At 41.3% G+C, this 288358-nt stretch overlaps 2 protein-coding genes across 2 annotated transcripts; one reads left to right on the top strand and one right to left on the bottom strand.

Annotated features, from left to right (window-relative positions):
- Positions 1-12230: 12230 nt before the first annotated feature.
- Positions 12231-29693, bottom strand: PERP (p53 apoptosis effector related to PMP22). The gene is made up of 3 exons (XM_032650617.1): positions 29326-29693; positions 17942-18082; positions 12231-13728 (listed from the first exon to the last, which is right to left on the bottom strand). The coding sequence occupies exons 1-3, from the start codon at positions 29516-29518 to the stop codon at positions 13502-13504; spliced, it is 561 nt and encodes a 186-aa protein (XP_032506508.1). The 5' UTR covers positions 29519-29693; the 3' UTR covers positions 12231-13501.
- A 48500-nt stretch (positions 29694-78193) lies between these two features.
- Positions 78194-259952, top strand: ARFGEF3 (ARFGEF family member 3). The gene is made up of 34 exons (XM_032651324.1): positions 78194-78278; positions 85131-85182; positions 120140-120221; positions 124437-124568; positions 149392-149460; positions 160171-160293; positions 163576-163618; positions 165738-165816; positions 171941-172045; positions 173156-173489; positions 183865-183977; positions 184712-185622; positions 195243-195409; positions 196713-196878; positions 200722-200829; positions 201175-201390; positions 201553-201663; positions 203419-203569; positions 205402-205719; positions 208145-208278; positions 210655-210800; positions 212372-212551; positions 218357-218501; positions 220657-220779; positions 225048-225151; positions 226880-227024; positions 235844-235972; positions 237968-238144; positions 239745-239859; positions 240636-240738; positions 240945-241076; positions 242856-242977; positions 255619-256837; positions 258184-259952. Exons 1-34 carry the CDS (start codon positions 78194-78196, stop codon positions 258373-258375), a joined length of 6531 nt encoding a protein of 2176 aa, XP_032507215.1. The 3' UTR covers positions 258376-259952.
- Positions 259953-288358: the final 28406 nt, after the last annotated feature.

Raw genomic sequence — 288358 nt, 5'->3', positions numbered from 1 at the left:
CATCAACTCATGGTGGCACATTGTGAAAGCCAGAGGTCCTCGATGGAAGCACCTAATGAGGTCTTTATCTCCTGCATCTCTAGGGCAACACTGTGTTGAAAATCAGGTCTAGGGTTTGCTCTAAGGATAACAAACCTACAACGGAAGCTGCAAGCACAGTCCTAGGAGGTCTTTCATGTTAAAAATCAGGCTCTGATAGGAAAAGAGTTGGACTCTAAGACCTGGGATTCAGACATTGGGTGGAAAGCTCCAGGCTGGCAGAATGGACCCCTTCCCCTTAGCAGAGGCAAGCAACCTCCCACGTCCTGGAACCATACAAAGGCCTCTCTTGACGCAGATGCCTCACACGGTGCTAGTGCCCTCCTCATTGTTCCTTCCCTCATTGAGTCTACACCAGTGACTAGGCTAAGGTCTTAGAATACCCTGAAAAGGAAAGTAAAGCTACAGGAAGAAACGACTTATCCACCAAAAGAGCTGCAGGACCTGGCTGATGCATCCCAGTCGGTACTGAGGGAACATATATAAGAATGGACTTTGGGGATAGTGGATTGAGAGACTGGTTGGTGGAATGAACCACCCCTCAAAAAAAAATAAACCACCCATTTAGAGGCAAGTTGATTACATCAGCCCCTTCCATTCCAAAGGGGGCAGTAGTTCGTCCTACCAGGGTTGATGTTTATTTCAGTTTCCCTTCCCTGCGAGCAGTTCCCTTGCAAGCCCAATATCCAAGGATTTATGGAGTTTTCGAGATATTGACGTGAGATCCTGCATAATATTTCCTTAAACTAAGGGAGCCAAGGTGTGACAATAGGCACATGACCATGAGATCCACTGGTCTTTCGATTTACTGAATCTCCCAGAAGCTGCCAGATTGATGAGATATTAAAACGGGCTTTTATAGTCTCAGCTAAGGTAGCAGCTCACAGACCCTTCAGAGCTGGGGTCAGGCCCTTGTACCTTCACTCCCAGTGTTTAATTTGAGGGAACTTATGCCCCCTGTAATAGGAATTTTAGGGTCGGCAGAATTCAAGGTCTGCGTCTTTGTGGGGTTGTGCTTCGACCAGGGGACATGATAAGTGTTACACTGAACCTAAAGCTACTGCCAAGGGTTATTTTGGGCTCCTCACGTAGGTGGACCAACAGGCCAATAATCAGTTATTGTACTGGTGTTACTTGACCTTGATCATCACAGAAGGGAACAGCTGCTGTTACAAAATATCGATTAAAGCCTCAGCAAAGGCTGAAGCTACGGGGACTGTAATTCATTTCACTCATCTTCCCAGTTATAAGTCTACTTAGAGACCATGGCCTTCAACGACCTTGAGGCATCAGTATCAGAGCTGCTCAGCGTGGGGCAGGGGTACTCTGAGCAAAGCCAGGAGTGGGGGACTGTAACAGGCAATGTCCCACCATGTCTCCTTGGCACTCATCTGGCCCCGCAGCTACAGGACAGTGGCCTCGCATACTGACAGCTTCCCAGCCCAAATGTCTGTCTCTCCGCCCCTTGGCCTGAGACCTTTGCCTGGCGCCATGGGAATTTGCTTAGCCTGAACACGGGAGAGTTCGAACGTGCTGGGATTTAAACCCCAGAGCAAGTATCAACAATAAAGGACAGCAGCCGTTGGATAAATAGCCCAGCCGCCCTGTCCTGCAGTAGAGCTACGCTGAGGTGCATTCTTCACAGCTGCTCAGCGATCTTGAGCCCCAGGTCAGTGATGTGACTATAAACACATGCTTGATTGTCGTTTATCCTAAGCGCTTCTACTCTGCTCATTCCTTCATTGGTGCTTCCTGAGATCACCTCCCAAATAAACTACTTACCCCCAGTCCTTGTCTCGGGAACCCAAACTAGGGCAGTGTGCCATGACAAAGGGTTCTGTTGTCAAAAGCTCCTCCTGGGCTTCCCTGGTGGCGCAGTGATCCCCAGGGGACCACTGCAGGGGACATGGTTTCGTGCCCCAGTCCGGGAAGATCCCACATGCCGCGGAGCGGCTGGGCCCGTGCGCCATGGCCGCTGAGCCTGTGCGTCCGGAGCCTGTGCTCCGCAACGGCAGGGCCCACAGTGGTGAGAGGCCCGCGTACCGCAAAAAAAAAAAAAAAAAAAAGCTCCTCTTGATGACTTAGAATTCATTTTAGCACCTTAATAGTTCTGAAATTTGTATTGTAATAAAAAACAAAAAATAAGACAAAATTCTTTACACTGCATTACCACTGTATTTCTCTAGCATATTTGTGTATGGTTGAAAGAATGGACTTTGGAATCAAACCAACCTGGTTTGAATGACGGCTCCATTATTTACTTTGGAGTCACTCACCTCTCCTAAGCCTTTGGATCCCAAACTCTAAAATTGAGGTAATAAAGTAACTGCCTAAATGGATTGTTGTTAAGGTAAAAATAAATGCCTGGTACATAGTAAGAAAGTGATAAAACGTAGATGTTACTGCAGTTACGTGACTATAGCATCTTTTTTAGTAACAGCTATTAACATCTGGAACACAAATATGTTTTGGAGCTTTTTGTATGTATTTCTCTAGGGAAAATCAACCTCTCACCTTGTGCTTAGAATATTAAATCATGATTCTATATGGTGACTTTTCTTCTTGCTTAGCCTGAACACGGGAGACGCAGACCTCGAATTCTGCCGTCCCCTGGTCATCCTCTGTTTTTTTTTTAAAAGGCATTTGTAGAACTCCAAAGAAAAAAAGCATTTGTATCAGTTAATTCCTGCAAAGGAGAAGCCTGTGTTGAACATGTAAGCTTGGCATGGAATATAAGCCTTGGAAGCTTCTTTGAGGATTCTCATTTTGTCCACGTTTCCAAACTTCTTTGTTCAGTGAAAAAGGTGTTTCAGGAGAAAGCGCTGTGTTTTTTTTAATTTAATTTTTATTTTATGTTACACTATAGTTGATTAACAAGGTGTTAGTTTCAGGTGTAGAGCAAAGTGATTCAGTTATACACATACATATAACCATTCTTTTTCAGATTCTTTTCCCATATAGGCTATTACAGAATATTGAGTATACTTCCCTGTGCTATACAGTAGGTCCTTGTTGATTATCTATTTTATATATAGTAGTGTGTGTATGTTAATCCCAAACTCCTAATTTGAAAGTTTTGTGTTTTAACGTGTAGAAGTTGTCTACACTGGGTCTGCCAGTCCTAACTCATGCTGTGATGACTCGCCCAGGTTGAGGAAAAGATGGGGCTGCTCTGTTACCAAAACATAGGGCCGCAAACAGTGCTTTCCTCGTGGATGACCCGTGAAAAGAAAAACTACAGAAGACAGGCTGCCTTAGGCTTAACATCACCCCATTCTTCCTTCATTTCCTAAAGCAGCCCTAAGATTACCCAGCTATAAATTCTGAAAAGTTTTCTAATCTCAGAACAAAAACCTGTCAAGTAAAAGAACATGAACAACTAGGCATGTTTTATACACAAATCCCTTAGTACCAAACAGGTTGAATTGAGACAGCTCCAGTGGAAGCCTAAAGGCAGGCTGTCTGCTTGAAATGGCTTTACCGTAACAACTCACCTTTGCTGTGGGACAAGGACAGTGCCAATCTACGCAAGTGTGAAAGTCGCGGCTCTTCCAGTGATTCTCAGAGAGTCCCACCAGGACAATTAGGCTAGGAATTAGCCAGTTAGAGCCAGAAGCTTATTGTTAGTCTGATCAGTCAGGAGGTGCAGAAGTAGCATTCTGAGCTGAGGATCTTCAATGCAGCATTTCTTTCTTTTCTTTCTTTTTGTTTTTTTTAATATGGCATAGTTTCCCTTGAGGTCCCTGTGTTTGCGGCACATGTGGATAGAAAAAGACAAATCATTTGACTCAGTTTCAACTTAACTGCTGATGTTTCCAGATGTTGAATTTACCCTTTAGTGTGTTCACCTGGTACTAAGTCCCTGATGCCTCTGTGTTTCTGAGCCTTATAGAAGTTATTGATACCTCTGGGGAGGGAGGTGTGCAGAGGGGATGGAAGAAGGCATGGCTGACTTCTTAAAACTATTCTGGTAGTAATTTTCATCCGTACCAGGGCTCCTCTTTGGAGTGAGGGCTATTCCACTGTGGTGTTGGGATGCCCTGATCCCACAGCCAGGGCTGCCCCTGGTGGGGCTGTGCAGCTGTGTCCTGCACGAGGGCACCCAGCCCACATTGCTCCTGGTGGGAGGCTGCATCTGTTCTTTTTTTTTTTTTAACATCTTTATTGGGGTATAATTGCTTTACAATGGTGTGTTAGTTTCTGCTTTATAACAAAGTGAATCAGCTATACATATACATATGTTCCCTCTTGCGTCTCCCTCCCTCCCACTCTCCCCATCCCACCCTGTTCTTTTCCTAAGTTATAACAGCCCTATTGGGAAGATCCCTCCAGAGTGAGGGCCAGGAGGCTAATTTACAAAAGCGGTTTGTGTTTGTTTGGTCTCAGCCGGGAATTCATTTTATCACACTGATATCTCTAGTCTTGAGACCCAATTTCTGACCTGCTAGACATCTTCAGAAGAGGAAATTATTCCAATGGTAAATTCTGTCAACATGAAATTAATCATGGCAAATGCCGGCTTCCTATACACGCTTCAGTTTATTAACGTTCTACATCTGCACTGAAACCAGTTTTTCTTTTTGTTGTTGTTACTAAAAAAGGGTTAGGTATTGAGATGTTGCTTGACCAGGAATTGAGTGAGGTGTAATTTGAAAATATGAATTTTCACAGAAGCATTTCAATTTAAAAATACCCGCTGAAGAGAAAGCATAGAACAGGGAAACAGAGGATTCGCACATGAAACTTGGTTTCAAAGTCTCACTCAGCAATTTACTTTTAATGATTAAATTCAGAGTTTCCAAGTGAGTAACCTCTTGAAAGTAACTTATTCAAAAACAGTTGATACTAGCAGGTTAGTTCCCTTGAATCTTTGTATGGGAAAAACTAGCTGAGCAAACCATTATACAACTGTCTGTTATGATTATTTGATGACTTATTATCACTAAGGCAATCTTACGTCATTTAAATCAACAGGATTCCATTTCTTCACCAGAGAACTATCTTTAAACACACAGACACACACACACTTCTGAGTTTTCCTTTATTTCTGCAGCTGGAGAGAGTACGTTGTTAAAATTTACAGCGAAACACAGAATACTACAAGTGGAACATCATTAGTGGGACAGAATCTGAACCTCTTTTAATTTCCCTTTTTGGCTTTCTCTTCCCACACTTCAGGTGTGTTATACTCATTTCTGCCGCACCCCGAAAACACACCCAGGTACTTACCAGAATTGAGAAATCCAGGAACAATGCTCTGGAAGAATGACAGGGCAAGCCAAGCTCACTGAAGAATAATCTCCAAAAGCCAAGGGCTCTGATCATCCACCAGTGGGTCCCAAGCCCGGTCTGTCTTCAGGAATTTTAAAATCTGAAACCACTCTACAGAGATAAGATAAAGCCATCTTTTGCCCCCAAAGAAACCTGTTTTTAAAGCTCTGTTGCAAAAATAACTGTTGCAGAAAGATCAAGGAAAAGAGAAGAGATTTCAAAGGAGAGAGCTGGCGCTGAATCTCTTCACCCCAGCTTCCTAGCAACCTGCTCCTGCCCGTGGCAGAACCATTGGCCACAGTTTCAATTACATCCTTACTGCATAATTGTAGAAATATTCTCGTTCAAAGTCATCACTTTTTCAGACCAATTTAGATGTCAAAATTGTTTGAATTCCTATCATGGTTTTACTGGTAATACTTTGTAAATTTATTTATTTTATTTTTGGCTGCATTTGGTCTTTGTTGCCGCGCACGGGATTTTCTCTAGTTGTGGTGGGCGGGAGTTACTCTTCATTGCGGTGCGCTGGAAGGGAATGAAGTCTTAGGACTATTAAAAACGTTTATTTGTATCTTCTACCTAAATTAAGTCAAGGAGTTGGAGTTTACCTAATTGCCTCTAAGGAAACACTGTCTTCCCCAAATGGGACAAGCTTCACTCACGTCATTCTATTTTATTTGAAAGTTTGTGGACTGAAGGTGGAGGGTTAAGTAATTAATAGATTTGTGATTTAAAACATTTTTATAGTTAAAAAATTATATATTTTAATCTATATTTCAGATTAAACATTTGTACAAAAATTTAAGGTAGGGCTTCCCTGGTGGTTAAGAATCTGCCTGCCAATGCAGGGGACATGGGTTCGAGCCCTGGTCCAGGAAGATCCCACATGTCATGGAGCAACTAAGCCCATGCGCCACAACTACTGAGCCTGCGCTCTAGAGCCCGTGAGCCACAACTGCTGAAGCCCGTGCACCTAGAGCCCATGCTCTGCAACAAGAGAAGCCACTGCAATGAGAAGCCCACGTACCGCAACGAAGAGTAGCCCCCCTCGCCTCAACTAGAGAAAGCCCGCATGCAGCAACAAAGACCCAATGCAACCAAAAATAAATTTAAAAAAAAATTAAGGTAAAACTGGGGGTTATGTATTCACTTTCCTCTCCTGACAGTACTTGGGTGATGATGTAGGAAAGTGAAAAGGAGCCCTTCTTCCATGCATTTCTTTTTCTGATCAGGAATATTCAGTGTCACAAAAGCCAAAAGGATGAGATATGGTGTATCTATACTGATCTACTCTATGTTCTGTGTGAATATCACATGAATATCACTGTGTTTTCTTCTGTAATACGTATTTCAAAATATCCTTTATACAACAATGAAGATGCACAGCATTCTATGCAGTGTATGGATGACTCTATTATTTTTTAAAACTTATACTTCAGTTAGGACCAGTAATCTGTAGTATCAAAAGCAGCACATTTTAGAAAGTCTAAAAATGAGTGCTTCGGAAAGAAGATGAAAGGGTTTTTCTTTACAATGCCCACTCCATCAAGACTGGCCCCTCTAGGAAAGTCTTACCTTGAGAGTCAAAATAGGCCCTCTTTTGTATGCTAATTCTACTATTACTTGTTAATATGTTTGTCTTTGTATCTAAAACTCTGATGATAATATCCGTCTTATAATTTGTTCATAGGACTTGAGAATTTAAGAGGCTAAAACTATCAGTAATATAATAAGTTCCTAAAAAAAAAAAAAAAAAGACTGGCCCCTCTAATATCAGCCACACCCCTGGGATGATTTGGAAAATGGCTCCTACCTGTGATGTTCATGAAGTCATGACTCAGGAAGTAAGGGTCCAAGCACAGAGAAGTGCCCAAAAGAAGAGAGTCGAACCATGAAAACTCAACAGTGTGAACTGTGTTTCTCACACATGGTGCAGTGAGATACAGAGATCCTAGAAGGTTTTTTTAATTCCCTTTTTCTCTTTCCCATTAATTTCCTTCATCCTCCTCTCTCACCCCCAATTCTCTCTGAAGAACCAGCCCTCACCCAGGCCTAGTCCTTTACACTCCAGCCCTCCATGCTTCTCCATTATACAATAAAATGCCCCCCAGAACACACAGGCAAGGTAGAACCCTCCCTGGAATATGGAGAATTAGAAGGGGTTGAGAGACCCATACAGACACGATGGAAGGAGAGGGAAGCCTGGAATCCTCATATGGTATCTGTACCCACTGGACTATGCCTTACTGCATCAAACAGTACCACGGGCTTCCCTGGTGGCGCAGTGGTTGCGAGTCCGGCTGCCAATGCAGGGGACAAGTGTTCGTGCCCCAGTCCGGGAAGATCCCACTTGCCGCGGAGCGGCTGGGCCCGTGAGCCATGGCCGCTGAGCCTGCGCGTCCGGAGCCTGTGCTCCGCAACGGGAGAGGCCACAACAGTGAGAGGCCCGCGTACTGCAAAAAAAAAGAAAAAACAACTGTACCGCAACACGGTGTGTTTTGTATATATAATTATCGTTGTTATTTACTAGCTGTCTGACCTTGAGAAAATTACTTCACATTCCTGTGCTTCCATTTCTTCTCTGAACAATTAAGATCATTAAGTTCATATCAGAGGGTCTAGGCCAGGTTTACGTGGGTTAGTACATGGGAAGCACTTAGAGCATGCTACTTAGGAAGCATGACCATCATCTTTGGGTTCTTCCACTCTGTAAGTTTCAGGTGGCAGCCTGGTGGGGGCATGGGAGGCCAGGCCAACTGGTGAACTCCTCATGGGGCAGACCTCTAACTAATCCCCCTGATTTACACCCTCCTCCTTTCCGAGTCCTACTTTTCCCTGCCAGCGTGAAGCTTGGCACTTCTCTGGCGCTTATCAAGCAGCACAGCTGTTACTTGCCTGACGGCCAGCTTGAGTTTATGCTGGGTGGCAGCTCCAGTGCTATGTTGACAATGTCACTCATTGTTCATCTTCCAGAAATTTGACAGAATCTGTGGTCAGCTGATAACATCCCTCTTTGGTTATGGATTTATTTCCTCTGGCACTTGTTTACTATTCTACACTTTTTTCTGTCCTGGTCAGAAGTGATTATTAAATAGAGTCCATTCCACCATCTTGAATCAGAAGCTCCGTGGAATATAAAGATTTTCTTCTAGGCTTCAGGGTTCCTTATGCTCATGATAGAGTCTATATACACTTATTTAGTAGATCTTCCAATGAAAGGAATATTCTTTAATTTTCAGTTAAAGAAAAAAATTCCATGACAGTATTAAAAAGATGTTAGTCATTGTCTCTAGTTATGAAAATCAACTTGAAAAAACACACCAAAAAATAGCATTACTTTACCATTTTTCCTTTGCCCAACAATATTTGAGTAAATTAATAAATGAGCAGCTGCACATACAAACACACTGAATCAGAGAATTCTGAAGGAAAAGGATCACTGCAATCATTTTACAGATGAGGTTATGAAACACACGGGGTGGTAAACCGCTCAAGCTATAGACTCCTGCATAGCTAGCAAGAGCCAACGATGGGATGAGACTCAAATATGTCCTTTTCAGGTCTTCCTAGGAAAACAAAAGAAGTCGATTCAGCATTTGTGTTTATTATATTAATAGGACTGTCATCAGGCGTTTGTACCAAAAATCAACCGAATGAGGTTATTATGACTATATTTTTCCATTGTTTTGATTCTCTTAAGGAAGGAAAGCCTATCAAACTTTAATGTCAGCCCTGCAACGTATGGTTTTGAAGCTAAAAGTAATTACACTCCACAGTTACTTTGTGTGAGACCTCAAAGTCCTAGACACATTACCCCTTTGTTACATTCAGTGGTAAATGGCACTTGGCATACCTGACTACTTACAGTGGGAGCGTGAGATAATTGTTTGAGAACCTAGAACTGCTTGTTTAAAGGTTGGGGACTCAATATAATTACAGAGCCAGCTTGGCTTAATCATGGGAAATCTCATGCAATGCATTGTTAGTCCTCAGATGGCTTCTCAGTCAAATTCTCCATTACTTTCCTGAATTCCCTGGAATTCTCCTGCTCTGTTTATGAAAGAACTAACAAGGAATGGAGGATCTCTATGCTGGAACAAGGCTGAAGGAAGCGGAACATTTTAACCAAAGTAACGATGCTTCCTCCGTCTTTGTCACCAACATTCCAGCAGAAATGTTTCTGTTAGTACAGACCATGGATTCCAGGAAGCTGTATTTTTCCTAAACGTGCATGATTAGGATCTAGTGTGTTACCTGTTTAGGAAGGGAAGAAGAGAGTTGGAAGGGAAAAAAAATCCAAAGACAAAAGTGCTTGCTTTAGAGGACCTGTATCTGAGAGTCATTTTCATGTCTAATGGGAGACCCAGTTTCTGAATCTCTAGATATCCATTATCTTCTTGAATTAGCTATGCAATTATTTTAAAAGATGGCATTTTAAACATTGTTAATGATCACTTCAAACCCTGTTTTTTTTTTTTTGTTTTAATTTTGGTGTAAACAATCACCCAGACCAGATCCTTGTGGATTTATGATGAGAAACGTTCACCTCAAATTTTGAAATGCACAGAAGAAAAAGTCACTGCCAAGGACCAACTGGCCAACAGAAGCACTAAGAAGAAATATCCTTTCTCCCACCATGCTACTCTGCAACCCTTCTTCACATTTATATACACCAGAGGAGAATTCACCTACGAGCCACCGTGGATAAAAAAAACTATCAACCGGCAAATGGAAGATGGACAAGAGGAAAAGAAGTAAAGGGACTGCTTGCAGTCCCATGACCTGGATGGAAGAAGATCCCATCTCAAGCGGGAAGCTGTGCCACGGAAGATAGGAGAACCACCAACTAAACCACACTGATGTTCCCGGGTGTCTTGACCTACCAGAAAGCTCTTGGTCCATTCCCTCTGGTGACAGCACTGGATAAATACTATTTGATATCTGTGTCCTGGGTACTGGTCACTGAGGAAGAAGTTCAGGGAGTAGACTACTAGAAACCATTAAAGTTCACTCAAAAATTGTTTTTTTAATGCTCACCTAAAATAAGCAGGACCCTTAAAACTTGCAAATGATAAAGGCAACTTTTCATTTTATCCAACGTTCTTACTACCCCACTACAGGGCATAGACCCTGAGAAAAGCAATCTACAGATTCAATGCAATCCCTATCAAACTACCAATGACATTTTTCACAGAACTAAAACAAAAAATTTCACAATTTGTATGGAAACATAAAAGACCCCGAATAGCCAAAGCAATCTTGAGACAGAAAAACAGAGCTGGAGGAATCAGGCTCCCGGACTTCAGACTACTACAAAGCTATAGTAATTAAGACAGTATGGTACTGGCACAAAAACAGAAATATAGATCAATGGAACAGGATAGAAAGCCCAGAGATAAACCCACACACATATGGTCACCTTATCTTTGATAAAGGAGGCAAGAATATACAATGGAGAAAAGACAGCCTCTTCAATAAATGGTGCTGGGAAAACTAGATAGCTACAGGTAAAGGAATGAAATTAGAACACTCCCTAACACCATACACAAAAATAAACTCAAAATGGATTAAAGACCTAGATGTAAGGCCAGACACTATAAAACTTAGAGGAAAACATAGGCAGAACACTCTATGACATAAATCACAGCAAGATCCTTTTTGACCCACCTCCTAGAGTAATGGAAATAAAAACAAAAATAAACAAATGGGACCTAATGAAACTTACATGCTTTTGCACAGCAAAGGAAACTATAAACAAGACGAAAAGACAACCCTCAGAATGGGAGAAAGTATTTGCAAATGAAGCAACTGACAAAGGATTAATCTCCAAAATTTACAAGCAGCTCACGCTGCTCAATATCAAAAAAACAAACAACCCAATCCAAACATCAGCAGAAGACCTAAACAGACATCTCTCCAAAGAATGTCAGATTGCCAACAAACACATGAAAGGATGCTCAACATCACTAAACATTAGAGAAATGCAAATCAAAACTACAGTGAGGTATCACCTCACACCAGTCAGAATGGCCATCATCAAAGAATCTGTAAACAATAAATGCTGGAGAGGGTGTGGAGAAAAGGGAACCCTCCTGCACTATTGGTGGGAATGTAAACTGATACAGCCACTATGGAGAACAGTATGGAGGTTCCTTAAAAAACTAAAAATAGAACTACCATACGACCCAGCAATCCCACTACTGGGCATAGACCCTGAGAAAACCATAATTCAAAAAGAGTCATGTACCACAATGTTCACTGCAGCTCTATTTACAATAGCCAGGACACGGAAGCAACCTAAGTGTCCACTGAGAGGTGAATGGATAAAGAAGATGTGGCACATATATACAATGGAATATTACTCAGCCATAAAAAAGGGAAATTGAGTTATCTGTAGTGAGGTGGATGGACCTAGAGTGTGTCATACAGAGTGAAGTAAGTCAGAAAGAGAAAAACAAACACCGTATGCTAACACATATATATAGAATCTAAGGGGGAAAAAATGGTTCTGAAGAACCTAGGGGTAGGACAGGAATAAAGATGCAGATGCAGAGAATGGACTTGAGGACATGGGGAGGGGGAAGGGTAAGCTGGGACGAAGTGAGAGAGTGGCATGGACATATATACACTATCAAACGTAAAATAGATAGCTAGTGGGAAGCAGCCACATAGCACAGGGAGAGCAGCTTGGTGCTTTGTGACCACCTAGAGGGGTGGGATAGGGAGGGTGGGAGGGAGACACAAGAGGGAGGGGATATGGAGATATATGTATATCTGATTCACTTTGTTATACAGCAGAAACCAACATAACATTGTAAAGCAATTATACTCCAATAAAGATGTTAAAAAAGAAATCACCTTCCTCAGATTGGGGGGGGCGGGCGCTGAGAAGCAAAACCAAAAAAACTGCAAACTAGATACAAGATTAGAACACCTGGTTTATTGGGAAAAATTCATAATGAAAACTGCAACTGCTTATTTTTACAACTTACAAGATAATAATTTGATACATAAAATGAATTGGTTTTCATTACATAAGTACAAATATTAAAATAAAAAATCCATGTGATATATCATATTTGCCATTCAGAGAAATCCCACATCCCTGAATTCTCCTGTTGCATGTTTTACCTCAGATATTTTTAATCTGTTTACCAAGGGAAACCAGGTTTTTAACCGTATTTGAGTTTTTGATTACAGCTGCAATTTATCAGAAGCTGTGTCTACATGATTAGAGCCTGGTCAAGCCTAAGACGAAAAATTCAAGCCATTTCTTCTCTTTAGGCTCTTTTAATGTTACTTTTGTGAAGGAAATGGCCCTCCTAATGGTTTACTAAACAACCTAATCCTACCTAGAGGTTACGACGAATTAGACCAATCCACCTTTTGATCCAGTCTGCCCTAGTCTAGAACATATAGACACCAAACAGCACAGAATTATTAGTAGCACTTTACCACACCCCAACCCTACAAACCACTTTAAAAGAGAAAATTTCATCTTAAGATTTCACTACTTAAGGAGGTCTTACTACTGCAACAGGCTTTGGCTATGAAAGAATACTTTCCTAGATGCCATATCAAGTTAACGGGAAGCTTAGCCCCAAATCAGTTATTCATGATGTTAATTAGAAATCCTCACAAATGATATGCATTTAGGAAATGATTTTGCTTCTTTTAATAGCTGAAGGTTTGAAAAAATATTTATTTTTTGCATTTCTTTTAGAATATTTGGTCACTGGCAATTTTTACCAATATCTTCCTCTTCTCCTTAGTCCTTAATAGACCCAGTTCATTCCATCTGGGAAAAACAGAAACCTGATCAGATTACTCAAATCTCTGAAGCCTTCTCATTTTTACCTTATAAATTACGTAAGTTTCCTTCTCATATTCTTTTACAAATGCAATATAAATGGTATGGCTAGATATAAGGAAACCACTGGCATATTAGTAATTAGGTAATTAGTTAAAAGAAGTAAGTCTTGTTTAACTCTACAGATCACAGATAAAAGATGAATATGAAACTCTAAAACTATTTAAGAAATATTCTCTCCCAAAGTATTGTAGCATTTTGACTATAGTTTAATGATATGAACACTGCCCCAAACATAGGTTCAGAGTATTCCAGGGGAAACAGTTTCTTTCTCTGGAATCCATCTCAGCAGCAGTGATGTTCTTCTGCTCATTCCCCACCTTAGGGAGATGTGTAGAAGTACCTCGGCTTGGCATTGCCCAGCAGGTCATCTGCATAGTTGGGGAGGCAACAGAAGAAGAAGGCACAGCCAATCAGGATAATCGTGGCCGCCCACCCAAAGCCGTAGGCCCAGTTATAGATGTAAATGCCAGCAGAGCTGTTAGCCAAGTTAAAGGTCTGGTTGTACTTCACAGGGTAAATTACCAGGGCGATGATCTGGAGCACAGCTAAAAGGAAGGAAAAAAAAATACAACGTATGAATGTATGAATGAATGAATGCATGATAACAACAGATTATTTCCTCTTCCACAACATTTTTGCCTTAAAATAAGTATTAAATCCACCTAAATAATGCTGATAAAAGGGGCTGGGGGAGTCTAGTTAATCATAAGCCAAAAAAGATGACTGAATATTGTGTGTCAGAGCTACCTGGCACTGAGTAGAATACTGAGTATATGAAATACAGACAGAAAATTAGAGATTCATGTACCTATGTAAGCATTATATATACTAAGCTAAAACGTGCTGAATTGTGGTGTGCAATAGGAAGCAAGAGGGTAGAGGAGAGCCTACTTTTTCATCTTTGCTTTTCCTGTGCCAAACATAAGTTAATATTATCAGTGTTAGCAAAATAAAACATATGTACATATACATATGTCTGTGTGTATGCACACACAGACACAGATAGAGGAATACTCATTCAATAAATAAATGACTAAATAAAACAATGAATCAGTGATGCGAATGATCAATGGGAGAATCAGAAGAAAAGCCTGCAGAGGAAGGGGGAATCTGAAGAATAAATAGAAATGAAGAGATGGAGGAGAGGAAGAAGAGCGTTCCAGCCTCTGGGGAAATAGAAGCAAAAGAGGGGAATAACCACAGTGCTTTAAAAAGTGAAAGGGGGGCTTCCCTGGTAGCGCAGTGGTTGAGAGTCTGCCTGCTGATGCAGGGGACACGGGTTCGTGCCCCGGTCCGAGAAAATCCCACATGCCGCGGAGCGGCTGGGCCCGTGAGCCATGGCCGCTGAGCCTGCGCGTCTGGAGCCTGTGCTCCGCAACGGGAGAGGCCACAACAGTGAGAGGCCTGCGTACCGCAAAAAAAAAAAAAAAAAAAGTGAAAGGGAAGATACGGGAAGGAAAGCATATGTCAAAAAAATTTCTAAACTCTTTGATATGAGTCACATTATTACAATTATTATTAATCATGTATTAACAATTTACATTGCTTAAAAATAAAAGGAATTTATTAAATCTACTTTGTAGTCTTTTTCAATGAACATGCCTAATTCTATAAAGCTCTAATGAGTATACACATGCTATGCTATGCTATGCATATTTTTACCTAGTATTTAGTATGTGCATTGCCATGACTTTGGGTATAAGCAGATTTTAGCTCTGTGACACTCAGACGCTACTCTTCACAAAGAGGGATCAGCTGGCTGAGCTCCCAGGAGTATGTCAGGGAGTGAACAGTCCTCGCCACCACTTTTATTTCACCTTAATTTTTTTCTACTAGCTCCACAGATATACCCTTAACTAGTTTTCTTTTTTTTTTTTAAATTACTAGAAAGGCTGTAGATGTTTCCACATCTTGATTTGTTGCTTCTATTTCCCAACTTAAAATGTTCTTCTTTGGCAACTTGTGAAAGGCAATCTTAGTGCAGATCTTAGATATTTCTCTAGTTCCTGTCTACTTTATTTATTTTTTTAAAATATTTATTTATTTATTTATTTATTTTGGCTGCACCAGGTCTTAGTTGTGGCATGCAGGATCTTTTTTTTTTTTTCAGTTGTGGCATGCGGACTCTTAGTTGTGGCATGTGGTCTTCTTAGTTGCAACATGCGAACTCTTAGTTGCGGCACGCATGTGAGATCTAGTTCCCCCACCAAGGATCAAACTCGGGCCCTCTGCACTGGGAGTTCAGAGTCTTACCCACTGGACCACGAGGGAAGTCCCACTTTCTGTCTAGTTTAAATAACAAACTCTCACTAGTTAAGTTTGTCATTTTCTGCAAATCATTGTGTATGACACAAAAGGAACACGTCTCTGCATTTTTCTCTAATATGCCTAGTAATAAATGTTAAGCATTGTTATTTACCCATTTTGGTTCATCACATAAAGTTCTTGTAATGGTTTGGATCAATTTTTACAAAATCTAAATTGTATTGGTGTTCAGTTATTCTGATTTTAACCCAATAATATACATCACATTAAAAAGAATTGTTATGAAATATATCTTAAAATTCAAGTAGGGCTTATTCAACATTATTACCACTAAAAATGTATTGAGATTTCTAGGCTTTTTATTTTTCTATTAAACATTTCCCATTCCACTTGTCCAACTTTGAAGAAGGGGAGAATTAAATTGTAAAATGAGAACACGGGGTTAAGCAGGACAGTTCAGCTGTTTATCTATCGAAACTCACCAGAGCGAGTTTTTTTTACAATAACTCCTGCAACCCTGTTAGCTAGAGATGGCGATTACTCGATCTTAATGTTTTAATGTTAAGGTGGACAGAAGAGTTTTACTACAATTTCTTTTAATTTTGGTAAAATATACTCAACGTAATATTTATCATTTTAGCCATTTGCTAAGTGTTCGATTCAGTGGCATTAACTGCATTCACAATGTTGTGTAATCATCACCACTATCCATACCTAAAACACTTTCAACATCCACAATATGTACCCATTACCCGCTCCCCTCGGCTGCTGGTAACCTCCAATCGACTTTCTGTCTCTGTGAATTTGCCTATTCCAGGTACTTCATACAAGTGAAATCATAAAATATTCGTCCTTCTGTATCTACCTTATTTCTTTCAGCGTAACGTTTTCAAGGTCCGTCCATGTTGTAGCTCACATCAAAATTTCATTCCTTTTTATGGCTGAATGACATTCCATTGTATGCATAGACTACCTTTCGTTTATGTATTTTTCTGCTGCTGAACACTTGGGTTGTTTCCACCTTTTGGCTATTGTGAATAATGCCGCTATGAACATGGACGTACAAGTACCTATTCAAATCCCTGCTTTTGGTTCTTTTGGATATATACCTAGAAGTGGAATTGATGGGTCATAAAGGATTCTTCAATGAACGTTAATGTCACAGTGTTATTTCTAATGGTGATTTATATAGGCATCTACCTAGTCTTCTAAGACATGTGATAGGAAGCTACATCAAATTGTTTCTTTGATAAGGTCTTGTAAATTTGAACTACAAAACACCAAATAAAAGTGGAGGGGGGATTCAACAAGATTCTTCATATGTTTTGTGATTCCTAGCCATTTCTGATTCTAAAATATTATTCCAAAAGCAAAGTTTGAAACATGAGGAACACTCGAGTAAACTTTATTTTGAATCAGGAGACATTTTTAAATGTACAGGGGATGGTTAGATCTGCACTGGCTGGTTCTCGGAGGCTACCTCCTTCCTCCCAGCCAGGGCCTTTTTGCTCCTCACTTATCCTGCCCTAGATCCTGCCATCACCTTCTTTGTACTCAGGGAACCCTGTGCACAGCAGTCCCACTCAGGCTCAGGCTTGATCCTATGGACCCCTCTAGTTACAAGGCTTCTGACTTGTTTCCAAAACCATATGCTCACTTTGTATTTATACCCCAGGTCTGTGGCTGGACTTCGGCATTTGTTCCATGAGCCTAAGTTAGTAGCTTGAGAAATGGACTGTGGCCGCCTCACTTTGCCCTTATCAGCATCTTCTTCTTCTTTCCCCTCCTCAGGAAATCCAGATTTGCATCTAAATCCAGCTCTGTGGCTGGGGTCCTGCTCCTTTGGCAGACTTCCCTACTGCCAGGTGCCCACCTAAAATTTTAAATAATTCTTGCCCCTAGATTCTTGCTAGTTCTGATATTCCCTTAATAAATGATCTCTCCAAGCCCCACCCAGCTGCATAACTAAGTTTCCCATCCCCCCAACCCTGGCTCTAAGCTGCAAAGAGGCAGTTCCAGATCTGGCCCCTCCCAGATGCCCCATCCCACTGCAGAAAACCCTTCTGTGACCCACCACATCCTAGGACTGCAGAACGCCTTCAACAAGTGCAATGGTTCAGGGACATTCCAGTCCCCTCAGGCATGGGGCTCATGGGAGGCCAGCCTGGGACCACTATGGAGACACTGCACTTCCAACCCTGGTCCCTCGGGGCAGGGGTGTCAAGGGCATGGGGTCATCTACGAGAGATACCAGCAGGTAGAGTGACAACCTTCCTCACTTGGATGGGGGACATGGAACGCTGTCTCAGGCAGAGGATAAAAGGGATCCAGCTCTTAAAATACATCTCTCCTCTGTTACTTCTGCCTTTGGTGACACATTTTCCGAGAACAGATCAGGAACTGTATTGTCAGAGATCTTCTTTGTGGCGTGGACATTATTATATTGATGTCCCCTGCTGATAGGAAGAAAGGATTGCTGGCGCACAGTCTTACCAGCCAGGGCCAGGAGGCTTCCAATCATTCTCAGGAAGACAAGCATTTGGGATCCGCAGAGGGCAAAGAAAGAGAGGATGAAAGAGATCACCAGGATGATGAAGCCACAGAAGAGCATGGCGGCAACTGCCTTTCCCCACGCTATAAGAAAGAAACAGCAATTAGTAAGGCAGACAAGCCAAATTTAAAGTTACTTATCAAAGCATCAATGGGGTTTTTTTCTTCTTTCTACTAATTGTATTTGGGTGGAAAAACAGATTTTCTTTAGACAATACTTAAGCATCTCCATATTTTAAGGGAAGAATAGGCAAATTCATAGGTAGGACATTAACATACTGATATGCAGTAATGCCTTATCCCCTCAGTTTTGGGGCAAATGTTTATACCTCCAAAATGAAAAGTAAACTACATTAAACTGTATCTCATTTAATAAACTGGCATATAAACAGGTATATTTAAAAGAGTCACTCAAGTTCTACTATAACATGACCACAATAAACAACATTTTTACTATGGCACAATCCAAATTACAATCTCTTCAGGAACTGTTTCAAATACCTTTAAAAGGATCTTTTTTCCATATTAAGGTTTGGTCCCATGCAAAAATAATTACTGAAAACTCATAGTACGTATGACTAGACAGAGACATCAAATAAAACAATTTAATTGTAAAGTAGCTAGCTGTGCTTTTTATAACAAGTTTAGGTGCAAACAACATTTCTAAATTTTAACTTGTGAAGTATTCAGAATTTATCGCACAATAATTCTCAATTATTGACATGGGCCCTAAAAACAATAAGGATGAGGTGGAAATTGAGTTCTAGGTTTGAAGATCTACATGGGCAGCTCTAGCCCTGGGTCATTCTGCTCTGCCCCTGTGGGAAGAGAAGAGTCATGACTCCCAAGCTAAGGATTCCAGCCAATCATTCTTATTGTTCAAACTGCACTGATTCCTAAAATCTCTTCCCACACAACCTTCTCTCTAGAGGCAGTAACTGACATGTACGAAGTAATCGCTCTGTACCAGGTACTGGGCTAAGAACCCGCCATGCCTTAGCAACCTGAATCCTCACAATAACTTTTTAAGGTTCACACTCTGTTATCATTTCTATTTTAGAAGTGAGATTATACTAAGCCTTTGAGAGTCCACATAACCTGCCCAGAGCCACACAGCTGGCAGCCAAGTTTGATTTCCAGACTGTCTGAATCCAGAACAGGACTCTTTTTTCTTTTCTTTTAAGATATAAGTTACATACTAGAAAATTCATCCATTTAAAGCATACAATTCTGTAGTTTTCACTCCATTCACAGGGTTGTGCAACCATCACCACTTTCAATTCCAAAATTTTCATCACCCCAAAGAGAAACCCCATGTCCGTTAGCAGTGCCCTTCTCCTCCCCACTTCCTTCACCTTCTGATCTACTTTCTGTCTCTATAAATTTGCTTATTCTGGACATTTCATATAAAAGGAATTATATACTATGTGGCCTTTGTGACTGTCTTACGCTTTCACTTAGCATAATGTCTTCAAGGTTCACCCATGTTGGAACAGCATGGATTAGGACTGCTTTTCTGTTTGTTTTTTGCTTTTTGTTTGTTTTTTTTTTTGCGGTACGCGGGCCTCTCACTGTTGTGGCCTCTCCCGTTGCAGAGCACTGGCTCTGGACGCGCAGGCTCAGCGGCCATGGCTCACGGGCCCAGCCGTTCTGCGGCATGTGGGATCTTCCCGGACCGGGACACAAACCCGTGTCCCCTGCATCGGCAGGCGGACTCTCAACCACCGCGCCACCAGGGAAGCCCTGCATTCCTTTTTATGACCAATAATTATTCTATTGTATGGATAGCCCACATTATGTTTACCCACTCATTCATTAATGGATGAACATGCACCCTTAACCTATTTCTCTTTATTGCATTTGAAAAGGAGAGCTGCGTGTACCTCGGCACTGGTTTTACTCCAGCTTTAACCGAGCTTGGCTGGCAAACAAATCCTGACTTAATTTGGGGTCATTGGACTGGTCAGTGTTAGACAAAGTTAAGGACTAGCAGAAAGAACAAGGGCTTGGGAGCCAGCTTGCCCTCGTGTATACCCTGCCTCTATTACCTACTAGCCACTGTCAGTCTGCTCCTCTGTTAACCAAGGCTAAAATGCCTTCTTTCAAGATTACGGTGAGGATGAGAGCTCTTGTGTGAAAAGTCATGGAGCTGTTAATTCTCCAGCCCTCTCTGTTCAAAAATGTCCTCATGTATTCCGATGACTTTCTCCAGTACCTCAAGTTTTCACTTTATTCAACGTTCTCAAGGTTCTACACTGTCACATGAAGACTCTTCCTCAGTTCTCCACTGCATGTTTACATCTTCAACTGTTAGAGACAAACCTGGGCTGAGCTCCCCTGTTCCCTTCTCTAGCCTCCACACTCCCTCCAAATCTTCATCTAGATTCAGGGATGACTGGGGTATAATAGGTAATTAAGGAAACGACTTTACATGCTCAAATACCGTGTTTTCACACAAATTACCCCTTAGTGGCACTGGTCAGGATGGCGTCATGACAGTACCTGAGTGGGCCTAGTTATATGTTTATAATTTTTATTACTTTCCTCCACGTCTTGCTCTCTTCCCATGAGATCAGTAAGACCAAGGTAAAATAGAAATGTTTTATTTTAAGATAGACATGGATAAAGCCAAAATGTGAGATTAAGTCTCTTTTCTCACTTTTGCCTTGTCCTTCGAGTAAGGTAACTTTCCAGAGAAAACGGACCATGCTTTGGAAAGAACATTAATTAATCAGACCATCTCGAAGTCTAGCCCATAAACCACTGACTCAAAATCATCAGTGGTGCTTATAAAAAGTATGGATTCCGGGCTTCCCTGGTGGCACAGTGGTTGAAAGTCCGCCTGCCGATGCAGGGGACGCGGGGTCGTGCCCCGGTCCGGGAAGATCCCACGTGCCGCGGAGCGTTTGGGCCCGTGAGCCATGGCCTCTGAGCCTGCGCGTCCAGAGCCTGTGCTCCGCAAAGGGAGAGGCCACAACAGTGAGAGGCCCGCGTACCGCAAAAAAAAAAAAAAAAAAAGGTATGGATTCCTATGCATCCCTCCAGACATGTTGAATCAGAGTTGGAAAGGAATCTGCATTTTACTGGTATTTCTTACATTTATACTAAAGTTTGAGACCAACTAAGAGAGATGATTAATCTTCTTATAAAAATAGCTGGAGCATGTAACTTTCAGTATGTAACCCACTGTCAATTACAGTCTCATGTCTGTAGATTTTTGCATGGCTACTGCCAATCATTAAATTCAATTAAATAAAATCATTAAATTCCAATAAGCAGACACTGAGTTTTCCTTTTAAGGTGAGTTCACATGTTTGAAACTGTTCAATGAAAAGGCAACACAGCTATATAAGCCACACAGAGGAATGCAGACAGGAAGATCAGTTGTATAGCAGAATGTGAGTTTTCAATAAAAACAGGAGAAGCATGCTAACAGGGAACATATTTAGTAATCGAACTTTGACAATCACAGATTAAGGTTTTTAAAGTATAGCTAAATAAATGATGTATGATGTTGCTATAAAGAGTAACATCAATCATTTTGCCTGTTTATTTGAGGAAGATTAATACAAAGTTAGATTATTGCTATTACTGCTTCCGCTGACATTACCGCTGAGGTGTAATTTACATTTAGTTTCAGGTACTTGAAAGGAATTAAATAAAAGAAATAGTAAGCCAATTCACCTAACCTAAAACCAACAGGTGAATGTAAATATGAACAGATCATTTTAAGAAATTTTCCTATGTTATGTTAAATCAACTCAATTAGCATCTTCCTTATTTAAAATGCTGAGTCTAAAGAAAATCAAAATGGACAGTTAAGCAACACTCTGTCTGGAGAAAGGCTGCCTTGGAAGTAGAACGTGTAAAACCTGCTCCTTGAGAGTGGAAACACCCACATTGATTCACTTAACTATCATTTAAGATGTGGCACATATATACAATGTAATATTACTCAGCCATAAAAAGAAACGAAATTGAGCTATTTGTAATGAGGTGGATAGACCTAGAGTCTGCCATACAGAGTGAAGAAAGTCAGAAAGAGAAAGACAAATACCGTATGCTAACACATATATATGGAATTTAAGAAAAAAATAATGTCATGAAGAACCTAAGGGTAAGACAGGAATAAAGACACAGACCTACTAGAGAATGGACTTGAGGATATGGGGGGGGGGGAAGGGTGAGCTGAGACAAAGAGAGAGAGGGGCATGGACATATATACACTACCAAACGTAAGGTAGATAGCTAGTGGGAAGCGGCTGCATAGCACAGGGAGATCAGTTCCGTGCTTTGTGACCGCCTGGAGGGGTGGGATAGGAAGGGTGGGAGGGAGGGAGACGCAAGAGGGAAGAGATATGGGAGCATATGTATATGTATAACTGATTCACTTTGTTATAAAGCAGAAATTAACACACCATTGTAAAGCAATTATACTCCAATAAAGATGTAAAAAAAAAATTACAATGAGGTATCAACTAAAAAAAAAAAAAGATACAAATCTTGACATGGTTTTGAAGGTCCTGACTGATGGATAACAAGGAAGGCAATCTGCTGCCTCATGTCAATGACTATTTTGTTGTAAGATGATGAGATGGATCCTACCGGGTCTGAGCAGGGTCCTTCCAGCCCAATATTCTGCCTGAGAAGGGAACCAACAGCCATGTAGACTAACAACATGGCAATTCTCCATGACATACATTTTGAAAACTTTAGATAAATCTGTAGGCTAAGTGCCTTTGGTCTCCCTTAATCACCCAGAATGAATCTAATATCTATAAACTTACCCAACCCTTTGGGAACTATATATTTTTATATTATACCTTGGTCTAAATTGTACCCTATTTACCAGCCTCAATGGAAAAACATCAATTTGTAAAACTTATCTTGAAGCTACTTCTTTCATGATTCAACATCAACAGATGGTCCTCAGGTCTTTGAAGACAGTCCATCTTCATCTATTCTGAAGACAAGTCTGTCCTTCATTAATATTTTATACACTAAATTTCTGCCTTTCCTAATCCGCATTTTACTGGTATTTCTTACATCCATACTAAAATTTGAGAACAACTAAGATAGATGATTAATCTCCTTATAAAAACAGATTGCAGCACTGCCAAAAAGGAGTGTGTAACTTTCAGTATGTGACCTATGGTCAATTATAGTCTCATTTCTATAGATTTTTTTCATGGTTACTGCCAATCATTAAATTCAATTAAATACTATCATTAAATTCAAATAAGCAGAATGTGTGTGTGTGTGTGTGTGTGTAGGGGATTGGGGAAGGATTGTCATTGTCAATTATCTTTCTCTGAATTGAGACCACAAAAGCATGCTGCACTCCAGGTAAACAGAGTTTCTGCGCAGGGATGTTGTTTTTTGTTTTGTTTCCTTAAGGGAAGATAAATTTGGTGTTTCATATATATATATAATTTATTCTGTCCTAAGTTTATTTTCTAAGTACCACTTGAAGAAATTTATGTTATCAAAGAAACCAGCAACATTATAAATCCACTTTAGATAAGATTCATTAAAGATCCATTTAGGTAATGAATGGCTTATCAGATTTTGCTATTGCTTGCAAAGATTCAACATTAAGTCAACAACATGGAATCCATTCACTGGTTACTAATGAAATTCTGAGTTTTTTCTAAAAAATGTTTTTAAGTTTTTTGTATGAGGGATAATGCTATACGTTTTTCCAGAGATTATATACTAAAACATGATGTTACAAGGCAAATACAGCTGGGAAAAGACCAGTAAGATCGACTGAGAAGAAAAGAGCAATAAAAGTAAAAATAAATAAATACCTTGAATATCAAGCTAGAAACCATAAATCAAAGTTAAGCTTATGAAAAGAAAAAATAAACTTTTATTTTAAGACAAGGAGAGCACTACTGCTATATCGTGGGTGACATTTTGGAGACTGTCATTACTTTTTCAACCCAAATTAGTATTTCTTTTAATGGATTTGCTGCATTCTTCAGTAGCTTTACATGTGGGCACCAAACATTGACCAAAACAGTCTGTGGCCTAGCCCCTTACTCAGTGCCCTGCAGATTCCAAATTGTCACCCAACTAGAGTAGAGGATGGTTCCTTTCCAGAACAAAGGATTCACCTATGAACAATACAGAAAGCCCTACCCATTAATACAAGATTTTGTCAGATTCCTTCCTATTGTTTCTATAAAGTTCTTTATGTCATACACAAGCAGAACTGAAAACTGGACAAGACCATAATTGAAAAAATAAAAAAGATGCTATCTTGTGACCACCTACAGGGGTGGGATAGGGAGGATGGGAGGGAGATGCAAGAGGGAGGAGATATGGGACTATATGTATATATATAGCTGATTCACTTTGTTATAAATCAGAAACTAACACACCATTGTAAAGCAATTATACTCCAATAAAAAAAATATATATATATATATATATATCCTCCAGGTTCAAAAAAAAAAGATGCTATCTACAAATAAATATAAACATGGGTAGATGATATATTCAAAAAGACTGTTGCATAGTCAATGATGAGATCTGCAGTAATACAGGCCAGTGCTTCTGAAACTTAAAAGTGCTTACGAATCACCTGGGGACCTTGTTAAAATACAGATTCCAATTCAGTAGGTGGGGCCTGAGATGCTAAGTATCCAGTAACCTCCCAGATAATACTGATGCTGCTGGTCTGTAACACACAGAGTAGCAAAAATCTGGAGGATGACTCAGGAAAGCCTCCCAAAAAATCGACACAGGAAGAACGATTCTGCAGAAAGTTTGGAAGGCAGGAGAGGAATGGCTTAAAGGAAGAATGATGCCGGGGTCTCTGGGGAGAAATTCCACAGTAGGTGTGAGATTCTTTACATGCTCTACATTTTCCCCTGAAACTGAGCCAGATGATAACCCTTTCCCATTGGTTTTTATGGAACTTTACCCCTTATGGCCTTCTTTTAAAGTCTGAGTGGGGAAACCATCCTACACGGGAAGATGGGAAAATACAGGAAATTCTGTGTGAACTCAGACGAAATAACTAGCAGCAAATTTGGAATCTACCCTCAAACGTTTGAAAATCTGTCCGTTGGAAGAAGGCTGGAAAGAATAATTTACAGAGAAGCACATTTCACCTCTTGCCGGTGTAAGAGAGGTACTTTTAAACAAATAGCATCGTGCAGAAAATTAAGTTGCTGAACAACAGGAAGAAGCTCAGATCAGCCACGGGCGATGCTGATAGGTGGGCTTTGGAGAAAGCTTGAGTAGGCGCACTCTTCATCCCTCCTAGATCTAACAGTCTAGGAGTCTCTGGCCATTTACAAGGAGAAAAGACAAATCAGGGATTGAGGCTCTCTGGTAGTGCTAAGCGCAGCAAATGTGGAGAAAACCGGTCAAGATCACTGGTTCCTAGATGTCTAGATTTTATAAATCAACATATATATATTTTTAATTATGAAAATCAATTGAGAGTGTCCAACTTTTTGTTTTACTATGTACGAATGTGAACACATGCCCGCAAAGATTAATCTACCTACTAATGCCTAATTTCATACAATAAGAGCATTTGAATACGTGACCCTGCCCCTCTGCAAAAAAGCCACAAGAACATAATCTCAAAATGAAATCCTTTAAGTTGAATTTAGGCTAATGTAAAACTATTAACTTCATACCTACTGATATTTTTCTCATTTCTCGTACATTTAAGAACCATAGGGCTAGATGATCTAAAAATATTTCCTGTATTAACCTGATTCTGTGACTTATCCAAGGCTGATTTCATGTAAAAAACATTCAATGTGGTATCTTTGGTAAAAATGAGACTCTGCACTTCTGAGTTCAGATCCAAGGCAAAGGCTCTCCGATGCTGCCACACTGACTCCCCGCCATCATTCTTGGAGCATAAATTCATCTCAGCTGTCCCTGTAATTTATGCATAAACTTATCTTCATTAGTCTCTACCCTGACAAGTCAGAGCTTGCTTAGGACTTGAAATCTACATCTCTGATGCTGAAAATATCCTCCTGATGTACTCTTTCTTAAAACTGTAAAAGAAGGTGCCAGGAGTGCAAAAATACTGTCTGTGAACATGGATTCAAATTTAATTTAGCATCTTCTTTTATTTATTTATTTTTAGCTGCGTTGGGTCTTCGTTGCTGTGCGCAGGCTTTCTCTCTAGTTGCAGTACGCAGGCTTCTCATTGCTGTGGAGCACGGGCTCTAGGCACGCAGGCTTCTGTAGTTGTGGCCCACGGGCTTAGTTGCTCAGCGGCATGTGGGATCTTCCCGGACCAGGGCTCGAACCCGTGTCCCCTGCATTGGCAGGCGGATTCTTAACCACTGTGCCACCAGGGAAGTCCTAACTTGGCATTTTCTTTATACATGAAATCTGAATGATCATTGCAATGTTTAAATCTAGAGTTTTCTTTTCCAATTTTGAGGACCAGAAACCATGACTTTTTTAAAAATCCAAACAAGAATTTGTATTTATTTAGTTGTTACTATTATGTAAAAGAAAATATTCAGTGTTTAATTTGATTCATTGATGAGGAAAAATGAGGTGATATGGTAATCTGAAATTCTTTAAAAAAAAGTTAATGACAGTGAAGAATATAACATTCTTCTTTTTACATAATTCTATGGAACTATTTACCTTTATTTAAAAAATCTTTATTATTTAGTATTATTGCTGATACCTGCCAGCAAAATGAACATATTGTTACAAATGTCAGCAACTAAAAGAGATAGTGAAGCACTTTGTAATAAACAGGTATACTTTCTTAATACTGTAGTTTACAGTGGTAAATCACAAGGTTTATTTTCTAGCACATAGCAAGAATTTTTTAAAAAGTGATTATACACACTTAATTCTCAATATTGAGATATCATTTTAATTAGAGCCATCAACCTTATTCCTTGTTGTGTTTGTACATACGTGGGAGTGTGTGTAAACTGCTTACTGTATTTTAGATAAAATATGACCTCATGTGAACATATTGTTTTTGGCAAGGCCTAATTGCAGCTATCTGAACATCTCAAAAGTTCAGAGACGCCTAGATAATCAACCTACGGGATAGGAGTACACAATTTCTACACCGGTGAGGCAAAACTAGCCAACAGTCCATGGCAGGAGACGGAGTGGAAGTATAATAATCACTCCAACTCATCTTTGACTTCAGTAGCCTGGGATGGGCCTCTCCTGGTGAAATCATAGCTGTTTTCTTCTTCCCAAGGTCACCTAGTGACAGTGGGCGCTAGACTCATTACTTGATTCTAGGGCTTGAGCAAAAGCCACGTCTAACACATCCTTGGCACTTGAGTATCTTTGCAAAGGTCACCAGAATAACCAAATTGGAATGTGAAAGCCACCGACCACTTATGAAAATCATTCTTGCTGCATCACAGAGGCAGCACTAGATTCCTCAAGGCTCACTTGGAAAACCGAACTTTTCTAAAGACCAATTTCTATATCAAATTGAAACATCAACTGTACACTGACTGGATCTGTCTTTTCTCTACAATTAAAAAAAGTTAATGCTTTAGACTCCTGTCTAATTAAAACATTAGAAAACAGAAACAAAACCTGCTTACTCCCTTCTATATCAAAGCACTCTATCAGCCTGAGGTTAGAAGAGCCACACCCTAGGAAGGTGAGTTCATCCTGCAAATCAAGAAAAATAAAAATTGCATTGTGTATTTTTCACAAGAGGGCTGTGGTCACAGCCAGAGCTGTGCAGGCCAGATCATGTCCCAGCAATAGTGCTGATCTAGGCTCTGCCTGCACCCTTCTCCCCGCGGCACACTAACCTTCTTAATTCATATGCCCAGGATCGCTGAATATTCTTTGGGTCCGTATTAGTCTTTGCAGTGAGATACGATTATCAAAGTCTGTTTAAAAACACACCTGTTTTAAGCAAGTCTACTAAATCCCCTACAAGATACTGAACTCTGTTGCATTTTAACCAGAAGATAGAGACATATTATTTCAAAGAAATTAATTCCCTTTGAAAACCTAAAAGACTTGGGGTAATACAAACCCTGGCAGGTGTGCTCTTTGCGCTTTAAGAGATGAAAAACACAGACTTTAAGGAAAGTTAGGAATTCCATTTAGTCTTTACATTTTATTACCTGCTAAGGAGAACCATGCCTCCTTTGGGGAGTAAATTTTTGGGGAGAACTTCCAAATAATTCCACAGTAGATAAGATAAAGCACCAAGCCCCTGATACAGGGTCCCAGAAATAAACAGAGTTTGGTTTGAAGCCCTGGGCCACTTTGGAGGTGCGGGGCAAGTCGAAGGTCCTAGCAGAGAATGGGGAAAAAAAGCAGGGTAGCCTTCTTTCTCAGTTTTAAACTATTAAACTCAGTCGGTAAGGCTCCATTCAGTAGTTGTTGACTTTAAGCTTCTGATTATTCTCATACTTAAACCCTCCTCTCCCGAACCCCTCACACAATGCTAATCACGATAGACCCCGGCTGTTCTTCCCATCTACGAGAAAGCAGGGGGTGGTACCGGCCCAGAGCAAGCTCCTCTCCAGTCCCGCGTAATAGTAACAGGTAGTTCCCTGAGGCTTCCTCCATGCTGGAAAAATAAAATACTCTATCTGCAGTATATTAAGTTGTCAACTCTGCTTCATTTCGCTGGTGTAGAAGATGTGTTTGCTTTTTAGATTTCAAATCAGATTAAAATAAAGTCTTCTAAACAGCAATGCCAGGCCTAAACCCAAAAGACACTCCCTCTAACAAGAATTAGCCTGAAGCATTAAACACTGCAGTATCTACTGAAATCTTCCCTGCTGAAACTTTGATTTAAAGGGCTTTTTTAAAGGAAGAAGAGCTGCTTTCACTTAGTTCAAGTTAAACGAATAATACAGCAACATTAGGGAAGGTACGCATTTTAAATACTTACATTTTAAAATATAAGGCATATTTCATATTTTAAGATATAAAATAGGTGGCGAAATGGGAAGAAATTTCAGTAGGTCTCAAGAAAATATACTTTGTTCATTACATTTACTCATCAAACTCATTGCAAATGGCTGAAATCATCTTTTGCTGTACCGACAGACCCTACGAATAAACGTAGTTTGAACTAGGGCCATTTTCTTCCAGTGTCGAGCCTGGTTTTGGACACGGAAAGCTGCTACTGCTTTATTCTGTTCGGGTCGGATGTATGAACCTAGGCTCTAAAGAGAGATTTGTTGAATCACCTATTACCCCCGACCCTGTTCAGTCCCTTCTCGACCCTGTTTAGTCCATTCTCACAGGGCGACTTCCGCACTCCCAGGGCGCCGGCGCTCGCCCAGCAGCCGCCCGGAGGACTTCACGGAGGCGGCGGCACTCACCAAAGTCCATGAGGCTTTCGCAGTTGTTATCGGAGGTACACCGCCACCACAACGAGGAGTAGTGCTCCTCGGTATTGCTCAACTGTAGCCATCCGCGGCCGGCCAACGCGATGATGTCGAAAATGATGGCGCTGAACAGGAGCAGGGGCAGGATCCACCTGCAGCGCTCGCAGGCCAGGCCGCAGGCCAGCATCTCGACGGCGGTGGTGGAGAGGAGAGGAGAGCGTGGGGCTCGGACGCCGGCGGAGAGTGACCCTAGAGCGCCGGCAGGGCGACAAAAGGGAGGTAGGCCTCGAGGAGGCGGCTCCTGGAGGACGCGGCTCGGGGCTGGCCTCGGGGGCGAGGCGCCCGCCCCACCTAGATTCCGGTGACTCAAAGCGCACCGCCCAGACCTGCCCGGCCGGCCCAGGCGCGCGCGGGGGAGGAGGGGCCGGGCTCGGGTTACACTGGGTGTGTGTGAGCTTACTCTGCCCGGAGAGACCTGGAGCCGCGGGGTCCCACTGCCTCGTTTCCCTCTCACTTGGTCCTCTAGCATCCAGTGCTTTTCTTCTCAGTGCTTCAACGTGTACACATTTTAATCTGCGCATCACCAATTAAATATTTAACCCCTGAAGTCGGATCACAGTCTGATTTTCAACAATACGATATTTAAGTTTCGAGCCATTTGAGATGAGTGTTCACATTGGACAGGAGTCATTGCCGCACTCTAAGCGCGTGTACCGAACCCAGGAGCCGGTCCCTGACCCTACCCGGCAGGGCTGGGCGATTCCTGCTGGGGTCCACCTTTGTACCTTGTACCACGGCTGCTTCAGGCTCTTCACTGCTTACATCCCCACCTTCCCCACTCGGGTGCCAACTCTTTGACAGAAAGACCATGTTTTATTAATCTGTGTATCCCTGGTGTCCAGCACTGTGTCTGGGTCTCAAGGGGGACACAATGAACATTTTATGCGTGAACGCACTGAAATTAGCAAATGCTCATTTCCGTCCTAGAAGCGCTCCACCCGGCTTCTCCAGATAAATTCAGGTCCTCTTTGCCACAGTCCACTCCCTACCACAAATCTCTTACCTATCTAGACCCCGCTGCATCTACTCTTTTCATTTCCTGTTTTGAGGTTTCTCCAAATAAAAATCATATATCATGTCAGCATGCAACCAGCACCTAAAGCCCCACCCTCCTGTGTCCTGGCCCTGCTTCTGTCGATGTCCGCACCGCCATGGCCTTGGGCAAAGCGTGAAGAATATCCAATGAGGGTCATATCTTACCTTGTACTTCCAAAGATTTATTCTGAATCACTTTTCCTTTTTATTTAATTGAAGATTTACAATATTCTGTTAGTTTCAGGTGTACAGCATAGTGATTCAGTATTTTTATAGATTATATTCCATTTAAAATTATTATAAAATATTGGCTATATTCCCTGTGCTGTACAATATATCCTTGTAGCTTATTTATTTTATACATAGAAGTGTGTACCTCTTAATCCACTACCCCTATCTTGCCCCTCCCCCTTCCCTCTTCCCACTGGTAACCACTAGCTGGTTCTCTGTATCTGTGAGTCTTTCTGTTTTGTTTTATTCTTTCGTTTTATTTCTTTAGATTCCACATATAAGTTATATAGTCTTTGTCTTTCTCTGACCTATTTCACTAAGCATAATACCCTCCAAGTTCATCCATGTTGTTACAAATGGCAAAATTTCATTCTTTTTTAATATTATATATATATATATATACACCCCACATCTTTATTCAGTCATCTGTTGATGGACACTACGTTGCTTTCATATCTTGGATATTGTAAATAATGCTGCAGTGAACATTGGAGTGCATGTATCTTTTTGAATTAGTGTTTTCCTTTTCTTCAGATACATTCCCAGGAGCAGAATTGCTGGCTCATATGATAGTTCTATTTTTAGTTTTTTGAGGAACCTCCATACTGTTTTCCATAGTGGCTATACCAATTTACTTTTCCACCAACAGTGTAGGAGGGTTCCCTTTTCTGCACATCCTCACAAACATTTGTTATCCTTGGTCTTTTTGTTGATAGCCATTCTGACAGGCATGAGGAAATATCTCACTGTGGGTTTGATTTGCATTTCTCAGATGTGAATCCCTTACTTTTTCCATTAATTTAAAATGAAAGAAGTGGGAAATATTTAGCAGTGTTTAAAATTTAGTCTCCTATATTTCAGTTTGGTATTCTCAATAGAAACAAAATACTATATTTTGTGTTATGCAGTTCTCTGGCAATTTTTGAGGATGAATAAAATAAAATTACTGAGAAAGTTAGTGTCTGAAACCACCTGAAATAATTTCCCCAGCCTTCATTTTACACAAACCAGCTTCACATATTTTCATTAAACACAAAAATTTTCACTTTCAGAAGTAACACAAAGGGGCTTCCCTGGTGGTGCAGTGGTTAGGAATCCACCTGCCAATGCAGGGGACACGGGTTCAATCCCTGGTCCGGGAAGATCCCACATGCCGCGGAGCAATTAAGCCCGTGCACCACAACTACTGAGCTTGCGCTCCAGAGCCCGTGAGCCACAACTACTGAGCTCACGTGCTCCAACTACTGAAGCCTGCATGCCTAGACCCCATTCTCCGCAATGAGAAGCCACCGCAGTGAGAAGCCCGCGCACCGCAACAAAGAGTTGCCCCTGCTGCCTGCAACTAGAGAAAGCCCACGTGCAACAACGAAGACCCAACACAGCCCAAAAAATTAATTATTTTTTTTAAAAAATAGCACGAGGGGCTATTCTGCCGAGAGTTAACTGCATACGGTATAGACTGTGTGAAGAAAATGCTCTCAGTTTTCAAAAGTAATGAAAATATTTGTTTTATTAGCTGTATATTTGTGATGAAAAATCATATTCTTACAAATCAAATAAAGTACCGATTGCAGGCAAAGTGATTTCAAACAAATTGAGAGTTTCACTGGTGTCTTAACATCTTCAGATAATTTTGGACGAGATATGATTTCTTTGTCTTGTTTCAGTAGATTTGAGGAATAGAGCTCATTAATGCTGAAGTGAAAGCAAGGAAAGTACTCTTCAGAATTTCTGGAAGAGACCCAAACTGACCCTGGTTGGGTTCCAACAATAACGTACCTCACACGTGATTCCCAGACTGTGGAACCAGATAGCTCAGGTTCAGACCCTTTCTCATACTAGCTGTGTGACGTTGGGCCACTTAACTTCTCTGTGCCTCAGTCTCCCCATCTATAGAATGGATGGTGCCCACCCCACAGCATTGTAATAAGTATCAAAAGAGCTAATATATGTAAAATGCTCAGGATAATGCCCACACATAGTAAGCTGCAACAAAAGTGTTGGTGATGATGATTATGATGATGATTTTCACATAGGTTTTCCATTTTAATAAGGCTGGAAATGGGGCTTTTCATGTTTGTAAGGGGCAAATTCTATGTATGAATATTAACAGTAAATCATTACCATAGACAATGCAATCATTCACCCAGCCATATTCCTGAAATGATGGATTATAGTGGATAGTAGATGGTTAAATAGCGCCCCCTACTGGATAATATATGGATTGCAGAACACCCAACAACGTAAATTGTTCCTGAAAAAAGTTTCTATTTTTATAAATCTGGGGGGTTTATGGTTATAAAAGCAATGAGTGTTATAAACAAAAATACATAAATATATCATTTTAAAGTGAAAATTTTTAGTTGTTTTACCCTCCTGTCCAGAAAAAGTAACAGTAATAATAATAGCTGACTCACATTTGCTGGGAGTTTGCTATGTGCCAGTAAGTTTTTCACACCCACCCTATGAGGTGTGTACCACTATCGCCTGCATATAGATGATAAGACTGGGGCACAAAGAAGTTAAGCAGCTTTCTCAAGACCACACAGTCCCTGAGTGGCAAAGCCACACGCCACCCAGCTTGACACCAGAGACAGTACTGTTTTATAACAGCCACTCATTAGAGTTTGGGAGATATTCCTCCAGAAGTTTCCTTCTTTCTCTCCTCTCCTTGCCCTCAAAAGCATCCAAACCACTGCCAGTTCTCTCCCAAGCTGTAGTGAAATGACCCCCGTGTAAGTTGTCACGTCCTCACTAGTAAACCAAACTGACAGCAGTGCGGTAAAGAGGTGATGGTAAAACAAGCACTGAACAGAAAATCAGGTAGTCTGAGTTCTGGTTCTTGCTGACCCTGTATTTCCCCTCTAATCCTTATCCAATCTCTTCTCCCTGGCTTATGCAACCTTTTAATTATTACTACTCTCTCTCTCTCCATTTTCCTTCCTCAGCCAACTGTAATTTTCCTTCTACCTAGTGATGTGATGGCCAAAGTTTAACAACCAACTCTCTGAAGAAAAAAAAAATCCTTGCCATATAGTATTTGCCAAGTTCTATGGGGTAGCTACTCTCCCATGGCTGATTTCCAGCTACCAATTTGATGTCACTGAACACAGAGTTAGGAAGAATATATATAATCATTTGTCTCGAGCTAGTAAGAGCACACCACTGCATCTACTCCCAATATCCTACTAAAACTGCTCTCACAAAGGTCACCAGTAAGCTATTTGCCAAATTCAATGGATATTATTGGCCTCTTTGTGGCAATAGATACTTTAATATCTCCCTCCATGAAGCTTTCTACTCTCTTGGCTTCTATAAAGATGTTAGGGGCTTCCCTGGTGGCGCAGTGGTTGAGAGTCCGCCTGCCGATGCAGGGACACGGGTTCGTGCCCTGGTCCAGGAAGATCCCACATGCCGCAGAGCGGCTAGGCCCATGAGCCATGGCCGCCGAGCCTGTGCGTCCGGAGCCTGTGCTCCGCAACGGGAGAGGCCACAACAGTGAGAGGCCCGCGGACCGCCAAAAAAAAAAAAAAAAAAAAAAAAAAAAAGTTAAATTCCAGTGCCAAAGACCACCAGGAACACACTGATAGTCAAATAAAGTTAGATTTACTGACTCACTGCAGCTAGGGAGGTTGTACTCCATGAGGATGTCTCAGTGAGAGGGTGTTGGGGGGGCTAGTAATAAGATTTAGGCTTCTATTGGGTGATTTTGAAGAGGATTCAAGGAAGTGGGTGTTTTGTTCTGAGTTACATTATGTCAGGAAGAATTGCATGGTGTTTTTGTTTTTTCTGCATTCAAATCTAATTATGGAGTGGTCTTGTTTTTGTCTTGTGCTACCACAATTACAGAGTAACCTTGTCTGGTGTTAACAGTCTGTGAAATTAGTTATGCTCGGCATTGGATCGTCATAGCCTAGCTATTGGTTGCCAGGCCAACTACCAGCTGTCAGAGATGTCTTTTTCTTTCACGCTAGCTCTCCATCCACCCCTTCCCTGTGTCCTTACTGTGCTAGTCTTCCTCTGCCCCTGCCTTCATCCAGGGTTGCGTTCTCTGGGCTTCTTTCCTTTCACCACTCTTCTGTTCCTTCTATACATTTGCTTTGAGTTACATCATCCACTTTCATGATTTCAACCCCTACCTACATACTCATGACTTGAAAATACATACCTCCAGTGCATACTTTTCCTCTGTGCTTCAAACCTTTAGACCAACTTCCAGCAAGATGGCACCACCTGGATTCTCCCTCAGACAATTTAACCTCAACCTGTGCAGAGTTCAAATGGCCCTCTCTTCCCTAAACCATTAGCTTCTTTCTGTAGTATCTCCATCACCTTGGTCACCGAAATTAAAACTCCAAGATCATCCTTGACTCTTTCTTGTGTATCCAAGCTTTGCCACCTACTTTACCTCCCCAGTATTTCTACAATGCAGACTCTCTGCTCCATCCCTGTTCCTCCTGCTCTACTTCATTTGTCTTTACTGCCACGCTGCCTCCTCACTGCCCTCCGTGTTTCCAGTTCTGGACACCGCCCGCCCTCCCTAATCCGTCTTCCACAGGACTACTAACATGATACAGCTAAATGTGAACCTGACCCTGACACTCCTCCAGGCTCCCTTCACTGCTGCTCCGTCACCTCTGTGATCAAGAATGAGATTTCCAGGGCTTCCCTGGTGGCACAGTGGTTGAGAGTCCGCCTGCCGATGCAGGGGACACGGATTCGTGCCCCGGTCCGGGAGGATCCCACATGCCGCGGAGCGGCTGGGACCGTGAGCCATGGCCGCTGAGCCTGCGCGTCCGGAGCCTGTGCTCCGCAACGGGAGAGGCCACAACAGTGAGAGGCCCGCGTACCGCGAAAGACAAACAAACAAACAAAAATGAGATTTCCAAAAGTGACACACAAATTCCTCCATGGTCTGACCCCTGTGAGCCTCTCCAGCTTCATCTGTCACCTCTGCTTATTTTACACTCTCTGCTCTTCTTTTAAATTTCTCACATACAGCGGACTATTTTTGCCTTTCTTTCTGACGTTATTTCTGGAATTCCTCTCTTCCCAGTCCCCGCCCTATTCACCCATTTAGTCCCTGCTGATCTCTTAAGATCTGCTTCAGACCACTTGTCTTCCAACAAGATGGCCCTGAATCTTGGCATATTCCCTACCTTCCCGCCTCCGATCTAAGGTAACTCTGTGTCCTTTCCCTGTGCTCCCAGGAGACTTGAAGCATGTGTAGTAATCAGATTGTTTTATAATCATCCTTTTCTTGTCCCCATTAGATGGTGAGTTTCTTGAGGAAAGTGACCATTCTCCTGTTCGCCTTGTATCCCCAGCACCTTTTCTAATACAGGTGCTAAGTAATTGTTTGGTGAATACATGAATGGATGAATGGCTGTGTCAGTAGCTACCTGTGAGCCTTGGTCTCTCTGAGCCTCAATATATTCACTTATTTATTGAGGTGGTTAAAAAACTGAACCGTAGGGAAACTTACAGCTCTAAAAGGCTATGAAAATATAGATAAATGAAAAATTCTAAGAATCAAATTGAAAAAAAATTATTCAGAACAGTAGGTGGCAGTAGAACACTGTTATTCAGTATAGCATGTGCAAGACAAAATCGACTAAACGACCATAGAGAAACTATTAGTCACATAGTTTGATTTTCAGGGTGACTCTATAACTTCAGTTAATACACTATATCCATATTGATTCATTAAATGTAACACGCGTACCGTACTGATGTAAAATGTTAATAACAGAGGAAATCGGTAGGGGTTTATGGGAACTCTGTACTGTGGCAATTTTTCTGTAAATCTGAAACTGTTCCAAAAATACTTCCGATTTTTCTTTTTTTTTTTTTTTTTTTTGCGGTACGCGGACCTCTCACTGTTGTGGCCTCTCCCGTTGTGGAGCACAGGCTCCGGACGCGCAGGCTCAGTGGCCATGGCTCACGGGCCCAGCCGCTCCGCGGCATGTGGGATCTTCCCGGACTGGGACACGAACCCGCGTCCCCGGCATTGGCAGGCGGACTCTCAACCACTGCGCCACCAGGGAAGCCCCTTTTGATTTTTCAATGCCTCTATATTGCTTGGTAAATAATTTTCCTCATAAGAAAATGAAAATTCCAATATCAATCATTTTCCTCATATAAAATTAAATATGAAAACCCTAAAATCAATAATTAATCTTCAAATTTTAAAAATGTTTTTAGGTATCCAGTGTGGACTGAAAAAAAAAAAAGCGCAACCTACAAGCTGAAAATTATGTTTTGCTTGGGGCATTACTGAGGACGTAAGCCTGAGGTACAGCCTCTAAGATAGCTCTGAGGGACTGTTACAAAGAGGTAAGGGAGGAGCCACAACAGTAAACAAAGGATGTTGCTGCCATGACCCCGTCAGCCACTGAAGCCACCCTCACCCGAAGTGCACCCTGAGAGGATTCAGGATGGAGAAAAAAGCAGGATAATGGCCCTAGATAATTAAGGTGCACATCAAAGGAATGATTTCATTAGGCCTAGACTCTTCCCATACACAGAAAAGCACTAAGTTCATTAACTCGAGATGTCTGGTTTTTCTTTAATTAGCAGTAATCTTTTGATGTTTAATTACCTGATTGTTTGGGCTTTCTGTTGGTTTGCTTAATGCTTCCTTACAAAAACTCCTATATATCCTGGCTCCTCCCTTGCCTCAAAATATTTTGATATATCTCTTCTTTCTGTTTCTCTTTTTTTCTGTATGGACACACACATATCACCCATATACATTATATGGATTATATATTTTTTGGTTTTTACAAAAGTAGGATTAAACTCTAAATATAACTTGGTATCCTGTTTCTTTTATTTGATAGGTAAAAATATGAATATTTGGAAGTTCTTGATACACCTTGCCAAGTGGCTTTTCTGTTTACACTTTCCATAACAGTATTTAATACCTGATTTGTCCTACCTCTGCTACGTTTATTTTCTCTGTTTGGATCTTTACATTTCCGTATAATACTGAATATTATATTTATTCCTCCAGGAAATATCTGTTGCGTTCCACTCATACACACTGCCAGGAAATAGTCTAGAGATCTGGAGAGGACATGGCCCCATAGCCACCCACTCGGTACTTGGGCTTTGCAGAAGATAATTATACCAAGTGATACTGCTGATACCAGCACTGTGTACCATCCTAGTGCAGGACTGTGCCTGGGGCTGTAGGAGCAGAGTCGGGTGTGTATCACTGATGGCTCTGGAGCAATCAGCACAATTATTAAGAGTGGGACATAAGGCTTGTTTCAGGTCTGTTTGTTCTCTGTGCCTGATTATAACTCAATTCCAGTTCTAAGCCCTTCCCTGGGACTCGTGTACCAACATTCCAAAAGGGACTTGTTGACAGCCTTCCACTGAGTGGGAACAGCTAACATTCGCTTAAAATTGCTACGTTCCAAGAGCTCCACCAAGTTATCATACAAGTAATATCTCTTTAAATTCTCACAACGATCTGTGAGTTAAAAGCTGTTGTGCCCATTTGGGACTTCCCTGGTGGCACAGAGGTTAAGAATCCGCCTGCCAATGCAGGGGACATGGGTTCGAACCCTGGTCCGGGAAGATCCCACATGCCGCGGAGCAACCAAGCCCATCAGCCACAACTACTGAAGCCCATGCACCTAGAGCCCGTGCTCCACAACAAGAGAAGGCACTGCAATGAGAAGCCCGTGCACTGTAACAAGGGGTAGCTCCCCTCGCCACAACTAGAGAAAGCCCACACACAGCAACGAAGACCCAACACAGCCAAAAAAATAAGTAAAAAATAAAATAAATTAAAAAAAAAAAACGCTGTTATGCCCATTCTACAAATGAAGAAAACTAAAACTGAGCTATTAAGTAAATTACTTTAGTAAATGAGGGGATTCAGACTCTGACCTACTTGTGCAATGTCCATGCCATGTCCACGCCATCACACTGATGTCATGATCTCTGAGTTGAGCTAAAGATGGTGTCTTAGGTAAGTACAGCATTTGGAACCAACAAGGAAACAGAGTTAATGAAGGGTTAATGTAGGCATATACTATGAATAGATAATGGTTAAATCTCAACATCAGTTCCAAGCTCTGGAAGCCATGAAACAAATAGAGACTGAAATACTGAGCTCAAAAAATTGTCATCTGGAACACATAAGTTTAATTAGAAATAATAAATGTTAACATTTATTGAGTGTTTCAAGGTATGTGGCACTATTCTTAGTATATGATATGTATTCATTTCTTTATTCTCAGAGCAATCCTATGAGGTAGGCTCAATTATTGTCTACTTTGCAGACAGAGATGCTGACACACACATAGTTTAAATTACTTGTTTAAGATTGCTCAGCAGGGTTTCCCTGGTGGTGCAGTGGTTAAGAATCCACCTGCCAATGCAGGGGACACGGGTTCGAGCCCTGGTCTGGGAAGATCCCACATGCCAAGGAGCTTCTAAGCCTGTACGCCACAACTACTGAGCCTGCGCTCCAGAGCCCGTGAGCCACAACTCTTGAAGCCCGGGCGCCTAGATCCCATGCTCGGCAACAAGAGAAACCACCACAATGAGAAGCCTGCGCACCGCAACAAAGAGTTGCCCCCACTCACCACAACTAGAGAAAGCCCGCACACAGCAACAAAGACCCAACACAGGGCTTCCCTGGTGGCGCAGTGGTTGAGAGTCCGCCTGCCGATGCAGGGGACGCGGGTTCGTGCCCCGGTCTGGGAAGATCCCACATGCCGCCGAGCGGCTGGGCCCGTGAGCCATGGCCGCTGAGCCTGCGCGTCCGGAGCCTGTGCTCCGTAACGGGAGAGGCCACAGCAGTGAGAGGCCCGCGTACCGCAAAAAAAAAAAAAAAAAAAAAAAAAAAAAGACCCAACACAGCCAAAAATAAATAAATAAAATAAATTAATTAAAAAGAAAAAAGTTTGCTTGGCAGCTTGCTGTTAGAGCTAGGACAAGGCCAGACCAACCTTCTTAGTCTAAGACCTCAGTACCACTGTGCAAATAACAATAATAGCACCTAACCCTTCTCTAGCACTTACTATGTGCCAGTCCCCGTTTTAAAGACCCCATTCATTTCCCTTATCCTCACAATATCATAAGCAATGTACAGCTATCACTTCTTCTACAGATGAGGAAACTGAGGCACAGAGAGGTTAATGACTTTCCCCAGATAACACAGTAAGTGGCCGAGCTGGGCGTCAAGCCCAGACACTTCGCTGCAGAGCCTGCACAGCTAACTCCTGAAACGCAGTTTTAGTGTGCATATTCTTAAATTTCTTGGCGCACATTTGAAATCTGTAGAGCATAGCCAGTTGTCAGTATATATTTTAAGACTCTAGTTATCTCTCCAAACCAATTCAAGAGTATGCTTGCTCTCACGCTCTCTCTCTCTCTCTCTCCCTCCCTCCCTCCCTCCCTCCCTCCCTCCCTCTCCCTCCCCCTCCTTCCCCCACACCCCCCAGTACAAAGGAGATTATTGTGCTCCTGGGAGATCACTAAAATGCAAGTCGGCCTGGAAATTTTCCAATAAATATTCAGCTAAGACCTAAATGTGTAATACATGCTCTCAAAATGCACTTTTAAAAAATACACTTGCAAGATAGGGAAGAGGATGAGAGAGCACAGACCTAGGCTGAGTAAGGTTTTATTAAAAATTACACAGACTTGCTTCTTTAGCAAACTGAAGGCATATCAGAGTTGTATTAAAAAATTACACAAACTTGTTACTTTAATAAATTGAAGGGACCATCAATGTTTAGAAGACTTTTTATATTTAAAATTTCCACATTTCACTCTGTTTCTGAAACGGACATTTTGTTTTATTTGGAATTTTCTGTGAGTTCTTTCCTGCTTACGTTTGACCCACTCTGTGAGGTCACCTCAGCCCAGCCCATAATGACTTTTCAGAGCCCGCTTGGTCTTGGTCACTGCCTCTACACAGGTGTCCATGTCATCTCCCAAACTGACCTTAAAAACCTCCAAGGGAAGGTTTATACTGTTCTGTATTCCTACAATGACAACTTAATCTACCAGCAGCCTCCATTACTCTCCTTTTTTTTTTTTTTTTTTTTTAATTTTTGGCTGCTTTGGGTCTTCGTTGCTGTGCACGGACTTTCTCTAGTTGCGGCGAGCGGGGGATATTCTTCCTTGTATTGCGCAGACTTCTCATTGTGGTGGCTTCTCTTGTTGCAGAGCACAGGCTCTAGGGGCGTGGGCTTCCGTAGTTGTGGCATGTGGCCTCAGTAGTTGTGGTGCACGGGCTTAGTTGCTCCACAGCATTTGGGATCTTCCCGGACCAGGGCATGAACCCATGTCCCCTGCATTGGCAGGTGGATTCTTAACCACTGCACCACCAGGGGAGCCCTCCGTCACTCTTGATTTCAGGAAATATAACCACCAAATAAATTGGATCATCATATGGATAGATATAAAAATGGGAAATGGTGTGACCTGGTCATAAAGCTTGGCTTGTGCAACAATTTTTTCAATACTTGCAGACACTGTTTTACCTTATTCACTTTTCATTATGCATCATAATTCCCTGGTATAAAGTAACCACAGTTAAGTCAACCATTCTCCTGTTGATGGGTATTTAAGTTGTTACCAGCTTTCTGCCACAACAAACATCCCCTTGTGTATTTCTGCAAATATTTCCTTGGGATAAATCTCTATCAGTGGAAATAATGGATCAGAGATGACGTTGCAAACTGACTGATATTAACAAACTGCCCTTCCAAATGGTGGCACCCATTTTTATTTCCACTGAAAGCACACGGAGTTCTGACCAATGCTTGCCAACATCGTGTTTTATAAATGTCATCATTTTTGCCAGTCTGATAAGGGAAAAAATAGGCCTCTCCTTGATTTGATGTTCAGCTTATTTTAAGCGAGTTGGAACATGTATGTTGGACGTTTGTATCTCTTAGTGATTTAAAATTAAGACTGTGCATAGCACTGAAAATAGGGTAACTGCTACTCAGAGCAGAAGATACGGAGAAGGAGTAACCTCTCCCTCATCTGAATTCATATTCAGTGCCCGAAGACCCCTGCCCTTCCAGAATTGTTTGCTGGTTGTTGCTGGTAAGATTTACAGTCGTCCCTCATTATCCATGGAGACTTGGTTCCAGGAACCCCACAGATGCCAAAATCCACGGATGCTCAAGTCCCTTATGTAAAGTGGTGCAGTGAAATCAGCCCCCCGTATCTGCAGATGTAGAACCCAGGGATACACAGGGGTGGCTGTAAGTGAGGCTGCAACCTGACTGAGCCCTTTCATAAAATGACTTCACTTGCCTCAAGTTACTAATGTAGTTTAAAAAAAAAAAAAAAGCAACAGAACTGGATGTAGCCTCACCCAGTGAAGACTCATTTACTTCCAACAAAATCCAGACCCCTTTCTGAGACCTAAAAGCCTTGCATGATCTGGCCCTTGCTACTCTGACCAACCCCATCTGCTGCCACGTTGTCTCTGCCCCCCAGGGTCTTGGCGTCCTTACTGTCCCTCCAACATGCCCACAACTTCACTGTCCCAAAGCCTTTGCAGTTACTCTTCCCTCTGCCTGGAGCACACCTCCTTAAGCTCTTCCCATGCTCACCACCCTCTTATCCCTCAGGCTTTAATTCATTTCCCATCTTAACTAGGCACCCCACGCCCACCCCACTAATCTAATTTATCTCATTTAATATGGTTTGTGTGTAGAGGGTCCCCGAGACCAGGCTCAGACTCAGTGATTCACTACAAGGAATCACAGGGCGCAGAACAGCTATTATACTCAAGGATGTGGTTTATTAAGCGAAAGGATACAGAACAAAATCAGCAAAGGCAAAAAAGGTGCATGGGTGAAGTCCAGGAGAAACTGGATGCGTGTTTCCAGCTCTGCTTCCAGCACAGTCACGTGAAGATGCCCTTCATTCTCCCAGTAACAATGTGTGACAACACGGGTGCACTATTGCCAATTAGGGAAGTGCTGCAGAGCCTTCGTGTCCAGGGTTTTTACTGAGTGTCAGTCACGTAGATTTGCAGTGCCCACGTGGCTGACTTCCTACTGTTTCCAGCTCACCTCTCTGCAGAGGTCAAACTGACACAGCATGGCCAAGGCCTCAGGCATCTGAAAACCCTCTTATCAGGCGGGACATCGCAAGGACTCAGAGGTTACCTCCCGGGAGATGGTCAAAGACCACTCCCCCTGAAAACCGGACTTTCTTTAGAACATGCGGGGTTTGAACAACCTGGGCCTGTTAAGCTAACCTCTCACTGTGCAGTCTGAAATGTCCTTGTTCCTTTATTCATTGCTTGTTGACTATCTTCCCCGTTAGCAGATGGTTCCATGAAGGCAGAGAGACCTTGTCTGTGTCCTCCTATGCTGCACAGCCCAGCATCTGGCACAGACAGACACTCAATAGATACTTGCTGAGTGAATAACTAGATGAGTAAATGGAACATGTGAATAAGTATTTACAAGTTCCTCTTACCTCAGCTTCTTATAGGAATTTTGTCACACTTACACACATTGAGAGCTTGGAAGAAAGTCATAAAACATAACATTTTCCCAAAGAAAAACAAGCCTCTAAAGTTAAGGCCTCATTAGCGTAAAATTCCAAGCATCCCTTCAAGCAATGCTTTAATTTCATAATTATTTGACTTGGCATGAAAATTCTATCTAAATATGTCAGGGGGTTAAAAAATAATTTTGGCTTTGTAGTGAATCTCACCTTATTGCAGAGCCTGCCTTTCTCAAATTACAGTTAATTCTACTGTAATGTTTTCTGAAACATTTATGAATTCCTTTAATTTACATTTCAGTAGCAGCTTAATCTTTTGAATTTCCTGATGTGGAAATATCTTTTTTTTTTTTTTTTTTGCGGTACGCGGGCCTCTCACCGTTGCGGAGCACAGGCTCCGGACGCGCAGGCTCAGCCGCTCCGCGGCATGTGGGATCCTCCCAGACCGGGGCACGAACCCGTGTCCCCTGCATCGGCAGGCAGAATCCCAACCACTGCACCACCAGGGAAGCCCCTGGAAATATCTTTTTATCTAATGTATTAATTTCTTGCAATGTATTCCAGCAGAGTAAAAAAAAAATCCTTCAATAAATAAGTTTCCAATTTAGAACATTTCTGCTTTAAGGGGAGTGGTGTTTTATGATTACATCCCCTGATGCATAGTTTTTGCTGTCTCCTCTGCCTACTAATTATAAATGATGGGAGAACTCACAAGCATGTAACAGATAAAAATGATTTAAAATCCCTGTATCTGTTTCTTTCATTTAAAAATGCTGCTAAGAAGACATTTATGATTATTCAGGATTCAGGCATGAACCACGGAGTGAACTGGTCATACATGACAGGACAATTTGTTTCCTGGACTAATGATTTCCTAAATCTAATATGATGCTGGAGTATGACTATAATGAAAAGTTCATAGCTTCTTAAGCATTAAGGCACAGCAGAAAGTGAATTATTTAAGGGATGATGCTTATGGTAGGGTGATGACACAGAGATAAATAATTTCAGCTGTATTCATTTTGTGGGAATCTGTGTTTTGAGATGAAAGGGATTATTAGAGAAAAAGAAAACAAGATGTGAGGCTATATCTATACCTGTATCTATATGCTCTACAGATTTGCACAATCAGAATATGTTATGCGGTGCCAACAGGAAATGGCCTTGGCAAACCAGACCATATGGTCACTAATAGTAGGTCTGGGTGTATACTTACCAAGAATTCCATGTGATTCTTGTGGAGAGAGAATGGGAATGCCCCTGAGGGAATTAATCGTCTCCCTCCGTCTCTGGGGACCTAGAGCACTTCTAGGAAGAGTTTCTACCTGGAGGGAACCATCTGCTCTGTCACAAGGAAGGGCGTCTTACAGGGAGAGGGTGCAAACATCCTGGCTTACCTGGATCCCCAGGGAAAGGGGACTTTCAATGCTATAACCAAGTCCTGGGCAAATGGGGACCTTATCGCCTACCCTGGAGAACCAGGCAAAGTAGCTTTTCCAGAGACTTCGGAATGGGAGAAGCCAATAGAAGGAAAAGTGTGTGAAATATTAGGTCCAGTCTCCCGCTGGTCTCCCTACTCAAGGTTGTTTTAGTAGAAGAGGGGCTTCAGTTCTCGTAAATTTATTTCATCCCAAGACGTCCTCAGAGGTCAGCTGGGATTGGTTACTATCTGCTTGGGCACTTTATCTCACTTAGAAGGAGAAAGTTTATGTCACTTAGAAGGAGAAAGCCCTCACGGCCTAATACAGAGCGGGAGAGAAAGATAGCCTGAGGTTCAAGGGATCTCATACAATTGGAAGTTCTTATTGAGGGAGGCAGGGAAAATCGCCTCTTTAATAGGGGCCCCTGGAAGGCCGGGGTCCAGGGACGTGTTGGGGGAAATACATACCCAGACCACTGATGGGGATTCAGAGAGAAGTCAGAGGGACCACGTGTGTGACCAGAGAGGTGCGAAGATGGGGTGTAGGGGCTAAGGAGGGGAGAGGTCACTGGAGAAAGAATTGAGGGAGATGCAGGACCACAGTAGGGCAAGTTAAAGAGCCAGCGCTAGGGGGCGTCTGCACTGCGCGCGTGCGCCTGAGAAAGGGGCTGTCAAAAGTACAGCTGGGGAGCAAGGAGCCGGGCAGCTCCTGGTAAGAGTTCCTTTGCTCTAAGATGGGGTGGCAGCTCTCAGCTGCTGCAGACTGCAGAAGCAGGGATTTCCACCCTTGCCTGGCTCCCAAGGGGCGAGAACAGTAACCATCTGAAATACTACAATAATTTTGTACTCAACAGCGTGTGTCTTTACAGAACGTTGCACTTTGCACAGCTTACTGAATGAAGTAGAGTGTACTTTCCTTCAACCTTTGAAACGGTTTCTCTGCATTTTATCCCAGATTGCAAAAGATATTTTCTTTAATGTATGGAATGAAAGCGTTCACAAAATCACAGTCGATTTAACTTCTTGTAAGGTCATTGTAATAGCTTATTCTGACAATTTTTATGTGACTCCAGAAAAAATAGATCAAGTTTGAGGAACTTCTAATCATTTTTTTTCTATATATGGACTAAGTTCTTGTTTTCAGAATTGAGTTTGTAGAGGATTATGTTAAGACAGTTTCAAAGATACCTAAGAGAAAAGACACCATGTCATTTCATAAGGCCTTTCCTGTTTTATTATGTATGGCTATAATTTCTTCTCCAAAATTTTTTGAAGGAAACACAGCTGCGCACAGGTGAATTTATACAAATAAATTTGAATCCCAAGCATATTAATATTTGAGAAATGACAATAACAGAGCTTCCCAGGGTAAAAACTTCGATTCAAAAAGTCAGGATTCCTGAGTTCTCACTCAGACTCTCCAGTAACTAACCGTGTAAACTAAAACTTCTCTAACATCATTGTGCCTTAGAAGTCTTTTCTGTAAAATAAGTTTATTCAAGTTAGTCGTTTTCAAACGACTAACCCCAGCTGAATTTTCCTTCTGACTTTTCTCACTCATTCTAGCTGGAAATTGCAAAAGACCGCAACACAACTTTTATCCCTTTCTGAGTTTGGAAGTAAGTGAGTGATCAATGCTGGAATCAGATAGATGGAAAGCAAAATATGGGTTTGATTACTGATAGAAGATGGACTAGTGAAGGTAGCTTGCAAGTGCTGTAACAATGGGCCTCCTTGTATATCTGTCACTTAAGTCAGTGGCCCACCTGGGCCACCTCAGGCCTTGTCACACAGGTGCACTGAGAATGTATGTGTTCTGCAGAGGGACTGGGTCCAAAGGGAACAGAAGCCCAGAAGAGACTAAGCCAAAACATTCAGTCCCTTTTTAAAAATGTACCAACCACTTAGGTCATCCTCTTGCCACAGGGAGGAGGGAGAAAGTAGAGAAGAGCTGAGCAGTTCCACCCATATTTCTGCCTCCTAGACAGTGGAATAAACATTTAAAAAAATGATTGTAGTTGACAATTGCATAACTCTGAATAAATGAAAAATCAATAAATTTTACACATTAAATGAGTGAAGTGCATGATACATGAATCTCGATAAAGCTGTTGCAAAAAATCAATGACAAAAAAAAAAATCAATGACATAAAGAATATAATCAATTTATATGAATTGATTTAAATGGAATTCATTGAAAAACATGTTACTAAAGTTCACTCAAGAAGAAATCATCTGAATAGCCCCCATATTTATTAAAGAAATTATAGTTACAAATTCTCCCACAAAAAGAAGACCAGGCCCAGAAAAAGTTAATGGTGAATTCAACCAAAGATAAAATAATACCAATTCTATATAAACTTTTCTAGAAAGAAGGAATGCTTTCCAACTCATTTTATGAGGCCAGCATTACTCTGATACCAAAGCCAGAGAAGACATTATAAGACGAGAAACCTGCAGACCAATATCCTTTAGGTATAGAGACACAAAAACCTTAAACAAAATATTAACAAATTGAATTGGACTATACATAAATAGGATGATACATCATGATCAAATCAGGTTTATCCCAAGAATGCAAGTTTGGATTAACATTTGAAGAGCAGTCAATGTAATTTCCCATTAAAAGCTAAAAAGAAAAAAATATGATTATTTCATTAAATGAAAATAGAATTGGAAAAAAATAGAATCATCATTTATGATAAAGCCTTTAAGAATATTAGAAACAGAAGGGAACTTCCTCAACCCAACAAAGGGCATCTACAAAAACCCTTCACCTAACATCATAAGTAATGGTGAAAGACTGAATGTATTACCCCTAAGAGGAAGAATAAGGCGAGGGTGTCAGGTCTTACCATTTTATGTGTTTATTTATGAATATGTATGTAGCTTGAATACCTTTTCATAGGTTTATTGGTCATCTTTATTTCATCTGAGATGACCTCCTATTGCCCAATTTTCTCTAATGTTAATTTTACCATATAACACTCCCTTACTAGGGATATTAAATCTTTCTCATATACATTGCAAATATTTTTATCAATTCATCGTACTATTTTTGGTCATTTACATTTTAATTTTGTTTATTATTTTCTATAGAAATTAACGTTTTTATGAAGTCAAAACATTATCAATCTGTTTATTGCCTTTTAATTTTTGAAATTAAGCTATGGACATCACAGAAGATTTCATTGTAATTACCAGTCAATCAGATCTGCATCTCAGGAATCCATATTTTTTAAATCTTCTCTTTAAAGGTGGAAAAAAAGAGTTGACTTCAGTGAAGATATGGATAACTTTGTATAAGAAGGTCAAGAAATTGAATTTTCATGACAAATGTCAACTTTGTCGTTTTTTTCATGTATTCAATACACACGGATCACTTCCCAATAAACAATCTAGGGCTCTCCCATTTTTCCAGATCAAGTATTTACCAAAGTCCTTAGAGTCAAATTGTCTGCTCTACAACACCTATCAAATGCTAATATTTGAGGGAAGTGGTTAACCACAGGTGGTTTTGAAGATCACCCATGCCTTTTTATCTTTGCATCTGTAGACTTAACATAGTACTTGTTGAATGAATTAACATTTCCAATTAGAATAACTAGAATGAAATGTCTAGAAACTATTATATGTACAAATATCCCCTGACTTATAAACACTTGACTAAATAATACAACTGAATGACCACTCCCACGTGCCCACAGTTCCTCTCCTATCACTGATATCCTCTTCACCAAGAACCTTCCCATGTTGGTGACACCTGATTCATGGAGCCCTTCCCTCCCGTTTCTGTGGAGACTAGTAGGAGCCCTTGTTTGGGGCCTCTCCAGCCAGTGGCACCTCCACCCATTCTTCCCATTGACAAAATCATCAGGGCTTCAGGGTCTCAAGACTCAACAGTGTTAGGGCTCAGAATTTAGAGTGTGAGGTGGTGGTCTAGTCTCTTTTTCTGGGAATACTAAGAACTACGCCCAGGAATATGTGATCCGTGTGATGGATTAAATAAGATTTTGTGAGTTTGGCTAAGAATGTAGCCACCATTTATAATCATAGACTGAACAAAATAATTTTCAGGTTATATACCTTTCATAAGTTGGGATTACCTGTAAGATGAACATTAAAAGTTCATCTTTTAAAATGATAAAATATTATTTAAATGATAAAATATTAAATCAAATGTACATTTTATCTTTAATATTAAAGCCCAGTCCAACTGTAAAGATAAAAAGGGAAGTGCTTCTTTCTGGGCGTGCCTGCAGCTAACTGAAAGGATCTACCAGCCATAAAGGCAAGCAGAATTTCTTCCCCCTTCAAATACACGGCTTGTCAATTCCCTTCTACATTTGTTTGTGTGTCAAAACCCCTAAGCTTCTGAGGGGAGCATGATCTGTGCTTGTAAAATATATACATATTGTTCCCCCTAAATCAAAAATAAATAAATAACCTGAATTGTGGAGAAGAAACATTCAACCTTCTTCATTTCTGAATTTCTTCAAAAATCTCTTCAGGTTTTGTTAAAACAGAACATTTTTGGGAATTCCCTGGAGGTCTAATGGTTAGGACTTGGCGCTTTCACTGCCGTGGCCCAGGTTCCATCCCTGGTCCAGGAACTAAGATCCCGCAAGCCACGTGGGGCAGCCACAAAATAAAGAAAAAAAAAAAAAAAAAAAAAACCAGAACATTTTTGCAGTATAAACTTCCAGCTGTGACAAAGGCAGATCACAGTAGAGCTCTAGAGAAGATCCCTGTGTAGTTTTACTGCCCAAAAGGCAATTTTCATGTCTTTCTACTTCTGGGACCAAAAGTTTCTTCTCCAAAACAGCAGGCCCAGGAGGAGGGTTCTTCACTTTCTGCATCTATCCTATCCCGCCAGCCAGACAGGTCCACCAGCCACCATCTCCCTGTGTGTCCTGGACTCATAGACTCTAAACCACACCCCACAGAGTTGTAGTCAAGGAGTAGAACACTGCTACCCAAGCTCCCACAGATCAGATATATCTGGTTGATTCTAATTCTCTTTCCCAGTTCTCCTGAATTCTATACTCAGCCGTAGATGAGACCATTTGAGATTAGAGCGGTGAAGTCCATTTTGTTTGGTTCTTGAATCCACTCCTAAGTCCCAAGAGAAAATTAATTCTCTTCCAACCACTAAATTATGGACTTGGTGAGTCTCTCAGAGCTTGCTAACAAAATACAATCCTTTATCTAAAGGTATACCTACTTCCAGAAAGATTTGAAATAGTTTATTTGTTCCCTTAGTAAATGGACAGTTAAGGTTTAAACGTAAGCCAGAAGGTCGAATAGAAACATAAAGATAGGTGTTTCCAGACACCTGGAGTAATGTAAGTAAAATTGTTCACTCAAGCATTCATGTATTGTTACTGAATAACAGCTGTGTGCCGGGCCCCAAGTTAGGCATTGGCATTCAACAGTGAGCAAAGCAGGCATGGTTACTTCCTTCTTGGCTGTTAAACTACTTGCACTTGGAAGAGATGGCTGAGCTGGCACGCGATCAGCACAGTGATAGTGTCAACAGCTCCAAAAGTGGGTGTGAGAGCCTGTGGAGGGTGGGAGGGAGAGAGAGGAGAGGCAGAAAAGAGGGAGGGGGGGAGAGAGAGACAGAGAGAAAGAACCATGAGAAAAAGAGAGCTGGGATTGAGAACTGGTTCTCTCTAATGAAAACCAGCAGAGAAAACGGAGGTACGGTTAGAAAGTGCAATTAGAATAATAAAAAGACAACAAGGGAAATGTGGTTTCACAGAATCCAGCAAAGGAGTGTGTTTCAAGGACAAAGTAATCAAGGATATCAAATAAAGAGATACAATAAAATGGAGCTTGCCTAAAGTATTTAAAGAAGAGACCTGGCAGGAGTGGTGAGGCAGGAGCCATCACTAAAACAAACCACTTGGAAGAGGAGGCGTTGGGAGAGGCAGAACATGAGGAACCTGGAACCCTTGATCTCCCCTCTGGCCACCTGGTTCTCTTCTACTCATGTTCAGGTCAAAGTTTAGATGGCGCTACTTGTGGGAAGGCTCCCAACCCCAAGTCTTGATTAGGTGCCCCTGCTATATGCTTCTATAAGCACTGTTTACTTCCCACATGGCAATGACCATATTTCTTCCTTGACTGTCAACAGCAACAAACAACTCTGATAAACTTAAGCAGAAAGACAGTTTTTTGAAAGGATATTTGGTAGTTCACAGAATTTTCAGGGAAAGGCTGCAGAATGAAGCTTAGAAAACAGGACAACTCTAAAGGAGACCGAGCAATGTGGGATACAGTGGCAAGATCAAGTCTCCAGGTGGGGGGTAGGTTAGCCAGCCATCCCCTACCTGGTTCCATTGCCACTATTGCCACTCTTGCCACCAGACGCTGGGTGCCACTGCCATCATATCACTGCAGGAATGAATTCCAAACTGTTCCCTGCGCCTTCACTTTATTAAGAGGGGGAGCTTACATATAAAAGGGAATATAACATGTACAGTTCAAAGATTAATAGCGTGAACACTTCTGTAGCTACTGCTGAGTCATGATTTTGAAGCTTCTTGAGCACTCTTCTGAGATTTCCCCTTCATTTCTTTTTTATAAAATTTATTTATTTATTTGTTTGCTTTTGGATGCATTGGGTCTTTGTTGCTGCGCGCGGGCTTTCTCTAATTGCGGCAAGCGTGGGCTACTCTTCGTTGCAGTGGGCGGGCTTCTCATTGCGGTGGCTTCTCTTGTTGCGGAGCATCAGCTCTAGGCGCGTGGGCTTCAGTAATTGTGGCCCCCTGGGTTCAGTAATTGTGGCCCGCAGGCTCAGTAGTTGTTGCTTGTGGACTCTAGAGTGTAGGCTCAGTAGTTGTGGTGCACGGGCTTAGTTGCTCTGCAGCACGTGGGATCTTCCCAGACCAGGGCTCTAACCCATGTCCCCTGCATTGGCAGGCGGATTCTTAACCACTGTGCCGCCAGGGAAGGCCCCTCCGCCCCCCGCCATTTCTTATAGCTGGATAAGTCTTGATTTCTGGTAAGTCATGTCCCCTCCTTATTTCTTCTTCCTCAACAGTGGTTTAGCTCTTCTTGACCTTTGCTTTTTCAAATGAATTTTATTTTACTTTATTATTTTTTATGCACAACCAATTTTTAAAAAAAATATTTGTAAAAATTCCTAATACCTAGGAGTTGCTCAATACATTTTTGGTCTTTCTTCTCTCATCTTCCACTAAAGTTAAACTGTGATTCTTGAATAAACAACTTAGAGTCTCAGAAAATAAGAGTTTTGCTTATTTTACTTAAAAACTCTTACTTAAAAAGTAAGAGTTTTAAGTTTTGCTATGAGGTAAGAATAGCTTTCCAGTGGAACATTTAAAGTCTCTTTTGCCTGCACATTTACCAAAGCTCCCTTTAACTCCAGGGGTCTTTTCTACATTCATCACAAATAACAACAGAATCAGGCTAAGAGAATGGTAGCAACATAAAGGGGGAACAAGAATCATCAAAAGTGTTATGGGTTTTAAGACTGATTTCTTTTTTTTGAATGAATGAATGAAGATAATTTATTTATAAAATCTTATAACGGGACTTCCCTGGTAGTCCAGTGGTTAAGAATCTGCCTTCTGTTGCAGGGGATGCAGGTTCAATCCCCGGTTGGGGAACTAAGCTCCCATAGACTGCAGGGCCACTAACCCGCGTGCTGCAACAAACGAGCCTGCACACTGCAATGAAAGACTCCGCATGCTGCAACTAAGAGCCAACGCAGCCAATAAAAAAAAAAAAAAGAAAAATCTTATAACACAGAATTATATTAAATATTCATGGAGTTCATAAATTTTTGGCTGTTCTTTTTTATTGGAGATAGATGTAAGGTTTAAAAAACAGATCCCACCAAAAGGAAATCACTAAAAAAGACCCAGAGGTAGCGTGTGTATTGACATTATGTTTCAACCGATGAAGCCTTGTGGTTAGCTATGTGATTTCAATAAAGTCCCTTGTTTTGAGTCTCATTTTTCCTCATCTGAAAAATGGGCTCCAAAAATCCCTGATGTCCCAGAAGTTCTAAGGAGGTGTCTGGAGGTCTGCAACAGGGTAAATGGCTGCTTTCTTCTTTCTGAGTTATAATCTGAGTTTATTTGTAGAGAAAGTTTTGTGCTTAAAAAATATTTTTTAAACAATTGAATGCTATGTCTCCCAGTAGTGCCAATATTACAGTTTCTTTAATTAACTGCAGTATAATTAATAACAAGATGATTCTCCTTTATATGAAATGCAGCCATATCATGAAAATGAGGAGATTAGGAAAAAGTGATTCGTGTTTTCAATATCATTTAGATTTCTTTCTTTTCAGAAACTATAATAGCTTGTAAAGTTTTAGGGCATGAACTGTATCATAGGGGAAGGAAAGAGAAACTAGAAACTATAAATTAGATCTCTCTCTCTTTGTTTTTATATTAGTGTACAAATATAAGTTTCCATTTTAAAAAATGTGTTTGCTAATAAGTTTCTTTGTACAATGCCTTTCTCACATGTACACAGAATTTTAAGAGTATGGCTTTGTCAGGAAACATTTTCTTATGAATCCTCACTAATCATTTCAACTATTAGTAACTTATTTTTCAGAGCATTAACACCCATGTTTAAAAAACAAATGTGAAAAGTATAGTAACTTAACACAATTATCCATTTTGTGTATGGACACTTGCATACTCCCTTGTTATCAAAAAGGATGTCAAATTGTTATTACTCAGCTCTTAAGAAAGCAATTTTAAATTCTATCACTGTAGCTACGAAAGCTTTACATTGTATGAGAAGAAAATGGGCCTAAACATGAACTTGAGCACATGTTTTTTTTAAACACATGATGAATAATATACTTTGTTGGATAATCATCATATACTCGATATACAAGTGTTCATCTAGGATTTGTGTCCACATATTAAAATATCTAAATTTATCAAAACTTACCAAAATAACATGAGCTTATGTTGTTCATCATGTATATAAGGCTTTAAAAATAAATTCTGGTAACTAAAACTCAAAATGAATTTTTGTATAAAGAAATATAAAAGATAAGCATATACAAGGAACTTCCAGCTTGGACAAAATGGCTTTGACCCATTTTTCCCTACTCATCTCTGCTAAGCACAACTACAAACTATGAAAATAATGAGACACCAAAGGAAAACTCTTAAAGGTGGTAAAAAAGAAAGAAAACTAGTTTGGGACCCTAGGATTGGAGGAACAACGCAGCAGGAGGGTATCTTGTGTTCCTTCACCACAGAAGGAAGACACTCAGATCCAGTGTTTCCTGACTGCTCACCTAGAAACAGAAGACATCCCACGTAAGGTCATTACTCAGAATTCCAGAAGAAAGGGAGAAAGAAAGTGGAGCTGAAAGAGTATTTTAAGAAATAATATCTAAAAACTTCTCAAATTTGGTGGAAGATATGAATCTACAGGTTCAAGAAGCTGAGCTAACCCCAAAAAGAGTAAGCCCAAAGAAATCCATTCCAAGACACAACCCAATTAAACTCTTTAACACAAAAGACAAGGGAAAATATCTGGAAAACAGCCAGAATAACACATTACCTAAGAAAGAACAACAATTTGAATAACTGGATTAATCATCGGAAACCACAGAGACCAGAAAGAAGTGGCACAGTATTCTTCAAGTGTTAAAAGAACTGTCAATTGAAAATTCTATATACAGTAAAACTACCCTTTAGGAAAAAAAGGAAAATAAAACATCTTCAGATAAGGAAAACTAAAAGAATCTGTTACCAACAGCCCTCATCTTAATGACTAGCTAAAAGAAGCTCTTCAAACAGAAAGGAAATGATAGAAGAAGGAACTTTGGAACATCAGAAAGAAGAATGTAGAATACAGAGAGCAGAAATATGGGAAATTACAATAGACTATGCTTTTTTATATAAATTTTCTAAATTATATTTGATGATTAAAGCAAACATTATAACACCAACTGATAATCAAGGCAATGATATTTAAAAGCAGAAAGGTAAAGTGGCCCAAACAGAAGTGGTAATTCCACATTATACTCCAAGACAAGGGAGTCCACTCCTACCACTCTTATTTAGCATCATATTAGGAGTTCTAGCCACTGCAACAAGGCAAGAAAAATAAATAAAAGCCATATATATTAGAAAGAAAAAAATAAAATTCTATTTGCAGATAACATGGTTGTCTACATAGAAAATTCAAGAGATCTACTAAAAAAAAAAAAACCTAGTACAAATGAATGAGTCAGCAAAAGCACAGGACAAAATCAACACAGAAAAATCAACCTAATTTCTATATACTAACAATGAACAAGTGAAAATTGACAATAAAAACATAATACCATTTATAATTGCTTCAAAGAAAATTTTTAAATTTACATGTTCAGGATCTATATCCTAAAAATATATAAAATGCTGATGAAAGAAATCAATAAATGAAAAGATACACTATGTTCATGGATGGAAAGACTCAACATAATAAAGATGTCAGTTCTCTCTAAACTGATCTAGAGGTTTAATACAATGTCTATCAAAATCCCAGAACTGTTTTGTGTAGATTTATTATTTTTTTGAATATTATTTTATTTTTTTATACAGCAAGTCCTTATTAGTCATCAATTTTATACACATCAGTGTATACATGTCAATCCCAATCACCCAATTCATCACACCACCACCCCACCGCTTTCTCCCCTTGGTGTCCATATGTTTGTTCTCTACATCTGTGTCTTTATTTCTGCCCTGCAAACTGGTTCATCTGCACCACTTTTCTAGGTTCCATATATATGCGTTAATATACAATATTTGTTTTTCCCTTTCTGACTTACTTCACTCTGTATGACAGTCTCTAGCTCCATCCACGTCTCTACAAATGACCCAATTTCATTCCTTTTTATAGCTGAGTAATATTCCATTGTATATATGTACCACTTCTTCTTTATCCATTCGTCTGTTGATGGGCATTTAGGTTGCTTCCATGTCCTAGCTATTGTAAATAGTGCTGCAATGAACATTGGGATGCATGTGTCTTTTTGAATTATGGTTTTCTCTGGGTATATGCCCAGTAGTGGGACTGCTAGATCATATGGTAATTCTATTTTTAGTTTTTTAAGGAAACTCCATACTGTTCCACATAGTGGCTGTATCAATTTACATTCCCACCAAGAGTGCAAAAGGGTTCCCTTTTCTCCACAGCCTCTCCAGCATTTGTTGTTTGTAGATTTTCTGATGATGCCCATTCTGACCAGTGTGAGGTGATACCTCATTGTAGTTTTGATTTGCATTTCTCTAATAATTAGTGCTGTTGAGCAGGTTTTCATGTGCTTCTTGGCCATCTGTATGTCTTCTTTGGAGAAGTGTCTATTTAGGTCTCCTGCCCATTTTTGGATTGGGTTGTTTGTTTTTTTAATATTGAGCTGCATGAGCTGTTTATATATTTTGGAGATTAATCCTTTGTCTGTTGATTCATTTGCAAATACTTCCTCCCATTCTGAGGGTTGTCTTTTCATCTTTGTATGGTTTCCTTTTCTGTGCAAAAGCTTTTAAGTTTCATTAGGTCCCATTTGTTTATTTTTCTTTTTATTTCCATTACTCTAGGAGGTGGATCAAAAAAGATCTTGCTGTGATTTATATCAAAGGGTGTTCTTCCTGTGTTTTCCTCTAAGAGTTTTATAGTGTCCATTCTTGCATTTAGGTCTCTAAACCATTTGGAATTTATTTTTGTGTATGGTGTTAGGGAGTGTTCAAATTTCATTCTTTTCCATGTAGCTCTCCAGTTTTCCCAGCACCACTTACTGAAGAGACTGTCTTTTCTCCACTGTATATCCTTGCCTCCTTTGGCATAGGTTAGTTGACCATAGGTGCATGGGTTTATCTCTGGGCTTTCTATCTTGTTCCATTGATCTATGTTTCTGTTTTTGTGCCAGTACCATATTGTCTTGATTACTGTAGCTTTGTAGTATAGTCTGAAGTCAGGGAGTCTGAGTCCTCCAGCTCCGCTTCTTTCCCCTCAAGATTGCTTTGGCTATTCGGGGTCTTTTGTGTCTCCATACAAATTTTAAGATTTTTTGTTCTACTTCCGTAAAAAACGCCATTGGTAATTTGATAGGGATTGCATTGAATCTGTAGATTGCTTTGGGTAGTAGAGTCATTTTCACAATATTGAGTCTTCCAGTCCAAGAACATGGTATATCTCTCCATCTGTTGTCATCATCTTTAATTTTTTTCATCAGTGTCTTATAGTTTTCTGCATACAGGTCTTTTGTCTCTCTAGGTAGGTTTATTCCTAGGTATTTTATTCTTCTTGTTACAGTGGTAAATGGGAGTGTTTCCTTAGTTTCTATTTCAGATTTTTCATCATTAGTGTATAGGAATGCAAGAGATTTCTGTACATTAATTTTGTATCGTAAAACTTTACCAAATCCATTGATTAGCTCTATGAGTTTTCTGGTAGCATCTTTAGGATTCTCTACGTATAGTATCATATCATCTGCAAACAGTGACTCTTTTACTTCTTCTTTTCCAATTTGTATTCCTTTTTTATTTCTTTTTCTTCTCTGATTGCCATGGCCAGGACCTCCAAAACTATGTTGAATAATAGTGGTGAGAGTGAACATCCTTGTCTTGTTCCTGATCTTAGAGGAAATGCTTTCGGTTTTTCATCACTGAGAATGATGTTTGCTGTGGGTTTGTCATATATGGCCTTTATTCTGTTGAGGTAGGTTCCCTCTATGCCCACTTTCTGGAGAGTTTTTATCATAAATGGGTGTTGAATTTTGTCAAAAGCTTTTTCTGCCTCTATTGAGATAATCATATGTGTTTTTTATCAATTTGTTAATATGGTTTATCACAGTGATTGATTTATATATATTGAAGAATCCTTGCATCCCTCGAATAAAGCCCACTTGATCATGGTGTATTGTAGGGCGCGGCCGGATAGCCATTACGCATGCACTAAGTATGCCGCTAGGGCGTATGCACCTAATATGCTAATCAGGTTTTGAAGCAGTGGCCTATCCAAAGTCCGGCTTGCGAAATGCAATAACCATACGGACGAATCAGGGACTTACACGAGTCCTTAAGCCCTTATATAAGCAGAGAGGCTCGAGCGTACGGGGTCTTCCTTCCATCCGCCCGAAACCAAGCTGTACTCCAATAAAGTGTGATGCGAGAAGAATCTAGCGTGTGGTGATTCGTCATTCTGCTGGTCAGAAGCGGCTCGCCGCAAGTGGTGCCGAAACCCGGGAACCTGCGCGCCCCGCATGGAGGACCGATTCAGAACTCGACACACGGAGTGAACCGCCGTTAAGTAGTCCAGTTTAGGTATGTTTTTGCTGCAATAGAGCCCGAGATTTTTATTTTCGCTTTCGTTCTCTTCGTAGCTGTCGCACTTTTTGTCTGCGTGTGGCTACGGTGCCATCAGCCCGACCGAGTGTGTCTCCCCTGGCCATTAGATAGGTCAGAGATCTTCCCACTTTAGCAAGTTGTTCATATATGAGAGTGAACTATGGGGAATAGTTCATCCGCGGAACCAACCGTTGGATTCCATGAGCCCATCCAAGCCCTTCTGAACGATCGAGGACTTAAGATTTCACATAAAACTATTAGTAAACTGTTGCAGGATATTGATGGTGCCGCCCCATGGTTTGCGGTGTCTGGAAGCCTGACTGTTCCATCTTGGGAAAAACTGGGGAAGGACTTGGCTGATCGTCACAAAATGGGGGAGCTCTCTCGAGGCACGTTTCCGTTATGGAGAATGATACATTCGTGCTTAAGAGAAGGGAAATGCGAAGATATTGTACAGATGGGCCGTAAAGCTCTTAGCATACATCAAGATAGTGCGTCAGAAAGTGAAAATATAGGGACTACGGTAGATAGGCCTAAGAATCCTAGGAAAAAGAGAGAAAAACAAATAGAAAAATCGGATGCAACGCCAGGATTGTATCCACTTTTAGATGAATTTAAAGCGCTTTATTTGTCTCAAGATGAGTTGAATCCCAAGGAGGAGGCGGATCTGGAAGAAGCAGCTGCCGAATATGAAAGAGGACGATATGGCAGTTCCCCATGTGCTCGTCCGCCATTTTGTGCCTCTGCGGGTGCTCGTCCGCCATTTTGTGCTTCTGCTAAATCAAAAGCTTTAACACTGGTTTTATACCAGGCAGAGGGATAGGAAAAAATTTACAAGGTACTGCTGCTCCTATAGAAGCTCAGGGAAACCCCTGTCGCAGGGGGCTGGGTTTTTCTCAGGGGTCACTGAGTTAATGATTCCTATTACATGGAAGACCACAATGCCCGTGTGGATCCCTCAGTGGCCGTTGTCTAAAGAAAAGTTGGAGGCAGCATCGCAATTAGTAGAGGAACAATTACAATTGGGACACCTAGAACCCTCTCAGTCACCCTGGAATACTTCTATTTTTGTTATTAAGAAAAAATCAGGGAAATGGCGCTTGCTCCATGATCTAAGAGCAATAAATCAACAAATGCAGGTCATGGGACCCATACAACGCGGCCTACCGGCTTTGACAGCCATCCCACAGGGGTGGCCCATTATTGCCGTTGATATAAAAGGTTGCTTTTTTTCCATTCCATTGAATAGCAAAGACAAAGAGAGGTTTGCCTTTACATTACCCTCAATTAATCATGAAAGGCCTGTTAAGAGGTATCAATGGGTCGTGCTTCCTCAGGGTATGGCCAATAGCCCCACCATGTGTCAACTTTATGTTGACACTGCCTTACAGCCAGTACGGGATAAGTTCCCGGATGTTAAAATTATTCATTACATGGATGATGTTTTGCTGTCAGCCCCTAGCATGACACTGCTTGAGCAGGTCTTGGGAGATTTATCTGTGAGTTTAGAGAATAGAGGTTTATATTTGGCCCCTGAAAAAATTCAAAAGGGAGATGCCATTAACTTTTTAGGAGCTGTTATAAACAAAACCAAAATAGTGCCTCAAAAAATTGAAATTAGAACCAGCCGTTTGGTAACTTTGAATGATTTTCAGAAATTGCTTGGGGATATTAATTGGCTTCGACCGTATTTGAGTCTGACTCGCTTTGAATTACAACCTTTGTTTGCTGTATTGGAAGGTAATCCTGATCTTAATTCCCCGCGTCAGATGACCCCCGAGGCCCAAACAGCTCTTCAGAAGGTGGAACAGGCTCTTATGAAAGCACAATTACAGCGTTATGACAGTACCTTGCCTATTTGGATGTGTGTTCTTCCAACCTTAGGATTTCCAACAGGTGTTCTTTGGCAAGATGGGCCCTTGCTTTGGATCCATACCAAGTCCCTGGGGATGAAGACGCTGTCTCACTATCCATCTATGGTTGCTGAGGTTGCCTTCTTGGGTATTAAACAATGTGTTTCCGCCTTTGCAATGTTGCCGGAAAAACTTGTAGTTCCCTATACTAAGGATCAAATAGAAATATTAACTGCTACCACCTCTGAGTGGTCTATACTTATTTATACCTTTTCTGGAACTATTGATAACCATTTGCCCAAGAGTGAAATTTTGAAATTCATTATCCAGCAACCTGTCATTTTTCCAAGGGTCACTGTAGAGCGACCACTAAATGATGCCCTGACCATTTATACGGACGGATCAAAATCCGGAAAAGGGGCTTATATGGTTCAGGGTCAGCATCCTGTCGTTATAGACTATCGACCTGATGCTCCTCAAGTGGTGGAATGTCATGTGGTTTTGGAAGTTTTTCAACGATTTCAAGAACCCTTTAATTTGATCTCTGATTCATTGTATGTGGTTAATGCAGTGAAACATCTTGAAGTGACCCCCCATATTCGATCATCCAGCACAGTGGCATCCTTGTTGGCCGGGATAAGGTTTCAGATATTGCGCCGCCAACACCCCTTTTATGTTACCCATATACGGGCTCATTCCCTGTTGCCTGGTCCAATGGCAAAAGCCAATGAACAAGTTGATATGGCAACACGTGTTTTCTTATCCTTGGATCAAAAGCAGCAAGCACAAGAATTTCATGAGCTATATCATGTATCACCTGCAGTGTTGAGAAAGAAGTTTTTCATTACTAGAGCCGAGGCCAGACATATTGTTAAGTCTTGTTCCACTTGTGCCCAATTTTTCCCGGCCCAAAAGACTGGTGTAAATCCCAGAGGTTTGTCCCCAAACGAGCTGTGGCAGATGGATGTCACTCATGTTCCCTCCTTTGGGAAGCTCCAGTATGTTCATGTGTCTGTGGATACCTATTCCGGGGTGGTACATGCTACCCCTCTCTCTGGAGAACGGGTTCAACATGTTATTACTCATTGCCTTGAAGCCTGGGCAGCCTGGGGCAAGCCTGCTAAACTAAAGACAGATAACGGCCCAGCTTATAGTTCCAAGAGCTTTGTTCTCTTTTGTCAAAAAATGCAAATAGAACATGTTACGGGCCTGCCTTACAATCCACAAGGCCAAGGTATAATAGAGCGAACTAATCGCACACTTAAAGAATTGCTTTTAAAACAAAAAGGGGGAATAGCGGAGAATTGCACCCCGAAGCAGAAATTGTCGCTTGCCTTATTTACTATTAATTTTTTGAATTTACATGATGAGAAAGAAACTTCTGCTGAACGCCATATGATACGTGAACAAAAGGATTACGGCAGAGTGATGTGGAAAGATGTGTTGTCCAATCAATGGAAGGGCCCGGATCGCGTTGTCACGCGATCCAGGGGATCTCTTTGTGTTTTTCCACAGGATCAAGATCCGATTTGGGTCCCGACAAGGTTAACAAGAGTCGTGGAAGATAATCCCAAGAACGATGTGGAGCGCTCAAGGAGTGACACTGGACTGGATACTGTTGATGAGCTTCCCCCTGCTCAAGGTGGAGATCAAGACGTTTTGGGGAATTAGCCGAACCTGGCCAGTCCCCATCCCCGTTCATTCTCAAAATACCATTCTCCCAGTATTGTATTCCACTAGCTGTGAGATGAATACGGCTTGTGCTAGGCCACTAAGCACAGATTGGATGCTCTGAATAAGAGCAAGCAGATTGGAGAATTCCTAAAGGGAAATTGGTCCCGCGAGGCGGAGAAGATGATATTTAAGCAGAAGTTGAATATCCTGCAGCTGAATGCAACCAGAGTGGATCCAGTGACTCTTGGAGAATTTACCGCATGGCTAGCTAGAGCATTTTCCTTTTTTAAGGAATGGGTGGGTGTGGGACTGTTCGCAGCCTGCTGTTTGTTTGGGATAGTGTTGTGTCTCTGGTTGGTCTGTCGTATTCGCATTCGAACCCGGCGAGATAGGATAATGCTCACTCAGGCGCTTGTGGCCATCAGTGAAGGCGAGTCCCCCGCAGCCTGGCTCTCCACCCTAAAAAACATATGATCGCCCTTGCACAGAGGGGCCTTGCCGCCATTGCACCTCTATAGGGGATCGGCCCTAGGGGCTGCCTCTGCACGGAGAGGTCTCGTTACCATTGCACCTCCATGAGGAGCCCATGCCACGTGAAGACAGCCCTTGCACCCTGCAGTTCGATTGCGAGCATTGCACGCAGGAGGGTGTCTGCGAATGCAAGCGGAAACGACCGGTACACCGTGTACATACCCCGGTATGAGCACTGGTACAGGTCAATGTCCGCTGCAATGGTCGAAAAGAAAAAAGGGGGAGATGTAGGGCGCGGCCGGATAGCCATTACGCATGCACTAAGTATGCCGCTAGGGCGTATGCACCTAATATGCTAATCAGGTTTTGAAGCAGTGGCCTATCCAAAGTCCGGCTTGCGAAATGCGATAACCATACGGACGAATCAGGGACTTACACGAGTCCTTAAGCCCTTATATAAGCAGACAGGCTCGAGCGTACGGGGTCTTCCTTCCATCCGCCCGAAACCAAGCTGTACTCCAATAAAGTGTGATGCGAGAAGAATCTAGCGTGTGGTGATTCGTCATTCTGCTGGTCAGAAGCGGCTCGCCGCAGTGTATGATCCTTTTAATGTGTTGTTGGATTCTGTTTGCTAGTATTTTGTTGAGGATATTTGCATCTCTATTCATCAGTGGTATTGATCTGTAATATTCTTTTTTTGTAGTATCTTTGTCTGGTTTTGGTATCAGGGTGATGGTGGCCTCATAGAATGAGTTTGGGAGTATTCCTTCCTCTGCAATTTTTGGGAAGAGTTTGAGAAGAATGGGTGTTAGCTCTTCTCTAAATATTTGACAGAATTCACCTGTGAAGCCATCTGATCCTGGACTTTTGTTTGTCGGAAAATTTTTAATCACAGTTTCAATTTCATTACTTGTGAATGGTCTGTTCATATTTTCTCTTTCTTCCTGATTCAGTCTTGGAAGGTTATACCTTTCTAAGAATTTGTCCATTTCTTCCAGGTTGTCCATTTTATTGGCATAGAGTTGCTTGTAGTAGTCTCTTAGGATGCTTTGTATTTCTGTGATGTCTGTTGTAACTTCTTCATTTTCATTTCTAAATTTATTGATTTGAGTCCTCTCCCTCTTTTTTTTGATAAGTCTGGCTAATGGTTTATCAATTTTGTTTATCTTCTCAAAGAACCAGTTTTAGTTTTATTGATGTTTGCTATTGTTTTCATTGTTTCTATTTCATTAATTTCTGCTCTTATCTTTATGATTTTTTTCCTTCTGCTAACTTTGGGTTTTGTTTGTTCTTCTTTCTCTAGTTCTTTTAGGTGTAGGGTTAGATTGTTTACCTGAAATTTTTCTTGTTTCTTGAGGTAGGCTTATATAGCTATTAACTTCTCTCTTAGAACTGCTTTTGCTGCATCCCATAGGTTTTGGATTGTCGTGTTTTCATTGTCATTTGTCTCTAGGTATTTTTTGATTTCCTCTTTGATTTCTTCAGTGTTTTCTTGGTTATTTATTAATGTATTGTTTAGCCTCCATGAGTTTGTGTTTTTTACGTTTTTTTCCCCTGTAATTCATTTCTAATCTCATAGCGTTGTGGTCAGAAAAGATGCTTGATATGATTTCAATTTTCTTATATTTACTGAGGCTTGATTTCTGACCCAACATGTGATCTATCCTGGAGAATGTTCCATGCACACTTGCGGAGAAAGTGTAACCTGCTGTTTTTGGATGGAATGTCCTATAAATCTCAATTAAATCTATCTGGTCTCTTGTGTCATGTAAAACGTCTGTTTCCTTATTTATTTCCATTTTGGATGATCTGTCTATTGGTGTAAGTGAGGTGTTAAAGTCTCCCACTACTATTGTGTTACTGTCGATTTCCTTTTTTTTTTTTTTTCGTGGTACGTGGGTCTCTCACTGTTGCGGCCTCTCCCATTGCAGAGCACAGGCTCTGAACACGCAGGCTCAGCGGCCATGGCTCACGGACCCAGCCGCTCCATGGCATGTGGGATCTTCCTGGACCAGGGCATGTACCCGTGTCCCCTGCATCGGCAGGCGGACTCTCAACCACTGTGCCACCAGGGAAGCCCTCAATTTCCTCTTTTATAGCTGTTAGCAGTTGCCTTATATATCGAGGTGCTCCTATGTTAGGTGCATATATATTTATAATTGTTTTATCTTCATCTTGGATTGATCCCATGATCATTATGTGTGTCCTTCCTTGTCTCTCGCAACATTCTTTTTTTTTTTCCTTTTTTTTTTTTTTTTTTTTGCGGTATGTGGGCCTCTCACTGTTGTGGCCTCTCCCGTTGCGGAGCACAGGCTCTGGATGCGCAGGCTCAGTGGCCACGGCTCACGGGCCTCGCCGCTCCGCGGCATGTGGGATCTTCCTGGACTGGGGCACGAACCCATGTCCCCTGCATTGGCAGGCGGACTCTCAACCACTGCGCCACCAGGGAAGCCCTCTCTTGCAACATTCTTTATTTTAAAGTCTATTTTATCTGATATGAGTATAGCTACTCCAGCTTTCTTTTGATTTCCATTTTCATGGAATATCTTTTTCCATCCCCTCACTTTCAGTCTGTATGTGTCTCTATGTCTGAAGTGGGTCTGTTGTAGACAGCATATATATGGGTCTTGTTTTTGTATCCATTCAGCAAGCCTGTGTCTTTGGTTGGAGCATTTAATCCAATAACGTTTAAGGTAATTATCGATATGTATGTTCCTATGACCATTTTCTTAATTGTTGTGGTTTTGTTTTTGTAGGTCCTTTTCTTCTCTTGTGTTTCCCACTTAGAGAATTTCCTTTATCATTTGTTGTAGGGCTGGTTTGGTGGTGCTGAATTCTCTTAGCTTTTGCTTGTCTGTAAAGCTTTTGATTTCTCCATCGAGTCTGAATGAGATCTTTGCCGGTAGAGTAATCTTGGCTGTAGTTTCTTCCCTTTCATCACTTTAAGTATCATTACTATGTGTCTCAGCGTGTTTCTCCTTGGGTTTATCCTGTATGGAACTCACTGCGCTTCCTGGACTTGGGTGGCTATTTCCTTTCCCATGTTAGGGAAGTTTTCGACTATAATCTCTTCAAATATTGGGTCCTTTCTCTCTCTCTTCTCCTTCTGGGACCCCTATAATGCGACTGTTGTTGCGTTTAATGCCGTCCCAGAGGTCTCTTAGGCTGTCTTCATTTCTTTTCATTCTTCTTTCTTTATTCTGTTCCGCAACAGTGAATTCCACCATTCTGTCTTCCAGGTCACTTATCCATTCTTCTGCCTCAGTTATTCTGCTATTGATTCCTTCTAGTGTATTTTTCATTTCAGTTATTGTATTGTTCATCTCTGTTTCTTTGTTCGTTAATCCTTCTAGGTCTTTGTTAAACATTTCTTGCATCTTCTAGATCTTTGCCTCCATTCTTTTCCTGAGGTCCTGGATCATCTTCACTATCCTTATTCTGAATTCTTTTTCTGGAAGGTTGCCTATCTCCACTTCATTTAGTTGTTTTTCTGGGGTTTTATCTTGTTCCTTCATGTGGTACATAGCCCTCTGCCTTTTCATTTTGTCTATCTCTCTGTGAATGTGGTTTTTTTCCACAGGTTGCAGGATTGTAGTTCTTCTTGCTTCTGCTGTCTGCCCTCTGGTGGATGAGGCTATCTAAGAGGCTTGTGCAAGTTTCCTGATGGGAGGTACTGGTCGTGGGTAGAGATGACTCTTGCTCTGGTGAGCAGAGCTCAGTAAAACTTTAATCTGATTGACTGCTGATGGGTGGGGCTGGGTTCCCTCCCTGTTGTTTGTTTGGCCTCAGGCAACCCAACACTGAAGCTTACCCGGGCTCTTTAGTGAGCCCAATGGCAGGCTCTGGGAGGTCTCACGCCAAGGAGTACTACCCAGATCTTCTGCTGCCAGTGTCCTTGTCCCCACAGTGAGCCACAGCCACCCCCCGCCTCTGCAGGAGACCCTCCAATACTAGCAGGTAGGTCTGGTTCAGTCTTCCCTGGGGTCACTACTCCTTCCCCTGGGTCCTGATGCACACACTACTGTGTGTGTGCCTTCCAAGAGTGGAGTCTCTGTTTCCCCCAGTCCTGTCGAAATCCTGTAGTCAAATCCCGCTAGCCTTCAGGTCTGATTCTATAGGAATTCCTCCTCTCGTTGCTGGACCCCCAGGTTGGGAACCTGACGTGGGGCTCAGAACCTTCACTCCAGTGGGTGGACTTCTGTTTTATAAGTGTTCTCCAGTCTGTGAGTCATCCACCCAGCAGTTATGTGATTTGATTTTACTGTGATTGCGCCCCACCTACTGTCTCATTGTGGCTTCTCCTTTGTCTTTGGATGTGGGGTGTCTTTTTTTGGTGAGTTCCAGTGTCTTCCTGTCAATGATTGTCCAGCAGCTAGTTGTGATTCTGTTGTTCTCGCAAGAGGGAGTGAGAACAGATCCTTCTACTCCATCATCTTGGTTCCTAATCTCAAGACTGATTTCTTTTTGATATTGGTTTTTATAGCAATATGCATAGCTAATTAAACTTAAAACCTTTTCCTTTAATTTGATCATAAGATCTTACAAAGTCCCTTTATTTTCTTTTTTAAACTTATTTTTATTTTTTAAAAATTTTCACACATTTCTCCCACCCCACCCCCACCCCCCACCTCTGGCAACCACCAATCTGTTCTCTATATCTATGAGCTTGATGGTTTTTGTTTTGGGGCTTTTTTTAGATTGCACGTATAAGTGAGTGAGATCCTATGGTATTTGTCTCTCTCTGTCTGACTTATTTTACTTAGTGTAATGCCCTTGAGGTCCATCCATATTGTCACAGATGGCAAGTTTCATTCTTTTTTATGGCTGAATAATATTCCATTGTGTATATATACCACATCTTCTTTATCCATTCACCCACTAGTGGACACTTAGGTTATTTCTATGTTTTGCCTATTGTAAATAATGCTGCAGTGAATATGGCAGTTCATATATCTTTTTGAGTTAGTGTTTTTATTTTCTTCAGACAACTACCAAGAAGTGGAATTGATGCATTGTATGGTAGTTTTATTTTTTAATTTTTGGGGAATGTCCAAAATGGTTTCCACAGTGGCTGCACCAATTTACATTCTCACCAACAGAGCATAAGCGTTCCGTTTTCTCCACATCCTCATCAACACTTATTATTTCTTGTCTTTTTGATAATAGCCATTCTAAAATGTGTAAAGTGATATCTCATTGTGGTTTTGATCTGCATTTTCCTGATGATCAATTATGTTCAGCATCTTTTCATGTACCTGTTAGCCATCTGTGTGTTTTCTTTGGAAAAACGTTTATTCAGATCTTCTGCCAACTTTTCAATTGAATTTTTTTGCAATTGAGTTGTATGAACTTTTGTGTATTTTTATTGTTAGCCCCTTAACAGATGTATAATTTGCAAATATTTTCTCCCATTCAGTAGGTTGCCTTTTCACTTAGTTGATAGTTTCCTTTGCTGGGTAGAAGCTTTTTAGTTTGATGTAGTCCTACATGTTTATTTTTGCTTTTGTTGCTTTTGCTTTTGGTGTCAGATTCAAAAAATCATTGCCAAGGCATACATTAATGTGCTTATTGCCTATGTTTTCTTCTAGGAGTTTTATGGCTTCAGGTCTGATGTCAAATCTCTAATTCTTTTTTTTTTTTTTTATGTGGTACGTGGGCCTCTCACTACTATGGCCTCTCCCATTGCAGAGCACAGACTCCGGACATGCAGGCCCAGCGGCCATGGCTCATGGGCCCAGCCACTCCACAGCATGTGGGATCTTCCCAGACCGGGGCACGAACCCGTGTCCCCTGCATTGGCAGGTGGACTCTCAACCTGCCATGGTGTAAGATAGTGGTTGAGTTTCATTCCTCTGCATGTCATTGTTCAGTTTTCCCAACCCATTTATTGAAGAGACCATACATACCCCATTGTACATTCTTGGCTATATTACTTTAGCTATATTCAAAGCTATAGTAATTAAAACAGTATGGTATTGGCATAAAAATAGACATATAGATCAATGGAACACAGTAAAGAGCCCAGAAATAAACCAACACACACATATGCTCAATTAATTTATGACAAAGGGGCCAAATGAATTTTATAGTCATCCATTTCTGCTCCATAAAAACACCTGTTGGGAATTTCACTGGAATTGCTTATTACCCAATATTTCATCTTCTTTATACAAATGAGGTATATCTCTCCATTTTCTTGGATCTCCTTAAAATTCTTCAGTAAAGACTTGGAGTATTCTGAACAAAGGACTTGCACACATTTTCTTTTTTTTTTTTTTTTTCTTGCACACATTTTCTTATATTTATTCCTAGATGCTTTATATTATTTTGTGCTACTAAATTTTGGGGGGTTTTGCTCGTGAATAGAAATGCAATTGTCTTTTTATATTAATACTACATCTAGAAATCTTGCTAAACCCTTATTATTTCTGAAAGTTTATCTGTAGATTCTTTTAGATTTTCCTTGTAAATAATTATATCACCTACAAATAATGACTATTTCATTTATTCCTTTTCTAATTCTTGTACTTTTTGTCTTGTTTCATTGTGCTGCCTGAGATCTTTAGTCAGTATACAGTTGAATAGAAGTGGTGACTGGAACATTCTTATCTCGGGTCTATGTCCCGTCCTTCTTTTTGGTGCTTGCTTCGGAATCAGAATCTCAAATGGACACATTGTTGAGGAATAATAAATGCTTCCATAATATGCTGTAGGGCTCTTTCTCTAACCTTCTGAGGAATTTTCAATACATTGTGATGCTGAAGAATAGCAATACTGATTCTTTCCTGTACTGTTTGTGGAAACAGATATCTGTGTACCTTGATCATATTCTGGCAATAAGTTGTCAAACCCTTTCACTGTGTATGCTTTTTGACTCAGCACTTCCACTTCTAGGAGTTTACTCTAGGAAGGTATGTACGGAGGTAGGGAAGTAATATAATAACTAAATGTTCATTGAAGTCTTCTTTATAATAGTAAAATCTGGAACCAACAATATATATTGAGTCATACAACAGGAATAATAAGCAGCCATTAAAAAGGAAGACTTGTCTGTGACAAAACATTGAGTGAAAAGAGGCAGAATGTATAAGAACATGTATAATGTTACCTCATTTGCATAAAAGTATAGCAATATTTACACATACATATACACATCTACACACACAGATTTATCACGACTATGAGGAAGGCTGTTCATTAAAATTTTTTTAATGAGTAGGTGTCAAGCTTTTTGGGGTTATTTATTTTATTGTTTATAATGTTATATATAATTTTATGTAGCCTTAAGTTTGTGTGATTCCCCTTTCCCTACCACCTTGTTTCCTCATGTTCTAATTGCCTTAATAACTCAGAACTACAATTTTCATCATCCCATACCTTGAGAACTCTCGCATCTCTAGATTACCATTTTCAGCTTGGCCTCTATGTGCTATGATGTGAACTAGCAAGTGCTCCAAGGGGAAAAAGTAACTGTAAACAACTGCTCACTTTTGTGCATTCCCCTTCACTCTAGGATCTTGGCCCTTCAAGTCCTGGCAGTTTTGGTTGCTTTTGATGCCTTCAAACAATGCTTTTAATTTTTTAAATACAGTTTTACAATTGCTTTCAACAGTAAGTTTGTTCCAATATAAGCTGCTGTTATCATAGCCAGAAGCAAAAGTCCAAATGTATCACATTGAAGTACATACTAATTATTACTAAAATAGAAAACTGTTTTACAAATAAAGGAATCATTTTTCAATGTTAATAATTATTAATATTATCTATTTTTCATATTTAATTTTTATCCTTATACAAGGGTACACTATATATTATATAAGTTACTTTAAATGTATTAAAACTCATTTACTTTTTTAAAACATCTTTATTGGAGTATAACTGCTTTACAATGATGTGTTAGTTTCTGCTTTATAACAAAGTGAATCAGCTATACATATACATATATCTCCTCCCTCTTGCATCTCCCTCCCACCTTCCCTATCCTATCCCTCTAGGTGGTCACAAATCACCGAGCTGATCTCCCTGTGCTATGTGGCTGCTTCCCACTAGCTATCTATTTTATATTGGGTAGTGTATATATGTCAATGACACTCTCTCACTTCATCCCAGCTTACCCTTCCCCCTCCCCGTATCCTCAAGTCCATTCTCTACGTCTGGGTCTTTATTCCTGTCCTGCCCCTAGGTTCTTCAGAACATTTTTTTTTAAATTCCATATATATGTGTTAGCATACGGTATTTATTTTTCTCTTTCTGACTTACTTCACTCTGTATGACAGTCTCTAGGTCCATCCACCTCACTACAAATAACTCAATTTTGGTTTTTTTTATGGCTGAGTAACATTCCATTGTATATATGTGCCACATCTTCTTTATCCATTCATCTGTCGATGGACACTTAAGTTGCTTCCATGTCCTGGCTATTGTAAATAGAACTGCAATGAACATTGTGGTACATGACTTGTTTTGAATTATGGTTTTCTCAGGGTATACGCCCAGTAGTGGGATTGCTGGGTCGTATGATAGTTCTATTTTTATTTTTTTAAGGAACCTCCATACTGTTCTCCAAAGTGGCTGTATCAATTTACATTCCCACCAAAAGTGCAAGAGGGTTCCTTTTTCTCCCAGCATTTATTGTTTGTAGATTTTTTATGATGGCCATTCTGACTGGTGTGAGGTGATACCTCATTGTAGTTTTGCATTTCTCTAATAAAAAATAATTTACTTTTTTAAATGCTCAAGATCACAAATGATTTTATAAACTATCTTCAAATTAAATGCTATTTTCCTAGGCTGAATTTAATACAAAATTGAATTTAACCCAAAAATAAGGTTATTTTACTTTTAGATTATACCGGTGCGTATTTGGGTTAAATGATGTTGCAAACAAGTCTCATTAATATACTGTGAGTTAGGCATCAGAGCAAGTGAAAAGGTCAATGATTTGAATATCAGGTAAAATAAGTTTGGAAGGGAGATTTGAGCTGGAAATATGGATTTAGCACCATCAACCTTTGTGATCAGCATTTGAGGCAATAGCAAATTCACTAGGTATTACCAGACTTGGAAATTTTGCTGAATTGGGACTGCTTCCTAAATGTTCATAGACATTTAGGTTCAGAGACTAAGGCTCTCAATACTTCAAGGAAGTCTTCTATGCATTCTTTGTCATCTCTCTTTCTCTTTTCCAAACTTTTGGTCCTCTGTCTATTCACTTCTCCTCCTACACTCAATAAATGTCTTCCTAATTCACAAGAAAAGCAGAAGCTATCAGGTGTAGCTCCCACAAATTCCTGTCCCCACATCAACAAACTAAACACTATCAAAACTCAGTCTCCTGGCTTCCCCTCCTTGTCTGAAGATTGCCCTTCATCCCCTAACTGGACCAACGACTCTGTCTGTACTCTAAATACCATCTTCCCTATATTCTTAGAATACTTGTTTCACCCATTAGGCTGGCTACCTCCGACCTCTTCAGCTTCTGCCTTTATGTCTTTTTTCTGTATAATATGCTTTCCATCAAATCTCCTGCTGGTCTGGTGTTTTTCAAATTTCAGTTCTCTACCCATTAGTGGATTGTAAAATCAATTAGTCTGTTTCATCAGATAATATTCTTTTCAGAAGTAAAGTAATGTGGCACCTCCAACATCAGAATGCAATAATATCAAAATATATATATTTTAAATGGTGCTGTCCACATTGCAGCAAGTACTGGGGAAACCTGAGTTGAGTGACAGCTGGTGGAGGGGATGTAATGGCTATACACATTGGCTGGGAGTCAGCCGGCCATTCACTCTTCTGTTCACTGCTATCTCATTTGATTTTCTGGATTTGACCATAATGGTATCAGGAAGTTAATGTTTTATAGTTTAATGTGTGTCAGTGTAATTTACAGTTAATCATGAAATGAAGTTTAGAAGAATTTATCCACTATTGGCAAGACTTCCCATCAAGTTTTGGTTATGCGTTTTTTTGGATTAGGTGTAATTGTTAGGTATTTTTGGCTTTGCAATAATTGTACATTTTAATCAAACCTGTATAAGCTATTCTCAAAATAGTTTATTTTATTATTACAAGAAATGAGAATGATGATGTAAAAAGCACAGAAGGATGTTCTGGTTGAACTGCCAGATCTGGACCTACAAATAGTAAAAACATTGGGGAAAATGTTTCTTTTAATCAATAAATTTTAAAATTTGAGCTTAATCAAAAAAATAAATTCAAGCCTTCTTAGTAAAGATTAAATATAGTTTGTCAAATGCTCAACACCACTGAAACTTTATTATTTGTAATATTTTTGCAAATGAAAGTTTAAATTTGTACACACACATATAAACTTGGAAATACAAGCCAAACTGGTTGGTAAGGCCCTCAAATATTTTCAAAGAAAGAAAAAAAGACATAAATTTGTCAACACTATTTCAGGTCAGTTAATGAAAAAATATTACTATCATATTTAGTTGCATATGTGTGGCGAGAGAGAAAATTACTCACAGTTACTGAAAAAACTATTCTCAGCATACATGGACATGATGAATATGATTCTTAATGATAAATCAGCTGAGAAATTTAAAAATATACTTCTAAGTGATAAGACATTCTCTTAAACACATTTGTGGTTCTATAGAACATATAGAATAGAATTAATACGTATTAGGTTGATGTGAGCAGACATAGGTTATGTGACTCTACTTAACAAAAGCACTAATATACTTTCAGTTTACGCCAAATGTATATGACAAGACAATTTTTATAAAGGATTTATTGTGTTGTTTAAATTTAACCTAACCCATAACTGGTTTAAGTAACCTGATAAAATTAGAAAAATATATTATTTGGAAAACATAAATTAAACTGGCAAATTGTAACAGAATTGCAAGTGATTCAGAAGTAAATATGACCAGGAAACATAACAAAGTAATTTAAAATATTATTAGAAATTACCATCTACTTTACTATTTGGAATTACTGTTTCACACATTGTTAAGATTTGGCATCTTAAGGATTCTACTGAGTCTTTACTGAATCTCTTGAAAACCAATCATAGTTGTTTGATTTCATTAAGAGAAAGCACTTTTTGATGTGCTTTGTTCAGAAATTCAAGGTGTGGCTGAGATTAGCTGTCACCCACCAAATCCTCCTCTCTCTGCCACAGGAACAGAGCTGTGGCAGGGGTCCTGGGGGCACAGATGGACTATACTGTACCCAGGTGTGTCTCTGCAACTGTCTTCACCAATGGAATATAGGAAAATGGATTTGTGTGACATCTACATCTGAGACCTGGACTCCTTTACTCTCTCTTCCTCTTCCTGTGAACTAGAGCACAACCTGCCTAGGACCCATCCTTGGTCACACAGATGAGAACAACTTGCTCTGGGATGGTAGAGGAGTAAAATGTAAGATACATGGTCCTTGAATGATCTCCTGGAACTGCTGTATCAACCTGCACCACCAACTCAGGACTTAATTTAAGCGAGAAATAAAATCTGTGTTCTGTAAACCACTGTATTGTTGGATCTTTGTTAGCCTTTCCATTGAATAATATGTGCATATGTTATATCATACTGGAGTAATTGATTGCTATGAGGAAAATACTAATTAAGCTATATGAACTAAAAAACATTTTTCTGTTTAAAAGCTATCTCCTTTGGCTAACATTTTTGGAGATGATGTTTCAGTAACAAAATTGGCACATATAACTAGATTTTTTTGACATTTTTAATTAACTGAATTTGGATCTATAGGGGAAAAGTAAAAATATATTTCAAGATGTTGACGATATCCAACAGTTACAAAATACATTTTAAGTAATCACTGTGGTTACTATATGTCCTCAACATTTTGCAACACAGGAAGAGAACATTATTAATGAAAACATTTTGAATGGAATAAAATGAAAGATACTAATAATATTGCGAGTATGTGTTTGAAACTTCAAACATTTCCAAAAAAGAAATTTGAAATATCAAGGAAAAGCATTTAGATAAAAGATCCATTTGTTTTTTAAAATCCCAGATGCATATTTGAGTTAAAGTTGATGCCCAAAGAAGGAAACTGATTACTAATACTTTGTTATTCAAATATCTTAAAGAATGATTATAAGTTTATCACCATTTTAGATTAAGATTAAAGAAGACTTCACTGAAATTTGCAATTTCTATCGCTAAGTAGAGTATATTGTTATTAATAGCATCCACACCACTTATTTGTTTGTGAACCAGAGTTTTTAACCAACATAACTAAAAACAGTGGAAAGAAATAGACATCAAAGCACAAAGCACCTGTGTCACACATGTAGCATTGTGTTCATGTCTCCAACCTGGATTGAATTTCCAAACGGGTAGGTGTGCCTGCGACAATGCATAAAAATCATATTTGATAGTAATTCTATTTTATTTAACAGTAAGTATTTTTCTAGAAATAAAATTTTTGTTTCAGTTTTTTTTTTTGTTATTTTTTTTTTCTTTTCTGTGGTACGCAGGCCTCTCACTGCTGTGGCCTCTCCCTGCTGTGGCCTCTCCCATCACAGAGCACAGGCTCTGGGCGCAGGCCCAGCGGCCATGGCTCACAGGCCCAGCCACCCGGACCGGGGCACGAACCCAGGTCCCCTGCATCAGCAGGCGGACTCCTAACCACTGCGCCACCAGGGAAGCCCTGTTTCAGTTTTTTAATCTAGCTATACATGTACCTATGTGTATACTGGGTGGACTCAGGACATTTTTTGCTGTGAGTTGACATTTTTTAAAACAAAGGTCTTTTAACTATTCTACTCTTACTTTCCTTCACAGCCAATATCTTGAGTGGGTTATTTAGACATGTGTTTCTACCTGCTCTTAATCCACTGCAACCAGATTCTGCCCTCATTATTCTTCTGGGGCAGGCTTCCTGACTAAACTCTCACATCCATTTAATCCTTTTTTGTGTTTATCTTTGTCCTCTCTGTGGCCATTGACCTTGTTGCCCGGATACTACTTTTATTTCATTTTCCCACCACTTAAAAAAAATAATTTGCAATCATAAAAGTAAAAATGTTCAAGGAAAAAGTAAACTCACCTATAACCCCATCAGAGATAAGCAGTTTATGTTTATTTTCCATTTATATATATGTACATATTTTAAAACATATGTACATCCATATCAAATATTTAAATAATAAAATGGGGATCATTTAGTGCAAAGAAGTACATAGCATTTTACAACCTTCTATTTCATTTAACTATACAGTAGAAACTGCTTTTCATGTCATTCAATATTCCTCTCCTGCATTAATCTTAAAGGCTATATACTTTGCTGCTTTATGGATACATACATCATAAATTATCCATTTCTCTGTTGCTGGACATTTAGATAGTTTTCAATTTTTAAAGATAAATGAATGACACACTGAAATCCTTGTGGAAAAAAAACAAAACAAAACCTTTATCCACTTCCATAATCACTTGCTTAAGATGAATTTCTAAAAGTGGGATTTCTGGGTTGGAGCCATACCTCTGCAATAAACACATTCAGAATCCCTCCAGGAATGGTTACCAAGTTATCCTTCCACCAGCACCCATAACATGAGAGGACCTAATTGGCCAGCTCCTTACTAACACCAGGCAATAGTATTTTAAACCTCTTAGCCAATTTTATTAAAAAGAAAATCACCTTTTATTGAAAGATTTTGTGCCCTTTTGATTAGTAGTTGCTTGAACACTTTTCATAGGTTGTGTCATTTGTATTTATTCCTCTGTGAAATGACTTCATAATATTGCCTATTGTTTTAAAGTGTGCATCTGTTTTTTTTAATACTTTGTAAAAGCTTTTTTACAAAGCTATTGAATCATTTTATCTCTGAAATATTATTTTTCTGGTGTATAGCTTAAGTGAATTTGTTTTTAATTATAAAGATAATAATCTTAAAAAGAGTAAAAAACATAACTACACATAAAATTAAAAGGTGAGTTACTCTCTTTTCAATCTGCTCCTCAGAATGTCATTTGCTTTTCATATTTTGTATGGAACTTTTGACATAAAGCTTCTACATATTGAAATAGTCAAATCTGTTTGCCTTTCAGTTTCTTCCTTAGCTGGTTTATTAGAAATAATCTTAATACATTAAGATAAGTATATTCACTTACATTTTCTTCTAAACCTTCTATGGTTCAGTTCTTAAATTTAACTCTTTAACACATTTGTAATTTATTTCTCTATATGGTATAAAGTTGTGATCTCTCTATGTATATTTCCAAATAGTTAACAATGTAGTCTAACATAATTATATTATCGACTACAGTGTTTTTGAACTTTTTTTTTTAAGCACTGGAAACACTTCTTCAAATGATGGTTTCATAAGGTGTGTGGATGTGAGAAGGGTCCCTAGGGGGCTAGACTTTGCAAGTTTTGCCTCCTCACTACCAAGAGGGCTTAAGCAGCAGTCTGAACACGCCCCATCTGTTGGACACCCTCCTGTGACACTCCCTTTCCTGGCTGCCCTCCTTCCCGCACTGCGGGTTTCTAACTGCTCCTTCTCAGCCTCCTCTGACCATCATTTGAGGGTAAGAGGCCCCCAATTTCCTCTCTGGCCTCCTGCTCTTCCCATTTGATCCACTGCCTCCCAGCAACCTTTGCCAAATCCTAGGCATCAACAATTTTCAATACTTGATGGTTTCAAATCCTCATTTCTGTCTCGGAGCCCTGTCCTGAGTTCCTGCCCAGAAACAAAACACCTTATGGTATCTCATAACCATTTCAACCTAAACGTGTTCAAAATTGAACTCATATATCCCCTGGATTCCAAACCCTTCCCTTCCTCTCTTCTTTAACTTGGAGGATGGGGCCACCATCCTCCCATTTTCCCAAACAAAAAACCTGGAAGTTATCCCATATGTTACTACCTCGATCAGTCAGTAAATCCTACTGCGTCGACACCTTAAATATCTCTTGCTATATTTTCCTCTGTTCCTTTCCATCTATCATCGGCTTAACTTATTTCTAGATTACTGCAGAATCTTCTTACTCCTTTCCCAGCTGCCAGTCTACTCCTCTGAAATGTAACTTCCTCACTACCACCACAGTTACATTTCTAAAGAACAACGAAAATGCTTAAAATCCTTTCTTAGTTCCCAACCGCAGCTTGCACAACAGGAAAAAAAATGAGACTCCAAATAAGACTCCTGCTTTCCTCTCCTTTCTTCCTGCAGCAACCATCCTAGGGCTCCCATCGCTGAACCCGACTTGAAGTTCTTGAAACACAGGTGCTCTCCCAAGAGTAGAGGTCCTGCCTCACACTGCCTTCCCCATCCGGCCCCCCACGTCCGCGTCCGCCTCCCAAGTTCGGCCTGAAGGTTCTTCATTGCTGAAGCTTTCTCTGTCCACCTCTCCCACCCCCACCCAAGTCACGTAGCCCTTGTGCGCCACTTCCCCGCCCGCCCCCGCCTTTATTTTTCTTCAGAGGAAAACAATTCAGGTCAACAGAGGAATGGAAAGGGAATAAAGAGAGATTTTTAAAAGGGGTTTTGGATGCAAGAGTGTGTTTCGGGTCCAAATCTTGTTGCTTTGGGAAGTACATTAACCTGTGTATAATGAGGATGTTCATCACACACACACACACACACACACACACACACACACACACACGTGAGATGGTGTGGAATACGTGGTTGGGCAGAATCACAGTCTATTCACAGGTAGCGCCCGAGCCTGGCACAGAGGGTGGCCCAGAAGAGCTGCTCATCACTAACGAGGGAAAGGCGCCTGGATGGCGGGACGCAGAGGGCGCCACGCCACCCGGCGCTGGGAGCTCAGCGAGCCGGGGCCGGGCCGCCCCAACTCCGCCCGCTCCGGATGGGGGTGTGGCGGGAGCAGCGACGAGGCCCCTCCCCGCCCGCTGCCGGCCGCAGCCAGACGCTCCCTTGGGCCGAGCCCGGCCAACGCCCAGCCTGCGAGCCAGCCCAGGACGTCCACCTCCACCTTTCCGCGAGCCTCCGTGCCCCCGGGACCGCCTCGGGGGCCAGGGCCGAGTCGCGGCCTCCGATCCCCAGCCCGCCGTCGCCGTGGCCGTCGCCGCGCGCTGGGCGCACCTGACCCGGCGGGCGGGGCGGCGGGCGGGGCTCCGGGCCTGACGTGGCCGCTGCATGGAGCGGGCGTGATTCATCAGCCGCCGCGCGGGGTCGGAGCGGGGCGAGCGCAGCGGCAGCCTAGGCGCCCAGGGCCGGGTTGCGGTAGCGGCGGCGTCCCCGCCGGGCCTCGCGTGCGCTCCCCTTGCTGTCTGCGGCCAGCCCCCGGCGAAGGTCAAGATGGAAGAGATCCTAAGGAAGCTGCAGAAGGAAGCGTCCGGGAGCAAGTACAAAGCCATCAAAGAGAGCTGCACCTGGGCCCTTGGTAAGCGCGCCGAGCGGGGCGCGGGGCGTAGGGCACCTGCCGGTGGGTCCTGCTCGCCGCCGCCGGAGGGTCGCGCGGGCTGGCTGCAATGGCCCCTCTGCGTGGGGGGCTTTCGCTGAGCATCTGTGATCGAAGCATTTCGCGCAATTGCGAGAGTTGCCTCGGTAAACTGATGTGTGATACGCGAATTTGGGTTCGGGCGTTGACATCCATCCGCCTCTCCTCTGGTCTCTTTATCATCTTCCAAACCTTAACGGGGAAACGCCGTCCTCCCCTCTGGGCGGCCCCTTTCTTCAGATCCCCAGCACGGCGGACGGTGGTCACCCATCTCCGAGTCAGGACCGCAAGCCGGTGGGAATCCAGGGGCCTGATTCCGAAGCGCTTGTGGGCAAGAGGGAAGTTGAACCATCAACCCCGATCTCAAAACCTTGGCGAGTGTAACCGGGAAGGAATAGCTTGTTTAATTTGATTCTCCTGATAGAGGCCAGCTTGTTAAGTATTAGCTTTCATGGTTATTCTACATGAAGAATAACATACGGGTGGGATGGTGTTACCTCTGCAATTCTGTTGTCGTCTGCCCTTCAGACAGGTGGGATTTTAGATTTGTGAGCTGTGCAAGCATTGAAAGAAGTTCCAGGTAGCAAATTTGTGTTTCCCATCAGACTCAGGTTGTAGAACTCAACCTCGGAGAAAATTGAATGACATTCCAATTAGGCAAGAACGTGGGCAATCAAAATTGTCTGGGTGGGAATGTGGAGAGATCAGGAGCATGCTCAGGAGACAGTGATGCTTAAGGAGAAAAAAAAAAGGAAAGGCGAAGGAGAAACCAGGGCAGCTCTCTTGGCCTCTGGCCTTGCCCAAGCCTGCATGTGATCCCTCAGTTGCCACTTAATTAAAACATAAAATTGAATCCCTTTCTCTCTCAACCAAAGAGCCATCAGTGCTTGTCACGACACTGTACTGTGGTACAGCCTGAAAAGAGATAGAGGAGGGCTATTAGCAGGTTTTCCACTAAATGGAGAATTCTGATGGTGCTTTAGCTGGTGACTCGGTTAATATTTAGGTCTGAATTCACATATGTTTGAGTGTGTGTGTACAAACAATCACAGCCACATCATTTTTTTTTTTTTTTTATGTCTGCCTATCATCACAAAATTTCCTAGAATGTTGTCTAGGAAGTTTATCTCATAGGCAGAATCAGAACTTGGCCATTTGTTTACTGTTAGAGGAAAAAAAAATGTGGACCAGGTACATAAGTGAGAAGCAAGGCTCTTAAAGCCACAGTACTATTTTTGCATTGCCATTGTCATTCAGCAGCGTGATCAGGGTAGATTCTCAAATGCCTCTAATGAAGGGTCACAGATGGCTGGGTAACATAATAAAGCAGGGCTGACTGCACTCTAAACATGCTATTCCTTGTACTCGTTATTATTTTGCTGTAAGTTAAGCAGATTTAGATAACAGGGAGGAGGAGAGGAATCTAGTATTTTTAATTTGAATGTCGATACTCAACATCTTGTTAAGTTAAAGTGCAGTGTTGCCTAGTTTAGGTCCTTGAAGTGACCGGGAAGCCCAGAGCTGAGGCAGGTAGATGATCTGAGCAGAGCCTGGAGTCCAGCCTGTCTGGAAGAGTAGATGTGATTCTTTTCCCAGTGGCTGTTCTTAGTAAGCAAGAAGAGATGGGAGCTCATGAAACAGTTAAATAACAGTGTGGGGAATTCATTGTGCAGGTTGGAATGAGTAAACCAGGAAAAGAGATCAAAGAAGAGGGGATGAATGTGGGGTCAGGGGTGTGCTGGGGGGATTGGTGTGAGCTGGTGGGGCTTTTGAAGTAAATTGGACTCGGAGAATGGGTAAGCTGTGGGTTTCTTCTCTTCTTCACTTATGTAGCAAAGGTTTATTAAGACCTCCTCTGTACTGAGCAGTGGGGATAGAAAGATGAATAAAATGCTCTCTCCCTATAATTAGTTTGTTAGAAGGGTATGTTGGAGGGAGAATGAGGCAGAAACAAAGACATGAAGGTATGGTTTCCTGTTCTCTTTCCCACTCCAGTCCATTTTCCACTGTTCCATCTTTTTTTTTTTTTTGCTATAAAATGCTTTTCACTCCTCAGCCCCCATACTTTTTTTTTTTTTTAGAGTAAAGTGTGAATTCCTTAGAATGCTTTTTGGAATCTAGCCCCAGCCTTCTTTCCCATCGCCCCCATAGCAAGGGTTTGTCGGTCCCCAGTAAGCCACGTACTTTCTTGTACATGCCATGTGCTGCCCACTTCTCTGCCTGGGCTTGTGCTAATCCTTCTGCCGCAGCTTCCCTTTCCAGAATCCCAAGGCCCAGCTCACATACGAAGGCTCCCCTGAGCTCTGCAGTCGAATCACTTGCTCCTCTGGGCTCTGAGCCCTGCTCTCAGGACCCTCTTATAGCACCTGCTGCTGGGGATTATAGGGGGTTATGCACAAAGCTCCTCTTTTAGGGGCAGAATGATTGAGAAATATACTGGATTCAGGAGACCAAAAAAGCTGATTCAAGCAGACTTAAGCAAAATAGCATGTATTCACTACGAACTAAATACCCCTTGAAGGCTAGCTGTGGGTTGAGTTTGGTTCAGGAATTAGATACTGTTTCAAGGACCTCGCTCTGCTCTTTTGGGATGATGAACATTCTCGGCATGAGTCTCCACAGCTTTGGGTTCATGAATCAGCACACTTAGACCATCTCAGGAGAGACGGATCGTCTCTGACTTAGACCATCATGGGAGAGACGGGTCATCTTACACTTGGGGCCATTATAGGGAGGAGGGGTCACCATGACATTTAGACCATCCCAGGAAAGAGTCATCTCTTATCAAAAGTACCATTGGAGAGAGGGGTCATCCTCACACTTATTCCATCTCAGAAGAAAGAGCTCATCTCCCACTATTATAGGAGAAAGACATTTAGACCATCACAGGAGAGAGGAGTCATCTCCCATTAAAACTGTCATAGAAGAGAGAGAGCGAGCGAGCATCTCCTCGTTTAGGCCTTTACAGGAGAAAGGGGTCATTTCCCACTTGGCCTATCATGGGATCATCTCAAGAGAGTGGGGCTCTTCCAGTCACTCCCACCCAGCCCTTGGTGTCACAGTTCTCTCTTTGTCCTGATGGGTTGAGTATGTATCCCTGAACCAGTCCTCTGGGCTAGCTGGCTACAAGGCCCAGTGAAATCCCAGAGTCAGGGAAGGATGGCTTCCTCAAAACAAAATTAGGGTTTGCTGCATCAGAGGCAGTGGGGTGGATGCCAGTCAACGAAAGCAACAAATGTCTACAGTGTAGACGTGAGCTTCTTGAGCACAGGGACTGTATGCTTGTCTGTGGCTTCTGCACCTACAATATGAGAGGCACATGTTCGGCACATAAATAAATCAACGTGTTAATGTCTTATTTGGGTTTTAAGTGACATTTGTCTTGTTTTCTAGTTACATATGCTCATTTTAGAATATTGAAAAATATTCGAACACTATAAAGAAAAAATTAAAATCACCCATAATGCCACCACCCAGAGAAAACACTCATCACATTTTGGAGTATTTCCCTTCTGCAAAGGGTTCTAGGTATATGGCGGATTGTTACTTGTTTTTCAACTTCAGCTTTTCTTCTACTTTATTATTAATATGTCTCTGAAAATCAGTTTTCTTAATGGCTGCATAATAACGGGCAAGGAACATGTATGTACGTTTTCTCTATTTTAAGCTATCTAGGTTAGATACTTTTGTCAGTGAGGAAATGGTCTAAGGAATAGAAAAGAACAAGGGACTGGGTCAGCCTGTGGAGAGCCTGAAAGAATAGCATTCTCCTTCAAGCACTGGCAATCCTGGAGGCTTGGGAGCTGGGAATGGCAGGATGAAATAGAATGACAGAACATTAGAACTGGACCATGTCCCTTTTAGAAACTTTAGGTGTTTGCATATATCAGGGAGCTCCTGTAGAATGGATTTGGAAAATGGAGAAGAGAAAGAAAATTAGAGGCCTGAATACCAAGTAAGAGAAGAAGGATGGTCTATCTAACCATCATCCTTCCGTCTATCTCTCCACCCACTTTTCCTTCCAGCCACAGCATCTGTTACCTTCACAGCTAACCTTCTTAAAAAGTGAATGTAACTAAACATACTGTATAGCACAGGGAGCTCTACTTAATGCACTGTGGTGACCTAAATGGGAAGGAAATCCAAAACAGAGGGGACATACGTACATGTATAGCTGATTCATTTTGCTGTACAGTAGAAACTAACACAACATTGTAAAGCAACTATACTCCAATAAAAATTAATAATAAAAAAAAAGGGAATGTAGTGATTGTGTCCACATCCTCACTTCCTGCTTACTTTTCAACTCACTGCGATCTGACTTTCTCCTCTGTTCTTCCACCGACTGAAGAATAAGGTACTCTGACCTCAGTCTAGCAGACCATTCTCACATCCCTCTTACCAGTCCTCTCAGCCACACTGGGCCCCCACTTGACCTTGGCCTCATGCCCGCATCCCGTCCGTTTCGATCCGACCTTTTGAGCTGCTCAGTCCCCTTTGCAGCTCCTCGCCAGCCTAAAAGTTTGCGTTTCACAAGAATGAGCCGTGAGCTCTGGTCTCTGACTCGCAGCCCGACTGGAGTTGAACACTTTGAGAGCCACAGCTTCAGTTTCAGAGAATGCGATGCCCACATTTACATCCGTCACCTGTGCTCTGACATGCCACCCCCGATGCAGCTTCCTACCCGGCGTCCCTTCTGGAACAGGATGGGTTCGTTATGGCTGCTCTGTGACTGCCTTTCTCTTTTCCCTTTCCTCTAGCTCTCTGTTAGCACTTGTAGAGTTGGGCCCTGTTGCACATCCTGAGTTGAATATAAACCCTTCTGTGTGATGAGGAAAACCACAGCGATTTGGTTGTTCAGCGTCAGACCCTCTTCTTGGGAAGCAGCGTCAAGTTGTCCTGGGCACTGGCTCTGCCCTGTTGACTGCTAGCCTGGACTCACCCATGAGGTGCAGACTCACTCCCTCCATCTGCATCTCAGGCTTTTGTTTTCTCATTATCCTGTCTCATCTTAAGAACTGACTTCAGTCCTTCTAGTTCCTCCCTTGGCCTTGTGACCACAGCATCACCGACCCAGCTGATCCATCTTTCTATTTTGCTATCTGTCTGGCTTACACCCACTGTTTTGCCCCATGGACCACAGCGGGCCCAGACGCTATCATCATGTTTTGGCCTGTTCTCAGTCCTGAGTCTCAGGGATACATTTGGTGTCCACTGTTCCCTCTGATCTGGTAGCAGGGTGGGGAGAGATGTTTCTCCTTCCCCAGTAAAAATAGTTCAGATTGACAGGGCTTGTTGACTCTAAACAGTGAAGAGAGAAGGCAAGAGTTTGAACAGAAAAACTGGAGACCGGTTGGAGTGTGTGATTTATAATAAGAAATATATATATTTGGTCTTGGTCCCTGTTTCTGGCTCAGAGCTCCTAAAACCCTTGGAATTTCCCAAGTGAAGAGAGCTATAGAGTCATTTGTTAGGTTAATGAAGTGATTGTTGGACCACACAGACGGATGGGGGCTGGCTGCCAGGAAAACCATCCTTTTCGGTCCCACCCCCCTGACCTCCACAGAGGGGAGAGGGGCTGAAGATTGAGTTCAAACACCAGTGGCCAATCAATCATGCCTATGTAATGAAGCCTCCGTAAAACCCCCCAAGGATGGGGTTTGGAGCACTTCCCGGCCAATGAACACAGGGACATTTGGCGAGAGTGGTGCACCTAGAGAGCAAGGACTCTCTCTGCCCTTTCTCCACACCTTGCCTCATGCATCTCTAGCATCTGGCTGTTTCTGAGTTATATCCTGTAACATACCAGTAATCTACTAGGTGAGAGTTCCTCTGAGTTCTGTGAGCCATTCTAGCAAATTAGTTAAACCCAAGGAGGGGGTTGTTGGAAACTTTAATTTCTAGCCAGTCGGTCAGAAGCCCAGGTGACAACCGGACTTGAGATTGGCATCTGAAGGTGGGGTTCGGGGGGGGGGGGGCGGTGTGCTGATGCTCTCTCCAGTTCGTGTCAGAGTTGAGTTAAATTGGAGGACACCCAGCTGCTGTCAGGGAATTGCTTGTTGGTGTGGGAAAACCATCCCCCCCAACCCTGACGCGTGCACGCGCACACACATTGGAATTGGGTGCAGGATTGTTGGAGCTATTGAAATAGAACAGTTTTTATTTTTGAAGAGAATAGTGAATGTTTCATTATCTCAACAACCGGAGGCAGCAAGAGGGTGAATAATCCACAACAATGGTGAAGTACTGAACATCCAGGTCAGAGTCATGAGACTTGGGGGATGAGCCTCCCAGTCAGTATCCCTAACTATAGTATGATTTTTAAAAAGTTTCATCTGCCATGTCCTAAATGTGTGTGAGATGAGCTGTTGCATAAAGTGTTTTGTGAACTTGAAAGTCTCTCACAAGTATAAGTTATTATTTAAGGGTATTAAAACGGTATTTTCAAGGAAATAGCTTTTCTTTCTCTATTGTTATTGCAAGAATGCAACTTTTTTAGCCAGGTGCAACTAGATTAAATTGGCACTCTGTTTCAGGTTAGGAATTTAACTACTTATTCTGTCTCTAAGCGAAATGCGTCCTAATCTTTAAGCTCTGAGAGGAAGTCTTGTGGGCTATAGCAAAGGAAAAGGATTTTTAAGTATGGATGATTTGCGTGCAGATAATTGAGAATTGACTATTTATAATTATAGGAATTTCCAGGGGGAAAAAAGAAACTAACGGTGAAATTTGTATACAATCTAAATTCTCAGTCTTTACATATTTATTTTTAACTTTGTAATTTTCCCTTTGCAGAAACCCTGGATAGCGTGGATACCATTGTCAAGATCCCTCCACACTTGCTGAGGTAAGGAGACTGGAGTTGTATAATATAGTGGAAGTAAAAATTGCCCACTGTGCTCTCCTGAAGGGCCAGAAAACCTCACTGGTTTATAGCATTTTACTTGCTGACTAGTGGCTTTTTTGCCTCAGTGAACTGGGATATTTCATGAGGTTAGCATGATGGGAAGCTGACTGCACTGATTTCTACCTGTCTTGGAGTGAATAAAGTCAGTAATCCAAAGGAACCAGCTGTGGAAGTCAGGGATGAAAGGATAAAATTGGTCAAGGAGAGAAATGACCAAAATCTAAGTGAGTGGATGTGGACAGTGGACAGAATCTTCCACTGTGAGTTGGGAAATGGCTCCCCCTTAGTGGGAGAGCAGCCCTGCACCGTGTGGGTTGGATTTAAGCTCTCACTGGTCCCTTGGTTGGACACCATCTTGCAAACTCTATAGGCATCAGCAGCAGCCCTGAGACAGTGAATCTATTTCCCCAATTCCTCAACTTCCCACTCCCCACCCCACTCCACCATCGTGAGAGAAATACATGCTTTTTGTGGAAATTGGGAAAGAGCAAATAAGAAAGTTACCCATAATTACACCACCTAAGGATAACCACTGAACATGGCTTAATAGATTTTCTTAATAGACTTTCCTCCCAGCACACATACAAATTAATATGAAGTTTTATTTACAAGTTTGTTTCCTGCTTGTTTTTTCGGTCAGCACCATATGAAGAACATTTTCGAATGTCAATATATGTTCTTCAAATTAAAATATCGCATATATGTCCATTGTATGGCTGCTGCAACATAAATTATTTCGCAGTTTTCTTATTGTTAGACATTTGGATCATTTCCAGATTTTTCTTTGAGATTATTAAAAACAATCTTTTGTTGCGTATAGTTTCTATATTGTCAGGACACTGATCTATTAGGTATTTTCTCTCTTTTCAAGTAGATTGAACGAGAGTTATGTTTCTGTCTTTTTTAAAAATATATTACTTCTGTAGTGTCTGCTACAGGCTGATATATTGTAAGGTAATTCATATGTTAATCAAACCAAGTGTACTTTTGTGGATATAAAGCTTCTACATGGGTAGAATGTCTGGCAGCAACATTCTTGCCTGGAGGAGGTATATTCCAGCTGGGGTATCCATGTGAAAACACTCCAAGAGATACTAAGGCGTGGATGGTTTAAAGGAGACGATTTCCCAATTTCTATAGGTACCCTGTCTTAAAATTATTTGCTTCAGAACTGATTTTGCCACGTCTCCTTTTCCATTTCACTTCTTAACCTTCTCCTGACAAAGGACAGCTGTTACCCATCCCATCCCGAATCTGACTGTGGTGTGTTTTCCTGGGGTGCAAAACCCTCTTCCTACCAACAAAGGACTATGAAAATATTAGTGTCTGTGTTGATAAAGGGGATGAATACAATGATCAGGGTACGCATCTTTTTGCAGGTTAGTTTTTACTTCTTGGCTTTCAACAAAATTGAAGGAGGAGCTAATCTAGTTATGAGATAATAGACAAAAAGACTTTTTGATGATAAATCTCCTTCATTCCTTTCTTATATAAAAAATCGTTTCTTATCACTTATGTCTTTAAACCTGGGAAAAAAAGGTATGGAATTGATGTTAAACCCCACCTTATTTTAGCAATAGAGAATATTTATCTATAGATACATGAACTAGTTGAGAAAAATAAACAAGCCCTGTCCATTTCTTTAGAAATACATTTCCAATAAAATTGTAATTTCCATGTTAACTATATTAACATTCTTATAATTAATGTTGTTTGGATCAATCATTTGCATCAGAAGAAAATGGAACACTTTTAAGCCTTATAGCCACAGGAAATTTTTAAAACTCACTTTATACACATTTTTGTGACAAAAGAACAAACAATACAGCCATTTTTACTCTAAAAGAAGAGTTTGTTCACATATTTTTTGATGGACGAAGGTGGTTTTCAAATTGGTGTGGTATTTGGATTTCATTAGATACCTTGAAATGAGTGATACGTTTTAATTAGAATTTTACTAATTCCAATATGCCAGAATTACAACCTTTGCCGTTAATTAAAATTACGGTTGAGAAATTTAAATGTCAACTTAAAATGTGTGAAAAGTGGAATTTTAAAATTTTCTTAGTGGCTGTATGAGTGAAAACATTTGATGATACTGCTCTAAAGGTTGTTTCTCTATCCAAAGGGTTGTTGAAGCTACAGTGAGACTTTCTATGGTTTTGGGTCTCTGATAAGGTTTGCCTTCAGTGTTAGGGGCAAGAAGGTGATGATGATACCAGAAGAGGCTCCTGGTACAGTGCCTGGGAATGTTCATCAAAAGACAACTGACATTTTCCAACTCTAGGTGTGTGTGTGACCAAATGAGTTGGAGAAAGTACAGTGTTAATGGGCCGTGTTTGATCCCGTTTAGCCACTGAGCGTTGCTTTTGTCCATGGTCTTGAGCTTTACCCCAGAGCCAGCTGGCCATCTTGTTCAACCATAGGAGGTAATGACAAAATTGGTGGGAAAGTTGCTGGATGAGGAACCGTGGATGAATATGAATATATGTGTGTGTGTGTGTGTTTACATATCTTCACCATTATTAGAAATATGATTCAGAGTATTTGTCCGAATGATAAAAAGCTGGTGATGTCATCCTGTATACGGAGAAATGTGCGTCATTGTATTCCAGATGTGCGACAAAGTCCGTCAGGCATTCTTGTACAGAGAACTGAGTGTATGGATGAGACATAGCAGATTTAAGCCTTGCACTCAGTTTTATATTCCGAGGGAGGAGAATGAAGACAAATGTAGCTGGAAAACACTGTTAAGAGGCACCAAGTATACATTTATTGTAGAATTTTATGCATATCAGAAGGTTTCAGTCTGACTGTGATTTGTAATAGTTGGGAGCCCTTCAAAGCCTTTTTTAGGGTGTAGGAATAAGCCATAATTAGAACAAAAATGAGCTATTGAATCAAGTCTGATTGTCTGTTTCATTTGGTATCAGGGAAGTGATATAATGAGAACATACACCATAGTGGACTTTCCCCCTCTGTTGTGAATCAGTTTTCCTTTAATCCTCTGATTCAACTTACAGGCATTTTTTTTTTTTTTTTTTTTTTGCAGTTCGCCGGCCTCTCACTGCTGTGGCCTCTCCCGTTGAAATTAATCCCTTGTCAGTTGCTTTGTTTGCAAATATTTTCTCCCATTCTGGCTTTTCTTTTCGTTTTGTTTATGGTTTCCTTTGCTGTGCGTCAAATACTTTTGCTGTGCTGATTTTCTTATTTTTTCTTTTGCCATTAATTGACTGCTTTTCAAGTTAAATACATTAACATTCTGATAGATAATGACTAATACTGTTCTGATCAATTGTGTACGTTAGTAGCGATAGCTCAAACCAGAAGAAAATTGAAACCTTGAAAGGACTATGGTTGTATTATCTTTTTTTTTTTTTGCCATTGATTGCTCTGAGGACTTCTTGTGAAAACAAAAGTCTAGATGTCACGTGAATGCTTTTAGTGACTCTGGTGACTGGAGTTGGTCATGCATAAGGCACTGAAGGGGAGAAACCCACAGAAAAAAGTTTTAGCTGGAATGAAGGAGTGGTCAGAGGCATTGCTTATTTCTGCCCTGGGCTCTTTCGCTGAGCAAATGCCCACTCTCGTTGGTGGTACGGTGAGCAGCTTTAGCAACCAGGATGGGGATTCACGCAGAGTGCCCAGTGAGATTGAATACCAGGGGTGGAGGAGGGGCTAGGGAACCCGCCCTGTGGAATATTTCCCAAGTTTGTTAGTAGATAGTTATATGAAAATCTTTCCACCTTCCTGCCCATAGTCTTGCTTTTGATCTTGGGGGTGAGACTTAAGCACCCTTATCTTCCTCCATGTGGAGACTGGACCCTCACTGTCTTTCCTCCTCTCTCCCCTCTTCTTATACTTCAGATCTTACACAACTTCACGGGGTTGAATAAAACCTGTGAGTTGGTGGGCCATCGCGGTGTGCCCACACTCAAGAAAGAGGCCTTCCAGGGCTCAGGCTGTCACTCCCGTCGGGGTTACCATCTCCTTGGCCTCCTTGTGTGACTAGCAAGAGCCAGCTTAGGCTGTCACTCACAGTGATGCACTTGGTAAAATGTCTCTGCCCAACTCAAGGTATTGCTAATAGTTACTGACTCTTGTTGTTGGCTGCTGGTCTTTCAGCCAAGTAAGAAATAAGTCCTGGAAGCTGCTGATCAAGAACTATTAGTAGTTAACAATACTAAATGTTTTCTCTTCCCGTTTTTCTACTTCCTCTCACCCCCTACTCCTCTTCCTTTTTCCCTGTGGTTTTGGGAATCAAGTAATATAACCAAAGTAACCTGATCATTTATGGAATTTTCAGGGCTGCTCTGGTTTTTGTTATGAATATTTAGGGCTGATGTCTGTTTTGTGAGGCCGTCACCAGGCTTAAGCCCACCTGGAGGTACCATAACTTCTGTAATGTTTAGCTTCATGCAAGATGATGCATTGGTCTTCCCCTTCTGTGCCCCACTGTCTTTGTGATGGCTTGGTTATGATGATACCTACATCTGTCTGATCATTTTTCTCTCTGAAGTGTTGAGAAGCTTATATTTTTATCTAACCGTATATGTTAGTAGGAAAAGGGCTTATGCCATTGCTGTGGACCGTTCAGTACCATTGTTGTTTGCAATCATTGGCTCTTTTAGAACATTCTTGACCTGGCGCATTCCCAGGGAATGTTCTTCCCTTTCTGATGGACTCCTGCAGTGTTCTTCTGCTTCCGAGTCTTGGTTGGAAATGGTCAGCTTCTCTCCTGGCATCTGGGCCAGAATGTCCTGCCTGCTGTCTTCTCTAGTGGATTTGAAACTCGAAATCCTGCCTGGAGACTGTCATACAGGGTGAAGTAAGTCAGAAAGAGGAAAACAAATACCGTATGCTAACACATATATATGGAATCTAAAAAAAAAAAAAAAAAAAGGTTCTGAAGAACCCAGGGGCAGGACAGGAATAAAGACGCAGATGTAGAGAATGGACTTGAGGACATGGGGAGGGGGACGGGTAAGCTGGGACGAAGTGAGAGAGTGGCATGGACATATATACACTACCAAATGTAAGATAGATAGCTAGTGGGAAGCAGCTGCACAGCACAGAGGGAGCTCAGCTCAGTGCTTTGTGACCACCTAGAGGGGTGGGATAGGGAGGGTGGGAGGGAGGGAGACGCAAGAGGGAGGAGATATGGGCCTATACATATGCTGATAGCTGATTCACTTTGTTATACAACAGAAACTAACACACCATTGTAAACCAATTACACTCCAATAAAGATGTTAAAAAAAAAAAAAGAAACTCAAAATCCTGGAGCATTGGGTCTGGATACCCTCACATGGCTGTGTGTGGATCTGCAAGGAGGGTGCTTTTCAGCCCGTGCCGAGGCCCACAGACGTTCAGGCTCTACCACTTTGGACATCATGGCTGAGCTACCTGCTCTTGTATGTACTACTCCATCTTCCCTGCCAGATTTCCAAGAGGCTCACTTTCCCAGGACTGGGACCAGGGTGAGGTGAGTGAGGCTGAGTTGTACAAGTACATGCCAGATCCTGTTTCAAAATTTTTATGTTTTGCTCATCATAGAATTTTTACATTAATTTTGAGTTTTTCAAATGTGACCTTAAAATGTTATTTATCTTGAGGGCTGAGATTTTAGTGCTCCCTTAAATTTTGTACCCAAGGCCAACTCCCTTACCCTAGTTCTGGCCCCACACTCCCCATTCTGTCAGAAAGTTCTCACAGCTTCTGAGGCCAGCCACATTCAAGTCAAGCTCTATTCTGCCTCCTCCAGGTTCTACAGACTGTGGTCCTGTCCTGCTTTGAATCGCACCTCAGTGGCATGGGCCATCAGAGAAACAAGCTCTTTCCCATGACCAAGGACACGTTTAGTAAGGCCCCCACTCCAGGATACCCTCTTGCACATGTACTAGGGTTTTACAGAGGAGCATTTCCCAATCTCTGCCCCTCCTCCTTTGGGGACCATCTCATATGTTGAAGTAGAGCATACTTGTTACAAGTCCTCTTCCTTTTGCATGCCAAGACCAAGACAGCAGGTCTGGAGGTCTAGAGTTAGCAATCCAATACTCCCCTTTATATGGGACACTAAAATAATAGAGGGATGTTTTCTGAGCTGCTCCCTTCATCAAAATTGTCCACTGTGTGTCTCGTAGCATGCAATCTTTCTCACTTCCTCTTCCTACTTACCCTTGAAGACTGAGCTACGGTGATCTTTCTCTCCTTCATGCTCTCACTGTCCTGTTCACATAATTCTGTCATGGCATTTATCAATCAGGTTGGCTGTTGTTTAGGGCGTCTGTTCTGAGACCCTGTCCTCAAGGAGTTCATATATATAAATTATTCATCTTTTCACCCCCTAGTTCAGTGCCTCTCCAGACTCTGCATCTCAGGGAACCTGTGTCCTCATCACCTAGATTCTTGGAAAACATACTGTTTGGAAGAATCTGTGCCAGAATGGGAATCTCAACTTTGGCGACAGAACCTCTAATATCTCACTGGCCGAAATAGTAGGTCCCAAAGAGTAGACCGGAAACCCAACACCCAATCCATTGACCTCAGCTAACATAGTCTTAAACTCCTTACTCTCTACTCAACCAAAGCCCTGACTAGTCTAATGTGTATTATTAGATTGAGGTTGAGGGTTGGTGATAGTTATCAAGACCCTGATTACTATTCTGTATCAAAGGACATTGAATATACAAGAGGTTCAGCTCTCATTGGGTTCCCATGAAGAGTCCTTGGCCCACCTGGAAGAAGCACGCAGCCTGCCGTACACCGCCCCCAGCATGAATTTGACTTGGAGTATTTCTGTTCTAAAGAACTCAAGAATCTCCACCTCCATCCCTCTCCGATCCAGGATTTTCCCTTTCTCTAAGCCCAAGTAACTTACAACAGGACTGGTCCAGATGAGATAAAACCGTCAAGGGAATCCTTGAGCAATTTTGTTAAAAGACAGCCATTGGCAGCAAACCTCTTGTTGGCATTTCTCAGTGCCCTTTGGGAACAATCCCAGACATTACTCCAGCCGTGGCTCAGCTGCCATTTTGCCATTGGCAGCAAACCTCTTGTTGGCATTTCTCAGTGCCCTTGGGGAACAATCACACATATTACTCCAGCCATGGCTCAGCTGCCATTTTGTTTGCCTTCTCCATGATTCTTCAGAGTCAGCCTCAGCCTAATTACTTTTCTTCTGCCAGTTGCAGTTCCCAGAAAGACTCTAACAGCCTCCTTCGCATTTATCCTTATATGGTCCCCACCCCTTCCCATCCCCACCCTGGCTGAGCCTCTACCCAGCTTCATTTTGCCTTCCTGGTCCAGACACTTCTCTCAGCCCAGATATTGACATGTTCCTCCTTATTTTGATCTGGGGCCCTGCTGAGGTTCCCTGTAGGGTGAGAACACATTCAGTAGCATTTATACTTGGAGAGAACCATCCATAATAGCTTCCTATTCTTTGTATGGTTTTAATTGCTTTTCTGCTGCTTTTATCTATTTTAGTGCTTTAGTTCTGTGCTTTGAGCCCTGGGGCAACTTCTACAGGTTGTGCAAATTTTTTTTTTTTAATTTATTTTTTACTTTCGGCTGCATTAGCTCTTTGTTGCTGCGCGTGGGCTTTCTCTAGCTGTAGTGAGCGGGGGCTACTCTTCCTTGTGGTGGGCGGGCTTCTCATTGCGGTGGCTTCTCTTGTTGTGGAGCACGGGCTCTAGGCCCGTAGTTTTGGCACGTGAGCTCAGTAGTTGTGACTCACAGCCTCAGTAGTTGTGACTCACGGGCTCAGTAGTTGTGGCTCACGGGCTCTAGAGTACAGGCTCACTTAGTTGTGGCGCACAGGCTTAGTTGCTCCACAGCATGTGGGATCTTCCCGGGCCAGGGCTCGAACCTGTGTCCCCTGCATTGGCAGGCGACTGCCCCACCAAGGAAGTCCTTTTGTTTGTTTTTTAATTGAAGAAATAAGTGTCTCCACATCAACTGGGGAGGACTGTTTGTGATTTAAAATGGAGCAGTGGGTTTTGGCAGGCAGTTTGGATGTCATCATTTGTTGTTTCCACTTCTTATGTCATGGAGAAGCGTTGGGCTCCCCTTGCTACCTCCTGCTGTCCAGAGGAGGAGGCAGAGGACGCCAGTGTAGAATTCCCAGGTCCTTCAGCTTATGCTGACTGAAGGGAGGATGTTAGCGTAAATGCAGGACAGGTGCTTCTGATGAGGCGTCCACATTATTCCAGGTAAATTGCAAACATCTGTGCTTCTCCTGGATTTAAACTCATCTTGACGTCTCCTCTCTTGGCGGTTTCCGGCTTTCCTCCATACCACGGCTGACTTCTGTTTGCAGAAGCGTGCAAATGTAAGTAAGTTTTGGCTCTCTTGATCTTTTTCTGGTTCTGCACCAGAAAAAAATATACATATAGAAGGCTTTAGACACTTTGGTTAGTCTAAGCCTGGCTCAGTTTTAGAGACGTCTTTATCCCACGGAGCCATGAAAGGGAAAATGGAGGGAGCTGTCAGTCTTGCCCGGGGTCAGTGGGAATCATTTAAGTGACCAAGGGCCTGCCATGAAGTCGACCTGAACTGTTCCAGCTCCCTGAGATCTGGCTCCCCCTAAACAGGTGAGCAGAGTGACATTTCTGTGTTAGCTACAAAAACCAGTCTGCAGGGAGAAAGTGGCATGTGGAATAGCCGGTAAGCCCACCCTTTAGCAGTGGGGCTGCTGAAATCCACGTTAGAAATCAAGGTGCCCCGAAGATCTAGTTTCTCTTTTTCCTTTCCCTATTGCTGTGGAAACAAAGAGTATTCCTGTCACCTTTTAATATAGTATAAGGGACAGTACTATATACTGTTTCCTAACTTACAGACAGCGGCTTCTGTGTATCTGCCAGCCTGTAAAGCCAATTCTAATGGTTTTTGTGTTCTAACCCCTTTGATGAGGAAGACTTACAATTAACTCTCAATTATAAAGCTTCTCCTTGTTAATAGCCCTGGACCTAAAAGCACTTTAAATGATGCAGTCAGTTAGAGACGTGCATAACCTACCCAAGCTGGGATGTAGAGGTTATTGGGCTTGAGTGATATTTTGGGATGTGAGCAACATATTAATGTTCAAAACCAGCCATGACCACTCATCCTTCCTTTGTAACAAGTAGTTGATGTCCTTTATTTTTTGGCACTTAGCTCTAAAGGGAAGTGTTAGAAGGAAACATACTCAATTTTGAAAAAGTCTAACAGTCCAATCATGAGTTTTCTTTCTTGGGTTTTCATTCCTTTTGAGTGGAATGAAGGTAGGATTTTTGCTGTGTGGGTTAGTCTGTGCGTGCTTTTTATAATTAAACGGTGTCTTACGGCAATTTAGGTCCAGATCTCCTTTAATTTCAAAGTATGACTCTGAGAAATTGTTTACATTGACGGGTTATAAAAATGGATTCCAAGAGATGGGTAGGGACCTGAGCTTATCGATTCAGTGATGTAAATGGCTCAGTGAGGTATTTGAATCTCTCTTTTTCACCCGCTAGAACCTTTCTACTGCGGATGGTACAAAGACTAGAATCGTATTTAGTTTCTTTGGACATCTTTGTTTATTAACTATTTCATATTTATATTTTACTGCATAGTTATGTGTAGTTGAACTGTTTATATACTCGGTAGGATTATGTAATTATATAATGCCCTGATACATATTTTTCAAGCTAAGTCCAATTAATTTGACACAGGAGCTCTCCCTTTATCTGTTTTATAGCTCAGTACTGTTAATACGATGCTTCTTGGCGTGCTTAATTGCCTGATTCACATGTTCCCAACTAAGTTTGGGCCGTTCTACTAAGTCAACATTTTTCAACCTTTATTATGTGCCAGGGACTCTTAGGTGTTATACATGCTGGTCTCCATCCTGCCTGCTCTCCTGTGAGGTGGGGGGAAGCCCTGAGATGGAAAGACTCCTTGAACCAGTCTGGGACAGTCAGGACTTGGGGTCAAAGTTCACCTTCTTAACCCATTACAGAGTATTACCTCTCCCATTATTGACTTAACACAGAAGTTTCTGTTTTCTGATTTGTAATTTATGTGAAAAGCTGAGATATATAAAACTAAACTTCACGCAACAAATTATTTGACGAAGCACCATGATTGTAAAGAACTCTTGGGAAATCGGCTATAGTTAGCCGCTGCTCATTTATGAGTACAACTTACCAATGTTGGAATATCAATGAGACCACTTTGTATTGAAAACAACTTTAAGTGCAAACTCCGAGGAGCTAGAGCCTTTAAAAGAGGGAGTGTCCTATATGCAGATGAGGGGCGAGCCACGAATTATTAGAGCTTTCGAGATTAATGTGTAGATGTGACTTTGCCAGGAAATGACCTAAATTGATTTCTCCTGTCTGAAAGGCAAAAGGAGACTTCAGATGAAAGAGATGTTAGTCTGGGATTGATGTGAATACACACTGGGAAGCCTGGGTAATTATGTGATTCAAAAACGAACCCTTACCTCTCCAGGTTTCTGCTTACGTGATGGAGGGAAGAATCTAAGTAGCAACTGAGGTGCTTTCTTTAGGGATGGTTAAGATGAGGAAACCTGCAGAATTACCAAGAGAAGACTTATGGCAGAACTCATTTTTAGGCCTAAACTAAAGGAATATATCTAGAACAGGTTGTATTTTTGAATGGGGGCAGACCTAGGCTCATTTTTAATTTAGTGACATCCAGAGAGCTGTTGCATTTCAAAGATTTTTTTTTTCCTCTCCCCATTGCTGGCTTTGTTTTGTAAACCCCATTTTGTTTTTCTGTATTTACCAGCTGGGAGGAAAGTCCTTCAAAAACAAAAGGGGTTTTGTGTGCTTATTTCAGAGAGGTTGGTAGAGAAGCTGGGAAACTGGGTCCAGCTGTGCAGGAGCTGAGTCCTGGGGAGAGGGCAGAGGGAGGGCCCTGAGCAGAGAGGCCGCCCAGCTTGGGCCGCGGAGGGCTGCGCACCCTCCAGGATTTTCACTCCATCTCTGTCTCTGAAATAAAGCTGGATGTGGATGATAAGGCCAGTAACATGATATTTGCTGAAATGGGGGAGGAGAGCATGCATGTGTTTCAGAGATAGTAAAAATGTAGATGTAATTTAAAGTCAGTAGGGTATTTGATTAAGAAAGAAAGCGACTGTTAGTTTAAGGTGTGCACGCCCAAGCATTCAGTACAGTGGACGCCTTTATAAATATTTGTTCACGCTGATTGCCTTGCAGCTCTGGGTCTTGAATGTCCACATCTCTGTTGGCGGCATCTGGAGCCCTGATCGGTAGTAGGAGGACAATCTGAGGGGGATCTGGGCTCTGGGGAAGGAGGCAGTGGCTGGGGTGAGCAGGTGTCCTGGGTTTGGAGTTAGGGCCGAGCAAGCAACGTTCTGTGGGCTGGAAACACAGTGGGAAACAAGACACAAAATCTCTCCTCTAAGAGCCCACCACTTGTTGAGGGGAAGGCAAACATAATCGTAATACATTAGGTCCTTGGTGCAAGTCCTGGTGCTCCCATGAGGGGCCATTGGGACCCTGAGCTAGTCATTTTGCCTGTCAGCTTCTGTGAGTGGATATGGACACGGAAGGATGGGCACTGGTGAAGGTAGGTACCTCTGTTTTCCCCCTGTGATCACTGACCGAACAGTAGACGTAAAGGAGACAGATCTGCAGGGACCACATTGCAGGCCACAGGTGCGGACCAGCTCTCCCTAGCAAGGGCTCACCATGCCTGCCTGCTGCCTCTGTTTTCCCTCCCGCATCTTCATATTTCCTCAGCATCCTAGTGAGAAAGCAGCTTCTAGCCCACAGGGTTTGTCTCAGGACCCTCTGTGTCACTGGCATATATATATACATTTTTTTCCAGCTTTATTGAGATATAATTGACACATAACGTTGTGTAAATTTAAGGTATAAAACGTGATGACTTAAGTATATATTGTGAAATGACCACCACAATAAGGTTAGTTAACGCATCCATCACCTCACATAGTTTGTGTGTGCGTGGTGAGAACTTTTGAGATTTACTCTCTTAGCAATTTTCAGGTATACAATAACATTATTGTTAACTAGAGTCACCATTCTATACATTAGATGGCCAGAATTTATTCATCTTATAACTGGAAGTTTGTACCCTTTGACCTCTTTCACCCATCCCCCCACCCCGTGTCTGCGGCAACCACCAATCCGTCTACTCCATTCTTATGTGTTTGGTTTTTTTAAATTCCACATATGAGATCATACAGTATCTGTCCTTTTCTGACTTATTTCACTTAACGTAATGCCCTCAAGCCTCATCCATGTTATTGTAAATGGCAGGATTTCCTTCCTTTTAGAGCTGAGTAATTTTCCATTGTGTGTCTGTGTTTGTGTGTGTGTGTGTGTGTGTATATATATATATACACACACACGCAAATCACTGTGATATTGTGATTTATAATAAATATATACAGTTGGCCCTTGAACGACACACGTTTGAACTGTGAGGGTCCGTCCTCTTATACACAGATTTTTTTCACTTAATGCATACTACAGTACCACATGATCCGAGGTTGGTTGAATCCACAGGTGCAGAACCAAGGATGAGGAGGGCCGCCTGTAAAGTTATACTTGGATTTTCTACTGCAGGTGGTTCGCCACTCCTAACCCCCAAGGTGTTCAAGGGTCAGCGGTATTTGGTCTTCATCCCATTTCTGGCACCAGAACTCCTAAAACTCTTGGAAATGCTTAAGTGACTAGAGCGAGAGAGGTGTTTTCTGTTACGTTAACGAGGTTAATGAGGTGACTTTGGAAAGCACCTAAGGGTGGGGGCTGGTTGGGTGGAGCCAGCCACATGATTGGAGGGCTGGCGCTTTCAGCCCCACTCCTGGACCTCTGCGGAGGGGAGAGGGGCTGGGGATTGAGTTCAGTAGCCTAGAGCCAATGATTTAATCGATCGTGCCTACGTCATGAAGCCTCCAGAATTCAGACAGCTTCTTTGTGGAGATTTGCAGAGTGGAGCGTTTTGGAGAGAGCAGGGAAGCTCCTTCCCACACACCTTGCCCTCTGCATCTCTTCCATCTGGCTGTTCCTGAGCTATGTCCTTATATAATAAACCGATAATCTAGTAAGTAAAATGTTTCTCTGAGTTCTCCGAGCCGCTCTAGCAAATTCATCCAACCTAAGGAGGGTGTGTTGAGAACGTCCACTCTGTGACAGGTCGGTCTGAAACACAGGTAACAACCTAAACTTGTGATTGGCATCTGAAGCAGGGGTGGGGGTGGTTGAGTCTTGTGGGACTTAACTGGAATTTGATGCTGTCTCCAGGTAGACAGCGTTTTGAGTTGAACTGTAGGACAACCCACTGATGTTGGAGAGTTGCTTGGTGGTGGGGGGGACTCCCCCGTTGGAACTGGGTGCAGAAAATCACACATTTTCTTTTATCTGTTCTGCTGAAAACTCGGCCTCTGCGCTGGTGCTGAATCAAAATCTGAGAGTTTTGGGTGAAGTAGAAAAGAATAGCTTTATTGCGTTGCCAGGCAAAGGGGGAGACAGTGGGCTCGTGCCCCTCAAAAACTGTATGTCCCAACTTGGAGTTGGTGAGTTTTATAGCAAAGGTTCCAGGGCGGGGTTGCTGATAATATTAGGGTGTGTGCAGGGTCTGCACTCCTTTAATCTGGCCTCAGGTGGTCTCTCCTAGTGAGCTTCTCAGGTTCCTTTAATGGTCTCAGGTGGTCTCTTGCTAAACTTCTCTGGTCCCTTTAATCTGGCCTCAGGTGGTCTTCTCTGGAGTGAAGAATGCTAACACCTTCCATTTGTTGAGGGTTTTAGTTCTGTAGAGAATTCAAAGATACTGTTATGTGTATCCCTTGAGGCGAACCAGAACCCTGCCCCAAGGCTGTACTATTGTTTCCTGGCTGCTTCTACCTTGTCTCTGCATCCCCCCCCCCTTCCCTGATTAGCAACTGTTGGAATCTCCCCTTTGAAACTGTTGGAAGGTCATGGAGGCTGGAGTCTTTTGCCTACGAACAAGAAATGGGGGACAGAAAGGCTTCCACGCCCAGGAGCCCCACGGGGTCCTGCTCAGTTTCAATTCATTCGTTACATTAATGCAGCAGTTCTCAGACATTTTGGTCTCAAAAAAACCTTTGACACTTTTAAAAACTACTGAGGACCTCAGAGAACTTTTTAAGAATTTTTTGGATTATATTTACCATATTAGACATTAAAATAGAAATTTTAAAATATTTAATTCATTAAAAATAAGACCATTACATATTAATATAAAGACTTTAAAAATTTTATTCATTTTGTTTTTGGCTGCATTGGGTTTTTACTTCTGTGCGCTGGCTTTCTGTAGTTGCAGTGAGCGGGGGCTACTCTTTGTTGCAGTGCGCGGGCTTCTCATTGCGGTGGCTTCTCTAGTTGCGGAGCACGGGCTCTAGGCGCCCGGGCTTCGGTAGTTGCCGCACGTGGTCTCAGTAGTTGTGGCTCCCGGGCTCTAGAGCACAGGCTCAGTAGTTGTGGCTCACGGGCCTAGTTGCTCCGCGGCATGCGGGATCTTCCCGGACCAGGGCTCGAACCCGTGTGCCCTGCATTGGCAGGCGGATTCTTAACCACTGCACCACCAGGGAAGCCCTGTAAAGACTTTTTTTTTTAATGAAAGGTAACTGCTTTCAAAACAAATTTTACATTTTGCCAATACCTTTACTATCTGGGTTAATAGAAAACAGCTGTATCCTCAGCTCTGCATCTCCAGTCTGTTACAATCTGTTTCTTTGGTTGAAGTAGATAAAGCAAATCCAGCTTCAACAGGTAAATGGTTTAAGACAGGAGGGTAATTTTCATCACCTTTTCAAATAATTGTGAATATTCTTTTTTGATAAACTCTACTGTATACTTCTAAGAGATTGAGAATGAAAAGTTTTGAACTTATGGACCTTCTGACAAGATCTCAGGTGTCTAGGCTATACTTTGAGAACCATTTCTCCCCATTTCGGAAGCCAGAATCTCAAATCATCCATTCTTCGGAGTCACCAACTCTTCCTCATACCTGAGAACAGGAGCTGCTCTCAGGCCTACCTTCTCAGGACCTTGCCTTGGCCCCCAAAGCTTTAGGGCTGCCCAGCAAGCATGCGGTTATGCTTTGGAGGGAGGTGGCTGGCTGTTCTCCTGCCTCCCAGGCCTGTGGAACTGTCCCCGGATTCTTTTTAGAACCACTAGCCGTGGAAATTGCCCTATCATAGTCCTGCAAACAATACCCTCCTTATTGAGGTCTTATGGAGATTACATAAGATATCAAATAAGACAGCAGAATACGCAACAAATCACAAGAGAAGCTTCCCTCTGATAAAATAGGCTCACGGTGTTCTGGCAGTCTGTAGCAGGATTAAGGGTTTTTTGTTTTGTTTTGTTTTTTCTGGTTCTGAGTTTCAAAGTGTGATGTTAAGAGTGGAAAACAAAGTTCTGGGAACAAAGGAGCAGATAAGAATCTGGATTTTAAGTGTTGTTTCTGATTTCCAAGAATACAAAGAGGCCTAATTGGCCCTTGGGAATTACAAACAAATCAGCCCAAGTTGGCAAGATCTGGAAAACCGCACTGTGGCCCTTGTAAATGTTCTTTAAAATAAATTCTGGCATCTGAAATAGGGAACTGGAACCATCATTTTTCTGTGGAACAGAAACCTTTGGTTGCCTAACCGTCCCCTACCCCCAACAGGCCTGATTGGGTATCAGGAACTGCCTCTATTATCAGCCATGTGCTTCAGAGGAGGCTGCCCCTTTGCAGGCTGGACTGTCTGGTGTGGCCATGGGCTTGCCCTGCATCCCGCGTATCAGAATGGAGCGTGAGAGGGATGCTGTCTCAGTCCTGTCGAGGTGAAGTTCTTTCTTCCTCTGAAACTTGTCACGTTTGAATGATGCTTGTAGCGACTACAGCTGCTTTGTCTCTGTGAGGGGAGCCAGCCAGGGGATAAAGCTGACAAATCGAGGGTGGATTAGTAGAACGATGGAAAGAACCTGGGTTCTTGGCTGTGCCTTGAGAGCATGGACTTACCTCAGCCTGGAGCCAGCCTGCCTCCTTGTTTAAGCCTCTTAGGGAGTTGGATTTCCTAGCACTTGCAGCTGAAAGCACCCTCCCCAGTACACTCTCCCTAAAGGAATCCTGTGACCCTCAGGGACACAGGGGTAGGAGGATAGCCCAGGTGAATGTGGCAGCTGTAACCTGAAGATCTATTGATGGGATCTTTTTCCTCTTTTCTGGCTGTCGTTTGGCCATTTTGTTGTCCTTTTTATTTCTTCTGCAGGTCAAGTTGAAATTCTAAATTGAGTATTTGGTAACTGGTGGAATAGGAGAGCTGAAACATCTGTGGCATTTACAAGGCCTGGGGCCTTGGAGATGGAGCCAGGCTTCTCTCCCACACCCTGGGCACACAGGTGGATATCATAGCCTTGTCCCACTGCCGCAAATAACTGATTTACTCGTGTGCTCCGCGAGTTAGACCCCAAACTCCGTCATCTTTATACACAGGGACCCTGGTCTATATAATGTGCCTGTCCCCCACAATACTGAAGGCTACCAATTATGGAGCATTGATCTATGCCAGGAATTGTACTAATGACTTTATGCATTGTCTTTATTAAATTTTACAAGTACAATAGGTTCTAATATAACCTATATTTTAATGATAAAACAGATTGGAGTGATAAAACCCTTTGCTTGAAGTCACACAGCTAATATATGATAGAGGTTCAAATACAGGTCTGACTTGAAAATTGTTCTTTTAACTAATATATTCTATGTCTTTGATGCATGTTTGCTGAAAACCTGTTATTTAGACGTGTTAGAATAGGAATGAACGTTGTCCCTATCTATTCCTTCATTTCCCCTTTCCTCTTTGGAAAAATGTATTGAGAGAGAAGGCATATATGCAATTATTTGAATACTGGCTCTTCTCTAGGAATAGGCTTTATCACAATGTATAGGTTATAAATGCCTTCAGTGGTAAGTAGTGGAAAGTCTAACAGCAGTTTAAATAAGATAGGGCTTATTTCCCTCATATAATATGCAGTGTGGAGTTAGGCCTTCAGCACTGGTATGTCCAGGATTCTGTCGGCCTTCCATTATAGTTGGCTCTTCATACCACAAAAAGGCTGTTGCAGCTCCAGTCATCACATCCTAATCCAAGGCAGAAGGCAAAAAAACTGAAGGTAGAAGGGCAGTGCCAGCTAAACAGGTCTAGTCCTTTATATCAGGAAAGCAAAAGGTTGTTCATAGCCACAGGGGAGGCTGAAAAGTAGGAAACAGGATTCTCCAGAAAGGCTTAGACCAATCTTGATCTACCAGTTGAGGCTGACCACGCTGTCAGTCAAAACAAAGTTGGAATCTAGTTGCTAAGGAGAAGGCTGCCAACCACACATTTCAGAGAAGTAGAGGCTTTTAGAATTTGAAGAGGTGATAGAGAGATCCCCATCTTGCAGATAAGACAGCTGAGACTTAAAAAGAAGGCAGGTGTCTGAGCCAGGACGAAAGAGGGTTTCCTTAGAGTTTACTCTCCCCAGTACACCTCTCCCAGTACACCTCCCTGATACTTCTATAAAGTGTTTGCCTTTCAAAGCCCTTTCATATCTCCTACTCAGTTTATCCTTCTCATCCTTTTGAAGGGGGCTGGGAAGGGCAGACCCTTCCCAGTGTCTTGTGAGTAGAAGCGACGTCCCAGAGAGAGCTCAGCAACATGCCCAGGATTATACCCTATGTTTGTTGGCCAAAACGAAATCATAAATCTCCAGGTTGGGCCAGACTTAATAGACTTCATTGCCCCTCCACGATACTGTGATTTTCCCTATGGCCTTCACACTTACACCAGGGCAGGGGCGCTCCCTGCTCAGACACCCTGAGCTTTCAGTTGGGCAGGTCCGGCTGCCTTGGCATGCCAGCAGAAATGTCTCCGGGGATGACTGGGCGGAGCTCAGCCTGCCTGGGGACATTGGGTCCTTCTTTGTCCCCAGGGAGAGAGGACAGCCACCCACTGTAGCTGTGAGAGTGGTGATGCGTAAGGGCCCATAACTTGAGTCTGAATGTTTATTTCCCAGGTTGATTTGACCCTTTCAGCTGCAGGGTTCCTGGTCATTCTGATCCCGTTCAGCATGTTCCTGCTGTGATATAGACAGTGGGTCAGGTCACCCTAGTAACAGGGCATCTTGTGCAGCTGGAAGAGTGTTTACGTGGTCGAGTCAGTTACTCTCCGTTTTCTGAATGGGGGTCCTTTCATTACCTTGGAAAAGGAGAGATTCTTTTCTTTAGCTAGAAGAGTCTATGTAGTGGGATTTTACCGCTAAAAATAGTAATTATAGCAGAATCATAGTTATAGTGTTTAAAATATGTGAATACTTGATAAAATTCACTGACACATTTCCCTTTCTGCCATATGAACATCTTTATCAGCCTTGAGGACCTTACCTTGTTTCCACTGATTTTGCGGGATATGTAGTTTTGCAAACTCACTAAGTCTCTATTTGGATTTAGGCCATTTACAGCCAAGACTGTTGTGAATGGCTGTGTTGCATTTGTTCTTTGTGACCTCTGAGGGATAAGTGTGCCAAGGATAATAACACCAGGAAGACTTATGTGAACGCCCATGAGAAGGAGGGTCTGGACGGCCCTCCTGTTTAGTCACAGCTCAGTCCTTTGCAGTCGCATTGTCAGGCCCTGGACTGGGATTGGTGTCAGGCTGCTCTTACTGTCTTGGTTTCCCGTCTTCTGGTCTTTAAAAATTTCACTAAGAGGACAGTCTGCTACTGTTTCTTCCCTTCAGTGCATAAAAAAATACTGGGCATTTGTTTTTCTTCCAGTGCATATTGCGTTTAGGAAGGTCATGCAGTTATAGAATAGATACGATATTACCTTGAGAGGAATAAAGCAGCCCATGGCCGATGTATGGTAAATAAAACTGCCTACAGGGTGAGCATGTTTAAGGCAGTTTAAAACAGGCCGAAAGGTAACTTGCCAGAGTTTGAAAACTGCAGCTTTCAATTTGGCACTCTAGTGCCAATAACAAACCCAGCCTTTAAAAATAAATTTAATCCCAGTCGTGTCTTCACACCAGGTGAGGTCAGACCTACCTGTTGAGTGGCAGATTAATGTAGGTCTTACTCAGCTGACTGTACAGGCTGGGAGAGGGAAAGTATAGAGTCGATAATGTATTTAAAGCAGGCAGCTAATAAGGAACCAAATTAACCTTTTTTAGCTTTCACCCAAGACTTATTTTTTTAAAAGTGCTTGCAATGCTGAATGTATTGGGATATTCCGTTACATATTATTGCTGGGAGAAGTTGCTGCTTATGGGAAAATAAAATTTAACATCACTGTTCTCTGTCTGATGCTGTTGTCAAAATGAATTGCTTAAAGGGAGTCATCTCTGTACGTGGATGGCTGAAAGTGATTTTCAATGCCTGTGGAGAAAAGAGCTGCAGCGCTTTAAACGGGACAGAGACTGTAACTTCAAAATATAAAAGGTTTCATTCTGCCCCCACCAGCTTTATTGAGGTGTAATTGACAAATAAGATTGTATATATTTAAGGTGTACAGTGTATTGATTTGATATATGTATACATTGTGAAATGATTACCGTAATCAAGTTAATCAACACATCCAACACCTCACATGGTTAGTTTGTGTGTGTATGGTGAGAACACTTCAGATCTACTCTCTTAGCAAAATTCAAGTATACAAGATTCAAGTATACAGTACAGTATTACTGATTATAGTCACTAAGCTGTTCATTAGATCCCCAGAACTAATCCATCTCATAACTGAAAGTTTGTACCCTGTGACCAGCGTCTCCCTATTCCCCCGCCCTCCAGCCTTTGGCAACCACCATTCTACTCCCTCTTTCTCTGAGCTTGACTTTTTTTAGATTTCACATATAAGTGTGTGTGCTCATGCAGTATTTGTCTTTCTGCCTCTGGCTTATTTCATTTAGCACAGTGCCTTGTAGATTCACCAGTGTTGTTGCAAATGACAGGCTTTCCTTCCTCTTTGTGGCTGAATAATATTCCATTGTGTGTGGTTCTGTCTGTAGCTAGATAGGTATCACCTTTTCTTTATCCATTCATCTGTTGATGAACACTTAAGTTGTTTCCATAGCTTGGCTATTGTGAATAAAGCAGCAATGAACATGGGAATGTGGATATTTCTTTTAGATACTGATTTCATTTGGATATATACCCAGATAAGGGATTGCTGGACCATATGGTAATTCCATATTTAATTTTTTGAGGAATCTCCCTACTGTTTTCCATAGTGGCTGCACCAATTTATATTCCCACTAACAGTGCACAGGGTTCCCTTTTCTCCACATCCTTGCTAAAGCTCATCTTTATTCAGACAGAAACAATTCTTGATGGTACTTGTCCTGAGAGAAGTGGGGATTATTACACTGGCTTTCTTGTGCTGCTGGGTTGTTTTAGGGGAGAACTTAAGACAACTGGATGATTAATATTTTTTATTACTTTGGTTAATTTCCAAAGGTGGAAATTTGGTTTGTTTCCACCTTGTAGATGCCTTTCCCTTCCCCTTTTAGTTCCTGTTCCCTAATGATGGAGAGGCAACATGTTGCTATGGAAAGAGTGTAGGCTTTTGTGTCACACAGTCCTTACATTTGAATCTGGACTCATCCATTTACCAGCTCTGTCCATGGCTACTTGGCTCTGGGAGCCTCCATGTCTTGAACTGTAAGATGGACTTGATAATGTCCACTGCCCCATTTCTCATGAGGATTAATAAACGAGGTAACATAATGAGAAAGTTCCTAGTTCACAGCCTCTTCCATTGGATGGGCTCATCACTTCTCTTCCTTTCCATACCTTCTTCTGTACAACAGAGACCAAAGTGTTCCTAGTTTTTCCTCAGTTTTAACAGTAGGGTTCAGCTTATAACGGCGCCTAATGCTTTACAGTAGTTATGTGATATGGGACAATTTACTTACTGTCTCTGAGCTCATTGATGGCATGGAAATAATTACCTATTACATAGTGCTGTAAGTACTAAATTAAACGAGATCATGTATATATGCCAAGTCATAATACCTGGCACGGAGTGGACACTCAATGACCGATTGGTATTAATACTGTATGGACATATCTTGAAGGCAGCCTTCTTTCTGCCATCCTCTTGAGCACCACAGCTTCCTTCGACTTTTCCTTTGCTGGCATCGTTTTTTTTCTCCACTCACTGGAGGGATTTTTCTAAGCTCTGTCCTTCTGTTTTACATCTTTTACTTTTCCTTGGAAGTTTCATCCACTTCCGAGGTTTCAGCTACCACTTTTAGATGGCTACTGTCTGCATTTTCTCTGAGCTCCAGATGGATATATCCAGTTTTCTGTTTGTTAGTACTTGGATGCCCAAAGGAATCTTGAACTCAAAAAATACAAAACTATAGTTATTATCCTTCCCACTTCCTTCCTCAAAACCGTTCTTCCAGTAGGTCCTCTCTACTCTACTTCTGTGCTATCTCTAGGTTCTGTTTCCTCCTTTCCATTTTTTAATACAGGCCCAAGTACATTGTACTTTCAGGACTACACCCCTATAGCAGAGGGCAGTTCCTTCTTCCAGGTCTTTCCGCTGCCAGTAAATAATATCAACAACAAAACTATAATAACAAGACAGTGTGACCAGTAAGAAAAAGTACCATGACAACAATCATTTGTTGGGCATACAAGATGTTAGACACTATCATACCACCCTAAGCCCTGGGTGAGGTGGGACCCTGCCCTGGGCTCATGTTGTAGAGGCCCCGTTCTCCATCTCCTCAGGGCTAAGGGAACATTCCCACCCAGAGCCCACCCTGCACCCTCAGCTCATGCTCTGAGTACTTGAGACTTAAGAGTTCCCTACTTAGACTATGATGAGCCTCCTTCTAGAAATAGCATGTGGGCCCTTTCCCCACCTCTGTCTTTGGGAATGTGCATCTCTAAGCTTGAGGCCTGGCCACAGGGCAGCTGTTTGCATGGGTTGTGGTCTGAGATTTGCCTGCAGTCTGTGATGTCCATACCTGTGCCCACAAGACCTCTCCTGGGGCAGGACAGAGCCAGGGGTTGGAAGAGAAGGGGGTTGGCCCAGGCGTCTTCAGGAGTGCTGAGAAGGTTGGGCTGGGAATCAGCAGTGTTTCTAATGTAGCGTGCTGTCAATCATCGCAATACTTCTCAAGGTAGATAATGTTACTTCTGTATTTTGAGATGAATAAAACGAGACTTGAAGAGGTTGAAAACTTAGTGCACAGGTTGTAATAGGCAGAGCCTAAATTTGACCCAGATTAGTTTGACACCAAAATTTTTTTCCATGATATTTGTACTTTTTATCCATTTCCCACATTGTAGCCAGAGTTCCATTTTGTATAGAAAATGTCTGAGATCACCTTATTCCCTTGATTAAAAATCTTTTATTAGCTCTTCATTTTCAATTGGCTAAAGGCCAGTCTCTCTGGCCGCACATGCGAGACCCTTCAAAACCTGGTTCAAATCTACTTTGTCAAACTCATTTCTCACCAGTCTTCCGACCATGACTTATTGGGTCATAATTGTACTTGGGCTGTTCCATGAATCCACTCTGCGTTTGCACTCACAGTCTCAGCTGGGTATGTCCTTTCCCTCTTCCTCACCTGGCTGACCAAGTCCCATACTGTCCCCTCCTTTTTCAGGGCCAAATGAGTATCACCTTGTGCATGAAGACATTTGACTTTTTCTAGATAGGCTCTCTCCTGCCCCTATTATATACTTCTGTAGTTGTGTATACCTTAATACAAGTGCTTATTACTTTGTACCTGTGTTATCTCCCTTAGACAGTGGGTTCCTTGTGGACAGGAACTCTCTCATTCATCATTATGCCTAATACTTCATACAGAGCCTGGATGTCTAGTAGGCTACATAAATATTAAAATAAAAAATCTTTTTATTACTGAACAACTTACATACTTCTCAAAGATAGATTATTAGCCATTGAGGAATACAAATTTGAGTTCTGACATTTGTGTTGATTTGCTAATAGACTGGTTTTACAGGCGTTTTGACACCGTAACTGGAAATTTCTATCTCACAGAAAAATGTAACTTTACATTTAATCCTACCGTTTTGCTGTCAAGACATTTAAGTGGTGAGAAGTCATTATAATAAATGTATACACACCATTTGTGAGCTTTAATAGGCCAGTGAGTTCTGAATAGAATGTAAAGAAATCACAGTTTTGTCTCAAAGGGATTAGTTTTTGGTTTTTTTTTTTAATATGGTCACTGATTCTTTGACACACCTCTAACTGAGAGACGGGGTCTATATCCCCTCTCTTTGAATCTGGTTGGGCTTGTGACTATATGACAGAAGTGATTTTTTTTTTCTTTTTTTTAGATGTTGGGGGTAGGTGTTTAGTAATTTATTTATTTATTTTTGCTGTGTTAGGTCTTCGTTTCTGTGCGAGGGCTTTCTCTAGTTGTGGCAAGCTGGGGCCACGCTTCATCGCGGTGTGCGGGTCTCTCACTATCGCGGCCTCTCTTGTTGCGGAGCGCAGGCTCCAGACGCGCAGGCTCAGTAGTTGTGGCTCACGGGCCTAGTTGCTCCGTGGCATGTGGGATCCTCCCAGACCAGGGCTCGAACCCGTGTCCCCTGCATCAGCAGGCAGATTCTCAACCACTGCGCCACCAGGGAAGCCCTAGTTTTTGTTTCTTAAGTTACCTGTTTTTGGTTATATAGGTGTTTCTGAATGATGTTTATTGCATAGGCTTACTGTTTTTCAACAGGTAACTACCATTTGCATAAAGTTATCAGCACATAAAAAAGATGATGTTGTGGTACGGCTCATTTTCTCTTCTTCCCTAAGATTTGAGTATTCGAGTTAGAAATCTTATTTGTTCTAGTGCTTTCTCTCTACTTGCCCCTCCGCGACAGAGATTCTGGGCAGAATCTTGCCTCTAGATTGTCTGTCAGAGCATTTTCATCATGAAAAAAATCGTTAAGTAACAAAATGCCTGTGGTTCCATGTTAGAGGGCAGGGCAGTTCCCATAGGCACGTTTCATTCTGTTAGCATGTTCACACTGTAAACCTGGAAGCTTGATTGGAAGAAAACGTGCCATAGAAAGAAGCAAAATTAATTTAAGCATACTGATTTTAGATACATGTGACTTTGGTAATTCTATCAATACTTGAGGGTCATAAGCAAGCCTGTTTTCAGCCACAAAGGTTTTGGGGAGAAGAAGGAATTCAGTAAGTGTTTGAAAGATGCTAAGGAAATGTCTGGGAAAAGAGAAACTATTCCAGGAATATTGCCCAGCTTTTGATAAAGTGGGAAGGGTAGTGACTTGATGAAGAGATGAAGTTGGCACAGAGGAAATTCAGGAAGGATTAGATTGAAGCCGCTACTGGAAACACGGCCTTTGAGGATTCTAGACCAAAGCTTTGAAGGAAAGGGAGTGTGTGTTTATGCACATACAGGAGAGGGCTAGCCTCCCTTCTTCTCTATTTCTAAAGGTAATATATTTTATTATTGAAAGATTTAAAAATGTTGAAACATGTAAATAATAAAACCAAAACCATCCATGTTCCCCAAAGACTGAGATATATTCCAGAGGGGTTTTGAGGAATTTCTTTCCAGCCTCAGTCCCTTTCTCCTCCACTCACTTGTGTGTGTATATAACTTTTTAATTCAAGTGTAGGACCGTGGTATGGTATACTTTCTACATTGTGTTCTCATTTTAAATTTCTTCGACATAACATCTTCAAAGCATTTTCCTGTGTTAATAAAAACTTTTCAAGATACTTTAAATTATTGTATGTTATTCCATTTCAGAAATGTACCAGAATTTATTTAACCTTATTTACATTATAAATAAAACTACAGATAAATCTCTGCACGTGATACTTTGCTATATCTCTGATGATTTCTTTAGAAAAGTTTCATACAATAGAAAATCCTAGGTCAAAGCATACTAATATTTTTAAGCTCTTGAGATACATTGACAACTTGTTTTTGATGACAGAATTAAAGAGTAAAATCTTTCCATGGTGCCACAGGAAGTGGTTATGTGAGGAACTGATAAGTGTGTTGATGGAGGTGAGGAGGGGTTTATAAGTGGAAAAATGTAAAAGTTCATGCGTGAATGATTGATGTGGGAGATAAAGTGAGGAAGTATAAGGATGGATTGATGATGGACAGAAAGGAGTTTCTTTGTGAAGGGTGCTTCACGGTCTTGCTGTGTGTGAAATGCTTAACCAGGTCTTGGAACAGGTGTGAGAGTGACAAATGGTAACCACTCACGTCACATGATGTTAAGGAGCTTGAGTTCCGGGGTCCAGCGCTGCGCCAGCTCTTGTCCAGGAGTGACTGGTCCTCTCTCCCTTTCACTTCCCTCATCAGTAAATGTCGATAACATTCGTCCTTCCTCGTTGGGTTGGTGTGCAGCTTAGATGAAATTGTGTGCCTAGGCCCTTAGCCTGGTGTGTGGCACACTAAGGCTTTAACAATTGGCACTTCTGTGACATCCGCTGTCCATCTCCCTTGTATCAGTTAGTAATCCTCTGGTTGAAAGTGACAGAACACTCCATCCAAAGAGAAAAGCCAGTATGTTGTGTCCAACACAGAGTGTTGTATCCAATGGAATGGGAATGCCACTTGATTTGGTCTTTTTTTTTTTTTTACCGGACTTGTTTATTTTTATAAGCTCAACCAATCTTTAAATAGCCTTTATGTTAACACTTCTTAGGCATTTTCCACTTATTTGTTCGTTTGTTTACTCATTCATCCATTCAGAAGGTGAATGTACACATTTACACTTGTCCCTATCTTGAAAAGGAATGATATCTGTTTTCCTCTGTTATTTTTTATTTATTTATTTTTTTTTGCGGTACGCGGGCCTCTCACTGTTCTGGCCTCTCCAGTTGCGGAGCACAGACTCCGGACGCGCAGGCTCAGCGGCCATGGCTCACGGGCCCAGCCGCTCCGCGGCACGTGGGATCTTCCCGGACCGGGGCACGAATCCATGTCCCCTGCATCGGCAGGCAGACTGTCAACCACTGGGCCACCAGGGAAGCACTTCCTCTGTTCTTTACTCAGTGCCACGTGCAGTGCCCCAGACATAATAGATGCTCAATAGTTGTTAAAAAAAAAATCAGGAACAACTTCCTTATGATTAATATGGACTTTATTTTCTCTTTTTTTGTCCTCTGGGGGAAAAAAAAAAACCTTTAGTGTTTTTCCCCCGATTACATAGAATTTACGTCTTTTGGTAGAAGTAGTAGTATTGATAATTCTAGATTGCAGGTGAAAATACCAAGCCACCTTTAATTTTTTTCAAAGACAAATAAGCTATGGGGATATAATATACAGCATGGTGACTATAACAATACTACATTATATATTTGAAAGTTGCTAAGACAATAGAACTTCAGAGTTCTCATCACAAGAAAAAAAATTTTAGCTATGTGAGGTGATCCTTGTTAACTAAACGTATTGGGGTCGTTATTTTGCAATATATACATATATCAAATCATTTTGTTGTACACTTTAAACTTCTACAATGTTATATGTAACTTACATGTCTCAATAAGTCATTGGAAAAAAGTTTTTTCAAAATGAATAAAAATTTACTCTTATAAATTATCTTCTTGACCTGTTGTGTTTTATATTTTTTAAATATTGCAAGAATATTAAAATGAAAAAGATAAACCCATTTCCCTATTACAATAGTATACCAAAATGTTTTCGTATTTATGTTGCTTTCTATTCTTTTACGGCTTATTTTTTAATTAGACATGTCAAATAGCAAAGATAAAAATCTAGATAGTATTTATAAATTTTCAGGTGATTGATAACCTACTAAATTGTCTGCAGTTGTCCTCTCAGTACAAAAACCTATTAGCATAGTGAGGCCCATCAGGTAAACGGAGGTTTACTTTATAAACAAGAAGTGTACGTATAATTGCTAAAAAGGACACTTGGACTGTTGATGTAAGTGCCAGGAAGAAAATGAGTTCCATATTTAATATTTCCTCTGTGTATGTGCAGATTCACTCACCTTTTTGAGCTGAACAGGAGAAGAAAATACTGTGATGTTAACTTGTGAGGAGCCAGTGACTTTGTGGCTTTTTGAGTATTTTCTTCAGATTATATCAGTATATTCTAGAGTTATTATATAAAAATTAATACAAATAGAAAGTATAAATAGAAAATGAAAGATCCCCCATGCCACTCTGGACATACCCATGGTCAGCATTCAGCCCAGCTCTCTTCTTAGGTAGTGCCCTAATTGATTTTCATTGTTGTGTGTCTCTCTGTATGGTTTGGATTTTGTAATGTACATGTATGCCTTTTATAATGAAATATAATAAAAGTATATTTTGAGGGAAAATATGAGCATAACCATATTATATTATTTAGGATTCTTTTCTCAAAATTTTTTATTGAAATATAGTTGATTTACAATGTCGTGTTAGTTTCAGGTACACAGCAAAGTGATTCAGTTATACATATATGTGTATATCCTTTTTCAGATTCTTTTTCCTTACAGGTTATTACAAGATACTGAGTATAGTTCGCTGTGCTGTACAGTAGGACCTTGTTGGTTATCTATTTAGGATTCTTTTTAACAGAGTGAATCATATAAAATTATGAATGTTCAACCCTTTCCGATGTACAGAAAATGGCATTTTCGTATGTTCTACATAATAATAGCAGTAGGCTTGCTAAGGCATCTCGAAATCCTGCAGGAGAAATGGGATTTTATGTTCACAGTTGTATCCCTAGGACCTAGATCAGTTCCTGAAGGATGAACCTAATCTTCGTTGCGAAATATAGAGGTTACTGATGAAGATAATTTCATAAAAATAGGAGTGAAAATAGAAAGAAAATGGAAACATTTTAACTGCACTGCAGAGAAAATCAATTAAGGAAACAATTCAGTTCCAGTTGGCTCAGTGAATTGGCTCTGGCGAAAGCTTAGTCAATGAAAATTCATCAGTGTTGCTGCAAACTGTTTAAAGCATCGGTATTCATAAACACAAATAATATCCCAAGTGTCACAACAAGGGGCTGAAAAACCTTCTGTACTCAAACTAGGAAAGGTCATGATTACTAGGAAAAGTGATGGCTGTCCGTGAACCCAGCAGCTAGATCCAAAGCCGCATTTATCCCACTCATCCAAACTGTATATACCTTTCCATAACTACATTCATAACTGCATTCCAACTGTCAAATGTAACACATTTCTTCATGAACGACCCCTCACAGTAAGATAATTTACATTACTTATTTGATGTCTGTCCCCATTCTTTTAAACGGGTGGACATCTGAATTGCTGTTTGTAAAGCAGGGTGCCATATGCCACAGTTGGTGGGGAGCTGCCGGCTGGCGGAGGCCAGAGAACAGGGGTTTTGAAGACAGATGGTCTAAACTTAAATCACAGCTCTGTCATTTACAAACATGTGGCCTTGGACAGGTAATCTAGTCTCTCTTAGTTTGTTTTGTCAACAGTTAAATCTCTACATAATAAAATAGTAAATATGACGGTGTGAACATGGTACTTGGGACATACAGGCTGCTGATATTCAATCAGAGCCATGGTTATTATGTGAGGGAATCCAGACAGTTACTGAATAAATGGCTTAGATCATAGAATCCTGGAAGTATACAGTATAAGCAGACCTCAGAAATCTAAGGTATCTTTGTGCTCCGTCCCATGTAGTGCATCAAAGAGGAAGCAACTTAAAATTCAGAAACAGGTTTGGTTTTACATGAAGTTCATTTTTGTGCTCATTATTGAAAGGTAATTTTTGGTAAATCCTATCTGTTCCCCTATTCACCCATTTTAATATCCCTTTGTCCATTGTTATCTTCCAGCCCAATAAAGCTTGTCTGTGAACCATGACAACACAGTTAAGGAGAGAGACTCAGCCTCCTTGACACAACCAGACACTGTCACGGGATAATGTCTTCCTCATGCATGTGCAGAGCTGCTAATTCTTCTTTAAGAAATAATGACATGCCAAGGCATGAAACCCGGGGCCACTGTCCACATTTAATTAGGCAAGAGTGATCTCGCACATGCTTGTGCATAAAAAATAATCGCTTGATGTAACTGAATGTTGGTTTTGGTATGCCCTTTCCCCAATTAGGCATCATCTAGCAAGATCAAAAGATGATTTATTCCAAGATGGTCTGTGCAGAGGGGGCTGAGTGTGTGCCACGTTGCATCTTCATTATAAATTTCATCCTGAGACTCAATTCACAGGCCTGTTATTCTCTGTTATTAAAATCACTTTAAAAAATTAAGGCAGCAGGGTTTTTATGGTACCACAGAGCAAGCAGTGAAATCAATTGTGCCCCACGTGTGTTCGTTTCATGTCAAAGTCGTGATCTGAGGCTCATGACACTCATCTAGGGGCCTGCTGGGGCTGAGGCGCTGAGAGGCCTTGGATCCTGAGGAGGGTTAGTCGTCCCTCTCACCTCCTACACACACACACAGCCACACGCACACACACAGCCACACACACGCACACATGGCCACACACGCACACACACACACACACACATAGCCACCTCTCTGCTTTAGGGCTCAGTGTAATATCACTTCAAAGCTTTTCATCCTAGTGGAACCTTGAGCCCAGCCAGGGAACATGGCCCACTTCTCTTACACAGACACGGAGGTTTCTGCCATGTTGGGCAGGTCCTTTCTCCGGAAAGCAGGGGCTCTTAACTTGGGATCTATGTGGAGTTAGGGCTTGAGGGGGCCTGTGAATCCCCTGAAATTAACTTGCATGCTCCTCTAGGAAGAAGATCTTTTTGTGTTCATGATCCAAAAAAGCTTAAAAAAACAGAACTATTCTAGCTTTGCTCTGATCTTTTGACACCAAAGGGTGTTGGAAGAAACTTGGTCTTGGGAGCGAGACGGATTTCCATTTGAATTGTCTCCGATAGATTTTAGCCATGTAACATTGGGCAGGCTGTGAACCCTCTCTGTTGTTTTTTGTTTGTTTTCTGTTTTTTTTGCGGTACGCGGGCCTCTGACTGCTGTGGCCTCTGCCGCCGCGGAGCACAGGCTCCGGATGTTCAGGCTCAGTGGCCATGGCTCACGGGCCCAGCCGCTCCGCGGCACGTGGGATCCTCCCGGACCAGGGCACGAACCCGCGTCCCCCGCATCGGCAGGCGGACTCTCAACCACTGCGCCACCAGGGAAGCCCTGTGAACCCTCTCTGAATCTCCATTTTCTCAAATGTAGAACAAGGGTAAGAATGCCTATTTTAAGGTGACGGTGACTGGTAGACTAGCGAAATAACAAGTAATTTTTATTCTCCTTTTCATCCCATGAATAAAATGAAAGCAAGTATCTGTTCTGTCTTGTTCCTTGTTGGGTCTTTGCAAGCATCCATGACGGTGCCTTGCACACAGCAGGCACTCAAGTGTTGGTTGGATGGATAGTTGGATGGCTGGAGTGCCTTGGTTTAGTACCCAGATGAAGTCTGTCAGTCGACGCTTCCTCGAAGCACTGATTTTCTAAGAGAAATCTGTCTTGCTAAGACCCTCCCAGGACACGTGCTCTATGTCCTTTGCAAAATCTTTCTGGATACTATGACAAGGTGAGATAGACCTTGTTATCCTGTATGGAAAATCATGGTCTTTGCTGGGCCTTTGTCTATATCAGGGCTGGGCAACTAGCCTGTAGGCCAAATCTGGCGTGTTGCCTGTTTTTGTAAATAAAGTTTTCTGGGTTTTTTAATGAATTTATTCATTTACTTAGTTTTGGCTGTGTTGGGTCTTTGTTGCTGAGCGCGGGCTTCTCATTGCGGTGGCTTCTCTTGCTGCGGAGCACAGGCTCTGGGCTGTAGTTGTGGCACATGGGCTCAGTAGTTGTGGCTCATGGGCTCTAGAGCACCGGCTCAGTAGTTGTGGCACATGGGCTCAGTAGTTGTGGCTCATGGGCTCTAGAGCACCGGCTCAGTAGTTGTGGCACATGGGCTCAGTAGTTGTGGCTCATGGGCTCTAGAGCGCTGGCTCAGTAGTTGTGGCACATGGGCTTAGTTGCTCCACGGCATGTGGGATCTTCTTGGACCAGGGCTTGAACTCCTGTCCCTTGCTTTGGCAGGTGGATTCTTAACCACTGTGCCACCGGGGAAGTCCTGTAAATAAAGTTTTATTGGAATGTAGCCAGGCTCATTGATTTACATGTTGTCTCTGACTGCTTTTGTGCTATAGCAGCGTGGAGCACAGAGACCGTGTGGTCTTCAAAGCCTAAAATAGTTTTTGTCTGCCTCTTTATGGAAAAAGTTTTCCAACCCCTGATATATATTTTCTGTACTCTTTACTATAACCCTGCAGGATTGGTCTTAAGATGCTCTTGCTATGGATTGGGAAGCTAAGATTTTTTAAAAAAATATTTATTTATTTATTTATTTGGCTGCATTGGGTCTTTGTTGCTGCGCTTAGGCTTTCTCTAGTTGTGGAGAGCTGGGGCTACTCTTCGTTGCGGTGTAGTGGCTTCTCTTGTTGCGGAGCACGGGCTCTAGGCGCACGGGCTTCAGTAGTTGTGGCACATGGGCTCAGTAGTTGCGGCTTGCGGGCTCTAGAGTGCAGGCTCAGTAGTTGTGGCACATGGGCTTAGTTGCTCCGTGGCATGTGGGATCTTTCCAGCCCAGGGATCAAACCCATGTCCCCTGCATTGGCAGGCAGATTCTTAACCCCACTGCGCCTCCAGGGAAGTCCAGGAAGCTAAGATTCAACAGAGTTAAGTATATTAACCGAGACTGAACAATTTATAATTGTTAGGGTTTGAATCCAGGTCTGTGTGATTCCACAGCCCATAGTCCTTCCACTAAATGGTGATACCTTGCAATTAAACCCAAACCTAGCTGAACCAATTACATCTTCCAGTCCTTCCTGGTGACCACGACTGGCATGGGGAACAGTTCAATGATGTCCCCTGGAATCATGGTGGGACCTGGTAGTCCTGGCATTTGTCAGCAGTCTGTTTCCGGTCTGCAATAGAAATTGTGTGAATGTAGAAGTAGGTAAGAGAGTGGAATGAGGATTTCAAGGACTGGTACTGTCAAGGGCAGAGCCATGTGAGCATGTTGTTGTTTATTTGCAAACATAATGCTGCTCCCTAAGGGTCGGGGGTTCAGCATTCTAGGAACGTCCTTGTTGCTGCTGTGGCATCCACTCTCGTTTGGTGCCTTGGATGAGAAATGTGTAATACGTGTGCGTTTTCAGCACACAGCCACTCAACAGAGACTTTCACTGGCCCAGGCTATGAGACTGTTAAGAGTCTGGGACATCGACACTTGCTCACTACCATCATGCGCTCATTGGCAGATCTGACTCCAAAAACTGGAGATGAAAGTTCTTTCACAGTGAATTAAGCCTGGTGGAAATTTGATTGTTTCAGGGGTTTCCAGATGAAGTTCTATGGCTCTTCTGTTAATTCCTCCATCAGCCCATTATTGCTAATTCTCACTTGACTTTCACCCTTCCAATTAATTTTTCTAAGCTTGTAAACTGGTTGTGATTAAATAAAAGAAACAAAATTGGGAAAATTAGCTATTCCTGCTTTAACTGACTGCATAGCAGTGTTTGCCTTGAAACTGAGAGAAACTGACGATAACCGTAAGAGCAGAAAAAATTATAGCCACCCAACTGGAAGTAACACAGTTGGGTAATTTATCCACCTGTCAAAGGATGTACTAATGAAAAATGGCTGTAGTGTGAATCAATTTTCATATAAAAGTGGGGGTATTGTAACTTGGGGATAGAAGAATTAGGAGGGCTTAATGCTCTTTCCGATAGTCTGGTTTTGTTCTTTGTGGCCAGCGTTAGGAGGAGTGTCTGGTACTCTCTCAATCTGTCATGGAGCTGCTGATGGAGGATTCCATGGAAAAGCTGCAGGGTGCACAGGAAGGAATCAGAGCTATAATGAACTTTCTGTTTCACTGTGTTCTGCAACAGTGACCCTTATTCCTCCAACGACTACTGTAGTCTTACCCTGTGGCTTTCATACTCTCTAAAGTCAATGAATCTTTCAGTTTATGCTGAAAATATAAAACAGATAAAAGTGGGGCTGCTCTGGTTTAAGTGAGGGTGGAGGAACCTGGTAAAACTAAGTAACATTTCATTTGTTGTGCCAGTGTAACTCTGTGGGGAAATAATGGGTTGATTAAAATTCTTGATCTATTGTTTAATTATTTAGAGTGAATGCTTCTTACCGAAAAATAGATGTCTCTTTGTAGCCTTTTTGGTTTATTCCTAACATATTTTAGGGCCCAGTTATTTTTTTCTTAAGCTTCAAAATATACAAATAGTTCTCAAGCCATTTTTTTTGTCTTTCACTCGACGCCAGGTACTTCTCATGGATCAAAGCTGTTGATGGTTTGTTTGTATTTCTGTCTTGGAAACATGTTTATATGGAATCTAAAAAAAAAGAAATGGTTCTGAAGAACCTGGGGGCAGGACAGGAATAAAGCCGCAGACATACAGAATGGACTAGAGGCACGGGGAGGGGGAAGGATAAGCTGGGACGAAGTGAGAGTGGCATGGACTTATATACACTACCAAATGTAAAATAGATAGCTAGTGGGAAGCAGCCACATAGCACAGGGAGATCAGCTCGGTGCTTTGTGACCACCTAGGGGGCTGGGATAGGGAGGGTGGGAGGGAGAGGCAAGAGGGAGGAGATATGGGGATATGTGTATATGTATAGCTGGTTCACTTTGTTCTACAGCAGAAACTAACACACCATTGTAAAGCAATCTTACTCCAATAAAGATGTTAAAAAAAAAAAAAAAGAATCCATCACAGGGACTTCCCTGGTGGCACAGTGGTTAAGAATCTGCCTGCCAATGCAGGGGAAATGGGTTCAATCCCTGGTCCAGGAAGATTCCACATGCTGTGGAGCAGCTAAGCCTGTGCTCCACAATTACTGAGCCTGCGCTTTAGAGTCCGTGAGCCACAACTACAGAGCCCGTATGCCACAACTACTAAGCCCACGTGCCACAACTACTGAACCCCGCGTGCTCTAGGGGCCTACGTGTGGAAACTACTCAGCCTGTGGGCTGCAACTACTGAAGCCCTCCCACCTAGGGCCTGTGCTCCGTGACAAGAGAAGCCACTTCAATGAGAAGCCCCCTCTCGCCACAACTAGAGAAAGCCTGAGCAGCAACAAAGACCCAGTGCGGCCAAAAATAAAATAAATAAAAAAAATAAAAATAATCCATCACAAAATTTAGGTCTCCCTGATGGAGACTAAAGGGCAAATTCATAAATTATAAGTAATTATTGAACAATTTGAATTGGGGAAGAAATTGACAAGTGCATCAAATTTCAGTTTATGTCCATGAGGCAGAGTAGTGGTGGTGATGCCCTCATTTGCCAGGTCGGGGAGAGGAATGAGCACGGCATAGAAATCTAAATAAACACAGTTTTCTAGAGTTATACACCCCAGGTGTACTGAGTACAGGCAATTATATTACTTCTGGAAAGAGCAGGGCGTGTTCATGGACTGGTAAGGGACTTACCATGTGATGATTAGTTCACCAAAACAATTGTTTGAGAGTACTTGTGTATGTTTTCTCTGTAGCCATCCTAAGAAAGTGAGCTGCTGATATGCTGTTGTTGTTGTTGTTTTTTTTTTGGGTCGCACAGCGCGGCTTGAGGAATCTTAGTTCCCCGACCAGGGATTGAACCCCCTGCAGTGGAAGTGTGGAGTCCTAACCACTGGACCGCCAGGGAATTCCCATGATATGCTATGATTTCTGCACAGCTTTTCTTGGCTGTGTTTTTAAAAATCCATGTGCAGTTTCATTATTGGTCATAGTTTTGTGTACGTGTGTGGCGGCATTTGGGGGTGGGTGTACATAAGGCTTGGATCACTTGACTGCCAGCATTGCTGAGCTCACATGTTGTCCTTATTTATGTGTTTGCCAGGGAGAAATGCCTGCTGCCTCTCCAGTTGGCTTTGGAATCCAAGAATGTGAAGCTGGCCCAACATGCCTTGGCAGGGATACAGGTATGGCTCTGAGTACAACAGGATGACAGAAATTGACAGACCACTTTGGCATTGAAAGAGCAAATAGTTAACATTCTAAATACTAGCTGTTTAAAAACCCAGACAAAAATTTGATTGAACTGGGTAATAACCAGAGAAGATAACAGGATTTTCTTGTATTTACCAGCATTTCTCTGTGTACAGCATTATCTTGCTAAACATTTGTTGTTCAGACACTGACTCATGGAGGCTCAGCTAAGCCCACACAGGAATGAAATGGTTTGTGTGACACCAAACTTTTAACAGAGTAAGGGCTCCCAAGAGAGATGCTTCCAGTTCTATACCAACTCAAATCTTATATGCATTCAAGTTCTCTGGGTCTGTGTCATGAGCAATGATGGTAAGCTGGAAAGAGTTTGTTTTGTTTTCTGTTCTACAGTTAGGTTGGCGAATGGATTAATGTGTTTTGTTTCCAGAACAAGATTGGGAAGAAGAAAGAAATTTTGTGTAGTCAGAAAAGTCAGATTGCACAAATGCATTTCCTGCTCTGAGCATTTGTTCATTTTGTTTTACATCGTACATAATAGGTCTAATTCCAAAGGTGCAAAGTTGTTGGCTGTATAGATACATTGACTTCTTAAGTGGTTTGGTATGTGAATGACAAGTACTGTGGAGTTCAAGCCTACGGGGTATTCTTTCAGCATGACCAGGGATTGGTGGCATTTGTTGGATGTCTTCTCACATTACTGTTTCATCGTTAGCTCTTTAAGATCAGAGAGGTCTCTAATACCTTTAGAGAAATAAATATGAAAGAGTAAGAAAATTACAACTCTTTTTTTCCCTAGAAGATTGGAATTAGAGGATGTATCTCTCAATATGCAATAGCATTAGAAATTCTTAAACATTTAAAAAAATTTTAAACAAACAATGAAAACTTTTATCCAAAGTAATTGGGCCAACTTTAAAAATGAATGGGGGGGCTTCCCTGGTGGCGCAGTGGTTGGGAGTCCGCCTGCCGATGCAGGGGACACGGGTTCATGCCCCGATCCGGGAAGATCCCACATGTCGCGGAGCAGCTGGGCCCGGGAGCCATGGCCGCTGAGCCTGCGCATCTGGAGCCTGTGCTCCGCAACGGGAGAGGCCACAACAGTGAGAGGCCCACGTACCGCAAAATAAAAAAAAAAAAAAAAAAAAAAAAAATGAATGGGGGACTCCCCTGGTGGCGCAGTGGTTAAGAATCCACCTGCCAATAGGGAACACGAGTTTGAGCCCTGGCCCGGGAAGATCCCACATGCCACGGAGCAACTAAGCCTGTGCGCCACAACGACTGAGTTTAGAGCCCGCAAGGCACAACTACTGAGCCCATGTGCCACAACTACTGAAGGCCACACGCCTAGAGCTCGTGCTGTGCAACAAGAGAAGCCACCGCAGTGAGACACCCACGCACAGCAATGAAGAGTAGCCCCTGCTCGCTGCAACTAGAGAATGCCCTTGCACAGCGACGAAGACCCAACGCAGCCAAAACTAAATTAATTAATTAAAAAAAAAGAATGGGGGTTTGTTTTGACCTGCCACTATGTTCCCTTTTCTTTAGTAGTATATAGATTTTCCAGTTAGTTCATTCTTTTTTAACCCTCAAACACTCTAAGTTACAGTATCATGTTTTCAATAATCGTGGGAACTTCACTGATCTGGGGGGCAGGGAGTCTTCCTCTCAGCATCCCTTGTGACCTCCCATTAACTTAGGCATTTTTTAAGAGCTTTCTAGTCTTTATCACTTTAAGTAAAAACAGGTTTGTATATAAACTAACTCTGGGCTGCCCTGCCTATATTACAGGAGAGTCAAAAATCTCTTTTGAGAGAATACCTCAGAGATATTGTGGGTTCAGTTCCAGACCACCATAATAAAGCAAATATTAGAGTGAGCCACATGAAGTTTTTGATTTTCCAGTGCATATAGAAATTATGTTTACACTATACTGTAGTCTCTTAAGTGTGCAAATAGCATTATGTCTAAAAAAATGTACATACCTTAATTAAAAAATACCTTATGGGTAAAAAATGCCAACATAATTTGATCCTTCAGTCAGCTGTAGCAGTAACATCAAAGATCACTGATCACAGATCATCGTAACAAATACAGTAATAATGGAAAGGTTTGAAATATTACCAGAATTACCAAAATGTGACAGAGACACGATGTGGGCAAACGCTATTGAAAAAATGGGGCCAGTAGACTCGATTGACGCACGGTTGCCACAAACCTTCAATTTATAAAAAACACAGTACCTGTGAAGTGGAGTAAGGCTAACTGCAATAAAATATGAGGTATAGCTGTATAGACAAATTCAGGGAGTCCTAAGAAGAAGGTTTAAAATACTTGTTTTCCGGATCTGCAGTGACATTCAGCTAGAAGAGGGAGTCATTACCCTGGATGAATCAGAATTCCAGAAATTCTTCATGGCTGCGACCCTATACTGCATCGGACAAGGACAAATTTAATAGGGATAAATATAAAATCCATCCTACACTGGGGTCTCAAAAACCAATTGCCCCAGGACAGAATAGGGAAGAACAGCTTAACTGCAGCCCTTGTGAATGGGAAGTTTCTGGGTGAGTCAGCACAGAATGTGCTGTGACTTAGAACTAAGCTAATTTGATCTGAGAATGGGATTAAACTTCTGCATTACTGTTTTTTGTTTGGTTTTAGGCAATAAACAGATTTAATTATCTTACACAACTAGAATTATAGAGATAAGCAATTCCAGGTTTGGAATAGGAAAGCAATGGTGCCACCAAAGACCGCATTTCTTTCTTTCCCCTCTGCCATCTTTTTCTTCTTCTTCTTCTTAAAAGACTCATTTTAGAGCAGTTTTAGGTTTAGAGTAAAATTGAGAGGAAGATGCAGAAATTTCCCATATACTCCCTCCCCCCACACATGCATAGCCTCCCACAGCATCAACATCACTCCCAGAATGGTACCTTTTTTTTTTAACCAAGGATTAACCTACATTGACACATCATAATCACCCAAAGTCCATATATTTACCTTCATATGCACTGTCGGGTGCCCCCGCTCTGGACCAGAAGACCACCCTTGAAGTGTTACATGCGCACTGGAGGCCACATGTTAAGGAGGAGAGAACATCCGATGGCTCCCGAGGAGGTTTAGTGTGAAGAAGAGATTTAGGTGGACTTCATAGCTGACTTGAGATATTTTAGAAGCTTAATCTGCGTGACTCCCGGGACAGATGAGGGCATAGAGGTGGCAGGCAGTGGGGGTTTTGGTACAATCTCAGAAAGAATTTTATGAAAAGTAAGAATTGTTCTCACATAGAGGAGAGCTGTCCTGCAAGATGTAATGACTTCTGGGAAACCTCATGAAAGTGACTGTCGTCTTGTGTAGGTTTTTGTGGGATTGATTTTCTGATGGAATGGTATTAAGATTTGTAGATTCATGAATAATTCCTGGGTAAATGACAGCTCACGTTAGGAAGTACAAAGGTAAATATTTGAAAAATTTACTCGTCTCCAGGACCTTCTCCTTTCCTGTGGCAAAGCTACATTCAGAACAGGCAAGTGTAGGCCTTCCCTGGTGGCGCAGTGGTTAAGAATTCGCCTGCCATTGAAGGGGACACGGGTTCAAGCCCTGGTCTGGAAAGATCCCACATGCCGTGGAGCAACTAAGCCCGGGTGCCACAACTACTGAGCCTGCACTCTAGAGCCCGCGCGCCTAGAGCCCGTGCTCCGCAACAAGAGAAGCCACTGCAATGAGAAGCCCAAGCACTGCAATGAAGAGTAGCTCCCGCTCACTGCAACTAGAGAAAGCCCGCGCGCAGCAACGAAGACCCAACGCAGCCAAAAATATAACAGATTAAAAACTTAAAAAAAAAAAAAAAAAGGCAAGTGTGAATGTTGTGAGGGGCTACATTCCCCTTGGCACATTTGTCCTCCGTCCCCACCAGCCAAATGACCTATTTGGCTACCACGTTAAAACTGCACTTCATAAAATTTAGAGTGAATTATCTAATAGCAAGAAAAAGCCTCTGCTAAAAACCGTTTACCAAAGGCTTGGTGCATTTTTCTTTTTAATGGCACATAGCAGCAGCTCCTCCTAATGGCCTCCAGCTATATGCCTCCACAGTAAGAAACATTATCCTCAGTACATGCTAAGCTACAACAGAATGAGGCAGCAGGGGAAAGCCTATCTGATCACTGCCTTGTGCCTCTTTACAGAAGCTTCTGGCGGAAGAGAGGTTTGTATCCATGGAAACAGACTCTGATGAGAAGCAGCTGCTCAATCAGATCCTGAACACCGTGAAAGTGACGCCTTCCCTCCACGAAGACCTGCAGGTGGAAGTGATGAAGGTGGGTTGGACGTGGCTCCCGGTTTGCGTCACTGGGACGGGAACAAATGCTGATGCTCCCGCCCTCATTGTTATCCTGAAAACGCCTCCGCGTGGTGGTTTGGAATACATGGTTATTATCCTCGCTTAGGATGCCCTAGAATAACCTTGATCGTTGAACGGAAATGACAACGATCATTTCTGTTCAACGTAAGTAAAAAGGTACGATTTCAATAAATCCGTAAGATTTTTGGCCTCATCTTGCGTATCAAATGTTGTTAGCAAATGTTTTTGTGACCGTTTGAGAGAATGTATGTGAGTAGTTGCAGCTTGGGGTAGATCTGATCATTCTAGGCATTCTGCCTGCCTGTATATGGTAAAACAAAGACCTAATGATGTTTTGACATATACTAAGGTTATAGAATAGTCAGTTTAAGGGAAGGGAGACCATCCTTGGGAGCCATATCAGAATCACAGCTTTATTTCCATCCTCAAATTATGTGAACCTTATCTCCCACATGGGATAGCGTCTCTGCCATCCCTTTCCCCCCTTTTTTCCCTCCTGTGAGTGAACAGTGAGTTGGGCAGAAAAGGATGGAAATCTCTATCCCAGAACAGCAGCCTGGTCAGAGTAACACAGCTGGAACCCATGAGGTGGCTTTTGATCACGTCATCTGTCCATTTCCTCCCTAGAGGAGTGTGTGTAGAGAAATGTGTAAGAGTAGTTGCTGTCATATAATGGTTGATTTCTTCCTGGAAATGCACTGAAGGATTTTTATCTTCGATAAGAGATGTCACTTTTCCAGCTTTCAGTTTCTCCATTGAGAAGAGAAAAGATCAACTTCAATCATGACATTGTCTTAATGCCCTGCGTCTCCCCCTAGCCCTGTTGGTAGGTAATTTAGTGTAGTGATTAAGAGCTCAGACTTGGAAGCCAGCCTGTCTGGCTTTGAATACTTATTCACTTCCTAGTTGGATTTCCTTGGACAGATTCCTGAACCACTCTGTGCTTTGGTCTCCTCATCTGGAGAAAGGGGGAAATAGAAGCACCTACCCAATAGGACTATTGTGAGGATTAAGTAAGGTGCTAGTTGTAAGGAATTTAGCACAGTATCTGGCCCAAAGCAAGTGCTTTAGAAGTGTTGTACGTGACTATTTCTATTCCTACTACTTCTGCTACCACTGTGTACTGCTGCGGAGTCATAATCTCAGTGGGTGGGTCTAGGAATATTGTTATACACAGTAAACACTGAGAATCTCTGAGCTAACTGATCTTTAAGCTCTCATTGACTTTAACTCTCTTTGATTCTGGAATATCCAGTTTTGCCTTATCCTTTGACATACATTGGGCAGCTGTGCATTCCTAGGAACCGAAGAGTAACTGCCTCTTAGATTTGTTTTACTTTTCTGCTACCTCTGTGCCACCATTGAGAGAGGCAAGGCCGACTGCCATATTCATCGCTTTTATGACTTTCAAGTCTAGCCTGTTGATCCTTCTTCCACTAATAGGTCTCCAAATACTGGAGGTTGAGTGTTGATGTCATACTAAGAGACACACCTTACAGATTTCATATTATTCTGGAAATTCTCCCAGGAATACAGCTTTTCATGGAAAATAGGAATTTGTATTAAAAATTAAAATGAGAAAGTACCTATTCTTCTAGGAGCTATGGCAGGATGTTTAATGGTTATGTCAACAGAAACACCTGTTTTAAAAACTTACACTTGCTTTCTAATTCCAGCCCAGTGGTGCCTTTTGCTAGCCTTGCTGAGGACAGGAGTTGACACATGTTAGCTCTGCTGGAAATCCTGGAAAGCCTGTCTTAATGGACTTTCTAATGATACTATACTATACTGTGGTACTTGTAGTTAATGTCTGGGAAGATCAGACATTGTCAGAAAAAAAGAAAAATAATAATCTGGGCTGCCATTCTTCATAATTAGATATCCAAAAGATTTTTAAAACATAAGGGGCTTTGGTACATGCTACTGTTTTTAAACATTTAAACATTGTTGGTATTGGGGAAAAAATATTTCAATTCACGATAAACCTAGCCTTAACATAGTTTTTTTGTAGTATGCTTTTATTTTAGACAAACATTTTTGGCCAAGCAGCTAGGAAATTAATGATGAGAAAACTGTACTTTACAGTAATACTATTATTATTTTTAACATCTTTATTGGAGTATAATTGCTTTACAATGGGGTGTTTGTTTCTGCTTTATAACAAAGTGAATCAGTTATACATATGTCCCCATATCTCTTCCCTCTTGCATCTCCCTCGCTCCCACCCTCCCTATCCCACCCCTCTAGGTGGTCACAAAGCACCAAGCTGATCTCCCTGTGCTATGCGGCTGCTTCCCACTAGCTATCTATTTTATGTTTGGTGTGTATGTATGTCCATGCCACTCTCTCACTTTGTTCCAGCTTACCCTTCCCCCCACCCCATCCTCAAGTCCATTCTCTAGTAGGTCTGCATCTTTATTCCTGTCTTGCCCCTAGGTTCTTCATGACCATTTTTTTTTCTTAGATTCCATCTATATATGTTAGCATACGGTATTTGTTTTTCTCTTTCTGACTTGCTTCACTCTGTATGATAGTATCTAGGTCCATCCACTTCACTACAAATAACTCAGTTTCATTCATTTTTATGGCTGAGTAATATTCCGTTGTATATATGTGCCACATCTTCTTTATCCATTCATCTGTTGATGGATACTTCGGTTGCTTCCGTGTCCTGGCTATTGTAAATAGAGCTGCATTGAACATTTTGGTACATGACTCATTTTGAATTATGGTTTTCTCAGGGTATATGCCCAGTAGTGGGATTGCTGTGTCGTATGGTAGTTCTATTTTTAGTTTTTTAAGGAACGTCCATACCGTTCTCCATAGTGGCTGTATCACTTTACATTCCCACCAACAGTGCAAGAGGGTTCCCTTTTCTTCACATCCTCTCCAGCATTTACTGTTTGTAGATTTTTTGATGATAGCCACTCTGACCGCTGTGAGGTGATATTTCATTGTAGTTTTGATTTGCATTTCTCTAATGATTAGTGATGTTGAGCATTCTTTCATATGTCTGTTGGCAATCTGTATATCTTTGGAGAAACGTCTATTTAGGGCTTCTGCCCATTTTTGCATTTGGTTGTTTATTTTCTTGATACTGAGCTGCATGAGCGGCTTGTAAATTTTGGAGATTAATCCTTTGTCAGTTGCTTCATTTGCAAATATTTTCTCCCATTCTGAGGGTTGTCAATTCATCTTTTTTATGGTTTCCTTTGCTGTGCAAAAGCTTTTAAGTTTCATTCGGTCCCATTTGTTTATTTTTGTTTTTATTTCCATTTCTCTAGGAGGTGGGTCAAAAAGGATCTTGCTGTGATTTTTGTCATAGAGTGTTCTGCTTACGTTTTCCTCTAAGAGTTTGATGGTGTCTGGCCTTAAATTTAGGTCTTTAATCCATTTTGAGTTTATTTTTGTGTATGGTGTTAGGGAGTGTTCTAATTTCATTCTTTTACATGTAGCTGTCCAGTTTTCCCAGCACCACTTATTGAAGAGGCTGTCTTTTCTCCACTATATATTCTTGCCTCCTTTATCAAAGATAAGGTGACCGTATGTGTGTGGGTTTATCTCTGGGCTTTCTATCCTGTTCCATTGATCTACATTTCTGTTTTTGTGCCAGTACCATACTGTCTTGATTACTGTAGCTTTGTAGTATAGTCTGAAGTCAGGGAGTCTGATTCCTCCAGCTCCATTTTTCGTTCTCAAGGTTGCTTTGGCTATTCGGGGTCTTTTGTGTTTCCATACAAATTCTGAAATTTTTTGTTCTAGTTCTGTGAAAAATGCCAGTGGTAGTTTGATAGGGATTGCATTGAATCTGCAGATTGCTTTCGGTAGTAGAGTCATTTTCACAATGTTGATTCTTCCAATCCAAGTACATGGTATATCTGTCCATCTATTTGTATCATCTTTAATTTCTTTCATCAGTGTCTTATAATTTTCTGCATACAGGTCCTTTGTCTCCTTAGGTAAGTTTATTCCTAGATATTTTATCCTTTGTGTTGCAGTGGTAAATGGGAATGTTTTCTTAATTTCACTTTCAGATTTTTCATCATTAGTGTATAGGAATGCAAGAGATTTCTGTGCATTAATTTTGTATCCTGCAACTTTCCCAAAATCATTGTTTAGCTCTAGTAGTTTTCTGGTAGCATCTTTAGGTTTCTCTATGTATAGTATCATGTCATCTGCAAACAGTGACAGCTTTACTTCTTCTTTCCCGATTTGGATTCCTTTTATTTCTTTTTCTTCTCTGATTGCTGTGGCTAAAACTTCCAAAACTATGTTGAATAATAGTGGTGAGGTGGGCAACCTTGTCTTGCTCCTGATCTTAGTGGAAATGGTTTCAGTTTTTCACCACTGAGGATGATGTTGGCTGTGGGTTTGTCATATATGGCTTTTAATATGTTGAGGAAAGTTCCCTCTGTGCCTACTTTCTGGAGGGTTTTCATCATAAATGGGTGTTGAATTTTGTCGAAAACTTTCTCTGCATCTATTGAGATGATCATATGGTTTTTCTCCTTCAATTTGTTAATATGTGTAGCATGTTGATTGATTTGCATATATTGAAGAATCCTTGCATTCCTGGGATAAACCCCACTTGATCATAGTGTATGATCCTTTTAATGTGCTGTTGGATTCTGTTTGCTAGTATTTTGTTGAGGATTTTTGCATCTGTGTTCATCAGTGATATTGTCCTGTAGTTTTCTTTCTTTGTGACATCTTTGTGTGGTTTTGGTATCAGAGTGATGGTGGCCTTGTAGAATGAGTTTGGGAGTGATCTGCCCTCTGCCATATTTTAGAAGAGTTTGAGAAGGAAAGGAGTTAGCTCTTCTCTAAATGTTTGATAGAATTCGCCTGTGAAGCCATCTGGTCCTGGGCTTTTGTTTGTTGGAAGATTTTAAATCACAGTTTCAATTTCACTGCTTGTGATTGTTCTGTTCATATTTTCTATTTCTTCCTGGTTCAGTCTTGGAGGGTTGTGCATTTCTAAGAATTTGTCCATTTCTTCCAGGTTGTCCATTTTACTAGCATATAGTTGCTTTTAGTAATCTCTCCTGATCCTTTGTATTTCTGCAGTGTCAGTTGTTACTTCTCCTTTTTCATTTCTAATTCTGTTGATTTGAATCTTCTCACTTTTTTTCTTGATAAGTCTGGCTAATGGTATATCAATTTTGTTTATCTTCTCAAAGAACCAGCTTTTAGTTTTATTGATCTTGGCTATCATTTCCTTCTTTTCTTTTTCATTTATTTCTGATCTTTATGATTTCTTCTGTTAACTTTGGAGTTTTTTTGTTCTTCTTTCTCTAATTGCTTTAGGTGTAAGGTTAGGTTGTTTATTTGAGATGTTTCTTCTTTCTTAAGGTAGGATTGTATTGCTATAAACTTCCTTCTTAGACTGCTTTTGCTGCATCCCATACTTTTTGGATTGTTGTGTCTTCATTGTCATTAGTCTCTAGGTATTTTTTGATTTCCTCTTTGATTCACCTTCAGTGATTTCTTGGTTATTTAGTAATGTGTTGTTTAGCCTCCATATGTTTGTGTTTTTTACATTTTTTTTCCCTGTAATTCATTTCTAATCTCATAGCGTTGTGGTCAGAAGAGATGCTTGATATGATTTCGATTTTCTTAAATTTAGTGAGGCTTGATTTGTGACCCAAGATGTGATCTATCCTGGAGAATGTTCCATGCACACTGCTGTTTTTGGATGGAATGTCCTATAAATATCAATTAAATCTATCTGGTCTATTGTATCATTTAAAGCTTCTGTTTTCTTATTTATTTTCATTTTGGATAATCTGTCCATTGGTGAAAGTGGGGTGTTGAAGTCCCCTACTATGATTGTATTACTGTCGATTTCCCCTTTTATGGCTATTAGTATTTGCCTTATGTATTGAGGTGCTCCTATGTTGGGTGCATAAATATTTACAATTGTTATATCTTCTTCTTGGATTGATCCCTTGATCATTATGTAGTGTCCTTCTTTGTCTCTTGTAATAGTCTTTGTTTTAAAGTCTATTTTGTCTGATACGAGAATTGCTACTCCAGCTTTCTTTTGATTTCCATTTGCATGGACTATCTTTTTCCATCCCCTCACTTTCAGTCTGTATGTGTCCCTAGGTCTGAAGTGGGTCTCTTGTAAACAGCATGTATACGGGTCTTGATTTTGTATCCTTTCATCCAATCTGTATCTTTTGGTTGCAGCAGTTAATCCATTTACATTTAAGGTAATTATTGATATGTATGTTCCTATTACCATTTTCTTAATTGTTTTGGGTTTATTACTCTAGGTCTTTTCCTTCTCTTGTGTTCCTGCCTAGAGAAGTTCCTTTAGCATTTGTTGTAAAGCTGGTTTGGCGGTGCTGAATTCTGTTAGCTTTTGCTTGTCTGGAAAGGTTTTAATTTCTCCATCGAATCTGAATGAGATCCTTGCTGGGTAGAGTACTCTTGGCTGTAGGTTTTTCTCCTTCATCACTTTAAATATGTCCTGCCACTCCCTTCTGGCTTGCAGAGTTTCTGCTGAAAGATCAGCTGTTAACCTGATGAGGATTTCCTTTTGTGTTATTTTTCCCTTGCTGCTTTTAATATTTGTTCTTTGTATTTAATTTTTGATAGTTTGATGATATGTGTCTTGGCATGTTTCTCCTTGGATTTATCCTGTATGGGACTCTCTGTGCTTCCTGGACTTGATTAACTATTTTCTTTCCCATATTAGGGAAGTTTTCAACTATAATCTCTTCAAATATTTTCTCAGTCCCTTTTTCTCTTCTTCTTTTGGGACCCCATAATTCGAATGTTGGTGCGTTTATGTTGTCCCAGAGGTCTCTGAGACTGTCTTCAATACTTTTCATTCATTTTTCTTTATTCTGCTCTGCAGTAGTTATTTCCACTATTTTATCTTCCAGATCACTTATCCATTCTTCTGCCTCAGTTATTCTGCTATTGATCCCTTCTAGAGAATTTTCAGTTTCATTTGTTGTGTTGTTCATTACTGTTTGTTTGCCCTTTAGTTCTTCTAGGTCCTCGTTAAACGTTTCTTATATTTTCTCCATTCTATTTCCAAGATTTTGGATCATCTTTACTATAATTATTCTGAATTCTTTTTCAGGTAGACTGCCTATTTTCTCTTCATTTGTTAGGTCTGGTAGGTTTTTGCCTTGCTCCTTCATCTGTTGTGTGTTTTCCTGTCTTCTCATTTTGCTTAACTCACTGTGTTGGGGGTCTTCTTTTCACAGGCTGCAGCTTCGTAGTTCCTGTTGCTTTTGGTGTCTGTCCCCAGTGGCTAAGGTTGGTTCAGTGGTTTGTGTAGGCTTCCTAGTGGAGCAGATTAGTGCCTGTGTTCTGGTGGATGAGGCTGGATCTTGTCTTTCTGGTGGGCAGGTCCACCTCTGGTGGTGTGTTTTGGGGTGTCTGTGGCCTTATTATGATTTTAGGCAGCCTCTGTGCTAATGGATGGGGTTGTGTTCCTGTTTTGCTAGTTGTTTGGCATAGGGTGTCCAGCACTGTAGCTTGCTGGTCGTTGATTGGAGCTGGGTCTTGGCGTTAAGATGGAGATCTCTGCGAGATTTTCACCGTTTGATATTATGTGGAGCTGGGAGGTCTCTTGTGGACCAGTGTCCTGAACGTGGCTCTCCCACCTCAGTGGCACAGCCCTGATGCCTGGCTGTAGCACCAAGAGCCTGTCCACATGGCTCAGAATAAAAGGGAGGGAAAAAAAGAGAAAGAAGGTAAAATAAAATAATATAAAGTTATTAAAATAGAAATAATTAAGAAAAAATATTTTTTAAGTAATAAAAAAAAATGGACAGATCCCGAGGACAAATGGTGAAAGCAAAGCTATACAGACAAAATCACACACAGAAGCATACACATACACACTCACAAAAAGAGAAAAAGGGAAAAAATATATATATATTGTTGCTCTCAAAGTCCACCGCCTCAATTTGGGATGATTCGTTGTCTATTCAGGTATTCCACAGATGCAGGGTACATCAAGTTGGTTTTGGAGATTTAATCCGCTGCTCCTGAGGCTGCTGGGAGAGATTTCCCTTTGTCTTCTTTGTTTGCACAGCTCCCGGGGTTCAGCTTTGGATTTGGCCCCGCCTCTGCGTGTACGTTGCCTGAGGGCGTCTGCTCTTCGCTTAGAGAGGACGGGGTTAAAGGAGCGGCTGATTCGGGGGCTCTGGCTCACTCAGGCCGGGGGGGGGGGGGGGAGGGAGGGGCACGGAGTGTGGGGCGAGCCTGCGGCGGCATAGGCTGGCGTGATGTAGCACCAGCCTGAGGCGCGCCGTGCGTTCTCCCGGGGAAGTTGTCCCTGGATCCTGGGACCCTGGCAGTGTCGGGCTGCACAGGCCCCTGGGAGTGGTGGTATGGATAGTGACCTGGGCTTGCACACAGGCTTCTTGGTGGCGGCAGCAGCAGCCTTAGCGTCTCATGCCCGTCTCTGGGGTCCGCGCTGATAGCCGCTGCAGCTTGCGCCCTTCTCTGGAGCTCCTTTAAGCGGCGCTCTTAATCCCCTCTTCCTCGCGCAGCAGGAAACTAAGCGGCAAGAAAATGTCTCTTGCCCCTTAGGTCCAGACATCTTCCCCGACTCCCTCCCGGCTAGCTGTGGCGCATTAGCTACCTTCAGGCTGTGTTCACGCCGTCAACCCCAGTCCTCTCCCTGGGATCCGACCTCCGAAGCCCGAGCCTCCGCTCCCAGCCACGCCCGCCCCAGCCGGTGAGCAGACAAACCTCTCGGGCTGGTGAGTGCCGGTCGGCACCGATCCTCTGTGCGGGAATCTCTCCGCTTTGCTCTCCGCACCCCTGTTGCTGTGCTCTCATCCGTGGCCCCGAAGCTCCCCCGCTCCGCCACCCTTAGTCTCCGCCCGCGAAGGGGATTCTAGTGTGTGGGAACCTTTCCTCCTTCACAGCTCCCTCCCACTGGTGCAGGTCCCGCCCCTATCCTTTAGTCTCTGTTTATTCTTTTTTCATTTGCCCTACCCGGGTACGTGGGGACTTTCTTGCCTTTCGGGAGGTCTGAGGTCTTCTGCCAGCGTTCAGTAGGTGTTCTGTAGGAGTTGTTCCACGTGTAGATGTATTTCTGATGTATTTTTGGGGACGAGGGTGATCTCCGCGTGTTACTCTTCCGCCATCTTTAAGCTCTCTCTCCAGTAATATTATTATTAACATCAGATGAAACTTTGGAGTTGGTGGTCTGACTGTGATAACCCACAAGTGAGGGCTCCACTTTAAATCTCCATTTCTGAGATTTAAATTACTCATTTGGGCCTAAAGATATACACAACTTCTAGCACATGGGGCTTATAAATAAGTTTTATACCCTCTCTCCATGCATGAGGAATTTGTATACCAACTTTAGTCATCTTCACATGTGTGCACCCTTTTATCTTATAATTTTGTAATGCTTGTGATGACCCAAGTAAAAACTTTAAAATAAGTCCTTGTTTTGCTAATATCATTATCACATTAAAATGCTTTTACCACTCTTCCTCCCAGAAATTACACACACACACACACACACACACACACACACACACACACGCATAATATGTATATATAGAGAGAGACAGAGAGAATATGAATTGGATGAGTCCTCAGATGGAAAGACTGGATTCCCATTATATATGAAGGGCATATTAATTTATTCTTGGTGCTTCTATGTAACTCATTCAGATAATAAATTATCTAAACTAGATATTTCTTGTAAAAATTCTCTAGTCATTTTATAGAAATAGATTGTAGGAAAATCTTTTAAAGTGTTATGTGGTAGGCATTTTCACATGTTGGTCTGAGTATACTATTTAGGAGAGATAAAGCCACACCCTGCAGTTTTTATTTGTCTCTCCAACCATGGTATAGTACATTTTTATGACAAATCCTACGTGCTGTTTTTCAAAAAGCTGAATCGTACATTTTACTCACATGTTGCTATCTGCTAGTGTTTATAAACATGAGAAATTGAGCCATGTCACATTCTTAGAAGCGTTGTAGCAATTGTATTAAATTCCTGGGGAGAAAATAACATGGTTCCCTCTTTTAGAGATTTCCCTGAGGTTAAACAGAAAGTAGCTAATAATGAAACCCAAGATTCTGATGGTAGTTCTCATTAAGAAAGAAGGCCCTAGAATTTCAATTGGAGGGTTAAAAAATGTCAATGATACTTGCTTCTGACAAATTCAATAGGGATGAGGTTAGATCACTTAGTTATGCTGTCTAACAGGAGGGGGAGAAAAGGCAACTTTGATTTATTGAAATGGCTGTGGAACCCAAATAAAAATTTTACCGCTGAGCAAGTAGAGTGTCAGAACTGTAGATAATGAGGAAGAAGGTTTCTCTGAAGATGCATTACCTTTGAAATGGATTAGTAGATGGCAGGGAGCCACTTAATATTTAGGTTAAATACTTGCTCGCTTTGGTAACATTTTTCCCGTGGTGTGTGCCATTTCCGTAAATGCCATGCAGACTTCATAGGAGTCAGGTACATAACTAATGACACCTGACTGGAGCAATTAGGACTTTTTTTCTCCTTTCTGATGGATAATCTTTAGTGATGTTATTAACTGATACAGCTGGCTGACTCTTCAAAGAAAGGAGGGAATTGCGGCTGGCCTTCTGCCTCTGTAAGCATGTTAGAGATGTGAGCATCCTGTCTGGGGAGGGCAGCCGGCTTTGTTGGTAAGGAAGGATGTGATGCTGGATACTGAGCAAGCATTTGATGAGCGTTCTGTTTCTGGACATCCTATTTTATGTGAGTCTTTAGATAATATAATTGAATATTGGTGGAATGCTTTACATTTTCAAAGGAGAAATGACAGGGGCCAATTATTTAACATTTATTATGCATTAGACACTGTTAAATACATTCACACTAAGATCACACAGCTAGTGAAATGGCAGGACTAGTATTTGAATTGTAATTCGGCCTAGGCTCAAACCTGTTTTCTTAAACAGTAGGTTACCTTGTCTTCTAAGTCTATCCTGAAAGACGTAGATGGTTGTCATTACTATCCGCATTTTACAGATGATTGAATAGAAAAGATCAGTTACAGGCTAATAAGGGGCAAAGCTAGGAGTGGCTCAAAGTCCTGTGTGTTTTCTGTTTCCTTCCATGACAGTGTATTCGCTCACTAGTTCTGTGAGCTAGATTCAAATATAAAGAAAGAATCCAAGTCTCTTTCCCGTCAAATTAGCTCATGTCTCTGGGTGTGTATGTGTGTGTGTGTGATAGAGTTGGGGGAAGGAAGAGAATATCATTGAGGTATTTTTATATTTTATAACAAAAGCCAACCAAACATCTATAGAAAATGTAAAGCGGAGAGACTAGTGGAGAAGGAGCTTACTAACTGTAGGGCTGCTAGACCTAAGCTTCGGGATTTCCATTTAGAACCTGGTCCTACAGGGTACCAGCATGGCAGTCACCGCCTCGGTCTGAGAGTAAGAAACAGGCCAAATGGAAGGACCATTTCTAAATCTCCTCTCAGTAATGTTTTAATAGCAAAGTCTTATATTTGGACCATTTACTCAAATGGTTAGTTTTTATATCCCTAATTCTGGGCATTTGATCTTCTAGAGTGCCTTATGGAAGGAATGATCATTAGTAAAATTTGAAGGGGAAATGGTTGAATTGTCCTGCCTTCTCATAAGCAAGGAGAAATCCCTTCTTAGTCTAAAGCTACCAACTTAGAAGATTTGCAGCAATCTCTGGTATGAACAAAAAATCTGGTGTTTGATGAAAAATGTTTAATTTAGAATATACCATTGTTGGAGGTTAGCTACATGCTTACATATTATTTCCATACTTAATGCAGGGAAGTATCTAAAATGTGGTTCTGTGAACTAAATGGTTCTCAAAGAGCCCTCCCTCTTCCTGCTGCTAAGATCAAATGTTGATCATCTTTTTCCTTTGTACACATATAGAGAAAATTCTAAGTTTTCTTCCCAGACTTCTTTACCCTTTGGTATGACTGCATTAGACAATAAAAATATATGAAAAAGTCAGAAGCAAACAATTGAAAACTGAGAAAAGTGATTTTCCATTAAATACTTTGTGCATTATTTGTTTAGATGAAGCTATTTTCATCTTATCTATTAATTTCCCTTTTTTTTAAAGCAAGCACCACCATTTTCAATGCCATGCCCTTTGAATATATTTGAGAGCAACTCTGCTAAGTATTTTTAAACTTTTCCCCATGATTTTTGTTACAGCAAGTATAAATGCAGAGCCCTGTGGTATTTACTGTGGATGTTCTAGAATTCCTAGAGTGGGGAGATCCTCCAATTTTTTCGATCATTTACTGCACAAATACTTGATCTCTTCCTGTCAGGCACTGTGCTAGGCACAGAAGATCCTATGGTGAAGAAAACAAAACCAGACAAAAAAAGAATCTTTGTTTGGAGGCTAGTGTTGGAGATAGAAGTCAATGAAATAGATAAATACATGTAAACTGTGATAAATATAAGGAAAGAAAAATTTAGAAAAGTGTATTTATAATAGACCCTGCTGGAGGGCAGATGAAGAGGACAGAGAAGGCTGTTCTTAAGAAGTGACATTTTTAAAACAAATAGGATCGAAAGCATAAGGAAGAATCAGGTAGGCAAGGATAGGGTTGGAGAAAGGGAAGAAAGGAAGGATGTATTAGTTAGGATTCATTTCAGCTGAAACAAGGCAGAAATTTGTTTTTCTTTTGCACTACCTTAGGCCAGTATTGGCTGAACCCCATTATCAGAGACTCTTGTATCTTGGATTATGTTTCTCCAGGTTGTGAAACACAAGGGCTCCCTGTTTCCTGCCAAAACGTCTACATTCCAGCCAACTGGCAGGAGGAAGGTGATGCAGGACACTTCTGTTTCTCTCCCATTGGCCAGGAGTCAGTTATATGGCAACAGTTGTAAGGAAGGCTGGAAAGTGTAGTCTTTATTTTGGGCAGCCATGTGCCCAGAATTCTATTCTTGAAAAAGACGGGGATACTGCTGAGAGAGAGCTGGCAGTCAGCCACCATCACTTATCACGTGAGAATCATAGTCTGGTTTCTTTCCCTCAGTTAGAGGCAGCTGGTACATCATTCCCTCCACCACCTGCTGCTTTTTTTTTTTTTTTTTAACTGCACTTTCCTCAGAGGGAAGGGATGATGATGCGTTCAGAGAGGTATGAGGTTAGCTAAGGCCGTGGCTTATTCAGGGAAACTGCATATGCTGTGGCTTATTCAGGGAAACTACATATCATAATTTCTCCAACTAGTTAGTCCTAAACTCAACTCAGGCATAGTGGAAAAGTTCACTAGTTAGTAAGTGAAAACTAATTACATATTATTAGTATTGTTTTTATCCCTTTGGTGCCTAACAGAGCATCTGGCATATGGCTTACTAATTGCTTGCTAATTTAGTTACTGACTAATGGAGAGAGGGAAACACATGTGGTGGTTTCCAGTGGCCCACCAGAATAATTGACAAAAGAAGACAAACTCAATAATCTGAGTTCAAAGATGAGAAAGATCAACATGTATTCACACTTTAGAATTAAAGTAACCTCATACATAATCAGATCCTTCTTTTTATAGGTAAATTGAAGCTGGAGTGGTTCAGTTACTTGGCTGGGCTTACACAGTTGTTGGTAGCAGAGTTGCTTTTTCAATCATTTGTGTTTTTCTGGAAAGGCATTGTAACAAGGCTGGGAGTTGATCTTCTTTTGCTTTTTTTTTTTTGCGGTACGTGGGCCTCTCACTGTTGTGGCCCCTCCCGTTGCGGAGCACAGGCTCTGGATGTGCAGGCTCAGTGCCATGGCTCACGGGCCCAGCCGCTCCGCGGCATGTGGGACCTTCCCGGACCAGGGCACGAACCCGTGTCCCCTGCATCGGCAGGCGGACTGTCAACCACTGTGCCACCAGGGAAGCCCCCGATCTGCTTTTTGGATGTGTGGTTTTAGAAGAAAACTGTGCATCCTTGTTTAACTGCAAGGCAAATGTGAGTAATATGGCTTCTGAAAAAGAGTGAAACATCATGAGAGACTAGAAATCTCTTAGAGTAGATAGGAATTCATTGAGGAAACTTTTAAGTGGCCAAGTGTGTCTGGGAGAAAGAATGGCTTTGTGTAACTGTCCTATGAAACAGTCTTTGGACTCTATTGTTTTTAAACTTCTTGTTACTTTTCTTCTTTTCAAAATACCTGGTAGCAGAGTGGTAAGAGCACAGCTTCTCAAGCTAGAATGCTTGGTGACCTTGAGAAAGCTATTTATCTGCCTCAGTTTTCTGATCATTAAAATGCAAATAATATTAATATTATTGTTATAGTGACTCTTAAATGAGTTAATATAAAAGAAGTGTCTAGAACAGTGCATGGCATAGGGTTGGTGTTAGCTTTCATTTTTGTTAGTTATTAGGAAAGAGTATGTGTATCATGATAATAAAATGAACACTTCTGAACTCACTCAAATTATGAACCAGAACATTAGAAGTACCATTGCGTTATGTGTTTCTTCTTGTCTCTTTTCTTCCTCTATAGCCCCTTCCTATACAGCCTATAACAGGGTAATTTTCTTCTATAGTAAAGGAAGGGAGAAAAGAAAAGAAACTATATATATTTCTGATTCCTGAAAAGGGACCTCATCATATTTACTATTGTCGAATTGTAGCTTCCTTGCTTAAAAGAAGAATTTTGTAAATTATATATCTATTATCCACCTAGATATATTTAGGGTTCTAACCAATAGCCATGATCCCATGGTCTACAGAAAACATCCCACCATTTATCTGTGCAAATAAGTTCCTATTTTGTCCTACTAGGCAGAGTTCATACGATTTGGATATTCTACAAGAGTTTTATAATTATTAAATGTTTAACATATAGAGAATCAAGTTGTCTTTAGCCCTTTATAAACTGTCTCAAGAGGCTTTGTTGCTCATTTCTCTAAGCATCGAGTATAAAACTATCAAAAGCCTCATGCGTATATAGACAGACGATCTGAGATGAGGCACCCATTCTGTGGAGACTCTCAGAGGGAAAGAGAGAAGGAAGTGTAAGGGTGTTATCCGGAACACACTGATGAAATTAACTTCTTAAAAATTTAACTGTGAGATTAGGTCAAAATAAATTTGCTACAGTTAAACTAGAAAAGATAATTCATTGGACTTTTTTTTTTTTTACTTTATTTCATTGTCTGTGAATATATTTACATTACCAACAATATATAAAACTTTATAGTATTAAAAGCAAAACCAAGACAAGGATTTATAATCTAATAGGAAAAAGATAAAGATGTGCACAATTACCATAATTCAAGATAGTTGCATATGCTGTAGCAGAAGAAAAGTTCAATGGGAAAATTCAGAAGGAAAACCCACATTCAACTGGGGGTTTCAAGGAGGGGATACTGTTTGAGTTGGACTTTGAAAGGTGTTTGGAATTCAGTTCATTATATATATTGGGAGGGAGGCTGGACATTCTTGGTAGAGGAAAAGTCTTGGAGATGGAAAAGCACAGGGTGGAAACCCGGATTAGCGAGGGATAATGGTCACTGAGCCTGAAGGGGAGGTTGAAGCAGATTCTAGAGGGCCTGGTCAGAGTAAGTAAGTAGCCGGGAGCCTGTAGAGATTGGGGGGTCTTCAGAGTAGCAAGAAAGTGACATGTTCAGAGCTGGGTGTTAGATGTTGAAGGTGGGGGGAAGGGGAAAGTGTTTTGCAGGATGCTTGGAGAATCAGCAGAGCCAAGTCCGAGGCACTGGCGAGATGGCTCATTGTGAGAGCCAGGTTGGAGGGGACAGGAGGGGTGCCCCGCAGCTGAGTGCAGAAAAGTGCCGCTGAGCACACTGAGGGGATTTGCAGTAGCTGGTGATGGGTGGGGGCATAGGCGGTGAGTAGGTGAGAAGGGGAAAATCCAAGATGATATCAAGACTTGCAGCTAGAGTTTCTGGCTGAATGATGGATTTTAAGGGGCTAACTTAGGAGAGAGATGGTGAATTCATATTGTCAGATATCAAAGAGTTACAATATTTTAAAAGAATAAACACAAGGAGTTTCACATTACAGGCTTTCCAAAATAGAAAGCATTCATTGTAGATTTCATCACTGTGACTGACTTCTGTATATGCGTTTCTAGTCATATTGATTTATGTGTTTACAGTTACATTCACTGTGTATATATGATTTTATTTTTTGCTTTTCATTTAACTTTAGATTAAGCATTTCCCACACGGCTATATTTATCCCCTCACAGATAATTTTAATGGTTGCATAATTAAGAATTTTAGAGCAGGAAGAAGTGTTAAGCTGTTTACCATGTTGGAGACTTAGTATGGTTTATGTGATTTTCATGAAATTGCATATATCATTTCTGATGTTTATAAGCTGAAATTAAGGTTGGAAACTTGGGAGAAATATTGGCTCTAGAAATGCATTTGTGAGGCTTCTAGTTAGAGGTAAGAGTCATGAGAGTTTGCCAAGGAAGAGAGTTTAGAGGGAGAAGGTAAGAATAAGAACGATTGGATTATTTGTTCAAGCAAATTAGCTAAGTTCAAGTTCATTATAATTTAATATTTACATATTTTTCTACAGATATCACTGGTGTACTGTTTGCTAGAATTAGGTGCTAAGGGCACATCTGACGTGTATGTTGAATATTGAACTTCTTAGTAGTGGCCACAAATAAAGGCCAGGAAAGAACCTGAGACATGACCATAAACCAATAAGTAATTTGCAATGTTTTCCAAACCGGGGACTCATGAGCTCTAGAAAAATCTTCTACTGACTAAAAAAACCCTCTCAGAATAGCTATTTGCCAGAATTTGGGCAAGTTGAGCCAGAAAGTGATTTCTGTAATTACCTGTCACCTCAGCCTAATGTAAATCAATTTAAGTCACAAGTGGTAGACATTTCATGCACTAAAATAATTTGATTCATTTTCTGTGGATCAAAATAAAGATTGGGGTGTGGCTCAACAACAGCCTTGTTGTTACCTTCAGTTCAGGATCTCTGAAGCCCGGTGAAGGATCAGTGACTCACCCCAGGTCCCCTCTGGAAGTCCTGCATTCTGGCTCTGAGGCTTTTGGAAGCAGGGTGATGTAGAGATTCTCAGTTATATCCACAAGGCATGGGGTATAAATGACCTAAGAGTGGTTCTCAACAGGTGAGCATTTTGTACCCCAGGGAATATTTGACAATGTCTAGAGACGTTTTTTTTGGTTGTCACAACTGGGGGAGGGAGAGCCACTGCCATCTAGAGGTTATGGGGGCCAGAGATGCTGCTAAACATCCTATAATACACAGGAAAATCTCCCGTGAAGAGAATTATTTGGCCCCAAAATGTCGGTATTTCTGAGGTTGAGCAACTTTGATCAAGACAAGAAAAAAATGCTTATCTTTGGCCATCCACATTTTAAATTTAGACCATAGGAAGATGGCCTCTGAAATTCTCTGTTGACTTTGTGATACTGCACCCCCCAAACTAAAGATGTGTGCTCTGCCCTTCTGCTGTCTGCGGGAGACTGAGCCTGCTTTGTTGTTGACAGGTGCACCATGAGGGGAAGCATCTATTTCATGGCCGAGGTACGCTTTCAGCAGCACATAATCATAAGGCTGCACCCCCAGGAGGGGGGCAAGCCCTGCACACAAGAGAAAGGCATTTGGTGTCTCAGTATTCCTGTCCTTGTCACTGAATTTTCCATCCTTGTTTTTGCCAAATTTAACGGAGTTAAAAAAAAAAAAAAGAACTGGGCTGTTTCTCAAGAAAAGGAATTATGCAAATACATTTAAGTTTATGAATCTTCAAGCCAATATATATGAGAGGCCAGAAGGGAATGTGCATTAAATAACAAAGCAAAAATTTCAGCCAGAACCAGAGCTGGGGTTTGAAACGGTGCCTGGCATCAAGGATTTCCAGAGAGTTTGCTCCTCTTCAAATAAGGGAAAGACAAAGCCCCTGTGGGCTGTACTCAAATTTTGAGTTACTTTTTTGAGCTATAGTAGATTATTTGATTTATAAATAGCATCTGATATTTGGAGAAATGAAACTACAGTGACCTCAGGAAGCACTTACGTGTAAACTAAGCACTAATGTATATTTTAATAGTGTAAGGAAAAGAAGATTCCTGTTCATTCAACATGCCTCCGTGTCCCCAGTGTGCCTTAGGGTAGGTTGACTCCCACGGATTAGCTCACTTCTTGATGGTCTCCTCATCTTCCTCCCTGGGTTTTTCACTCCTTAATTATGTGTGTTACAGCATAAATTTAGAGTTCTATTAAAGATGAGTATAGGGACTTGCCCGGTGGTCCAGTGGTTAAGACTCCACCTTCCAGTGCAGGGGGCACGGGTTCACTCCCTGCTTGGGGTACTGAGATCCTACAGGCCGTGAGGTGCAGCCAAAAAAAGAAAAAGGAGTATAACATTACAAGTGTACTGTGTGTTAGACCCTGATATGCTTTTCAGAGTCCAGTGCATTTTCCCAGCCATCATGTTCATCACAACTTATTGTAATCCCTTGTTTTGTCACTGTCTTCGAAACCAGATGTTAGCTTTACAGAGCGCAAGGATCAGGGTATCTTTTTTAGTTCCTCCTGTATGCCCAACACCTAGCACTAGGCCTGACCCCTTGTCACACCTCAGTAAGTATTTGTGGAATGAATGAATGAATGGCAACCTGAGTAATGCAGCACAAGGGAGAGATAAAGTGGGAGTGCAGTTGCTATCCAGTAAGCTTAGGAATCACTTCTTTACTCCTTCATCCCCTGCAAATGGTCCTGTAGAGGACTCATTTGGAACTTTAGCAGAAATGAGCTCTTTGGCTCAGAAATCTTACATAAGTTACCAGTTACTGTGTTGAGTGCAAAAAAAATAGGTTCTCAGCAGAGAGTAACAGGTGTTCTATAAGTCTCACGGGAGATGCCCTCTGGTTGGTAGAGATGTTTTTCTCCCTGTCCTGCTTGAGGTCCTGCCAAGTAGCTGGACCTCCTGAATGGGGACTCACTAAATTCTGATTACCCTAACGAGGTCAGCTGAAGCTCTAGTATTATTACCCATAAGGCTGCAAAAACTGCCTTTAGCCAGTCACACCACCTGGATCTGACATTCAGATTCCCAGGACAATTTCCTTCTGTGTCACCGGCCTGTCTTATCACATTGCCTACACATTTTACAATAATGACTAGGCACACAGATGCACAGTCCCACTGAAACTCTGTGTAGTTGATTACTCATGTGGACAGTGCATAGGAGGGATTGAGCGTGGACTGGGACTCACCACACCTCCCAGAGCCTGGCAAGGCACTATAAACATGGTGCGCATCAAAAAGTTAGACCTGGGCTTCCCTGGTGGCGCAGTGGTTGAGAGTCCGCCTGCCAACGCAGGGGACGCGGGTTCGTGCCCTGGTCTGGGAAGATCCCACATGCTGCAGAGCCTGTGCGTCCGGAGCCTGTGCTCCGCAACGGGAGAGGCCACAACAGTGAGAGGCCCGCGTACCGCAAAAAAAAAAAAGTTAGACCTTACTACCAAGGAGCTCATAAATCTAGTGGGCGGTGGAGAGGGCACCCAGATTTAAGTAGTATATCTAAACTGCTCCAAATAAATGCTATGGAATAAGCCTTTTGCGTTTTCTGCCCATTCTGGGATTAATTCACATCTGTAGAGTAATATTTATGTGACGGATTTTGAACAAGGTATATCTTTGTTCTCTTAAAACATGTTACTTTATTATCTAATATAAAGCTTTATGAAATATATGGGAATTGGGGTATATGAGAGATTTCAACCAGGTTGACTAGAATGGTAGGGAGTAGGTGGGGAGAGAACAGTGGTTGGGTGACACCCAGATTTCATATATGGGTGACCATTGCCTTCTATTTGTGAATTCCCTTCATCCCTTCACCAATGCACCCCAGTCAGTTCATTGCCACTGGAATGACTAGGCTCTGTCTTTAATTCATCTACAACATATTGTCTGCTTTATTGCTCTGATTTCTAGCTTGCCTCAGTACATCTAGTTTTTATTTGTTTGTCTGTTTGTTTAGACTGTGCCATGTGGAATGCAAGGTCTTAGTTCCCTGACCAGGGATCAAACTCGTGCCCCCTGCTTTGGGAGCTTGGAGTCTTAACCACTGGACCACCAGGGAAGTCCCTACATCTAGTTTTAGTTGTGATTTGTTGCCCCAACCAGCCCTAAAATAATCTGTGCAAAAGACTTAACATGGGGCATTTAAGTTGATGTGTAATAAGGTTCCAGCCAACCTTTTTAGCACCATCTCCAGCCTCTGCTTTCACACTTCATACCATTACTCACAACATTTCCTTTGCTTGGTACATCTGTCCCTCCCTTTTCTCTCCTGTATCAGTGTTTTGCTCACACATTATCTAATCTGTGAATTCTCTGCTCTCCGAAGTTGAGATGTCTTCTGACCTTAAGAATTATTATATACCTCACGGTTGCAGTAGCACTCACTATAGTCAGCCATGAAGTATAGTTGTACAAGTATTCATTTCTCCAATAGATGGTGAGTTTGTAATGGTAAAGATGGTGCTTGCTTTGTATTTGTGACCCCACAGCAATTAGAACCTTGGCAAATAATGCCTTGAATTGATTTGGGGCCTGAAAGGGAGAACATCAAGGAGAGAGGAAGTGGAGCTGGGTCAGAATGATGAGGGCTTTAGACAGTAGGAATTGGGGGCAGCGATACATAGTAGGATGAAGACTTGGAAAGATTTATACTTTTGAACGCGGATGATCTGATTGATTTTTTCTTTTGTTTTACTTAAAATGCATCTAATTATTTACACTGGAATGGCTGCCATGTGTTACATCAAATGGAGACTTGTTTAATCTCTATGAGAAGATAGCCTAGAGATACATGTACTGTGTGTACTCTTTTTTTAAAAAATTAATTAATTTTTGGCTGCACTGAGTCTTTGTTGCTGTGCGCAGGCTTTCTTTAGTTGTGACGAGTGAGGGCTACTCTTCGTTGCGGTGTGTGGGCTTCTCATTGCAGTGGCTTCTCTTGTTGCAGGGCACGGGCTCTAGGCGCACAGGCTTCAGTAGTTGTGGCACATGGGCTCAGTAGTTGTGGCTCACGGGTTCCAGAGCTCAGGCTCAGTAGTTGTGGTGCACGGGCTTAGTTGCTCCGCAGCATGTGGGATCTTCCCCGACCAGGGCTCAAACCCGTGTCCCCTGCATTGACAGACGGATTCTTAACCACTGCGCCACCAGGGAAGCCCCTCTTTTTTTTTTTAAAAGTCATTTAGTTAATTTTTCCTCTAAATATTCTTGTGAGGTGGGATGGGAGTTTTAAAGATAAAGGGCTTAGAGGATGTAGGCAAATTCACAGCGATTAATTACTAAATCACATGCCACAGTCACGTTACTGAAACACTTGTGTTTTAGCCCTGACATCACAGTCCCTCAGTGTCCCTGCTCTGTCGTGATTGTGATCACAGGGCAGAATGAGCCTGATGGAGAAACCCCAATCATGACGATAAGATGCCCTTGCCTTGGGGAGAGCATCCATCCGGGGTTTTCCTGATGAGAAGTGCATACCTGTGATCTTGCACTTGTCATCATTATTTTTCCGCATCTGTCTCTCTGTATTCCTAATGTGGCTAAATGTTTCAGATTCTTATCACTTGGGCCCAATGCTTGCAATAAATCAGCTTCTCTTTCTCCTTTCCAGTCTAATCTGTTTTATCCAGTGTTTCTATACACATTTTTAATTGCAGGGTTGTTTCTTGTATATAGTAGCTATTCAATTATTTTTTCATAATTGCGATTTTTATTAGCCTCTGTAATGATCGTGCCCTTTTTGTGGACGGTTTTGCACCTACTTTCCCCATCCTCTTGGCTTATTTATGGAGGCAGCACCAACCATCTAGATTGCAAGACGCTGCCTGTCACTCAAGTTCTTGCTCTTCAGTGATAATGTAGTCAGTATGCTTTAATGACCCTGTGAGGGATGTATTTTTAATGGAATTGTCCTCAATATTTAGGTGCTCCTGTTTTCCTTGAGGCCAACGTGCTCAGAATACCAGTCTAAACTTCTTACTCTTTCATTTTGCAGTGGAAGTCAGACACTTGAAATTAATTTGCCGTCACCCTAAATTTCCTACACCCGGTCTGTGTTTGAATCCAGTGAATTAGTGCTTGCCAGGCTTTGGGCACCGTTTTTCCGTGTATCATTTGCAATAAGTCACTTCTGTCTGCTGCACCATCCTAGCTAGAAACTGGGGGCCCTTGATATGTCTTGGGAGTCATAGGCGGGCCATGGGCACCGTCAGCTCTGGAGTTAAAACCTGCTCTGCTTCCAGAAAAACAAGTTGTGTGAGCTTAAGGAGACGGCTTCATTATTATGCTTCACTTTCACTATTTTTTCTTGTTTTTAGTTTTTGCATAGAGCCCAGTGAGTCTTTGGATATTAGTGGCCAGACATTAGGTGTGGAGAGCCTGTTTTTCAATGATCCTTTGAACAGGATCAGCATCAGTTGGGTGCAGGGATCTTCAGCTTCCTTCAGACTGTTGCTGTGAGGCCTCCCTCTACACTTGGCTGGCTTCCCGGTGGCAGAGTCCAGCCTCCTCTGTTCCCCTGAGAAGCTTGGTTAGCAAATATGCCAACTCAGTGCCCTTCCCGAAGACCTCACCGTAGACACGGCTCCCACTTCCTCCAGCCTCTGTTGCATAAAGCAGCCCTTGTTCACAGAAAACTGGGTTGGCTTTTGAAAACTTCTTTCTTACCCTTGCATACCTTGTATGAATGCACGGAGCGATGGAAGGCAAGAAGTGGATCATTGGTCCTATAAGTAACATTATTAATTAGCCAGTTCAGACAAAAATTTGCCATGATTAGTTTCATATTGTAAGGTCTTGCCAGTTGCCAGCCTTTATTGTAATGACTTAAAAAACCAAGGGCCAAGATGGGCCACCTCACCTCCCCAGACCACCACCTACATCAGCCACTGTCTCATACCCTCTGCCCACCTGCCGTGAAACATGACATAGAAAAAATAAAGAAGAAAGAGAAGCTGTGCAAGGTAACAAGAAATCAAAGTACGAAAGCCTGAGGGCCTTTCAGATACTCAGTGGATGTTATAGTCTAATGAGAAGATTATAAATAAGTAAATAAACCAATAATTTATGAGACTGGTGCTTGCTCTGAAGCAAGTGAAACAAGGAGCTGTGAGAGAGACCATTTCAGAGAGAGTGTTCAGGGAGGGCCGCAGGCCTCTCTGAGGGGCGACATTTGAGTTGAGACCACCAAGAAGCCAAGAGATGAGCCACATGAGGAAAAAGCCTAGGAGGATCCCAGGATAGGAGGGTGTCAGGCAGAGATGCCATCAACTACAGAGGCATTAGAAGACATGGCCTCTCCCCAGGCGAAATTAGGACCTGGTGACACTGTTGTCCTCAGCTCTCATCCCTCCTTGCATGCCAGACTCCGACCCCCAAAGATAGTCAATCAAACAAAAGAAAGCCTTTTCCCATGAAGCCATGGGGCAGTAGTTCCCACAGTCCCCCTCTCTCGGCCAGCGTGGCATTCAGACGATTTTTATCTGGAGTCAGCTCTTGGCTCTCAGGTGCCTTAAGGAACAAAAAATTGTGAATTTATTCTAACCTTGTGACTAAAATTGGCAAGAATCCCTTTTTCCTTCTTTAATTACCTACCTGTTTGCTTTCTCTAAAGGCGTGACTGTTCCTAGGGCTGGCCTGGCTGGTAACTAAGACTGAGTGGTTTAGGAGAGGTTCCTTGCTTCATGGGACAGTTACACTTTTTGATGTGCTGAGCAGTTGTATATCCTGTATTAGGTAAATTTGCTAGGCTTCAGCGCTCTTTCACAAGTTAGGCAGAACCAGGTGAGAAACATCCTCAGGCTGCCACTGACAGGCCGAGCTGCAGGCATGACGTGGCTGTTGGGTTTGGGGATCAAGGAGCAGACATCAGCAATTTCATGTCTGGGACCACCGGTGAGATAATTTGCAGCATCAGAAGCCAAATGGGCAGGGGAGCATCTAGCCTTTTATCTATAAAATTAGAAGCAATTCTTAAAATGCCCTGGGCTTTTATTGATCTATTCCCTAAAAGCTCTACAAGTAGAGAGTGGAATTTTTAGTGGTCTTTAAAGATCTCGTAAATGTCATCGACTCACTGTCTGTGTAACTTGGAGAATATGGGGAATCTGGAACTAATAAATAAGCCCCAGGCGGTGTACTGGGGTAAATAAAGAAGGAAAGAAGAAAGTGCCCATAAAAGAATGTCTAATCCCATGTGGATCTGGAAAGGCGACAGGAACAGAAGAATACAGTGACGCTCGCTCCGGTCTAGGAGGATGTAGAGACAGTATTGCATGGTCAGTCAGGGCATGGAGTCAGATTACTTGGGTTCAGATCTCAGCTCCACAGCTGGTACCTGTGTGACTTTGGCAGCTTATTTAATCATTCGGAGGTGCAGTGTCCTTATCAGTAAAATGAGGGCAGTAATAATGACGCTTACTAAAAATATCAGTCTAGGTAGTTCATGTACAGGACCTAGCAGTGAGCCTGGCCATTTGGTTTTCTTTATTACTGGACAGACCTGGAGTTGAAGAAAGCCATCTCTGGCCAGGCTTACAATGCTTCTTCCTTTTACAAGTATTAGTCTCTATTTTATTGGGCAATGTGTGGTCACTAATTAGAGAGCAGTGGGTGGGATGGAAAGAAACATATGAAAAGCAAAGAGCGAAAGAGTCATAAAAAACAGGACTGCACTAATAACATGTAAAGTGGAAATTTATTTCTAAATTTTTACTTCCTTCTCTCTTCCTTCCTCCTCTGCCTCCTGGCTGTTAAAGGTTTTACTCTGCATAACCTACACCCCAACCTTTGACCTGAATGGGAGCGCAGTGCTGAAGATCGCGGAGGTGAGTATCCGTTTTCCCCAGACACTCAAGTGCTGCTTGTGTGTGCTGTCTGCTCACAGCTGCTTTACCCCGACCTGGGATAAATGCTGGGGTGGGGCCAAGCCGCAGCAGTGGGGTGAGCCCTTCTCTGATCATTATTGTGGGGAATTTCCACTATGGAGTTGATCTGTGGGAAGCAGGCTATGTGGGCCACCATCCTTAGTCGGTGCTCTGCATGTTTTGGTTTGCTTGACTTGAGGCTTTAGCCATGGAAATAACAGTACCGGTTCTCCCGACGCTGCTACACCTAGGTATTGCACTTACTATTTTTCCTAAGATTGATGGAAGAGAATTTGATTTTTTTTTAATGGTTTTTAAGAAACCACGTGTGAGATTTAGAGGAGATGTTTATTGATTAAATTGCATCCCCATCTCCTAAACCCTGATGAATGCATTTTGTAACGATCACTGGAAAGCCTTCTCTTTTCCATCTGTGTTGCAGCCTAGAGTAATATGTGCCTTCAGCACTCCCTGCAGTATGTCCAACAGAAAACTTGCTTTCTTGAATGTCTGGCATATGCCTTTGGCTTTTGGAGACAGCATCATTCCAAAGCTGTACTTTACTATGCTTAGAATGAATTACCTGCCACTTCTTGAAAAGAGTATCTTCAGGATTTGTATGTTTTGACAAGACTACACACATAGACCTCAAGGAGCCAATGATATATTCAGAATTCTGAAATTATAGAGAAAAAGAAAGCCTAACTATCAACAGTCATGGGTATTTTTTTTTTAACACTAATGATTACCATTTTTTGAGTATACCAGGTAGACGCTTAACACTTAGGGCATGTTTTCTTTTTTCCCCTTTTTCTCATTATTGAGGTATAACCAACAAATAAAATGTTCGATGTTTCGATATGCATATACATTGTGAAATAGTCACCACAGTCAAGCTAATTAACATATCCATCATCATACATAGTTAACATTATCATGAGTTCTCTGTGTAAAAGCAATGCTAACAGCGCCTGCCTCGCTATCTCGTAGTATGGTTGTGCTGATTAGACAAGAAAGATAGAATCCATGTAAAAAGCTTTCAGTGCAGGCAGCCGCATAGTAAATGCTGGGTCAAGGTTAGCTGCTGCTCTCCTGGAGCAGCAGATGGATGACGACGTCCAGGCTTCCACTAAATAATGTTGACACGGCCAGGACCCTGAAGGGATGGGTCATCAACTGGGCTTAGGTTCCTGAGACAACAGTAGCAAGCTTACTTCCCCTTCTTGCCCCTCCTGCAGCCTCCTGAGATCCCCTAGTTGGAAGAGTTCCCAGCAGAATGTCAGCATGAAGGTCATAAAGCAGGGGTCAGACCATCATGGAAAAATGCGTTACTTCCAGTGCTAGCTTTGACTTATTGTTCAGGATGGAGGCTTCGGACTGCATTCCTCTGAAGGAAGGACTTGGCAAAAATCTTAAAAATAAACTTTTCATCCTGTATTTGATAGCGGGGACCTTCCCTTGACAGTGTGCAGGCTCCCAGAAGATGTTTTTAGGCCCCGCCTCTCCTGTAGATCCACAAGAAGGTCCTACCACCTCCCTGTCCGTGATGGAACTTAACAGTTGAGGCTGCAGGTTCCCCCAGCCCTCACTTAGATGCCCCACTCTTTTCTGGTGACTGGAAACATCAGCAGATTCTCCGGCATAGCAGGGGGATGGAGACTGCTTTGTAAGGACCACAATGGTCACCCCTTCAAAGTGCTTTTGATAAATGGCAGTGTGCAGAATCACTCCTCTGTGCTAGCCTGGACCTGGCGTGGACACCAGGTTGAGGGGAGTAAGAATCCAACTCTTGCAGCTGGCCAGTCCATGGGTAAGGACATCTGCACGCCAGGCTGCTGAGAGAAGCAGAGGACAAGCATGCCGATTCCAGCACCAGGGGCTCACTCTATCCAGTGGCACCGATCAGAAAGCCAGTGAGAAAAACACCCTGGAAAGTGCTCTCCTGCTGAGAATCGTGGATCTTTTATCCATCAGGCTTGGCTGCAACTCAGAGTACTTCCACCAGGCGTTAGCTAGAGCTCTGGGCTCTCTGTGGCCATTTCCTCTCAGAGTTGATCATTCTGAGGAGGCTTGAGAACATAACATCACTCTTGGTGGCAAGAGATAAGTACATATTACATGGCTAAGACAGTGTTCCATGGCTACCTTTAGTACATATTTAGCTCTCTGCCAGGCACCGTTCTCAGAACTTTCCCTGTATTAGATCATATAATCTGCACAGCAGTACTGTTGTACTAGCCACACAGCTAGGAAGTGATAGAACCAGGAAGCGAGACTGGTCGGTATGACTGATAGCCACACAGCTAGGAAGTGATTGATAGAACCAGGAAGCGAGACTGGTCGGTATGACTGAACTTTTGGTCTTTATACCCTGTAGCACGTGCTGTCATAGTTTGGTTGTGGAAGGGACACTCACAGGGGCCCTTACACTTGCCCCGTGGAAACCAGTGGTAATTCTCAAAGGGGCTACCCTGCCCCTCATCCAGACCATTCCCAGGCGTGAGCACCCTGCAGACACAGTGTTGAAGTTAAACTAATCTTGCCTTTTATCTTTAAAATAGATCTTTTTCTTAAGAGAATAGTATGCCTCAGTTCACCACCAACGATTAAAGATCAGAATTAGAGACAGGCTTATACAAGTTTGCATAGGTTCCTGTATAAGGCTGACGATTTTCAGTAGTTACTTGATTAAACTTTGACCTCTCTTTACCCTCCTGAAATGAACTCTCTTACATATGGGATACTTACAGTTGCAAAGCATCAGAGGCCCTACTTTTATGTTTGTGGTTCTCTTCAAAGGCTGCATATTCAAATCACCTGGGAAGGATTAGCAAAAATAAGATGCCTAGGGTTGCCCTAGAAATTCTGAGTTTTTTGGTCTTAGAGGGACCTGGGCAAACAAATTTTGTAAAGGCCTCCAGTTGATTCTACTGCAGAAGTCAAGTTGTAAATCACTGCTCTGATAGTTACTGTTCTCTCCAACAAGCTGTGTTGTAAAACCACATTGAATGGAGCTGTGATGCTCTAAAGCCTCAAGCGTGGTCCACTCGGCAGGTGCATGGCAGCACCTGGGAGCTTGTTAGAAATGCAGGTCCTCGGGCTCCAACCCAGACCTCTGAATAAGAAGCTGCCTTGTAATAAGATACCCCGTGGGATGCATAAACGTATTAAAGTTTGAGAAGCGCTGCCACAAGTGAATATTGGTATAATCTCATTAAAATGAGATCTAAAGATAGTGTTTTTCTGGGTTTATAGACCTAAATCCCAGGCAAGGTCTGTCATGCCTCTTTGCCATGGCTAATCGAGCCCCCTCCACGAAGTAGGGATGCCCACACAGCAGCAGAATCCTCTCAATGGTGGCCCCTAATAAGTACAAGATTTTGACTCTTCTAATTTCCCTTGTCTTTCATCATCTTCTCCTGCCAAATCATCTCCACGTTTTCTCCTTCCCATTTGTCATTGCTTGATATATATCAAACATATTTCTTAAAACGCTTCAATGGTTTAAACTGCCACAGAGCTATCCCACTGTTCCTTCTGAGTATGTGTTTCCACCAATAAGGCCCTGTCAACCTTTAAAACCATAGCTCCTCCCCGAATCCATATTTATGTAATCTGGCATAAGACGAGCATGGAGTAGATCTATTTATAGGAAAAGCATAAGAACAATTTATAAATATAAGCTTATGGATCAGTAGTTACAGCTGTTAGATTATTAAGTGCATTATGTATGCATAATTTAAGAAAGGATAGTAGACTTATTGGAAATCATTGTTTACTTCAGATACACATGATAGGTATAAGTATTTTTCTTACATTGCCTACATTTTATTTTTCCTCAAATTTGCAAAATAGCTTAGAGCCTTTTGGTTTTTCACCATAGAAGTTGCTTAAGAAATACTTTTTCATCAACAGGAAGCATTAACTACAAAAGAGAGTTATACTGCCACAAAAATAATGGTATTCTGTAGACATAGTGAAACCCAGTGATTTTGCAGGTTTTTGCATGTTCTCAAGTGCTTTCCACCTGCTAATTTAGCCTTTGAAAAATCTGCATCTCTATTTTTAAAGCAGGACATTTCAGCCTAAAACTACCACTTAGCTCCTGGAAACTTTCTTGGTTGTAGCTGAATTTCTCATAAAAATAAGTCTTTAACTTCAAGAAAAAAAATCTTTTCTCCTATTGTCACTTTTGATATAGCTAGGGAAACAATTTATAAAAAGACCTTAAAGTAAATCATTTAAAAACCCCTGTGGAAATGTTGGGAGAGAATCCACACACTCTCTTCTTTCTTACTCCGTCTGCATTGACTGTTACTCAAGAATAGTGTTTACCCTGGAACCTGTTGATCAGGAAATGGGATGTGTGCTTAAGTATGAAAAATGAGTCTGTTTTCCCAAGGTACTGCTGAAACTATAAAAGGATCATTAAGCGCTGAAAATGTAAATAAGAGGGCAGCCTTCATTTGTGTGTCTAACTTTAACTTGCTTAATTAAACTGCAATAATGACAGTTTTTCAGAATAGGGTCTTCTATGATGCAGGAGGAATAAATATCAACCGAATTTAGAATTGGACAGTTATGAAATATCCAACATGTGTTTTCTGTTTAATTTCATGAATTATCATTACTAAAACTCTGTATGGATACAAAATTCTCTTCATTGGTTGAAAGCTGGACGCTTAGTATTTCTCCTACTATTATGCCCAAATGAGCAGATGTGTTGAGTGTTCCGAGGATAGTTACCTTAACGTAGGAAAAAGCTGTCGAAGTAAAAATCGCCAAGGCCTTGGGAAGAGGTAGTGCATAACCAGAAGCTCTGTGAAGCTGATTTGAAGATGGTTAATGATACTGTTTCATTGGTAAGATTTGGAGCATATTCTCATGCCTGCTGAAGTCTGCTCTATGGGATTTTTCTAAGTGAGAAAGCCTTGTTTGTAAATGTGTATTTGCTGGTTTGATCTTAGTCATGGGAAACTTCCAGTCTTTGATCCTGTGGCATGTTATCAAGTTCAAGCAGAGTCTCTCTCAAAGACCTTTTTTTTTTTCCTTTAAGATTTTTACTTTCAGGAACCTCCCTTTTTTACTCCATCCATCCTCCATCCCTCAATTCCAAAACAGTGGTTAATAATGGTAGCTACTGATGGTTGAGTTCCTAGGGCATGTCAATAAGTATTGTATTTTCCACACATTCTCTTTTAATCTTTACCATAACCAAGCTATATAAAGAATCCAGAGAAAGGGAGGTTAATTTGCTTGCCCAGTGATTTTAGACCAGGAAAGCCCAAAGGTGGATGGGAGGGAGGGGTCTCCAGGCTGGAGTCTGATTGCACCCACTCCACTTTCCACATGCTTCCTTTGTGAGTAAGCTCCCCCCACTGCCATCTAGACTTATTTTATATTGATTTGTTTATAAATAAAAAACAATATTGGAGAAATATTTTTTTTAGATGTTCAAATCTAGGCTTTTTATATTTCAAATATGTGCTGTTAACCACTATGCTATACTATTGCTTCCTGGCTACCCTCAGTCTTAGAAAATGTTAGTGAAATCTTGCCATATTAATATAGCAACTGACTGAAATTCTTTGGATTCTTATCCACTTTGGACCTTTACCAAGGCATTTAGTTAGAGAATGGCTGTATGGTGGTTTTACATGTAAAGCAGAAGTGTTGATGCATTTTACTTTTTTTGTGACCGTAGATTCAAGTGACCATCGGGCATATGCCACTTTCTTGGGTGTCTTTACATATTGATACTCAGTTTGTCTTTTCTGAACATTACGTTATCCTCAGAGGATATGGAGTTTAGCAATAGTTCCACTTGTTATGCCAGGGAACTTAAAAAACACTGAAGCTTAAGACCTGCTGCCAAAGATTCTGATGTCACGGTTCTAGTTGTCACTAAAGTATTATTTTAATTGGGCTGACTTCTCTTTAAATATTCAGTGATCCTTTTTTTTTTTTTTTTTTTTTTTTACTCTAATGTGGAAGCATTATTTCTGAGCCATACCTCAAATAAAATATTTTACGATTAAGGAGCAGATAGTCTCCAGATATAACCTGGAAAAAGAGTACACAGATGACTTACTTGGTCCATTTATCCTGGAAGCATCTTATTTGTCTTGTTCTCTTTAAGACTGGGAGGGGTAGCCCCACCTCCTGGCAAGAAAACCAACCAAGGAAGTTGGCCCATTAAACCAGCTGAGGCTACTGGATTGAGGAAACCCCATTCTAAGGAGCTTCTCCACTTTTCCTTCCAGAAACTCTTTCTTTCCTTCCTCGTGGGCCAGTCTCTTTGCTGACTCTGGTTTGACTCCTCTAAGGTGTCTGTTCTTTGGCTAGTTACTGCCAGATAGGCTTTGAGCGAACTAGTCCTTTGCAAGACATTCTCCACTTTCCTTTAACCTCTGGCTCTTGAAGAACTTAGTTGGAGTTAGAAGACACATTGAGCAATGCAGAGATCCCCTCTACTTCATTTTGGGTTGGTTCACTGGACAGAGGCTAGAGTTTGGTAGACCCTGTGTAGACAAAGCAGAAGGCTCTGCCTGAGGAGGTGCAGGCATTGATGGGTTGAGGGGTCTTAAGCCATTTGAATATGCCAGCTGAAGCCAGGAAGAACATGGAGGAGGAAGAAGGAAGTCCCAATGAGTTTTCCGTAAATGCCTGGGCACTTTAAGAATTTCCTTGTAAGTTGAGATCCAAAAGGAAAACCAGCAAATTTCCCTACCCCAGCATGGGATCAGATTTACTTACACAGGTATTTCTTAGGAATAATAAAACAACTTCAGTTCATTCTGTCTGTGTGTATGTATGTGTGTGTGCCTGTGTGTCTGCATCAACAGGACCCGTTTGATGAGGTGCCTCCTGTCACATACCATTACTGCTGTTTACCTGGGAACGGCAGAGCCACTGAGCTGTCATCACAATATAACAGGGTTCAGACTTACAGTGATCATCAAAATTTCCTTTGGTTCTAATGTGATCAGCAAGCATTCATATAAGAGACATTTCTGCTTTCTTGTAGCTTGCTTAATCTCTGATCCTTTCTATTTTTTATCACCATAAATTGTCATCTCGGTAAAAATTTTCCAGTTGGAAACATACTAGCTCTTCCCTTTATAGAACTCATTAGTCAGTACCATGCACTGTTTTAAGGAAGCTATGCCACTAACCCCATTCAGATAGGGAAGAGAAGGTAAATGCACAGTTCAACAAAGTGAAGGTCATACGTACTTTGTAAAGCTAAGCAAACTTCTACTGTGGCAGCTTCTTTAAAATTTATTATCACTTTGGTTAACGTATATTGAATATCTGCTACATTCTACTATGCTGCTTCATATTTAATAATAGTAATTACACCGTGGTTGTAACCTAGTACTGTTATTTATCAGTCTACTGACTCGGTGATACAAAACTTGCTTATGTATGGCTTGCAAACTTGTGTTTTCTTGTTCTTGTTCCTTCCTGCTTTCGGGGTCTGTTTTGCTTCATTAATGATGTATGTTTTTGCCCTCAGTTGTGTCTAGCATGCCATAAAGCTAGATGTCCACAAATGCATGAAATGATCAAAATGTCCCTTACGAAACTCCTCACTGTCCTGTGTCTTCGTGCATTCCCTGGCGATCAGGGGCCTGTGGCTTTTCACAAGGTATTTGACTTGCCCTTTGAGCCTCTGGCAGAGGTGCAGGACTGAGGCTTTTTAAGTGTCAGTTCTGCACCACGAAAGCAAAGGGCATGGGGAGACAGAACTGATACAGGATATATGAAAAGAAGAAACTGATAAGCTCCTTTTCCAGAAACTCAGCCTGACTTTGGACATGGTGTTCTCTGAGCTTCTCTGTTTCAATGTGCTCATCTTAGCACTGCCCTGAGGTATAGGAAGAAAAACATTCACAAAGTGAAAAATCACTGGTCTTGAATTACAATGGTCAGGTTTATAAGGGGAAACGTAGTTCTGCAAACCTTTCGGATTTACCAATTTATTATTAATATAGCAAGTTAAAGGAACTTTTCTTTAGAAGATGTCAGGATAACTGATAAAGCATTTCTTTCTGAGTACCTAAAGAGAGTGATATTATCAGATACATGATCTTTTTTTTTTTTTTTTTTCCTGTTTTTTTGCAGTACGTGGGCCTCTCACTGTTGTGGCCTCTCCCGTTGCGGAGCACAGGCTCCGGACGCGCAGGCTCAGCAGCCATGGCTCACGGGCCCAGCCGCTCTGCGGCATGTGGGATCTTCCCGGACCGGGGCACGAACCCGCGTCCCCTGCATCAGCAGGCGGACTCTCAACCACTGCGCCACCAGGGAAGCCCCATGATCATTTTTATATTTAAAAGGATACCCTTTTGTCATATTCCATATTTATACTCCCAACTTTAGTAGAATGAGATCCTTAGGTTAATCTTTTTTTTTTTAAGCAGACTAAACATGCCTATCTTTTCCCTTAATAAAACGCCTCTTGCAATAAGTCATTTCCAGTGTTGTACGTGTAGTAATAGCACCGAAACATTAAAAATGGTGGTAACATTAAAACTCAAAGAAATGCATTTGTTACTTGTGAAGTTCATCTGTTTACAGCACTGTTTGTGTTGCTTCAAATCCAGTTCTTCATGTGTGCTTTCTTTCTTGGGTCTAAAGGGACTGATAGAGTTTTTTAAGCAGGATATATAGATGGCTCTCAGTATTCAGGAATACCATGTTTATGTTAAGTGTATAGTTCAGCTCTCCAGATAGCTACTCTCATCTTTAGTGCATCTAAGGCTTAAAATTTCCCCTTAAATTTATGTCAGAGCTTAGAGATTTAAAGATCAACAGTTATAAAGATTTCTTGGGAGAGTATAAGATTTAAAGAAAACTGTTAAATCCTAAGGTATAAATAATATGAGTGTGCCTGATTACACTGTGGAGAATTTGATTTCATCAACGTGAAATACCTCACTCAGATGTATTTTCACAGTTTTTAAACTATTTCATCACATGCAAAAGTAAAAGCCTTTCAAGATTAAAACATGTTTTTTTCTAAGTATGTATAAATTGTACCTTCAGGTACATTATAATCCACGATTGTTTAAGAAAATGAATTTAAAACTGATATACCCTAAATGGTAGTTGGAAAAACAAATATTTTGGAACTTGCTCTTAGTTTTTAACGTAAAATGAATTAATCTAAGCCAACTTCCAAATACGCTGTTGAGTTTTCAATGCTCGTTTGGAATATTAAGCATTCAATAGAAGATAAATTAAACTGTTAGAAAATATTTACTTTTACCTAGTTAATTTTACCAAGAAGGTTATTATAATGAGGCCGGGCAGAAAGGTCGCGCTTAAGCAGTAGCAGCAACAAAGGTTAACGTTTAGTTTCTCTACTTTCAGTTATCAATCATCAAATTAAATTTGCCATTTGGGTGAGAACCCTGTATTTTCCTTGTAGATAGTCTTGGAGTTACTCCTAGAAAAATAATTTAGGTACATTAAATCCCCCTTTTTTTCTTTTTGTGGGACTAAATATGCTTGGAAAATGTAAAGGATAACATATCTTATGCAGAGGAAAAAGTGGGCAAATTTAAAGCATGCATTTATTGTCAATGCCCATTCCTATAGCTTCCAAAGGAATTAGAGGCAATAAAATCTGAAAAGTCATGCCATTTAACATCAACATCATCATCAAATGAGAGATTTTTTTTTTCCCCCCAAATTGGGACTTCTCCATGCAGCAGCCATCAGGGAGTCTTCTCATGTTCAGCTAGGCATTCAGACTCACAAGACCCAACTAGACCACAACTGGCGTTATGTTCACTTAGCAGGATATAGGACAGGAAACAGAAGTAGGTTAACGGCAGGCATTTATCTTTCACAGGAGTCCTTGCTGCAGTCCAGAGGCTAGTTGCTGGCTCTCAAATGTCAGCTTAGGAGCAAAAAGATGAGAGCCACCCTTGTGGGTACAGAGTCACCTTGGCTTAGCCTCCGCAGGTTTCAACTATGTAGGAACCAATAATCTGTAACAACTGCATGAGTTCAGCTGGCAGAGGTCCGAGAGGGTGTGATCAATGACAGCAGTCACCCAGAGAAACTCCTCACCAGGTTTTTATAGTTCGTTCACAGTTCTCCGAATTCAGATGCAGCTTAGTAATCGGGGGACATTTTTACCCTAAGCCATGCTGCCTAGTAACACAGCTAACTGTCCCACTTCTATCAGGTTTCCAAAAGAACACAGCTGGAGACTTAATCCAAGGTCAAACTTGTTTATAGAGGAGAAAGGGTTTCATTAACCCTTTTCACACACTTCATAACTCTGGAGTTAAATTCTGTTCCTGTTTTGTCATGGAGAGAACTTTTCCTGATTAATTTCTAGCCACCTGAGTTTGTTCTAGGTAGAATTATTTGGCATATCTAAAAATCACTAATTTGCGTTCTTCTGTGATACTCAGAATAATAAGCTTCTAAGAGTGATAATCTTTAGGGAAAGATTACTTTTCCTATATGATTAAAAACAAATTCCCAGGGATTTAAAATATATATTTAGTAGTACTCATTGACAACTAGTCTTAAATCAGGCTGACTTTCTATTTAAATGAGAGATTTAACATCCTCTCCAATTAATTCCAAAGCATGTTGGTAATGAACTGATATCTACAGATCGTGTATGTTGCTGTCTTATTTCTTTACCAGGTGTGCATTGAAACATACATATGTAGCTGTCACCAGCGTAGTATAAACACGGCTGTGCGGGCAACTCTCAGTCAAATGCTGAGTGACTTGACTTTACAGTTACGACAAAGGCAGGAGAATACGGTGAGCCTCTCGGTACCCACACGTTCATCCCGGTCTTGCCAGTGTCTCTGTGTAACCGCATGCTGAGTGTCCCACGTCCTATATGCTTTCCCCTCCCCCTGCCAGGGCTGCTTCCTACTGAAACATTAGGAAGGGCTGGCTTGGTTCAGAAGAACATTTATTTATATAAATTAAACTCTTTAAATGTGTCTTTGCCTGTTTCACTCCAAAGCTTGGAGAGTTATTTTTCCTTATGGTTTCGGTCATGTTTTTAGTCATTAATTTAAAATTCACTTTTCTTTTAAAATCATGTTTTAAACATCTCTGATTGAACAATTTAAAATATTTTGATGTATTAACAAACAGAAGTAAATTCAGAATTAAGAAAAATTACTAGCAATTAATTACATGCTTTGAGGCTTGGTGTATATGTTTCTGTTTATGAAATAAAAGGCTGGGGCAGGAGGTTTTCTTCACCTGCTGGTGCCATCAGGGAAAAAACTGAATTTGTCTTCTCTCTGTCATCAAAGCCCACTCGAGCTTTTTGCTCTGAACTTCAGCAGTTTGTCTAAAATGAGCATTCCTGGGAAAAATGTAACATATACAGCTTCTTGTATATGTTATCTCCTGGGAATGTTAATTGAGGAGATGATTCCTCTTCAAAATTGGTGTTTTAAAAAAAATGCCTCTAATAATTCAGATTAAACTTTTAAAATCTGCAAGAAGTATTCCGAAATGAACACTTTATGAGTTATTTTTTAGAATAGGAAATCTCAATGGCAATCCAGAATATCTCAGAAATTAATTTTACAGAAATGAAGAGTTCATTTCTAATTTTTAACTTCAATTATTTTATAATTTTTAGAAAATCATGGCGTTGAGTGAAACCTTAGAGATTATCTGGTCAAATTCTTTTATTCCTCAGAAAAACAGCTGGGGAAGATGAAGCCCAGAGAGATGAAATTGAAATCTAAAATTAATGAGCATATCAGTGAAAGAGCCAGAACAAAAGCCCTAGTCTCCTTACTGACTCCCAGTCCAGGTTATTAATATGCAGTCTGGCAGCCAGTGTTTTTTTGTTTTTTGTTTAAATCCACCAATCTGAAAAAACAAATACTGATTTTCTTTTCTGTTTGCTATATCTAAAGCCCAAGTTTTTATTAAAAATGGTTTAAACTTGAGATATTTTTATTATATTAGCTTACTCTTTGTTAAAAACGATTTCATTTATACTAAGGTTTTGCATATGACGGTATAGATATATTAGTTTAAAAGAAATTCAAATCTATAAGCAGAAAGCATTAAGAGAAAAAAGTTTCTTAATGGAAACAAAGCTAAGATGTTGAGAGTCCTGATACTAGTATATTATCATGTTCCATCCTTGCTAAATGGCAACATGATGGGAAATACTATAACACTAATGCTTTAAGATGAAGCATTTAAATGAAACTTTGTAGTTTCAAAGAGATTTCAATTATGATAGTTTATTTCGTTATATTTTTAAATTTTTAAGTAGGAGAATTTGGGGTTTTAAGTAAAACGACTCAGCTTTTTAGCTTATCTTACTCTTCTGTAACAATGGTGACAGATATAGTTGTAGAGGTCTGCATAAAAGGACAGGGTTGTCTGCCTCTGTCCTAGGTACTGTGTGGCTAATCAACCTTCTGGTCCCCCTCATCACTGACCATCTGGACTCACCCCATCAGGAGGCAAGATCCCAAACGAGATAGAAAATGAGTGTTTCCTGTTAATTTCCTTTCTATTACTCATTAGATCCCTGGAGATGTTTTTGTGTCCCAGAAAATCATGATTCTCAGGATGCTAATATTTGAAGCACTTAGGATGTTTAGTAGAGGGAGACATAACTTTTGCCACCTAAGAATGGTTATTTTTTTTTAAAGAAAAGCTATTAAAGGGGAGTGGTCCCTAGGAATGGTGAGGCTCACTCTAAGTAGGCTGCATGTTCTCCCATGGGACACTTAGCATTACTCGCAGAAGACGTGTATAGTGCTTAGCATGACCCATCACCGGAAAGACGTCATGGGCCATCTCAGAATTAGAAAGACTTAAACAGAGTGGAAAGAAAATACATCTAGAATGCCAAAAGCTTAGCATGAAGTGTATCTTCAACTTAATGTCTAGCCCCTCCCAACCCCTACTCCCAGGGCCAGATTACTCAGTTTGATTTTGTAGCCTCAGAAACCGAGTTATTATCGAGCTTTAGTTTTGAATTCTTTCGATGACAAAAGCCATTGTTAAATTGTTGTTACTCATTTTAAAAAGAAACAAAATGCCACATGTAAATATGGGGGGGGGGGGTAGGTGGTAGTGGTTCTCCTATCCATAAAAATGATTCAGATGGATTTCTTCCAGAAAATGTTGTTCTGAACTTAATATTTATCCATGTGCTGAGCTGTAGGCGCTAACATAGCATTTCCCAAAACGCTGTAGAAGTTGCTGAGCTTGCAAATTTATGAACAGAGAAGAGTAGAAATACATGCCTGTAACAAGTTTTAAAATGATCAGTGCTATGCTATGATTTATATCTGGTAGTTAATTGGCATGGAAATGCCTTCTGTTTATCTCCCAATGCTAAGAGGTGGGGAGACTGAAGGGTTGCCTTCCTGCTCTCAGCTCAGTAGTCACTGAATTATCCCTACCAAGGGAAATAATCTTACTACCAGTAAATGTCTTTTCCTTCCTATTCTCCCTTCCCTCCAGGTTCTGTCTCTACCCTGATAGTTCCAGATCTACTAGAGATGGCCTAGAGGGTCGGTCTGGTCAGTCAGAAATTAATACACTCCCCCATCAATTAGGAATCTGGTGCTTCTGACCCGCAGTCATCTTGGACGACTTGTATGTTGATGTCCAGGAACCTGATTCTTCTTACGATTAAGAATCTCTATTCATTAGGTGCCAGTCAGAGTGCAGTCTGTGACCTTGGGACAAATTGTTTTTTTTTGTGCAAAGAGAACGCATCTGTTTAGGCAGGTATTGCCTCAGGTCATAGCCCTGCAGCATCCCAGAATGATCAAGTGCTTGGTGGGCCTTAAACTTCCAGGGGGTTGTGGACTCTTGAATGAGTTATTTTTGGAACTGATAACTCAGTTCAGACATCACAGCCTTTTCATAAGTACCATGAGTAATGAAATGCTATCAAGAGCCGGAGGGTGCGCCTAGGTAAGTTAGCAGAGCCCAGAGCACTCAGATGACACTTTGTTTCCTAGAACTTTCCGTTGTTTAACAGTCGGGATTTTTCTTGCCTGAATCTCCTAATTGTCCTGTGTGTGTCTCCCTTACTAGATAATTGAAAACCCGGATGTACCGCTGGAATTCAGGAGTCAAGGTATTGGATTTGATTTCTGTGCATTCAGTTTAAAAAGCCGATGTAAAAACACCTACTATGTGCTTGGGGTGGGGATGTAATGCTGAGTAAAAGCTCTCGGGTTAGTTCCCCGTTCTCCTTGGAGGCTCTGCTTAGCTTTAGTCAGCTGTTGTTTCCTTCTGTTCCTACACCCTCTGCCAACCATACTTGTCCCTGCTCCAGCTGTGTCAAGGAAATTAACTCTTCACACACCTTCCTGCTGGAAGCTAGTTTTTGTAGTTAAATCAGTCTTCACGAAGTCAGGTTCATTATTTCACCTGAAGGGTATTTGTGAAACACCGAGTTTTTGACATGAAAAATGAGTCACCTCACAGGGAAGGACAGACAGCCCAGTTTCAGTAGCAGGTGAAATCAAGGTAAGGAACTTTCTTTCTGACCCACAGGACAGGAAAAAATAAAGGTCCGCGTACAACAGACAAGCACTTTGACTTCTTCAAAATGTTTGATGGTATTGTTTTCTGAAAGAGATATGAAAAATTCAAATTATCTGATTGAAATACTGAAATAGAATTTTTATTTTGAATTTTATTCAGTAATTTTTAAAATGTTGGAAAAAATCTGCTTTTCTTTGATATTTTTGCCAGTTAATAATGGGGAAAGGGGGGAGCGGGGTAGAGAGAAGATGAAAAAGACCAGGGAATGAAACAGAAAGAAGTAGCTAAGCAGCCACAGTTAGAAAAAGAATAAATGAAAGGAAAATGACTGCTTTAAGTCATTTTCTAAAGCATCACATTAGCATGTTGTTTTAGTCACATCCTCCTGCATTCTTGGGCTGCAGCATCCTTTCACCTTTTGAAGCTCTCAGTGGTATACTCCAAGATTTTCCACCAGTCTCTTCCTCTTTTGGCTCTTGCAGTTCCCATAATGTCTTCCTTTAACGTAGGATGATTTTATAAACTAAAAAAGGAGGTCAAAGTCCTCTTGGTTAAGGATGCATCTTTAAAATCTATATCAGTAAAAAAATTGATGGACTCATTTGAAATTTACCTAAAATTGAGTTTCAAGACTACTTGTGTGTTTTATTTATTTTAAACTATCTTTTATCATCGTACTTTATCATTTCTCAATTTGTTCCTGCATTTAAAATATTAAATTCTGAGGATCAGCCATTTATCATTCCCTTGCCTTCCTCCAATTTTATTTTTATTTTCCTTCTTACACTCTTGCCATTTTTTCTCCATCTTCTCTGACCTCATGGTCATTCATTCATTCATTCATTCTATACATCCATCAAACACTTGGGCACATTTGTATAGCTCTCCACAGGTTTTTATTTAAAAAAAAAAAAAGCAAATGCTTCCACTGGTTACTTCACTTGGCCCAACAGAGCTGGGACTTCATTGTTATTTGTTGCATCTTGCCGAAGGCTAAACTGAAGCTTACCCAAGCTCACACAGTCAGCAAACTGTGGACCAGTACTTGAACAGATTCCAAATTTCAGCCTTTTTCCAATACACTTCGGTGCTTCTGTGGGAGTTTTGTTGCTAGATTCTGGACACAAACATGTTTGAAAGGAAAAGTTTTTCTGACCGTGGCTGTTGCTCCTTTAACAGTGAAGGCCGCGTACCCTGAGGATGCTGGACAAATAGCTAAAATAGGTGAAGATGGTGACTAACTTATTTTGCCTCCTTTCCCTAGTTTCCTAGTATGAAAAGCCCATCTTTCTTCCATGCCACCATATTTTCTCTCTCTGGGATACAGCTCAAGTCTGCTCAGGAGACCCAGAAACTGAAGAGGTCAGAATAAGGGATACATGTGTAGTCTGCTGGCCTAAATATTGATAAAATTGTTATCGATTGTGTTGTTCCTTAAATTAACCAAATCTTTTTTGTTAAGTGTGAGTGAATTTTACTTATAATGAATAGTCTATTATTTCCTTCCTGGACTGTCTTGAGTGTTTTACTTTGGAAAGGACTGATGGGATAATCAGTCCTTTAATTCTTTTCTGTGACCCTTTTGGTGACCTGAGGAAGGCTCAGCAGTCCTGAAAGTATCAAAAGCAGAAGATGGGAAGGACTGTTGAGGAAGCCTATAGTGCCCCCTGCCGATGTCTAATGCCTGTCACCTCCTCTGTTTGAAGGGTCAACAGTAGAGTCCCTCTGTGATGACCTTGTCTCTGTGCTCACTGTTCTGTGTGAGAAGCTCCAAGCTGCCATCAAGTAAGTGCCTTCAACACTGGTGCTCTGATTCGTTAACGGACTATTTCTGAAGTAACTTTTGCCTGCAGCATCACTTAAAGTTGCAGAGCATAGGGACAGTGGTTCCCACCACCCAGTTGGTATTCACTGAGCAGTTCACTGTCTTTCCTGAGACATGTGTTTAGTGATCTTGGGCAAGCCCACATGACCAAATACGATTACTGAAGGATGTAATTTTCTGATGAGAAAAAGGGAAAAACAATACCTTGCAGAAGAGTTAATCCCTTGAGCATGGAGGTGAGTGGAAAAAATGTTGGCTAAGAGCTAGTTGATACGAGGGCCAGTCCTAACCTGGCATGTCCCAGGTCTGTGGCTCCAGATGAGCCTTCTCATCCAGCTATTGCACCTTCCTCCTCTGCTAAATGGCCAGGTTGGGCTGTGTGATCTTTTCTATTTCTTCTAACATCTCCTGAGCCTGTGAGCTCACACACCTATCTTTAAAAAGAATGTGTTATTCTGATTTTTATATACTTTTCATTTATTTGCATGACAGTTTAATCAGTGATATTAGTTCATTTGTGACATCCACTGCTCCAACTCTCCATGCAGTAAGTTGATAACTTCTGCATCTGTAGTAAAGACAAATCATAAAAAGGCCAGACTTTGCCAAGGTGAGATGAAAGTCTCTACCAGCTACATATTATAATTAACTGCAACATTCTACAACATGGTAGGATTCTGAAGTGCCTTTTGAGTTGGGAAAGACACATTAAACTATTGTTACTGGTAACTAGAGTAATTGATAATTCAGAAAACTTTTGCTTATAGAATTTTATGTGTGGTAATGAGCTACGAGAAACTGTCCAGTTGCAGACACGAACGAGCTCTCTCACTTTGCTGGAAACACCGCAGAAATTTGTTTTTGTTGTTTTTGTTTCTTCATAAACTCAGGATTATTTTTAAGCTAGGCTTAAAACTACTCTTTAAAAGTTGTTGCCGAATAGTCTCTACTTCAATTTATCTATCATTCCTCCAGGTCACCTGCATATTTTAACCAAATTAAGCTCAATTTATATCAGGCACTAAAAAAATGAAGAGATTTATTTAATACATAGGTAGTACAAACCAAAACGAAATAGCGCTTAACTTCTTCCACCCCCCACCCTCAAGTTTCTCCCACCCCAGGACCCTAGGCAGGCTGCAGGTATGGGCATTATTTTTCCTTCGGGGGGAATGTATATGGAATGTACCTGGCTGCTCCCGTGCCCCACTCAGGTCCCCTCTTCCTGACCATGGAGAGTTGGAGCACTAGGGCTGGGATTCAGATGAGCACCCTGACCTGTAGGCTCTAACCCCAGCCACGGTGACCCCATCTATAGGGGCCCCGTGCTGCCTGATTTCTTTGGGACAGTCCCAGGCTGTGCCCCTTGTGTATGATTACAATCACCCTCCTTCACTCTCAACAGTGTCCAGGCTGGGATAGGTTATATATCCACTCTACCCATCCATGCCCGGGGTTTAGATCTCTTCCAGTGCTAACTTCTCACCACCCCTGCCCAGGTCCCGTCCATCTTGGCAGAGCCAGCTGTTAGAGCTGGAATATGTTTCTCATTGGCTTGTTTTCTCCTGAGAGACAATCAGAGTTTAATTACTATTGGCTCAACTGCAATATCTTTTTTGGATTACCTGGGATAAATCCCCCGTTAGGCCCCTTACTAGCTCTTGACTTTGGGCAAAGAGCTCAACCACCCTAAGCTTATTTATCCTATAATTAATTATTATTAGCACGTTATAATTTTATTATGTTATAATAATATTTATAATAAAATAACGTTATAATGTTAATTATATTTGTAATATAATTTTAATATTGATATGCTTAATGATTATTCAAAATATTTTTAATTTGCATTATAATCGTTATAATCTAGTAATATATATAATATTAGTAATATAAAATATGTTAGGGTTTTTGTAAGGATTGAATGAGAAAATTAACCTAAAAGACTGTCAGTGCCCACCAACCCAAGATCACCAGGAACATCTGAGGTTAACAGAATTAGGGTTATTAACTTGCTGCCGTAGGGGAGCCTGTACACTATGCGAGCAATAGGACATCCAGTAAAAGGGTGGGTGTTAGGAATTGTTATAGGATTTGAACCTGAGTTAGGTAATTTGGTGCGGATTAAAGGAATTGGGGGTTCTGTTCAAGGACTGGCTACTGTCAGAAAGCAAGGGGCAATTCTAGCATTGAGCATCCTAGTTTTCATCTAGCTGACAAGAGGGCCAGATGGGAGCCAGTGTTGTCACTGGAGAAGCAGCAGGAGTCACTTACAGGGGAGGATAATATTTGGTCATTTTTGTAACTGTACAGATTTTTTTAAAAATTTCTGTTCAGATGTGATTGCCAGTTTGCTTTCATCTTGTTACATCATCATTGTGGAGAGTCCTCATCTGATGTTAACATTCTGTGCAGTTGTTTCTGTTCCCCAGGGGAACACAACAGCTGGCTGGTAGCAACTAGTAAGATGGCTGTTGCCAGCTGTCAAGGATTCTTCTTCTTGGCCCACCCCTTCAGGTCTTAGCCTTGTCGGGGAATAAAACAAAGACCACCGAAATTTTGAAAAACTTAAAGGCTATGTTCATTACTGTGCTGACAAGGGAAAACTAATAAACTATTTTTTTCTGAGTAGTTTGCTAAGGGAAAAATCTAAAATTTTTAAGTGCTAATAATAGTTCATGGTAATTATGCCATTAATAATTTTAAATAGCCATCAGGAGAAGTTAGAACAAGTCTGTAGGTCTATAAATGATACCATTGTTCATTGGTCCAGAAAGAGCCTTTAGCAAAGTCTAGTAAGGACCTGCCCGGCATCTGGGGTTCATTCAGCTCATGGTTCTTTAAAACCTGGATGGCTCTAATGTCACCTACAGGGACCCCTACCTTAAACAGTCCAAAGTTACGCTTATTGTATAATTATTATTAAAGACACTCATATCGATATCTTCTAGGAAGTACCGGTATAAGTGGAATTTTTTTTTTTTTACTGCACAGCACATAATAAATATTTGATAAATATTAGCTCTAAAATAGCTTGTTTGCTTTCAGAATTATCAGTGCTAATTCTAGTTGGTGATGCATTTAGGAACACTGAGTTTCTTACATTAGAAATTTGACTGAAGGTTGTTGGGAAAATACAATGCACAAATGTACATTACAAATGCTCACATATGTGTATTAGAAACTAAAGGTCATACATTTCTATCAGTCACTGAAAAAATGAAAACGTTTCTAAACATATAATTCAGGGATAGGCTTTAAATGGAAAAAAAAATAACTCACGTGACATGCATATGGTTTTCTAGGATTTCTCATTGGACATTGGATCAAAGATGGCTTTAGGCATATTGTTATAGAGCTTAATGATTTTTATAGGATTCTCATAGTCTTGCTTGTTTTTTCAAAGCAATTTCCTTATCATAATTCTGCCTCTGGAGACTCCTCTCCTTGTTTGGTTATGGCCTTTCCCATCATGGTTCCATTGCCCTAAGATGGGGGTTCTATTACTGCAGAAGCTGGGGTGCAGTGGGCTTAGTGCAGCTTCACTGGGAGACGTTTAACACCCCCTAGTCAGATAATACCATGCCCTTGGTTGCTCTCACTCTGGTGGTTCTATTAATTCTCCTTAAATTTTCACATCTATATAGTTTCTTCTGATTTTACTACTTTAACTCCTTTTATTTCCATTGGCTAAACTTGACTCCTCTCCTACCTTCTAAGTAGGTTCTCTTCCTCTGAAACCACACCACGGTCATTACTTCCCACCCAATATCCATTCCCAAAATCAACGCCGGTATACCTCACAGGTCTTTAGCTCTGTAGGGGTATGTACTCATGATATGTTCAGTCTCTCAGGAGAAATCAGAAAATGCATTCAGGCACACAGGTTAACTCACATGCCTCGGAGATGCGGTATTAATAGAGCTCTATATTAGGCAAGTTGAGTTACGTGATGCTGTTTAAATCCAAGAATTTTTGGAAGGATACTTGGGATTAGAAAGATACTTTTTCTTCTCTGCCCGTTGGTTTCCCACCACCCTCTCCCCACTTCCCTCTCTTCTCAGTACAGAATGTCGGAGAGGAATCTATACTGAGACATCTTGGAATCAATGAGGCGAGGCTGAGCCTTCATATTGTGTATTCTAATTCCATTCCACTCCTTATGCAACTCCCTCTCTCCTTTTTCTAACTAAATTTGAACCTGTTTCTAAGGGAGGCAAAATCAAAATAGTTCAAAGCGAAACAAAATTTTAAGAACTCCAGAAATCGAGGATGTGCTGCCAGGTTGCTGTCACAGTAACCCTGCCAGGGCTGCACTGCTCCTCCTTCACGGACCACTGGTCTACCCACGAGAGTTGTTCTCTGTGGATCATGGGCCTGGGAGGAAATCCAGAGACGAGCAGAGAGTGAGACCAGTAGGTGCTCAACCTGTTCAAACAAAAGGCCAGACAAAGTGACTCACAGCCCTCCTAAGTAGGCAGATGTTCCCTAGTGTGTGCTGAAAGGGTTGGCTAGTTTCTAGGCTCCTTTCTGCCCTGTGCGTCTCACAGATTCGTCTGTCTATAGTCAGACAAATATGAAACGTACACACTGTGCACACACATATGTGTATCTAGTGAGAGGCATGCATGGAAGGTGCCCCTCTAATGACATGACGCGTGCCAGGCCACGAGTACTCATTTTTCCGGACTGCAGCAGCCCACAGAAAAGCTGCCGCATTCAGTCTCCAAGGAGACTCCCAGGCCAGTTTCCTTGGCAATGAGCTCTCTCTGTCACCAAGTCTGATGCCTTGGGGTTGCCATATTGCTGCAGCACGCTTTGCTGATATGTACTCATAGGGAACTTGACTGCTTGTAGCTTTTCTCTGGGTTTATTTCCAGTGATTTCAGAAACTGAGACTCTTTATTGTTTATAGTTATTTTAGTTTTGTGATGTTCGACTGACAGTTTGAAAGATAGACATTTTTCAGAAAGGGCATTTAATAATTATTTTTCTTAATTATGAGTCAAGTGATTGGTCAGAAAGACCACCCACCTGGATTTTAATACTTTCTGGTGGATTAGGCAAAAAACTTAATCCAGCTATAAAAATGTGCATCCCATACACTTATCTGTTTTTTTTAAATCTGGTTCTATTGAGGAACCCCATAGTAATAATTATGAGAAAAATAATTCACCTGTTGAAAAACCATGCTGCTTTCAAAAAAATAAAGAAGAAAAGCCAAATGCAAGTTAGTAAAGCATTAATCATCTAAAAGATATCATGGTACAATAAAACATCTGAGACATATTTAGACAATTAAACATATTAAAAATTAATATTTCTGGAATGAACTGTGGACTTTAGGCAATATATCAATATTTGTTCATTAATGGTAGCTGTTAATTTGTTCATTAATGGTAAGATGTTAATAACATCTTTACCAGGATAAACCACGTGCAGGGGTGGGTAAAATATGGTCACTTTCCATACCATATTCAGTTTATCTGTTAAATCTAAAACTGTTCTAAAAAGTAAGGTTTATTCCAGAAAAATCATCCTAACTGTATTAGTTTGTTGGGGCCCCCATAACAAAGTACCACAAACCAAGTGGCTTCAACAAGAGAAATGTATTGTCTCGTGCTTCTGGAGGCTGGAGATTGGAGATCATGATGTCAGCAGAGTTGGTTCCTTCTCAGGGCTGGGAGGCCTCGCTCTTTGGCTTGTAGACGACCGTCTTCTCCACATGTCTCTTCACATTGTCTTCCTTCCATATGTATCTTCTCTGTGTCCTAATTTCCCTGTTTTATAAGGACACCAGTCGTATTGGATTAGGATCTACCCTAATAACTTCAATTTAACTTGGTTACCTGTGTAAGGTCCCAACTCCAAATAAGACCATTTCTGAGGTGCCAGGGGTTAGGACCTCAGCATATGAAAGGCGGGGGGGGGGGCACAAGTCAACCCATAACACTACCAATGCCCCCTACCCCAAAATTAACACACTGTGGTACCTAACATTTTCCCAAGTGTTTTCCACACGTCACCTCTTTAGTTTCGCCTTTACCTTGTGTGCATTTGTGTGTTGGTTCTGTTCCTCTGCAGTGACAGTCAGCAGCTGCAGCTTCTGTACCTGGAGTGCGTTCTGTCCGTGCTCAGTAGCTCCTCCTCCTCCATGCGGCTGCACAGAGGCTTCACGGACCTCATCTGGTGAGTGCTCATCCAGACGCCAACCCCTGCTCCACCCCAACCTGGGAGGCTTGCTCGCTCTAGCTGGGTCTGCGGGTCCCTTCCCAGGGCATCCATGCCTCACTGGCCATTTCATCTCTGTGTAAATATATTAGAGGGAAAGTAAGGAGATAGCTTTGCTTATATGCACCAGACGAAGCTACAGAGAGAAAGGGGAGAGAAAGCGATAATTATTGTAACAAACTATGCCTCCCAAGGCCCTTTAGCATTTTGTTTCCATCGTAGGATCATGAGAGCCTACGTTCTAAATCATATAAAGGCACCAGAGGGTTGCACAGGCGAGGCGATTCACCTTCGCCAAAACTGGACCTTCTTCTCAGCCTCACCCTGGTACTTTCTCCATCTCAACCTGAATACTAGTCTCTTAATCATAGTCAGAGATTCACACAAGTGACAGGACCCTCAGGCAGCCAGCTAGCTGCTCTGGGTTCCTGCGCTTATTGACAGGGAGAAAGTCGAATGCTATGTATATGATATGTGTCAGAATTTTAAACTAACTTCTCAAATGAGGAGTATAAATAACTTTGTTATTTATAGTAAAATGACACTTCATAACTAAGTTAGCATTTTGAGTCCATTTTCCTCACATAAGATGATTTCTAATGCTTCTCTTGATATTTTATGTAGTTAACCCCAGCTTGAATTATGAGGCAAAGTATTCTGTTGATATCCCCAGGAGTGATGAGGAGTCAGGGAACGCTGGGGCAGAAGGTAGCCAGAAGAAGGAGCAGTAAAGAGCCCAACTCTTACTTGTCTTTTTTTTTTTTTTTTTTTGCGGTACACGGGCCTCTCACTGTTGCAGCCTCTCCTGTTGCGGAGCACAGGCTCCGGACACGCAGGCTCAGCGGCCATGGCTCACGGGCCCAGCCGCTCCGCGGCACGTGGGATCTTCCCAGACCGGGGCACGAACCCGTGTCCCCTGCATCGGCAGGCGGACTCTCAACCACTGCGCCACCAGGGAAGCCCTTACTTGTCATTTTTAAGGCACCTGGCATTTACCCTCAGGATAGTATTCGTATTTTATCATTCGGCTTGTAGGGAAACTTTCCTTTCTTCTCGTTCTCTTCTCAGGAAAAACCTTTGCCCTGCTCTCATCGTGATCCTGGGCAATCCAGTTCATGACAAAACTATCACCTCTGCTCATAGCAGCAACACGAGTACCAGCATCGAATCGGACTCTGCGTCTCCAGGGGTTTCTGACCACGGCCGGGGGTCAGGCTGCTCCTCCACTGCACCAGCCCTCAGTGGGCCCGTGGCTCGGACCATCTATTACATCGCAGCTGAGCTGGTCCGGCTGGTGGGGTCAGTGGACTCCATGAAGCCCGTGCTGCAGTCACTCTATCACCGCGTGCTGCTTTATCCCCCACCCCAGCACCGGGTGGAAGCCATCAAAATAATGAAAGAGGTAGGGAGGCAGTGAAGGATGCCACCAGGTCTGCCAAGAGGGGCTGAGCACCGTGTCTTGCACAAAGGAAATACTTAGAAAATGTTTGTCAGTCACCTGCTGGAACTTAATTGCTTCTGTACAGTATCCGGTAACAAATAGTATCTTTAGCACTGGGGGCTGTGTGTGCATGTGTTGGGCTAAGGGGGTGTTGATGAGTGCTCACTGAAGCAAAGCCATTTGATAATTTTAACTACATGCATCTGACTGGACCCCAGGCTGAGCTTTCATTTTGCTCCCTCAGGTACTGTCTGTGCAGATGTCTATGTGTTTTGGTTTTTGGGTTTTTTGAATTTTATTTATTTTTTTTACACAGCAGGTACTTATTAGTTATCCATTTTGTACACATCAGGGTATACATGCCAATCGCAATTGCCCAATTCATCACCCCACCACCCGCACCCCCCGCCGCTTTCCCCCCTTGGTGTCCATACGTTTGTTCTCTACGTCCGTGTCTCAGTCTCTGCCCTGCAAACGGGTTCACCTGTACCATTTTTCTAGGTTCCACATATATGCGTTAATGTACAATATTTGTTTTTCTCTTTCTGACTTACTTCACTCTGTATGACAGTCGCTAGCTCCATCCACGTCTCTACAAATGACCCAATTTCGTTCCTTTTTATGGCTGAGCAATATTCCATTGTATCTGTGGACCACATCTTCTTTATCCATTCGTTTGTTGATGGGCATTGAGGTTGCTTCCATGACCTGGCTATTGTAAATATTGCTGCATGAACATTGGGGTGCATGTGTGGTTTTGAATTACAGTTTTCTCTGGGTATATGCCCAGTAGTGGGATTGCAGGGACATACGGTAACTCTATTTTTAGTTTTTTAAGGAACCTCCTTACTGTTCTCCATAGTGGCTGTATCAATTTACATTCCCCCCAACAGTGCAAGAGGGTTCCCTTTCCTCCACACCCTCTCCAGCATTTGTTGTTTGTGGATTTTCTGATGATGCCCATTCTGACTGGTGTGAGGTGATACCTCATTGTAGTTTTGATTTGCATTTCTCTAATAATTAGTGATGTTGAGCAGTTTTTCATGTGCTTCTTGGCCATCTGTGTGTCTTCTTTGGAGAAATGTCCATTTAGGTCTTCTGCCCATTTTTGGATTGGGGTGTATGTTTTTTTAATATTGAGCTGCATGAGCTGTTTATATATTTTGGAGATTAATCCTTTGTCCGTTGATTCGTTTGCAAATATTTTCTCCCATTCTGAGGGTTGTTTTTTCATCTTGTTTATGGTTTCCTTTGCTGTGCAAAAGCTTTTAAGTTTCATTAGGTCCCATTTGTTTATTTTTCTTTTATTTCCATTACTCTAGGAGGTGGCTCAAAAAAGATCTTGCTGTGATTTATGTCAAAGAGTGTCCTTCCTATGTTTTCCTCTAAGAGTTTTATAGTGTCTGGTCTTACATTTAGGTCTCTAATCCATTTTGAGTTTATTTTTGTGTGTATGGTGTTAGGGACTGTTCTAATTTCAGTCTTTTACATGTAGCTGTCCAGTTTTCCCAGCACCACTTATTGAAGAGACTGTCTATTCTCCATTGTATATCCTTGCCTCCTTTGTCATAGATTAGTTGACCATAGGTGTGTGGGTTTATCTCTGGGCTTTCTATCCTGCTCCATTCATCTATATTTCTATTGTTGTGCCAGTACCATGTTGCCTTGATTACTGTAGCTTTGTAGTATAGTCTGTAGTCAGGGGGGCTGATTCCTCGAGCTCAGCTTTTTTCCCCGCAAGACTGCTCTGGCTATTTGGGGTCTTTTGTGTCTCCATACAAATTTTAAGATTTTTTTGTTCTGGTTCTGTAAAAAAAATGCCATTGGTAATTTGATAGGGATTGCACTGAATCTGTAGATTGCTTTGGGTAGTATAGTCATTTTCACAATATTCATTCTTCCAATCCAAGAATATGGTATATCTCTCCATCTGTTTGTATCATCTTTAATTTCTTCCATTAGTGTCTTATAGTTTTCTGCATATAGGTCTTTTGTCTCCCTAGGTAGGTTTATTCCTAGGTATTTTATTCTTTTTGTTGCAATCGTAAATGGGAGTGTTTCCTTAATTTCTCTTTCAGATTTTCATCATTAGTGTATAGGAATGCAAGAGATTTCTGTGCATTAATTTTGTATCCTACAACTTTACCAAATTCATTGATTAGCTCTAGTAGTTTTCTAGTGGCATCTTAGGATTCTCTATGTATACTATCATGTCATCTGCAAACAGTGACAGTTTTACTTCTGCTTTTCCAATTTGTGTTCCTTTTATTTCTTTTTCTTCTCTGATTGCCATGGCTAGGACTTCCAAAACTATGTTGAATAATAGTGGTGAGGGTGGACATCCTTGTCTTGTTCCTGATCTTAGAGGAAATGCTTTCAGTTTTTTACCATTGAAAATGATGTTTGCTGTGCATTTCTCTTATATGGCCTTTATTATGTTGAGGTAGGTTCCCTCTGTGCCCACTTTCTGGAGAGTTTTTATCATAAATGGGTGTTGAATTTTGTCAAAAGCTTTTTCTGTATCTACTGAGATGATCATATAGTTTTTCTTCTTCAGTTTGTTAATATGATGTATGACATTGATTGATTTGCATATATTGAAGAATCCTTGCATCCCTGGGATAAATCCCACTGATCATGGTGTATGATCCTTTTAATGTGTTGTTGGATTCTGTTTGCTAGTATTTTGTTGAGGGTTTTTGCCTCTATATTCATCAGTGATATTGGTCTGTAATTTTCTTTTTTTGTAGTATCTTTGTCTGGTTTTAGGATCAGGGTGATGGTGGCCTCATAGAATGAGTTTGGGGTGTTCCTTCCTCCGAAATTTTTTGGAAGAGTTTGAGAAGGATGGGTGTTAGCTGTTCTCTAAATGTTTGACAGAATTCACCTGTGAAGACATCTGGTCCTGGACTTCTGTTTGTTGAAAGATTCTTAATCACAGTTTCAATTTCATACTTGTGATTGGTCTGTTCATATTTTCTATTTCTTCCTGGTTCAGTCTTGGAAGGTTATACCTTTCTAAGAATATGTCAGTTACTTCCAGGTTTTCCATTTTATTGGCATAGAGTTGCTTGTAGTAGTCTCTTAGGATGCTCTGTATTTCTGCGGTGTCTGTTGTAACTTCTCCTTTTTCATTTCTCATTTTATTGGTTTGAGTCCTCTCCCTCTTTTTCTTGATAAGTCTGGCTAATGGTTTATCAATTTTGTTTATCTTCTCAAAGAACCAGCTTTTAGTTTTATTGATCTTTGCAATTGTTTTCTTTGTTTCTATTTCATTTATTTCTGCTCTGATCTTTATGATTTCTTTGATTCTCCTAACTTTGGGTTTGTTGTTCTTTCTCTATTTCCTTTAGGTGTACATTAGATTGTTTATTTGAGATTTTTCTTTTTTCTTGAGGTAGGCTTATATAGCTATAAACTTCCCTTTTAGAACTGCTTTATGCCGCATCCCATAGGTTTTGGATCATCGTGTTTTCATTATCAATTGTCTCTGGATATTTTTTGATTTCCTCTTTGATTTCTTCAGTGATCTCTTGGTTATTTAGTAATGTATTGTTTAGCCTCCATGTGTTTGTGTTTTTTACGTTTTTTTCCCTGTGGAAAAAAGCATAGTGTTGTGGTCAGAAAAGATGCCTGATATGATTTTAATTTTCTTAAATTTACTGAGGCTTGATTTTTGACCCAAGATGTGATCCATCCTGGAGAATGTTCCGTGCACACTTGAGAAGAAAGTTTAATCTGCTCTTTGTGGATGGAATGTCTTATAAATATCAATTAAATCTATCTGGTCTGTTGTGTCATTTAAAACTTCTGTTTCCTTATTAATTTTCTGTCTGGAAGATCTGTCCATTAGTGTAAGTGAGGTGTTAAAGTCCCCCACTATTATTGTGTTACTGTTGATTTCCTCTTTTATAGCTGTTAGCAGTTGCCTTATGTATTGAGGTGCTCCTATGTTGGGTGCATATATATTTATAATTGTTATATCTTCTTCTTGGATTGATACCTTGAACATTATGTAGTGTCTTTCCTTGTCTCTTGTAACATTCTTTATTTTTTTTTTTCTTTTGCGGTACGCGGGCCTCTCACTGCTGTGGCCTCTCCGTTGCAGAGCACAGGCTCCGGACGTGCAGGCTCAGCGGCCATGGCTCATGGGCCCAGCCGCTCCGCGGCATGTGGGATCCTCCCAGACCGGGGCATGAACCCGCGTCCCCTGCATTGGCAGGTGGACTTTCAACCACTGCGCCACCAGGGAAGCCCTAACATTCTTTATTTTAAAGTCTCTTTTATCTGATATGAGTATTGCTACTCAAGCTTTCTTTTGATTTCCATTTGCATGGAATCTCTTTTTCCATCCCCTCACTTTCAGTTTATATGTGTCCCTAGGTCTGAAGTGGGTCTCCTGTAGACAGCATATATATGGGTTTTGTTTTTGTATACATTCAGCAAGCCTGAGTGCTTTGGTTGGAGCATTTAATCCATTCACGTTTACAGTAATTATCCATATGTATGTTCCTATTACCATTTTCTTAATTGTTTTGGGTTTGTTTTTGTAGATCCTTTTCTTCTCTTGTGTTTCCCACTTAGAGGAGTTCCTTTAGCAGTTGTTGTAGAGCTGGTTTGGTGGTGCTGAATTCTCTTAGCTTTTGCTTTTCTGTAAAGCTTTGGATTTCTCCATTGAATCTGAATGAGATCCTTGCCGGGTAGAGTAATCTTGGTTGTAAGTTCTTCCCCTTCATCACTTTAAGTATATCATGCCACTCCCTTCTGGCTTGCAGAGTTTCTGCTGAGAAATCACCTGTTAACTTTATGGGAATTCTCTTGTATGTTATTGTCGTTTTTCCCTTGCTGCTTTGAATAATTTTTCTTTGTCTTTAATTTTTGCCAATTTGATTACTATGTCTCTCGGCGTGTTTCTCCTTTTGGGTTTATCCTGTATGGGACTCTCTGCGCTCCTGCACTTGGGTGGCTATTTCCTTTCCCGTGTTAGGGAAGTTTTCGACTATAATCTCTTCAAATGTTTTCTCTGGTCCTTTCTCTCTCTCTTCTCCTTCTGGGACCCCTGTAATGGGAATGTTGTTGCGTTTAATGTTGTCCCAGAGGTCTCTTAGGCTGTCTTCATTTCTTTTCATTCTCTTCTCTTTAATGTGTTCTGCAGCATTGAATTCCACCATTCTGTCTTCCAGGTCACTTATCCGTTCTGCCTCAGTTATTCTGCTATTGATTCCTTCTAGTGTATTTTTCATTTCAGTTATTTTATTGTTCATCTCTGTTTGTTTGTTCTTTAATTCTTTTAGGTCTTTGTTAAGCATGTTTACATCTTCTCGATCTTTGCCTCTATTATTTTTCCAAGGTCCTGGATCATCTTCACTATCATTATTCTGAATTCTTTTTCTGGAAGGTTGCCTATCTCCACTTCATTTAATTGTTTTTCTTGGGTTTTATCTTGTTCCTTCATCTGGTACACAGCCCTCTGTCTTTTCATCTTGTCTATCTTGCTGTGAATGTCGTTTTTGTTCCACAGGCTGCAGGATTGTAGTTCCTCTTGCTTTTGCTGTCTGCCCTCTGGTGGATAAGGCTATCTAAGAGGCTTGTGCAAGTTTCCTGATGGGAGGGACTGGTGGTGGGTAGAGCTGACTGTTGCTCTGGTGGGCAGAACTCAGTAAAACTTTAATCGGATTGACTGCTGATGGGTGGGGCTGGGTTCGGTCCCTGTTGGTTGTTTGGCCTGAGGCACCTGGCACTGGAGCCTACCCGGGCTCTTTGGTGGGGCTAATGGCGGACTCTGGGAGGGCTCACGCCAAGGAGTACTTCCCAGAACTTCTCCTGCCAGTGTCCTTGTCCTCACGGTGGGACAGAACCACCCCCCCCCTCTGCAGGAGACCCTCCAACACTAGCAGGTAGGTCTGGTTCAGTCTCCTGTGGGGTCACTGCTCCTTCCCCTGGGTCCTGATGCACACACTACTTTGTGTGTGCCCTCCAAGAGTGGGGTCTCTGTTTCCCCCAGTCCTGTCGAAGTCCTGCAGTCAAATCCTGCTAGCCTCCAAAGTCTGATTCTCTAGGAATTCCTCCTCCCATTGCCAGAGCCCCACCCTTCTGTAGCCTTACGTGGGGCTCAGAATCTTCACTCCAGTGGGTGGAGTTCTGTGGTATAAGTGTTCTCCAGTTTGTGAGTCACTCACCGGGCAGTTAATGGGGTTTGATTTTATTGTGATTGCTTGTGTGCCTCCTACTGTCTCACTGCGGCTTCTCATTTGTCTTTGGATGTGGGGTATCATTTTTGGTGTGTTCCAGTGTCTTCCTGTCGATGATCGTTCACCAGTTAGCTATGATTCCAGTGTTGTCACAAGAGGGAGTGAGAGCGTGTCCTTCTGCTCTGCCATCTTACTAATCAGTGTATAGATTCTTATAAATTTTTTAAGTGCTGACAAAAATGTAGACTTTGATTATAAGGCATCAGTATACCATTGCTGGTGTACTTTATCTTTGTAGCCTTTTCTCCAAACTCCAGAGGCCCCCATAGGTGTATATGTTTATTCACTTTTGCCAGAATTGGATTTCAAAATGATTTCATACTCAGCTTATACATTACCCCAAAAAGAAAGTTTTCCCTTCCACAGAGAAACTAAGACTTCAAGGGGTCAAATGATTTGCCCAGGGTCAAAAGAAAGAGAAAGAGTGCAGATCTCCATCTGACCCTAAGCCTGTGGTCTTCCCTACACACATTTCTCACTGGACTTGATTTTCATATTACAATGCAGATGATTCTAACGACTCCTTTCCTAGCACTGGTTCAGCTTACCCCTTTAATGAACCTGGGTCTGAGTCAAGGTATGAATCCTCTCTCTGCCACTTATCAGCTAGGTTATAGTAGCTAAATCATTTAACTCTGAACTTAACCATTTTATTATCTGTACATAGTGGCAGTATTCCAAAGATTGCCAGTTCAAAATGCAGTAAAGTTTGTATAAGTACTTTGTGAGTCTATAAAGTGATAAACATCTGGTAAACTTATTGCTACCCTGAGGAAGAGAAAAACATACAGAGGCTGAAAACAGCTGGTTCTCATCACCTCCTGCCTGAAGCAGTGCACCCTTCGACCTGGTTTCCTTGACTCCTGCCTGTCTTTTTTTCTTCCTTTTATTTTCCTGGACTTAATGTTTGTAAATCGCCACTGTTAATTTTCCACTCTTTAATGGTGCCTATTGCCTCTCCATCAAGCTTGAAATACTCTGCCCAGTTTCCAGATCTGGCATCATTCTCATGTCCCGTCGTTTCCCAGGATGGACCCTCATTCCATCTAATTGACCCTGCTTTGTTCAATTTCTACTTTCCTGCTTCTGTTCTAGCTCCCCCTGTTCTGTGCCCATTGGCCACACTTCCACTTCACCCAGTTAAATGGTTGATCACAATAAGCTAGGCAGACACTGCTGGCACTTCATATTAGCTTATTTACAAACTCCTTTAGGGATATAATATTATGCCCATTTTCCAGATGGGGAAACTGAGGCTACATGAGGAGAGGTTTACTTGCCCAGAGTCCTTGTGAGCAGTATGCCTAAAACATAAACCCAGATGTTCTAATTACAGCTGCCTCTCTGTTAACATCCTCTTTCTTTATGGCTCTGCTTCCTCAGGCCATTGATTTCGCTTTTCTGTAAATCCCATCCCACCATTTAGCAATTGATTATATGTCTCATCACACTGACTGCTTCACAGTACAATGTGGAACAAGCTTCTTGTCTCCCTAAATATAGTTTTGTATACATTGTTTTTGTGTGTTCCCCTGGTACCTAACACTACAGTGCTTGAATGAGAATAAGTGTACATTTTAACTGAATGACGGAGAAACCCGAAGACAGAATATCTGCCAACAGGGTGTTTTGAAGCAGCAGCATCCCTTCTTTCCCCCTCAGAGTTGACAGGCACCGGAGAGATTATTGCCCACGGTAGAGCCACTGGATAGCTGAATGCTAAGTAAATACTTTGCCTACAAGGTGTGTAGTTCTCAGTGTACTTTCAATAACAACTTCTTTAGTGCTGCAAAGGAAATTAGTTGTGGTTTCCCCTTTTCATAGATTTGCTAGCTTCCCAAGGTCAGTTTGCAGGGCGAGGCTGGAACTGACACCAGGGGATCACATCCAGGCCGTGCTGCCCCGCGGAGCGTGGCAGACTCACGTGGGCCAGGTTGTTCTCAGAAGCATTGCCTCCACTTACTGTGGCAATACCAATAGCTTGGGAAGGTTGGTAACCTAGAAACCAAAATGTGCAGGGCTTATGCACACAGAGAAAACCACTGGGCGCCCAGGATGTTTGTTTACCCTCTTGGAGTTTGAACGCCCGTGTATTATTTCCCTGTTCTCTCTAATTTGTCACTCCACCATGTGTGTTCTGTGCCTATTAATCAAAGGCGTATAGGACATTTTGCTTTTCAAAGTACATTTTCTTTTTTGCTTCTACTTTCCCCCACAAAACATTCCATCATCAAAAAGAACACCTTGCTTCCTTTTCTCTCTCCCACGTTTCGGCTTTAGAAGGAAGCCCTAGTCTTTATCAGACCTGTGACACCCTAGCCCCTGACACCACGTTCCTCATTTCCACCGGAAGAAGATGAGGTTAAACATGTCTTGCTTTTCTTTAAGTATTTATTGAGAGTCCTCCAGAAGCCTAACCACTCAGTCTCCTTTCGCTCCAGGTTCTGAAGCACCTGAAAAATAAACACGAGATCGATGTGAGAATTAAAATACGTCATCTAATTTATTACTGGTAAAGTTGGATTAGGGAATGTAATGGGATCCCAAGAGAAAGTGAGATTTCCCACTCCTGTGGCCCTGAAATGCACTTGTCCTTCTAACAAAAGATGGGACAGCTAGAGGCCCAGAGGCGTAGCCACTTCACTTGGCTGCCAGCCTGCAGGCAGGCAGAGGGAGAGAGGGGGAGAGAAAGAGAGAGACTGCCTTGACCTCTGGCATTATCACTGCTTTTTTGATGTCAAAGGAAAAAAGTGGAAGCTTCATCTTTGTGCCTCCAAGAGAGCAGAAGTTCCCAATTTCTGGCAGAAGAAAGAAATACGGAAAGAGAAAAACATGTAACTTTTTCTACTTGATATACATTTTCTTGCAAGTATAAGTCACTTTGAAAATAATGGACATAGCAGTAGGATGTCTGCTTCAATATACTTAATTAATCAATCTTTCTTAGTCTCAAATTGAAGTTTTCTGTACAGACACCTACCATATGGAAATAAAAATTAGTGTGGACTGAAAAATTATGAAAATTCTATACATGAAGACTTGTGAGATACAGCCAAAACAGTGCATAGAAGGATATTTATAGTTTCAATGACTTACATGAAAAAACAGAAAGCCTAAAGTTAATGTTCTAATTCTCCAACTTAGGTAGTTTGGAAAAGAAGAGCAGATTAAGTTCAAAAAAGTAGAAAGGAGGAAAAGTAAGCATAAAAACAGTAAGTACTGATGTCATAGAAAGCAAATGTAATATAGTGAATTAATAAAGTGAAAAACACCAGGACTCTGAAAAGACTAAGGAAATCGAAGAACTCCTGGCAAAAGCAATTGAAAATTCTAGAATAGGTAAAAACAAATAAATAGAAATAAGAATGGGGGGAAAAAAGCATATAACCATAGATACTGTAAATATTAAAGAAATTAAGGAAGATAGTAAGGCACCTTTAGGACAGTAAATTTGAAAACTTAGATATAATAGATAAATCCCTAGGAAATAACACAACCTTTAAAAAATTGGTTCAAGGAGAAATTGAGGACCTAAGTAGTCCTATCATCTTTAAAGAAATTGAGTCAGTAGTTAAAATCTTTTCCATTAAGAAAAAAAAATTAGTGGCCCCATACAGCTTTAGAAACAAGTTATACCAACATTCAAAGAATGGGTTAGTTCTAATAATACATGAACTTTTCCAGGGAATAGAAAGGGAACTGGTTTCTCAACCCAGTTTTTGAAGCTAGCCGATTTGATAGCAAAATAAGACAGGTAGAGGATCAGGAAGTTAAATTACAGGCCAGGCTTACTAAAAAGCATAGATGCAGGTGCTTTTTGGTTCTGTGCTATAAAAAATTTTGAAACAATCCCTCAGGGGATACTCTTTATCTAAGCCAGTCCTGAACTGGGGAGCCAGGAACCCAATGTGCATTCCAAGTCAAGAACACCTAGGTCAGATTTATTAAGATTTGAATTCCAAATAGTTGTTTCTCCTTAGACTGTATCGTACCATAGAGAATGTACATGCTTATTTGATCTCACGGTTCTTTTGCTTTTTTATGATATTCACTTTTCTGTTATTCTTTTTTCCTTATTCTTAAAGCTACTTGGGAGCCCGCAGCGTCTCTGTGATTTGGCAGGACCCAGCTCCACTGAACCCGAATCCAAAAAAAGATCAATTTCAAAACGAAAGTCTCATCTGGATCTTCTCAAACTGTAAGATACATTCTCATTTGGGGGTCTGTATTGATTGGTGAAGACTGCTTCTCTGAATATTCTTAACGTTGTTTCCAAATCCCTGAAATTGTTTGAATCTATATTATATGAAATGGGACTAATAATGTACCTGCAGGCCATAGGAGAAGTCTTACCTCAATTTTTTCTAATCATATAACTTTCCATATTTTCATTGACTTCAAGAAAAAAGTGTACCAGATGAAATGTCCAAAAATTCTTCATTGGGGTTATTTTAGGGAAAACCTTTTGATTTACAGTACTGTAGCTATATGATTCCTTTACATATAGCCCCTTTAGGAAATGGAATATTATCTGAAGTCACATGCATCTCTTCAGAAATACAGTTCTTTGATAGAGGAAGGTCTATATTAACCTATAGCCATTATAAATGTTTTCTCTTTAGAAAACTGAACATAATACAAAAGTGAGATGATTCTGTGCCTGTCCTTGTGAAGATTATAAATTCCCATCCATAATCTTTATTTGTACTCAAATAAACCAGCCAACTGAGAGTGTGATTCAAGGTGGGCCACTTTCCAGCCTGACCATGTTTGTTTCACTTATTGTTCATTTTATTTTTTTGCCCAGATTTCATGTAAATTACAGTATCTGTTTTGAATATTAGACTGTTCACGAGTCTAACAATTCTTATTCATTTTGGAGCATTTTTCTATGTTTCGTGTATTGATGCCGTCTTCTTTGAACGCTTACAGCATCATGGATGGCGTGACTGAGGCGTGCATCAAGGGTGGCATCGAAGCCTGCTATGCTGCTGTGTCCTGCGTCTGCACCTTGCTTGGGGCCTTAGAAGAGCTCAGCCAGGGCAAGGGCTTGAGCGAAAGTCAGGTCCAGCTGCTGCTTCTTCGCCTGGAGGAGCTGAAGGACGGGGCCGAGTCGAGCCGAGACTCCATGGAGATCAATGAGGCTGACTTCCGCTGGCAGCGGCGAGTCCTGTCCTCGGAACACACGCCCTGGGAGTCGGGGAACGAGCGGAGCCCTGACATCAGCATCAGCGTTACCACGGACACGGGTCAAACCACTTTGGAGGGAGAGTTGGGTCAGACCACACCCGAGGACCACTCCGAAAACCACAAGAATGGCCTCAAGTCGCCAGCCGTCCAGGAGGGCAAGGAGACTCTGAGTAAAGTGTCAGAACCGGAAGCCGTGGACCAGCCAGATGTGGTTCAAAGGAGCCACATGGTTGCCTACCCCGATATAACTAACTTCCTGTCCGTTGACTGTAGGATGAGGTCCTACGGATCCAGATACAGTGAGAGCAATTTCAGCGTAGATGACCAAGACCTCTCTAGGACGGAATTTGATTCCTGTGATCAGTACTCGATGGCAGCAGAAAAGGACTCGGGGAGGTCTGACGTGTCGGACATCGGGTCCGACAACTGTTCTCTAGTTGATGGGGAGCAGACCCCTCGGGACTGCCTGGGCCACAGGTCCCTGCGGACTGCGGCTCTGTCTCTCAAACTACTGAAGAACCAGGAAGCCGATCAACACAGCGCCCGGCTGTTCGTGCAGTCCCTGGAGAGCCTCCTGCCGCGCCTCCTGGCCCTGCCCAGCGTGGAAGAGGTGGACTCGGCCCTGCAGAACTTTGCCTCTACCTTCTGCTCAGGTTTGTGAATCATTTTTTGCTACATAGTCAACAAGACTATTCAGAACATTTTGCTTAAGGGGCAGTTACCAGCATGCATGAAGTTTGAAGTGCTCAGAGCATCTTAATGAATCTTTGGGTTTCTTTTTTTTTTTTTTTTTTTTTTTTTTTTTTTATGCGTTACGCGGGCCTCTCACTGTTGTGGCCTCTCCCGTTGCGGAGGACAGGCTCCGGACGCGCAGGCTCAGCGGCCATGGCTCACGGGCCCAGCCGCTCCGTGGCATGTGGGATCCTCCCAGACCGGGGCACGAACCCGTGTCCCCTGCATCGGCAGGCGGACTCTCAACCACTGCGCCACCAGGGAAGCCCTTTGGGTTTCTTATATTTAGAGAGAGCAAAGGAATGTTAACTTACTGTTGGTGGTTTGTTTGAAGTGCACAGCCGTCGATGGCTGGAATACACCGTGAGGTTGATAAATTTGTATGGTGCGGAGTGAAGGGTAAGAGGTAACTGCATTCTAGAAAGCTGCTACTGACTGAAACAAAATGACAATCTGTCACTCTCAAAACACTGAATTCTTCCTATGCTTCTACGCCTTGATGTCTAAGAATCATAGAGCACTGCACTTTTGGTTTATTGACGTGTAAATTATTTCAAATGAGGTCTTGGAGCAGATGCAGGCTGTCCTCCCAATATATTCTGAATTCCCCTGAACTTCAAACGGTGTGTGTGTGTGATACTCCAGTATACTATGGCAACATCACATTCTCCAATCTCAGATCCTTCCTGTCTGTCAAATGTCAACATTGTGACCCAGACTGTAATTTAAACAGGAGTGCTGTTGGCATCTTGGCCAAAGTATACCAGAGAGTTATACTAGTTTTATTGAAGGGTAGAAGATCGTCACCTAGGATTTTGGTGGAGGAAGGAGATAAAGAATACAGGGTAGCAGCATTTCACACAGGGAATAATTAATCTAAAGATTGTTTTCTTGAAAGGTACTCATAAAGGGAGAACCCAGCTTTTTCCTTTCTATGTAGGGAAAACCCCAGTTCTTTCCTGTTGTGTTTCTTCCTTCTTTTATGGGTCACACAGAACACTGTACTTCTGATGCTTCTGGTCATCAAATGTGTGGACGTTTTCCCCCAAAACAACAAGCAAGCCTCTGACACCAGCTGGGTGTCCTACAGTTTAACTCAGTTCTGACGCTACCTACCTGCTACCCCCGCTACAGACACCAGCTGCAAGCCCAGGTAACACAAGTTACCTGTGCTTCTGATGGACTGGCTGTAAACCGGAGGTTCCCATGACCCCCTCCTTAGGCTTGCTTAATTTGCTAGAATAGCTCACAGAACTCAGGGAAACACTCACTTTTGTTTACCAGTTTACAAAAGGATATGATAAAGGATACAGATGAACGGCCAGATGAAGATCTACGTAGGGTGAGGTCTGGGAGGGCACTGAGCATAGGAGCTTCTGTCCCCGTGGAGTTGGGGTGTGTCACCCTCCCGGTGTGGATGTGTCCAGCAACCTGGAATCTTCCCGAACCCCCTACTGTTGGGATTTTATGGAGGCTTCCTCATGCAGGCATGATAAATTATTAGCTCCATTTTCAGCCCCTCTCCCCTTTCTTGACGATGGGGTGATGGGGGTGGAACCCAAAATTCTTTACTCCCATTGAGGAGTCATCCAGGAGCCCACCCAGAGTCGCCTCATTAAAACAAAAGATGCTTTTCGTGTTCTTTATTGCTTAGGAATTTACAAGAGTTTTAGGAGCCCGGGGTCATGGAGGAGATCGAAGACACATATGAGGACGAGGGATGCTCCCAGTGTTCTTATCACTTAGGAAACCACAAGGGTCTTAGGAGCTCTGTGCCAGGAACTGGGGGCGGAGACCAATATATATTTTCTATTATCTCACAGTGCTACAGAAAGAAAGCAATTAATGGGTGCAAAAAATTTATGGCAGGAATAATTGATTGCCTGACCACAGGGTGATCAACTGTGCCTTCCCCTGAAATTCAGGGGTCTCTTGACCACAGGATGTTGAGGTGCATGGACCTCCCTGGGCCTGTGCTCAGGACTAGAAAGGACTGACCCTGAGGACCAGCATGGAACCGTCAAAAGCCAAGATCACCGCTTGCTCTTCCACCACTGAGCCTTGAACATGTGTTTGTCGTGATGCTTCCTACATTTGTCTACCTCATTTTTGATCTTCTAACAAATAACATCACACACAAATACAAAACAAATTCTAGCCCAGTTCCTGGAACTTGGTAGAAAGGACTGCTGTGTTGTTAAAAGGGAGCTTAGGTATCTTTAAGAAGCTGATCAGATTGTCCTTTGTCAAAAGGACAAGAGAAACACTTTGATCCAGGTATATTTAAGGAAGAACATTTTTTGATATGAGAATGATCCAATACTGTAGCAGCAAGCACCAGCAGAGATATGGCACTTCTAATCCTGGACTGCTCAGTAACTCTCTGACCTACCTAGTGGTTAGAAGAGATGCATATAATTTCTCAACTTTCCTGACTGCACTGTGATTCTTTTTAAGGCATGAAAATACCAATTTTTAAGGCTACCCAACATTTTTTCTCAATATTTTTCTTTTTGGAATTAGATATAAAAATAGAGTTTGGATATTTGATTTGTGTGAAGGAATATACACACACACCAAAAAATCATGTTTCATTGAAAAACTAGAAAAATAGATAAATACTCTTCTTAAAAACTAGGGCTTCCCTGGTGGCGCAGTGGTTGAGAGTCCGCCTGCCGATGCAGGGGACACGGGTTCGTGCCCCGGTCCGGGAAGATCCCACATGCCGCGGAGCGGCTGGGCCCGTGAGCCATGGCCGCTGGGCCTGCGCGTCCGGAGCCTGTGCTCCGCAACGGGAGAGGCCACAGCAGTGAGAGGCACGCATACCATAAAAAAAATATATGTATTTCTCCCTAATATCTTTTATGCCACCATCATTAGATTTTACATTCTTTTATTGAACATTCCCAGTGTATGTGTTTTGTGTATGTCTTTTTTGTTTCTCTCTTTCCCTCCCTCTCTCTCTCTCTCTCTCTCTCTCTCTCTCTCTCTCTCACACACACACACACACACACACACGTGCACACACAAATGCTTCTTCAGTCAACATTTTTAGAGAAACTTCACTGTGCTGTGTCCTGAGGGTGCAAGATATGCATGGTTTATCCTCAATACATATTTATTGACTGTAGATTGATGAACTTGCTTTTTGGTTCCTAAAGCTATGAATAGTTCATGTGCTGAGAGAATCAAGGGTAAAGCCTGAGTTGGAAGGAGTTTGGTAGGGCCTCTAATCCTGTGCCTCTTCCCAGCTGGAAGCATTCTTGCGGGGAGGAGCTTGGCAGCCTGCTCTGACCAGCTTGATGTCCCTGGTGCCAAGGCGGAGAGTGATCCCCCAAAACAGCTGTGTATCAGATCACAGCACTGCCCCTGGTTGCAGTAATGATGGCCTTGAGTCATCAAGAAATGGTAAAATTATATTTAGGCCCTTCTATTTAAAGTTAAAATTATCCATACAAAATAACTCGGCTGCAGAAGTTTCAGCGTTTAAGTATGTAAGATTCAGCTCTCAGATAAATTCATGTTTACAAACAACATCTCCTAGTAATTCCAGATCGAATGAGTTGTCACAGTGGTAAACAATGACTTCCAAAGGGCCTGCCTTATTTCCTATGAGAATTAGGAAACTTAATCCTAGCAAAGTCTTTTTACAAAATCTGAAGCACAGCCTCACATTTGTGTTTTCGTGTCTTTCACGTCAATACTTATTTGTAGCAGGTGCACAACACTTCCGCGAACGTTTTATGTGACCAGGATGCGGCCCCATGAACGTTGCGAACTGCTCAGCTTTAAGAGGTCTGTAAAATGTCCCGTCACACCCAACGTGCTGTGACACTAATTTTTACATGTAGAAATCAATACGTTGAAAAGAGACTTCAAAATCTTTCGGTTGTTTCCAAATGCAGTTTATGGTGATTGTCTCTAACCAAATGGTTAGGCACTTGTCTTTTTGATCCTGGTGACCTCCACAGCACTTTTACCAGTTAGGAGTTGGTCTCTGTATCTGAATTGCAGACCCGTCACTCTGTGGTCCTGCTGCCAATAAGCTGATTCTCTTCAGTTACCACTATGGTTTAGTGGTTTAGTGGCTCACGCTGACTGTCGCGGTGGGTCAGCCGAAGCGACTGGATGCTGGGTCCACGTCTGGCCTTAGGCAGAGCTCTCCTTCCCTTGCACATGTCACCTCCAAGATGAAAGATGAGTGAAAGAGAAACATCTGTACCTGTGAGGCAAGGGGATGGCAGCTTTCCTTTGTTCACCCAAGAGAAAGTTATGAAAGCCAAAATAGGAGAAGGGGAGAAGGGAGTCTCCCGGAGTCATAACCCAGATATTTCACTCATTATTAACTTCTGTGTCAAATGCTTCAAACCTTATTTTCCCCAAAACTTCCACTGAGCATTTGTCCCTGATTTGTTAGCAGGGTCTGCCCTCCTGGCTAAGGTCAACCTCACTTGGTATTTCTCAGGGGCTCCTGTCCTCCAACAGCTAACTTACAGTTGAAATGAGCCTCCTGAATTCCACATGATTCAGGGGAGCTTTTCCTTCGAAAGCAATTAAAGTTTCTTCTGGTGGGGAAGTTTGAAAACCTTCCGACAAACATGGGTTTTATAAAGATGGTATTGGATGTGAGCTGTGATGGCTGCTGCAACGCGTCTGATCCTGCATAGAACAAAGTGGCATCTGTGTAAGGTGCTCCTTGGGGACCAGAAAGCAAGAGCCAACCTCCCCCAGCCATTGACAGAGGGGCACGGGCACGTGGCTTTGGGATTGCTGTCCCTTAGACTGTTGGTGTTTGGTGAGGCTCTTGAGACTGACTGTGACTAAGTGGGAGGCTAATTGCAAGCAACCTGATATTTATGAAGTACCAAATTTCGTAAAAGGTAGTAGAGCTAGTGTGAATCTCAATTGTGCAAGAAATATCTATTTATTTAAATTAAAACAAATCTGCCTCCAGACCTCCAGCCTGCCTAACTGGCCAGACATTTGATCTTTGCTAGCCCTCAGGTCCCCATGCCAGGGTAAAACTAGAAGTGGGAGCTTATGTGGGATCTGGATAGGGAGGCCCCTCACCTCTCACATCACCAATGTGCCCCCGTTGTCCCACTTCACAGCCTTTCTGGGAGGTCCCGTGATTTCTCTACCTCCCTGCCACGGTGGGGCCTGGAATGTTCTGGCAAGGCTGGGGGCGCCCCTGCACATCCTGTGTCCTCCTCCGGGGTCCTGCCAACCCTCCAGGTGCTGCCAGGTAGCAGCGAGCCACAGACCTCCATCCCCTGCCCCGCCAGGGCCATCTCCCTTCTCTTCCTCATTGCTTCCTCCTCCCATCACCTTCCAGAAATGGACCATAGTCTCCGGAAGAAGCTCTGACTTTGTGAATACGGAACCAGAAGGCAAGTATGTTGCCAGCTTCAGGTTGTGGCCCCATGATTTAAACACCCCAAAACGTGATAATGCAGATTTATCTCAGTATCTTTGTGGAAAATAGAAGGTAAAATACGGGTAGAAAATCTCGCCTCTACCAGTTAGGATTAGGTTTGTTTGCATAGAGTAGGAAACTCAACTGATTACTTAAGAAAGAAAGATTCATTAACTTCCCCCTACATTGAGTCTCAGGTAGGCCGTCCAGTGCTCTGTGATGGTCTGGGACTCAGGCCCGTCCCGTCTTTGGAAGATATTTTGGCTACATCTATCAAACTTAATATATGTGTTTATTCTGCTTTTAGGAACATATCCCACAGATATTCTTACAGAAGTGTTATTTCATCATTTCATCCTTTTTCATAATTGAAAAAATATCAGTGTCTACCAATAAAGCATTAATTAAATAAATCACAATACAGTCATGCAGTGGTATATGCACAGTTATTAAAAAAGAATGAGGCAGATCTATAAGTGCCAGTATCAAGAGATGTCTAAGGTATATTTTTTAGAAAACACCTAGTTGCAGTATAATGTATGTCATATGATCTCATTTGTGATTGTATTTCCACATAATACACAGAAGGAAGTGAGTCTTTTTGGGAGGGGCCTCATTGGAGCTTGGGAGAAGCAGGGCTGTTGTTCATATTGTTTATACTCCTCAGTACTGTTAAATGTTTTACATCAAGTATTTAATGTTTACTTTAAAAAGAAACATCACATTATCTTAGACATGGAAGGTACTTTTCAAGGTCATTTTATGCTAATCTTGTATCCAGTCTTGCACTGGTAACCAGTCAAGCAGGTGATCCGTCCTCCTGTTGCTAACAGTAAAGGACATCTTGACTATAGAGAGAGAATGAACTTTAGTTACGGATAAGTAGAGAAAAAACCAAATAGCCAGAATATGTTAAAGGTCATAGTTACTATAATTTGTCACCCCAAATTCAGTAACACTTCAGTGAGGCCAATCAGAAGGATGAATGAAAATAGAGGATCTGTTAGGAACATGATAGATTGGGATCTTTTCCCAACATTAGAAGCAAGTACAGTGTGGCAGAGTGCAAAAAGCCTGGAGTTTGGGCCCAAAAGACCTTTGCCAATTTCTAGCTGTATAACTTTGGGCAAATTACATAACATTTTCAAGTTACGTTCCTCACTGGTAAAATAAAGTGGGGCATCTGATATATATCAAATTGATATAGATATAGATATATTGATACATATTATATATCAAATGAAATAATGTATGAGAAGAGATTGGTTCTGGAAAATAGAAAGCATTTAATAACTTGCACCGATCATGTTATTTGCATTATTAATATCACCAGTGAACTATATCTGGTAAATCAAGAAAATTATCTTCCTTAAATTAATAGATTATAGCTTCTTTTGTTTTATCGTCAAATTTGCCAGTTCTTTGTAAGAAATTAATCTGCATAGAGATATACGCCAGTACCAACAGATCGCCCCTAACACGTCTAACAGATTATTTCAGAACTCGGCATAGCCACCAGCGGTGACTTCCAGGGCCTTGTCACACCTCTGCTAATGATTTGGGTCTTCACGTCAGCAGACACATTAGCTTTTTTCACTTTCAGCATCTGAGCATGTGCTCAGGTTCCAAAACATATTCCAAGGTAAATAGTTGGTTTCAAAATTTTACAAGAAATTATTACTGATGTCTAAGATCAAAGCCACTTGCAGATTCTTCCCCCCCCCCCCCCCCCCGCCGGTTGATAGACTCAAATATTCCTTTCACCTGTGACCCAGGGTAGTTAAATACCCAGCAACACTGCATGCTGCTTTCTGTGTACTGTGGAAGGAGACTGCGCTTGTGCTTTGTCTACTCCAGAGAACTGGAACCAACCCACCAGGACCTTAAGAGGGTGGAGTATTCCTATGGACCATCAGGGCCAAGTACTCTCAGTAAAAGAATCTCGTAAGGCAGCTGCAAAGTTCTCACCGAACTCTATACAGAAGGCAAAGGGAATGCCTAATCTTTGCCTGCCTTGGTGGTTTCGTTGGGATAATAGACATACTTCCTCCCACCAAAAAATGTTTACACTGTTCTCAAATAGAGCAGAGGTCTTAAAGTTTTCTCAGCTTTGAAAGCTTCTTCTGATTCATATCTTCTTACCAGCATATTCATTAAGAAGTTCACAGATATATAAGTAACCATTCCAGTTAGACATTTGTATTTCCCACTTATTTGACAGATAATTTTTGAGAATTTTTGCACTTCATGTAAGAGGCACATTTTTTATTAAAGGATAATTTTAGACATGCTCTGAAGAGTATATAGGTGCGTGTCATGTGCATGGACATATTCAGGATGGGCTGTTTCACCTACATCCCTAAATCCAGCCTCAGAGTGTTCGTAGGAACAAGTGTAGCACTGGGGCAGACATAGTAGCAGATGAGGAGAGGCAGGCTTGGGTAATTTTTGTCACCCCAAGCTGTCTCTGTAAGTTTGACCTAGGCATCAACTCTGTCTGGCTGAATGAGGCCATCTTTAGAGCATGAGGTATCACTGGTTTTTGTTTTTACAGTTAATTTATGAAAAACACAGGAGGCTTTCAAAGTGAAAACCATACTATGAAATATAAAAGAATGTTTCAAAACAATAGCTGTGGGGAAACCAATAACTCTTTTTATATATATTTTGAAACTGTTTCCTCATTGATTAACAGCTTTTATTGAGATATAATTCACATACCATGCAATGCACCCATTTAAAGTGCCCAATTCAAAGGTTTTTTTATTATTATTATTACACTATTATTTGTTTTAGTTGCTGCAGTGAACGCTGGCATACACGTATCTGTTCAAATTCAGGTTTTCAGCTCTTCTGGGTACACTCCTAAGAGTGCAAAATCGCTGGGTCATATGGTAATTCCGTGTTCAGCTTTTTGAGGAATATTATTACTTTTAGAAAAGCTTGTACTTACGAGTTACTGCACTAAGCATCTTAAAGGTGTATTGCATCTAGTTGCCATAGCAAACTTCTTCATTCATTCTTATTCATTCATCCAGCAAGTAATTTTAAAGGATCTACTATGTACCAGGCACTGTTCTAGGCACTGAGGTTCTCTAGTGAACAAATAACAAAGTTCCACTCTCTGGTAGGTCTTACATAATAGTAGTAATGGCAGACAATAAACAAATATATATATTAATAAATGCCGTTAAGGCAATGAAGAAAGGTGCATGGTGAGGGGGAATATTGCAGAGGATGGTTGTAGGTACAAGGGATGCTCTTTTAGATAGAATTAAAGGGGAATGTATGTGAAAAGCTGACACCTGGGCAGAGCCCTAAAAGAATCGAGGCAGGGCTTCCCTGGTGGCACAGTGGTTAAGAATCCGCCTGCCAATGCAGGGGACCTGGGTTCGAGCCCTGGTCTGGGAAGATCCCACATGCCGCAGAGCAGCACAACTACTGAGCCTGTGCTCTAGAGCCCACAAGCCACAACTACTGAGCCCGTGTGCCACAACTACTGAAGCCCGCGCACCGCAACAAAGAGTAGCCCCCTCTCGCCACAACTAGAGAAAGCCCGCGCACAGCAACAAAGACCCAACACAGCCAAAAATAAAATTAATTAATTAATTAATTTCAAAAAAAGAATCGAGGCAGCTAGTCATCCAGAGATCTTGGGAGACCATTCTGGGGAGAGGCAAAAATGCAAAGGCCCTGAGGCACATCCAGGCTTGGTGAGGTCAAGGAACAACAGACAGGTTGGGGTGGCTGAGGGGAGGGGTGGGGTCGGGTTTTTTTATATTGTGATGGGAAGTCATTTGGAGAGCTTGAGCAGGAGACAGGCAATCAATTATTCTGCCTATTTCTAGGTAAAGAAGGATTTAAGTGATTTTACCAAAGCACCTGGTGAATAATAAAAAAGATTTTCCCAAGTAGGTTCACTCCGGAGTGCATGCTCTTCCGCACCAGTCTAGGGCGCGTCTCTGCCCGAATGCTATTCCTTGCTGGCTGTCGTTGCTTTACAGAAACGCCCTACAAGGTGCTCCTTTCCTGGGATTGGTTCGTGGCTCTCCGTAAGCGGTAAGCCGGACGTTAAGCGGGTCTTGCCAGGCGTGGTGTTTGAGGTCTCTGGATTCTCTCCCGCAGGCATGATGCACTCCCCGGGATTCGACGGGAACGGCAGCCTGGGCTTGCAGATGCTGATGAACGCGGACAGCCTGTACTCGGCCGCGCACTGCGCCCTCCTGCTTAACCTGAAGCTCTCCCACGGCGACTACTACCGGAAGCGGCCCGCCCTGGCGCCAGGCACCATGGTGAGTGTGCGTCTCCGCCCCGCCACGCCGAGGACCAGCGACAGCCTCTGGGCTGGCACCCGAGCATCACTGCCACGAGAGGAATGGCCGGTGTGTTCTATCTCACACTGATATGGAATGGGTGATGCCCGCGGGGCTGTGGAGGGTGGGCGGACGCGATGCCCAGGAACTGTTGTGCAATTTGCACGCTCGGTGAGCCGCAGAGCTACCCACCTAGCTCCAGGAGTAAAGAACCCCGTGTGCCTGGAAAGGGCTGCCTACCAGTGGCCCAGTAACTTCATCCAGTGGCATTAAACACACGTGTGTAAGACATATTCAAAAACGTAATCAGGGCTTCGCTGGTGGCACAGTGGTTGAGAGTCCGCCCGCCGATGCAGGGTACACGGGTTCGTGCCCTGGTCCGGGAGGATCCCACATGCTGCAGAGCGGCTGGGCCCGTGAGCCATGGCCACTGAGCCTGCGCGTCCGGAACCTGTGCTCCGCAGCAGGAGAGGCCACAGCGGTGAGAGGCCCACGTACCGCAAACAAAACAAAACAAAACAAAACAAAACGTAATCACCGTCTTAAGTGACAGCAGGAGATGTGCAGAGAATGGTCCCCTTTGCATAAAATGCAGGCATGCTGCTACAAAAACCCTTCACTGAGTTCCAAAATATACCAAGACCCACTCGGACCCAGAGCTAAGGTCACTAATAACAGAACACCTCCTGTGAGGTGATGGCAGTGACGAGGATTCTTCGTGGTTGGCTCCCTGGCGTGAGCAGACCCCTCCATGGCGGACCCTGGTACCAGTTCGAGAGCCTAAATCCATGGAGTGACATTAAGGGATCAGCAATCATTTGTTTGATAAATGATTGACAAATTGTATGTTTCCGAGGGTAAGTGGTGGCTTCATGAGTGTAAGTCCAGTATCTCTTGAGACACATATGTCCTTCAGGGAGGACATGCCACCTCTGCTGCTGATGGGACAGTAAGAAGGAGGTGCTCTGTGAAACATTTGTGTGCATTTTCTAATCCTCCCACATGTCAAAGAGCAAAAATATAAAATGTAGTATCCCTACTCCTTCTACAGGGTTTCTTAAAAAGATGACATAAATGAAAGGACCTTCATGAAGTTTGGGGCTTTTCCATTGCAATTTCCACTTCCCTCGCCACCCTCTGTCCCCCAGTCGACAAGGTTGTGTTTTTCCCATAAGCGGTGACTCAGTGACTCGGGATGGGAAGAGGCGGCAGAGGAGCATGAGAGCCTGTTTGTTTGCAAGGGATCATATCTGGTCACCTTCTCGTGTGGTCTTCTCTGCAGAAAGAGTTCATGAAGCAGGTCCAGACCAGCGGGGTGCTGATGGTCTTCTCCCAGGCCTGGATCGAGGAACTTTACCACCAGGTTCTCGACAGAAACATGCTCGGAGAAGCCGGCTACTGGGGCAGCCCCGAGGACAACAGCCTTCCCCTCATCACCATGCTGACTGGTCAGTGGCTCCTGGCACGGCTCCATGGCCCTCGGTGGGGTGGGGAGGGCCCACGCTTCAAAGCCGCTTTCAGGGAAGCAGTAGTGTTTCAAGCAGCACCCACAAAGCCTCCCTGGCAGCTGATGGCAGTTCCAGGGATGTGTCATGAGTTCACCTCATAAGAACTTTCCTTTTTTCACGTGGGACTCTGCAGGCTCACTGTGTCCCATTGGATTAGGAATTATTTAGCACCTATGTCTGTTGGGATAAAACTGTAGACCTCTTCTGGGGATATGAAGTACTGTCTGGGCGCAAAGCCCAGAATTATTCCTGGAAACTCTCACATGCTCATAGATACCCTGTATCATTCAGTGCTTCTGAGAATTTGCCAGTAATGTCAAATGATTGATTCTAGCTTGGCTTCATCCCCACTTCTTATCCATATCAGAGATCCTCCCTTCCCTTCCCAGCTGTACCAGAGTGAAAAAGAATGCAAGGGAATTGCCCGGCGTTAGGACTCTGCACTTCCACTGCAGGGGGCCCGGGTTCAATCCCTGGTCGGGGAAATAAGATCCCACCAGACACGCAGCATGGCCAAAAATAAAAGAAAGAACGTAAAATAGCTTGCCCAGCATCTTTTCTTTAGTGTCTTGAGTTTTTAAAATCCTATTTAACTATTGGAAATATCATAGGAGAACATGAAGAGAAGTATGGGGTGTGGTCATAAGGCAACATTTTGGCCAAAGCAGCCGCTCATGGCTCGGCATGGCATAACCACAATGTCAGGTCAAGATTGGGGAGTGCTCAAAAGTTTGGACTGGTCATCAGGAGCCTTAATAAATTTGATCCCAGTTCCCAGACTGGTTTCTATCTGAATGATCTTTTCATGGCTCCCACTGATGCGATAAGTAGAGCATGGCCCTACGTGGACACCTTCCCTGCCCTCTCTGTGGTGTGTATGTCCTCACACAACTCAACACGGCTTTGCACCGAACAGGGCACACCGGCGGGAACCTGGGGCAGTCCAGCTGGGAGGCAGAATCTGTTGTCCCAAAGGATATGTTATATTGTCTGTGGTTGCCACTCTTACAAAGGTGGCAGAGTGAACAACTGACAGGTGGAGATCAACACTGAGGAATTTGGGGGAAGGTACTATTTAGAAATCAGGCAGGGAGTCAGACATACAGTGAGGTCTGTCCATAGCAGGCAGTGTCTTGGTCATTGTCTGGCATTTGGAGCGTTGGTTCCAGAACTAGGATGGAATTGGGGGAAGCAAAACTGGGTCCCCAAGCCTTGCAGACCATCATCACCAGACAAGTGACCAATTAGTATTTTATTAATCATGATAATATTTACATCCATTTTAAAAATAGGAATTCATATTTATGAAGACGACATTTATTCAGTCTGCCTGTAAGCAATGCTTGGTTTCCATCTCTCTGCACAAACTGGCTTCAGGTTGAGATTAAAGGTACTGTCCAGAGTTTCTAAGTGTCTTGGAATTTAGATGAAGGTCTTAAACATGCCAGCTTTAATTTCAATACCATAGTTTCTGCCAAAATTAATCTCTGAATTTCTTCCCTGAATCTTAATACAAGGAGTCATACAGTAGATGTAAAAATGAACAAATAGGGACTTCCCTGGTGGCGCAGTAGTTAAGAATCTGCCTGCCAGTGCAGCAGACCTGGGTTCGAGCCCTGGTCTGGGAAGATCCCACGTGCCGCGGAGCAACTAAGCCCGTGCGCCACAACTACTGAGCCTGCGCTCTAGAGCCCACGAGCCACAACTACTGAAGCCCGTGCACCTAGAGCCCATGCTCCGCAGCAAGAGAAGCCACTGCAATGAGAAGCCCGCTCACCGCAACTAGAGAAAGCCCATGCGCAACAATGAAGACCCAATGCAGCCATAAATAAATAAATTTTAAAAATTGAACAAATAACAGGCTCTTCACAGGAGCCGTATTCATCAGTCACCAGTGTTAATCAGCCATCTCTTTTATAATGGAACGGTAAGTTCAATTGCTTCATCCATAGGGAAGTTATCTAACTTTAGATTAATGATAGAGAAACAGAGACTTTTCATAAGAATTCGACAGAATTACGTTCTGTGATTCTTTGTAGCAAATTTCAGGTGTGAAGTGACAAGTGAATTTGAGCAGCAGTTAACCTAGAGCTTGGAAACGTCCGTCTAATCTTTCCATTATGTGTAAGGAAAAGCAGTAGCGGTCACCTGGTCATCAACACTGTACCTACCTGTGGCCGTTCCTCACGTCATGTCATGTCAAAGTATTCTATGGATTGTGGAATTTTAGCACTTAGATAAGCTTTGTGTTACTTGAATTCATCAGTCCTTTACCTAGCAGGTAGGAAACAAAACTTTGATACGTGGCAATTTCTGGCAAATGTCATTAGACCATTTGATCATAAGTCAAATTAATTTCAGTGAAACTGCTCTGTTCCCACTGTAGTAGTCCTATAGATTTCTCCCTCCCTTCCCTCCCACACCCAGTTTTACTGAGAGGTAATTGACATATTAATCCCAGGTGTACAACATAATGATCTGATATATGCATGTATTGTAAAATGACCATCACAGTAAGTTTAGTTAACATCAATCACCTGTCATAGTTACAAATTTTTTTCTCACTGAGGTGAGAACTTTTACGATCCATTCTCTGAGCAACTTTCAAAGAGATGTGTTACCAGAAGTCTCTAGACTTCCTGGAGTTACTGTAAGAATCAAAGATATAATGAAATAATTTTCAAACACCATGCAAGTCTCATCCTACTGGGGTGAAGGTGAAGTTCTAAAGTCAGGGAAGAAGCTTATGTTACCCTCTTCTCCCATCCCCTCTGTGGTGCATTCACCTGTGTTAGTTGCATTCAAATGCATATGCTTCTACTCCATGGTCACTCCTCCAAGGGTTACCTCCTTTTTACTGAGGAATTTGGGGCCCAGAGAATGGAGTACCTGGCCCAAGGCTACAAGACTACTTAATTCAGAGGCAAGGCTGAATTGAAGCCCAGCCCTCTCAACCCAGGCCAGTCTCTTCTTACCATTACGTTAAGGAATGGTTCATTGAACTAATTCTGTAGATGAGAGTATATTTTAACAAAAATTTAAACAGGGTGAATTAGAATCCCATATTGAGCTGAAGTTTGGTGTCATGGAAGGAGACCTGGATGGGTGTCAGAAGACGTGAATACTGAGTCTGATTCCTTCCTTTGCCAGCCTCAGGATGTGGGCGATTTACCTACTTTGAATACTTATTTCTTCCTCTGTGAAATAAAGAAAGATAATACCTACCCTGCCTACGTACTTGGAGTTGTTGGGAAGATCTAATGAAAAACATGTTACGTGAAAACACTTTGAAAATTGTGAGGTATTATTAGTAAGGTATTGTGCTTTCCAATCAGATTATATGATTATCTGACCAAAGAGGCTTATCCTCCTCTTAATTCTTTTGAGGAAGCTCTGAAAAACAGATCCATGTTGGAGTAACCTGTACCTATAAAACTGTAAAATGGTGCCACGATTTTGAATAAAAGAGAGTATGCAAAGATCAAAATATTCTAAATCAATAGATTTTCTAGCAACAGAGTTATCAGAATTTATCTTTATTTTTTCAAATAAAAAAACGCATCAGCCTCACAGAAGAATGCTCTAGCAATGAAAGAAAACTGTACTGAATGGATAAAACAAAAATTATAATATTCTGATAAAAGGTTGCTACATACTTGGTACATAACAGATCCCATGACTGTTTGTTGGGAAGAAAATGAATATGGTGGTAGCCATTTGTTTTTGACTGGAGTGTTCTTTAAAAAGAAAAAAAAAAAAAACCTTGCCCTTTTTCCTTGACAGATATCGATGGCTTAGAGAGCAGTGCAATTGGAGGGCAGCTGATGGCCTCAGCTTCTATGGAGTCTCCTTTCACCCAGGGCAGGAGAATTGATGACTCCACAGTGGCAGGTAGTGACTTGGGTCTTGAGTTTATGAATATACATCCATCGCATGTGTTACCAGCAATTAAATTATTATGTGGCAGCTTTCTGTACTGACGTAAATGAATTAAGATTTCATCTTGGCAGAAAAATACCTGGTGGAAGTTACTAGCATCGTCCAGCTGCTGGTGCAACATTCATTATTTATCAACACAAAGTGAAACACAATCCGATATAACCCTTCCCATTGTATTTCCTGTAGTAGAATTGCACATGGCTCGATAATGCTAATGTGATGGTCAGAGAATCCCAGGCCGTTCATCGCCAGGTTGTTTTATCTCCGGAAGGTAACCCACACCCCTTCACGTTCTAGGTGTGGCGTTCGCTCGCTACATTCTGGTTGGCTGCTGGAAGAACTTGATCGACACTTTATCAACCCCCCTGACCGGCCGAATGGCGGGGAGCTCCAAAGGGCTGGCCTTCATTCTGGGAGCTGAAGGCATCAAAGAACAGAACCAAAAAGAACGCGATGCCATCTGCATGAGCCTCGATGGGCTGCGGAAAGCAGCACGGCTGAGCTGTGCTCTAGGTATGGCAGACATGGTATCCCTGACCCGTGACCCGAGGGGTGTTCCCGAGGAATACATTAGGAACGGCCCTAGTGGACAACAAGTCTTTTAGGAGTGCTTCTGCCAGGTGAGTGCTTAGAGAATAGACTCAGTTAAGGGGTGATTGTTTGTTTCCTCTAAAGGAGTTGCAGCCAACTGTGCGTCAGCCCTCGCCCAGATGGCAGCTGCCTCCTGTGTCCAGGAAGAGAAAGAGGAAAGGGAAATCCAGGAGCCCGGTGATGCCATAGCACAAGGTAACAGCAGAAGGGCTAGAATCCACCTGGTGCCTATGTGAGGTCTGCACGTGCCCGCACACACGAGCAGACACACTTGTCCCTGTTGGCATGTGTGATACACGGCATATTGTACACCACTGGTGATGAGATCCCGCTGGACCACAGGCTTGGGTCAGTTTTACATGGCTGACCCTCCAGACTGCTCACAATAGGTCCCTCTGGACACAAGAGACATACTGGCTCCTGGCGACTAGGAAAGTGCACCTGGCTGCTAGCCAGAGGCCCACCTGGCTCAGCTATTCACACCTGTGGCGTCCTTTGGCCACTGGCTTTGAAGCTTCCCAGGGTGCACATTTGAGGACCCCCTCAGGCTACAATGGGAAAGATAGAATGGCCAGGGTTCTGAGGGGGGAATCAAACCGTTGGAGGAATCCCTGAGAGGAGGCTCAGGAAGGCTTTGCTCTTGTCAGAGAAAAACCTGAGCTTTGTGAACTTGGGAAAGGGTTGATTTTTAACTTGTTAAAATTAGTCAATGAAGTGGATGGTTATCTAGATATAAGGAAAGAGAATGGCCTTTCTAATAGCAGTGGAAGATAAAATGGCAGACAGCAAACAAGGAAAAATTGGAAGCTTGGTCCAACTTGTGCTAACAATGTATCAGGTATGTAAAATAGGTAGTCACAGAAAGAGTCCGCACATTTTTAGCTGAGAAAAACAGGTTAGGTTGGTGTTCCTCAAACTTGAGTAATAGAATCATGTGAGAACAAAGCAACTCTTACACATCCCCAGTGTTAACTGCAAAAGGGCATCACACTTTTACTTAAAATGTACAACTATAAGTTACATAAAAATACTTAAATTTAAAGTTCTTCAAAAACTGTTAAACCAGAGCTAGTATTTGAATTATAGACAAATAAAAGATAAAATCAATATCACATCCGTGAGACAAATGATTCTTTGCTAAAAATCACTTTGCCCTTTACAGTAGGAGCATGGGTCGGCCTCCTCTGTAGTGAGCGTGCTGTGTTTCTGGGTTCTGGACCATTGCTCAGTTCTCCCACTAGACCCATCTTCCAGTGACTGGACACCTTAATTCATGGAGGACGCTGTCGTTTGGCCTTGCCTTGGCATTTTGCGTAATTGACATCTTAAGTCACCTTCTGCATCCTTTCTCATTCATTATCTACAATTTAAAAAGTATTATTTGAAGATCACAAGTATAAACGTAAACTCAGGGAGTGAAACGATACGGGAATTTTCAGTTATAAAGCGGTCATCGTGGCGCTGAGTGTGTACATACATTTGTAGTTTTACATGATCATCATCATGACCACCTAACATTAAATAAACCTCAGAGAGGACTTGGGAAGGCCAGGAATTCTTATTATCAATATGAGTACACAGGGGCAGAGGATGGGTCTGGGCACAGATGGCTTTAGCTGGGATTGGCACTTGAAGCCCATCCTCACTGCTGTGACTGACCCAGATCCCAGGGGTGGGCCCAGAGGAACTGTACCTGCCAGCTCAGAATCCATGGACTTCTGAAACCCCGGGGCTGGGGTCACCAGTGTCTGGGGGCCTGTGGGCTGGGTAGTTTGCTGATGAGCCTCGGGGACCTGCCAGTGAAGGGCTCGCTGCCAGTGACATCCAGTGACATCCCCCGTTTCCTTTTGCCCTTGCCCAAGAGCACATTCTTTCCTTTCCCTCCTTTCTCCCTCCCCTTCTGTCTCCCTTACTTGGACTGTTATTCTAATGAATGTCTTTCTGACGCAGTGAAACTAAAAGTGGAGCAGAAACTGGAGCAGATCGGGAAGCTGCAGGGGGTATGGCTGCACACAGCCCACGTCCTGTGCATGGATGCCATCCTCAGTGTCGGCCTGGAGATGGGCAGCCACAACCCGGACTGCTGGCCACACGTGTTCAGGTGTGTGACCGGATCCCCAGTCCCGCAGGCCTGGCACTGCCTGCCGGTGGGGGGCGGGGGAGGGCCGGGAGGGGGCCTGCCATGGGGAAGGGGTAGAACCCCGCACCTGCCAGCACGTAAACAGTTCACAGTAATTCACAGAGTTTGGAAAAGCCCCAAATGAGAGGTTAAAAAGAGAAGACGGAATAAGGGCCCAACTGAATGTATGTCTCAGAGAACAGTGACAGAACTGAATTTAGGAAACTGTGAACTGTCATTGACATTGTCTGTGAGAGGCAGATACATCATCCCAGGGAAGAAAAACTGATTCTTAACTAGAGGCTGGTAAAAGACCACGTAAGTTAGGTGAATACTAGGCAGATCTAAAAGCTGGTCATGTGTCAGCAACATAACGTGGCTGTATGTTTATTAATGTCCTTTTTATTGAGAGAAGGATTTTTGGTAGCTTACATGGACACATCATAAGTACAGTTTGCCTACTTTTAATTTAGCTAGACAAAGGAAAAAATAGAATAGTACATTGTGTCAAAGACAGCCAAAAGTTTGGCTTTGTAGTATCAAAGTAAAAAGAACCTCCCAATCAGTTACACAGTTCACAGCACCTGTAAAGTAAAAAAGTGAGAGCTCCACAGTCTTCCCACGGCCAAGAAGAAAAGCCTGCCTTCCCTGGCACTGGCGGTCGGGTGGACCTCGGACAAAGGGAGGACCACTCTCCACCCGCAGCAGGCACAGGGAGGCTGCGTCTTTCTTGCCCATCTCCCCAGCACACGCCCCAGCCTCTACAAGCTCAGTTCTGGCCGAGCGGTGGAGGGCGGTCAGGAGAAGGATGTTGGCCCGCAGCAGGGCTCAGGCATCCAGGTCTTTCCCAGAGCACTGGCCAGATCTAGGCTCTGTTTATCATCCTCAAAGCAAGTACAGCCTTGAGTGCGTGTTGGTCGACTTTCAAAGATGATTCTAGGGTTGAAGAACTCATCTTGAGAGGAACACGTGGAAGGGCCAGCATGAATCGGCCTGGAGCACAGTGGGTTTTAACGTGGAGGCTGGTGACACGCTACTCTCCGTTGCTTTCACAGGCAAAAAGAGAAAGACTTAAATTGCACCCATGCAATTTCTATGGAATCAGAAAATGGCCTGATTATGGAACATCAGAGTGGATTGTCCACGATAGTCTTTCCTAGTAACTGGACTTATTCTGGGGTGAGGGGTCTCTAGTCCCAGGTCCTATTGGGAACAGTTTGGAAGCTGGCAGCTGTACCATATGTTGTGACTCTTCTCTGAGTTTACTGTGATTAGGTGACTACCTCACCCCCTGCCCCGGTAGTGGTTACGTGGCGCTATCAGGACCCAGTGGGACATGGCTGGATGGAACCCCTGAGTGAGGGCCCATTGTGGCCAGAGGGCCAGTCCACCACACGCGCACTCATTCTGGGATCTCAAAGTGAGGAGATGTTTCCCGAGTCCTGACTAGAGCACGAGAGAGAGGGAAGAGGACTCTTTGGGAAAACTCACTCAAACAGCCAAAGTCCTGATAAGCCAGTATGCTGGACAGGACGTACCAGGATAAACAGAGCTCTGTTCCCAAACTTTCACCGAGGAATCCTTAGCCCACTTCCAGGCTGTCTGGTCCAACTCAAACAAAAGTATGTATAGCGGGAAGAGAGGAAGTGGGAGTGGAGAGAGAGGGGGAGAGAAGTGGCTCTCGCCGGAGGAAGGGGAACAATTCAGGAGGACTGTAAGGCTGGCTCAGCTCCTTTGTATCTCACTGTGGGGTCGCCAGAGCGGGCCCAGCTGAGCTGCAACTTTCAACGGCTGCTGTGTGTGACTCTCTCCAGGGTGTGCGAGTATGTGGGCACGTTGGAGCATACCCACTTCAGCGACGGCACCTCTCGGCCCCCACTGACCATCAGCCAGCCTCAGAAGGCCCCCAGAGGCGGACTCCTCGGGGACCCGGAGAGCGAGGGCTCACCCCAAGAGCAGAGCCTGGAGCAGGGGAGCTCCCTGAGCGCGGCCCCCGTCATCCAGCCCCTCTCCATCCAGGAACTCGTCCGGGAAGGCAGCCGAGGCCGAGCCTCCGACTTCCGTGGGGGCAGCCTCATGACGGGCAGCAGTGCCGCCAAGGTCGTGCTCACGCTCTCCACCCAGGCCGACAGGTACGCGCTGTCCCCACCACGCCCCGGGGGGCTGTCCCGCAAAGAGCACCCGTCGTCTGCTGGCCACATCACATGCTCCTCTCTGCTCTCAAAATCATCCCCAGGACAGCTTGATTTGTTAGCCAGTCGTTGAAGCCTCTTGTAATTTTTTCCAAGTACGTCTCTGTCTGCCATCACGCTGCGCACTCACAGTGAACTCTCTTGTCTGGTGACTAAGGCTGGAGGCTCAGGGGCGGGGTCAGGCAACCCGGGGCGAAGGCTCTGCACTGACTCCGCCCACAGGCAACTTCCACAGTCCTTGCTTTCTCATCGTAGAACAGGGCCATAAAGTAGCATAACTCTCACAGGCTAGCCATAAGGTTAAATTAATTAGTTTGCCGGAAGTAGTTAGGACAGAGCTTGGCAAATAGTAAACATTTGCTATCTTTATGATAATATTTTAAAATCCTGCACCCAGGAGTGTGATCTAAATTGATGCCCAGCCGTCACACGAAGATGTAGGGGGAGGAATCATCAGTAATTCCAACTGTTAGGTGGTCCTCCTTCTTTTTAAAAAAAAAAGCATATTTATTAGAGAAAATGCAATCTTAAAACATTTAAGAATTTATGGCAAGACTAATAGATACCATGTGTTCCCCTAGTATAATAAGGCTAAGGTCAACATTTGTCCCAATTTGTCTTCAAAAAGGTTTTTCTTTCTGCCTGTGCAGAATTACACTAATGTACTAATCTTTGTGAGCTCTGTACAAATGATAATATATTGTGATCGTTTGGCTACTTGTCCTGTGGCTGCACAAGAAACTAGACAAGAATGAGCTCCCTCTTTCCTGTTATCTGCTTTTCTGAACTGAGGTGGCCCTTCTTGATGCGGAAAGTGCTTTGGTCACCTTCACATGGAGACCATCCCACTTCACTCTTCCACACTTGGCGGCTGTGCCCCAGACGACCCAGCACAGGCGCAGTGAAGTTCACATGGGAGGATGGACAGCAAGGGCGTAGAGATGTGGGAGGAGCATCGCTGGCTGGGCTCAGAAGACTCGAGTTCATTCCTGGCTTTGACGCCAACCAACTGCAGGGTTGAGTCTGTGTAAATAGTTGCACTGAGATTCAGTTTCTTCATCTACTGATTTGGTACAATAATCCCTCTTTCCTGTCCATCCAACAGGGTGGCTGTGAAAGTGTTTGGGAAGCTGGAAAGTGGTATACAGGTGTCAGATGGGATATAATATTCACCACTCTTTTCCTACTAGGAAAGAGGAAGAAGAAATGATTAATGGGATCCAGAAACCAAATGGTGTTGAAATTACAAAACACAAGAAAAATATATTTGTTTAGATAATTTGTGAATGATTGATCCACTGATTCCCATCTTAAAACTTGTGTGCCTTGTATTGTCCCTTCACAAGGGCTTTGTTATTCGGTTCCTATTGGAGACACTCTCCCTTACCCAGAACATGGCACCCCATAGGGCTGCTTCCTCTTCTCCTGTCACCGTGGATTTGGAGGGCAGGCATCAGGATGACCCCAGAGGAGAGGAAGGCTGGCTCGCCTCATTCCTCGTGTGCCACATAAACTGGTGTTTGATCCCAACATTCCAAGTGCCAGTGAGCCTCAGCCTCCTCTAAGCCCTGCTACCTGTGCTTACCTCCTTCTCCCTAACTCCTTCTAGAAATGTCTATGCCCAACAGAGTGGAAAACAAAAAGAACCTGCAAAGTCCTTTATCTTAGGGAATGTTCATTATTCCAGTACATGCTTGAGCTTCACCATGTCCAGGGCTCTGGGTGCATGAGTCAGAGGGGTAAGAAGGTCAGTCCCTGCCCCTGGGGGGCTTACAGATCAAGTTTACTCTGCTTCTGAATCCTCAGAGCCAAGCCCAGCATTAAACTCGCCAGTTGTAGCCCAACAAAAGCCTTGATTAACTTGCTGCGTTTTTTCTTTAACATAGCTTATGAAATTGTAAGAATTCCATTCCCAGTTTTTCAGTTTCTGGGAACGATGCTTTGCCATCTTTCAACTTCTTGCCAAATGTTTTATGAGTGCCCATCTCAGCTGAGCTAGGCCATGGAGCTACAAAGATTATTTTTTTAAATATGGTCTGTGCCCTTCAGGTTAGAATCTTAGAATAGACTTGTACTCAGTAATAAGAGACATAATATATTATTATATAATACATTATTTATAATACATTTATTTATTATATAAATGTATTATTTGTAATACATTTATATAATACATTATTATATAAATGTATTATATAATACATTTATATACATTTATAATACATAATACAGATATAATACTGTACATTTCTTCACAGTGTTTACACATTTTCATTAATCACATCTAAGAAAATTACCGTAATCGTTCTGCCATAAAGACTTCGCTGAATTGTATCCAAGTAACAAGTCTTTTTGTTTCATCCAGGCTCTTTGAAGATGCTACAGATAAGTTGAACCTCATGGCTCTGGGAGGTTTTCTTTACCAGCTGAAGAAAGCATCACAGTCCCAGCTTTTCCATTCCGTTACAGAAACAGTTGATTACTCACTGGCAATGCCAGGTAATTCTTTCCCGGCAGAAACTGTGCCATGAGGTTAGCAGGAAACAGCCCAGATCTCTGATATCAACAGCCTGCCTAAAGACTTGAACCCACCTTCCCTCCGTACACCGTCACCTTGGCTCGAGTGAAAATTCGTCATCTGGTGTGGAGGCACGACCGTGGCGGATGGGGGTTGGCGGTTTGCGTGGGGTGTCATTCTTTGTCAGTGGAAATGTTGCTGCCACCCCTGTTGCAGGTATTGCCGCTGGAGCTGGACCGTGTTCTGCTAAATCTTGTGCTTGTGATGTAGAAACGGTGTGGCTCCTCAGGGTGCAGGTAGCTTCACATGAGGGTAGGAACTCCTCTCCGTATCACAAAGCGTACACCTGCCTTAGTCCAGCCTACTTGCAGAAGCAGCTTCTAATTTCAGAAGGGCCTGGGAGAGAAAAATGGAAGGCTTGACAGAAGCCTCAGGCCACTCTTAGAAAAACTGCTCTCATGGCATCTCCCTTTAACGGCGGGTCAGTATCGCTGTCTTCACGGATGAGGCCAGATGAAGGCCCTCTTGAAGGCCAACACGTGGAAGAGGGGGTAGAGTTGTACTGAATCACCCAGGCATCCCAGGTGGGTGGCAGGTTGCTCACAAACTCTGCTGTCCATCAGCAGCCAGGGTTGTTGTGCTATAACAGTGAGTACCTTGTCCCCATGGCAGAGTCACAGAGCCGTGGGCCAGGATCGCACTGGTGGCAGGTTGAAGTGCACGACCTCCGAGTTCCTTCCATCATCAGGAATTTTGATTCTTACTGCAGATTCTAATTTGAGAACCATAGTCCTTTCCCGTGAGTTTTTAATAGACTTTAAAACCTTAGCTATATAAAGCCAACCTCCCAGATCCAGCCAACAGCCGGAGCATCTCTGAGCCCAGGGACCACTTTCAGAGTCTTCTGCATGGAGAAATCAGCAGACTCCGAGCTTACAAAAAACAATGAGCAGTGAGGGTCAGGAAGAGGCAGCAGACGTAGGGGGAAGAAGCATTGGCTTTGGAATCAATCAGATCCAAGTTAAAATGCTGCCGTCACTACTTACCAGCTGCGTCATTTTAGGCAAGTTGGTTCACCCTTCTGATCTTCAGTTTTCTAATCTGTACATGGCAGTAGTTACATTTACTTCTTAAGGGTTGCTTTTAAAATTAAAGTGATTACAGACATAGAGAACAGACTTGTGGTTGCCAAGGTGAGCGGTGGGAGAGGGATGGAGTGGGAGTTTGGGATTAGCAGATGCAAACTATTATATACAGGATGGATAAAGAGCAAAGTACTACCGTATAGCACAGGGAACTATATTCAGTATCCTACGATAATTCATAATGGAGAAGAATATAAAAAAGAATGTATATATGTGTATAACTCAATCACTTTGCTGTACAGCAGAAATTAACACATCGTATATCGACTATACTTCAATAAAAATAAGAGTGATTAAAGACACGAAGAGCCAACACAATGTCTGATGCAGAGTAAACAATCAGTAAATGTCACTGAATTTTGGTACTGTCATCTTGAAGTTTGTCTGATACGGCAAGACGACTTAGAAAGGCACATGCTGGTTGGAAGAGGCTGATCGTGATCAGTATTTTGTATGTGTATGGGAGAAGCAGGAACACGTGGGCAGAAAGAGAATGGAGGAGACTAAGGTGACAGTGGCAGAGAAGTAGCAAGAGGTCCGAGTAGGCAAGGATTGTACGGAAGCAAGACAGAGGTTAGATCGCATGTTATTGGGTGCAAAGGGGCCTGACCTGCTTGGCAAGGGCTTCAGAGGTACCCTTAAGCATTGACCACGTGGATGGTGGCGGTAAAGGATGGGGACGATAACAACAGTAACAGTATAACTAAGTGTGTGGGGCAAGTAGTCTGTGCCAGGCCCTGTGCTAAGTACGTTATGAGCATTATTACATTTCATCCTTGAAGAAACTTTAAGAAGTAGGTACTCTCATCCCCACTTTTACAATGAGAAACCGTGGATTAGAGAGGTAAACTTCTGGTCCATCGTAACCCACCTACTACATGATGGAGCCAGGATTTGGGCCTAGGCAGCCGATTCCCTGGCCCTTCTACTTAACCACGACATCATTCCTCCTTATCAACAAGCATTGTTTGCCTGACACGTGTAAATGTCAGGGATGCTACAGTGAACAGGAGAGGTGGGCCCTGGCTTTGTTAAGTGAATCTCCTGTTCTTTCTTGAATCCAGGCTCCCGTCCTGTCTTGGTAAATTCATACCGAATAATCCCACTGATCTGAGTATGGCTCTTTGATTTTCATCCTCTCTCCATGCTTGAACAGGTCAAACTATTTCTGAGTTTTGGATTGATGGCTTTCATGGTCTTACCTTCCTGTAGGAGAAGTGAAATCCACCCAAGACCGAAAAAGTGCCCTCCACCTGTTCCGCCTGGGGGACGCCATGCTGAGGATTGTGCAGAGCAAAGCGAGGCCCCTGTTCCACGTGATGCGCTGCTGGAGTCTTGTGGCGCCACACCTGGTGGAGGTGAGCACCTGGAAAGTGGGCGGCCCAGGGGCCTCCTGCAGCAGAGCCAGCACAGGGCTCTCCAGTCAGCATGGGGCAAAGGGCACTGTGGCCACAGCAGTAAGGTTCCCATCACCTGGTCGTAAGCATCATTGTTCTCTGATTATACCTTATGGCACCTAAAGAATTGCCGCAAAGGGCAGCGCTGCCCTGGTGTCACTCTGACCCTCTATCTTTAAAACTATGTGACTCACCTAGACACCTCACACTGCCGTTTTCTTATACTTCATGGTCTGCTATCAACCTAAGTCTGGAGTTTCACTTTTATACGTGAATATAACAATGTCTTTTGTTCCTGCCAGGCGCTCTTTTCTAATAGCTAAACATATTCTAGGCAGTGCCTTCTAAGTAGGGGAACCATAAATCCTGGTTTTCCCAACAAAATTAACTAGGACCCCTTTGACTCTCCAAAAGAAAGCAGTCCATATGATAAATTATATGGTAACTCCATCTAAGCATCTCGATACATGATGACTGGCTACTTCTAAGTTGATGGGGAAATTGTTGCCCTGTTTCACAGTGGTAACTATTCCAAATAGTCCTTTAGCACTTACTTGGTAGAGCTATGTCATAAAATAAAGTATTTGGGGGAAATAAATTTACTAACCTGAGAACATTCTAGTAAGGGGGTAAAAAATAGTTATGGAGAAACAATATATCAGTTTGTATTATACTATAATAAACCACCCCCCAGACCTAGTGACTTAAAACAATAACTGTTTATTTAGGTTACGATTCTCTGGGTCAGAAATTCGAGCTGAGCTGTGCAGCTCTTCTAGTCTGGGCCAGGCTTGGCTAATCTCAGCTGGCCTTATGTGTTCACTTGTGGTCAGCCTCTGCAAAGACTGGGGCTGTGTGATGAGGGTCCTCTCTGTGTGGTCTCTCCTCCTCCAGCAGACTAGCCCTGGCTCAGTCACATGGCATTCTTAGGATTCCAAAGGAAAGCAAGAGGGCAAACCCCAAATCAGAATTGCTTTTCAATTCTCTACTTACATAATATTTGCTGTTGTTCCATTATTCAAAGTAAGTCACACATCCAAGCCCAGGGTCGGTGTGGAAGAGGACCGCTAAAGGACACGGATACAAAGATGTGAGCCAATTAAAGCTGTATTGGTGCAATCATCCCACATCCCTGAGGGACAGATGTCGCATCTGATCTTCGTATGTTTGTGGCATGGCTAACAATGAGACCATGGGTGGTTTCCAGACTAGGTTCCGGTGTCTTTAGTCAGCATGTTCTCTACCACCCAAGAAAACAGTCACGTTACAGGAAAAAAGAAGAAGAAATTATTAGAAACTCTTATTTTTCCAGAAACTTCAAAGTGAAATTGGAGATGTGTCTGGTCAGTTGGTTAAATTATTTAAAATGCAGTTTAGTGCGCTGTTCATTGATACTTATCCCTTGAAATCTTTTACTTTAGCAGAATTGCTGCTTCCACCTCCCTACGATCAGGTGTGTTAGGAAGACCTTCAGAAACCAGATTCTTAGTTGCTTGAAGTCCTGAGGGTGTTTGACTCTCTGAATTTTGCAGGCTGCTTGCCATAAGGAAAGACACGTGTCTCAGAAGGCAGTTTCCTTCATCCATGATATACTGACGGAGGTTCTCACCGACTGGAATGAGCCACCTCATTTTCACTTTAACGAAGCACTCTTCCGACCTTTTGAGCGTATCATGCAGCTGGAGTTGTGTGACGAGGATGTCCAAGACCAGGTCAGTGTGTCACGGTAGCAGTGCTGCCATCATTGCCATAGCCTGCTGGCTCTTGTTGAGTGCACTGGCAGGACTGTTCTGTGCGTGCTGCATATTAAATCCGTCCAATAAGCCTATGTGGAATCTGTGACAAGAAGAGGTAAAGCAATTTAGCTAAGGATTCATGACTAGTGATTGGTGGAACTGGGATTTAAAGCAGGCAATCTAGCTGTAATAGTCTATACGCTCATACCTAGCCTATACCCTTAACCAACTGTCATATTCTCTACGGAGAGACAGGCGGTAAAGAACCTAGCTAGAGACTTCATTTTTTTTTTTTTTTTAACATCTTTATTGGGATATAATTGCTTTACAATGGTGTGTTAGTTTCTGCTTTATAACAAAGTGAATCAGTTATACATATGTTCCCCTATGTCTTCCCTCTTGCGTCTCCCTCCCTCCCACTCTCCCTATCCCACCCTTCCAGGCTGTCACAAAGCACTGAGCTAATATCCCTGTGCCATGCGGCTGCTTCCCACTAGCTATCTACCCTACTACGTTTGTTAGTGTGTATATGTCCATGACTCTCTCTCGCCCTGTCAAAGCTCACCCTTCCCCCTCCCCATATCCTCAAGTCCGTTCTCCAGTAGGTCTGCGTCTTCATTCCTGTCTTACCCCTAGGTTCTTCATGACATTTTTTTTCCTTAAATTCCATATATATGTGTTAGCATACGGTATTTGTCTCTTTCTTTCTGACTTACTTCACTCTGTATGACAGATTCTAGGTCTATCCATCTCATTACAAATAGCTCAATTTCGTTTCTTTTTAAGGCTGAGTAATATTCCATTGTATATATGTGTCACATCTTCTTTATCCATTCATCCGATGATGGGCACTTAGGTTGTTTCCATCTCCGGGCTATTGTAAATAGAGCTGCAACGAACATTTTGGTACATGACTCTTTGAATTTTGGTTTTCTCGGGTATATGCCCAGTAGTGGGATTGCTGGGTCATATGGTAATTCTATTTGTAGTTTTTTAAGGAGCCTCCATACTGTTCTCCATAGTGGCTGAACCAATTCACATTCCCAGCAGCAGTGCAAGAGTGTTCCGTTTTCTCCACACCCTCTCCAGCATTTATTGTTTCTAGATTTTTTGATGATGGCCTTTCTGACTGGTGTGAGATGATATCTCATTGTAGTTTTGATTTGCATTTCTCTAATGATTAATGATGTTGAGCATTCTTTCATGTGTTTGTTGGCATTCTGTATATCTTCTTTGGAGAAATGTCTATTTAGGTCTTCTGCCCATTTTTGGATTGGGTTGTTTGTTTTTTTGTTATTGAGCTGCACGAGCTGCTTGTAAATTTTGGAGATTAATCCTTTGTCAGTTGCTTCATTTGCAAATATTTTCTCCCATTCCGAGGGTTGTCTTTTGGTCTTGTTTATGGTGTCCTTTGCTGTGCAAAAGCTTTGAAGTTTCATTAGGTCCCATTTGTTTATTTTTGTTTTTATTTCCATTACTCTAGGAGGTGGGTCAGAAAGGATCTTGCTATGATTTATGTCATAGAGTGTTCTGCCTATGTTTTCCTCTAAGAGTTTGATAGTCTCTGGCCTTACATTTAGGTCTTTAATCCATTTTGAGCTTATTTTTGTGTATGGTGTTAGGGAGTGATCTAGTCTCATACTTTTACATGTACCTGTCCAGTTTTCCCAGCACCATTTATTGAAGAGGCTGTCCTTTCTCCACTGTACTTTCCTGCCACCTTTATCAAAGATAAGGTGTCCATATGTGCGTGGGTTTATCTCTGGGCTTTCTATCCTATTCCATTGATCTATCTTTCTGTTTTTGTGCCAGTACCATACTGTCTTGATTACCGTAGCTTTGTAGTATAGTCTGAGAGACTTCATATTTATCTAGCATGATGGTGGGCTAGGAACACAGACAGATTCTCTGTCTCTGAAATCTACTAAAAATGTTCAACAGGGGTTAAAAATTTTTATTTTAAATATCATGTACACACTGGCAAGAAAGTAAAAAATACTAAGATGCCCAAAACTAAGTAACAATGGGAAGCCCAAAGAAGTAAGCAGAGCTCTGAGACTGGATTGGCCATGAGGGAATTGGCCATTGGGTGAAGCTGAATGTCTGCATTCAATCTAAAATAATTGGCTCATTAGGAAATAGAATGTCATGAATACAGAAATAAAATAATAAAAATAGACACACTGTCCCTAACTCCCCACCAGGAATCCAGATATTGGAGTTATCAGAGACTGACTTTAAAATAACTATGCTTATTAAGTTCTGAACAATGTTCAGAAAGATTTAGGACAGGAGGAATTTTGGCTATAGGGGCATGAAGAAGTTAGTGAATCCTCTCCACAAAAATCAAGTATACAAAAAGAAAAAAATTGTCAAAAGCAGCCATTTCAGGACTCTTGCGATTGACCAAGGGCAGACAACAAATTGAGTAGCATTTATGGTGAAAAATAGTTCTTGCCAGAACTTTGGTTAAGAACAGTGGGAATCTGTGACCTTCTTACTGAAGATGGAAGTCATCACTTACAAGCTGTTGGCAAGAATAGTAATTTGACCACTGTGGGGCTGACTGGGAAAATCAGCATTTCTGCACTAAGAGACAGACTTGGTTTGAAGAAGAGGAAAAAAGACCATTGGTCTGTCAACTAAAAGTGGTGAATTCATTAGGAAATGAGCAATAGAATAATACTACAACTTTGCTAGCCTAAGGCTGCAGTGGTGAACCAGTAAGAAATGTAACGTGGGACTCTGGAAGCCAGAGATTTCATAGAAGGACTAGGTAAGTCCGTCATGCATCCATCTCTAGCTGACGGAAATGTGGGCATATACAGGATAGACTGTACAGATCCCATCAGAAAGTAAAAGACCAGAGAGACTTAGGAACTGGCTGAACTTTGTATATTCTCCCCAGCCTGCACACACAGATTGGTTGGCAGAGGGTGGAAGCCTTAAAGGCTCAAGGTATTTAAGCAGAATCTCTGCCTACTTCATCAAGTGACAACTGACCTATGTAGACACGGGGACAGCACTAGGAAGTCAGGCTGAAAAATAAAAATAAAGAAATGGAGTAGAGACATTATTGGTGCCTCATGCCATGGGAAGAGTAGAGACAGATTCTACAGTGTAAGTCCAAGCAACTTAGTCAAATAAATAAATAAATAAAAACTCAAAAATAAATCCAGCATTGCTACAATATATTATCTAAAATGTCCAATGTTCAGCAAAAAAAAAAGTGAGATATGCAAAGAAATAAGAAACCGTGATGTATACTTGGGGGAAAAACAATAAATAGAAACTGACTTAGAGTGAGACCAGGTGTTGGATTAAGCTAAAACCAGGATGATATATATCCAAAATGCAGATTTGGAGGCGGGAAGACAAGCAGACACAGGATCTAGAAGAGCTGGTGACCTCTACCAATGATGCCGTCGTGGTAGAAATTACAAAGTATTTAGCCAAAGAAATCTGGTGCACATGGTGGGAAGAGGGTTCTGTTCACTGGGTCCTGGCTCTGGCTTGGGATGTTGGATTAGGGGACAGAGACTTTAAGCAGCTATCATAAATAGGTTCAAAGAATTAAAGGAAAATATGACGACAATGACTCAAAAATAGGGAATCTAAGTAGAGAAATGGAAACTGAAAGAATGCAAATTCTAGAGTTGAAAAGGACAATAACAAATGAAAAATCCACTAGATGGGCTTACCAACAAGATTTGAGACGGCAGAAGAAAGAATCAGTGTAAGATTGGTTTAGCAGCTCAAAATTCAATTAATGTCATGTATCTCATTGGTAGAATAAAGGATTGAAACCCTATGGTTATCTTAACAGACACAGAGAAAACATTTTACAAAATCCATCACTCATTTTAAATAAAAAACTTTCAAGAAATGAGGAATAGAAGGGAGTTCCCTAATTGGATAAAGGGAGTATTTGAGAATCTTACATCAAACACTACACAGTGGTCAAGGACTGAATGCTTTTTCCCAATAATTAGGAGCAAGGCAAAGATTTCCATCTTTACCAGTTCTATTCAACATTATGACTTTTACTCACTGTACCAAAAAATTAAAGGCATCCAATTTTGAAAAGTAAAACTGTCTTAGTTCATAGACAACATGGTCTTATACGTAGAAAATCCTAAGGAATTTATTTTAAAAGTTACTAGAATTAATAGTGAGTTTCGGGACTTCCCTGGCAGTCCAGTGGTTAAGACTCCACACTTCCAATGCAGAGGGTGCAGGTTCAATCCCTGGCCAGGGAACTAGGATCCCACATGCCATGCGGCACAGCCAAAAAGATAAAATTAAAAAAAAAAAAAAATAGTGAGTTTAGCAAGGTTGCCCGGATACAAAAACAATGTATTAAAATCAATTGAATTCCTATATTCAAGATGTAAGCTATCAAAAATTGAAATTAAGAGAACAATTCCATTCACAAGAGCATTGAAAACAAAATATTTAGGAATAAATTTAGTAAAAGATGGGAAATACCTGTACACTGAAAGCTACAAAACATTGCTGAGAAAAAAATAAAGAATATTCCAATAAATCATGAGCTATGCTACGTTCATGGCTTGAAAGACAGTATTTCTTAAATGGCAGATTTCCACAAGTTGATACATAGATCCAGTGCAATTCCTATCAAAATATCAGCAGACTTTTTTGAAGAAATTGGGACGATGATTCTCAAATTTATATGCAAGTTCAAAGGATCTAGAATAGAGAACACATTTGAAAAAGAACAACGAATTTGGAGAATTTACACTACCCGATTTTAAAACTTCAGTCATCAATCCAGTGTGGTATTGGTGTAAGGGTAGACCTATAGATCAGTGGAACTGAAGAAAGTATAGAAATAAATTCTCACATGTATGGTCAATTTTTGACAAAGATGTCATTGCAATTCAGTAGAGAGACAGGATATTACTTTTAGCAAATGGTGCTTTGAACATATACAATTAAAATGAACTTACACCCTTCCTCTTACCATGCACAAAAAATAACTCAAAATGGGTCATAGGCTTAAATAAGAGCGAAAACTATAAATGTTTCTACAAGAAAGCATAGGAGACCATCTTTGAGGCCTTGGGTTATGCAAAGATTCTTTAGAAATTACACCAACAGGATCCATAAAAAGAAAAAAATTGATGATTTGGACTTCATCAAAATTTAAAACTTTTGCTCTTCAAAAGACACCATATAAAAAAGAGAAGCCCTGGGGGCTTCCCTGGTGGCGCAGCGGTTGAGAGTCCGTCTGCCGATGCAGGGGACTCGGGTTCGCGCCCCGGTCCGGGAAGATCCCACATGCCGCGGAGCGGCTGGGCCTGCGCGTCCGGAGCCTGTGCTCCGCAACGGGAGAGGCCACAGCAGAGAGAGGCCCGCGTACCAAAAAAAAAAAAAAAGAGAAGCCCAAAGCTGTGAAAAAAAAAATTTGCAAATCATATATCTCAGGAAGGGCTTACACTTAGAATGCACAAAGAACTCTTAATAACTCAATAAAAAAGACAATAATGAGAAGACAAAAACCTAACTTCAGAAACACCAAAATATTTACAAATGGCTTGTGAAAAGTTTTAGCAACACTAGTCATTAGTAAAATGCATATTAATGTGATACGGCTGCTTATTTAGAAGACTTTTCAGTGAGTTTTTCTAGGTTCTGATTTTTATCCTTCACTAAATTTAACCCAGAAATAGGGAGCAGAGAAGCACATCATTCTTCCCAGAAATTCGCCTGCTTCTTTGAAGGAAAAGGTGTTAAATGCCACCTCCTTTGCCTCTGCAGGTCGTCACATCCATCGGTGAGCTGGTTGAAGTGTGTTCCACCCAGATCCAGTCGGGCTGGAGGCCCTTGTTCAGTGCCCTGGAAACAGTGCACAGTGGGGACAAGTCTGAGGTGAAGGAGTACCTGGTTGGTGACTACTCCATGGGTAAGACTGTGTGTTGATTTCATATCCTGAAACTTGTTTATTAGTTCTAAACCATAATTATTATAGCTCTAAGGTTTTGTTGTTCTGTTTTTTGTTTTTTGTTTTTTTGCGGTACGCGGGCCTCTTACTGTTGTGGCCTCTCCCGTTGTGGAGCACAGGCTCCGGACGCGCAGGCTCAGCGGCCACGGCTCACGGGCCCAGCCGCTCCGCGGCATGTGGGATCTTCCCGGACCGGGGCACGAACCCGTGTCCCCTGCATCGGCAGGCGGACTCTCAACCACTGCACCACCAGGGAAGCCCTAGCTCTAAGGTTTTTGAGTGGAATCTTTTCGGTGGAATCTTTAAGACTTTCTGTATACACGATCATGTCATTGTCAGAAAGAGGCAATGTCACTTCTTCCTTTCCAATTTGGAGGTATTTTATTCCTACTCTTGCCTAATTGCTCCAGCTAGGACTTCTGGTACTATGTTGAATAGGAGTAGTGATAGTGGGAAGAACGTGTGGATGATTCTGGCTATGGAGCATTAGTTCTTTATGCCAAGCTTCATGCTATCAAAAGAAGTCGGATAGGGCTTCCCTGGTGGCACAGTGGTTAAGAATCCGCCTGCCAAGGCAGGGGACACAGGTTCGAACCCTGGTCCGGGAAGATCCCACATGCCGTGGAGCAACTAAGCCTGTGCACCACAACTACTGAAGCCCGCGTGCCTAGAGCCTGTGCTCCACAACAACAGAAGCCACCGCAATGAGAAGCCCGTACACCTCAGCAAAGAGTAGCCCCTGCTCGCCACGGCTGGAGAAAACCCCCGAGCAGCAACGGAGACCCAACACAGCCAAAAATAAGTAAATTAAAAAAAAAAAAGAAGTTGGATAATAGGGAAGACTGGCATTCAGCTGTTTTAGCATCAGGAAATGAACTGGTGTATCAGGAACACAAGTTCTGAGTTCTGCCAGCAGACCAAGAACCCTGAGTGTTATCAGGCCCAGCTCTCAGTGACAGATTGGACAAAAGGCTGAGAGACTTATGTTGTTTCACTTATACGTATCTGTGTTGAGTTCTTTCATAAAGCCAAAAGAAAAATGTTATCCACTTGCTAGGAAGAAGCAAAAAGTATGCAAATAACAGGGAGTTCGAATTAGGGAGATCAGGTCTGGCTGGAAATAGATGGGCAGCCATATGGCAGGCCCAGTGACCAGAGGTGTTGTGTCAGGGGTCCCGAAGACTACCCCTGCCCTTAGAGACCCATCAGAAGGACTCATGGGACTCAGCCTGTAGTTAGGCCAAGATTTATTACATAGCTCAGATTTATTACATGGCTAACAGCCAAGATTTATCATGGCAACATAGTAAGGACAAGCCAGATCGTAAGGGGAAAACACAGAATCCCTGCACAGGCTTCCCTGAACTCTCACCATCCCATGAAGGGGTCCCACAGAGCACACTCTTCCTCCAACAGGGAAAATGCAGCAACATGTATGACCATAGGGCAGTGTGTAGATCTTACTGCCCAGGGAAGCCCACTAGAGACCCAGCTAAGGGCTGGTCACTTAGGTACCCTCTGCCTAGCATATTCCAAAATCCATACTCCCTGAAAAAAAGCAGGGGTTCAGATTAAACCACGCTGTTTGCACCAACCATCCAGTCACAGTGAACCATCCAGTTAACTGTTGCTTGGGAATATTCTGAGAGCCGGCTTCCCAGACTCCAGCCAAGGGCCCACTGTGCAAGCAGGCCTTTCTGAGGATAGCAGCCTTAAGCCTTCTATGTTAACTCTTTTCGGCTCAGGTATGAATAACTTAGTGTATGCCATCAGGGGGTTATCTAAACCTTCCCTTCCCTATAATTACGTGTGGAGGAGAATTCCAAAAGACCACATATTTAATTGCCCTATGTAGACCTACCCATTGCCTCAGCCCTGTGTTCAGCCGGCTTTGCCCTCGTCCCTCTACTGAGCTCTCTTCATAGCCTTCCTACAGTTCCCTCTGCAGGCCAAGCTGAGAAGGACAGCATGGGAGCCAAGCCAGTTATCCAGTCAAAAGGCCCAGGCTTTTCTCCAACAGACCTTTTTTAAGGCTCTGTGGAAGGTGCTGGGAGTATGGGCAACCTGAAGGATAGAGACTTAACTTTCTTAGAACTCTGTAATCTTCCTCCCTCAGGAAAAGGCCAGGCTCCGGTGTTTGATGTATTTGAAGCTTTTCTCAATACCGACAACATCCAGGTCTTCGCTAACGCGGCCACTAGTTACATCATGTGCCTTATGAAGTTTGTCAAAGGACTGGGTAAGTGGAGCCTCCTTTCCTGCCTCCTGACATCTGGGGACCCTCTCCTGGATGGCTGTGTGTGAACTGGCTGCAGCAAGTAAGCCAGCATCCTGGTACGGAAGCAGATGGCGCTATGCTATGCGCTCAGGAGCACAAAGCTTACTGTAAACGCAGCTTGGATTCTGTCCAGGGTTGATACTTTTCATTGTGTTCATGGAATCATTTTATAATGAAGCATGTCTTCATATAGTATTTTACTCCAACTTCTGTTTGAATCTTAAAATATTCAATATTATGTTCGATAATTACCCTCATACAGGAAACTACTGTCCTCAGTGTCATATAATTAGAAGTCTATTAATTAGTCTCTTAGCCTAAGTAGAGTTTGAGTTCCCAGCTCTTAAGCAAAAATTAAGAATGCCTTCCCCCAGACCTTACTGATTACAAAACGTGTTTTGAAGGTGTAGAAGTCACCCTTCTTTGAGACTTTGTGTGTTTTAGGAACTACCTAGCTGATTTTGTGCTTAGTTTAGAAATACTTTAACACAGTAGAGTCTTGCTCTACAGCATTACCTGCTGGATCAGATGTTTGTATAACACGTGTTTATCTGGGGTGAAATGGAAGGGAGTAGCAGTTAGTTAAACCCAACGTTTAAAAGGAACTTAAGTCTTTACGTTTTGAGATTTTCACCCTGGTGTGCTCTGAGACCTGTAGCCTTCTTTTAAAAAAAGAAAATATAAGGTTCATAATATTCTTTTGTATTCTTGCAAAATAACCAACAATTTCTTTGTAAAAGAAAATAGGACACAGAGAAGCTAGGTGACTTCATTCATGTTCCCCTTATTTTGGAGCAGGAGTGCAATGCAAGTTTCAAGACAGAGGCTGGAGGCCACAGGTCTGATCCACAGACCATCCTTGTTATATTCTGTTCTTACATACACCCATTCTATGCTTCTGTATACCCTGGGAAATAGAGGGCTGAGCTGAGGGGCAACCATGAAAGCCCCTCACTTACCACTTTACAGACTGGGCTTCAGAGGAAGGTTTCTTTTGAAAGACAGAGTAAGATTTTATTCTTTTTAAACTCTGCTCTACACTAAACAGAAGCCAAACAGTTTAGTATCTTAATCATAAGAATACCTTAAAGTAATGGATCTCTGTCTTAGATAGTAAAAAATTCAGTCCTTGTTTAGAAAAAACTTTCCTCCTGTATTTCTCCTATACTCTCTCAACTACTACCTCACTCACAAGAGTTCTGACACCAGATGTGTGGGCTTTGTTCCCACACCAAGCAGTTCTCTGTGATGCCAGCTGGGTGTCCTATTGTCATATCAGTTCTGACCCCAACCAGAGTTAGACCAGCAGACCCCACAGGTGAAGGGCTCGGTCCTATGAGACTGCCCCCCGCCATTTCAAATGACATTAGAACAGCTCACAGAACTCAGGGAAATGCTTACCTTTATCAGCGTATTATATAGTAATAGATATGATAAAGGATACAGATGAACAGCCAGGTCGAGAGGTTATATAAGTTGAGGTCCAGGAGGGTCCCAAGCTCAGGAGCTCCTGCCCTCATGGAGTTGGGGTACACCCTCCTCCCAGCATGTAGATGTGTTCATCAACCCAGAAGCTCTCTGAAGGCCATACTCTGGGGATTTCTTATGGAGGCTTCAGCATGTAGCCATGATCAATCATTAACTCAATTTCCAACCCCCCCTCTTCTTCCTATGGTCTTTCTGGTGACCAGCCCCCGTCCAGGAGCTTACCAAGCTTTGCCTCACTAGAACAAAAGACTCTATCACCCAGGAAATTCCAAGGGATTTAGGAGCTCTGTATCAGGAACTAGAGTTGAAGATCAAATATTAGAACAAAAGAAGCCTAGTAGTCTTATCATGTAGGAAATTAGGGTTTTAGGAGCTCTGTGCCAGGAGCCAGAGGCAGAGACCAACATACGTATTTTCCATTATTTATTTAAGAACCATTATTATTGGTATTCTATTGTTTGGTGAACAGTTGAGGGCCTGCTACGGGGGCATGGTGACCTGTACATGCTATGGGTATACACAGATGAATATAACATGCTTCCTGCCTGTGAGAGGCTCACAGCCTCTTCTGGGAAACGGACACACAAATCAATAGTCACAGTTCAGGAAGATGAATATTTTCATAGAGGCTAGGAAAAAAAAAAAAAGCTATTTAAGCTGAAATGAGCAAGCAGCTGAGACGGGGTGCTTGGTAGTAGGGCCATGCAGACTTCAAAGGGAAAGTGACATTTGAATTTTGCGGTGTGAGCTGCTGTAGGTTTACTTTTCTAAAAGTGGGGTACGTTGGAGGTACCACAAAGGGAGGGATCCTGGGTGATGAGATGGAAACAGAGGAAGGGGCCAGGCTCTAAAGGGCCCTGAATGCCACACCAGGAAATCGAGAATGTGCAGGGAAGGTTTTGAAGCCACCGAGTGGTGTATCACATGTGACATTAGAAACTAAACTGGCAGGCACGTGTCCCTGTGGGTTAAGGACAAGAGGCTACAGGTAGAGACCAGTGTGCAGGAGTTTGGGAGAGAACAGAGAGGATGGAGGTCAGGATATTGTAGAGATGGGGTCCGGAGGGCTTGGACCGCTCTGACGGGCGTAAGGGAGGGTGGGGCTGAGGTTGACTCCCCAAGTTCCTTGCCAGGACTGACGTTTCCCAGAATTAGGATATCCAAAAGGAGTGGAGGAGTGGAACAATAATGAATTCTATCTTTGGACACTGGGACATGTTGAGTTTCTGTGAAATATTCAAGTGGAGATGTTAGAAATTTTCACGGTAGAAATGTTAGAAGTTTGAGATCTTATCTCAGCGAGGGAGCTGGGGCCTGAAAATGGAGATGCAGAATTATCAGTGCACACCTGAGGAGATTTAAAACAGAAAGATTCCATTTTTTTCTGTGAATTATAAGGTGGAGTTACTTGTCTGTGGCTTGCGGTCAGTGGGCACATCCGAGGCCCCAGTACAGCCACGCTGGCTGTGTCCTGCCTGCCTCCAGGGGCCACCCCGTGCACAGACTTTGATGTGTGACACAGCAGCCTCCGTAAAAAACTTGGAACACTGTGATTAACAGGATAGGAAATGGATTTATTTTTTATTCCCACTTGGTTATGTCGACATGAATTTGAACTGCTCTGTGTTTTTATACTGTAAGGTGTGTTAATCTGAACTAGGGGTTGGCAAACTATGGCCCACAGGCCAATCCCACCCATTCAAGAGTTTTTAGAAATCAAGTTTTATTGGAACACAGCCCTGGTCATTTGTCTGTGGTTGTTTTTGTGCTATAGTGACAGAGTTGAGAAGTTACAACAAAGAGAGTGTGACCTGCAAAGCCTAAAATATTTACTGTCTGGCCCTGTATAAGAAAAAGTTTACCAGTCCCTGATCTAAAATATACAAATGGTTATCTTTTCTTTCTTAAGGAGAAACATGCCTCTTTGTCTGCTAAATTTTAACTAATACCTAGTAATTATGTCTGTTTACCCACAGGGAAGGGTGCCAGTTGCTACAGTTGTAGACAGAAACAATTACAGTACTGCGGAATACTTTTATTAAAAGTGTAGAAGTAGACTCGTACATGAGAAGAAAAATGATAATTTCCACCTACTGTGCGCCTGTAGACTATCTAGATGCCCTCTACAGATCTGTTAAATTTCTAGATATATACACACAAAATAGAAGTCATTTCAGTTCAGTTTAGTAGTCTCCATCCCCAAACCCCAGATGTCTCAGATCTTCCCAGAGTCTTCCTTTATCATCACTGTTTAGTGCTGAACGCTGGCAACAAAGGAGGTCCTTTTCCAAACAGAGAGAGGCCTAGTGCTTCCTTTCTGCCCAGCACATGTCTGGTCTCCAGGATCATCCTGTCATCAAAGCTTCAGAGTCGCACCATCAACAGCAGGGCCCAGGGAAGTGAATTAGAAAAATTGCAGTGTGTCCAGGTACAAAAAACCACCATCCAGCCACTGAAAGTACTGTTGCAGGATATGGAAAAAGTGGTCATTGTTTAGTGAAAAGGGGAGTTACGGAACAGAATAATTTCAACAAGGTAAGATGTACAGTGTGATCCCAAATGTGTTTAACATGTACACATGTAGGGGGAAATTTGACTGAAAGGGTTGTACAATTTGGAGTAATTTTTCCTTTCTTTTCTACGTTAGTAGACATTTGGGGAACGCATGCTGTATGACTAAGTAGGTCTTCTGTTATAAGGGGATAAACAATATTTGTCTCTGTCTCCCCTGCTGCCTCCAGGGGAGGTGGACTGTAAAGAAATCGGAGACTGTGTCCCAGGATCCGGAGCCACGTCCCCAGACCTGTGCCTCCCTGCCCTGGATTACCTCAGGCGCTGTTCTCAGGTACGCAGGCCCTGAAACCCACCTCAGAAGATGCTTACAAAACATGCATGGAGGTATTTTGTGGATGCCTAAGTGAAGTGCTTTCTGCTGTCTCTGAGGAGATTGGGGCTTAGTTTTGGAGTATAAAGTTTTGTCCCCCCGCTTCTACAAAGGAGAGAAAGAAAGTAATGAAAATGTACTAAAACACACAATTGGGTTTTGAGATCTCTGAAACTTCTCATTCATACTCCGATACATGAACTACCATAATCTCTATATCTGTGTCAGATATAGAAATCCTTCCGATGGTACGAAAGCGTGGACAGTGGGCTGCACACAGTGAAAAGAGACATTTTAAAAAGTATGCAGTCAAGATCTAGTAAAAAAAAATCCAATGAAACATCATTTATCAGTATGAACAGTGACCTTCCTTATGCTAAGTCCAGCGACTCTCTGTCGTTACCGTGTCACACGCCCATGGGACAAGATGATGCTCCCTTCTCAAAGCCCTTTCTCCCTAGGCGTCGGTGACACCCCCTCTCCGTAGCTCTTCTCCTGTCTTCTAAGGTTGTGTCCCTGGCGTCCTCTTGTCTGTCTGTTCCTCACTCTCCCTTGGTGATAGCATCAATAGCATTAAGTCCCAGGGCTTTAGAAAGGATGCACAGCCCTGATTTCCTCCTCCAGCTGCTTCCACAAGGCCCACATGACCTGACCCCGCTCCCTTTCCCCCCTCAGCTCCTTGCCCCTCACTCACTGTGCTCACCACACTCCCTTTCTGTCCCTCAGACACACCCTGCTTTTTACTGCTCAGGGCTGTTGCTGTTCCCTCTGCCTGGAATTTTCTCTCCTCAGATCTCTGTATGACACGCCTTATTGTCCAGATCTCATCTGAAACATCATCTCCTCAGAGAGACCAGGGCTTAGGTATCTACCAACTCCCTGCCAGCATTCCCCACACACCTAGGTCGCTCGTTCTAGGACTGCCTAATTTTTCCTATAACGTTTCTGTCAAATTTTATTTATTATTTGTGAAAGGAGTATGTCTGTAAGATGCACAGGGCAGGATTTCTGTCTGTCTCACTCCCAGCTGTTTCCCTAATTTCTGAAACAGTGGGGCCACAGCAGGCACAGTTCTAATTCGTGAAGGTACAAGGCTCCTTGGGAGTCTGTCCCAGTAACAGATTCCGGCGGTCTGGGCTGTAGCAGTGAGAGTGGAGTAAAGAGCCCGAGCAGCCTATTAGCTCCGCTTCTCATGCCTTCATCGCACCCACCCTGCCCTTGGATTCCTCCATCCCCCATGTGCCCTCCCCCCACCCCCATTTCCTTGATGTTGAGTCAGGGGAAGGGAAGTCAGAATCTGGTATCTCATTTGCCTACAGACTGTCTTCCCAGTGATCCCCATAGAACACTTTTCTCTTAGGCAAAAATTCTTGACACGTTTATGGTTCCCTTCACAGGTTTATAAAAGTCTATAAAACTCGTATGCAATTAAGATGCTGAAAAGGTATCCACAGAATCTTTTCCTCTACCTTTTTGTTGCCACTGAATGCTGTTTCAGCTGCTTCATGGGATAAATGCCTCTTGTGGACTGCCTTATGAATCCAAATCACAGGCAAATTTAAAACTTTGCTGCAGTGGGAGCTTTTCTGGTTTTCTCTCCACCTTCTCTCCCGGTATATAGTTTTGTTGTCATTTAATAGAGTGCAGCTTTTTCCAATTTATAATTGCAATTTGGTATTTTTAATTTAGTTGTTGGCTAAAATCTACAAAATGCCCTTGAAGCCAATATTCCTTAGTGGGCGACTTGCTAGCTTGCCCCGAAGACTTCAGGAGCAGTCAGCAAGCAGTGAGGATGGAATTGAGTCAGTCTTGTCTGACTTTGATGATGACACTGGTAAGTTAATTGATTGGGCCTAGCCAGGTTATTTGCTATGTTTGTATTCCCAAAAGCCTAAGCCATGAATTCAGTAGTTCACAGATCATGAATGATCATCCATTTATGTTGTTATTATTTATAATTCTAACAGAACAAGCCTACCTAAAGTTTCCATGGACTCTCCGATAACATTTTACATCAGTGTCTCCAAACCAATCCTTTTTAGATGGATACCTCCATCTAAAACCAGTGTAGATTTGCAGATTCCACTAAATACAGTTTTTAACTCTGAATTCTTTTGAATTTAGCAAGTTGGACTGTGGTTACATTTGGTGCATTGATACTTAAATTGGCTGGTAATTGTCTCTAATACCTTCTAGGAAACGCAATCATTGTATAATTACTTCCTGTAGGACTATCTGGTTAGAGACTGGGGAAATTAAGTCATTACTGAAGAGACAATCTGTTTGTGACTGGTGAAGCTGACGGCTCATTAAAAGAATAAATTTTAAAAATATGTTTCAAATTAGTTCCTGTGTAATTTCCTGTGAATTCGACTTCGATCTAGTAACTTTGGATAATTTTCAGATTGGTTCACTCATGTTCACATTTGCTGTCTTCTAATTCAGATGACCCTGTCCTGTTTCTAGACCTAAAAATGGAAACGATATCCTCAAAGAAGTCTAATATCTGAGCACAGGTGTTTCAAACCCTTGCAAAAGGACTTTCTGGGGAAGATTTTTTAATTTGCTCTTTTGTTTGTTTTTCATTATTCGTCTGTTTTATTTTTCAAGACACAAATTCACTTATGGGGATATCTAGAAATTTTCCAGTTTTCCATAGGGATTATAAACAGTAAAACCTTACAAATTCAGATTCGTTTTCAGGAAAAAATATAGGAAAGAATAAATATCTACTGTACAGGACAATTAAATATTGGAAATTGGCTAGATGTTGCCTAATAGAGGTTTCATTTTTAATAATTAGATAGGAATTTTTACATAGCATCTTAAACCTCCAACCCAGACGGTTAAAAGCAGAAGCTAATGTTGCTTATCTATAGTACAGTCTTTAAAACAGTTGCAAACAGTTTGTATATGTAACAGTGAGCATTCCCTGCCCATTTGTGCAAATCGTTAATCCATTTTTTTTCTAGGCAGCCCACCTAAGGTTTCCCACAGTATAAATTCATTGAGGGCTTTAAAGTTATATATGAAACATAGCTGATCAGAGAAAAGAATAAAAGTAAGAGCTTTAAGTTAGTATTAAAAATTACTTCTCATCATCGATATACTTAGATATTATTCCTCTGGTTTCCGAAGGCAAATAATTGCTTTTCCATTCTCCTATGGAAATTTCAAACACATATAAAACTAGACAGAATGGTATAATGAACCTTCATGTACCCCTCATCCAGCTTCAACTTTTTTTTTTTAACATCTTTATTGGAGTATAATTGCTTTACAGTGTTGTGTTAGTTTCTGCTGTATAACAAAGTGAATCAGCTATATGCATATGTATATCACCACATCCTCTCCCTCTTGCATCTCCCTCCCACCCTCCCTATCCCACCCCTCTAGGTGGTTGCAAAGCACTGAGCTGATCTCCCTGTGCTGGGCAGCTGCTTGCCACTAGCTATCTATTTTACATTTGGTAGTGTATATATGTCAGTGATACTCTCTCACTTTATCCCAGCTTACCCTTCCCCCTCCCCGTGTCCTCAAGTCCATTCTCTACATCTGCGTCTTTATTCCTATCCTGCTCCTAGGTTCTTCAGAACATTTTTTTTTTTTTTAAGATTCCATATATATGTGTTAGTATACAGTATTTGTTTTTTCTCTTTCTGACTTACTTCACTCTGTATGACAGTCTCTAGGTTCATCCACCTCACTACAAATAACTCAGTTTCATTTCTTTTTATGGCTGAGTAATATTCCATTGTATATATGTGCCACATCTTCTTTATCCATTCATCTCTCGGTGGACACTTAGGTTGCTTTCATATTCTGGCTATTGTAGATAGAGCTGCAATGAACATTGTGGCACGTGACTCTTTTTGAATTATGGTTTTCAGGGTATGTGCCCAATAGTGGGATGCTGCGTCATATGAGTTATATTTTCAGTGTTTTAAGGAGCCCTCCATACCGTTTTCCATAGTGGCTGTATCAATTTACAGTCCCACCAACAGTGCAGGAGGGTTCCCTTTTCTTCATACCCCCTCCAGCATTTATTGTTTGTAGATTTTTTGATGATGGCCACTGTGACAGGTGTGAGGTGATACCTCATTGTAGTTTTGATTTGCATTTCTCTAATGATTAGTCATGTTGAGCATCCTTTCATGTGTTTGTTGGTAGTCTATATATCTTCTTTGGAGAAATGTCTATTTAGGTCTTTTGCCCATTTTTGGATTGGGTTGTCTGTTTTTTTAATATTGAGCTTCATGAGCTGCTTGTATATTTTGGAGATTAATGCTTTGTCAGTTGCTTCGTTTACAAATATTTTCTCCCATTCTGAGGGTTGTCTTTTCCTCTTGTTTATAGTTTCCTTTGCTGTGCAAAAACTCTTAAGTTTCATTAGGTCCCATTTGTTTATTTTTGTTTTTATTTCCATTTCTCCAGGAGGTGGATCAGAAAGGATCCTGCTGTGATTTATGTCATAGAGTGTTCTGCCTATGTTTTCCTCTAAGAGTTTGATAGTGTTTGTCCTTACATTTAGGTCTTTAATCCATTTTGAGTGTATTTTTGTGTATGATGTTAGGAAGTGTTCTAATTTCGTTCTTTTACATGTAGCTGTCCATTATTCCCAACACCACTATTAAAGAGGGTGCCTTTTCTCCATTGTATGTTCTTGCCTCCCTTATCAAAGGTAAGGTGACCATATGTGAATGGATTTATCTTTGGGCTATCTATGCTGTTCCATTGATCCATATTTCTGTTTTTGTGCCAGTACCATACTGTCTTGATTACTGTAGCTTTGTTGTATAGTCTGAAGTCACGGAGCCTTATTCCTCCAGCTCCATTTTTCGTTCTCAAGACTGCTTTGGCTATTTGGGGTCTTTTGTGTTTCCATACAAATTCTGAAATTTTTTGTTCTAGTTCTGTGAAAAATGCCATTGGTAGTTTGATAGGGATTGCATTGAATCTGTAGATTGCTTTGGGTAGTACAGTCATTTTCACAATGTTGATTCTTCCAATCCAAGAACATGGTATATCTCTCCATCTGTTGGTATCATCTTTAATTTCTATCATCAGTATCTTATAGTTTTCTGCATACAGGTTTTTTGTCTCATTAGGTAGGTTTATACCTAGGTTTTTTATTCTTTTTGTTGCGGTGGTAAATGGGAGTGTTTCCTTAATTTCTCTTTCAGATTTTTCGTCATTAGTATATAGGAATGCAAGAGATTTCTGTGCATTAATTTTGGTTCCTGCTACTCTACCAGATTCATTGATTAGCTCTAGTAGTTTTCTGGTAGCATCTTTAGGATTCTCTATGTAAAGTGTCATGTCATCTGCAAACAGTGACAGTTTTACTTCTTCTTTTCTGATTCGGATTCCTTTTATTTCCTTTTCTTCTCTGATTGCTGTGGCTAAAACTTCCAAAACTATGTTGAATAGTGGTTAGAGTAGGCAGCTTTGTCTTGTAACTGATCTTAGAGGAAATGGTTTCAGTTTTTCACCATTGAGAATGATGTTGGATGTGGGTTTGTCATATATGGCCTTTAATATGTTGACTTAGGTTCCCTCTATGTCTACTCTCTGGAGAGTTTTTAATCATAAATGGGTGTTGAATTTTGTCAAATGCTTTTTCTGCATCTCTTGAGATGATCATATAATTTTTATTCTTCAATTTGTTAATATGGTTTATCACATTGATTGATTTACGTATATGGAAGAATCCTTGCATCCCTGGGATAAGTCCCACTTGATCATGGTGTATGATCCTTTTAATGTGCTGTTGGATTCTGTTTGCTAGTATTTTGTTGAGGATTTTTGCATCAGTGTTCACCAGAGATATCAACCTGTAGTTTTTTTGTGTGTGACATCTTTGTCTGGTTTTGGTATCAGGGTGATGGTGCCCTCATAGAATGAGTTTGGAAGTGTTCCTCCCTCTGCTATACTTTGGAAGAGTTTGAGAAGGATAGGTGTTAGCTCTTCACTAAATGTTTGATAGAATTCACCTGTGAAGCCATCTGGTCCTGGACTTTTGTTTGTTGGAAGATTTTTTTTTTTTTTTTTGTGGTACACGGGCCTCTCACTGTTGTGGCCTCTCCCATTGTGGAGCACAGGCTCCGGACACGCAGGCTTAGTGGCCATGGCTCACGGGCCCAGCCGCTCCGTGGCATGTGGGATCTTCCCGGACCGGGGCATGAACCTGTGTCCCCTGCATCAGCAGGCGGACTATCAACCACTGCGCCACCAGGGAAGCCCTGTTGGAAGATTTTTAATCACACTTTCAATTTCGGTGCTTGTGATTGGTTTATATTTTCTATTTCTTCCTGGTTCAGTCTTGGAAGGTTGTGCTTTTCTAAGAATTTGTCCATTTCTTCCAGGTTGTCCATTTTATTGGCATATAGTTGCTTGTAGTGATTTCTCATGATCCTTTCTTTGTATTTCTGCAGTGTCGGTTGTTACCACTCCTTTTTCATTTCTAATTCTGTTGATCTGAGTCTTCTCCCTTTTTTTCTTGATGAGTCTGGCTAATGGTTTATCAATTTTGTTTATCTTCTCAAAGAACCAGCTTTTAGTTTTATTGATCTTTGCTATTGTTTCCTTTATTTCTGATATGATCTTTATGACTTTTTTCCTTCTGCTGACTTTGGGGTTTTTTTTGTTCTTTCTCTAATTGCTTTAGGTGTAAAGTTAGGTTGTTTGAGATTTTTCTTGTTTCTTGAGGTAGGATTGTATTGCCATAAACTTCCCTCTTAGTTAGAACTGCTTTTGCTCCATCCCATAGGTTTTGGGTTATCGTATTTTCATTGTCATTTGTTTCTAGGTATTTTTTGATTACCTCTTTGAGTTCTTCAGTGATCTCTGGTTATTTAGTAGTGGTATTGTTTAGCCTCCATGTGTTTGTATATTTTACAGATTTTTTCGTGTATTTGATATCTAGTCTCATAGCGTTATGGTTGGAAAAGATACTTGATACGATTTCAATTTTCTTAAATTTACCAAGGCTTGATCTGTAACCTAAGATATGGTCTATCCTGGAGAATGTTCCATGAGCACTTGAGAAGAAAGTGTATTCTGTTGTTTTTGGATAGAATGTCCTATAAATATCAATTAAGTCCATTTTGTTTAATGTGTCATTTAAAACTTGTGTTTCTTTCTTTATTTTCATTTTGGATGATCTGTCCATTGGTGAAAGTGGGGTGTTAACGTCCCCTACTGTGATTGTGTTACTTTCGATTTCCCCTTTTCTGGCTGTTAGCATTTGCCTAATGTATTGAGGTGCTCCTATTTTGGGTGCATAAATATTTACAATTCTAATATCTTCTTCCTGGATTGATCACTTGATCATTATGTAGTGTCCTTCTTTGTCTCTTGTAATAGTCTTTATTTTAAAGTCTATTTTGTGTGATACAAGAATTGCTACTCAAGGTTTCTTTTTTTTAAAAATTTATTTACTTTTTATTTATTTGTTTTTGGCTCAGTTGGGTCTTCGTTGCTGTGCACTGGCTTTCTCTAGTTGTGGCGAGCGGGGGCTACTCTTCATTGCGGTGCTCGGGCTTCTCATTGAGATGGCTTCTCTTGTTGCAGAGCAATGGCTCTAGGCGCACAGGCTTCAGTAGTTGTGGCACGTGGGTTCAGTAGTTGTGGCTCTCGGGCTCTAGAACACAGGCTCAGTAGTTGTGGTGCATGGGCTTAGTTGCTCCACGGCATGTGGGATCTTCCCAAACCAGGGATTGAACCCGTGTCCCCTGCATTAGCAGGCGGATTCTTAACCACTGCACCACTAGGGAAGTCCCTCCAGCTTTCTTTTGATTTCCATTTGCATGGAATCTCTTTTTCCATCCCTTCACTTTCAGTCTGTATGTGTCCCTAGGTCTGAAGTGGGTCTCTTGGAGACAGCATATAAATGGGTCTTGGTTTTGTATCCATTCAGCCAGTCTGTGTCTTTTGGTTGGAGCATTTAATCCATTTACATTTAAGGTAATTATTGATATGTATGTTCCTATTACCATTTCCTTAATTGTTTTGGGTTTGTTATTGTAGGTCTTTTCCTTCTCTTGTGTTTCCTGCCTAGAGAAGTTCCTCTAGCATTTGTTGTAAAGGTGGTTTGGTGGTGCTGAATTCTCTTAACTTTTGCTTATCTGTAAAGGTTTTAATTTCTCCATTGAATCTGAATGAGATCCTTGCTGGGTAGAGTAGTCTTGGTTGTAGTTTTTTCCCTTTCATCCCTTTAAATATGTCCTGTCACTCCCTCTGGCTTGCAGAGTTTCTGCTGAAAGATCAGCTGTTAACCTTATGGAGATACCCTTGTATGTTATTTGTTGCTTTTCCCTTGCTGCTTTTAATATCTTTCTTTGTATTTAATTCTTGATAGTTTGATTAATATGTGTCTTGGCATGTTTCTCTTTGTGTTTATCCTGTATGGTACTCTCTGTGCTTCCTGGACTTGACTATTTCCTTTCCCATGTGAGGGAAGTTTTCAACTATAATCTCTTCAAATATTTTCTCAGATCCTTTCTTTTTCTCCTCTTCTTCTGGAACCCCTATAATTTGAACGTTGGTGCATTTAATGTTGTCCCAGAGGTCTCTGAGACTGTCCTCAATTCTCTTCATTCTTTTTTCTTTATCCTGCTCCCTGGCACTTATTTCCACCATTTTATCTTCCAGCTCACTTATCCGTTCTTCTGCCTCAGTTATTCTGTTATTGATTCCTTCTAGAGTATTTTTAATTTCAGTAATTGTGTTGTTCACCACTGTTCGTTTGCTCTTTAGTTCTTCTAGATCCTTGTTAAATGTTTCTTGTATTTTCTCCATCAGTTTCTGAGATTTTGGATCATCTTTACTATCATTACTCTGAATTCTTTTTCAGGTAGGTTGCCTATTTCATCTTCATTTATTTGGTGTTGTAGGTTTTTACCTTCTTCGTCTGTAACAATTTTTTTATCATTTAATTTTGTTTTTTGATGGGTGCTTCTGTATTCCTGTCTTATTGGTTGTTTGGCCTGAGACATCCAGCACTGGAGTTTGCAGACTTGGATAGAGCTGGGTCTTGGTGCTGAGATGAGGACCTCTGTGAGGCCTTACTCCAATTGATACTCCCTGGGGCCTGAGGTTCTCCGTTAGTCCAGCAGTTTGGACTTGGAGCTCCCACCACAGGAGCTCAGGCCTGACCTCTGGCCTGGGAACCAAGATCCCGCAAGCTTGCGGCAGGCGAAGTAACCATCACCCAAAAACACGGACATCCAAATCCCTGGAACTGCCTGGCTGGTGCATGGCAATGGGGACCCAGGGCTGCAGGAGGGGCAGGGCAGTGGCCTCAGGTGCACAGGGCAGCCTGGTGTTCTCAGAGTCAGAGCCAGGCCATTTGCACCACCCGCGCTGCCCAGCGTGCCAGGGACTCCACCTGGGCCTGACAGGCCCGGATTCACGTCCAAGGTGGCTTCAGCTATTTTTAACTTATAGCCAATTTGCCAGTTTTCTTATACATATCAGTTAATTTTCAAGGTTCATGTAAGATCTACACTACATGTGTGGCTGCTCTATCTCTTAAGTCCTTGTCAGTCTATAGATTTTCCTCTCCATCTCTCTTTTACGTCTTTGCAATTTATTTGTTGAAGAAGTGAGGTTCTTTGTCACGTAGAGTTTTCCGCTTGGATTTTATTGGTTGCTCCCCTTACAGTAGTGTATAACATGTTTTTCTTTCCCCTGCATATCCTATTAATTAGCTTGTCCACCCTCACTTATATTTTGAGGTTCATGAGAATTTCTTGTCACCTGGTTTTCTTATATTTATTGTGTATGACTTTGGTTTTGGCTCCTATTAATGGGGATATTCAAAATTGGGGAAGTAGGTTTTTTTTAATGGGAGTATTTCAACGTTGCATCTTCTCATACAGTTTTCTTTTGCTGGAAAATTGGAAGTATTAAAATAAGATATAGAGTGAGCTATTTTGCATATTCTACTCTAGATACTTTTGTACCTCAATAAACAAACTGTGGTATATACATACAATGGAATATAATTCATCCATAAAAAGGAATGAAGTTATGATACATGCTACAACATGGATGTACCTTGAAAACATTATGCTAAGTGAAATAAGCCAGACACAGGTTAGCAGGTGCTGGAGTGATGCGGAGAATGCAGAGTTGTTGCTTACTGGTTGTAGTTTCTCTCTGAAATAATGAAAAAGTCTTGGAAATTAATAGTAATGATGGTTGCACAACATCATATGTGTAATTAATACTACTGAATTACACATGTAAAAATGGTTAAAATGGCAATTTTTGTTATATATATTTATAATTTTTTTAAAAAGGATTAAAGTGATGGAACTAAAAGGATATTATTACTTTGCTATCATCAACTTCCAATGAATCTAACAATTGTTTCATATAGTAGGATTTACATACCACATCACCTTCCTCCTGAAGGGGAGTAAGGAAGACACTTGAACAGTATTTTTTTTTCTTTGACTTTGTCAGAACATGTAAATCATTTAATCCATGCTCATAGGCACTGAGGGCTACCTTACAGGGTGATGCCTTATATCCATATAGCGCTTGGTAGTTTTCAGAAGCCTTTTATATATAGTGTTTAGTTTGGTCTTGTGATGATTCTGTATCATGTTTGACTGAATTTCACAGGGGTCTGCTTTTGGTTTCCAGGTCTGATAGAAGTCTGGATCATTCTGCTGGAGCAGCTCACAGCAGCTGTGTCTAACTGTCCACGTCAGCACCAACCCCCGACCTTGGATTTGCTCTTTGAGCTGTTGAGAGATGTTACCGAAACACCTGGTAAGTATTTCTATGTCTGTCTTTTGAGGGAGTTTGTTATACATGTAACTTTTTTCAGGAAGGCATTTGTATGAGTGTCTATTTCACTGATGTAACCCCAGAGAGCATAATAGATGCTCGATATATATATTTGTTGAACATTTAAGACATGTCCTTGTATTGTTTATAGGTTTCCCACCAGTCCATTTATAAATAATGGGTGGTGGCCAGGTAGGTGAATGTGTAGAACCCCACTATATTCAGGCCAATGCTGTGGTATCAATGTCCCCTTGAGCCAGTTGGCTTTGCTCTGTTCTATGGTTACAGCCTTCCTCTGTGGCTGGGTCTCATATACTCCTGGCCCCAGGGCTGTCAGTAGGGCTTAACAGGTCTACCACTGACATGAACCAACCACTCAAAGGTATGAAGACAGCAACATCTTAATTGTCTAAGGGTCATAGGTGATTATATTTGGGGAAAGCCATCTAGTGAGTTCCTGATAGTACAGGAAATGGCCCTTGGGAATTTATTTCTTCTGAATTAGTCAAGGTTGGCATGCACACTTACTCATCAAATTTTCCCAAGATCGGAGAAATTTTTTATAGAAATTTTAGTTTTCACTAACAGAATCAGAACCACAAATGAAACCACTAGTTTAATTCCCGAGTAATAAGAGGAGTTTTGTATTCAGTATAAACTGATGAAGACTTGATAAGTGATACTGTTTTAAGATCCATAGCAAAGTTTATAGCAGAATTTTTTTCAGGAACACCATTATAGCTACTCCTACACATTAAAAATTTAAAGACTTTCTATCCAAGAATGAGCAGGTATCTTATAGAATTAATTATATGCCACTATTTCTAAATCTGTTTTATTGGTCGGTATCATTTTCTACTACTAAGTGTGTATGAAGAGCGTTTTAGCCCAATAATTCTACTCCTAGAAATCTATGAAAGGAAATTAACAGTAATGAAGAGAACATTCTGTATATAATGTTTGATGAAGCATCTTGGATACCAAAATAATTCTGAACACCCTAAATGGGTTAAATAAGTTGTGGTAAAAGCATGTAAATATCTACAGGCATTAAAATGAATAATATTTAGTGACATCAATAATTGTTTATAGGGCATTATGTTAAAATATATATAGCGTGGAGTACAAGCTCAACTTTCTGAGAAGCATTTGATAAATATACACATACACCCAAAGATAATACATTCAAAAAATACTAGAAGGAAATACATCAAAATATTATTTTCTTCTTCTTTATATCTCATGTGTTTTCTGTGTTTATTATGAAAAGGATACCTTGCTTTTGTAGTCAGAATTTTAAAAATCCATCAACATTTCCACAAATATTTTTATTAGTGTTATCCATAAAGCAAAATATAGAAACATCTTAAATTTCCATCAGTCAGGGAATGGATAAGTAAACTAATGCATATACAGTTTGAATAGTTTGGAACAGTACGTGGTAATGAAAATGAGGAATATCTAATTTGCTGACACAGAATGATCTCCAACTTGTAACTGTTATGGGCAAAAAATCAACATACAGACCAAGGTTTACCGTATCCCATTTATATAAAAGTAATTTTAAAAAACCTCTATTTCTCTGTTTCTTATAAATATATGTACTCTTAGTTTCATATAAATATACATACTTAGAGTTCAAAGGGTGAACTTTTTCTTATATGTGTATTTGTATGTTTATGGGGACTAAGGAATTGATCAAGTGATACTTTAGCTTTATCAGTATTGTTTGAATTTTTAACGAGTATATTTACGTATTACGTAATTAAAATCATGCAGAAACAAAAAAGAAGGATGTCACCAAAGACCATATGTTTCCCAATCAGTGGTAAATTCTTTTTCCTTGCTCCTTCTCAGAATGGGGAGCTCCTGCGAAAGAGGAAAGAGGTGGGAAGCTCTCTGCCGTCACTTGGCACTGCCGTTCTGTTGCAGGAGGGTGCTAAGGTCACAATTCTGATGCTGACCTTTCTTTTTCAGGACCAGGGTTTGGCATCTATGCGGTTGTTCACCTTCTCCTTCCTGTGATGTCCCTTTGGCTTCGCCGTAGCCATAAAGACCATTCTTACTGGGACGTGGCCTCTGCTAACTTCAAGCATGCCATTGGTCTGTCCTGTGAGCTGGTGGTGGAGCACATCCAGAGCTTCATCCACTCAGGTATCTATGGTGCCAGAGCAGCTCATGCTGAGTAGTTGTTTAGTAGACAGCAGCATTGTCTAGAAGTACTTAGTAAACACCAGTGCGTGATTTTTGTCCTGGGAATTATTAAAATAGAATTACGTGGTTAGTGCCAGCCTTCTAATAGTAGGTTGTCAAGAAGAAGATTGGTACCCCTGTGTCCTCTACAAAATTATCAAACAGAATGCTTAAAATACATGTGTGACTAAAAATAAAACACCTAATGAGGTCTAGGATATCTGTGCATTAGGAGAGGGGAGGCAAGTTCAAGTATATAATAAATTAAAAAAGAAGAAATACCCCTCTAGGCTGGGGGGTAAGGGACAGAGCGTATCCTATTGTCCTGCTGCATCTGGGGAGGCTAAATGGAAGAGGCAGGGTTTTAGAAAAGGCTCAGATTATGGGCAAGAGGTTACTTAACAGATTAGGGGGGAAGAGGGGGGGGGGTCATATCTGTGGCACTTTGAAAAAGATTTGGAAGTGTGGGGTGGATAGTATGCTGAAGTCAGCAGACAGGGAGCTGTTATGTCAGCTGTGGTATCAGTGGAGCAGCATTTGTGAAATAGATACTTGCCATGGAAAGATCTGGAAATTTGGGAGCAGGAGGAATCTTGCTGCTAGCCCTAAAGGTTACAAAGAAAAGGGAAAGACATACAGAAGTTTAAGGGAAAATGGGAGGTCAGAGGCTCCCTTGTTGGCGAGGTTAGAGAAACTCATGAGAACTTGACCCCAAGGAAGAGTCAAAAAGCAAAGATAAGAAATGGGGGTCTCCACTAAGCTTAGTAAGGACAATTTGCCCTGCAAAAAACACACCGATCGAGAAAGAAGAAAAATGGGTATTTCCACATGCAGGCACTAACTGCATCCCTAGGGGAAGAGTTTCTGTCCAGGTCCTGGCTTTGCACAGCTCAGGACCCTTGAGGATTCCACTGAGAATTGGTTCTGTGGCATCGCAAGGACTTTGTGGAAAAGAACACTGGCGTATTCCTTGAACTGGGCAAACAGAATGTGATTTGGGGAGGTCTTATTTTCTTTAGTCTGGGGACAGCATGCAGACTGAAGCCAAACTGAAAAGGTTCAAGAAGTAGTAGTTGGTATGAGAAGATTTTTTGTTTACTAAGAGCATTTAACTCAATCTAATGCAACGATCAGCCGTAAGGAATGTTTGTTTTATCTATCTTTCCCTTTAAGAATTAAAATTTTTTACTAGCTAATATTCAGGCTGTATAATAGTATATGTTCTATTTTGCTTAAGCAGAGGAATTATATACTTTGAAAAGGGTACATCAACACATTAAAGTGAGCCCCATGCATTTCATCTTGATATATCTAGAAATGGATGAAACAAGCTAAAATTAGGTAAAAACCAAGGTAATTTTTGCTATAATGAGTGTTTTATTTTTGTTGTTATGGCCATTTTTCTCATTGTTCTATTTCCCAGATACTTGTCTATTTCCCAGATACTTGTCTATTTTTTGTATCATCATTTAGCCTTTCCTCTTTTGCTGTAGTATAGATGCTGCCCAGCCCGTTCCTTTGCAATACCGCTGAGTGCAATCTTGCTTTGATTTTCCTGCAGACGTCAGGTACGAGAGCATGCTGAACACCATGCTGAAGGACCTCTTTGAGTTGCTGGTGGCGTGTGTGGCCAAGCCCACAGAAACCATCTCCCGAGTGGGCTGCTCCTGTATTAGGTGACATCAAGGTTCCCTGGCTCTCCACAAAGCTGGAGTTTTTATTATGAAATCCAGGGGAATTAAATTCTTTGATGGTAGCAGTCTACTTCTTATAAATAAAAATGACTGTGCTACTAACTCTTCATTTCATCCAGTCAGCAAATATTTATTGTGTAAGTCACTATACAGGGTGCTCTGCTGCCCAGAAAGTGATGTGACCAAGGTTCCTACCCGCAGGGAGCAAAGAGAGTCATGGGAAAAGTGATAATAGGAAGGAGGAACTATAAATGCCATGAAAGGACGAGACGCCCGGGGAGTAGAGCAGTCAGCCAGAGCTTCTGTAGTAATGATACTTGGTCAGATCTCCCAAGGTGGGTTAGCTTCCGCTAGGTGGCGACTTTGTAAGCAGAAGAACAACATGAACACATACATGGAGATAAGAGTTACAAGTGACAAGAGGGTTTTATCTTGTTACGTGTAGAGGAGTAGTGGCAAATTGGGCTGGAATGGGAAAATTAGTATAGAATATATACATGCAAGCCTAAGTTTAAACATCAGCCTATTTGTAGTGGGGATCCATTGATATATATATATTTTTTTTACATTAAATGGGTTAGGAAATAGTATTAGGACAACGGCATACCAGATGGGCCGAAGGCAAGAGTGACAAAAGCCAGCAAAACTTGTAAGGGAACTATAGACTAAATCTAGGCACGCGTCTGGAAGGACCTACCTACCTTTTGTGACAATAAAATATATGGATTCAAGACTTCTTTCCTTTTTTCTCCTGGCAGGTACGTCCTCGTGACAGCGGGCCCCGTGTTCACGGAGGAGATGTGGAGGCTGGCTTGCTGTGCCCTGCAGGACGCCTTCTCGGCCACGCTCAAGCCGGTGAAGGTAAGTCACTCAGAGGAGAGACCAGGGCACCTCCAGCCTTCCTGGTGATCCTCAACTTGGGTCTCCTGGATTCCACCTCCCTCCTTGTAGAAGGCGGTCTCACTTGGTGGGAACAAGGTAGCTGGATCAGTACTTTGTCTCAGACACAGGGCCTGGAGCCATGAACTCAGGTGCACCCAGCGAACGACTGCTGTGTTTCTCCCCAGGATCTGCTGGGCTGCTTCCACAGCGGCACCGAGAGCTTCAGCGGGGAAGGCTGCCAGGTGAGGGTGGCGGCTCCATCCTCCTCCCCCAGTGCTGAGGCTGAGTACTGGCGCATCCGAGCCATGGCTCAGCAGGTAAGGATGGGGTTTTGGATCCCAGGGTCTCTGGAAGCTTGAGATATTGCTAGGGGTCGTTTCTGAAGGCCGTGCATCACCACACTGCCTTTCATTCCTTTAGGGACATATGTGTCCTGGCTCTGAGCTCTAGCCAGTGCTGTTCTTTTCCAGAAATCACTTGAACCTAGTCAAGAGCGTCATAGTCCTCTCACCATTTCTAGCTTGTTGCATCCTGCAGTACCCTGATCAAATAGGGTCCTTTTCCACCCGGCCGCTGCACTTCATACATAACTTGACTTGCACTACTTATGTTATTATAGTTACTGAAATACTATTGTTAATGCTAGACTATGAGTGTCTAAAAATGGTAAACTTATTTTTTTTCCTGTATCTCCCATACACAGCAAAGAGCTTAACATTTACAAGTTGTTTAATAAATTTGAGTTGAATGTTAACTAACCGGTAAAATTAAGATGTACTTATCCGTGCAGGAGTCACCATGTACCAATGACTTTTTCTTCTGACACATGGCAGAAGTCACAAAAGTTGGTTGTAAGCTGATGAGCCAGGAGCAGAGAACATATTCTGTATATTGGTAGTCCTAGAGCAGGGCAGATGGAAGGCACTTATTAAATATTTCTTGAATCAATGAATCACTAAATTACAGAAGTCCTTAACAGAATTTCCCCTTAGCACATTGATAACCCAGGATTCCCTATCAACAAAAAGAACTCAGTCACGTTCACCCTATTAGTCGAGAAGTTTCCTGCCAGGTCTGGCTTCTGAAGCGCTTTCCCCAGCTCTCCTCAGAGAGTGGGGCAAGAACCTCCTACCTTCAACTACTCACATCTGCTGAGCACATTCCTAACATCCCAGACACGGGTTCTGGCCAGGAACCATAACAGAGAAGGCAAGAGGGTGGTACTCGTCTGAAGGGGTGGCCTCTCTAAGTAGAAAGCCTTCACAGCTGACTAGATGAGGAATTTCCCCATGTGCATCCAGCAGTCTTTCCACCCACAGCAAGAATATGAGAATGGAATCCTGTTCTGAAATAGTTAGTGAATCTTTCATTTCTTCATATTACTTTCTTCTTCAGTCCCAAACCTTCTCCCATATTTACTCTTCAGATAACCCAGTATTCAATGATCTGATAATTTTTTTTTTTTTTTTAATGATCTGATAATTTAACAAGAGTTGGAAAGAAAAAATTCCTTAAGAATACTCAGGTTTCCAAAGGGAAGTAGTGAAGGTATATTAAATAATGTCAAATGAAATCATTTGGATCAGAATCCGAGAAGTGGCTACTGTTTTCTAAGTCACTTCTCCTATTGGCTGTTAATAGAGCAGCATGGCCACAGCAGCAGCCCTGACAGGAGAAGCCCCAATTAGTTTCCTGTTCCTGCGTGGTTTAGACAGAGAAGACCTCTTACAAACATAGCCCCTTTTTATTTACTCTTAACAACATTAAATGTCAGTCCTTGCTATTTGGAGTGTAATGACTTGTCACGTGGCAGAAGCAGTAGTGTTATTACTGTTCGTGCCAGCAGCTAACTTTGAGTACTTACTCTTCTGTTCTAATGCTTTGCATATGTCAGTACACACATATTAATTCATTTAATTCTCTCAACAAACATACCAGTAGGAAATCATTACCAACCTCATTTTAAAGGTGAAAAAATGAGTAGAAAGAATGAGTAGAAAGAGTGAGCCACTTGCCGAAGGCCATCCAGCTGATCCCTGGCGGAGGCAGGTCGAGGATGGTGGCCCTCTGACCTGTACCTTTGTATATGTGTGCAGGTGTTTATGTTGGACACCCAGAGCTCCCCAAAGACTCCCAACAACTTTGATCATGCTCAGTCCTGTCAGCTCATTATTGAACTGCCTCCTGATGAGAAGCCAAATGGACACACCAAGAAAAGGTAAGCAGCTAAGCGCTTATAAATAGGACAGTTCATTTATCCCCAGCTCATGCTCATTGTAATTCAAGCTTCAGCCAAGAACACTGAAAATGGTTGTGGAGTCACTTAGCAAAAACTTGCTAGCATTTTAACCAAATTTCCCACATTTCACATGTGTTCGTTTGCTAGGGCTGCCATAACAAAGTACACAGACTGGGTGGCTTAAACAACAGGAAATTACTTTCTCACAGTTCCAGAGCCCAGAAGTCCAAGATCAGGGTGGCAGCCATGTTGGATTCTTCTGAGGCCTCCCTCCTTGGCTTCTAGATGAACGTCCGTTCCCTGTGTCTTTGCATGGTCTTTCCTCTGTATATGTCTTTGTGCAAATTTCCTCCTCTTAGGAGGACACCAGTCATACTGGATTAAGGCCCATCCTAATGCCCTCATTAACCCAATTATTTCTTTAAAGACCCTTTTTCCAAGTATGCATTCTGTGATACTATGGATTAGGACTTCCATGTATGAATTTGCCAGGGGCGGGGCACAACTCACTATCTATAGCATCATACATATCATAATCCTTTTTAAAAAAATAATATGAGCTCTGATTCATATTGTTTCAGTGAGAAATAACATCATTAACTTCTCATGAGCAGTACAGCTGTTAGGATACAGAAAACTCAGTGCATGCCACAGGAAACTTGCTCTCTTTAAATATATCATCCTGCCAAAAAAACCATTGTTCCTAGAGTTTAAGATGAAGCCAGTGACTGAAAGTTCCCTTTTTAAAACTTCTGACACACTAATAATGATGATGATAAGTATTTGAGTTCAATAGATGAAGTACAGGGAGTAGGTAATCCACTTTCACTTGTGCATGAGGAAACATTCAGGGAGACTGCGAAGCGGGGGAGCTGGAATCAAAACCAGGTCTAGCTGAGCGCAATGCCCGTGTCCTTTACCATTTCCATGTTAGGGAGAGAGTGTGACTTTTCCAAAAGTTACCAGGTAGCATAGCAGTTTGATTAATAGACCTATTTGGGTGAAATTTCCAGGTGCTAACTTTTTTTAGTCAGGTGTGTGTGGTACATACAGAAGACTGTGGAAGGTTCAAAGGTTATCAAGCATGAATAAAAAGTGAAATAACTCTGAACCTGCCACTGCCCTTCAGAAGTAGAACTTTAGCGATATCCCACGTATTCCTCCCAATTCTGTGCCCTGCTTCCCTCCACTGCCGATCACGCAAAAGTGTTGGGCATTTTTATCTATTCTGCATACCAATGATTGTGCATTCCTTTCCACAGCTTTAAGCATTGATCTGCTTTCAAATTTCAGTTCTTTTCTCACCTGTTTTCCTTTTTTTATATATTTCTAGTCCCTTCAGCCAATTATTCCTACTGAAACAATTTTTGAAGTAAAAGGAGAAAAAGGGGGAGAGGAATAATAAGCTGAATTCACATTATAAGTAAAACACAGGAAAAATAGGATCACCTAATATTCCTATGTTACTGGTTTAACGGTTTTAAAAGGTTAAGATTTAAAAATTTATCACCATGGTTCCTCAGTTTACTTAGTACTTTCAATAGACAATCACCCCCTCAATAGACAATCACCCCCTCAATGAAATTCAGTAAAACAGGAAAAGCACAAATTCTTTAGTAGAAGCCACTATGCCTTAAAACATCCTCTAAAATTCTTTAAGTATTTTGCGTTGTTGGATTTGACTCATTCACAGGGGCAATTCTTAGCACAGAAAGTAGGAGAAGATGAGTTAGACGTAAGAAAAGTTTGTGCATCTGCTGGTTAGGTGCGTCCTCAGAGGTCCACATTAAAATCACCCATGGGGAAAAAAAGACTGGAACTAAAACCAGATTGCAACATTTAAGTAAAGAGAAATCTGGGTTTGCTTGTTTGTTTTAACATCTTTATTGGAGCATAATTGCTTTACAATGGTGTGTTAGTTTCTGCTTTATAGCAAAGTGAATCAGTTATACATATGTTCCCATATCTCCTCCCTCTTGCGTCTCCCTCCCTCCCACCCTCCCTATCCCACCCCTCTAGGTGGTCACAAAGCACTGAGCTGATCTCCCTGTGCTATGCGGCTGCTTCCCACTAGCTATCTATTTTACCTTTGATAGTGTATATATGTCCATTACCACTCTCTCACTTTGTCACAGCTTACCCTTCTCCCTCCCCATATCCTAATGAAACTTAAAAGCTTTTGCACAGCAAAGGACACCATAAACAAGACCAAAAGACAACCCTCAGAATGGGAGAAAATATTTGCAAATGAAGCAACTGACAAAGGATTAAGCTCCCAACTTTACAAGCAGCTCATGCAGCTCAATATCAAAAAAACAAACAACCCAATCCAAAAATGGGCAGAAGACCTAAATAGACATTTCTCCAAAGAAGATATACAGACTGCCAACACACACATGAAAGAATGCTCAACATCATTAGAGAAATGCAAATCAGAACTACACTGAGATATCATCTCACACCAGTCAGAATGGCCATCATCAAAAAATCTAGAAACAATAAGTGCTGGAGAGGGTGTGGAGAAAAGGGAACCCTCTTGCACTGTTGGTGGGAATGTAAATTGATACAGCCACTATGGAGAACAGTATGGAGGTTCCTTAAAAATCTAAAAATAGAACTACCATACGACCCAGCAGTCCCACTCCTGGGCACATACCCAGAGAAAACCATAATTCAAAAAGAGTCATGTACCACCGTGTTCACTGCAGTTCTAGTTACAGTAGCCAGGACATGGAAGCAACCTAAGTGTCCATCAACAGATGACTTCCGAAGGTTGTGTTCAGGAGTCCAGGCTGCCAGCAGGATGGGGTTGAAGTGTCAGAGCCACTGCTCAAGGAGACCATTTCTTCCAGGCACCTGCACTCAGAACTAATCTGGTTTTTGTTATTTTGGTTTGTTTTGAATGCTTCTCTCAGCATATGTTTGCCCTGGGACAAGAAGATGAGAAAGGCACTGCCCTGTCCCTTGAAGAATTATGGTATAGTGGGGAGGCCAGCCCAGTGACAGGATTTCCCTTCTTAGTTAGGGTCCTGTAGTTGTGGACATGAAGCACTAGACCAAATTGGTGGCTTTCACAGCCTGCTTCTTCAAAAGAGTGCATATTCAGGTCTCCTAATACCTCAAGTAACTTCCATGGTGGGGGAATTGGGAGGGGTTGGGGAGTTACCATTTAATGGGTTCAGAGTTTCTGTTTGTGATGATGAAAAAGTTCTAGAAATAGTGGTGATGGTTACACAACATTATGCATGTACTTAATGCTACTGAATTGAACTTTTAAAAATGGTTAAAATGGTAACATCAGGTTATATATATTTTACCACAGAAAAAGTTGCTTAAGTGATATGTTAGAAGGGGTTACTGTTTGTGAGTGACAGCTCTTTGTACATATTCCATTTTTGCTGAAAGTACGATGTTTTCTTTGAGATACCACTACACAAAGGTCAAGGTCAACCTTTAAAAAATGTATGGGAGGATTTTTGTTCTTTTCCTGGGCTTCCCTGGTGGCGCAGTGGTTGAGAGTCCGCCTGCTGATGCAGGGGACATGGGTTCATGCCCTGGTCCGGGAAGATCAGAGCGGCTGGGCCTGTGAGCCATGGCTGCTGCGCCTGCGCGTCCGGAGCCTGTGCTCCGCAGCGGGAGAGGCCACAACAGTAGAGAGGCCCACGTACCGCCAAAAAAAAAAAAAAAAAAAAATTTTCCTGCTAGTTATAAAACAATTTTTAAATTCATGGTCTTAAAAAATGGTACAAATGAACTTATTTACAAAACAGAAGTAGAGTCACAGATGTAGAAAACAAACTAATGGTTACCAGAGGGGAAAGGGAGTGGGGAGAGAGAAATTGGGAGATTGGGATTGACATATACAAACTACTATATATAAAATAGATAACTAATAAGAACCTACTGTATAGAACAGGGAACTCAATACTCTGTAATGGCCTATATGGGAAAAGAATCTTAAAAGGAGATATAGGTATATATGTAATATGTATGAGATATAGTAACTGATGCACTTTGCTGTACACCTGAAACTAACATGACATTGTAAATCAACTATACTCCAATAAATAAATTTTTTTAAGTATTAATGTAACAGTTGGACTTTTGAAATCAGTAGTATGAGTGAGTTGTAATTTTGTCATTATCCAGTTATGGGAATTAGTTTGCAACATCATGGCATAAGCTATTTTCGTGAAATTCTAAGAGCAGTGAAAAGAATGGGAAGCCATAAACCCAAAACCACATTGGTGGATTAAAATGTTGCAATTGGAATTGAGAGTGTTTTCTTAGTACAGGAATCCAGCCAAACAAAAGGGGCTGGATCACCAAAACGTGAGCATGCACTTCTAATGTTGCCTTATCAGGGCTGTGCCCTGATTGATTAGGAAGTTGTCATGACTGACTGGCGGGTTGCACCTGCTTCTCAACCAGGAGATCTGGCCAGATGTCTAGGGAGCATTCACCCTCTCCCACCTCCCCCAAATGCACATCCACGGCCCACAAAGAAGTCCCACATCTGTGCTGGCAGACAAGGATGCAGAAAGGAATTAGCCTGTGCTGAGTGAATGCTGTTTTCTCTCCTAGGTTTGTTTTAGAAAGCTGCAAATTAAATTATCAATTTCATTTCTTTCTTTGAAAATATTAGCCCCGTAACACCTCTAAAGTTAAAAAACTTTTCAGACCTTCTCTATCTCCCACACTGGAAGCACTAAAGCTTTTATACATATGTACCTAAAGCATTAACATTTTTAATCCTGGAAAACTGGTTTGGTGCCTATAAACCGACTTCAGTAAGATTCTAAAAGCTTTGGGTTTGAAGATGGTGGAGTAGAAGGACATGAGCCTCATGCCTTCTTATGGGAAAACCAAAATCACAACTAACTGCTGAACAAACCACTGACAAATAAATGCTGGCACCTACCAAAAAAGACACCCTACATCCAAAGAAGAAGCCACAATGAGACAGTACGAGGGGCACAATCGTGATAAAATCAAACCCCATACACACCAGGTGGGCAGCCCACAAACTGAAAAACAATTATACCACAGAAGTTCTCGCACAGGAATGAAAGGTCTGAGGCCCACGTCAGGCTCCCCTGCCTGGGGGTCTGGAGGAGGAGCCCCCATAGAATCTGGCTTTGAAGGCCAGCGGGGTTTGATCGCAGGACTTCCACAGGACTGGGGGAGACAGAAACTCCACTCTTGGAGGATGCACACAGGGCTCATGCACAGTACCCAGGGGAAAAAGCAGAGACCTCATAAGAGACTGGCCAGACTTACCTGCTAGTATCGGAGGGTCTCCTGCAGAGTTGGGGGTGGGGGGTGGCTGTGGTTCACTGCAGGAACAAGGACACTGGTGGCGGCAGTTCTGGTGAATGTTCATTGGTGTGAGCACTCTTGGAGGCCGCCATTTTCTCACCAAGACCTGGCCCCACCCAACAGCCTGTAGGCTCCAGTGCTGGGATGCCTCAGGCCAAACAACCAACAGGGAAGGAACACAGCCCCACCCATCAGCAGGCAGGCTGCTTAAAGTCTTCCTGAATAAATAGCTGCCCGATGAACACACCCCCTGACATGGCCCTGCCCACCAGAGGGAAAAGATCCAGCTCCACCCACTGGTGGACAGGTACCAGTCCCTCCCACCAGGAAGCCTGCACAGGTCTCTTAGACAGCCTCATCCACCAGGGGGCAGACAGCAGAAGCAAGAAGGACTACAACCCTGCAGCCTGTGGAATGGAAACTGCAATCACAGAAAGTCAGACAGAATGATACGTCAGAGGAATATGTCCCAGATGAAAGAACAAGATAAAACCCCAGAAGAACAACTAAGTGAAGTGGAGCTAGTCAATCTGCCTAAAAAAGAATTCAGAGTAATGATAGTAAAGATGTCCAAGATCTTGAAAAAAAGAATAGAGGCACAGATTGAGTAGACACAAGAAACAAAGACCTAGAAGAACTAAAGAACAAACAATATAATAACTGAATTGAAAAATACACTAGAAGGAATCAATAGTAGAATAACTGGGGCAGAAGAACAGATAAGTGAGCTGGAATACAGAATGATAGAAATCACTACTGTGGAACAGAATAAAGAAAAAAGAATGAAAAGAAAGGAGGACAGCCTAAGAGACCTGTGGGTCAACATTAAATACACCAACATTCACATTATAGGGGCCCCAGAAGGAGAAGAGAAAGGACCTAAGAAAATATTTGAAGAGATAAGCGAAACACTTCCCTAACATGGGAAAAGAAACAGTCACCCAAGTCAAGAAAATGCAGAGTCCCAGGCAGGATAAACCCAAGGAGGAACACACTGAGACACATAGTAATCAAACTGACAAAAATTAAAGATAAAGAAAAAATATTAAAAGCAACAAGGGAAAAGAAACAACCTACAAGGGAATTCCCATAAGGTTATCAGCTGATTTCTCAGCAGAAATTCTGCAGGCCAGAAGGGAGTGGGATTATATATTTAAAGTGATGGAAGGGAAAAACCTACAACCAAGAGTATTCTACACAGCGAGGCTCTCATTCAGATTTGGCAGAGAAATCAATAGCTTTACAGACAAGCAAAAGCTAAGAGAATTCGGCACCACCAGACCAGCTTTGCAACAAATGCTAAAGGAACTTCTCTAAGCAGAAAAGAAAAAGCCACAACTAGAAACAAGAAAATTATGAATGGAAAAGTTCACTGGTAAAGGCAAATGTACAAAAATAGGAAATAATCTGCACACAAATATATGAAAACCAGCAATTGTGAGGAGATCACAAATGCAGGATATTGGAAATGCATTTGAAATTAAAAGAACAGCAACTTAAAACAATCTTGCTTTTTATATAGACTTCTATATCAAAAACCTCATGGTAACTGCAAACCGAAAATCTACAATAGATACACACACAAAAAAGAAAAAGTAATCCAAACACAACACTAAAGTTAGTCATCAAATCACAAGAGAGGAGAACAAAAGAGGAAGGGAAGAAAAAGCACCTACAAAAACAAATTCAAAACAATTAAAATGTCAGTAAGAATATATATATCAATAATTACTTTAAATGTAAACAGATTAAATGCTCCAAAAGACACAGACTGGCTGAATGGATACAAAAACAACACGTGTATATATGCTGTCTACAGGAGACCCACTTCAGATCTAGGAACACATAGAGATTGAAAGTAAGTGAATGGCAAAATGTATTCTGTGCAAATGGAAATCAAAAGAAAGCTGGAGTGGCAATATTTATATAAGACAAAATAGACTTTAAAGATTGTTACAAGAAACAAAGAAGGACACTACATAATGATCAAGGGATCAACCCAAGAAGATATAACAATGGCAAATATATGTGCACCCAACATAGTATCCGCCTTATATATTGAGGTGCTCCTAACAGCCATAAAAGAGAAATCAACAGTAACATAATAATAGTGGGGGACTTTAACATCCCACTTACATCAATGGACAGATCATCCAGACAGAAAATAAATAAGGAAACACAGGCTTTAAATGACACATTAAACCACAAGGATTTAACTGATATTTACAGAGCATTCCATCCAAAAGCAGCAGAATACACATTCTTTTCAAGTGCACATGGAACATTCCCCAGGATTGATCACATGCTGGGCCACAAAGCGAGGCTTGGTAAATTTAAGAAAATTGAAATCATATCAAACATCTTTTCCGACCACAATGCTATGAGATTAGAAATCAACTACAAGAAAAAAACTAAAAGACACAAACACATAGAGGCTAAACAATATGCTACTAAGCAACGAATGGATCACTGAAGAAATCAAATAGGAAATCAAAAAAGACCTAGAGACGAATGAAAATGAAAGCATGATAATATAAAAGCTATGGGATGCAGCAAAACAAGTTCTAACAGGGAAGTTTATAGCAATACAATCTTACGTCAGGAAACAAGAAAAATCTCAAATAACCTAACCTTACACGTAAAGCAACTAGAGAAACAAGAACAAAAAACCCCCAAAGTTAGTAGAAGGAAAGACACCATAAACGTCAGAGCAGAAACAAATGAGATACAGACAAAGGAAACAATAAAAACATCAGTGAAACTAAAAGTTGGTTCTTTGAGAAGATAAAAAAATTTGATAAACCTTTAGCCAGACTCATCAAGGAAGAGAGGGAAGAGAGCTCAAGTCAATAAAATTAGAAATGAAAATGAAGTTACAACAGATACCACAGAAATACAAAGAACCATAAGAGACTATTATAAGCAACTATATGCCAATAAAATGGAAAACCTGGAAGAAATGGACAAATTCTTAGAAAGGTACAATCTCCCAAGACTGAACCAGGAAGAAATAGAAAATATGAAAAGACCAATCACAAGTACTGAAATTAAAACTGTGATTTAAAAACTCCCAACAAAATACCAGGGCCAGATGGCTTCACAGGTGAATCCTACCAAACATTTAGAGAAGAGCTAACACCCATCGTTCTCAAACTCTTCCAAAAAATTGCAGAGAAAGGAACGCTCCCAAACTCATTTTATGAGGCCACCATCATGCTGATACGAAAACCAGACAAAGATACAACAACAAAAAAAAGAAAATTAAAGGTCAATATCACTGATGAACGTAGATGCAAAAATACTAGCACACCAAATCCAACAATACATTAAAAAGATCATACACCATGATCAAGTGGGATTTATCCCAGGGATAAAAGGGTTTTTCAATATGCACAAATCAATCAGCGTGATACACCACATCAACAAATTGGAGAATAAAAACTATATAATCATCTCAATAGATGCAGAAAAAGATTTTGACAAAATTCAATACCCATTTATGATTTTAAAAATCTCCAGAAAGTGGGCACAGAGGAAACATACCTCAACATAATAAAGGCCATATATGATGAACCTACTGCTAAAATCATACCCAACAGTGAAAAACTGAAAGCATTTCCTGTAAGATCAGGACAAGGATGTCCACTCTCATCACTTTTATTCAACTTTTTTTTTTTTTTTTTTTTTTTTTTTTTTTTTTTTTTGCGGTACGCAGGCCTCTCACTGTTGTGGCCTCTCCCACTGCGGACCACAGGCTCCAGACGCACAGGCTCAGCAGCCATGGCTCACGGGCCCAGCTGCTCCGCGGCATGTGGGATCTTCCCAGACCGGAGCACAAACCCATGTCCCCTGCATCAGCAGACAGACTCTCAACCACTGTGCCACGAGGGAAGCCCTATTCAACATAATTTTGGAAGTCCTAGCCACAGCAATCAGAGAAGAAAAAGAAATAAAGGGAATCCAAATTGGAAAAAAGTAAAACTGCCACTGATTGCAGATAACATGACACTATACATAGAAAGTCCTAAAGATGATACCAGAAAACTACTAGAGCTCATTGATGAAATTGGTAAAGTTGCAGGATACAAAATAAATACAGAGAAATCTGTTGCATTTCTGTACACTAACAGCGAACAGTCAGAAAGCAAAATTAAAGAAACAATCCCACTTACCATCACATCAAAAAGAATAAAATACCTAGGAATAAACCTACCTAAGAAGGCAAAGGACCTGTACTCTGAAAACTATGACACTGATGAAAGAAATTGAAGATGACACAAAAAGTTGGAAAGATATACCATGTTCTTGGATTGGAAGAATCAATAGTGTCAAAATGACTATACTACCCAAGGCAATCTACAGATTCAGTGCAATCCCTATCAGATTACCGATGGCATTTTTCATAAGACTAGAACAAAAAATTTGTATAGACACACAACAGACCCCAAATAGCCAAAGCAATCTTTTTTTTAAAATTTTTTTATTTATTCATATATTCAATTTTTGGCTGCATTGGGTATTTGCTGCTGCACGTGGGTTTTCTCTAGTTGCTGAGAGCAGGGACTAATATTCGTTGCGGTGCGCAGGCTTCTCTTTGCGGTGGCTTCTCTTGTTGCAGAGCACAGGCTCTAGGCACGTGGGCTTCAGTAGTTGTGGCTCGCGGGCTCTAGAGCACAGGCTCAGTAGTTGTGGCGCACGGACTTAGTTGCTCCACAGCATGTGGGATCTTCCCGGACCAGGGCTCGAACCTGTGTCCCCTGCATTGGCAGGAGGATTCTTAACCACTGCACCACCAGGGAAGCCCCAAAGCAATCTTGAGAAAGATAAACAGAGCTGGAGGAATCAGGCTCCCAGACTATACTACAAAGGTACAGTCATCAAAACAGTATAGTACTGGCACAAAAACAGAAATATAGATCAACAGAACAGGATAGAAAGCCCAGAAACAAACCCACACAACTGTAGTCAATTAATCTACAACAAAGGAGGCAAGATTATATAATTGAGAAAAGAATCTCTTCAAGAAATGGTGCTGGGGAAACTGGACAGCTACATGTAAAAAAATGAAATTAGAACATTCTTTAACACCATACACAAAAATAAACTCAAAATGGAATAAAGACCTAAACCTAAGACCAGATATTATAAAACTCTTAGAGGAAGATACAGGCAGAACACTCTTTGACAGAAATTGCAGCAATATCTTTTTCATTCCGTCTCCTACAATAATGGAAATGAAATGAAAAATAAACAAATGGGACCTAATTAAGCTCAAAAGATTTTGCACAGCAAAGGAAACCATAAACAAAACAAAAGGACAACCCACAGAATGGGAGAAAATATTTGCAAACAATGCGACCAACAAGGGATTAATCTCCAAAATTTACAAACAGCTCGTGCGGCCCAATATTGAAAACAACAAACAACCCAATCATAAAATGGGCAGAACACCTAAATAGACATTTCTCCAAAGAAGACATACGGATGACCAGGAAGCACATGAAAAGGTGCTCAAGATCTCTAATTAGAGAAATGCAAATCAAGACTACAATAAGATATCACCTCACACCCTTCAGAATGGCCATTATCAAAAAGTCTACAAACATTAAATGCTGGAGAGGGTGTGGAGAAAAGGGAACCCTCCTACACTGTTGGTGGGAATGTAAATTGGTACAGCCACTATGGAGAACAGTGTGGATGTTCCTTAAGAAACTGAAAACAGAGCTATGATCCAGCAATATGATCCAGCAATCCCACTCCTGGGCATATATCCAGGGGAAAATGGTTCAAAAGGATACATGCACCCCATTGTTCATTGCAGCACTGTTTACAATAGCCAAGACATGGAAACATTCATCTGTGTGTTGACAGATGAATGGATAAAGAAAATGTGGTACATATATACAATGGAATATTACTCAGCCATTAAAAAGAATGAAATAATACCATTTGCAGCAACACGGATGGACCTGGAGATTATCATACTAAGTGAAGTGAGTCAGACAGAGAAAGACAAATATCATATGATATCGCTTATATGCGGAATCCAGAAAAAATGATACAAACAAACTTATTTGCAAAGCAGGGACAGACTCACAGATTTAGTGAATGAATTTACGGTTACCAGAGGGGAAGTATGGAGGGGAGGGATAGATTGGTACACACCGCTATATTTAAAATAGATAACCAACAAGGACCTACTGTGTAACACAGGGAAGGAACTCTGCTCGATACTCTGTAATAACCTAAATGGGAAAAGAATTTGAAAAAGAATAGATACATGTATATGTATAACTGAATCACTCTGTACACCTGAAACTAACACAACATTGTTAATCAACTATACTCTAAATTTAAAAAAAAATCTCTCCAGGTATTCTCATAGCTAGGTGTCTTAGCAGAGTTGACACACTTGACAGTTGTAGTCAGAATTCCTATATCTGGAATGTGCAGACCAGTAAATACTTCCTTCTTCCTCTCTCTTCCCCCAAGCCTGTATGGAATATTGCTTTTGTCTGGGTATGTTATACAACGTGCTGTCACATCCTGACTTTGTACTTTCAGAGGCTATCCTTGCACAAGATAAAATGATGCAACCAGTTAAAGAATAACATGGAATCTTGCAATTAGCTATTTCTTGGATTTCCTAGATAACTAGCAGAAGAGAGATTTTAAGCTCTTAAGCCTATCTTAGTGAAATAAAGACTTCATTCCTAGATATGCAGGAAAAAGTGAAACTGGGGAAACAAAATGAACTCAAATGTCCAAGCATAATGTTAATTATTATATTTTAATTTTTCTGTTTATTAAAAATTCCTCAGCCGTCACTTAAAAAAAATAGTAAAAGCATTGGGTTTAAGGAAAAATGGCAAAGGGTTGGGAAAAGGCCAATTAAAATTACTATAACTCAACAGAAATTGTTACTTTCTTGATTTGTTTTATTACTCATAACTATGAAAGAAAACAGGTCATATAACATAATTGTGTCTACGTTAGAGATTTTTTAATAAAATTGTTCTATTTGTTTCCTAAGTCTTGTTGAGAATCGTTAACTCAATATCATAATATTAATTCTATAGCTCCCAGATTTTAAAAGTGTCAGGAATTCCATTAATCATGATTAAAACTGTCATCTTGTAATGCACCAAGAAATTTGTCCTTTTTGAAGAAAGACATTAAAATACAAGTAGCTTAGTTTGTAATTTTGCCTAGTCATTCTGTTTGTGTAAGGTCTGAATTGCTTTAAGGTAACTCATATAAGGCAGCTGGCTACTAATCAATGCCTTTCTTTTCATTTGAAGTGTTTCCTTCAGGGAAATTGTGGTGAGTTTACTATCCCATCAAGTGTTACTCCAGAACTTATATGATATCTTGTTAGAAGAGTTTGTCAAAGGCCCCTCTCCCGGGGAGGAGAAGATCCAAGTGCCAGAAACCAAGCTGGCTGGCTTCCTCAGATACATCTCCATGCAGAACTTGGCCGTCATCTTTGACCTGCTGTTGGACTCCTACAGGACTGCCAGAGAGTTTGACACCAGCCCTGGGTTGAAGTGCCTGCTGAAGAAAGTGTCCGGCATCGGGGGCGCTGCCAACCTTTACCGCCAGTCTGCCATGAGTTTTAACATTTATTTCCACGCACTGGTCTGTGCTGTTCTCGGCAACCAAGAAACCATCACTGCTGAGCAAGTGAAGAAGGTCCTTTTTGAGGACGATGAGAGGAGCACAGATTCCTCCCAGCAGTGTTCATCAGAAGATGAAGACATTTTTGAGGAGACCGCCCAGGTGAGCCCCCCTAGAGGCAAGGAGAAGAGGCAGTGGAGGGCTCGGATGCCCTCCCTCAGTGTCCAGCCCATCAGCAACGCGGACTGGGTGTGGCTGGTCAAGAGGCTTCACAAGCTGTGCATGGAGCTGTGTAATAACTACATCCAGATGCACTTGGACCTGGAAAACAGTATGGAGGAGGCACCGATCTTCAAGAGCGACCCTTTCTTCATCCTTCCCTCCTTCCAGTCGGGGTCATCCACCCCATCCACTGGGGGCTTCTCGGGGAAAGACACACCTTCCGAGGATGACCGCAGTCAGACCCGCGATCACGCGGGCGAGCCGCTGAGCCTGAGGGGGACCAGCGGGGAAATGCTGCTGCTGCCCCCGAGTCCCAAGGTAGAGAAGAAGGACCCCAGCCGCAAGAAGGAGTGGTGGGAGAACGCCGGCAACAAAATCTACACAATGGCAGCTGACAAGACCATCTCAAAGCTGATGACCGAGTACAAGAAGAGGAAACAACAGCATAACCTGCCCACCTTCCCCAAAGAGGTCAAGGTGGAGAAGAAGGGAGAGCCACTGGGGCCCAGGGGCCAAGGCTCCCCGCTGCTCCAGCGGCCCCAGCACCTGATGGACCAGGGGCAGATGCGGCACTCCTTCAGCGCTGGCCCCGAGCTGCTGCGCCAGGAGAAGAGGCCCCGCTCGGGCTCCACCGGCAGCTCCCGGAGTGTCTCTGCAAGGGACGCCGAAGCCCAGATCCAGGTGGGTACCCGCCCCCCACCGGAGGATGCAAGGCTCCACAGCCAGCCATGCAGGAGAGAAGCTGGGTACCAGTGACACACCTGTGCCCCTCAGGGAGCACTCAGACACGTTATGATCCTCCACAGTCAGGAGACTGCCTGCCCCTAAGACATAGGATCCATCAGTATATCCTTGTGAAACTGAAATTGTATTCTCATATAATTTCAGGAATTGTTTCTATGGGTTATAACAGATACTACTGAGAATTAGGAACCCACCGGTGTAAATAAGATGACGCCAAAGCTTAGAAAATGGATGGACTTAAACCCAGGACTCAATGCCAGTTAATCATTTGAAGATAGCCCTGAAGCAATTCTGTAGTTATGAAGAACTATGTAAAGGGAAAAGGCAAAGTGCATATTATGTGGTTATTCCAATGAATTGTTTTCCTAGCCCGTCCTGAGCACATAAAAATTCTCATTTTCAGAGTGTTCCTATTCCTTTATATAATTAATATTTGCAATTCTATGGTACCTCCCAAAAATGAGCTTGAGAAGTAAAGAAGAGGGGCACTGTTTCATTCAACTTAAGAAACGATGAGATGGGAAAAGATAGAAGGATCTAAACTCATGGAGAGCCCTTTAAAAGCCATCTGGACGTTTATTAAGTTGTAGATTCCTGTTGCAAGCATAGTAAGATAGGAGCTCTTGGGCCCTAGGATTCTATGGACCTATACAGGAATGTATTCTTAGAATGAACATAAACTTGGAATTAGTATGAATCTTGCAAGATACATTTTTCCTCTGATGTATCTTGAACATAGAACTAAACTTCATAGTTCAGAATCCACAAAAATGATCTTAGACTGTATTTGTAAAAGTATCCAGTCAAACTGAGATGTAAGGTTATTCTTTAACAGATGACCTTCTTGACAAATAACAAACCTTAATTGCTTTTTCATGGCTTGGAGATTTGCTTATGATTTCAAAAGTTACCTTAAATTAAGGTAGACCTATTCCAAGTTTTCTAGACATTAGAGAGACTGCTGATTAAAAATGTCATATGGCCTATGAAAATCTCATCATGAGAAGGCAAGAGAGTTTTTAAAAATCTGAGGAGTAAGATTTCTGTATTCTGTAAAAGCTGGAAATAATGTATTCCTAATGTGAAATGAGTCTCTGCTAGTCCTTTTATATATATATATATATGAACTTAAACTGATGTTTTATTATAAGTGCCTTAAATTAGTAAAGACTACATGTATTGAAGCCTAAAGCCTGAGAAAACTCATTTGCATATTAGCCATACTTGAGTACAAATGAAACTGCTGGAGAAAACGGCTGATTCTCTTAATCCCTCTCTCTTAGGCATGGACCAACATGGTGCTAACAGTTCTCAATCAGATTCAGATCCTTCCGGACCAGACCTTCACAGCGCTCCAGCCAGCAGTGTTCCCATGCATCAGCCAGCTGACCTGTCACGTAACTGACATCAGAGTTCGCCAGGCTGTGAGAGAATGGCTCGGCAGAGTGGGCCGTGTCTATGACATCATTGTGTAGAAGACTCACATTCCATTCCCAAGGAGATACACTAGGAGGGTTTAGAGTATGTCTGCCAACCCAGCTGATAGCATTTTCCCCACCACCAGCCCCCGTGACTCAGAGAACACCCAGTTGCTCCCTAACTAATCAGCACTGGGGCCATTCTGGATACTAAGGTTGTATCTGGATGACACAAGTGAAACTCTAAATTTGCACATAAGTTCAGAAGACTCTATATTCCTTGACACATTTCTGAATCTTATTTCCCAATGCTTTTGCCTGCAATATCGTCCCCAAATGAGTCACTTTCAAGGGCCACTCCTTTGAAAACATTACATTGATCCATCATTTTATTTATTTATTTATAACTACATCGGTCATTTACTACTCCACCGGGTCTTAGTTGCAGCATGCCTGCAGGATCTAGTTCCCCGACCAGGGATTGAACCCGGACGATCCATCATTTTAAAAAATGCAATAGCTAAAGAAATATCTGCTGGTAAGTCAAGCTGATGTACACACAGACATGATTACCAGACATGATTAATTGGAGGAAGATTTATATTATGATTATGAGTTCGGCAGGGAAGAAAACAGTTGGAAAAATGTATTCTTGGGTGTCATAATCTTTAAAATATTCCAGAACATTTCAAAATTGTTCCTACGTTGTCAAGATTTTCTGGTTGGTATTTACCAACTTCCTCATGTAAGGTACTATTGTGCCTTCACTTCCCTACTTCTAAAGGAAGGACATTCTTTCATGGCAGGATTTTAAGTCTGTGGCATGGCAGCCTTTGACACATAGTACCCCAGTGGTATTGGCCGATACAGATAGTGCCAAATGACTTAAGACCGGCCACCCTGACTGTCCCAATAGTCTTTGCTTTTGTTCCCAACGCAAAAATGAAAAGGGAAAGAAAAAATGGTGCCTTAGTTCCTTGTTGCACACACATTTCTATGCTCCACAATTATCTGAACATAAGGTATAACATTTTGTCTTTAAGAAAACAAAACAACTCATTCTATATCAACACCCTTGGAAGAAAGGAACTCAAGAATTCACCGTCCAATGAACAGACTTCTCAGGGAAGGGAGCAGGAAGTGTGGGGTTAGGGAGACAGCTGGAAGGGGTGGGAAAGGAGGTGATGATGAAATCATTTTAAATCTGAAAATATTAAACAACAATCGTACGAAATTATGGTATTGTTCATACACACTCTAGTCTCAGAAGAAAATAAAACTACAGGAGAAAAGGACACAGAATGAAGTCTAGGAAATGAAGTTTTTCAGTTTAAAATATTTCTCCTCTCTGGCAAGTAGATTTGCCCTCTGTTTGAGGTCTTTTAATTCAGGCATATTTTAACCAGATATTTATTTTCCTAATTATTACTAGAAAATTAATTTGGAATCTTTATCTTATTATTTACAGTATATTTAATATTTCTTAAATTATAATAGTGATTAAAACTCCTCAGTCAAGCCCACTCACACACATTCTAAAGAGTTAGTTGCTAAGAGATATGTCTTAATTTTCCCAGCTCCTAAAAATTATTCGTAATTGAAAATATTGTCCCTAAAACATCAACTCTTAAGGGTGGAAGTAAGGATTTAAAACTGACAGCTTTATTCAGTGCTGGTATTAAAACTGACAGCTTTATTCAGTGCTGGTATAAACTTTGTCTTCCTTGGGAATATATAACTATCTACAAGGTTAAGAGGAAGACAGGGTTCCCTGATTTATTTAGGCAATCTAAAAGAAAGAACCTTATCATTCGCTATGCCATCCAGAGATCACCACAGAATTCAGAAGGTGTTTTTCCAGTTCCACAAAACACTCTCTGCCTTCAGTTTTTGCTCATTAGACAATAATGCAAGTTTAGAAACAGATCAACAATTTGATGTTAACAAGCAATGAATCGTTGAGATAGCAAGAAGTTGTGTTCTATACTTTAGATTTTTTATATTTTGTAAGTAGAATTGAAAGTTGGATACTTTTTTTTTTTTTTTAACAAGAGCAGTACACCATTGTTGTTTTGTTTCTTTTTGTAGCTCATCTAAGGTTCATTTCCTTGTGAGCCTGTGAGTATTCCACAGTTTACGGGGGTGGGGGGAGCTTCAGCAAAGCAGAGTATTATCAAATCAGAGTAATTACAAAATGTTTATATCTAGCAACTTTTTATAAAGTATAAAAATTCAAAGGAAGCCAGTCTCAATTCATGAAGGTCATGTCCTGGAAGTTGTTAACCGTTTAGAAGTCAGAATTCATTGTCTTGACAGATTCTCTATTGTGGGATTCATGGCTAGCTTATGAAAACAAGTTTACCCCATTCTGTATTCAAACACTGCTCTAGTACCAACCTAATTATGGGTCCCAAGAATAGAAGATGAGAGGATGTACATCATTCTTTACCTACAATTTTGTCAGAGGGTTTTGGTCCCTTCCCATCATTTTTTTCTGTAGACCACCCCTCCGGCCCACAGCAGTCTTCAACCCACCTCCATTCCCAACACACTCTGTGTATCACATCCATGTCAGATTTCAGCTAAGTCACAGTAATACTTCTCAGAGGTATTTGCAGTTTTCAAAAAGGACATGGCTTGATGCAAATAATCTCCGAGGAACAGTACACTTCAAGTCATAGAGAAGTCAGTCAAATCTTCCCAGGGGTGAAGAAGAAAGGGACATATGTAAAAACCCTTAGTAGATGAGCAGTCCCTCCCCACACTGCCCCATCAGTCCCTCACTCTTCCTGGTGTCTCCATTTCTGCCTTTCCCCATCTCTTCTTTCATTCCCTCCCATGGTCTCTGAAAGACCAAGGTCAAGACAAGCCTTTGTAGTTATAACGGCTATTACCATGTATTTTCAGATCTAAGCAGAATAAGATTTTTATTGCTTTTAGTTGCCTGTATTTACTGCCAAAAGTGTGTTACCCTCTGGTTGAGATTTATTCTTTTTCTAATATTTTGGTAGTGTTCATCTTTTCCAAAGTGAGGAAGCACGCTAGAAAACTCAAGGTGCAGAAGAATTCCTGACTGAATAGCCCAGCCAAGTACACCACACTGCAACAGATTTCTCCTTGCCATAGGAGGACTTAGATTTGATGCAGGGCTAATAAATTGTTCATAGGATCTCTCCTACCTCTTGCATCTCCTGATCAGCTTTGACAGATGCTTAGGCTGTCTCTTTACACCCTCTTGTCATCTCTCCCCTTACGATTATTTTCCTGCCTTCTCCTTCAATACAAAACTAGGGCAACTTTTACCACTTTTAGGCTATTTAATGACTGACCAAGGCAGAGGCTAACATAGAAAACAGCTCAGACTAAATCAAACATGACCAAACGTTATCGATAATTCCAAAGTACCTTTAAATTGAAACTTCTTGGTACAGCGATCAGTAGGCTTTGTTGTTGCTGTTCTTATTGTTCCAAGGAGAGGGCTTATACAGAGTCAGTTGAGAGAGTCAAATAGCCTTAACTATAAGAAGGTAATGCAATTATATAATAGATATTTTTGACTTCCCCAAATACATCATAGTATTGCTTATGTAGGAAAGTTTTCTTTCTCAGAAAGAAAAATCCATTTGTGTCAGTCCTATCAAACTAAGCAAAATGAAGACCCCTGGGGCTTCCCTGGTGGCGCAATGGTTGAGAGTCCGCCTGCCGATGCAGGGGACACGGGTTCATGCCCCGGTCCGGGAAGATCCCACATGCCGCGGAGCGGCTGGTCCCGTGAGCCATGGCCGCTGAGCCTGCGCGTCCGGAGCCTGTGCTCCGCAGCGGGAGAGGCCCGCGTACCGCGCAAAAAAAAAAAAAAAAAAAAAAAAAATGAAGACCTCTGTTTGGAGCTGATAACAATAGCAAGAGGTTACAAACAGCAGTGGGGGGGAGGTAACATCATTGAGAACGTGGACCTTTATCTACTTTTACCATATTTAATTCCCACAATAACACTGTGAAACAGGTATTGTCCTCATTTTTTCAGATGAGGATGCAGACCCAGAGAGGTTCAGAAACTTGCCCAAGATAACCCGTAAATGGCAACGTTGGTTGCAAAAGAGATGTTCCTGAGTTCAAAGGCCAGGCTCTCTACAACACCATGTCTAAGTGCACAGTGTAAACACTTCAGTGTTTCGAGCAATTAAACAGTTAAAATGAGTTGAAGATACTACACTGATGTCCCTATCTAGAATGTTATGGGGATTTTTCAATAGGGTTAAAAGAAAAAGATAGTGTTTAGGCATAGTAAGGTCATATATAACATAATATTTTTATGTTTGAAAATAAAGAAAACAAAATCTAATCTTAAAGCAGATCCTCAGTGGTAATTGAGGAAACTCACCAAATTAGGTGGAAATGATGGAATAATATTGTCCATGGCCAGCTGTTATGTGGAAAAACATGACAGTCTGTGTCTGGGATGACAGCAACAATTTGTTGACCTTTACCAATTACCATTTAATCACTCAGAATAAAGTGTCCTGTAGCCAACAGTGCCTCTCTACTTGCTTCCCCTGGAAGTATATAGGACTTTGGGAATATGCAAAATAAATGACCATTTTTCAAAATGCACATTCTCTGAAGAAGAAGCAACTGGTCAGACAAGATTGCTTCAAGATTCAGGTACTGAGGGCATCAGGTCAATATGCAGAGTAACCATGTGCCATGACACCTAAATATTTCTACTTGCCTTGCAGACAAGGAAACAGGCAGAAGGAGAAATCCAACATAATGCAGTAAGTGAATGACAGAACTTACATCTGCTTGGGTACCATTTAGGAAGATTTAGTGTGGCCTTAAAAAAGCAAGACTATTTTTAAGCACTTTTTATTGAATATATGACCTTGTTTATGGCAAGATTTATGAAATTGGGTAAAGAAGTCATTTATAATTATGCCTCATCCAAAAAAAATGTGCTCCTCCTTCACGAGTGCAGCAATCTAGAAAACGTCGTCTCTGTCTTTCGTGAGATCCCTTTCCTCTGGCTGTATTGTAATATTTGTATCTGATGTGGAAGTAACTAATAATTAAGGTTTTGGATTAGAACACCATTTAGATTTCTAAAATACAATTATTACTTCAGGGAAGATAGACTAAAAAAAAAAAATCATCCCCTGGGATAATGTAGGAGAAACTTACTTGAGAACAATGCCTAATTTCCTTGTAAAGAGGGGCAGTACTTATCAATTGAAGAAAAACCCACTACCACACAGCTAGCACCATCCAAAACCTTTCCCCTCTATCTTTGTGTGATAATGCAAGGGGGGGTATAGGGAGGAGAGACTAGCTAGCTGGCCATCTTAGTGACACAACTGCAGTCAACTTCTGCTGAATTCCATCCAATTACAGTCCTTCCAGCCTTTTCCACTACCAGAAATTGTTTGTACTGTTAATTCCTATCCTGAAAGTTCAAGTAGTGGTCGTCTCGTATCTTTTGACGTTAGAACAGTAGTTGTCAAACTTTAGCACGTATCAGAGTCACCTGGAGGTCTTGTTAAGGCACAGATTGCTGGTCCGGAGCCCAGAGCATCTGATTCAGTAGGCCTAGAAATTTGCATTTCTAACAAGTTCCCAGATGAGGCCAGAGCTGCTGGTCTGGGGACCACACTTTGAGGTCCAATACCTGGAAAAAATCTCTAACTACTCCCTTTAAGATCAGCCTGACTTATCAAGCACTAGAGAAAAACCGAACTTCACCTTGGGCAGACAACTTGGAATTGGATTCTCTACAGCACTGCTGTTCAGTCTTCCCAGTTTCCAGGTTTATTATGCCAACAATTGATTTTTACAAGGTAGAAGACAATGAATGTATAAGTTCTATGGAACAGTGAGATCAATGTAAGCTTCTCGTCTTTGTATTTAGAAACATTAACTCTATGGATGACCTTTTGTATCATGTTGACTTTTTGACTTGTACTGAAGGTGATTTTAAAGTATGTAGTGTTTTAATTTCTTCTGTCCACAGTTTTGATGAGACGTTTCCATGTTGATTCCATTACAACCTTGGCTCCTGGCTTCCAGAAATTTTTGAGTAGTTGCTCTCTTGCCAGTAGTTTTATATCCCTCATTAGTCACCAGAATACCAGCACATCAAGATGATACTATACTACTTGATGTGTCTTCATCTTTCACTTAACTGTCTGGTGTAAATTAATATTTTTATTTCCTACATATCTGTAAAGAGTCTACCAAATGGCTTCACGAGAATTTGCAAGTGGAACCAACTCCCTTTTGAGCAGCACATGTGCCTGTTTTAAGGACTTTTCATTACATATGTTGTGTTGTGCATGTATCTACACAATCAAGACCATATTCATTATCTCATTTTCCAAATGAGGAGAAAAGTGTAAAAGCGCATCAGTATGCTTTGGGAATACAGTGAAATCATGTTAAATATAGATGGGGCCTTAGTTTATCTCTTAACTCTTTATTCAGTTAATTAGTTTTGGAAATTCTTTTTCCATTAAACAAAATAAGGACACAGAGGTAATAATTCAAGAGAAAAAATATTGAGTACCTCAAAATCATCTCCCTTGTATATATACTAATGACACAAAATTTTTATTGATTCAGTAAGTTTCTCTAAAGACTTCTGTTTAAGTATCCTGATATTATTTAAACTGTTCAGTAAGTTTCTCTAAAGGCTTCTGTTTAAGTATCCTGATATTATTTAAACTGTTCAGTAAGTTTCTCTAAAGACTTCTGTTTAAGTATCCTGATATTATTTAAACTGTTATACAAGTAGAAAGTAATGACTATATTTACTAGAGTTAGTGAGATGAGAAAGCACACCAGTGTTAATGATGTCAAGGATTCAGGTCCTTGCCTCTGTAGACAGGAATAATTGAAGCCTTTCTACTGCAGTTTCATTTCCCCTAATCATTTTTGGAAATGATGTGTGCGTTTAGTTTTTTTAATAATAACGGATGTTGAATTAAACTTTAATTAATCTCTAGTAATAATTTATTTTTGTTTTACCAGCTGGTGCCAAAAAGGGGAGGGAGGAATCCAAAAGCCAGTCTTTGAAACTAACATGTAAAGTATGTTTTCTCTTAAAGTTGGGAAGCTCACGGCCCTGGCTCTACCGGCCACCACGGCTGCCTCGTGACTAGGTACAGGCAACTTTGTGGGCCTCCCTCTCTCCTTACATCCAAGTTTTGTTGGAAGTGGGCCTCTCCAATAAAACTTGGTTTCCCACACAATAGGTAAAACTGGACAAAGATTAATGCTTTTTGATATGCTTGGTTTCACTTCAGTTGGAACCACGTGGTAGAATTTCCAGGTATGGCATGAACGGGGCAGGAGCAGGTGACTAGAGGGAAAGGCTGGTTTTGTTTGCTTTTGTTTCTTAATTTGTTTTTAGTGGATGGGTGGGGATGGGGGCAAGAATAAGAAGTTTATTGCCCTAATCATGCCAAAAAACTGACTCAAGATGATTTTCCTGCTGTTCTAAGAGGAATAGACTTAGATAAATTACATTATAATCGGTTCCCCTGCTACCATCTCCCACTCTAAGTAAAGCCAACGGGTGGTAAGGGTCCTTTTATCCTTTCTTGTATTATGCCAAAGACTAGACTTGTTTTCACTGAAAATTATAAATAAATGAAGCTTGGTATAGCCGTAATGATTTGAGTCCATATACCATTTTATCCATAGAATGCAAAATGCATCCCTGCAACCCCTATTCACCAGGAGCCTTGAAGCATTTTGTTTACTCCAAAGGACTTGTCAAGGAAGTACAGTTTTTGTTTTGCCTTCTTTTTTAGTCAGTTTGGTCACATTTATTTAAAAAAAAAAAAAATGAAAACCACCATCCTTTATATGCTGATATAACTATTTGATTTGATATAATCTGTGTTGTTTAACAGGTTCCTGTAAGCAAGCTTGCAAGTGTATTTTGTGTACATTTTATCTGAGGTGAAAATGAAAATTCTAAAGAGAAAATATTTTAAAAGATATTGTATTTATGTTGCTTGTGTTGTAGATTAAAGATTCAAATGCATCAAAAAATCTGATATGTGAAACCATTTTCTTCACTGAGTAAATATATCAAAATAATCTATGTAAATATCCTGTTTACAGAATTCTGCTAAATGAACTAGGTTCCTTTCCTTGGCGTTTCAGAACTCTGAAGAAAGTCCCCCTTCCAATTCTATAATACAGAGATAGTCACTTGACAATTTGGTGAATGCCTAGAAAATACATTTGAAGAAAAAAAATATATATAACATAGTTATACTATATTATATATAATATTTACTATATATATCTACTACATATATACCATTGTTTCCTTTTCAAAAAGAGGGCTGGGGCTTCCCTGGTGGTGCAGTGTTTGAGAGTCCGCCTGCCGATGCAGGGGACACAGATTCGTGCCCCGGTCTGGGAAGATCCCACATGCCGCGGAGCGCCTGGGCCCGTGAGCCATGGCCGCTGAGCCTGCGCGTCCGGAGCATGTGCTCCGCAACAGGAGAGGCCACAACAGTGAGAGGCCCGTGTACCGCAAAATAAATAAATAAATAAATAAATAAAAATAAAAAGAGGGCGTATTTTACAATATTATTTTGATGTCTTTCTTCATAAGAATGGATATCAAATTCATGTTATCAGTAGATATTGATGTAGTTTATTCATTTAAAAGAACTAAACGAATGTATTACCTTGATTGTTCATAAACAACCAAATCCCTAAATAGGAATATTGTTATTAAAAGGTAATATTAAAAAGAAAAATACAGCCGCTTTTAACTTCATTATCTTATTGGATTGCAGTTTTTAAATTGACTCTTTCAAAAGCCTATTGATAGTATAAGCCTAGGAATCATCAAACCCAAATTGTGGAAAACTGCTATTTGGCCACTAGAGGGATAAAAGCCGTACAAAATGGATGGAATTTGTGTATATGAGCTTAAATCATGATTCTATCATTCTGTCACACACTGTGGTAATCTCACAGTTGTACTGCTAAGACTCAGCCCCTTCCATCTTATGAACAAAATAAATCTAAAATAGACACGAACATACTTTGCATAAGGAAATCACCAACAACGGACCAAGCATGTTCATAGAGACAGCTGTGGCAGTAGAGAGGGCCTTGGACCTTAGCCAGAAAAGCTGACTTCACATCCTACGCTTGCCCCTTCCTGGGAGTAGGAAGACAACACTTGCATACAGAGCTCAAGGTTCCTGCTCTGTAAAGTGAAAGATAACGTGAAAGCCCCAATGTTGCAGTGCTTTGTAAATGCTAATGCCTAATAGATGCTAACTACTATGTGTTAGAGAATAACCCATTTCATAACTAGCCCCACTATTCTGCAAGATGATTTATGCTTGAGGTCTGATGTGTACATATCCTTGACATTCACATCCAGGAATGCACTACAACACAGAAAGCTTAACATCTTGTGCCAATCTTATAAGAGGAGGTCAGCAGCTCAGATGCAGATCTCTTTAACCGAACACTTTGGAAATAAATTCTAGGTCGATACCAATTCTTCCATTATTCATATTCAGCAATAAATACAATATATACATAAATCTATATTTCTTTAGAGACTTGATATGCTTCAACTATTTGGCTGATGATCAAAACTATTATGATTTAGCTTTGATAAATATTTTATATCACTCATTAGAAAATTCACTTTCCCATCCAGCTTAAAGATAGGTTCAATATGTAAGTGAAGATAACATTGAAGTATAATGCAATATTGTGGCTTTCACATATGGACCAACATTCCTATTATCTCGAGCCTTTGGAAGAGCACTCTAAGCTCTTCCTTATTTGTTTTTATTTATAGATTCCTAGGTACCACATCAAGTCATCTGTGCCCTGAGTCTGCCCTGCTAACTTAATCTGTTTGCACAAAATGTTCTGTTGTCAGAGAAACAAACTATTTAGTTTAATGGTCTCATCCAAACTCAGACGGGGTACCAACATAATAAAATCCCAGAAAAATTTATAAGCAGTTTCTAAATCACAAAAAAAGTATTATTTCAAGATGAAGGGATCAGATTTACAACAGTTTAGAGCAGAGAACTCAAATATTGAACTTTAATTGATTTTGATATGGTTTCCTAGTCTTTATATCAATATATTGTTTGCTATATTGAGCTACTGTTATAACCAATGCAAATGATATAAGGAAGTAAAACAAAATCCTTCTGCCGGTCTCACCAGCAGAGAATAATCTTAAAGAAAATAAATTAGATGTTAAATGTGATGCAGAAGGCTCCATTATAACTCAACTTGAAATAGTGAGTATTGAAGTTAATTTACCAATTATAAAGGAAAAGATACTGTTAGCTATATTAGAGTTAAAAGTTCAATATTCTAAGGTTTGTTTTAATCTGCTCCTAAGATGGCCATCAAATCAGTAAGTATTAATGAATTTTCTAATTAACAATAAATTACAGAAATAACATTCTTCTCAAACCCTAAAATAGATTCATTTTTGAAGTAGAAGGAATATATATTATTACAAATCCCTCTCAGATCAAAACCATTTAGAAATAGATTTCTTGGAAAACTGAGCATAGCTGACATCTGTTCAGTATCTATTCAAGTAGGTGACTGGGTTGGGGTTCACTGTTCCAGGAGAGGGATAGGGATATGATGGGGCAGAATAACAAGAAGTTGCCTGTGAGATTCTCTGGCTCTTATATTCCGAAAGAGAGGGGGAGGGGGAAGGAGAGGGAAGGGGAGAGGGAGAGGGAGGAGAGGGAAAGGAGGGAGAGGAGGGAGAGGGGGGAGGAGGGAGGGGGAGGGGGAGGGGAGTTTAATTGTGGGTTTTGAGGGAAGGGTGTCATGGAAAGGGAGAATGAAGACAAACTCTCTAAGGTAGAAACGTGAGGGAAAAGAAATCCTTCCTCTTTGATTAGAGCTGAATTCCCAGGGCTGGAAGGAAGAGGAAGAAGAGGTTTAACAGCAGAAAGGCTGCAGGTCTGGGAGGACCCCTGCACTGGCAAAACTATAAGAAAAAGCATTCCTGCATGGTATTCCTTGGCTGCAGTCAGGCCAGATAGCCTGGGAAAAACGTCCCAGTCCCTAGGTATGTCACAGAGTAGCAGAAAGATCTCCACACACCAATTCATGGTGTAGAAGTAACAGAGTGATCAGCCACCCTGGCAGAATGGAGGCTCAGAGCACTTTTTAGGTAAGTTAGAAGAAAAAAAGAAAATTGAAATGTGATACGTGAACTTTGTGGACTGAGATTTACACCAGCTTTTGCAGTGAATAATCTAAAATCACGGTATGTCTAGTTTTGCAAGGCAATTGGAATTGCGGGGTGGCAGGCAGAGACAGCTGCCCCTACAAATGCAAATTTATTTCCAAGGAAATGCCGACAAAGTTGGCACTTGACGAGCCCTCCCAGGTCCAATGCCTTTGGCCCTTGGCAGCATCAGAAAGGTTTCTGCGTCTTTGGGAATAAAGCTGCCTCAGCAGATCATCTTCCACTGAGGCCCCAAATTCTCCCCCCTGAGATGTGTGAGCTAGTTGACAGAGTAGAGTTTGGTTCCTCCCATCTGGAGGCCCCAGATGCTGTAAGTAAACCAAATGTGTCCTCCACCTGATTCCCTAGCCTCCCTTCTAGTCGCTTCCAGGTAAACTTAGGTGTCTCACCTCCCTTCTGCCAGTGGCTGCATCAGTCCCACTTCATGTTTTAACTAACCGGCAAAAGACATCGCCCATTCCATGTGGATTGTAGCCAAATTCAGTCTTAGAACTGTAAATTATTTCTTTATATAATCTCCATAAGGAACATAACAGGACAAAAGCTTACTGAGTGACTCAATCTCTATGAAAAACATGCCTCCCCGTACCTCCAACTTATACACCTGCACCAGCTCAGCTACCCCGGACAGTCTCAAATTGTAATGGAAATAAGAACTATTTGACTGATTGTTGAACTTGCAGGTGTCCAGGCCTTACCATAGAAATTCTCACAGTAAGAATGATGCAGGCCTCAGGGATCCGCATTTTTTTTTTTTTTTTTTTTTTTTCTGTGCGCAGGCCTCTCACTGCTGTGGCCTCTCCCATTGTGGAGCACAGGCTCCGGACGCGCAGGCTCAGCGGCCATGGCTCACGGGCCCAGCCGCTCCGCGGCATGTGGGATCTTCCCGGACCGGGGCACGAACCCGTTTCCCCTGCATCGGCAGGCGGACTCTCAACCACTGCGCCACCAGGGAAGCCCAGGGATCTGCATTTTGACAACCTTTCAACAGGATTCTGATAAAGAGCCTATGGATCACTCTTCAAAAATTATTCTATGTTTAGTCTTATTCTAAGAATCTAGTTCTAAGAATCTGATGTATAATCTGACCTAAAATTAAAAGGCTGTAAGTTTGGCCCCTCAAAGGAATAGTGTAGGTAGAGGCCCAGAAGTGGGTAGCAGTTGTTCAAGCATTTAACCCCCCGGGTAGACTCACTTTGAAGCAGAGATTTGTGACCTGGGGTGTGCAAAGAATTAGGGGATTCTTAAACAAGAAAGGGAAAAAGTATAGCCTTATTTTTACTGACTTCTAACTGAAATTTAACATGTCTTTCAACTTGTAATGTAGGTAACAAACCACAGTGATGATGGCAGGCCTAGTGACTTGTTACCCATGAAGTCACAGATCTTTTCCTATTGCAGATCCCTCAAAATTCTCACATTTGGGAAGCACTAGAGTTGCTAGATCTTGTCATTTAATGTGTTAATGGGGAAGAATACCTATATATTACTGTTTCAAAAACTGAGTATTTTGACAGCTACATTGGTTTCCTTTGTAATAAAATGTATTTTAGTCTATGCATTTAAAGTTATTTCAAACCTTTAACATTACTCTCAAAAGGGATTCATAGACCTCCCCAAACTGCAAAGGAATCTGTGGCACAAAAGTCAGTGAAAGAAATTCTGTCCTAGGATTATCATAATGAAGGATGGCTGTAAATCTAGGGTAAACTCATCAGGTTATGTTTGGGACAGGTGCATTTTCTCTCACGTCACCTTATATTCTATTGTGATCACCTGGGAATCAGGAGCCCTAACTCCCAGCCTTAGATCAACACAGTGTGTTTGTAAGCAAATTACCTCTCCGAGTCTCATTCCCTCATCTTCTACGTGACATGGCTCGTGAAGTGATTGCCTACATCTGGTAAAATATAAACAACTCAGTTTCCCTGACCAGAATTCTGAAAGGCAGCTCCTGTAAATTCTCACAAAGGCTGCTGCTTTGGAGATATTCAGATGAGGGACAGTGCACAGATTTTTTCCTACTAAGAAGTATCTCCCTACTATAAAGTTTACATACAGTTCCGTATTCATGAATTTCATACATTTTTTAAAAAATTCCACTAGGTCTGGGTTTTTAAAGCACTGTAAGAAAAAATATTTAACAACAGAAAAATTCAATGTTTTAATGTTGGGATTGGCCCTTTAAATTTAAAAAAAATAGTCGTCTCGTGTAATAAATTTTTAAATTGCTTTGAATTAGGAACATTTCAAAAATAAAAATAGACCTAACAATGTTTAAAGATGAAATGGGTAACATAAAAATCCAAAGAATGAATTTTAAATTCTTATCCAGATTTGGCACCCTATAAATGAGTATACCAACCCTTAGATGTCCGGAACCTATTGACTGCTAATTACTAAGCTAATATTCATTCTAAAATATTCAATAACTAATATTGGAAATGAGTTTACTAGGGAAACCTGGTAGATAAATGGTCAAACTCATTTATTATCACAGTCTCATACTATTAGTCAACAGACTATGCAAAAAATCTAGGAGAATTTTACCTACAACACCAATAATGGGCAGCCAGTGTTGACTATTTAATCATTTCTTCATTTTTTTTGTTATTTTCACTTTTAAAATGAATTTATAGACCACTGAAGTAAGCATTTTCTTAAGAAAGGTGAGACTAAGAGGACAGAACTTTCCAGAGGAACAGGCGTCTCTGCTACTCCTTGTTTAAGCTTGTCATAGAAAGAATATTTCCTGTCTGAATGAGCATCAGATGGCAAGGAACCCAAACAAGCCCCCAAAATCACGTCCTCACTATCTCAATACCCAGACTGTGCTAGACAACGTACTTACAATATGTCCTCTCATTTCACCAAACATTGCAAGGTAAGTTTCTCAGATCACATTTTACAGGTGGAAAGTTAAGGCTCCAAAAAATAGAAGGGGGCATAAGTTGCTGAAGGTCACATGGCTAGCAACTGGCAGAGCCAGAATCAAACCCAGATCAGTCTAACCACAAAGCCATGCTCTCTCCATCACATGATACCTTGGGGTAAAAATGAAAATGAAATTAACAATCTGGATAAAACCCTGTCCAGTACAGCATCTCCAACCTCAATCAGCTGAAATCACCCACAGACCTAAATTTCAAACCTTTTCTTAAAACCTGTACTCTCAAAATAGTTGTGTTACACTAGTCCTCACGACAAGAGCTGGCCTGGTGTCATGATCATGGGAAATACAGAATAAATCCATCTGCTATAAAAATAAGCATCACAGGGCTTCCCTGGTGGCACAGTGGTTGAGAGTCCGCCTGCCGATGCAGGGGACACGGGTTTGTGCCCCGGTCCGGGAAGATCCCACATGCCGCGGAGCGGCTGGGCCCGTGAGCCATGGCCGCTGAGTCTGCGCGTCCGCAGCCTGTGCTCCGCAACGGGAGAGGCCACAACAGTGAGAGGCCCGCGTACCGTAAAAAAAATAATAATAAAAAATAAGCATCACAAAATTCAACTGATGTTTGTATTCAACCCAACAATCTAGCATTTGCTAAAGGAAAACTTGAGGGAGCTAATACTGAAGACAAACTAAAAGGTCATTTTAAATATCCACAACTTTTCGAATTTCTAATTTTATTCCTGCATTAGGTTTTGCTACTGAGAAGCAATGTATTTAGACCAAATTATCTCAGCTTCCTTTCGAAATGCCTTCACTGAATTAAGATTTAATGTCATGCCCGCAGCTTTTAAAAAGGGTTGATATGAGAAATCGCCAAATTTGTCTTCCATAAATCTATATTAATAGCAGGTGCCCATTACATTACTCATTTGTCTTCTTATATAAGGAACCATGAGGCCCATTTTTCCAGAATTCAAAACCAGAGTCTTTGATAACAATTATCTGATCGTGCATTAACTACTGACTTTTCCAAAAATGGGGTGCTTACTTGTTTTAGTTTTTACCTTAACTTCCAGAAAACTCAGAGCTAAGTTCAGGCTCACGCAGAGAAGTGAGCTGAGGAGTAATGGAAGAACAACCCACTGGCCCCATGTTACTTACTGCGTATCTTAACTCAGCTTATTTACTCTTTACAACGATTCAACAAAGTCCTTTCAATTCATGTCACTTTATTGCAAGGAAAGTTTACTGAGACAACTTTTCTAAGCCTGCCCAGCTAGAAAATAGTCAGAATTCAAGCCCAGGTCTGATTCAAAGTTCAATTCTTCCAGCCATGTGGAAAGAATGATTTCACTCTTATCCTCTGGAAGTAGCCATTTCCCTGCCCTTTAGGTTTTTGTTGTTGTTGTTTGTTTGTTTGTTTTTTTGCTGTGTTGGGTCTACGTTGCTGCATGTGGGCTTTCTCTAGTTGCGGCAAGCGGGGCCTGCTCTTCATTGTGGTGCATTGTGAGCCTTCTCTTGTTGTAGAGCATAGGCTCCAGGCACACGGGCTCAGCAGTTGTGCCTCGTGGGCTCTAGAGCGCAGGCTCGGTAGTTGTGGCGTACGGGCTCAGTTGCTCTGCAGCATGTGGGATCTTCCTGAACCAGGACTTAAACCCGTGTGCCCTGCATTGGCAGGCGGATTCTTAACCACTGAGCCACCAGGGAAGCCCTGCCCTTTAGTTTTATATGGTTTTTATTTATGAACCACCTTAAAGCCTTTTTGTAAGCAAGCAATATATAAATCACATGTAAATAAAATATTTTCCCAAGAAACATGTGATCTAGCTAACTCTATGATACAACTGAAATCATGCCCCATAGGGTTAAAAAGCCCATCCTGAAACTGTGCCCCATAGGCTTAACAGAAACTGGTGACTATGAGAAATACTTGAGCTTGTCTTGCAGAACAGTGGGTAAGGGATAGCTTGTTAAAAACCCACCCGCTGCAGGACAGAAGGGAGTGGCATGATATATTTAAGGTGATGGAAGGGGAAAACCTACAACCAAGAATACTCTACCCAGCAAGGCTCTTGGTCAGATTAGGCGGAGAAATTAAAAGTTTTACAGACAAGCAAAAGCTAAAAGAATTCAGCACCATCAAACCAGCTTAACCACAAATGCTAAAAGAACTTCTCTAGGTGGAAGAGACAAGGCCACAACTAGAAACAAGAAAATTACAAAATGGGAAAGCTCACCCGAAAAGGCAAACATTCAGTAAAGGTAGGAAATCATCTGCACACAAACATGATATCTAAACCAATAATCATGAGAGGAGGAGAGTACAAATGCAGGATATTTGAAATGCATTTGCATTAAGAGACCAGCATGAATCTAGAAAAATGGTACAGATGAATGTTTTGCAAAGCAGAAACAGAGACAAAGATGTAGAGAACTTATGGATACCAAGGGGTGATGGGGGGTGGGATGAACTGGGAGATTGGGATTGACATATATACACTACTATGTATAAAACAGATAACTAATGAGCACCTACTGTATAGCACAGGGAACTCTACTCAGTGCTCTGTGGTGACCTAAATGGAAAGGAAATCTAAAAAAGAGGGGATATATGTTTACATATAACTCATTCACTTTGCTGTACAGCAGAAACTAACACAACATTGTAAAGCAACTATACTCCAATAAAATTAATTAAAAAAAAATTAACAGACCAGAAACTTAAAACAATCATGTATATAGAGAGACTGCTATATCAAAACCTCATGGTAACTGCACACCAAAAATCTATAACAGAAAAAAAGAAAAAGGAATCCAAACACAACACTAAAGAAAATCATCAAATCACAAGAGAACAAAAGAGGAAAGGAAGAAAAAAGACCTGAAAAAACAAATCCAAAACAATTAAAATGGCAATAAGAACATACATATCGATAATTACCTTAAATGTAAACAGATTAAATGCTCCAACCAAAAGAGATGGATTGGTTGTATGGATACAAAAACAAGACCCATATACTATGCTGTCTGCAAGAGACTCACTTCAAATCTAGAGACACATACAGACTGAAAGCGAGGGGATGCAGAAAGGTATTCCACACAAATGGAAATCAAAAGAAAGCTGGAGTAGCAATACTGGTATCAGACAAAATAGACTTCAAAATAAAGACTGTTACAAGAGAAAAAAAGGACACTACATAATGATCAAGGGATCAATCTGAGAAGGGATCAATCTGAGAACAACTGTAAATATATATGCACTCAACATAGGAACACCTCAATATATAAGACAAATGTTAACAGACATAAAAGGAGAAATCAACGGTAGCACAATAACAGTGCAAACATTACATCTCACTTACATCAATGGACAGATCATCCAGACAGAAAATCAATAAGGAAACACAGGCCTTAAATGACACATTACACCAGATGGACTTAATATAGAGAGAGCATTCCATTCGAAAGCAGCAGAATACACATTCTTTTCAAGTGCACATGGAACAACCACAATGCTATGAGATTAGAAATCAACTACAAGCAAGAAACTGCAAAAAACACAAACATGTGAAGGCTAAACAATATGCTACTAAACAACCAATGGATCACTAAAGAATTCAAAGAGGAAATTTAAAAATACTTAGAGACAAATGAAAATGAAAACATGATGATCTAAAACCTGCATGCAGCAAAAGCAGTTGTAAGAGGGAAGTTTATAGTGAAACAATCTTACCTTAGGAAACAAGAAAAGTCTCAAACAACCTAACCTTACACATAAAGTAACTAGAGAAAGAAGAACAAACAAAACCTAAAGTTAGGAAAAGGAAGGAAATCATAAAGATCAGAGCAGAAATAAATGAAATACAGACAAAGAAAACAATAGAAAAGAACACTGAAACTAAAAGCTGGTTCTTTAAAAACATAAACAAAACTGATAAACCCTTAGGCAGACTCATCAAGAAAAAAAGGGAGAGGGCCCAAATCAATAAAAGTACAGTGAAAAAGGAGAAGTTACAACTGACACCACAGAAATACAAAGGACCATAAGAGCCTACTACAAGCAACTATATGCCAATAAAATGGACAACCAAGAAGAAATGGACAAATTCTTAGAAAGATACAATCTCCCAAAACTGAACCAGGAAGAAATAGAAAATATGAACAGACCAATCACAAGTACTGAGATTGAATCTGTGATTTAAAAACTCCCAACAAACAAAAGTCCAGGACTAGATGGCTTCACAGGAGAATTCTATCAAACATTTAGAGAAGAGTTAACACCCATCCTTCTGAAACTATTTCAAAAAACTGAAAAGGAAGGAATGCTTCCTAATTCATTCTATGAGGCCACAATCACCCTGATACCAAAACCAGACAAAGATACCACCAAAAAAAGGAAATTAAAGGTCAATATCACTGATGAACATAGATCCAAAAATCCTCAACAAAATACTAGCAAACCGAATCCGACAGTACATTAAAAGAACCATACACCATGATCAAGTGGGATTTATCCCAGGGATGCAAGGATTTTTCAATATACGCAAATCAATCCGTGTGACACACCACATTAACAAATTGAAGGAGAAAAACCACATGATCATCTCAATAGATGCAGAAAAAGCTTTTGATAAAATTCAACATTCATTTATAAAAACTCCAGAAAGTGGGCATACAGGGAACATACCTCAACATAATAAAGGCCATATATGACAAACCCACATCCAATATCATACTCAACAGTGAAAAGCTGAAAGCATTTCCTCTAAGATCAGGAACAACACAAGGACGTCACCACTTTTATTTTCACCACTTTTATTCAACATAGTTTTGGAAGTCCTAGCCACAGCAATCAGAGAAGAAAAAGAAATAAAGGGAATCCAAAGCAGAAAAGGAGAAGTAAAACTGTCACTGTTTGCAGATGACATGATACTATACATAGAAATCCTAAAGACGATACCAGAAAACTACTAGAGCTCATCAATGAATTTGGTAAAGTTGCAGGATACAAACTAGTACACAGAAATCTGTTGCATTTCTATACACTAACAACAAAAGTTCAGAAAGAAACAATCCCATTTACCATCACATGAAAAAGAATAAAATACTTAGGAATAAACCTACCTAAGGAGGCAAAGGACCTGTAGTATTCCCAAAACTATGAGAGGCTGATGAAAGAAGATGAAGATGACACAAACAAATGGAAAGATATACCATGTTCTTGGACTGGAAGAATCAATACTGTCAAAATGACTATACTACCCAAGGCAAGCTACAGATTCAATGCAATTCCTATCAAATTACCAATGACATTCTTCACAGAACGAGAACAAGAACACTTAAATTTGTGTGAAAACACAAAAGACTCTGAATAGCCAACACAATCTTGAGAAAGAATATCCGAGCTGGAGAAATCAGGCTCTCTGACTTCAGTCTATACTACAAAGCTACAGTAATCAATTAGACAGTACGGTACCGGCACAAAAACAGAAATATAGATCAATGGAACAGGGTAGAAAGCCCAGAAATAAACCCACACACCTACAGTCAATTAATCTACAACAAGGAGGCAAGATTATACAATGGAGAAAAGACAGTCTCTTCAATAAGTGGTGCTGGAAAAACTGGACAGCTACATGTAAAAGAATGAAATTAGAACACTCCCTAACACCATACACAAAAATAAACTCAAAATGGATTAAAGACCTAAATGTGAGATCAGATACTGTAAAACTCCTAGAGGAAAACATAGGCATAACACCTTTTGACATAAATTGCAGAAATATCTTTTTGAATCCACCTCTTAGAGTAATGAAAATAAAAACAAAAATAAACAAATGGGACCTAAGTAAACTTAAAATCTTTTACACAGCAAAGGAAACTATAAACAAAGTGAAAAGACAACCCACAGAATGGGAAAAAGTATTTGCAAACGATGCAACCGACAAGGGATTAATCTCCAAAATATACAAACAGCTGATGCATCTCAATATCAAAAAAAAAAAAAAAACCCAACCCAATCAAAAAATAGGCAGCAAATCTAAGTAGACATTTCTCCAAAAGAGACATATAGGTGGCCAAAAAGCACATGAAAAGATGCTCAACATCACTAATTATTAGAGAAATGCAAATCAAGACTACAATGAGGCATCACCTCACACCAGTCAGGATGGTCACCATCAAAAAGTCAACAAATAATTAATGCTGGAGAGGGTGTAGAGAAAAGGGAACCCTCCTACACTGTTGGTGGGAATGTAAATTGATACAGCCACTATGGAGAAGAGATGGAGGTTCCTTAAAAAACTAAAAATATAGTTACCATATGATCCTGCAATCCCACTCTGGAGAAAACTCTAATTCAAAAAGATACATGAACCCCAATGTTCATTGCATCACTATTTACAATAGCCCAGACATGGAAGCATCCTAAATGTTCATTGACAGAGGAATGGATAAAGATGTGGTACATACACACAATGGAATATTACTCAGCCATAAAAAAGAATGCAATAATGCTATTTGCAGCAACATGGATGGAACTGGAGATTATTATACTAAGTGAAGTAAGTCAGAGAAAGAACAATATATTATATCGCTTATATATGGAATCTGAAAAAAATGATACAAATGAACTTATTTACAAGATAGAAACAGACTCACAGACTTCAAAAACAAACTTATGGTTACCAAAGGGGAAAGGTGGCGGAGACGGATAAATTAGGAGTTCAGGATTACCATATACACACTACTGTATATAAAACAGATAATCAACAAGGACCTACTGTATAGCACAGGAAACTCTATTCAATATTCTGTAATAACCTATATGGGAAAAGAATCTAAAAAAGAATGGAGATATATATATATGTATAACTGAATCACTCTGCTGTATACCTGAAACCAACTAACTATACTCCAATATAAAATAAAAATTTTTCTAAAAAGGACCTACTGTATAGCAAATAAATAAATAAATAAATCTTTTATAACAACAACAAAAAAGGCAGAGATCTATAATACACAAATGGTCATTTCCTATAGGTAGATCTCATCCTGTCTTGGCCCAAATTCCAGTGTAGTTTATCTTTCTAGTCTTATCTTTCAAATCTGTTATACAGAGCTGTGAGCAATAAAAATATGGTATAATTTACAGAAATTAATTTTGGGGATTTACAACTACAGAGAAAAACATATTTTTCTCCCATAATAATTTCTATCCCAAAGATATGGCCCTCACTAGACATATTTTTATAGAAAAATATATTAAACTCCATGCCATAAAAATATCAGGGCTGGTGGCATTCAACATCACAGTTCACCTACCATAGGACAACACAGAATGAAGTCACAGATTGTCCCTATGGATAGACTTTGAAGTAGGCAAAGAACACTAAATTAAAAGCTAGGGCTTGGGAGATTTTGTTTTTGACTTTGTCATTGACAAGCTTTATGTCTTAGGCATGTTGCTTACTACTTCTGAGTCTCAGGTTTTGTATCTGTATAATTAAACAGATAGAAGAGGTTTTAAGAGAATGAGGGAAATTTATGTATAGAAGCCTCCTAGAAACATTTCTTAGTTCAAGCTAATCACCATCATTTTATTCTTCATGTCAGTGATTGGTTTAAGGGTGTTCCTACAACGGACCTAAGAGATGTGAGGGGCTTCAGTGAAGCTAATAAACTTAACATGAATCAAAAATACTGGAAATACCAAAATAGTCTAGGTGTCACCAACATGGCCCTGGTTCACCAACTGGCATACAGCCTTTGGTAATAACAGTGACAACATAGATAGATAGATAGATAATGAAAAGTATATAATGTTAGTTATCTCATTTTTAAAGTCTTCCATATATGTGAAAAACCAACAAACTGTTAGCAATTTTTCTCTATGTGATAAGAGTATATATGTTATTTATTTGGATAATCTGTATTTATATAAATTTATACTTAAACATTAAAAAAAATCCTCCACTTGTAATCTGTCTTCACTGACCAAGCTCACCTTAATTATTTTTTTGTGTCCTTAACCACCCACTACAGATGACACCTCTGATGTATGGGGTTGTATAGTAATGGGGACTTAAGCTATTTTCCAGAAACTTGGAGTCAGCTCTTGTCCAGTTTGGGCCAGCTAAGACTGGCTGGAACCACTAGCCCTAAAACTGGGCCTGTGTAGGCATCCACTGAATGACCTTTTGATGTCAGAGGGCCAAATACTCCACCCTCAGATCACGCTAAACATCTCCATTTTTGAACATGCATCCCATTAAGAAGCATATAACACAGATACACTTGGGCAGAACAGTGATTACCTCATTCTTCCCTACCTATAATCACCTTTCCCCACACCAAAGTCTACCCTGCTTCTTTACTGCATAAATATATCAAGCCCCTCACCTTCAGGGCGGCAAATCTGAGATTTCTCCAGTCGCCTCACTTGGCTGCCTTATGAATAAACCCTTTCTCTGCTGCAAATCTCAGTGTCTCGGTTTTTGACTTGCTGTACATCTGGAAAACAAACCTGGTTTGTAACATAACTAGCATACATACCTGCAAATCCTCTTAATATGAGGGTCACATCAGACACCCAAGTTTCTGCTCCATACTAGCCAGATACCACTCAGTGTCACAAGCCACAGAATCTAAAATAGGTGTGGCTCAATCCCACATGGGTCCATCAGCACCACTGGGAGGAGGGAAGGTCTATGAGGTCTCCAGTCTCTCTTTAGAACACATACTTCTCTAAAGAGTTGAGACCAACAACAAGAAGAGTATTATGACCCAAGAGCTCTCAGGGTTAAATTTCTGTTACATTTTCTAATTCTCCTTTAACAATAGAAATAGCATTTCCTATCATCACAGTAGCTGACGTTGAGCACTTACTAAGTATGAAGGATTTTATATTAATTTTTTCATATAATCCTCACGACAGCTCTGAGCTAGGCATTATCCCTATTTTACAAAAGGAGAACCTGAGGTTTAAAGACATTACCTAATTCGCCATTCATGTTTAAACAGTGGATGTAGTATTCAAACCAGTCTTCCCCAGAGCCTGTGCCTTTTACTACTGGCCTATGAGCCTATTCATAAACCTACAGAGTAGAATAACCTGAAAACGTATAAAGTTTATCAAACAACTGTATCCAAGTAGTATTTATGCATAAATTTTTAAAATTTATGTTAATCTAGAATAGGTAAAATTCAGTGGGATATAGTAATTGAATATTTAATTCTCATAATGGCACTGGATGGTCTTAAGACTTTCCATATCAGCAACAAATTAAAGTTTTCTATTAGCCTATTTTATGCATAGATCCAAAATCTAATTAAAAAGAAACTTGAGTTATCCCTATATACTGTATGTTTGTGTCCCACCAAAACTCTTGTGTTGAAACCTATTTCCACAGTGGGAAGCTGCTGCATAGCACAGGGAGATCAGCTCGATGCTTTGTGACCACCTAGAGGGGTGGGAGGGAGGTTCAAGAAGGAGGGGATATGGGGATCTATGTACACATATAGGTGATTCACTTTGTTGTACAGCAGAAACTAACACAACATTGTAAAGCAATTATACTCCAATAAAGATGTTAAAAAAAAAAACTTATTCCCAATGTTATAGTGTTTGGAGGTGGGGTTTGGGGGAGGTAATTAGATTATGGGGTGGGGCTCTCATGAATGGGATTAGAAACCTTATAAAAGAGATGCCAGAACACTCCCTTACCCTTTCTACCATGTGAAGACACAACAAGAAGATGGAGGTCTACGATCGGCCAGTGCCTTGATCTTGGACTTCTTAGTCTCCAGACAGTGAGAAAAAGTTTCTGTTGCTTATGAGCCATCCAGCCTATAGTATTTTGTTATAGCTGCCTGAACAGACAGTTGTCTTCTAGAGTTGTACTTATATTGCTTTTGATCCAGTTATGGTGGTAATCTATAATTGCTCTCTTATCAGTAAACTCCCCTTCCTTGCCAATTCTTTTCTAGACAACTCCCTCATCTTAAACAAAAGTTTTTCCTTGATAATTCCACATTTATTTTTAATATATTTACTTATTTTTGGCTGCGTTGGGTCTTCATTACTGCACACGGGCTTTCTCTAGTTGCGGCAAGCAGGGGCTACTCTTCGTTGCGGTGCACAGGCTTTTCATTGCGGTGGCTTCTCTCATTGCAGAGCACGGGCTCTAGGCACGCGGGCTTCAGTAGTTGTGGCATGCAGACTCAGTAGTTGTGGTGCACAGGCTTAGTTGCTCTGCGGCATGCGGGATCTTCCTGGACCAGGGATTGAACCCGTGCTCACTGTATTGGCAGGCAGATTCTTAACCATTGTGACACCAGGGAAGTCTCAATTCCACATTTCTAAAAGTCAGGCTGGAAGAAGTATAGGACGACTCTAGGCTCCCCACCATCTGCTTCCACACCATTGTTCTGACTCATATCAACCCCCTCCTTTGAAAACTGTTGATCCACTTTGTTCTGTATGTTGTTGTCATCTTTCTCTTCTGTCATTTAATGTTTATTCCGTTTTCTGTCCCAGGATTGAGACATATATGTCTTTGTGTGAACATATGTTCTTATTGCTTGGATAAATGCCCAGTAGTAGCATTGCTGGATCTTAGGGCAAATGTGGGTTTTCCTTTTTTAAAAACCAGTGACACTTTTTTCCAAAGTGGTGATACTAATCAGCATGCCCAGCAGCTAGTATGAGAATTCTAGCTTCTCCATATTCCTGTCAACATCTGTATTGTCAGGGAGATTAACATCTTGTTAATCTCATCTATTCTAAGGAGATATTTGGTAACAGCTCATTGTATCAACAGTTTTAATTTGCATTCCCCTATTGACTATGATGTTGAGGATCTGTTCATGTGTTTATTTTCCACTTCTGTATCTCTGTTTTACTCATTTAAAAATTATTGGTTTTCTTACTGTGTCGTAAATGTTCTTTTTATACTATAGATACAGTCCTTTATCAGATATAGTTTTTGTAAATCACTGTGTCTTGTCTTTTCATTTTCTTAACAGTAAATTTTGAAAAGCAAAAGTTTTAATTTTGATGAAATCACATTTATCACTTTTAATTTTTGGTAGGTCATGATTTTTGCATCTAAGAAATCTTTGCTTAAGTTCATTTAAAAAATTGTCCTGTGCTTTCTTCTAGCAGTTTTTTTATTTTTGTTTTGTTTTGTTTTGCTATCACTCTTAGTTTAAGTCAGTGATCCATTTTCTGTTACCTGTGTTTAATTTACTCCTTTTTTTTTTTTTAAGTTTCTTAAGGTGGCATTCAGTTCAAAATATTTAATTTGCCTTGTGATTTTTTTCTTTAATCTTGCTTTATTGAAAAGTGTGTTGTTTAATTTCCAAATATTTGGATATTTTTCAGATATGTTTCCATTGATTTCCAATTTAAATCCCAGAGAACATGATTTCAACACTTCTCAATTTATTAAGGACTTCTATGGCCCAAAATATGGTTTGTCTTATTGACCATATAACATGGTCATGTATTCTATGTATACCTAAGGAATGCATATTCTACTGTTGTTGGGTGGAATGTTTCATAAATATTAACTAAGTCAATTATACTGAAAGGAAATGTTAAAATCTCCAACTATAATTGTGCATTTATCTATGTTTTAAAAATTTCTTCTGTTTTGCTTCATATATCAAAGCTCTGTTGTTATCTTTTGGACTATTATATCATCTTAACAAATTGACCCCTGTTAATATTCCTTATGTTGATATCAATTTATCTGATATTAGTGATATTAATCATTTGGTTAATGATTGCACAGTATATTTTTTCTATTCTTTTCCATCCAATATATTTGGATCCTTATATTTAAAGTTGATTTTTTGGAGAGAGCTTACCATGGGACCAATCAATGGGCAAAAACAAGCCTGTGTCAGAGTTGCTTACAGAGGAGCCTGAGAAACAACAACCAGTCAGACTAGTGGAGAACAGAGTGTTAACCAAGTCAACTAAATGAGCACTTCAAGAAGAGAGCTTTCAGCAAGAATATCAAGTGGGATAAGACTGGAAATAGTCCACAGTCTATTTGACGACTGCGATAACTTTCATTAGACCAATCACAGGGCAAAGGTGAGGACAGAAGCCACACTGTAGAGAGAAGAGCAATTGGAGAAAGTAAGACATGAACAATGACCATTTTAAATTGTGGAGGTAAGGAAGGCAAGAAGGAACAAGGGCCAAGGAAAACAGTTTTTGTTTTGTTTATTTCAAGATGGGAGATAATCTAATGCTTATGGACTGAGGGGAAATCATTTGAAAGAGAGAGGCTAGACAGTCACTATCTGCTAAGGATGAGGGGTGGGGTGGATGTGGTATCTTGTGGTATGAGAGAAGGGGACAGGATAGAGGAAGAGAGAGACAGTGGAAGAGAGAGCAACAAAGTGAGCACGAGAGTGAGCGAGTTGGAGAAAGCAAACAGGATCCCAGGAGGGAGGAGGCTGGGTTGGATGTTGGGCTGGAGATGGACCTGGGCAGACAGAAGCTGCTTTGGATGAAAAGGACAGCTCTTCCACAGTAACCCCCCCACCATGGTGGATGAGAAAAGATGAGGAAAGTTAACGAAAGTGAGAATGGACAGAGTCTTGCTTAATACTTATTTCAGAGAGAAAAAAATGAGCCCAGGAGAAAAGAGGGGAGGTTGGCATAGGGTTTAAAGAGAGTGGTGAATGTTTGGAAGGAGCAAGAAAAGAGTTAATTGTGTATTTATCCCAGAAGACCGGTCCTCACATCCCTATTAGGTTTAGCTGCCCTCTTCAAGGTTTCCAATTGCTCTTTGGGTGTACAGATGCCCAAATGCTTCACATTGACCTCTAAATGTTCATTTGCTTGTCTGTCTTACACACAGTTACAAGTTTCTTTGGGCAGGGACTGTTTTATATGTACACATCATAATGCCTAGAATTTAATAGATACCCAAATGCTTGCTCAATAAATGACAAAAATATTGCCAAGTAGTAAAAGATCTATACCATTTGCTTGGTGGTTAATTCTGAATCTGAGGCCCTGAACTTAGACTCCACCACCTAAGAATCCTTCAAACTCCAGTATTCTATAATTCAGTCAGTGACGGACAAAGAGTTTCAAATTTCAATTCAGTACTAACTGCTTCTTATAACAATGGTAACTAATACCTATTTGCAGGGAGAACTACCAGTAGGGATATTAAAAATACGTGTAAAGTATAAGAAAATATATAATGGTAAGAAATTGAAATATAAGATTCAGCAAACTTTTTAGTTACAAATACTATTTTTAAGGCATGAGACTTAAAATGGGAATACAGATTAAAGATGGCATTTCAAATCTGATGTCCCAAAATCAAATCACCAGTATCCCAATTGTATATCAAAGAACAGGACTGTTAAATAATGCACATTTCAATTCAAAGGCTTTCATCTGGATAAACTGGGCCATGAACTTACTTATTAATGCCTTGCCCCTCTGTATTTCAACAGCAGTACCCTAGAGTATATAAATATCTTTCTAAATCACCTAGCCTAATTATTGGGAAACTACACAGCGTATTCTCCAACCAAGCACAATACTTATCATAACATCACACCCCTCCCCCCAAAAAATCCTCTCTCCAAAAAAATCTAAGGTTTTACTTATATATTTTAACAAATATCTACCCCAAGACAGTCATTCTTAGAAACATGTCTAATGGTGAGACATGTCACATACATTCTACTTATGGAATTTTTCAGGGTTAGAAAGCACACTAGTTTTATGACGTAAAGAATTTTCCCCTGGTTCTAATGCCGATTCTTTGTGAAACACTGGATAAGTCACATAGCTTCAGTTTCCTCACCTATAAAATGAAGGTGGTGAACTAGAACAGCATTGCTCAAGGAATATTCATTGGAAAACTAGATCTGAAAATAAGTCCCCCCACCCCCCCAAAAAAAACCTCCATGATCAAATAATATTAAAAAATGCTCTATCCTCAACAACAAAAAAACAAACAACCCAATCCAAAAATGGGCAGAAGACCTAAATAGTCATTTCTCCAAAGAAGACATACAGATGGCCAATAGGCACATGAAAAGATGTTCAACATTGTTAATGATTAGAGAAATGCAAATCAAAGCTACAATGAGGTACCACCTCATGCCAGTCAGAATAGCCATCGTTAAAAAGTCTACAAATAACAAATGACGGAGAGGGTGTGGAGAAAACAGAACCCTCCTACACTGTTTGTGGGAATGTAAGTTGGTGCAGCCACTATAGAGAACAGTATGGAGGGTCCTCAGAAAACTAAAAATAGAATTAACATACGATCCAGCAATCCCACTCCAGGCATATATTCAGACAAAACTGTATTTCAAAAAGATACATGCACCTCTATGTTCATAGCAGCACTATTCAAAATAGCCAAGACATGGAAACAACCTAAATGTCCATCAACAGATGAATGGATAAAATATACAATGGAATACTACTCAGCCATAAAAAAAGAAAAAATGCCATTTGCGGCAATATGGATGGACCTAGATATTTTCATACTAAGTGAAGTCAGAAAAAGAGAAATACCATATGATATCACTTATATGTGGAATATAAAATATGGCACAAATGAACCTATCTACAAAACAGAAAGAGACTCAGACTCACAGATATAGAGAAAAGACTTGTGGTTGCCAAGGGGAAGGGGGGGTGGGAGAGGAATGGACTGGGAATTTGGGGTTAGTAGATGCAGACTGTTACATATAAAATGAATAAACAACAAGGTCCTAATGTATAGCACAGGGAACTATATTCAATTTCCTGTGATAAACCATAATGGAAAAAATATTTTAAAATGAATGTATATATGTGTAAAACTGAGTCACTCTGATGTACAGCAGAAATTAACATTTTAAATCAACTATACTTCAATAAAAATTTTTTTAAAGAATTTTAGAAAAGAAATTCTCTATCCTATAGCAATGCACAGAAGGATACTCAAGAATCTGACAGGCAGGGTGAGGTGAAGCTGAAACCAGAGAAAAGAGCAGCAAGGTAGACTTGCCTCTATCACCATGGAATTAAAAGACTGAACCTGGGGCTTCCAACAAGGTGGACAAAAGCTGAGCCTGCAACTCCCATTTTAAATCCTGAATCCTTAAGTGTGGCTAAAGTGTTATCCCAGGGTGGTGTTGGCCCCATCAGTACTAAATGCAAATCGTCTCTAGGGAAAGCATCTTCAATTTAGTATCTCCGGATTCCCATAGATCAGGTTCAACCAAATATGAGCTCACAATTTTAAAAGTTACCAAACACACAGGGAAAAATCCATTCTCAGTCTCCTGAGAGAGATTAAGCAAAAATAAACAGACTTTAACCTTAAAGGACATAGACATTTAAATGATGAGATAAAGAAATGAAGTTTTAAGAAATATTTAAAGAAATAAATAATAGGTTACAAAAAAATAAAGGATTCTAGGAATAGACTATGAAAATTTGCCAACCAATTTTGAGGGGAAAAAACCCTAAAGCACCTAGAAATGAAAATTATTGTTAAAATGTAAAACTCAAGAATGAATGTGTTTCTCAGCTGATTAGACTTGGTGGAGGAATTACTAATCAGTTGATAAATGCAAAACACGGCACAGATTTGAAGACATGCAACATGAAAAGAGAAGAGACACTGAGGACAGCATAAAAAGGTCAAATACATTTAGTAACAAACTCAAAGGGAATGAAAGAAAGGGAATAGGATAGTAATTCGAAAATTTCCAACAGCTAATGAAAGACAAGGACCCACAGATGTATAAAACACAACTTATAAGATTTAAATAAAATGTTATCTTCCCCTTTAATTTCACAATGATATTAAAGACCAAAAAGAAACTCTTTAAAT

Source organism: Phocoena sinus, chromosome 12 (assembly GCF_008692025.1).
Source record: "Phocoena sinus isolate mPhoSin1 chromosome 12, mPhoSin1.pri, whole genome shotgun sequence".
Taxonomy (NCBI): domain Eukaryota; kingdom Metazoa; phylum Chordata; class Mammalia; order Artiodactyla; family Phocoenidae; genus Phocoena; species Phocoena sinus.
Note: the sequence above shows the minus strand (reverse complement) of the source record. Positions and strands in the feature narration are given on the sequence as shown.

Excerpts from the sequence above, each read along its gene's own strand:
- PERP (XM_032650617.1), bottom strand. The coding sequence starts at position 29,518 with ATGCTGGCCTGCGGCCTGGCCTGCGAGCGCTGCAGGTGGATCCTGCCC. Across the intron at positions 18,083-29,325 it reads CGAAAGCCTCATGGACTTTG|CGTGGGGAAAGGCAGTTGCC; the intron begins GTGAGTGCCGCC and ends TCTTTCTTATAG. Across the intron at positions 13,729-17,941 it reads AAGCCTCCTGGCCCTGGCTG|CTGTGCTCCAGATCATCGCC; the intron begins GTAAGACTGTGC and ends CCTTCCTTTTAG.
- ARFGEF3 (XM_032651324.1), top strand. The coding sequence starts at position 78,194 with ATGGAAGAGATCCTAAGGAAGCTGCAGAAGGAAGCGTCCGGGAGCAAG. Across the intron at positions 200,830-201,174 it reads TGATGACTCCACAGTGGCAG|GTGTGGCGTTCGCTCGCTAC; the intron begins GTAGTGACTTGG and ends TTCACGTTCTAG. Across the intron at positions 238,145-239,744 it reads CCAGAGCTTCATCCACTCAG|ACGTCAGGTACGAGAGCATG; the intron begins GTATCTATGGTG and ends ATTTTCCTGCAG.